Here is a 288,358-nt window from a genome sequence, read left to right on the forward strand (position 1 = left end):
GCAGCTAGAAGATGCTATGGCAAGTTGAAATGGTAACATCATAGCAGTGTTACCCCGACAGCATCTGATAGAGTGAGTTAAAATTACTTGTATTAAGTAATTACTTGTTGACTATTAATTAAAAGTCACAGACCTAAGTGGTATGTAGATTTTTGTCCAGTAGAGATGCAAATCATTTCTGTTCAGTGGAAACAAATAACTTCAAAGGTTTATTATTTATTGTTCTGTAGGACAGTAACCAGATTTGTATTTAATTTAGTAATGTTATTCTCAAATGTCTTTATTAAACTTCCTATAAATATATGTCTTTTCAAATGCCCTATGAACTAGTCAACATCTTCCAGGTAAGTCATCTCATTAATTAATGAAATTAATGAATTAATTTATACTTATTTATTTTATATTGGCATGACAAACCTACTTATAGTTTTAAAAATGTAACTTGATTTGTCTGTGGCACATTTTAAGTGCTCTATATATGTTACTAAATTTAATTCTCAGAATAGTACATGTAGAGAGGTTTTTATTTTATAAATGAGAATAATTGCGTGTTAATAAGGTTGAGTAATTTGCCCAAGGTCACAGTTGGTAAATAATGGATATGAATTCAGACGCAAGGATGTCTGGCTTGAGAACCTTTCATGTTTTGAGAATAACTGCACTGAACATTTTCTGATAGGAGCAGAGATCCCTCCCAGCTAAACACGCAACTACCAGACAACTGTGCACATCCAGGCCAGAAAAATAGCCCTTTACTTAAAAGAGTCAGATATGTTTTAATTTTTAAAAGAGTCAATTAAAGCATGAAAAACTGATAATTTTCCCAAAAAATAATAGAACTAGACTTCCTTAAGTTACTAAAGTTATCTTTCTAAAACTTCAAAATTCACTAAAAATTTAGTAGTGATTATATATACTTGTAAAACAGTATATTCTGATGAAATGTAACATCATTAATAAGGGAGAATTTCTCAGTTTTCATTCTCATTAAGTCATATAAAAGCCTAAGGGAAGGATCTTTAATTAGATACCACTTCATGTGGCTACACTGTAAATTGGTCAGTTAACAATTTTTTGAACGGTTGGTTGAAAGTCACAGCTTTCAACAGCTGAAAGTCACAAAGGCTTATTTCTTGCTTATGAGATGTGTCCATCAAAGGTCCACCAGGACAACCCTCCTTTGTCATTCTCACTCTGGATCATCTGATGGAGTAGCCATCATCCAGAGCATCTGCAAAGTCTACCACCAGCACTAATCTCTCTCCCCACTGGTCACATCATTCCCAGTCAAATTCATTAGCCAAAAATATCGATGCTGCTCCACCCCAAACAGAAGTATCTGGAAAAGGAAAACTGGAATATTTAGAAAAAAACCCTAATGAGTATCAACATAAAACAAAGTGAATATTCATAACTATATTTATTTCTATAATCTATATTTATCCCTCTATTTCTCTCTTTCTGTGAAAAGATACATATGAGAATTTTTAATTTGTATATATATATGTATATATACATAAGAATATAAATGTGACAAATCTGTGATAAAAATTATATAGACTTTTGGAGTTTTCATGAAGACACATTTGTGTTTTCATGAAACTTTGTCCATTTTAATAATGTTCTGACACTTATACAGCATTGAATTTGGGGATCTCAAATAATTAGTAAACTTGGAAATATGCTTTTTATAAAACATAAAAAATAGTCTTTTGTGAGGAAAATAGGAATAGACTGAGAAATAAATAAATGAATTAGGGAGAGATGATAAAAGCAAAACATAATTAAATTACAGTAAGTTGTTTGCAAAAGGGATTTATCCAAAATTAGATTTCAAACTATTATAGTTGAAATCAAATTTAGCTTTTCTTGGCTCAAAGAAGATATATATATATTTTTTCCTTTACACTATAATTTAGGTTCCAGGTTTTGTATAAAATTTAGACTCAAGGAAATAGCCCTAGTCAGTATCAACATTATCATCCTCAGTTTTATGGATGTTTCAAAATTACCATTATTCTAAAGTACACTTATCTTATATTTAAATGTCTTAAATAAATGTGTTCATTAATTAAATGTGTGTAAGAATTAAAAACAAAATTTGGAAATTATTATTTCACTGACATAAGAATTACACTTAATATCTTCATGCTTAAATTTACCCAATTGTCATCATCCATTTTTACTCCCAAGAACACTTCTCTTTTTGCCCATCCTGATCTCAATCCTTGCTATTCACAGGAAGCTATGCTTTTTCTGTTTTCTAAAGTTAGGCCACTGGTCTTTCCATATTTACTAACATATCATGAATGTATCCTGGTCTTTCATTCTAAAGAGAGCACTCTGATTCCCTACTTATTACCCTTCACCATTAAAGTAATCTTATTCATTGCTTCCATTTGTAATTTCCCAGTTCCTCCTCAATCCAAGACAACAATTTGTACCCTTAATTCTTAGTTTAAATTGCTCGGATGAAATAACCAAATCTAATGTTTACAAAAAGTCGACTCTCTTTAAAATCCTGATTCCTTTTTGAGATTTGATGCTATAAATCATTCTCCTCTGGAAGTTTTATTCTCCCCTAATTTCCATAACATTCTATGTTAATCTTTTACTCCTTGTTTCTTTTATTTCACTGGTTCCAGTTCAACCACCCACTTCCTAATTGTTCTTTCATTAGGCTTTAAGGTCTGTTGTCATATTTTTTTTTCTTTCTTATAAGTTCTTGCTAAGTTATTCCACATCCAGAAAAATGTTTCTTATCACCAACATTATGATGGCTCCAAATTGCTTTCATCGATTTAGACCTGAATGTTGGGTTACCCCTTAATTATCCTCACTTAGATGGTCTACAGACACCTTACAATGAACCTAACACCAAATTGTTTGTCCAACTCCTTCCTCCCACAACCACTTTCCATATATTCAATAGGCTATATGAAAGGATTCTTCTTATTTCATCCTCTTTGGTTGAGTCCTTTGAGAGTGTCTAAAATATTTCTCAAAACTTTGCGCAATTCTTCTATATTTACTGTTACTACTTTCTTTCCTAGGACATATTAAACTTTTAACATTTTCTTCAATTTCCTGTTCCTCCATTGTAATTTTCATCATCTCCATTTTATTTTTCCAAATCCTAGATTGTATTATGTCACTCCCTTTCAGAAGAAAGATTTCTGATGTCTCCCCACTCATGAGAAATCACTTTATATTACTTGCGGTACTCTAATCTGTAAATCCATCATGCTAGATTAGAAGAGTTATAATCAATGGAAGGACAAAGGCTAGAAAGTAGATCCCCTGGCTTGTAAATACATGTGAATTCACTTTGTAAGATGAAATACATATATTTAAGCTAAATTTATTACAGATTATTTAACATCATGTGTCAGTTACCCATCACATAGTGCTACAGATTAATATTTTCCCCATATAGAGAGAGAGGGAGAGAGAGAGAGAGACCTAGATTCTCATCACTTAATCCTATTCATGTACTGCTTACCTCAGAATAGTGTTTTCTACAAACTAGAGAATTATTCCTTGCTCCTGACTAGATCCCAAAGGGTAGCACCACTGAGATGGAACATAGATAAAATAGATATGAGTAGCTAAACTGCAACTTCTGAGACAATTATTAGAGAAGCTTGTACATAGGAAGAAAACCAAAAAAAAAAAATAAATAAAATCATAGCCAAAAAAACAAACAAAAACAGATATTTGCTAATGATATACCTGATAAAAGGGTAATATCTAAAATATACAAAGAATTCATACAACTTGATATCCAAAAAACAAACAAGCCAATTAAAAAACGCTCAGGGGAACTGAATGGATATTTTTCCAAGGAAGACGTACAGATAGATGGCCAACAGACACAGAAAAACCATCACTAACCATCAGCATCACTAACCATCAGGGAATTGCAAATTGAAATATCAGTGGGATACCACCTTACAGCTGTCAAAAAGACAACAAATAGCAAGTGTTGGTGAGGATGTGGAGAAAAAGGAACCATAGTGCACTGTTGGTGGGAATGTAAATTGGTGCAGCCATTATGGAAAAGAGTATGGAGGTTCCTCAGAAAATTAAAAATAGAACTACCGTATGATCTAGCAACTCCTCTTCTGGATATTTTCCCAAAGAAGACAGAAACAATAATTAGAAAAAATAAGTGCACCCTCTATGGTCATTACAGTTTTATTTACAGAAGCTAAGATGTAGAAGCAACCTAAATACCCATTAATAGATGAATGGATAAATAAAATGTGGAGATATATATATATATATATATATATATATATATATATATATATATATATAATGGAATATTTCTCCACCATAAAAATTAATGAAATCTTGCCATTTGCTACAACATGGGTGGACCTAGTGTATTATGCTAAGTGAGGGAAGGCAGACAGAGAAAGACAAAAAGATATATGATTTCATCTATATGTGGAATCTAAAAATCAAAAGAAATGAACAAAAACAAAAAAATCAACAAATGTTAACAAAACAGTCATAGATGCAGAGAACAAACAGGTGGTTGCCACAAGGGAGTGAGTAGGGGGATGAGTAAAGTATATGAGGAGATTAAAAGGTACAGACATCCAGTTACAAAATAAATGAGTCATAGGAATGAATGTACAGCATGGGGAATATAGTCAATAATAATATAATATCTTTCTATAGTGATGAAGTCGGTCAAAAGGTACAAACTTCCAGTGTAAGATAAATAAATACTAGGGATATAAGTACAACATGATTAATATTAATTAATGCAGCTTAAATGCTATATATGAAAGTTGTTAAGATAGTAAATACTGATTTCTCATCACATGGAAAAAAATTTCTTTTTATTTTGTATCTATATGAGGTGATGGATAGTCACTAAATTTATTGTGCTAATCATTTCATGACGTATGTAAGTCAAATTATTATGCTGTAAACCTTAAACTCATATGGTGCTGTTTGTCGATTATATCTCAATGAAACTGGAAGAAAAAAATAGTCTTTCTCAAACAATTAAAAACAAAACAGACATATAGTTTAGGATTAAGAACAAGATGTTCAAGAATATTGAAAGACTACTTAGTTTCTTTAGTTGTGAAAAGAAACACTAGATGTGATCACCTTATTTTTTACCTGATTTATTTATATATACTTTGAATAATATTACCAAAAGTTTCAGTAGATAATGTTGATATAAGCATATAGAAAAACTTTTATATTTTCCTTCCATAGGTTGAGAAGCACAGCTAGTTCTATTAAAGCAGGAAAACATTTTCCATACCATTTTCTATATTTAAAAATAATAAATGTATATGTTTCTGTATACATTTTCTATATTTAATTCTATATTTCTATACCTTTATTCTATATTTAAATTAAATTTTTTCATCATGATATGTTTTTTATTTGCAATTGAATTTGATTATTTAAAATTTTACATCTACAGTTATGTTTTCTTTTACCACCTTCAGAGTTTGGTTTCCAAACTAGACAGTGTCTGAACATACATGAGGAGACTTCCATATTTTATATGTTCAAGATCAAGTTATATGTAATGGGAAGTGGCTGTTATATGCTTGAAATTACTCACATGTAGAATTCTTCTGACTTACACTCTTTTTTGGAGGTAATTACACTCTTATTTGGAGGTAATGCTTTAAACTTTTCAATGTATTTTATTTTGATGTTTCATTCGTATTTTTTCCTTAAGATAACTGTTAATTTATATTTTTCCTGAATATTAAACTTTTTCAGAGTTTTCAAATATTTTCCTCTTTCTGCCATATTATTATAGATTAAAGGGGTCCACAGATCACCAAGTACAATAAACTGAAAAAAGACGTACACTAAAATAAACCGTTATAAAAGTTCCAAAATCTGTGTAAAGGAGAAAATCCTAAATATTTCTGGAAAGAAAAAAGTGGTGTTAAATAATTGGAACCAAGAATAACGTTTCACTTGTCAAGATAGCAATTTTATCAATATTCTGAGGAAAATATTTCCCAAACTGGAAACAATCAAGTGTGATAGTAAAGATGTCCTTAGATGTCAAAGATTTAAAAAGAAATCAATCTCTCAAGCACCAAGCTCTGTTTGTGGTTGTTTTCTGGATGCTAAAGGAAAAAAGAAATGAGCCCTGGAAGCCAGTCCACCTGGATTCTGAGGTGCTAAAAAAATAATAAATATTTGAGGGGAACAGAATTTGCCACCCCAAACTATGTCCCTTTGGCATATTAATTATTTAAAACTGGTTATTTTCTAAGGAACAGCAGATATGGGAAAAATTCTGAAAACCAACAAGGAGTTACCCTTTTCTAAGAAACATTTGTATTTGTGAGGGAAATCTCCACTGGTAACGGTGTCTCCCTCTATCTGTACCAGAAGGTGGAGGAGGAGGACCAAATCTCTGGAAACTCAATGGAAAAACAAAAGACTGGGCTTCCCTGGTGGCACGGTGGTTAACAATCTGCCTGCCAATGCAGGGGACACGGGTTTGAGCCCTGGTCCAGGAAAACCCCACATACCATGGGACAACTAAGCCTGTGTGCCACAACTACTGAGCCTGTGCTATAGAGCTCGCGAGCCACAACTACTGAGCCCACGTGCCACAACTACTGAAGCCCACATGCCTAGAGCCCATGCTCCACAACGAGAAGCCACTGCAATGAGAAGCCCACGCACCACAGCGAAGAGTAGCCCCCGTTGCCACAACTAGAGAAAGCCCAAGTGCAACAACAAAGACCCAATGCAGCCATAAATAAATAAATTGATATAAAAAAGAAAGAAAGAAAGAAAGAACAAGGACTTAAATCTACATAGCAACTTTACCCCTGTTTATTGTGCTTTTCCTGGTCACCTCCCATAACAAACTCAACCCACATTCAACATACTTTTGTGTCTTTAGCGGAGGATTATGTTTTGGCCATTTGGGGGAGTTACTCAGTTGTCCTGGGTCTCTCCCATGTATACATGTTTTTAAACTTTTGTTTGATCTTCTCCTGTTAATCTGTCTCGTGTCAGTTTAATTCTTAGACCAGCCAGAAGAACAATATGGGAAACTCACTGAAAGAACAATACTAGTAGCAGGCATGTGAATATAGGCTCAAGGGCACATACCCTAAGATAGCCATGAGAGATATTGTGGACCTGGGGTTGGAGCTCTTTCTTTTACTCTTTTCTCTTCTTTCTATCACATTGACAAGGTTTTATATAAAAATATACCAGAATAAAAGAAAGACAGGATTTTATTGTGTACAAGTACGGAGTTTTCCATCTGACAGCTCCAGATATGTCCCACTCTTACTGGCACTATATACTCAGTACTAGTTTATTCATCATTTGGTGAAGATTAATTGAGCTAATGTGTGGACAGTACTTATACAATAAGCTAATCATAAGCATACCTGTCGTTATTCTGATGAAGTGTTAACAACTATGACTATTCAAGACGATGATTTAACAGCAGTCTTTAAAACAAAAATGCTTTAAAAAGTTTGCATTACTTAAGTGGAACATTCTTCCTCTGAACATACATCATAATAAAATATTAAGATTTAAAAACAAAGCTATATGTACAAGGAAAATGATCCCAGTGTTATAAATGGTGATAAAAGATAAAAATGACTTATATCAAACAAGTTGGCAATGTGATGTGGAAGATTTTTCAAAAGAATTAAAGCGGCCACTTGAAATCATATTTTTGAAAATATATTTAATGTGGGAAAATGTAGCTCTCAAACTGCATTTCATTCAATTACATTTTTTTTTCAAAAATAATAAGTAAATATGGAGAAAAAAATCCTCATGAGAAATATACCAATATATTAAAATTGGCGATTTGGTGATAATGAGTTTATTATTTAAGTTTAATCTTTTCTTTGTCTTTCTGTAATTTATCGGTCTTCATCAAGATGCCTATAAATGTATTACAACAAGAACAAAAACAACAATAGAAAAACATTTAAAAGGTTACTTTTAACATGATTGCTTTAATAATGAGGAATAATAATAGTATTAGAATCTTCAGTTCTGTATTTGCCTTTTTGTTGAATCATTATTTAACTTTCTTTAATAATTTCCAATTTATAGATTCATTAGGCTAACTTGCCATGATGCATTTCTCAAAAATGGGATACTAAATTGGACCTTATTAGTCACCTCTTTTTTTTTTGGCAATCAAATGGTCTCATATTTGCACTGATGCCATGTTTTGAACATTTTTTTTGGTTAATAATTTCCACAGGGAAAAATTGTTCATAAATTGATTTATAGATAGTACACGTCTCATATAACAGGGTCTGTGATTATAAAACAACAGTTACCAAGATTAGTTGAGACCTCATTTATACATAGAACCACTCCTGAAATGAGCTAAACTAATATGACGTATTGCCAAAACTAAGAGACTGCTTAGATGAGGTGGAACAATCTACCAGCTCAGCTGTGAGTATGTGAAACTTCCAGGGAAGTTTCCGAGGAAGGAACGGTTGGGACCCAGGGCAGCTCTCCCCAAAATATGCCTCAATGGCATGTTGATTATTTCGAGTTAAAGTTACTTGAAAAGGAGCCGGTACAAGAGCTCTTTGAGCCTCTTTTGTTTTCCTGAATGTAGGAAATAATCTCCCATGTAAAGGATGCCCTCCCTGGACCAGGAGACTAAGGACAGACATTCTTATCAGCAGAGACAGGGAAGCCTGTGTAAACAAACCATGCTGCTTCTTCACTAATTTACTATCCAAGCCAAAACTTTGCTTAAATTCCTTACTAATTAAGCACCAAAACCTAAGCTTCTTTGTCCTGTGAAAACCTCAACATTTTATTGTTTCTTTATGTAAAAAGATATAAAAGTTGCCCACTTTTGGTCTCTTACGGAGCATCATTTTTATGATCTTCCCTGTGCATGAAATTAAATTGGCTTTTCTCCTGCTCATCTGTCTCACGTCGATTTAATTTTTAGACCAGCCAGAAAAACTCAGGAGGGTAGTGGAACAGTTTTTCCCTCCCCAACGTATACACTTAGCCCAAATGTTTTTCCCATTCCATCATTTTCAAATCTCTGTTCTTCCTCGTGCCTAATTTCTTGTAATATAAGGATCCTGTCAAGATATGTCTCCTTCAATCTATATTCTATCTGTAACTGAATCATGTCCATTTTTCTTGCACAGTGTGTTATAAGAGCTCAACAGAATCTCCCATTAAATGGTTACCACTCCAGAGCAGACGTCATTGCTTCACTCCAGGCTAAGACAGCTCACTCATTCCTCTGACTAATTGCTTCTAGTACGTTCTCTGTAGCACATCCAGGTTACTCTTCCTAAAATGACTCATCTTGTTTTCCCCTTTGCTAAAGGACAGTAAATAAAAAGGTTGGCTAACAGAGGGTAAAAGCATTGTGAACACGAGTGCTTTAACATATCCATAGATAAACTACTTAGTTTTCTAGTCCTTTTGGAGTACACACTGTTGTAGGGTGTCCTTAAATTGGTGGTGAGCCAAGCGACAATATGTCTCGAAATATTGCACTAGTTTTATTATAAGGTTAATCCTTAGACTTTCATTCACATAAATTCAGGTAAATCCACATTCTGATAATCAAAATGCTAAATATTGTACAATGTCATATTCATTTACATAAAAAAAGTTTTAAAGTATAGAGATATCTTTAGTAACTGGAGGGTTTGACTTTTGACAACTGTAAAACATTTGCAAAATATTTAGGAACAATAAAGTAAATACAATTTTCTCTGACTTAAGAGGAAAAGGGTCTATCATGAAGAAACATGGAGTCATCTGTTCATTTGAGTAAAAAGTTAACATTATTCTAGTTTTAATTCTAATTTGCTAGGTTCTTAGGTTTTGTTTTGTTTTGACTTCCCAAAGATCAACGGGCAGACAGAAAAATATTATCACAGTTTGGTAGCATTTAAGGAAAGGGGCAAATAAATAACCCAAGTCACTGTGACTCCACAAAATCATGAGATAAATCTAGTAGAGTTCAGTTGTTGATATTTAGGAGCCCCAAGAATTGGTCCTGTATTTTCATTCAGTTGTCTTTGCTTATTGGAATATGTAAAGGCACAAATAATTTAATAAATGTCCCTTCCCAATAATTTATATCATTTATTAGTATCTAAATTTTCACTTAAAATTAGTTTCTTTACCAGCATCCCTGGTTACTGAAGACACAGATACAGAGGGCCTTCCCATGATGTGTTAACAGCAGAACCCTGTCTGGGACCACTGAGGGTGGAGGGAGCAGATGCCACCAGTCTCTCCTTCCAGATTTGGAGGCAACATGTGGATGCACCATTACCTCTTTCAAGCCATGGATGGATTTCCGTGAAGGATATTCTGTCAACAGTTATTTAAAAGGTCACTTAGGAACTCACGATTTTTTTGCTGGTTTTTTATAATGTTTTGAGACTAATTTGTATGTTATTAATATTGTTATTTTCAGTTTCCCTGAGTAGCATAAGCTTTCTTTCATTTTGTTGGGAATGTTATAGTTTCATGTACTAGGAGTATAATTAAGTGTAGACTCAGGACCCTCAAAATATTATTATGTTTTGGTAGAAACACTGAAAATAAAAGATAATTTAAACATTAAGATGTTTACTCATACTGAATAAGCTATATATGGTTATTTTATTCTTCATACATGAATGGATAAATGCATATACAAAGATTTGGCAATGAAAAATGCTCTACAAGAGGGCTGAGGAGACAAGAGACTCCATATATTCAACAAATAGATTAAGCTTCTTTTTTTTTTATTTTTTAATTCTTTTGGCTGCGTTGGGTCTTTGTTGCTGCCCAAGGGCTTTCTCTAATTGTGTCAAGCGGGCGCTACTCTTCATTGCAGTGCACGGGTATTTCAGTGCGATGGCTTCTCTTGTTGAGGAGCACGGGCTATAGGTGTATGGGCTTCAGTAGTTGTGGCACGGGGGCTCAGTAGTTGTGGTGCATGGGCTTAGTTGCTCCGAAGCATGTGGGATCTTTCCGGACCAGGGATCTAACCTGTGTCCCCCGCGTTGGCAGGAGTCCAAGCTTCCTTTTTGTAGGTAAATATTTTAAGTCAATTGATCTTGAAGTTTAACACAGATCACAACATGTGTTAGGCTTATTAAAATACAGCTTGTTGTTCCTCACCCCAAAAGTTTTCACTAAGTCTGGTGTTGTGTACAATAATCTGCACTTGTATCAAGTTCTCAAGTAAGACTGATGTTGCTGCTCCAGGGACTACATTTTGAAAACTACTTTTTAAAGTAAATTTTTCTATAGACTGTCTAGAAAGATTTTTTAAGGCAATCTGGATTCAACCAAACATAGTTAATAAAGATAACAATGTTAATAAACCCTACATTAAAATATCAATTATTTTAATGCTATCATGTGAAAAGACTAAAAGAGAATAATAGGTATTAAATGGTCAAAATAAAACAAATTTTCTAAAAATTGTAGATGAAAACAAAATCTTTCATAATAAGAATACTTTGTTTGCTTTATAAGTATAGAAAACTGCTAATTACCTTCAAAATGTAAATACTTCATGAAAAGATCCCCTAGAATGTAGAGGTAGGAAAAGATCAAAATAAATATTTACTCTAAATGCTTATATCTGTTCCTTTAAACCACTTTTATGCAGCACAACTCACCCTCTTTCAGTCCCTATTTATGACACTACCCCACCCAGCCTTCCAGCTAGACCATAATTATCATGGACTCAGTTTGACTTCCACTCTGGCCACCTTGCTTTCCCCAATTTATTCTGCTGGAAGAAATCCCCTATTTTGCCTATTGTAATTGGTTATACATATATAAGCTTGTCTCTTTCTCACAATCCCTGCTTATGCTCTTCCATGCCTTTCTCCCCACTGAAGGGGAGCAAAACTTGCCACTGCAACATATGTCTCTTTAGCATAAAGATTATTTTAGGCTGATTATTTTTAAGACACAGATGACACAAGGAAAACTCTGGAAACTTGAGTAGATGTCACACTTTTGTAAGAGCCATTTATAGTTATAATGGAAATCTCCATTTGTAAGGGTGTCTCCCGCTGTGTACCTGGAAGAGAAGGATGATGGAGTCTCTAGAAACTCTTATCAGTGGAGCAAATGATGATTTGCATAACAACCTTACCCTGGTAACTTCTCATCAGTAGACTTCCCCCCAACCAAAATCTTTCTTTTGCCTTTAGCTGAAGATGGTGTATGAGGGGGTGGCTTGGGCCATTTAGGAGAGTTACCAGATTTTCCTAGGTCTCTCTCATGTTTACAGGAAGTACACATGTTATTAAATTTCTGTTTGTTTTTCTCCTGTTAATCTGTTTTTTATTACAGTGGGAGTCTCCACCAAGAACCTAGAAGGGTAGATAGAAATTTTTTTTCCCTCTTCTACACCACACACTGGATTATAACTTCTCTAGGGGTGAGGATTGTTTCATATTCACTCTATATTCTTCACAGCACCTGGTCAATTTTTTCACACATAATCTTCTTCTTATAAAATTGTTGAATAAATAAATAAAAAATGAACTAAGAAAATAGTACTATAATGGTATTAAAATCCAACCTTTCCTTCAGTTCCACAACTATTTGTATCACGTTACATGCATCAAGTTATACTCTGAGGATATCAAAAATAGTAACATATGTCCCTTTCCCTCAAATAAATTAGAGGGGAAACTCACTATTTCTCTTAAATGAGTGCTAAAAATGTGAACTCTCATATTCTAACATAGCCTTCATGGATTTACTTATTTTATTTCATTTCTTAGAAAACAAAGTGAAATGAATTGGCTTATTTCAGTTTGATACATATGTGAGTGAACCTTTCCAAATGGGATTAAAAATACTAGCAGCTGTAACAGAAATATAGGTATTGCCTATGTAGCAATCTGATCTTATTTTATAAATTAGTCTGAGATGCTGGGAGTTGCAAAGGGATGTAAGAAGCTTGAATAGGTATGGTCTGTACAGAATATTTTCTGTATCTGAAAAGTATGGAATTCATCATTAGATGTGAAAGAAAGACAAGATTTAAGAGGGGAAAAAATGAGAAAAGAGAGAGAAAGTCCAGGGGGAATGTGTAAGAGTTTTGTGGAATTCATAGACTGAAGGGTTCTGGACCAGTACGGTGAGTGGGAGAACTGGGGAGAAGGAGAAATGTGGTTTGAGATGTGACTGTGTGTGTAATGAAACGCGTCTCCTCTAATGTTCTTTAAGAGACACAATTAAGGGTTGCAATTCCTTTTTAATTATGTTCAAGCACTGGTCCATGCTTTAATAAATGCAGTTGTCTGCAGAGTCTTGGTCCTTTGGGCCTAGGGTTTTCTAACGGTACATGTATTTTATTTGTTTTTAGAAACGTCATTTATCTTGGTTTTACTCCCTTTCAGAATGTTGAGAGTAGGAGTGAGAAACACCTTCAAAATCAGGATTGCACATTAAGAGGAAAAAGTGATACTTATGCTGAAATAGACTCACAAAATATTATTTAATCTTGTGGTATTTAATTTTGCATACTGACCAAGACAAACTCAACACTCCCTGCAGCTTGACTAAACTTTACACAGGCTTCTTCCTGACTCTCAGCCCCTGGCCTCCCTTTTCTCAGAGTGCTTATTGCTTACTTTAGAAAACTTGTCTTTGTAAAAAAATTTTTGCCCCTTGGAGATGTAAATTTTTAAAAAAGACTCTTGTTAGTTTTTTAACCAGGAATGTCTTTCTCAAGGACCTGGGATCCATCCCTTTGAAATGGAATCATCAAGGAAGATAGCTCTCATCTCCTGGTCTCTGGGAGGGTAGGGGCCTAACTTCGGGGGGTGCCTTGCTGCATGTTGTACTACATCCTGTCAGGAAGAAAACTTACTTTCCCCCTGGGTAAGGCCTAGGATTTCCCCCACCCCAGCTGTTCAAAACTCTCCTGCCCTTAATTTCAGAGGAATTGAGCTCAGACTGGCTCTGACCTCTCTCCCCCTATTGCAGTAACCTTAGGAAGACCTAAAGTCTTCCCTGTCTGTTTAACTTTGTACAGTGAAACTTTGCTTTGACAATACAAAGTGGCCAATAAGTAAATAAATAAATAGAAATAAAGAGCTAATAATAGTAACTGAAAGTCACAGGCAGAACTGTGTTGTATTTGATCATTTTGCTATTATTGTATCCACATAGCTTCAGTTGTTTAACTTCAAAATATAAGGCATGAGAAATTTCATATTCTCTTATTTTTCTACATTGAATTTAGTATTTTCTGAGCCCCCAGCTGGCATCCAGCAGGAAATTCAATCTTCCTTGTGGCACTATCCCTCTTTCACTTTCATGAGCTAATACAAGAATCTTGGGTTAAACAAATAAATAAATAAATAAAAGGGAGGGTGCATTGAAAAAAAAAAAATCTTGGGTTGGTGATGCCAGAAAACTGGCCTTGAGCATAAGTACATGTTTCAGACAGGGTGCAGCACTTTTGTCCATACTATTTTTTTTCTCAAAAGCTGCTACCTCAGGTAGGTTCAGGGCTACCACTCACAGAGGTTTCTCTCCTTCACCAGCAACCTCCCTCTGTCCCTGTCCTAAAATGATCAGTAAACTCCTCCTCACAGTATGGGGCAGAGCTCAAAATTCATCCCAAGACTGCTACTTCCTCTTCCATGGAGGGAGGGTAGAGGGGTGGGGGGGATTTCTCAGGGCTGGAAACTTCTCTTCAAATTTACTTTTGTTTTCAGTTCTAAAGCTGAAGAAATTTATCAACATCTTTCCCTGAAGGAGGGCTGGGGAAAATATGGGATCACACTTTTTTTATTTTCATGAAAAGAAGCATCATTTATTCATATATATTATATAAGGACTAGTTATTTAGAATAGAGAAGACGCTAAAAGGCCTATGATTAATTTCATTAGACATGAGGAGATATACAAATAATTACTGTAAATCAAGAAAAAAATGTGTACCCTAAATCGAATGCAAATATTAGTCTAAGGGGAAGGAAATACGGATTTTATTACATTTACTGAGCTTTAAATTTAACAGGAGTTTGCCCAGACAGTACACTTTCAGGAACCTCAAACTGCAATTCAACAATTAGTGATTTAATATGTGAGCAAATGCCTTTTTTAAAATTATTTTTTCCCGTTGCGGAGCACAGGCTCCAGACGCGCAGGCTCAGTGGCCATGGCTCACAGGCCCAGCCGCTCTGCGGTATGTGGGATCTTCCCGCACCGGGGCACGAACCCGTGTCCCCTGCATCGGCAGGTGGACTCTCAACCACTGCGCCACCAGGGAAGACCCTAAAATTAATTTTTAATGGAGTATAGTTGCTTTACAATGTTGTGTTAGTTTCTACTGTACAGCAAAGTGAATCAGCTATACATATACATATACACCTTCTTTTTTGAATTTCCTCCCCATTTAGGTTACCACAGAGCATCGAGTAAAGTTTCCTGTGCTATACAATAGGTTCTCATTACTTATCGATTTTATAAATAGTATCAGTAGTGTATATATGTCCATCCCAATCTCCCAATGCGTCCCACTCCCCTTTCCCCCTTGGTATCCATACGTTTGTTCTCTACGTCTGTATCACTATTTCTATACCAATTTTTTCAGATTCCACATATAAGCGTCTATATACGATATTTGTTTTTCTCTTTCTGACTTACTTCACTCTGTATGACGTCTCTAGGTCCATCCACATCTCTACAAATGACCCAATTTCATTCCTTTTATGGCTGAGTGACATTCCATTGTATATATGTACCACATCTTCTTTATCCATTCTTCTGTTGATGGACATTTAGGTTGTTTCCTTGTCCTGGCTACTGTAAATAGTGCTGCAGTGAATACTGGGGTGCATGTGCCATTTTGAATTATGGTTTTCTCTGGGTATATGCCCAATATTGGGATTGCTGGGTCACATGGTAGTTCTATTTTTAATTTTTTAAGGAACCTCTACACTGTTCTCCATAGTGGTTGTATCAATTTACATTCCCACCAACAATGCAACAGTGTGTGGGCCTCTTTTTTTAGGCGTGAGGAAAGTTTCAATCTGGTTAATCCTTTGTTTTTAACTCACTCTGTAAACAGATTATATATATTATAGTAATGATAATAATAACAGTAAATATACATTTGACATTTATGTGGCAAGCATTATCTCAAGGTTTCTCAGGTGTACATCATGATCGTAATTGGAATGTTTTTGTAAAGTAACTTCAGACGTAGGGGCTGTTCACCACCTGAGAATACATGGATACTAACATCTTCATACCCAATGTTTAGAAAGTATGCATTTTCACTACTATGAGTATGTCTGGAATCAACATTTTGGGAGAGTAGGTTGATAGAAACATAATAATATAAATAATTTAGGAACTCCTCACTACTGTGTACTCAAATTGATATATGTATATTTATCGAGGAGAAATTATGTGTCTTTAAATTAACGACAATTATTTTACTGAATTTTTAGAAGAAAGTAAATGAGCATGGTGCTTTATTACTGAATTACTCTGTTTTTAGATTACATCTAGAATCCTTTGAAGGAAAGCTATTTAGTAGGCTTATCTTCCAGAGATTTTTGAAATACCTACTTCGGCTTTTGTTACATTTTGCTTTTGAACCATCTTCCCCTTATAACTGATGCTCTAGTCCCTGTTTGCCCATTACTGAGAGGCAGTAATGCAATAGCTTTCATGGATGGCTACCTTCCATGTCTCGTTTGCATTAGTCTATCCTGCATGAAAGAAACATCTTTTTTGAGTACGTGTTCACACAGTGTGAGATGTCTGCTTTATTATTATTTTTTTCTGCCATGCAATCTGTATGCCATGATGACTTTGAAAATTAAACTTTCTTCCTCTTCTCCTAGACTAGGATTCTAATTTAGGCATAATGGGACTTGAACCTCCCTCAAGCCTTTTAAAATATTCAAAGGAGGCATAAAAGAAATAGAAGGTAGACATTCACTCTTGATTACTCTGTATGATGAGGATATTGCATTACACACATACTAATGTAAATTCCTCTAAAATATATAATTTCCATCCTATCACTCCTCATTGTTCCCCCTCCACAGTCAACTTAGATTCCCGAGACCTTACACAACTAAACTAAATAGATTTTCTGAAACTGGTGTGCCTTGGTTTTTTGAATTCAGTAACTGCACACTAGATAGAAACTACAAGTAATAAATTTCTCTTTGTGACTCTTCCTGACAACAAGAAAAAACTTGGACCAAGGCCTGAAAAGTAGATAAATGACTCAAACTAACTCTCACAGAGAAATAAATTATTGCCAGTATCCTAAAGTTAGTTGAAAGAAAAGCTTTCATATTTAGGAAAAGTTATAGATATATGATGTTAAAATTGAGAAATATTCATTTTCAACTTCTGCAGGTCTTCTATCTTTATATTTAGTCTTGTTCTTCTTAAAGATATATTGGGGGCAGTATTTTAACTTAAGAATCAATTACATCCTTCTTTTTATAAATCAGAAATATGGAATATGTGTTTCAATCATTTCTGCAAAACCAAACGTAAATGCAGGCTTTCAGATTCAGAGTATAATTATTATATACATCATTATCCTGATAGATTCCTGCAGGCCCTACTCAACCATCAAACAGGTAAATATTTCAGAGGAATCCCAGATGAAGAAATCACTGAAACAGTGGTTTTGATGGGACGTATTTGAGATGGACAGCGTGGATTATTTATTTTAACTATAGGGCAACACAGTATAATTGAATTATGATAATCCTAATTCCTTCAACATGCGAACAGATGCTAAGAAGCAACACGCTCATTACTATTTGTATACATTATCTCATTCTCTGTCCCTAATAAAAGAGCTGGTGCTATGACTGCAAAATGATTTGAAACTTTGCTGTACTCCTGCCAGAAGCTATAGTTTTTAAAGACACTGTCTAAATCTTTGGCCTCTAACAAGAAAATACCTCTAACAAGGAAATACTTTTGCTGAGAATCAGAGTGAGTTAAGCTTACACTTTTTCACACTATTCATGATAAGGCTCTCTCTTCAGGATCTTTAAAAATGAATCGATATCTCCTTGATGTGATATTTGCTGATTAGTTCAGACATAATCAAAAGTAGCAATTTATATGACATTAATCTCAATGCTGGTTTTAATGATGCCTGGTAGAATGTATCTTTCTGCCAGTCCCTAAAAACACATCCATCCAATGCTGCAAAAATAAGATCAACGTTAGGAAAAAGTGACATCTAAATAAATAGAGACCTATACATTAGCTGAGTAGAAAAAAATCATTTGTTTTTAATATAATTAGCATATAAATTAAGTAACAAATATATGTTCTAAACCTTGCTGCAATTTAAGGATGTAAAAAATGTGTTGAGATATTACTAATAGGAAAATAATGAAGCAGTCCATACACTTCAAAGACCAAACAACTTAACAATCAAAAAAAAGATATATGCTGGTGACATTTTTCATATGTCATACAGAATAGTGTCCTATAAAAGTTGCATAGAATCCCATGAACATCAAAAAATATTTAAAATCTATTCTGAGTGGTATCATGAATTTATCTACGTCTTTTATTGATGGAGAGGAGCAGCAGTACAAAATCCTTGGGTCACTTGACCTTCTAAGAAAGGGCAGCTGATACATCACACAGAGAATTGTGCAGTAGGTGCTCTAGGGAGACAAAAGTCCCTATTTCTTTGAGACTTTACTCACTAATATTTCAATTTTGCAAAGTGTGTTCATTTTTTTTCTTATGTGGTGGAAAGAAATTTAAAGAACTTTATTTAATAAGTTCAAGCTCTCTCCTTATATAGAGAAAGCACAATTACTGTCAGTAAAATGAAAGTCCTCTATACTCAGCTAGAAACTAAAAGTCAGCTCATGGAGTTTCTAAAAGCAGAAGAAAGTTCAACACCTTGAAGGGATTGAGCATACTCTTTATTCTAAATTGCTGGTCTCATATTTACTATTATCTTCAATATAAAAAAAAAACACTCTTAAGTGCCTAAGGAATAGACAGTTCTCGGTTAATTTTGTTCTTTCTCCTCTACACAGAAACCTCCTTCTAAAGTCTTCTTTCCTTTTATCTGTTATGTCTCTACCATTTCTGGCATACAGACATACACAAATACACACACACACACATATATACGATGATTATACTGTGTAATTTATTTGAACATATATATTTTTTTTCTTGAAAAAAGAAAATTTCTAAGTTTTAGCAGTTAAGCCTTTCCCCAAATGCCATTTCTCCATAAGCATTATCATGTGGATGTCTTCACTCCTAGAGTCTTTATTGTTACTATGTTGATGACACCCCCTCCTCACACCCCCCGGCCCCAATATGACACCATGTTCAAATTCTCACGTATCTCTACGCATGTCAAAATCAACATAACCACAAATAATTTTATTATTTTCTTCCCAAGAAAATCCCTATATCTTATGTAAGAGTTTTAATTAATAACAGCACGATTTTTTTTTTTTTTTTTTAGTAATGTGGATTTAAACTTTAAAACTTTTTGGACTCATTTCCTCTAATCTTAAATCTCAGTCAGATTTCAGGTCATGTATAGTCTGCATGCAAAGACTCATGGGCTTCTACCCCTTCCTTTACACTCCTGGTACTTCTAATTATCCATTATCTGGATATGTTCACTAGAATATTATCTAAGTCTTCTGCTCTCTCCCCAGCTTCAATTCTTACTAAATGCTGGGGCAAAATATGTCCTTCTAAACTGAGATTCTGATCATGTTTCCATGAGTGGAATCTTTTCTAGAGGAGCTTATGGAATTAATTACAAATGCCTCAACATATTCTATTTAGATCCTTACCATCAGTATGGTCATTTACTTTGAAAGTTACTTAACTGCTTAATGCCTCAGTCCCCTTGCCTATAAACTGAGGTAATGATACAGAAGCTTTACTCATGTCAAGAGAATTAAATTATATATATATCACACATTATAAGTACTTAATGAATGATGGCTTATTTTTATCTACATTTCTGTGTTCACTTTTTAAAATGATTTAAAATAATTTACATTTTGAATTTTTAATAGTTTTACATGAATAATTTCCAACATATTGAAAAGTTGGAAAAATAGCACAATACATACCAGTAAACCCACCACAAGATTCAATAACTGTTAACATTTTGCTATATGTCTTTTGCACATGTATGTTAATGTCCAAATGCATACTTTCTAAATATTTTCAAAATAAGTTAGAGAAAATTTGACACTTTATCCCTAAATACTCCCAACATACATCTCTTAAAAATCAGGGTACTCAGCATATTATCTGGATCATTGTCATACCTATGAAAATTAATCATAAAAAGCTCACATATTTATTCAAATCTCCCCAACGGTTTCTTTAACATATTTCATAACTGGTTTGGTTTTAGTTTAGTTCATCATTTTAAGCAAGAGGCAATCAATTTTCCTGCATTGCATTTGGTTATTAGAAATGTCCTCTTTCCTTCAATCTAAAAGATACTCATTTTTTTAAATCACAAATTGTTTTATAAAACATCTAACATTATGTATTTACTTGTTGCTAACTTAGCTCTTATAAACTGTGTATTTCTGCTAAATTGGAATTAGATCTAAATGCCAGATTAAATCACATTAACCAGTTTGGGTTAGAGACATTTATAAATTCTTTATGTAGTATCATGTCAAGAAGCATATCAGGTGTCTAACAAATAGTAATGCCAAATTTGACTGATTGCTTATGATGGTGACATCCAAATCTTTCTTGTAAAATATAGTTTGTTAACTCCACTTGCAATTAGCAAATATGTGATGAGTGATACTTTTACAGTGTGGAAAAAACATTTCTTCTAAAGGTTTTGCAACCACTGAGGGATCTTAAAAAATCAATCATTTAATCAGCAGTTGGAAATTAATGTTTTTTAAATTGAAGTATAGTTGATTTATAAGATTATGTTAGTTTCAGGTATATGACAAAGCATTCATATATATTTTCAGAGTCTTTTCCATTATAGATTATTACAAGATACCAAATATAATTCCCTGAGCTATACAGTAAATCCTTCTTGCTTATCTATTTTATGTATAGTAGTTCATATCTGTTACTCTCATACTCCTAATTTATCCCTCCTGCCTTCCCTTTCCCCTTTGATAACCATAAGTTTGTTTTCTATGTCTGTGAGTCTATTTCTGTTTTGTATATAGATTCATTTGTATTATTTTTTCAGATTCCATGTATAAGTGGTATCATATAATATTTGTCTTTCTTTGTCAGGTATAATATAAGTATAATATTCTCTAGGTCCACCCATGTTGCTGCAAATGACAATATTTCATTATTTTTCATGGCTGAGTAATAGTCATACACACACACACACACACACACACACACATACGAGAGCAGAGAGCAGCAGACCAAACGTGAGGCCAGTTAGTTCACTGGAGTGAACCAGGAAAGGAAGCAGCTAAAAAGAGAAGAGCCCAGGACATGGGCTTCAGAACAAACCTCAAATATTACCACTTTAGGTATGGACACAGTTGTTTATACCAGAATTATTCTCTTGTAGATAAAAGTTTTAAAAACTGGGTAAAATATAAAAATGTAACTGTTTGTAGGCACTGTAGATGACCCAAAACAGGCGGAAACTGGAGAAGATTCAGCTTTGAAAGAAGATAATTGCACTGAATGAGATTTCTAATCCTATGTCTACTGCCTGAGGGCAAAATCCCATGCTCTTCTGTGTATCCATCAGAAATATTCTTCAAAAATGGTGGTTAAGTAAGACCATCATTGGATAAGGGATAACAGATAACATTGCCAGCAGAACTATAGTACAATAAATTGTTTAAAAATGTGTTAGCTGAGGAGAAACAATTTTGCAGATTTTTAATCTACATTAAGAATAAAAAGCATCACGTGAGACAAATATGTAGGTAAATATAAAAACTATATATTTTCTTCTCATTTTCTTAAAATATATGATTCTTTAAAGCAAAATTGATAACACTTTATTCTTGTATATATATATATATATATATGAGCAATAGCACAGAGGTCTGATGGGGTATGACAAGAAATAGTATGACAAGATTTTTACATTTTTATAAAAAGTGTTACAATATTAATTTTAGGTGGACTGGGATACATTAAAAATTCACTCACTGGAGAAATAATAAAAAATGTAATGCAGAGATATAGTCAATAAAAGAATGAAAATGAAATATTAAAAACGTTCCACTAACTGAAAAAAAGACAGAAGAGGATGAAAAAGAAATCAAAACAAGATTAAATAAATACAAAACTAATAACATGTTAGACCCAAATCCAACCGTGAAGACAGAAAAATCTTAAGGTGGATAAAAGTAAGGCTCAGCTAAAGCCTAATAAAAAGATGCACTTGAAATCTAAAGACACAGATAAATTGAAAGCAAAAGTGAAAGGATAGAAAAAATATATCAAGAAAACAAGAAGCATAAGAAATTTGGAGTTGCTATATTAATATCCAACAAAAAAAAAGTCTTTAAGATAAGGAGTATGACCAGAGGTAAAGAAAGGGATTTCAAAAGAATGCAATAAGCAATGTATCAGGAAGAGATAACAATCCTAGACACAAATGCACCTAAAACTAGAGAATCAAATAAACAGTCATAGTTGGAAATTTTAAAGTTTGTTTTTAAGTATTTGTAAGCAAACTTGAAAATTCAATAATGCCATAAAAGATGTAAATTAAACTATCAACCACCTTGCTCTAATTCACCTGTATAAGACATACACTCAGTAACTTCAGAGCAAAAAGTGCATATGAAACAGTAAGCAAAGGAGACAAGTGCTGCACTGTAGAACATGTCTCAGTAAATTACAAGAGACTGAAATCTTACAGAGGTTGTTTCAAAAGACAATAAATTGAAAAGAAAACCATTAAAATAATATATTAAGTAGTCACATACATTTGGATATTAAGCAATGCACTTCTAAATCACACTGAAGTCAACAACATTGCAGGGAAATTAGACAATAATTTTAACTTAATAAAAATACAAAATGCATAAGAGCTGCTAAACTACTGCTCAGAGAAAAGATATAGCTATAAAAACTTTTATTAGATAATAAGAAAAATTTCAAATTAATGATCTAAATTTCTTCTTAAGAAGCTAGGAAAAAAAATAGACACATAAATTAAACCTGAAGTAAATATAGGAAAATAAATAAAAATAAACAAGGTAATTCAATACCAAAGAAATAATAGAAAAAAATTTACAAACACAAGAATTGATTTTTTGAAAAGATTAATAAAATAAACCCCTGGAAGGACTGATCATGTATTAATGAGAGAAAACAATTATTAACGATTTTACAAATGATAGAAAAATCTATAAATATTTTAGGGATTTTAAAGAAATATTAAGGACAACTTTATTCTATTTTTTAAAATATGGGGAGAACGCTTGAATAGAAACTTCATAATTATTTAAAAACCTTACAAATTTAACCAATGAATGAAGCAAAGTTTGAAATCATCATGTTCTGACTTTTTTTCTGTAGAAAATTTCTTGTTCTGTCAGAAAGTGAAATGATAGTAGGTGAAATTTAAATTAAAATATATATAAATAGTAGACTTATCTTTCAAAAATACAATGTTCAATTTTGTTGAATTTGATTTGGTATTTCTAACAATTAATTTAAGAATGGAGGGCACATCAGTGGCTATTTATCGAAAGTAATAAATTGCAGTAAAGCTTTTACCCTTGTGCTGTTGGTCACAAAATGATTTTTTTTTTCTCCTCAGCTATTAATCCAGAACATTTTACGTGATTCAACTTCACCTAAATAAGAATAAGGGAGCCATTATCTTCCAAAGTAATTTGGCTTAAATCATACTTAGACCATTTTTACATATCTTAAAAGAAAGAAATGTGTCTAAAAGACAGAACAGTTCCCAAGGATGGAAGTTTTTATAAGTAGAGGAAAAAAATAAGTTTCACATAATCTTTCTACATAGATAAAGCACAGGATGGAGCCTACAGTATCAGTCGTCTATGATTACAGCCTCATGGTTCTATAAATGAACGGACAGAATGTAGTCATCAATATGCTCAGTGTGGGACAAAGACAGTAGGACATACAAGCACATACATGTATAGTTTGTAAAATAACTTAAAAAATTGCAAAATAGAGACTTAAAAAGAAAATGTAAATTAAGAATTGTAAATATATATGCTATGTATATATACATATATAGACACACACATGTCACACATTTACTTAAATTGATCAATTTAGATAATCAGTTCAGAAAGTTGTCAAGGTCAGTCAGATATTTAAGTGAGATATTTGAAACAGGTCTGGAAAAAATTTACCACCTCCAGGAACACCTGTGAGTAAGTACTCCCATGCCATAGCCCATTCTAAAGTCCTTTCTCTTGAACTCTGGGTTCATTCAGATTTATACTATTAAGGGCCATACAAACACATCCAAAAGGTTACTCATTGTTCATTTATTTATTTGGTAAACTTTTATTAAATATTTAATGCTCTAGACTGTATTGTGCACTATAGATATGGACATAGGTATTTAAAAATATAAGTTCAAGCATTTCAGTATAGAAATATTTGAAGGATTACTAACCAGTTCTACGGGGAAAAATGGTTTTGGGTGCAAGAAAGTTCTTCATGGCTAAAGCAATGATTTAAGCAAGTCTTGAAGGAAAAATATTTTACTGATAGATGAAATAGGAAGAAAACATTTTATTATTTGTTAGTATGAAATACATGATTAAATAATCCTGTGTTTAAACTATTTCTTCATACTTTCAAGAACTAAGAAGGTTCTGAAATTTTGCTCTGCTCACAAGTTAAGATGCTAACAAGCCAAATTTCACACAGGAAGACAAAAGAAAGACAAGGTCATAGAAAAAGAACCTGGGAACCCAAGGCTCAGCAGGCCATGTAGGCTTCCTGCCAGACCCTCTTGGTGTTGTAGAGTGAGTCAGGTGGGTAGAGCTCGTGAGTGGGTTTGTGGCACAGCACAGCCATGTACCCTGGGCTTGGAAACCCAAGTCCTGTGTGAGGCCTGCAAAGCTGCCTCACCATTGCCCAAAGGTGTCATTTCCTTATCACACTGAACTGTAAACAAACTTGTTCTACACTCCTGAGAGAGACACTCTGTCTAAACCCTAGAAAAGGCAAAGGGAGTCATTGCATCTGTTTTCAAGATGTGCAAACACCTGAGGAAAACATGAAGTCTCTCTCAACACACATCTTATAATAAAACTATTAAACACCAAATTTTAAAAAGTGAATAGTTTTAAACAATTTTGATGATAATTTTTGTTTATCAAAGTTTAATTTGAACAAAACGTTAATTCAGTATGATCATCATGTTTTTCATACAGAATAAGATTTGCACATTAGAAATAAAATATATTAATAAGCATCCAACATCTGAAAAATGTGGCACTTCTAGAGAACAATTATTTTTTAATATTTTAAAATAATTTTTAATAATAATTTTAAATAATAATTTTTGATAATTATTTTATTAAAGAATAAAAGCTCTTCTTTTGAGCCTTTTTATAATGATAAAAATCTCTGAATTTATTTCATGCACAAACTTTCAGGAGCATGCCAGTATGGGTGCATATTGGTTCTTAAAACTCAACAAAATGAAGAAAAATAATAAAAATAAAGCAGAAAATTTCATACATGCTTAAAATCACTACACTCCAATCTCTGAAGAGTATCTATTACATAAAATTTAATTTGAACCAATTTGAAAGAGCACTGAGGGGAAAGACATGTAACTTTTAAAATTAGAAATGCAATATAGTGTTTTTATAAACCAGTGGAAGAGATCCCGAAAGGTTCAAAAATGTCTCTTTCTTGGAGAGGTAAGAGAAGAGGAACTGTGGCAATGAGGTAAAAGACACATATTAAACCATGTAAAACCATTTCCCTTCCTTTAATCTAGCATTGCTACTTTGATGCAGAACATATAGAAACAAATATCTTTACAAAGATTTTGGAATTATAACACCTGTATCATTCCATCAAATTATAATTGAATATATAATTTAGCCAATCAGGAGACGGATATGAAGAGCACATTCATTAATAGGGAATTCTCAGGGTCAAAGTTCTTACAATTAGTAGTGATGCATTTAAATATATAACTCCCAAACTGTGGTTTTATATATATATATAATTATTATTATATGTGTGATAAATTATGAAACAAAGACAGTCATTAAAATACCATAATTTAAATGTATATATGTGGGCATCAACATATAAAAGATGAAACAAAACAAAATCAAGCTAATTAGTTGGTAGTGAGGAGATAGAGGCAGGAGAAAGTAAGAAGACATTAATTATCTTGTCTTTCCCAGAGCAGAACACAAGGAATAGTAATCATTGGTGCATATTCTTTTGAAGAACAATTTTTCAATGTGATTTAGAATGTCTCAAAATTTGTTCAACTGCCTAAATAATTTTACCTCTAGAAATAAATCCTATGGACATAACTGCATGACTACACAAAGACATAAACAAAATTGTTCACTGAAAAAATTCCTTGTAATAGCAAAATTCTGAAATAATCTGCATGAAACACTCTGCAGGCATTTGAACAATCGAGTTAGGTATGTATGTACTAATGTGGAAAACATTTACAAAATATATTGTGAAGAAGTTGAAAATTTATGTTTATTATAATCCCATTTATAACTGAGCCTTGTTTAATTTTAATAGGAGTATTCTATTATAAATGGTATATATATATGTGTGTGTGTGTATATATATATATATATATATATATATATAATACTTACTATATTTTTCCTTATTATATATCAATAAAATAATATCTGCTGTGACTCCTGGATTTGGAGGCAATGTCCTATTAGAGTTTCTTTAAAAAGCCTGCGGAGTGTGGGAGAGCAATGATTGAATGATCTCATAAACCAGAGCTGCTCTACAAGGTGGGAAGGTCTGATCACCAATGGATGGTTATGAAAGAGAGAGAGACAGAAACATTCACATTATGAGGTCAAATTATCTTGAAACTGCTTTGTTCAAACAGCTTTTATTTCCTCTACTGAAAACAGTAGAAAGTGAAGTTGAAGTGACCATTAAAATAAAGTAGGGACCTTACTATGAATTAATGTAGGGTATAAAACACAGCGAGGCTTCTCATGGACTTAAATGTATAGAACTATAGAAGATAAAAATATACAAAGTAAAAAGCCTGGGAAAACCAAGAGGAGCCCACAGAAGCACAACTTCTTGGTTCTATTTAAGAAAATCTTTAGTTCTCATCAGATCTAGTGAACATGTGTTAAGTAGAAGCTCTGAGCAGGAGTGCAGCCTGAAGATGTGGGGACACTCAGATCTTGTAAACCCAGCAATTCTCCTCAAAATTTGGTTTGAAAAATAAATAGACATGTGCAAAAATGTACCTGCAAATGGCAGTATTATATATAACAGTGAAGTTTTATGTATATACTCTATTATTATACATAAATGTGAAGACTGTCTATATGCCAAAGAGCTTATTCTGATATTTGGCTTATTTTAACATATAAAGAAAAATGTAGACAATTAGATCTCCCTATTTTGTTTATGACTTTTATTAAATAAATCAGATCAGAATAACTTAATCCCCTTACTCCCAATTCCTAACTTCTGAGGAACAGTATCTGACCTGCCCCACGTTGATAAAACTACATCACTGTGCTGGTAGACACTTCACCACATCATGTGCATAGAGGCATTGATGACTTCTGTCCTTGACTATCTTTACAAGGATATTTGTCTTCCTCCAGGGTAAAGGACAGATTTGTTTGCTGTGGAATGGGAAGGGGCAGGGGGTAATGGTGAATAATATTTCCCTCCAGGGTCAATATTTAGCAGGTTTGCTAGCAACTCCTTTATAAAAGAATCCTTTATAAACTTGGATTTTTACAGCTGTGATGAAAACCTACTGCATGCCCGTCACCCATCTAGAATGTTCTTCATTGGGTCATGGGATTAAGAGACTGGGAACCAGAACAAACATGAAGCTCATGATTCCTGCTGTGCGAGGAGTAATCAAGTCCACTGGCTCTGATTCAGGTATCTCTGGTATTCTATCAGCATTTATGAAACTGTGGCAACCTAACCTGCAAGCTTGCAAGAAAGGTGAAATCACAGACTCTTCATAGTTCTTGATATTTCGTGTTTATTTTGAATACTGTATTAGTAAATTCATGTAGAGGGTAAAGATTATTCACACACACACAGAGCAATAAGCAATGCAACAGATTGTCCTTCTATGTGAATTGCAGAAATATATAGACATAATATTAAGACATATATCTGGAAGAATCATGACCAAATGTCAACCAAAATTAGGTTTGAGTGTTAGAACTTTTCTTTATTATGCATTTTTCTTTATTATGCTTCTTTTTCCTATTTAATTTGTCTTTTCTAATGAACATGCATGATTTGATAACATATTTTTCTAAATGAAAATATGAAATCCACAAAATTGTGCATTATAAGAGTAATTTTAATGGTGGTAGTGTTTTCAGAAATCAAACGTCGCAAAAGGTTTTTCTTGATAAATATGCAAACATATTTTAAAAATAACCTGCAGCCTCTTAACTATCAGTCACTTCCTAAGCTTAAAAATAAAATTTGAAGGAATTCATTCTGAGCCTTTTTTTCCTATATCCAGTAAGATGACATTATTGTCTTCTTCACTTAAATATTTTCTCCTTGTTTCACTCTACCCATTTAATAAATCTATAAATTTACCCACATTTAAAAATTTTATATAAATACTTTATATTCAGTAAGCTACCTAATTATTTTAAACACAATATCTTTGCCCATATGTATACCTCTGTTAAGAAAATCAGATCATTCACCACAAATCACCTCTAAGTGTTCCTGAAGCAATGGAGAGAGTAATATCAGCATTAGACATTAATCGTGTAGACCATTGAAATCCAAATGGGAAGTTAGATTGTGTGAACAAGCCAGATGCCAGTATGAAAATTTGTCCTAGAGGGGCAGTATGCAGTAACACATTGTTCTTATTAAAATTTGAGCTATTAATTAATATGATAGACCACTCATTTTAACTTCACACCATGAAAATTAATAAATCATGAGCTACTGCAGACTGGTGAGCTTGCTGGTGGCACTTTCTTTAAGCTTATTTCCAAAATGTTTTTACCCTAGTTTGTGTGTGTGTGCATGTGTGTGTGTATGTATGTGTGTGTGTGTGTGTGTGTGTGTGTGTGTGTGTGTGTGTGTCCCCTTCAGCTAACAATCTAGGAATCTACTTTGTGGTTGTTTCTAATTTTTTTTTTCATACTTGATATATCCAGTGTTAGACTGTTCAATTAGTTTCCTAAAATATGAAGAACTAATAAAAAATATGAATACATTGTAGGAGATGTACTTCCAAAAGTAAATATTTCCTTTTGAAAATGGGGGAAGGCAAAAAAAAATATGCTAACAAATACATCTTATAAAAAGGGACACAAATATTTGTTTCATTTAGTGATTACATCCTCATTGTACAAGTGAGAAATCTTAGATATAGGAAAGTTGAGTAATTAAACCAAGGTTGGTCAGCTAACAAGTAAGTAGGTCAAAAATCAAATCCACTATCTTACATGATATCCTAATAGTCAACTCAAATGGATTAAAAATTTGAACATAAAAACTGAGATTGTAAAACTCTAGAAAGAGACATAGGTTATAAGCCACTTAACATTTGTCTTGGGAATGATTTTTTGGGTTTGACACCAAAAGCAAAGGCAACAAAAGCAAAAATAAACAAATGGGACTATGAAAATCTAAAAAGCTTATGCTCAACAAGGGAAACCATCAACAAAAAGGAAAGGGCAATCTATTAAATGGGAGAAAATATTTGCAAACTGCATATCTGATAAGGGGTTGATATCCAAAAATATAAAAAAAAGCTCATACAAGTCAAAAGTGAAACAAACAACTCAATTAAAAAATGGGCAAAGGACCTGGATAGATGTTTTCCAAAGTAGACATACAAATGGCCAATAGGTATATGAAAAATGTTCAACCTCACTAATCAAGAAGGAAATTCAAATCAAAACCACAATGAGATATCACCTCTCAACACTTAGGACGGCAATTATCAAAAAGACAAGAAAGGGACTTCCCTGTTGTCACAGTGGTTAAGAATCCGCCTACCAATGCAGGGGACATGGGTTTGATTCCTGGTCCAGGAAGATCTCACATGCCGCAGAACAACTAAACCCGTACTCCACAACTACTCAGCCTGTGCTCTAGAGCCTGTGAGCCACTACTACTGAGCCCATGTGCCACAACTACTGAAGCCCGTGCACCTAGAGCCCATGCTCTTCAACAAGAGAAGCCACCGCAATGAGAAGCCCGCACACCGCACTGAAGAGTAGCCCCCGCTCACCACAGCTAGAGAAAGCCTGCACAGCAACGAAGACCTAACACAGCCAAAAACAAAAATAGATAAGAGATAACAAATGCTGGTGAGGATGTGGAGGAAAGGAAATCTTTGTTTACTGTTGGTGGGAATGTAGACTGGTATAGCCACTATGGAAAACAATGTGGAGGTTCCTCAAAAAGCTAAAAATAGAGCTACCATATGATCCTGCAATTCCACTCCTGGGCACATATCCAAAGGAAATGGAGACAGGATGTTGAAGAGATATCTGTACTTCTATGTTTGTTTCAACACTGTTTACAATAGCCAAGGTATTAAAACAACCTAAGTGTCCATCAATGGATGAATGGATAAGAAAATGTGAAATATATATAAATATAATAATAGAGGAATATTATTTAGCCTTAAACAAGAAGGAAATCCTGTCATTTGAAACAACATGGATGATCCTGGAAGGCATTATGCTAAGTGATATAAACCAGAAGAAGAAAGACAAATACTGTATGGTTCACTTACATCTAGAATCTAAAACAAACAAAAATAAATTGAACTCATAGAAGCAGAGAAGAGAAAAATGGTTGCTGGGGCTGGGGATGGAGGGGAGTAGGGAAAGCCTGGTAAAAGGGTACAAACTTGCAGTTTTAATATGAATAAGGCCTAAGGATCTAATGTATGACATGGTGACTATTGCAGACAATGCTGTATTGTATAACTGACATTTGCTAGGAGAGTAGAACTTAAATGTTTTGACCAAAATATGTATATATGAGAGGTGATAGAGGTGTTAAATGATTGATGGTGGAAATTGTTCCACAATGAATATGTATATCAAATCATCATGAGGTACACTTTAAATATCTTACAATGTTGTCTATTGCACCTAAATAAAGCTGAAAAAATCCATGTCTTCTCATAGTGTAGATATTTTCCATATGGTTTTTCAGAGCAGGTATCGTCATGTTCACAGTAACCTTGACCTCACTCTTAAAATGCATTGTTTAATAGGCAAATAATTTCACTTTGTACACATGCCCTTTCTCACCATATAAAGGAAACTTTAGTACAGATAATACACACCATTATTAAATGTATAATACATAAAGCTGTGCAAAACAAAATGAAAAGATAATCCACAGAACGGGAGAAAATATTTGCAAATGTTGTGACTGACAAGGGATTAGTCTCCAAAATTTATAAATGGCTCATGTGGCTTAATATCATCAAAACAAACAACCCAATCAAAAGGTGGTCAGAAGACCTATATAGACATTTCTCCAAAGAAGATATACAGATGGGCAAGAAGCACATGAAAAGATTTTCAACATTGCTAATTATTAGAGAAATGCAAATCAAAACTATAATGAAATATCACTTCACACCAGTCAAAATGGTTATCATCAAAAAATCCACAAACAACAAATGCTGGAGACGGTGTATAGAGAAGGGAAGCCTTCTACACTGTTGGTGGGAATGAAGTGGGTACAGCTGCTATGGAGAACAGTATGGAGGTTCCTAAAAAACTGAAAATAGAGCTCCCATATGATCCTGCAACCCCACATCTGGACATATATCCAGAGAAAAACAGGTCCGAAAGGTTACAGGCACCCTGATGTTCATTGAAGCACTGTTTACAATAACCAAGATATGGAAACAACCTAAATGTCCACTGACAGAGGAATGGATAAAGATGTGGTACATATATACAATGGAATATTATTCAGCCATAAAAAAGAATGAAATAATGCCATTTGCAGCAACATGGATGGACCTAGAGGTTGTCATACTGAGTGAAGTAAGTTAGAGAAAGAGAAATATTGTATGATATTGCTCATATGTGGAATATAAAAAGAAATGATACAAATGAACTTATTTACAAAACAGAAACAGACTCACTGACTTGGAGAATAAACTTATGGTTCATTCTCTAAGGGGAAGGGTGAGAGGGAGGTATAGTTAGGGAGTTTGGGATTGACATGTACACACTGCTATATTTAAAATGGATAACCAACAAGGACCTACTATATAACACAGGGAACTTTGTTCAATATTATGTAACAACCTAATGGGAAAAAAATTTGAAAAAGAATAGATACATGTATACGTATAACTGAATCACTTTGCTCTACACCTGAAACTATCACAACATTGTTAATCAATGATATTTCAATATAAAATAAAAAGTTAAAAAAATCTATTTCTGAAAAAAGTACAAAAATGAGATTAATATATAATATGAAAAGTTTACTGAATATAAAATAAATAAATGGGTTTATATAATAACTTTCCTGTATATTTCCACCCTATGTAAATATATACATAAACTTACATACATATGTGTGTTTCAAACAATGTGATTGCTTAAAGGCTTCGATACTTTTTCATGATGGAGGTCCATAAAAATTTTTAATGGAAATTTTCAGAGCAATTATTGCTACTTATTCATCATACAAAAGCAATAAACTTAATAGAATAACCATAGATTGTTTTATTTTGACTTGTTTATTTTCCTCTTTAACCCAGATTGAATTTGTTCAGAAAACACACTGAAATGAAGTTTTCCAGAAATTCCTGAGAAATAATAATTTTTGAAATATTGAATTCTTCTTTAAAAGATTGTCTAGGTCACATGCTAAGTCAATTCTAAAAATATCATAGCTACAGAATTAACATGTAGGGATGTCTTAGGCAGTGAAAGGCAAGTGGAAGTTAACGATGCATAACCAAAGTCGAATCTGGAATTCTACAAATATGGTGCAGCTTGAATGTGAGCAAAATGAGGCTGCTATGTGGAAATTGGGTTCATTGCATCTTTCTAAATAGAATCATATCACTGTTATTACCAACATGTACTTAGTAATTACTAGACACACCATTTTATGGGCTTTTTAAGAATTATGTCATTTAATTCTCAGTACAAGCCTATGTAATGTTATTGTTGTTATCTCTACTCTTTAAGTGGAAAATTCAGTAACAAACAGATTAAGTAATTTTCCCAAAGCCCAACTGATATTGAATGCAGGCAAGAATTTCATCTCACGTATTCTTGCTCTGCGGTCCATACTCTTAAACATCAGGTTACCTGGTATCTAGTCCCAAACATCTCTCCTTTGTATTCTACTAAACCAAATGGACACACACACACACACACACACACATGCACACGCATACGCACACACACATGCACATACATTTATGCTTTTTCCTTTTTTTTTTGGTTTGCTTTTGTTTTCTATGCACAGAACATTTCTTGAGTAATATTGCATAATTCATGTATAGATGGATCTGTTCCTTTATAACCACCACCAGTGTAATATTATTGTTACATGAAATATGCTAAACTTTATGTAAAATTTAGATAAAATTAAACAAAACTAGGTTAAATTAGATAAAAATTTGTAAGTACTCACAACCTCCCATTTTCTTCCCATTCCCTTTAATAAAAATTAGATAAATTAGACATAGTATATTTTGTTGTATTAATGGGAATAATGGGTACAGGTGCTTAAATCAAGAAGTTATAAAACATAAGACTGATTTAAATTAGTAAAGACTTGGGGAAAGAGGGTCATAAGGCCTGTGAGACAGGAAAGCGGAAGTTTTGAGAAGTATGAACAAAAATAGATAGGAGTTAATCCAACATCTTTCATGTAATCTCTATTTCAAGGTGTGATACCCCTTATTTTGCCACTCTCAGAACATCAATTGTAAAGATCTATATAATTCTGCACACTGATCATGAACTGTATTTACATTTCCTTAGTACCTTGTTCACAAGGGAACTCCTCTTTACTCAGGACAAAAAATAGTGGTGATTTAAAGAATCAAATAACGTTCAAAATATCAATCAAGGAAATGTGAGAGTTCTGAATTTAAAACTAATAGGTCATCACGTAGCATCATTCTACCAACACAAATACAAGAAGATTGATATTTACATGAAAGGATACTGCACATCACAAAAGAATCCTACTTGCTTACATGATGCTCCTTCCAGGGCATAGTTGGGGAGACAGCCTTTGACTTCACGTTGCCATGTTTCTGTGGAACATTTATGTAGGTGCTAGCTTGAGTTATGGTTGGAACAACTTATTTTATAGTTCAAGAGCAGCAGCCTGTTTTTCATTTTATGAAATAATATAGTTGGTGCCACCTCTAATAAACCTGAAAGTTACTCAGGGCTTTTGTGACTGATGTCTAAGAACAGAGAAAAATTATTGCTTTGAAAAATATTGTACTGTAAGATGGAGATACAGGGATTTCTGTAGAAAGTAAAATTTTCTGACAAGGTCATCTCATCTCGGCAAGACGTGAACCAGATGTTCATTCTGTATTTAGACACATTATTAATAATTAAAAAGACATTGTTTTCTTCAACAACTGATTGCACCAGTCTTTGATTTACACGAAAATAGATAAAGGCTTTAAGACAGCTGCTTCAAGCAGAAAACAACACCACATTTTATTTATTATTTTATATTTTAAAAAATTTTTTTGAATTTTAGAATTTTATTTATTTTTATACAGTAGTTTCTTATTAGTTATCCACTTTATACATATTAGTGTATATATGTCAATCCCAATCTCCCAATTCATCCCACCACCAACCCCCCGATCACATTTTAATAGTCGAATTTAGGAACTCCTATTTTCAGAGATCAGAAAATATTTCTTTGTATTAAGACAGTTGACACTTTTTAAAAAGCTTTCTGTCTTAAACTCACAGTTTTATACATTATGGCATATATATGTGTGTAAACAGTTATTTGCAGACAGTTGAATTTTGCCATTGAGTTTCCTTAAGGAGAAAATATACTGAAAATTGCAATCCATGGGTTTATGTATTATACACATGTCAAGATGTAAATCTGTTCAGTTTGTCAAAGGAGTCTACTATGATCATGACCATTAACCAAGAAACATTGTGTATGACATAGTCCTAGGTGTCGCTGAAAATGTTGAAAAAAATATAATGCATCAGTTCATTTATTTGTTTAGTTTAATTCTTTAGAAACAAGATAAATATAAAATATTTATCCAATGGTATAAGAATTAATGAGGGAGGTGTTCTGGCATAAAATATGGTACCCTGTGTAAAATAGTATAAGAATAATAAAGTAAATTGGGAGAGGAGGCTGGACTGAATATTTCCTTTGTGTCTATGAGTAGATGGTCAGGGTAGGGAGACGATTATTATGGAAGTCTTATGGAAGTACTTTCAAAATTGATTGTGTTTTATTCATTTTATACCCTTAGTTTGGAGCACAGTGCTTAGGTCATGGTAGGTACTTTATAACTATGATGGTAAATAAATAACTGGATGGATACACAAAACAAGTTTTAAAGAATGAATCCAAACTAGAAAATTTGGTAAAAAATGTAAATATTATTCTGAACATGTTATTCCATAACATGAAAATAGTGTTGTGTAAATGCATGCAAGTGAAAAAAGGTATGTGTGGATGTGATACAGGAAACATTCTTAATTTGGTTCAACTAGAGTTTCTATGGGAAGAACAGCATATAAGGCACACAGTAGGTGAAACACACATTATAGTGCATCTTGATTAAGGAGAGAAGGGGGGTGGTGGAAATATGATGTGTCTATTTCAGAAAGATAGCTCCAGAAGCAGTGAGAGAGTGATTTGATGGTGGTGATGATAAAGGGGAAAAAGCTGCTGGTGGTGGTAATGGGAATTTCATGTTGAGAAAAAATTAGGATGCAGCAAAAAGAAGATATGAAAAGGGTCAGTTCTAGGACAATAATTTCTAAAGGAGTTAGAGAAATATAGAGATTGTGAATTAATATTCTGGAAACAGGGAATAAGCCCAGTGAAATTTCTGAATACTATGTGTATTTATCCAAAAATAGCACCAACTCTGCAAGTGCTTATACCCAAAAGTTGCAAATTACAAGAGCAACTCCATTATTAGTACTACCAGTGTCATTAGTCAATGACTAATGCAAATTACAAGAGCAACTCCATTATTAGTGAACAAAAAATGTATTCATCTCTCTTGCAGCTTGTTTCAAAGACTGGAAAGGCTAGGGTATTTCAGGACCAATGCCCTGGAAAAAAAATGGAAAGGCTCTAAGGTGAAACAGAAGGTAACTGTGTAACAACAGGGCCAAATTCTCCAAGGCGACGCAGTGCAGCACTGTGTGTTTCAAAGGATCAGATTCATGAAGCCACACATCAAAACTACTGTTAGAACAAGGAGTTATGAAAGCATCCCCAACACCACAGACACGCTCAAAATATTCATAAACCAAAGCAAACCAGGTTAAAGCACCCAATGTTGCCATCCATCTTTTGAATTGTAAAACAGACAAGGGGAATGCATTTTGAAAATGAGGGCACCTAATATGACTTTGTAAAGTAACTTTATCCTAAAATGCCAGTATTATGGACAATAAACATAAAATCAAAGCAGTAAATCTTGTTTCAAACAAATTGAAACATTGAGGAGAATTCCCTTTTGGGTTTCAGAATATGCTTTCCACAACTGCAGCAAGAAAAAGACTCACTTTGAACTTGGTACCCTCTCCAAGTCCAACTTACTTTCCACCCCAGTCTGGATTGGAGCAGTGGTCACCTGTAGTCTCCACATGGGATTTGACTGCTTTCAAAATTCTCTTTATGACACTGTTGGCATGAAAGCTCAATCGTGCCCCAAGCTTGATCTTTAAATGGCATTATTTTTGAACAGAGTCTTGAGAAAAAGAATTACTATTCTCTCCATTTGTTCAAAAGGGGAAGGTTCTCTTATGTTTATAAAAGCCTAGGCGTTAGGTAATTATTCAGCTAGTACAGATTCCTGAATGCATGTGGTCCAGAAGGTTGCAGCGGGAGGCTCAGGGAGTATAGGAGACAGAAGAAAGACATATGGACCTACTGTTCGTGTGCAAATGTTTACTGACGTTCATGGACGTGGGTGAAATGAGAAAGCCCGCAAAACCGAAGCCCTGGGGCTTTCTAGTTACTCCGCGAGACCCATGCACTAGCCACGACTCGTGTGTTTTAAATAATGTTTCCTGTGAGACTTCTTCATATGCTAAGAGTGGCTTTCCTGTCCTTCTTATTCCAGAGATCCTGGAAGGAGGCTATCCCACTTTGGCAAAGCTCCATGAAATTAACAAGGCGAGGGGAGGTTGTGCACAAAAAATGCATTACTGCAGGTATCACATTCCAAATATAAGATCCTCTACTTTCTTTGTTTTAAGGGCTTGTTTCCAGAGGACTAATAGTGTTAATTTATCTCAGATTTCATAATAGCAAGCTAAATCTATTGATATTTTGGAAGGTGATTTGAAAAAGTAGATCCTGGAGATTCTTGTCTTTCTAAGAAAGACAAGTTGACATTATTTCAGTAATATAGTTTTATAGGGTTTGCATTAGAATGGTGGATAAAAAATAGAAAGACTCAGATTCTAGAAATGCTTTAATGATCAATAAGAATTGGTAAATTACTTCTTGTGGTAGGTGAGGGAGGATTTTAGGCCTGTGTAGCTGACCGATCATACTAAAAATGAGAGGAAAAAGAGGAAAGCTTGTTTGGGGGGATATGATAAGTTTATTTTTATTTTTATTGAACTTAGGTTACAAATTCAGATAAGGAGTAACCAGGATGAAAACATACTTTACTTTTTGACTGGGTCAGGCCTTTAATGTGGAGGAAATGGGTTTCATTGTCAACAGAGAGACTTGCTTTAAAATCCTCATCCTGCGGTTGACTGGTGTGTGATGTGGGGAAAGTTATTTGACTTACTTGAAATTCATAAAATAAATAGTTTAATAAGACACCTCCCCCCAGTTGTTGGGGGAACAAAATTAGATTGTGTATAAAGTACCTAGACCTCATTAAGCCCTTGAAATTGTTCATCTAACTCACCTTCCCACCCCCTTTCTTTATATCTGTGTTAAGGTGTAGATGACCAAAACAAAATTTACCTTAAGGAATATAGAGTTCTTCCTGTTTACTTCAAAAAGAGCATATGTAACTGAAGCGCATGCCCTTTAAAACTATGCTATGAGGCTCTTCTCAAAATTCCATCATTCGATTGCTATGGGTGTTTATACTTAGGTTTAAAGCAGAGCGAGGCCAGAAATTACAGTAGAATAGTGATTTATTGGCCATGTTATGAGAGTCACTACCTCAAAAGATCTCAAGAAAGGATTATGAAAGATACTAAACTTCATGTCAATGTGGAAGTTCCTTAGAATTATTTGTACTTATCTTTTATGTTGTCTTCTTTAATGCATGCAGGGTATGTGTATGTGTATCACGAGCTGAGGCACTCAGGGAATTTTACTGCTCTGAGCTAGTCTGCCTCTCACTACAGGCAGTTCTGCTGTAACACTTGTTTTGTAAACACAAATTTATTTCAACGTAATTGACATATTAAAGAACGATTTGAGCATAATGTGAATTTCGTGTTCTCTTATGCATGAATTCTTCCTCAAGAAACATTAGGTGAATGCAGAAAACCGCACTGAGATGAACAGAGCCATCCAGGAATCTATAAAACACACACACACCCACACACACACCCCTCAAACATCTCCCAGACCTCAGTTCACCCAAGCACGTTCTGCGGTCACAACCATCCATCTGATTTCAGATAACCCTCCTGCCAGTGCCTCACAAGAAGCTGAAACCTTCCAATGTCCACTTCCAAAAGCAAACTTAAGGCCTTTTTCAAGGTAAAGATTATATTTTATTTAATTTCATACATCTTATTAATTATTTAATGTGCATATCACTGTACTACCACTTGTATCAGTTTCTTATCTTGTTTAAATGTGTCTCTGTGCTACGCTGTTGAATATTGTGCCCTTTACCACATCTTTCACATCAGGCCTGTGGTCTTTATTGTGTGTTTCCGCCTAGTAGAGTACTTTTTAGGAATGCATGTGCCACACAGCAGAACTGACTCTACCCCTGAACTTGACCAGGCAACATGAACCTCTCCAATACTGCTTCCTCTTCTTTAAAAGGAGAGAAGGGTGGTATCCATCTCATAGGGCTGTTGAAGAATTAAAGAAAAGGATGTATCATACACTGGGCCTTTAGCACACACCATGGGACATCAGAGCACTTAATGCACGTTACATGTTGTAGGAAGCAGAACAGCCCTCAAAGGTGTATGCACACTACCCCTGGAATACCTTTTGTTATGTGGAAAAATGGACTTTGCAAATGTAATTAAGCTCTTGGACCTTCAAATAGGGAGAGTATCCTGGATTACATGGGTGGGCCCAGTGTAACCACACAAACCCTTAAAAGCTGAGAACTTTCTCAGGCTGGAGTCAGAGAGATGCAGCAGACGGAGAAGTCAGAGAGGTCCAGGAGAAGGTCCTGACACATCCTTGGTGATTTGAAGATGGAGGGAGGATGTGAAGTGGGATGAAGGAGGCTTTAAGCAGAGGCCCCAGAGTGACAGCAGCAAGGAAACGGGAAGCTCAGCTAGGTAACTGTAAGACACTGGATTCTGCTGATAACCTGAATGAGGCTGCTGCAGACGCTTCCCAGCAGCTGACACTCTGATTTTGATCCTGTGAAAAGTGGAGCAGAGAAACCAAACTAGCCCACCCATTCTTCTGAGTTGTGGCATAATATGTTTGGAATGTTTAAGTGCTAAGCTTGTGGTAATTCACTATGGCAACAACAGAAAACTAATGTAGGCATTGTTATTGTTATTATTATTATTATTAAATACTTACAGTTCTTATAAAGAGTAGATTGTTACTGGGTAAGAAAAAATATCATTTTTAACCAAATTGTAGTTACTAAACGGAACCTTCTTTAGGGTCATCCCTTTTAAACTTTGGCTATGGATAAGGCATATGGACTGAATTTCTTGTAAAAATATCAATCATTTAACATATTTCATTAAAAAAATAATGTTTCAGGACCTAAAAGGTTTTCTCCATATAAGAGATTCCTTTAAACCTGCATTCAAACCTGAATATAGTCATTATTTTAAGTTTTAAAATTTAACCATTCAGTCATCAGTTACTACCTTGAATAGTAGCAGGAAAGGAACAGAGGAAACGCTCCAGAGAAAAGACCTTGGGAAGAAGGGAAGGGCACTCCAGGCAAACTTTATTTGCCCCCAGATTAGTTTTTGGGCAGTAGTTCTTTATGCTTCACTAAACTTTGCTGTTCATGTGTCAGTCAGTCCTGAATCTTGCAGTTGGAAGGATAATAAAAAGGAATAATAAGCCTATGGAATAGAATCCTACTGCAGCTGTAACAAATTACTACACAATTTGGATCTTAAAACAACAGAAATTTATTATCTTACAGTTCTGGAGGTTTGAAGTCCAAAATGAGCCTCCCTGGGGTAAACTCAGGAGGCTCTGGCAGAGAATCTGTTTCTTTACGTCTTCCCACTTGTAGAGGCAGCCAGCATTCCTAGGCTCCTGGGCCCTTCCTCCACATTCACAACTAGCAGGTGGCACCTCCAAATCGCTCTCTGACTGTGCTTCTATCAGCACAGCTCTTCTCACTCCAACCCTTCTGATTCCCCTGTGTAAGGACCCTTGTCCTTGTAAATCCAGGCACTCTTCCCATCTCAGATCCTCAATTAGCTATATCAGCAAAGTCCCTTTTGCATATTCACACACTCTGAGATGAGGGTGTGAATGTCTTTGGAAAGCCATTATTCTGCTTACCACAGCCTGATATAACAAACATATTTCTAATAAAACACATTCATCTCTAACATAATTGTAACAGTAATAATATTTTGCAAATTATTCAACAGTTACATTGCAGTTTCTCCTCTTAAATCATGTTTCCTTGCAGCCTCGTGGAGGTTTTTTTTTTCTTTTTTTTAAATTTGTTTTTGTTTTTGCTTTTGCTTCATAAGTAGACAGGACTTTTTTAGGTAAGACAGATCAGCTAGTAAAAAAGGATAGGTTATAGAAGAAGACCATATTAGTAAGAGGGAAAAAAAAACCCAGTATATTTGGGGACTCCTCCAAAACAAGGCTAGTTGTACCCACACACACACACAATCTGTCGTTATTTCTATCAATCTATCGATCAATACATTTTCTGTCTATACAAATAATTTTCAAAATGATTTTTGGTACCTCTCTTGGTGTTCTATTTAAGTGCTTAAATGTACAAAGATTTGTTTACGTTTTATGAGAGCCTAAATAATGTATGGCGAGCTTATTCCATATCATTAAACATATTTTTAGAGATCTAAAACCAGTCAGCATTTCTGTAAACTGAACGAAATGTAATAAGTAATTCTAATATTCTCTAAGCCTAATATTCCAATTTATCCTTTCATTCTACAACTACTCATCAAGTGCCTACAAACTGGCAGGTGCTATCCTCGGCATTGTTGATTTAGTACCACAGAAAACACCAATGACAAAACAGACACAAGCATCTGTCCTTATGGAGCTTACATTCCAGTAAGGAAGCTGGGTAATCGATCAATCAATCAATCAAACAAATAAGTAAAATCTATCCTAACTCTAAGTGCTAAAAGAGAATGGGGGAAAATGGGGAAGAGGTTCTAGGAGAAGGTGGGTTCCAGGGAAAACTGCAATTTTAAATAGGGTGGTCATGGAAGACCTTGCTGAGAAGGTAACATCTGAACAAAGAAAAAGGATGTATGGGATCAAATCTTGATTTGAATTTCTGGATAAGAGTCCTAGGAAGAGGAAGTGCAAAGTCTCAGAGCATCAAATGAGACTTTTTCGAGAAACTTCATTCCATCTTTTGACCAATGTTGATTGATGCCCTGGTGGGCCAGGCAGTCTTACACACACTGGGAACACATCAGTGGACAGAACAAATTCCCTTGCTTCCAGGGGCTTATGTTCCCAGGGGAAGCTGACTTTCTTTCAAACTAATTCATTCTACTCTACCCACCATCTTTTTGAAAATGAGGTTAAATTATACACCATGCTCCTAAATGTTCCTATTTATGAAAGAAGAATAGTTTGCTAACCTTAAAAGAGATTAGCTTTTAGAGAGTATTTAGCTAAAAAGTATAGAGTACTAAGAATGATTTTTATAGGAATAAGTTTGGCTATACAATGATCACAATCCTGTTTTAGTTTTCTGATTGTTAGTTTGAATTTTGGTTCCATTGTACCTAGGCCTTACATTTGTTCCTAAGTTGGAACCTGATAACATTCAGAACAAAACTCATTTTATGAAGAAGATTTCCTAGAGTCTAATACCCAGTAAATGTAGTTAGTTTATTCAAATGTTACATGGTTTTCAGAGTAACACGTGTTGCACAAATAAAATAAATCATGGGTTTTTGGGAGAAGCTAAAGTGCTGTCAACTGGGCTGTAAATGTAAATTATGTTTCAACATAATAAACAGTGTAGTGGAATAGAAATGGCTCCACAGTTGAAGATTTCAGTTTGTGATGGACTGAAAACAAGATCTGCTTTAGGTAGGAAAGAAAACAGAGCACTGATTTCATTTTCAGCAATGGAGATGGTCTAAAAGAAGTAGCATATATTAAGATTGTCATTTGACAGATGGTCAGACTTAATATAATAAAGTCAAAAGATATTTTGACAAGAAAGGGGATGGATCTGACAGTTCACAGATCAGAATCCCAGGCAGCACAGATGAGAAAATATAATTGAATGTGTGCTAAGCTGATGCGCAGTTAATTTTCACAGCCCAAGGCAAGGGAGTATGGGAGATGGACAGGAGTATTAGCAGGTTTGATAAAAGAAAGAGGCAGAGTAGGGGTAAAGCAAGTAAAAATAGAAAGAAAGCAACATTCTATCACATGTAAAATTATTTTATTTTCAGTAACTTACTAGAAAAACCAAACTGAACCTTGCAATTCTGAATATATTCAAAGTTATCATTTTGAACAACACAGGGCTAGATTTAAATACTAGTATACTTTACCTAAAAATATAATATCTCTTAATATAAAACTGAATTTTCTCATATCCAGGAAGAGAATGCAAATTTCATTAACACTGTTTCCCAAAATAATCTTAGGAAACAAGGAATAATAATAATAATAATCCTAGGAAATAACACTTCAATAGTATTAGCTGCTCTTTTTCACCAGGTATTTAAATTAGTCTGTCTTTAGCCATTTAAATCAATCATAATTACTGTTATTTTAAAATACTATTCTATTTTAAGCAAATTTGAAAAGTGATGATATTTTTTGTTAGAAAATGAATGAATTGAATAACAGATTCCCCATTTTCCGTTCGGTAATTGATATTATTCATCTAGTGTTGGCTTCTGAATTGTTTTCACAGGAACAAAAGTCTCAATTTTAGTTTGAAAATATCCATATCTTTCAAATTCTAAATACTTTTTAGGTCAGTATATCTGTAGTAGCTATTCTTTATATTATAATTTGGAAAAGGTAAAATGTAAGGGCTCCATCGTTGAAGATTTCAGAGGAGGAATCTCTTTCCTCCTAAGGAATCAAGCAGTCAGACATGGTGCCTTAATGTCCTTGCCATCTGACTCATGAGCGATACCTGCAAAACCTCACCCACTCATTACTCTTGTCAGGCACATATGCATTCACAACAGAAAAATGAGACAAATATCAAAACATTTTCGGAAGAAACCCAAGTGTAGAAACAGACCAGTGTGGTCATCTTTAAAAATGAAGAGGATCGGGCTTCCCTGGTGGCGCAGTGTTTGAGAGTCCGCCTGCCGATGCAGGGGACGCGGGTTCATGCCCCGGTCCGGGAAGATCCCACATGCCGTGGAGCGGCTGGGCCCGTGAGCCATGGCCACTGAGCCTGCGCGTCCGGAGCCTGTGCTCAATGAAGAGGGTCTAGACATCTTCTTTGTAAAGTACAGAATGCCCAGATATATTTTCCATTTATAGCTGAAACTAAAAGTGGCACTGCTGGACATTTTAATATTGTTTATTGCATCATATTTGTGAATATTATATCACTGCCATCTGTGGAGGTTCATAAATCGCAGAGCAATGAAGCCTCCTAATAAATCTGATGCACACTCTCTTCACATTAGTGACCCCTTTTATGTGCTGATTCAAGAACTCTTCCATAGCATTTGTGATCTACGTATCATTATCCTTTATGTCTAACGTCATTTCCTATAAATCAATAGCCTTCCTCCTTGAAGGTGGCCCTGCAGAATGAGACGCTGTATGCTTGTTCGAGCACAGAGCATATTGGATGTGGGGCCTGGCTTGCAATCTTTTCTGTACCCTGAGGTAAGTGACCAGTCCATCCGGGTTGGGACTCTCCCAGGATTTTGTGTTATGTTTCTTTTTTCTGCCAGCCTGCCAGAGCCTGTGCTGTTTTGACCACTTCTGTTGCCTTGCCTACTAACACAGGTAGGTGACAGTGCATCGCTGGGAAAGGAGAATTCAGAGCGCTTTTAACTTTCTATCATGAGTGCAGATTTTTACTTTTAAGAAAGTCCGTGAAAAAAATAAAATAAAATAAAAACAAAATAAATAAATAAAAGAAAGTCCGTGGTGCAAATGGAGATATGTCTGCCTTCGTATTTTACAGACAAGTGCTAACATATGTTTGATATATCACTTTAAACCACCAAAGTCCATGTGTTACACTGTATCTTAAAATCAGGTTTCTTTTGAAACTTCACGTGCTAGCACAAATAATTAAAAATGAATAGGGAAACTACAACTTCTTTAGCAATATGTAAGAATAACTTCACAGTAAATTTAACATAAATATTATTGCTATGTCATCTGACAAACATATAAAATATGAGACCATTTTACAAAAGTTAAATCACTTGTGAGTTAATAAAAAATTCAAATGAAAACAATATACTCAATACAAGTAAAACACTTTTAAGTAAAGTCATTTTTAAGAGATGACTTCAAATTTTGCTTGAGAAATTATTGAGAAAACAACTTATCACAAAATTTCTTGTAGCACACCCAAATAAGCTGACTAAATTAAGAATCTTAACACCAGACATATAACCAAAACAAAACAAAACAAAATAAAACCGACCAAACCAAACAAAAATACAAAAAATAAAATAATATATTTATTGGATATAATAAATAACAAAGAATGTAGGAGAAGATAATAGCACCATATGCTTCTTCACTTTCATCTCCTTGGTCCCAAATGGGAAAATTGTACACACAAGATCCTTTCTAAGATGGAAATGGCTTATGATAAGTGAGCAATTATCAGTCAGTCCCCTCTTGGACCATGACTCTACTGACAGTAGGGCCTTCTCTACAGTTGCTTATATCCAAGTGGAAAGTCACTGTGGTAGAGCTGGGTAATCACGTGCTATCCTCTGCATTAATGCTGTGCATCCCCACACCAAGGAGAAGCCATCAGGCATTGTGTCATCTTCCTACAATGTTCCGCCAGCCCTACCCACTCTCATCCATCAGAATAGGGTCCAGTACCCCAAAGCTCTGTATTTCATTGGCTTATTTACTTCTGACTCACTCAGAGAAATAGCAATTTAAATCATTATCGATTCTGTTGCTTTATCTTCCTAGAGAGACAAAGTGCATCTCAAAAAAGAATCAAAACATTCTCATGCCCTTGCCCTTGTTAACAGTACTATATTAAATCTGACTCATCCCTTCTGACAAATATATTTCTAAAAGTAACTGGAAGTTATAATGATTTTTATGTCTCTTTTTCCCATTTGAAAAAATAATTGCGAAATGTGAGGAATTTCTCATGTAAGTGATCAGAATGATAAAAATATATAGGTAAAACTTATTATTTAATAAAAAATCAGTTTCCCTTTTTTGATATTATGCTACTCAGTAATTTATATTCTTAGGTTTTTAAAAATGAATTTAAGAAGAATTTTACATGACTTCTCTTCATCAATCCAGATGTTCTTACTTGAATTTTAACACTAGCTGACCCTTTCCATTTTTCTACTAGGAAAATGAACAACTTGGTCACTTTCTACAATGGTCACTTAGAAATCTGGAAGAGTAGCTTCTCCTTACCTCACTACTCTACGCACATCACTTCCAGCCCTGATGTGTACACACATGCCACTATGTCTTTTTTCCACGCAATCTGAATTTTTCGTTCACCCGTCCAGTAAAGCTGCTTTTCATTAACAATACACTGCAGCTGTAACCTTATTAACATGTTCTCTTTTTTGAAAAACATCTTTTCCGAGTTTAAATCCCATAACCATCTCTTTGCTTCTTAAGGCTTTTCTCCTTCTAACTTTTTCTACAAAATACTGCCTTAGTTCTTCCCTTCCTCCTGACCACTCCTTTTCCTTTCTGCAGACTCTTGTACTGTGGTAGCACACTGATTTGGCTATATTTGCCAAATTTTCTTTTTGCATGTCTTCTTCCTTTATATTTTTCTCCTGAAATATCATTCATTCTCAAGTAATTCTCTATTAACTCTATGCAGGTAATTTTAAAGGCTGCATCTCTGCCTATGACCCCGCTCCCCAGACTACAGATGTGGGTTTTCAGTTATCAGCTCTACATACTTCTGCTTGATATCTTAGCAGTACCTTAGATTTGACCTGCCAACAAGGACATTAATTTTCAAATACAAATGTTGCTTTTAAAAATTTATTTTAATCACATTTTAACAAATGGTTTCTTTGATACTATCTCTTTGCATGGATTGAATGGTACTATTACTCCTTCCCTGAGTCCTCTTCTGGTCCCATTATTGTTCATCTTCACCAGATTTTACTTCAGATCTTTTTCCCCTGAAAAAAAAATGTAACTGTTCTTTTGGCATCAGTAATCACCTATTTCTGATATAGTCTACACCTTTATCTCCAAAATAGAAATAATTCCAAATATTTCAAATTTCCTTCCTGGTACCTCTAGTGAATATTAGATGAACATCCCAACATATTAAAAATTAAAATACTATCTCCTCTGACCTGTTACTTTGATCCTTATTTCACAACTAAACAGCATCACATCCACCAAGACCTCCAGCCTGGAAGAAGTTGAAGATGTCACTGAATCCATGTTATCCTCTGCATCCATTTTATATTCATGTCTTATTGATTTCACCTTCAGGATTTCCTAAGAAATATCCTTATAAAACATGAAATTAATCATGCCACTACCTTACTTATACACTTGAGTTGGCTTTCCAATGCCTACAAAATTAATTCCTTTATCATGATGCAATGTACACTAAAACATCTCAATACAATGCACCTGTGATCAACACTAATGTTACAGTTTTGGAGAGCCTCTTACCTTTCTCATGTATATTATGACTTGGCAATTTCCAAGATTTTCTCTCATTCTATTCCTTCTTTATAAGTTACTTTCCATCTTCTTCTCTACTGGACAAAATCCAACTGATCCTCCAGGGCCCAATTCAAATCTCACCCCTCTTTTTGAGCCTTGCCCTTAAGCACTTCTTTCTGCACATCACCAGGCAAAATTAATGATTTAAAAATTATTTGGTGACTATGATGTGTGATGAATGTCTACTAACAATTTATCTGCCTGCTTGTAAATGAGTTTCTGGAAGGCAGAGAACAGCTAATTCATTCTTGAATTCCTAGTATTTCACATATTGCCTAGCATTAGAGTTCATAAATATTTATTGAATCAAATAGCATTCTCTAATATTTTAAATATGCAAACATTGTCTGTGTACCTTATTTAACTATACATGGCTTATGACTTAATAGCTAGTTATAGATAGATATCATATAACTATTTTGTTTAAGGTCAGCCATGCTCTACTTGTACCAAAATGCCAAAGTAGGAAAATAACAGATCTGGGTTGGAAATGCCCTTGGAAAGGACACTTTTCTTCTATGGTAAATGTAAGAATACAGCCCTAATTCAACCACAGCAAAATCCTTTTTTAGAATTTCATCCTGTAACTCTATTCAATGAAGTTAATGGTTGTTTCACATGAGTGATGGTGATGTATTGAGATTTAAAGAAGGGTGTGGAAGATAACACAACAGAAAGTAGATATGATATTTAAAATATAATTCCTCTAGAATGTAAATGAAATCTGTACGAGAGGGCTCCATAGAAGAATAATATTCCACTTCAGGCTTTCAAAACAGATTTACAAATGAAACATTTCATAAACAGTGAAACGTGCACTTAAAAAACCTCACACCAAGGAAAAACGCAACTGAGCATGCATAATTTGCACTGTGCTAATCTTACTTTCTAGCAAAAGCAATGAATCCTGTCACCAAATGGCAAGCAAAGACAAAGTGATGGGGTGCATGCTGATGTTACTTAAATTCTCTCCAAAGGGATAGGGAGATAAAAAGTAATTATGATGAGTTTTGTATGTTGAATTCTTAACTGGTAATAAATGTAAACAAATCATTTGAAGCTTGTTTTTGTGAAGGTATTGATATGCAGCTTAGAAGACTAGGTCATTCAATAAACTGAAGAATAAAACATGAAATACTGCATTATTCTGGGGGACACACATATTTTTGCACTGCATACTTATACTTTTTTATGGATACCTTTTCCTCCAGCTTTACCACTTTCTTCAAAACATGAAATTCTGGAACTTAAAATTTTATTAGATTTCAAATATTTTTTTATTTGTTTGCATACATATAAACCACAGGTCATCCAGCAGATTATAATTTTTCTCATGAATCTCAGCTTTCCTTCATCAATGTATCATCAAACAGCAGCCTTATCACCTATTGTTTATACTGGTGAGAACTGTCCACTTTCTAAATGTGTTATAGTTTTCAACTACATAATTATTTAGTGAAGTGGAAAAAGAAACTTAGAGGTCTTATGAATGAAGATGAAAATATCAGTTTAATGACAGGGTGAAAAGTAAAGTTGAGATTGAACCACACAATAAACTGACTAGATCTAACAGACATATGCAGAACATACTACCCAACCACAACAGAGTACACCTTCTTCTCAAGTGCACATGGGACATTCTCCAGGACAGGCCATATGTTAGACTACAAATTAAATGTCAATAAATTTAAAAAGATAAATAAATACTATGCAAGGTATCTTCTCTGAGCACAATTGCATGAAGTTAAAAATCAATAACAGAAGGAAACTGGAAAATTCATTTTGGGAGATTAAAGAACAGACTATTAAGCAACCAATTGATTAAAGAAGAAATCAAAAGGGAATTGCACTTGATATCAAAGCCAGACAAACACACTTCAAGAAAAGAAAAGAAAACCGTAGATTAATACCCCAGCTGAAATTTATGCAAAATCCTCAACAAAACACCAACAAACCAACCTCAGCAGTATAGTTAAAAGATTATATATCATGACCAAGTGAAATGTATTCTTGGAATGTAAAAATGTGAAAATTGATTAGTGTGATCCAATATATTAAAAATACAAAAGAAAAATCCCACAAGATTATTTCAATTGAAGTAGAGAAAGCATTTGAAAAAATTCAATACACTTTCATGATAAAAGAGTCTCAACAAACTAGGAATAGACAGAAACTACCTCAACATAATAGCTGTATATAGAAAACTCACGGTAAACATCATACTCAGCAAAGGACTGAAAGCTTTTTCTCTAAATCAAGAACAAGTCAGGGATGTCTGTTTTTCACTTCTTTTTAACATAGTACTGGAAGTCCTAGCCAGAACAACTAAGCAAGAAAAAGAAATAAAAGGAATGCAAATTAGAAAGGAAGAAGCAAAATTATCTCTGTTCACAGATGATATGATCTTATATGATGAAATCCTAAAGATTCCACTTAAAAACTGCTGAAATTAATAAACAAATTCAGTAAAGTAGCAGGATACAAAGTCAATACACAAAAATCTGTTGCATTTCTATACAATAGCAAAAGGAATTTAAGAAGACACTTTACAAAATCATCAAAAAGAATGTAATACTTAGGAATCAATATAACTAATGAGGTAAAAGTTTTGTACATTGAAAACTACAAAACATTTCTGAAAGCAATTAGATAAATAAATGGAAAGACATCAGTGGGAATGAAAATCCTCAGACACTGTGGAAAACAGTATGACAGTTCCTCAAAAAATTAAAAATAGGACTACCATACAATCCAGCAATTCCACTTCTGGGTATATATTAAAAATAATGGAAAGCAAGGTCTCAAAGAGATATTTGTACACCCATGCTCATAGTAGCATTATTCATAAAAACTAAAGTGTGGAAGCAACACAAGTGTCCATTGACTGATGAATGGATAAGCAAAATATGGTATATACATATACTAGAATATTGCTCAGCTTTAAAAAGGACAAAAACTCTGATATATGCCTTAACATGGAAAAACATTGAGTACATTATGCTAAATGAAATAAGCCCATCACAAAAAGACAGATATTGTATGATTCACTTACTTGAGGTACCTAGAGTAGTCAAATTTGGGGGGACAGAAAGTAAAATGGTGGTTGTCAAGGGCTGGGAGAAGAGATGAATGGGGAGTTATTGTTTAATGGGTACAGAGGTTCAGTTTTGTAAGATGAAAAGAGTTCTGGAGAAGGATGGTGGTGATAGTTGCACAACAATAGAAATGTACTTAATACCACTGAGCACTACACTTAATGATTAAGATAGTAAATTTTTATGTTATGTATCTTTTATCACAATTAAAAAATGGGAAAAAAGTGTAGGTAAGGCCTGTTTTTGTTTACAAAGAGTCCCTGAGTTTACCTCAACAGCAACTTAGCCCAGGATCTCATCATATCTTGCTGAGACAATGACCTGATCCTTGAGCAGAGCATGGATTTATGTCCATTGGAACAAATGTGAGACATAGATATTGTGAAATAAGTCAAAGAAACAGCTAATTTATTTGCAGCGTGCACTAGTCAGGGCAACATACCCAACTGAACACCACAGTGTCTGCAATGGTATCCTCACTTCTAACTCCATTTGAAGATGGAATTGAAATCCTACAAAGGCTGTATACTATCATGAAACCCAGGGATGGTAAGTTAGATTATTGCTTACCAAATATTCATGCCTATTTCCAACCATGAGAAGAATATATTTCCTTGTCCAACTGATGTTGGTTTTAGCCATGCAACTTGCTGTCTCTGGTGGGATGATAGTGACCATGATGTGAGCAGAAATTGAAATGTGCTTCTCTGATTGGACTTTGCCTCTTGCACATCTATCTTTCTCCATAGAAGGAGATACCTCAGGTGGTTGAAAGTGTAAGAAGAATAAAGAACAGGTGAGCTCAGTTCATAACTAGGAAACAAGCCAGACTGAGCAAAGTCTAGATTAGCTGAATTCTAGCCAATCCACAGATGAGTGAATAAAAACTAGATACTGCTCCAGGCTACTGAGTTTTGATGTTTGTTACCATAACTGACTGGTACACTGAGGAAGAAGGGGATTTTGTCAAAATACAAAGATGATCAAGATTTTTAAATTCCCTAGTTTGTGAAACTATATTGATTTAACTGGGTAAAGGAGCTGAAAAAAGTGGAAGTTTAATTTTACTATACATGCAAAGATATTGTCTGAAGATTTTGAAAGAGCACCTAGTGAGAAGAGAATGGAGAAAAAAATGGGAAATAGAGATATATCTTAGGAATTTTATTGGTTAAATGAAAGAAAGGGGGCTTCCCTGGTGGCACAGTGGTTGAGAGTCCGCCGATGCAGGGGACACGGGTTCGTGCCCTGGTCCGGGAAGATCCCACATGCCGCAGAGCGGCTGGGTCCGTGAGCCATGGCCACTGAGCCTGAGTGTCCGGAGCCTGTGCTCCGCAACGGGAGAGGCCACAACAGTGAGAGGCCTGCGTAACGCAAAAAAAAAAAAAAAAAAAAAAATATAAGACCGTTGCTGGAATAGGTGTTAGGGAGGAGAGAAACCTTTTTGATTTTGTTGTTTACTAGTTATTATTCTTTAAATAAAGAAAGGTTTTAAATATACTGACAATTACAATAGAAGTGTCAATGGAACAGGAGAATTAAAATGCAAGAGAGGAAGTTACTGACTGATTTTGCACAAAGCTATAGTTCAGTTTGCTTGTGAATGACATTCAGCACTCAGTGAAAGACAGGTAAAAAATTCTTACCCGGACACGGGGGGTTGAGAGTGGCGAGAAAAAGAATGATGTTGCAGATAAGTTCTAAAGACAAGAGAAATGTGTATGCACATAGGTTTATTGAAATGAGAAGAAAGACAGTGACAGTCCCTGGGCTAGATGGCTTATATTTGCTGTCACGGGATAAGGGGATTTTGTGATTCAGGAATTTGGAGAAGACTACAAACAACTTGTGTGAGGAATTTTATTGTCTCTAAAATGTATGCATAAGATGACTGTTGAGAAGTAACAAAAGCCAAGTCTACAAAGAGTACATTTACATTGAGAACTGCGTCTAAGCAATGCCTTGGAGACCTGGAATGGATAAGGAGAGTTCCAGGAGTTATTCTGGGTGGAAGGTCTCTTAGATCTGGCTTCCCCATCTCCCTTCTACGGTGTGTCTTGCTCGTAGGCCTTGTGACTCTTCTGACCAAAATCCTTTAATGGCACCCAGTAGTTGTGGGGAGAAGTTCACTTTCTTTAGTGTTCTATATTAAATTATGACTCAGCAAATATTCACCCCTCACAAATAAAAGAAATGCACTTCCTTATTCTGTTACAGAACTAGTCATTTTCTGCCCAAGCTTTTCCAATATTTTTTGTATTTTTTCCACATTGGTCCACGTATGTCAATGCCCCTCTCCCTTCATTGTATTAAATGTTCATTTCAGTTCTTTCTCCAAGAAACTTGTTGATTGTTTTACCTCTTGTTAATTCCTTATTTTACCAATGTGTTTGGTTCTTGCTATTTTTTATCATTTTCTTGACATAACGTAATTTTTTATTGTTTCTCTCTCCATGAATCTACCCATTTAATTCTCTTCTCTCCTCAAGCAGAACACAAGCTCTTGGGGCAAGGATGGGGGTGGGATTTACTGAGGACACCTACTTGCAAGTCCGCTGTATACTTCTGTGAACATCTATACATATTTGTGTCAATAACAAAGATAATGACAAGAGCAGTCCTCCCCCAAATTTGATATTTTTCACATTATTAAATATCACAATCTTTTCTTCTTGGTTAAGTTTATTCTAAAATCTGATCTTAACTTAGAACTAAGTCTTCCTTCAGAGCAGACAATTCAATATTTACTGACCATTTACTTATGCTTTCTTGTTTTCAGTGTAGAGTCACTACAAATTCACCTTAAAGAATGAGAATCAAAAGATTTAATCAAATAGTCTAATCTTTTACAAGATAACTTCTTACTTTTGAAAAATGACTCAGAGATGACAAGAATACAAATTACACAAATTATCCTATTTTTAAAGGGAATGACAAAATATTTTTTAAAATAACAGAATATGATACCCTCAGTATAGTGGCATTTAACATGACAATAAAACAAACAAAATCCTGAGATGAGAACGACATGTTCTAGCAACAGTGTTCCATTTTGGCTTTTACCCAATCTTTAAACATCTGCCCACATTAAAAATACTTTAGGGCAAAAAGAAAAAAAAAAAAAAAAGTAAGCTGCTGGCCATATAAAGAAATTCTATTCTTAATAACATAACATAATTCAGGAAGATCTTTTTGAGGACTGAAGTGAATAAACAATTTGTGACCTTCACTCTCAAGGACACACCCTTTATCTGTGAAAGTTATCTCTAGAAAAATATGGTTCTGACACGTTTTCTTTCTCTGAAGTTTTGTTTGAAGTATTTCCTAGTGATTTTTGTTTATAGAGAAAAGGTAGATGTCTGGTGTATATAATAGGAATAATTTTCATTTGCATGTTTGACTGCAATTTCTTTTCTGGAAATACTACTGTATGAGCAGAGATCAAAGTAAGTTAAGTTAATCTGCTTAACAAAATTTTGAAGGTTTGTGTAGATAACCTGTTGTAAATTGTTTTTCACTATGTGCTATCTTTTCTCTTTTGAGGTATTTTTATTCTCCATTTAAAATTTTTGAAATATTAAAGCCATTCTGCTGCATTTTCTCTAAATTCTCTCTCAAGATAAAAATTGACTTTTAACCTAAAACCATTATGTTAGTGTGTGTGTGTGTGTGTGTGTGTGTGTTTACAGGACAGTGGAATTTAGAGATAAGGTATACACAGATAAGAATGGGTATAATTAGCACCCTTTCAGACATATAGTGCAAAATCACTATATATTTTTTTAATTTTAATATATTTTTGAGTATTCACATATAGTGGCATTCTCATTAATTATGAACTAAGTAAAAACATGTCAGATTTCTATATTGATTATTACTCTATTGTTACTCATTATTCCTATATTTTCCTCTAATATGTGACTGAAGTATATTTAAATATACATAGAAGTATATTTAAATGAACTTAAATATATTAATGGGTGATTAAGATTAGAATGTAGCATCTAAATCACTTACTTTATGGTACAGTATGTTACATTTTCTCTGTCTTCTTTACATTCAAATTAGGATAACAATACAACTGATCTTAAAATTATATAGATATACTTATTCATATTGATAGATTAGTATGAAAGCTACATAATTTATAAAATATAAAAATAATAACTATAATCTATAACTTATACTTTGTCTAATTGAACAGTTTCTATTTCATAGCAATTAAATTATTTAATGGATTGGGTTTCACTTTCTTAAGCTGAAAGAAAATGATTGAACACATTTGAATTATTTCATATTATTGAAAGCTTAATATTAGGAAAATGTAAAATAGAAAGACTTAGAATTGTTACAATTCATGGATAGGGTATGAGAAATTATTTACTATTTTTTGACATAAATTTGGCTATCGTGAAGTTGTAAGTTTCATTTTAGTAATACATGTAATTTAATTCACATTGACAGACTATACATACATAAAAATTCCTATTGCATGTTAGGATGGAAACTAAAAAATACAGAAGAATCATGATTCATGATGTAAAATCTTAAAACAGCAGCTTATATTATAATTAGATTAATTTAAGGCTCAATGATAGTTTTATGTTTCAGTTATGATCAAACTTTTAGCTTGGTCCTGGTAGTTCTATAAAAATGAATTAAATTTAGTATTCATAATTAGTTGTATGCTCAAAAATTAGCTACTGAAGTTCTCAAGTTTGTCTCACATTATTGCAAAGTTTTCCTTTTGACAGCTTATACTACTGATTAATGAAAATTCACAGTAAATGCCTCTGAAAATGTGCTAATTTAAACTTTGACAATTTTGGAAACATTCCAAGATAGCTTTTTGAATTTGTCATTTCTATTCCTTTTTTTCTTATTTGTTTGAATAAACTAGTATGAATATTGCCTTTTATAAAAATGAGATATTTCAATAAGTGACAGATAAGTAAATTCTATGTTGTTAAAAATAAAATCATATTTTAAGAGCTCTGAATAAACAGTGAAGAAATGACTGGCTTCCTGGAATATTTTACATAAACTCAAAATAAAATTCTGTAAAGAATGGTTGAAGAAATAACAGGAATGTTAATTTCCTAATGCCATCTTTATTTTTTTTTTTAGTGTTGTTGTGCTAACTCTGACTCAATAACAATAAAACTTCTTAGAACGTTTAGAAAACAAGCTATGGCTACCAAAGGGGAAAGGTAGGGGGAGGGATAAATTAGGAGTTTGGGATTAACATATACACACTAGTAAATATAAAATAGATAATCAAGAAGAGCCTACTGTATAGCACAGGGAACTCTACTCAATACTCTGTAATAACCTCTATGGGAAAATTATCTTACAAATAATAGATATATGCATATATATAACTAAATCCCTTGGCTGTACACCTGAAACTAACACAACATTGTTAATCAACCATACTCCAATATAAAATAATAACTTTAAAAAAAGTTTTTAAAGTATTTTCTTAGAATATTAAGAGGTATTGATTACCAGATCTTTTTCAAACTCTTTTCACCCTTTAGCCCATTGTCATAATTGTTACTATTTCATCTTTTCTTTTCTAGTAAGTCATTTACCCTTCTAACTGCCTTTAGTATGTTACCTCTTTTGTAAAATGATTCCTTTATTATGTATTTGTATATTTTCTAATTGGTAATATTAAGTGTATATTCTGGGGCTCACCACAGTGTCAAACACCAAGCCAAGAATGGGGGATAAAAAAGTGAACCCCATCATACAAAGCGAGCTGGCTGGGAAGACAAGGAGTGAATGGGTAACGAAGGAATGTAAAATTACAGTTTGTGACAAATCCTATAAAGGAAAATTTTATGATGTGCTTGGACTTTACCTGGGAAACAGTGGGGCACAATTTAGCATTTTATATTACCTTCTGATGTTTTATTGTCTGGTAATTCTCATTTTAGTGAGTATACTTTGCTTTCCAAATTGTATGCCATCTCAAGTTGGAAAAGAACAATGTAATAAGGTACTATTTTTAATTCATCACTTTGAATCTAGGTGAATGGAGTATATGACAGTTTATTAACATAAATCTGACTGGATCATTGTTATGGTAGAAATTCTATAATAATCCACTGTGATGCAACAAGTTTCTGGAATTGTATTTTTTAAAAATATCATAAAAATAAAATTAACTTCTTTACCAAAATAACCAAATAGACATCATTGATGTAAGTATCCCTCTCTTCCTAATTCAATAATCTTTCACTATTTTCACTCTCTGTTCTACTTTGGTATAAGGTCAAGTTTTAATGGGTAAAATATTATGTATAAAGTTATACAACAGTCAATTTTAAACAAAGTGAACTAGTAGAGGAAAAGAATGGTATTTATTTTACAATGATCGTGGGGAAATATTCCTCTTAAGCAAAATTTGGGAGCATCATCTATCACAGACCCAGCTCTTGGTTTAATCTTCTGCTACCACCATCTTGAAATTCTTAATAGTTTTATCTTGGAACTTGTGTTTTGCTTGAGGTCTGACAGGACAGTGGGGCATGCTGGGGAGCCAGGCTGCTCCATTTGTGTACAGCATGCCCGGTTCCCTGTGAATGCATAATCCGTGCAGATTTACAATGTGCAGAAGTTCAACAAGACTCAGACCCCATATACTTCCCCTGAGTAACTGTGTTAGGAGTATTGACAGCCTTGGGAGGCCATACTTTCCATATGAACCAGTACTTGCTTTAAATACATGCATATGTATAACTGAATCACTTTGCTGTACACCTGAAACTAACACAACATTGTCATTCAATTATGCCCCAAAATAAAATAAAAATTAAAAAAGAAGAAATCCATTCGAGCTGTAATTGTAATAAATACATAAATAAATAAATAAACACCATGAGGGTCTAAGAAACATGAATCACCAAGCAGCTCCACCACATCCTTTTTTATTTGTGTTATTTCCCTGTATTAGCCAATCATCTATGTTGAAAGCTATAGTTCCTCTTCCTTATAGCTCTTCCTGAGCTCATCAGGCCAAAGTAGAGAGATTGGCAGTGCGTACTTCATCAAGACATGAAATAAACACAGTAGAGTTAGTCTTGCAGCCTTTTCACTATTCTGGCAAGAATGAAATATATACTGAGAAGATTTGGTGATTTTTTAACACTATTATATAAACATTTAAAATCAGCATTGCACAATATAAAGATCTACAGTACAATTCATGTTAATATTTGTAAAATTTAAAACTTCTTTATTTTGAACAATAACAGCAAGTGAAAAACATCATGACAAGTCTAGAGAGAGACCATGGAAAAAAGGAAAATAGTTTATATTATAATAATTTTAACAACACATTTTTCCTACTATTTCAACAGGAAGCTCCCATTTTCATTTTGAAATGGTGGCTTGTTACAGTCACAAATAATCAAATAGTCTTTCTCATCATTCAGCTAGAAGGGGTAAGTCATACAACAATCACTTCAGTAACATCTCAATAACTTTATAATAATCAACGTTTGGTTTTTGAAAACTACAGCTATTTACTCAAATTATGAAAGTAAAACCATGCCGTGATACCATTTCTTGGAGGAACTTTTACTGCAGAAATTTAAAATCTAAACAAGAGACAAAGGTCAAGCAAAAGGGCAATTGTTTGTGTATTTTAGCCAAGGAAGATAGATAGTTACTTTACAGGCTGTGATGCAGATTTTCCTGTAAAGGTCAAAGATGAACATAATTATCATGACCACATATAAAAAACTTCTGTGGTACTAATATAAAAATGTAGTATTACCAGAAAGATCTGGTTAGGCATCTTGAAGACTAATGGTATCTGCCAGATTGCTGGTCTACTAAGATATTCAAAGCTGTCTTCTTCACATCCTAGTTGAGCTTATTGTTCTCCATCAGATGGTTCTGTGAAGAACCACTACTTTTCTATATCCAGAAGTATCTGAAATTTTCTTTCTAACACAAATCCTTGATTACTGTCCTGAACAGTATTAAACGATTGCTATGTACCAAAAAACCTTAAAAAAAATCACCATCCCTCCAAATTCTCAGAAGTTCCAAAATGTGGTTTATCACAAATGTTAGGCTCTTAGATTAACTCTATTAGGGCTCCATAATCTATGTTATAGTGGAAAAATAGAAGTAATTTTGATCCTATGAAAAGAAAATAACCAAATGAGAATGATGTTTTTTCAGTTTCATTTTATGCTAATACTTGCAGATAGATGTCACTACTTACTTCCTTACTGAGTAGTTAACACTTTTATATTGAGCAATGAAAACTATGAAACTAGGAAAAAAATGAATACAACAAAATACATCAAACTACTGAGGCCACAATAGATCTATGTAAAATATATTTATGAGGAAGCCTAATGAATTTTCTGTATTGGAATATATTGTTGTTTTGCCCCTACAAAGTTCACACTATATGTTAGAGGATATTTTCAACTTATAAAAATGAGAAATACAAAAAATGACTTAGTCATTTAGACTTAGTGCTTTTTTAGGGTCATGAAATCTACATGACAATTAAAGGATTATTAGTTTGCCACTATTTTTAACATTCCTTGAAAACTTTAAATTCTTCACATCTTGGAGAACAGGTGATCTGTGAAAGCAGAGTAAACTATTTTTGTGTCTGTTATTTTCAGTTTTTATTTTAGCCTTATTTAAGGACCTAATCAAGCACACATTCCAGCATAATTAAGCAGAGCAGAGACCACAGGGTACCTCTGCCATGGCAAGGTCATGCCTCCCCTCTGGTTGGCACCTCTGACCTGTCTGGGGCACTTTCTCTTTTATGCCTGTCACTGCACAGTAATTCTGGGGACTCAGCTAAAAGCCACCCATCCAGAAACTATCCGGAAAGAACTTTTGACATCACAGCTATTCTGATGTTGTTTTTCCTGACTTACCAGCAAGCCATATTGTGTTTATGGGAAATAGTCAATTCTAGTATAAATTCTAGTAAGGAAGAAAAATCATAAGCTCTATCGTTTTTTGTTTGTTTGTTTGTTTGTTTTGAGAACCACATGCCAATGAATGGGATTCTATTTTGTGACACTGTGTGTGAAAATGCTTAATTTTTTTGATCACATACAGTTTGCAAATGGGGAAAAACCCTACCTTTTTTTCAGTGACTTGGATCTAGCCTGAGGGCATCCATTCTCATGGCAAAGTTAGGGATGGTTTGCAACCTATAGCTCTGGGTTGAGATTGGGATCTGTTAAATGCAGTCATCTAGTCCTCTCTTTTGTAATGTCTAAACTTACTTGAGGAGGAGAAAGAAGGGGTACTTTGAGGGTGTGAAGAGAGAGTAACTCCTCAAGATTAGAGACAAAGATCAATGAGTTATGAGCTGGTTACCTCTCCCTTGAAAGATTCTCCTGAGAGTTAGAGGACCTCAGAGAGGATAACTTCATTCCACACACGGGGAAGCTGGTAATGTGCATATGGTTCTCCAGTTTTGTCAAAGCTTCCCACACCCCAAGTTGAGTAGAAAAGCTGCAAAACCACCAGTTGTGAAAGAATTATATAGGCAGGACAGTAGGACAATTCAGTAGTAAATATGGAAGCCTGAATATCTGAAGATTGACTCCCTTTCCTTCAACACTGGACTGTCTTCTAAGATTTATTTGTTGCTCTGGGGGTAGAGGAGTTTCCTAAATGATCCCAGTTGAATTTCCCTCCAGGCAGGTAAGAAGGAAGCTGAGGTGGTGTTTAAACTGAAGCTGAATAAAGAAACACAATATGCATGAGTTTATTGTATGAGACTAATATGTGTTATAAATGTTTGCTTCAAAGATTTACATTGTTATAGATATGTTTACATTGTTAACAGATATGTCTACAATTTATTTGGAATCTCAGTGGTAGTGCCACAGAACTATGGAGTAATTTCATAAATATGACATGTAGGTGACAAAAAATGAAATGCATCAGGTTCAACACAAATGCCTTTTGATTTGATTTTTTCTGACCAAACCACATAATTGCAGCAATCACATAAGTAAAAATTTTGCACTTAAATTTCCTGTTTCTGTGTACTGTAGAGTTTGCTATATTTACTGTCAATCTTCCTTTGTTTCTTCAAATAGTACATGCCACTCTTAATTACTGACATTTTAGAACATTCTCTTCACCAGATTGTCTATTCTTATTGTTCTGACTGTTTTTCAAAGGAATTGTAGTTATTTGACAATAAAAAAATGTTAGCCTCATGAGACCAAAATGTATATAGCTTGAGGTATGTGTGGAAAATGTAAGGGTTAACTGTTCATTATTTCAAATAGCAACTGTTCTAGAGAATTTACTTAATTATTTTATGTGGAAATTTGATCTGGAAATTCTATCTACATTATATAAGGGCTGATATATTTATAGTCATTACAAAGAAAAATCAGGAAATAATTGAAGAATCATTTTCACTTTAAAACAAAGCACAATCTAAACTGAAAGAAAGGCAGACAATACCAAAATATTGCTCCTCTTTAGTTGAAATATAGGTCCTATCATGTTTTAATTATTGTTACATCACACTAAAAAATAAAAACACTATCAAATCATTTTCTATTTCTACCCTAAGACAATTTTATAATGCATAGATGCCTCTCTTTATAAGTGTTGACATATATTTATGACTTAGTAGACTGAAAACACTGATGAGAAATATTGCTTAATTGGTAGTCTTTGATCAAATTGAACTATTATGAAGAATCTTATTTTCTAACGTTTAGAAAAATAAAACATATTTTACCACTCAATAAGCTTTAGAAACAAAAAATAATCTTAAGCATTATCACCTGGTAGTATCAATGGATTATTTTCCCAGTTGGCAAAGAAATCAGGAAATGAACTGAAAACCACCAGGGTCATGCACACTAATCTATAAATTGAATTTTCCAGTTAAAAGAGATTTAAATCCCAAATTGCGTAGACTTGGAATGAGGAGCGGCTGCTACTCATTTTGTACTTCTCATCAGATATCAGAACTCCAGAGACCGCATTCAAGTGACACAATCAAGGCATCTTGTCACCTACTCAATGGTGGTTATTTTGGATAATTGCTAGGATAGCTCTTAAAGTGCTCACAGCCAACACTGTACTAGAAAACGGATTCACTACATGCATGGGACCAGTATTAGTATTTATGAAAGTAGTTTAAAAGTTAAATAATCTGCCATGCAGATTACTACCTAAATAATTTTGTAATACCTAATTTTAGGTAATATTAGGTATTACAAAATAATTTATTAAAATGAGCTAAAAATGAGGCAGCAATTGTCAAGTGTATATGTGTATAAAATTCATATAAATTATATATGTAGACTAAAACTATATTATTTTTAGAATATACACGAGTTAAAAAAAAGTTCTGTTTTTTGAGGCAGAAAAAATATATGATCAAGAAATCTTTATCTCAGAAAAATATTTATCATAAATTGAAAAAAAGAGTAAAGAAATAATAGGTGATTCTTTTAATCATCTGAATTGTTCAAAAAAATCATATTTGACTATAAGTTGCATACAGAAGCTCTTAAACAGTATTTCCAAAAAGACTTTTCTGTTCAGAACTATCAAATTATTGGGAACAGATATGTTTGTTATTAAAAACTCAGAATAGATATGAACAAATTTCTGTGTTTTCTTATTTCTGTAAAATCATACTCTCATATGCAATATAAGGGGAAACAGAAGGCCATGCATCCTACTGCCCTTCTTTATCCTTATGGGAAAACAAAATATGCTCATCATATTTGATAATAGACTTACACAATTTTAAAAAGGAAATTGTTGTTTCGCTCTTTCTTATGAATTCTCTCTCAAGCAGTTAATTTGAGTTTTCCAAAAAGTTCAGGAAAAATTCTTTAAGTCTTACAATTTCTATTCTGAGAAACATACTAAAAATGCATGCTAGGGCTTCCCCGGTGGCGCAGTGGTTGAGAGTCCACCTGACGATGCAGGGGACACGGGTTTGTGTCCCAGTCCGGGAAGATCCCACATGCCGCTGAGCGGCTGGGCCCGTGAGCCATGGCCGCTGAGCCTGCACGTCCGGAGTCTGTGCTCTGCAACGGGAGAGGCCACAACAGTGAGAGGCCCGTGTACCGCAAAAAAAAAAAAAAAAAAGCATGCTATTAGTAAAATGATGGGGAAACAGGGATTTAAAAATTAGGTACTTATATGTCAATATATGCAGTATCAGCTATTTATGAGGTTAGTAGGGGCACAGAGATTTAAGTTATGCAAAACAAAACTGAATGCATTTATTTTGGTAAGCAATAGTGTTTTAATTTTTTTGAGGTAAAATTCATCTAAATATAAAATGAACCATTTTGAAATGTGCATTGAAGTGGCATTTAGTATATTCATAACATTGTGTAAATTATCTCTCTATCAACTTCCACAACATTTTCATCACCCCAAAAGAATATGCTGTATCCATTGAGCAAACATTTAAGCAATAATGTTTGGGGTTTTTAAAATAAATTTATTTATTTATTTTTGGCTGCATTGGGCCTTAGTTGCTGTGCGTGGGCTTCTCATTGCAGTGGCTTCTCTTGTTGCGGAGCACGGGCTCTAGGTGCACAGGTTTCAGTAGTTGCAGTGCAGGGGCTTAGCTGCTCCATGGCATGTGGGATCTTCCCAGACCAGGGCTCAAACCCATGTCCACTGCATTGGCAGGTGGATTCTTAACCACTGCACCACCAGGGAAGTTCAAGCAACAATGTTTTAAAACTTATTAGCCACTGGGATCCAGAAAAAATGCACCACTATATAAAAATTTCAGGAGAGAGAATCTTCATCTCTCTTTTTTAAATATTATGAGGATTATACATTGACAAGTTCTTTAATTCACAATATTTTCAATTTTAGTGCAAACATATATTGTGAATATTTTTACTTGCTTTATATGGAATATAATTCAAAAGCAGCTCTAAGTGGGGAAGAGTCAAATTTAATTTCTTAAACTGAAAACAGAGGAATATACATCTGATCATCTCATTCCATTTCATTGCAACTGTCACACACATCCTCAGGGAGCCCTTAAGGGACAGCCTCCCAAGGGTGAAGTGGACACCTTAGGGGCTGCAGAATAGGAGCCACCGGAGTGTGAGAAGGAAATAGTAGAATGTTCACTTCTCAAACTTTTAAAATTCTATTTTGGGGTATATTTTAAAGTGTTAATGATAAAATAGTACAATAGTACATGTATATGTTTTTTAAACCAACAACTATTGGGAGAATATGAAAGGAATTTGGGGACCATTAGTTTTCCGGTATCCATCAGGCTGTTTCCATGGATACCTCTTAAGCATTTTGAATCAGTTCTACCCAAAGATTCATTCTCAGCAATCTTCTGTCCAGATTGTATATAAGCTGGACAGATCTTCTGTCCAGATGTGCTTACTAGATGGATAAAGTAAGTGTGTTGGTTCATCCTTCATTAATTACCTTGATTCTCTAAATCTTCTTGAAGGGTTTCTGATGCCCTTTAGCATAGTAGTACAATTCACCTACCCTTTTACAGTTTGAAAGAGGTGGGACAATTTGCTGTGGCTGATTAATCCTGCCATGGTCTCTGTCTAGTCTTGGAAATGGGAGTGCTCAGCAGATTTCTGGCTGCCAAGAGCTCTCTTGCCTAGAGCTGTCTTCCTTAAAGGAGCATCTTAGGGAACATCATTTTTCTCTCTCTACAACTGCTCTGCAGGCCACCAATCTCTAACTGTCTTCCAGGTAAAGCAATAGTTAAAGTAACACACACTTGATTTAATTTTTGTGAGTTCAAAATAAGCTACTCTATGATTGTTGGTGAGGATCAATGAGAACTTCTACTACTCAAAGCCTCATCTATTCTAGATCCAGGGTAATCTTTCCTGATTCTTTAATGAGACAAGGCTTGGGCTGAATATAACTACCTTTATTTTCCAGACTGTGCTTTTGTTTGTCAATTCCAATGTTCTACTGAAACCTTTTTCTCTTTTTTACATCTTCCCTTCTGATTCCCATATCTTGGTCTCACCTTTGACCTTGTGTTACTCTAATCTCCGAATCATTGATGGATCCCTCATCCCCCTCAGTGATCTGTGTGAGTCATTGATGTGAGCAGAGGAAAGACCTAGCATATCCAGGACTCTCATTGGGAATCACCTCATTGACAGAATCTCCATTCTCTCTCCTATTTAGTATTTGCACAGGAGATAAAAGTTATCTTCTTTGTCTTTTACTAAGTCCATTCCAGAAAAGAATAGTACATTATTCAGAAGGTGATACTTCTATGCCACTTAGATTAAAGTTTTGTTTTCTATGCTTGCTGATGAACTTTGTCAGCTGAGGGTTATTTTTCTTTGATGTTCTTCACATAATATTTATTTATACATATCTTCAACTTAGATAAAGTAGTTCTGAATAAATGCATTAAGAATACAACACTGAAAAGATGGCAGAGTAGAGGATGCTGCACTCACCTACCCCCATGGATACATTAAAATACATCTACATGTGGAGCAACTCTTGCCAAAAACAAACTGGAAAGAAAGGCTCTTCTACAACCAAGGCTGTAAAGAAAGATCTACAGAGAGTTGGGTAGGAAGGGAGGAGAAGTGATTTGTTTGGGATCCACACTCCTGGCAGGGACACAGAAGAGGAAGGGACTATTACAGTCCTGGGGCTCCTCCCTGGGGAGCAAGGGGTTCAAGCCACATATTAGGCACCTCATCCATGGGGTCTGACACCAGGAAGGTGACTCCCCTTACCTGGTTTGAAAACCAGTGAGACTGACAGGAGAGCTATAAGGAATGAATACTCTGCTCTTGAAGAGCAGGTACACATGTTTGCTTACTTCCCAGTACAGAGCTGACACAGCACATTGAAACCTTTCTGGGGCTCTGGCTTTGTTCCTGGGACCATCCCAGTACACACCCCAGCCAACACTGCACCTGCTCAGCCCCTCTTGCTGCTCTCCACTAAGGTAGAGCCTCCTTGTGCCAAAGAGAAAACACACACTTAGAGAAAATGGAACCAGCTCAGACCTGACCCTGCCAGACAAGGGCAGAGGCAGCCTTTACCAGGATGAATGTCCCTGTCCACATTAGGAGGAGTGAAACTAGCTCCAGGGTGGAGACCCACATTACTGACAGGAGTGAAACCATCTCAGTGGTAAATCATCAACGCCTCTGGCCCCTGCTACTACCTCAATGAAGTCAGAGGCTACCATCACACACACAGAAGAAACCCAACTACTTTAGGACTCCTGTTCCACCCCCTTGGGTCCTGCCCCTGCCCCAATAAGGTGGTGATTGCAACTGAGCAGAGGAGAAGCCCCAGCTCACACCTGGCTCTGGCTCTAGATGGTCCATCTCCAGCCCCATCTCACACCAAGGTGGTAGCTGCCAGGAAACCCTGTGGGCAGATATGACCAGGGCTCACTTCAAATCCAGCTCTCCCACCAAAGCCACTGGGCACATTCAGACTGTACATGGACACTCCCACACAAGGACACATCTTCAAGACTGGGGTAGGTAACTGTTTCACCTAATTTCAGAGACAGAGAAAGTTAGCAGAATAAAAGGGCTGAGGAATTTGTTTCAAATGAAAGAACGAAGAAAAAAAAATCCCTGTAAAAAACCCCCCAATGAAACAGAGATAAATAATTCATGAGATAAAGAATTCAAAGCAATAGTAATACAAATGCTAACTCAATTAGGAGAAAGAATAAATGAATAGAGTGAAAAATTTTAACAAAGATCTAGAAAATATAAAAAGGAACCAGTCAGAGCTGAAGGATACAATAACTGAAATGAAAAACCCACTAGAAAGAATTAACAGCAGATTAGGTGATACAGAAGAATGCATAAATGATCTGGAAGAGGACTTCCCTGGTGGTGCAGTAGTTAAGAATCTGCCTGCCAATGCATGGGACACGGGTTCAAGCCCTGGTCTGGGAAGATCCCACGTGCCATGGAACAATTAAGCCCATGTGCCACAACCACTGAGCCTGTGCTCTAGAGCCCGCAAGACACAACTACTGAACTCACGTGCAGCAACTACTGAAGTCCGTGCACCTAGAGCCCATGCTCTTCAACAAGAGAAGCCACCACTGTGAGAATCCCACTCACTGCAAGGAAGAGTAGCCCCCACTTGCTGCAACTAGAGAAAGCCTGCACACAGCAAAGAAGACCCAATGAAACCAAAAATAAATAAACAAATTTAAAAAATGATCTGGAAGATAGAGTAATGGAAGTCAACCATTCAGAATAGCAAAAACAAAATCTTAAAAAATGAGGATAGTTTAAGGGACTCTGAACTAGTATTCAACATCAAGCATACTAATATTCACATTATAAGAGTTCCAGAAGGAGAAAAGAGAAAAAAGGGTAGCAAATGTATTTGATAAAATTATGGTGGAAATTTTCCCTAATAACAAGAAACAGATATCCATGTGTTGTGGGAAAATATGGGTTGGGAGAGGATGGTCATGTCCCAGGTCTTCAGTGAGTCCCTGGGATGGGCCGCCAAGTGAGGGTCCTTGGCGTTGCACAGGAAAGAATTCAAGAGTGAGCCATAGCAAGTGAAAGTAGGCTTATTTAGAGAGATATACACTCCACAGAGAGTGTTGGCCATCTCAGAAGGGGAGAGAGGTGACCCCAGTACATAGAATCATCTCTTAGGAAAGTCAGTGTGGCCCTGAGGTGTGGAGCTGGTTAGTTTTTATGGGCTGGGTAATTTCATAGGCTGATGAGTAGGAGAATTATCCCAACTGTCTTGGAAGGGTGTGGGGGTTTCCAGGAGTTGGGGCACCACCCACTTTTCATCCTTTTATGGTCGGCCTTAGAACTGTCATGGCGCCTGTGGATATGTCATTTAGCTAATGTATTACAATGAGTGTATAATGAGGCTCAAGGTCTAGTGGAAGTCGAATCTTCCACCATCTTGGGACTAGTAGGTTCTAACTTGTTTTTGTGGTATCTTGTTCTTAATGGTTGGGTTATGCTTTTGATGGCTGCACCCTGCCCCTTTCCTTCCTGTCTCACATGTACAGGAAGCACAAAAGTTCCCAAACAAGATGAACTAAACAGACTCATACCAAAATATATCTTAATTAAAATGGCAAAGTTAAAGAGAGGATTCTAAAGGAAGCAAAAGATAAACAAAGAGCCACATATAAAGGAAGTCTAACTTAAGTCTAACAGCTGATTTTTCTGCTGAAACTTTGTCAGAAAGGAGTGGTATAAAGTATATAAAGTGCTGAAAAGGGCGGGGGGGGGGGGGAACCTGCAACCTAGGATACTCTACCCAGCAAGATTATCATTTAGAATTGAAGGAGACAAAAAGAGCTTCTCAGACAAGCAAAAACTAGAAGAATTCATTAATACTAAACCAAACTTACAAGAAGTGTTAATGAATCCTTTTTAAGTGAAAAAAAAAAAAGACTACAACAAGAAGTAAGAATATATAGAAAAAGGAAAAAACTCCCACCAATAAAGACAAATATATAGTAAAATCTGTGAACAAGCCACTTAAGTAAGCTAGAATGAAAGTTGAAAGACAAAAATTGTAAAATCAATTATAACTAAAATAAACAGTAAGAGGATAAGCATGAAGATGTAAAATAAGACATCAAAAACACAAAAATGTGGGAGGAGAGTAAAAAATGTAGATCTCATAGAAAGTGTTTTAACTTAAATGACTATCAGTTTAAAACAAGTAGATATAATTACAGGTCAACATTTATTAACTCCATGGTAACCACAAATCTAAAACCTACAATAGCTACACAAAAATTAGAGAGAAAGGAACACAAACATACTAAATAAAATGATCAAATCACAAGGGAAGAGACTAAAAGAAGAAGAAAAGAACAGAGAAGAATACAAAAACAACCAGAAAACAAGTAACAAAATGGCAATAATTACATACTTATCAATAATAACTTTAAATGTCAATGGACTAATTGCTCCAATCAAAAGACATAGGGTGACTGATTGGATAAAAAATACAAGACTCACCTATATGCAACTTACAAGAGACTCACTTCAGAGCTAAAGACACACATAGACTGAAAGTGAAGGGTTAGAAAAAGATATTCCATGCAAATGTAGACAAGAAGAAAGCTGGGATAGCAATACTCATATAAAAGTAGATTTTAAAACAAAGTCTCTGTCAAGATGGCAGAGTATGAAGACCCTGAGCTTCCTTCCTTCCTCAGGCACACCAAAATTATAACTATTTAAAGAGCAAGTATTGGTGAGAAAGACCAGAATCTAGCAGAAAAGATATTCTACAATTAAACGTATAAAGAAGGAACTGCAATGAGATGCATAGGAGAGGCAGAGTTATGGTATACCCAAGACCCACACTCCCAGATGGGCAAAGCACAAATGGTAAGACAATTACAATTACAGAGCTTCTACACAAAGAAGAAAGGATCTGAAACCCACATCAAGCTCCCCAGACTGGGGGTACTGCACCAGGAAGACAAGAATCCAGAATGTTCGGCTTTGAAGACCAGGGAGACTTAATTTCAGGAGATGCAGAGAGCTGTGGGAAATAGAGACAGCACTATTAAAGTATGAACACAGAATCTCACACACTCCAGGACTTAGGGCAGAAGCAGTAATTTGAAAGGAGTCAAACCCACGTGCTGATCTTGAAGAGGAACTGGAGAGGTAGAAGGCAACTGGAGCTCACCCTGGGGCATACACTCTGGGAGCAACTGTTACTGGGACCTCATCCTACCATGTGGACATGTGCTGGCAGGTACTATTTTGGAATCCTTCCTCTGATTTATTCTAACTCTGACCTGACCCTGCCCACCAGCACTAGTACTGGGAAGCCTCAGGCCAAGCAAATAGGAGAGTGGTGACATAGACCCACTCACCAGCAGGAGGCTTCTGTAAGACTTCCTGAGATCACAGTCATCCCAGGACATGGTTCTATACACTAGAGGGCCCAGGATCTGACTCCATAAACCAGTTCAAAGGCACTAGCCTCTGAGACAGTCCCACCCACCAGACTGATGCACCAACTCCAGGACTCCCAGAGCCCTGCAGTCAGAGACCCTGGGACCCAACTCTGACCATCAGTCAGTTAGCACTAGCTCCAAGACCACCACAGCCCCTCAACCTGTTGTGGCATGACTCAGTCCACACACAAGCAGGAAGACCCCAGAACAGGAACCCACTGGACCTTGATCCTGCCCACCAGCAGACCAACACAATCTTTGGCACACCTTAGACACTGCAGTTAGTGTGTCAGGAACCAGCTCCATCCACCAGTGGGAAACACCAGCTCCAAGAAACCCAGAGCATTGGCCCCACCAATCAGTGCTTTGACACCAGATCTGGGACCCCTGGGCCCTGAAGCCTGAGACCCCAGGACATGGCACTGCCTGCCAGTGAGCCTGCACTAGCCCCAAGGCCTGGCTTCACTCACTCATGGGAAGACATCAGCCCAAGAAACAAGTCCCACACACAACAGTGGTCAGCCCCAGCTTTGGAATAGCTCAGAACCTGTAGCTAGCCATATCGGGTCCAGCCCCACACACCAGCAGTCCAACACTAGTTCTGGAAACCCCAGTCGGGCAACCAGCCATGCCAGAACAAGTTTATGCCAATCAGTGAGTCAGAACTAACACCAGGACCCACTGGGATTCCACAACCAGCCACCTCTTGACTTGACCCTGCCAACTAACCCAACCAGGAACCAGCCACATCTACCAGACTGCCCACAGTACTTAGCCTGATATGACAGAAGAACCTATGCCGCCCACATAGGGGCACTCCAGAGCATATTGCTCTGGTGACCAAAAGGGAGTGCACTGCTGGGATACATAGCACATCTCCTACAAAAGCCCACTTCTCCAAGGTCAGGAAACATAACCAAACAACCAGATACACAGAAAAAACAAAAACAAAACCAAAAACCAGGAAAATTATGCAAAATGAAGCAACAGAGGAACATGTTCCAAAGGAAGGAACAAGCTAAACCCTAGAACTAAAGAGAAGATAGACAATCTACTCAAGACAGAGTTCAAAGTAATGATTGCAAAGATCAAAGAACTTGTAGACTTTTTATTAATGGCCATTTTGACCTAAAATTTTCTATATCCACAGTAAGTAGTTAAGAGAGACACAGAAAAGATGTAAAATATGAAGGCAAAAACGGTAATTGTAGGGGAAAGGGAGTAAAATTTCAGGGTCGTTAAAATGTGTTTGACATTAAGAAATGAGGGACTTAAAATAATCATGTATAGATTGCTAAATATAAACCTGATAGTAATGACAAACCAAACATCTATAGTAGATGTACACACACAAAAGAGAAATGAGTCCAAACATAACATTAAAGATAGACATCAGCTCATGAGAGAAGAGAAAAAAAAAGAAGAAAGGAACTAAAAATAACTGAAAAATAACCCCAAACAACTAACAAAATGGCAATAAATATATATCTATCAATAATTACTTTATATAAATGGATTAAATGTTCTGATCACACTAACAATGAAAGATGAAAAATTCAATAAATAATTCCATTTACCATTACATCAAAAAGAATAAAACACTTAGGAATAAACCTACCTAAGGAAACAAAAGATCTGTACTCCAAAAACTGTCAGATGTTGATGAAAGATATTGAAGACAACACAAACAGATGGAAAGACATACCGTGTTCTTGGACTGGAAAAATCAATATTGTCAAAATGACTATACTACCCAATGCAATCTACAGATTCAAAGCAATCCCTATCAAATTTCCAATGGCATGTTCCACAGAACTAGAACGAAAAAACCCTAAAATTTGTATAGAGACACAAAAAGACCCCGAATAGGAAAACAATCTTGAGAAAGAAAAATAGAGCTGCAGGAATAAGGCTCCCTGACTTCAGACTATACTACAAAGCTACAGTAGTCAAAACAGTATAGGACTGGCACAAAAACAGAAATATAGATCAATGGAACAGGATAGAAAGCCCAGAGATAAACCCATGTACTTATGGTCAATTAATCGAAACAAAGGAGGCAAGAATATGCAATGGGGGAAAAGACAGTCTCTTCAATAAGTGGTGCTGGGAAAACTGGACAGCAACATGTTAAAAAACAAAATTAGAACATTTTTTAACACCGTGCACAGAAATAAGCTAAAAATGGATTAAATAACTAAATGTGAGACTGGACATTATAAAACTCCTAGAGGAAAACATAGGCAGAATATGCTCTGATGTAAATTGCAGCAGTATCTTTTTCGATCCATCTCTCAGAATAATGGAAATAAAAACAAAAATAAACAAGTGGGACCTAAGTAAACGCAAAAGCTTTTGCACAGCAAAAGCTAACCATAAACAAAATGAAAATTCAACCCACAGATTGGGAGAAAATATTTGCAAATGATGTGACTGACAAGGGATTAGTCTCCAAAATTTACAAACAACCCATGTGGATTAATATCATCAAAATAAACAACCCAATCAAAAAGTGGGCAGAAGACCTAAATAAGACATTTCTTCAAAGAAGATACACAGATAGCCCAGAAACACATGAAAAGATGTTCAGCATCACTAATTATTAGAGAAATGAAAATGAAAACTACAATGAGGTACCATTTCACACCAGTCAAAATGACTATCATCAAAAAATCCACAAACAGGGCTTCCCTGGTGGTGCAGTGGTTGAGAATCTGCCTGCCAATGCAGGGGACACGGGTTCAAACCCTGGTCTGGGAAGATCCCACATGCCTTGGAGCAACTGGGCCTGTGAGCCACAGCTACTGAGCGTGCGCGTCTGGAGCCTGTGCTCTGCAACAAGAGAGGCCAGGACAGTGAGAGGCCCACGCACTGCGATGAAGAGGGGCCCCTGCTCGTGGCAACTAGAGAAAGCTCTTGCACAGAAATGAAGACCCAACACAGCCAATAAATAAATAATTAAAAAAAAATCCACAAACAATAAATACCAGAGAAGGTGTGTAGAGAAGGGAACCCTCCTACACTGTTGGTGGGAATGTAAATTAGTACAGCCCCTATGGAGAACAGTATGGAGGTTCCTTAACAAAACTAAAAGTAGTGCTATCATATGATCCTGCAATCCCATTCCTGGGCATATATCTGGAGAAAAATGTGGTCCAAAGTGATACATGTACCACAATGTTCATTGCATCACTGTTTACTATAGCCCAGACATGGAAGCAATATAAATGTCCATTGATGGAGGAATGGACAAAGAAGATGTGGTACATATATACAATGGAATATTATTCAGCCATAAAAAAATGAAATAATGCCACTTGCAGCAGCATGGATTGACCTGGAGATTTTCAAACTGAGTGAAGTAAGTCAGACAGAGAAAAATAAATATATGGTATTGCTTATAAGGAGAATCTAAAAAGAAATGATAGAAATGAACTTATTTAAAAAGCAGAAACAGACTAACAGATATAGAGAATGAATTTATTTATGGGGCAGGGAGAAGATGGTGGGAAGAGATAGTTAGGGAAATTGGGATTGATATGTATACACTGCTTTATTTAAAATGGATTACCAACAAGGTCATGCTGTATAGCACAGGGAACTTTGCTCAATATTATGTAACAACCTAAATGGGAAAAATTATTTGAAAAAGAATAGATACATGTATATGTATAACTGAATCACTTTACTGTACACGTGAAACTATCACAGCACTGTTAATCAACTATACTCCAGTGTGAAACAAAAAAGTTAAAAAAAATAAAGTAAAATAAGTGTTCCAATCAAAAGATACAGAGTGACAGGATAGATACCAGTACAAGACCAATATATATATACTGCCTAGAAGATACCCATTTCAGATCTAAATACACACAGACTGAAAAGGAGGGGATGGAAAAATTTGTTCTATGCACACGTGGTAAGAATACTTGTAGCAGACAAAATAAACTTTCAAACAAATACTGTAACAAGAGACACAGAGAACATTACATAATGATCAAGGGATAGAACCAAGAAAAAATGTATAACAATTATATACATATATATACCCAATATGGGAGCTTCTAAATACAAAAAGCAAACATCAGCAGACATAAAGGGAGAAACTGTCATTAACACAATATTAGTAGGGAACTTTAACACCCTACTTACATCAGTGGGTAAATCATCCAAACAGAAAATCAATAAACTACCTGTCCTTAAACAACCCATTAGACCAAATGGATTTAATAGATAAATATAGAATATTCTACCCAGAAGCAGCGGAATACACATTCTTTTCAATTGCACATGGAACTTTCTCTAGGATAGATCACATGCTAAGTCACAAAATAAACCTCAGTAAATTTAAGAAAAATTCAATCATATCAAGTATCTTTTCTGTCTACACACTATAAGACTAGTCTACACACTATAAGACTAGGACTACCAAAAATAAATAAAAACTACAAACCTGTGTATGCTAAACAATATGCTACTAAACCACCAATTAATCACTGAAGAAATCAGAGAAAAAAAATACCTGGAGAAAAATGAAAATGAAAGCACATGATTCAAAATCTGTGGGGTGCAATAAAAGCATTTCTAAGAGGGAATTTTATAGCAGTACAAGTCTACCTCAGGAAACATGAAAAATCTCAAACAACCTAACTACACCTTATTGTAAATCCTAACCACAACAGCCAGACAAGAAAAAGAAATACAAAGAATCCAAACTGGAAATGAAAGAGTAAAACTGTCCCTATTTGCAGATGACATGATACTATACGTAGAAAATCCTAAAGGCACCACCAAAAACCTACTAGAGTTCATCAGTTAATTTGGTAGATTTGCAAGATACAAGATTAATATACAGATATCTCTGTGTTTCTATAGACTAAGAACAAACTCTCAGTAAGAGAAATTAAGGAAACAGTCCCATTTACCATTGCATCAAAGAGAACAAAATACCTAGAAATAGATCTAAGAAGGTAAAAGACCTGTACTTGGAAACTATAAAACACTGATAACATAAATTGAATATGAGGCAGAGAGATGGAAAGATGTGAAGTGTTTGTGGATTTTAAGAATTAGTATTCTTAAAAGTGACCATACTCCCCAAGGCAATCTACTGATTCAATAAAAATCCCTATCAAAATACCAATGACAGTTTTCACAGAACTAGAATAATTAATTTTAAAATTTGTATGGAAAAACAAAACATCCCAATGAGCCCAAACAATCTTGAGAGAAAAGGACAAAGATGTCCAAAGTCAGCATCCCAGACTTCAGACTATACTATAAAGCTACAGTAATCATATCAGTATGGTACTGGCACAAAAACAGACACATAGATCAATGGAACAGAATAAAGAGCCCAGAAATAAACCCATGCACTTATGGTCAATTAATGTATGACAAAGGAGGCAGGAATACGCAATGGAGAAAAGACAGTGTCTTCAAAAAGTGGTGCTGGGAAAACTGGACAACTACATGTAGAAGAACAAAATTAGAATATTTTCCCCCACCATATACATAAATAAACTCAAAATGGATTAAAGACCTATATGTAAGACCAGTGACTGAAGATGCAGGGACCCGAGCTGTCTGCCTCCTAGTCCATAATTACAGCCTTTATGCCTTTATGCATTTTTTCTTTCTTCCACACACATTTTCACTTTAACAGCTGAGTAAATGCTTGAGTTTAGGAATAATAAAGTCTAATTCTTAATGCATCATAGAAAATATTTTAATATTGTTAATAATAGAATGTCTTAGAGAAATTTGACTCATTTATATTTTCTAAGGATATTATATATTTGTATTCTATTATGTTTTTTGGGGAATAATTTTACTATAGAAAAGAAACTGGGTCTTTTAGTATACTTTGGAAAACTCCACTTTCTGTATGAACACAAGATTTATTCTAAAAAATCATCAAAGTGATTTAATATTTTATTACCTGCCTATCATTTTCAAAGCTATGTTTTAGGAAGATTTTGTTGATAGCTTAATATATAATTAAATAGAGGGCAAAAAAATCCTGAATCTCAGCCCAGTTTCTTTCCCAGGTATCAAATGGTAAATTCCTGGTTTCTTCTAGTAGCTATGGATCCAAGAAGTAATTAGATTACTGAGACTGAGAATAAAGGATTGTGAATGAAGATAAAACTATGGCTTCAAGTTTATAATACTAACAAAAGGAGTATAGCTAATAGCTAAATAGTAGTAGTAGTAGAAATAAGCAGTAGTTGAAATAGCTAAATGATAAACAATATATTTTTTACCATAATCTGTGTCATCCAAAGAAAACTTCATTAGAATGAAAATAAAAGATAAGCGTGAGGGTTATACATTTGAAAATTATCTGCATGAAGGTGGATGAATCTGTTTATAAATAGCAATCTAGAACAAATCATGTCATAAAAGAAATTTCAAGTTTACTTACATATCTATATAAGTACACATTTATATATCAGTCCATTATCTATTTATAAAATTTATAAAATTGACCAAGGTACATTCAAACCTATACCAATATAATATTTACACTGAGACTTGTTCTATTTGAAATTATTCTCTAGCAAATTATTAAGCAATAGTTATTTTCTACCCAAAACAAATATAAACATTTTTTCTACCATAATAGACTCAGAAACTGACCCTCCAAATTCTTCAGGTATTAAATATTTCATATTTGTCATTTTAGTTGAAATTTTGGTTTCAAAGTTTGTTGTGAAATCACACTTCATCTATTTGTTGCAAATCCCTTTGGCTTTTAGATTTGACTCATACAATATTTAAAGCCTGCAGCAGCACCAAACATTACTTTCCATTTAAAGATATGTTTGTAGGCATCTACATATTTTCAATCTGAGACTTTTATTTAAACAAGGACTTTGCTTTTTAATCATTAGATGCATATAAACTATGAATGCGAAATGGGACAATGAAAGGATCCATGCTGTTCTGTTTCATAACCTTTTCCCAAATAGATTAGATCTAAGATTATTTCAACAAATTTAAGGTGTGTTAATGTATCAAGTACATTTACAAAATGTATTAATATGTATTTTTAAAGAATAATTTATGCTTGTAAGGACAAGGACAATTATATTTCTCCAACTTGTCTTTATTCTTTAGTTGAAAACAAAGCTGTGTTGAATTTGGAACATCACTGTAATTCTGTGTGGTTCATATCTTATGTGTGAAACCACCACAAACAGGGCACTTTTACTCAGAGCAGAATCAGCCTTCCTGGATGGAGTTCACAATAACAAATATTTATATGAACTTTTATCCTATTATGCATCACAGGTAGATGGAGGGAAAAAAGCATCCTGAAAATCCACTTAAGAAACAGATAATTTAAAATGACTATCAAAATCAAAATTAATAAATTTCCTGAATTTAAAAATAATACATCTCCAGTGTTTTTTCTACAGATGTGGCACTCCTTGATGAAGGTGTCCAAGGAGAAGAAACATTTTAATAAAGCCACTTTGGCTTTAGGTTCATTTACAACTTCTTTGATACTTGGTAGGTGGATCTTCACACAACACATACATACACCAGAGTAATACCTGATTTATGAAATAGAAAAACACTAAGATAACGTTGCATTCCCAATTCCCAATGAATTCCCCTGTCTCTAACCTATGCTCCACCCTCATCTCCTGCTACTCACATCTCTAACAACAGGGATAAACTTCTGTTCCCAAGAAAGATAAGCCCTGTCACAGCTTGATGCTCTTTGCTGGTAAGAAATGTGCTCCCTCATCATCCTCAATAGAAAAGTCCTGTTCTGCCTTGAACAGTCACCACTGTTGACCCCTCCCTGACTCTCAGGACCTTGGACTAATTCTCTCCTCTGATCCCCACATCTCGTTCAAACTTCTATTGTAACACATACTGCACTGTCTTGGAATTATCTTAAGATAATTTTTCATTATCTTTCTTGCCCCCCAAACTGAGTATTGGAATACACATTTTGGTACAATAACTATACTATAATATCCTGTATTAATTTTAACTGTATACATCCCTTCCACAGATGATTTTATCCCAGTCTTCTGAATAAGAGATAGAGAATGATATATTGTCTTACAGAATCACTAAGTGGATTTCATGTCTTTGAACTACAACTGTTCTGTCTTTTCTTACAGAGTAATTACTTCTATAAAAGAGTAATTTATTAGATCATCTACACACAAGGTCTTTGATGAGTGCCCAACTTACACTTGCTGTGTGCTCCAGCTCCGTTGATAAGGCATCTGGGGAACCTCCCCCTTGGGGAAGCCTGGACATCCTTGTAATTGCTTCAGTGGTCACTATGAAGGGCAAATGCTAATATCAAAATATAAGAGTATGGCTGAATTTTTGTCAGTAAATTGAAAATAAATATAGTTGTGTTACTAATGATTGGGCAGCCTGTCCCTTGAGTGCTTGGTTTCTTTTGATTACAACAATGACAAAGGAAAGACTCCATGACTCTCCTCTCTCAGTGGCAGCCTGGGGAAACAGAATTTGCACCTTGTCTGTACTATTATTGTTGTGCTTGTGGAAACACAGTGATGGAGTTAATTTTCTTGCCCTGACTCGAAGACGCAGACCCAGTTTCTCTGTTCCTGGCAATGCAGTGTATGCAGTACCCTGACTGGAATTAGGAAGAATCGTGATGCACCACACCTTTATTGGACAGATTTCCTTCCTTTCCTCCACACTGAGCTGGGGGAAAATGGGAGAAGGAGCTAAGCCTACTTCCGTTTTACTAAATAGTCTGCTTTTTGGGCAAAGGAAAGTTTATCCATTTAGTGGGGGGCGGGGAATAAAACTTTCTTACATCTACCTTCACTAGTAGTAGTAGAAAATTAGTCTTTATTTGTAATGAGAGGGGTAACTATTAAGAGATAGAAGGTATTTAACTAAATGATCTTTGTCTCGAACAAGACATCCTTCAGTGATCACTGAACAGAGGACTCATCTTGTGGATTCAGTGCCATGATGAACAACTTCTCATCACTCCTCTTAGTCTATTTTCACTCAGTGCAACTAATAAGTTCTTTTTATGCCTTTGCAAATACAATTTTATCTGTATAATTTTACCTAAAAGCAGTTTTCTTGTCATTTCACCTACTGTTATAATGAAAACAATGTGCCTATATGAAGCAAATGAAATGTGTAAGAAGAGTCACCCTATTTTGGGACAGAAATAATATAACACTAATAATTTAATTTCATTTCTACTCTCTCATTTCAACCTATAATTAGTTGCATTGCAAGGATGGAATAAATTAATAATTGAGAGAGTAAAAAGGAACTAGCATTTCTAAATATAATTCACAGGTAAAGAGAGAACTGTATTTAAAATCAAAATAAAGGAGGATGCAATTATTTAATAATGTACAAATGACTGAGATAACTCACTTCTGAGTTATTTTTAATAAGAACAATCTAGAGGAAATACAGTTAGCAAAGAGTAAAACTTTCAAGAGTAAAAATTTTGAAAATAAGCTAAGAGAACATGTCATAAAATGAGTAGGCTGGTCTCTAATAAGATAACATAATATTACACATAATTACCATGGATAATGTCCATTTGTAAAAATAGGTCAAAAATACAAAATCAGTCAAAGCCGATGAACTCAATCCCTATAATATTTAAGCATTTTGTACAACATTGAAACCAAAAGGAATCTTTAACACAAAAGTACACAGCAGATTTTGTTGGAGTTAGCTTTTTTATACTAACCTGCATTTGTGTACTCTCATTGAAGGCACCAAGGAGATGGTGTATAAAAATATCCCACTTTTGTCAGAATGTCGAGTCCAAACTTTCTGAGCACTTTCTCTTCACCTTCTTCACACCACATGCCCTGGCTTCTTCTACACACTCCAGACTGGTGAGGATTTTTAGATATTATCTTGTATGCAGGGTGACCAACCATGCAGGTTTTAGCACTGAAAGACCTGTATCCTGGAATTCCATCAATTCCGGGAAAATCAGGATGGTTGGCCTTCCCACTTGTGTGCTCTCTACATTTTAGCTCTGGTTTAAGGCTGCCTTAGAACAGGAACGGCATCAGGGCAGGTTCAGGCGGAAAGGAAGAGAGAAGCGTCTACTACGAGGTTGGTCAGTCTTTCTATTCTACCTCTCTTTAGGATGCTGTGAGGTTTGAAATGAACCAAAACATGTCCCATGGACACAACAAAGGAAGCTGAGAAAAAAGTGCCAGTGTGCCCTGCAGGGCCTGTAGACTCATCAAAGGAACCTAGAAGCAGGAAGCTGCTTCATGGAACAGTTTTGCATCTCAGTGAATCAGCAGTGCCTTTCATAGGGGCTTGGCAGTCAGAGGTGATAAATAGGGCAGGGGTGCAGTGCATTCACAGGAACAAAAGAAATGGCTACATGTTACACCAGCCCTGGGTGCCTCAGTGGAAACCCTGTGAATTAAAAGGTTGACACTCAGGCAGCTGCTGAGACCAGACACGTAAAAACATATGAGCAGTACCAGTGAGGGTGGTGGCCTCCTCATATGACACAGTAATCCCACTACTGGGCATATACCCTGAGACACCATAATTCAAAACGAGACGTGTACCACAATGTTCACTGCAGCACTATTTACAATAGCCAGGTCATGGAAGCAACCTAAGTGTCCATCAACAGATGAATGGATAAAGAAGATGTGGCACATGTATACAATGGAATATTACTCAACCATCCTGTTTAACTCTTTGATGCACCTTGCAAAAAAAGGAAAGAGGAAGGAGGAGAAGGATGCTTTTTGAGAATATTTTGCTAAAAGACACTGTCATGAGGAAGAAATGACTAAACATTTTTCGGTCACATTTTCCTGCCATCAGTGGATTTGGAGGTTTCCTGACTCTACTTGAATTCAGTTAGAGTTTTCTACACAAGTGAAGTGAAACCATCAAATTTCATGCCATTCAGGAAGTTGGAAATCCAAGGCTCAGAAAAGATTCAGACCGAACAGTGAGGAATGAAAAGATGGTTACTTTCTCAGTCAAGTGGAGAGAATCAACCTGCTTGAAAATCAACCCAAATTCTGGTTCTCACTTAGAGCATATTTATAACTTTCCTTGTCCTCAGAGGCTGACTCAGTTTCTCCACATTTGTTTCTCCATATTTAAATAGGTGATAATAATAATAATACCAATGTCCTCACAAGTTTTTAATAAGGATTAGCAGAGACGGTATATGTTTGTAGCATATATTAAGTGCTTAACCAAAAATTAGCTGTTAATGTTGTTATTATTAGTATTATTTAAATAGAAAAGGTCAGTACAGGTTGAACATACTGTAAATACCTGATATTTCCATCTCTCTTATTTCTGATATGATTTATCAAATCACATGTATATGAAAATGTAAAAATTGCTTTTGTAACTGTTGTGATGGCTGACAGCTGAAATTTTTTTTAAGAAGAAATTAATGAAATTCCTCATCCAGTAAGTTCCAGAAGGCAAAGTCTAACTTGTTTCTGCAACACACGCTGTCCATCTACTAGAGTCTGAGCTGAAATCCTGAGGTCCCTGAAAACCCACTCATTGTAGAGGATTTAAACTGCTTACAATGTTCCCCTAAAGGGCAGCAGGAGAGTGATGTGATAGGGGATAAAGGCTGATTCTGCAGCCTCTGTTGAAAGTAAGACATGATTAATTTCTCCAAAAGACTCTTCCTTTCTTTCTCTTATATTTCTTGCTCTTTCTCCACACAGAGAGAAGCAGATATATGCATGAGTGTGGTTCCAAAGGTAAATGTGCTCTCATTTTCATATGTTTGAAAATGCACACGTGCACTCACACACAAAATACACACATACACACATGCACATATGCACACATGTACAGACACACACATACACACACCTAAACACAAACACACACACACACTTTTCCTTAGATAGAAAACTGCTTAAAATTTATTTGGTACCTTGAGTCCTCTTCTTTGCAAGAGTGGCTGTACTGTTTTATACACCACTGCTTTGTTGTCTTGAAAGAAAACGTGCATTTATAGTGTACTGATTTTAGTAAGTATATCTGCAGTCTCCTTTGGGTTTGATTGCTCTTGTTTTGAAATGGAATTTATTCCAGAAAATTAGCTATAGAATAACACATTAGAAATAAATTCCCTGGAGAAGAATATTAATAAAATTATTAAAAATAACATTATAAAACCCAACTGTAAAAGAGGATTAAGAACACAGTATGAAATAAACACTAGCTTGCTTGCCATCATTATTCTTTAACAAATCTTTGATCCTTTTCTTATTTTGAAGAAAAAACATATTTGATATCGTATTACGAATTACCACAGGTATAAATTTTAAAGAAATGAGGTTGGGCTTTAAAGAAATATCTTTAAGGATACACTTGAGATTTAATACATTCTGAAAATATTAAGCACCATAGCTTCCGTTGTACTTCATTAATCTGTTGGCACTATTTTCAGATAATTATGGCCTGGGATATATTAGCTAGGCTAAGGAAAAAGGTGTGAAATACTAACCTTTTGTAAAATCTATTTTGTAAAAAATAATGCAAATGTCTTGCACACAATCAAGCTTCTAGAAAGGGTAGAAGGTAAGAGGTAAAGCCTCTATCACTGCTCCCTGATCTTAATACCTTGAGATACTATGAGGTTTTATGCTATGTCTTCCTTCTCTTTTTCCTCCCTCCTTCCCTCCCTCTCTTTCTTTTCTTTTTTTTTTTCATGAAAAGATATCCAAGAACTACTCACTGTGCTTATCCTATCAATACTTTTTTATTTGCCCTTCTACTGAAAAATAAACTTGAGACTATTTCACAGGTAAAAATATCAAATATATTTATTGTTTTCTGGTCTAATGAGTCTTATGACTTAACGCTTTAAACTCACATTGAGTATTTTATTATTTTATAACATTAATTTGAGTTATTTCTCTTTTTAAAAAACATGGCTGAGTCAGGCAAAGGAAGAATTTATTCCTAGAGAAAAGAAATATGTCTAGCTAAGTAAAAGGAAAGATAAAAAGTAGTCAAAGTTGTTTTAGTCTACAGATCATTCAAAGCTATGAATAGAAATGGGAGAAAAGTTTAAAAATGCTATAAGATGATATCATTAGGGTAATCAGAGAGTCACTTTGTGTTCATCTGAGCTGCAGATACTTTTTACTGCTAAATTAGGTAAAGATAAAATTGCATTCTTTTAAGGGTAAAGTAAAAGGTGAAGCATGGTGATATTTCCATTATTAAGACGAAATAAAGTTTAAATTAACATAGAGAAATGAAAAAAAATATATCAGAACAGCAATGTATTAAGCTATTATGTTTGTTTCATACATTGCCAATATGAATATCTCAGAAGAACCAGAGTAGACTATCATTTAAAAGTATTTTGCTAACAGTTCACATTAAAATCCTACAAAGTATTTCTTAAAAGTAAAATAGGGCAATTTCAGAAAAATCATATTATTTTAAAATAGAAAATATAAAAAGGTGATGATGCTGATAATGATCTTTAATAATGTCTTCATGCATATATTTAGCAAAAGGGTTACCCATACAAAGTGGGCAGGGGTGGGGACCTTAAATTCTGTTTTATGAGCATCTTAGCTTGGATGAAACAGAGCCATGGTCCTTTTAAAAGGTCAATTACATTTTTGGTCTTTGTAGAAAATTGTTGGCGAGGAATTTTTTCTATAGACATCACCGTTTTCCTTAAGTGTGTCCTAATTCATATCAGAAAGTTTTATTATAACTTCAGGGTAGCTCTTTGATAAATTACTAAAGATGTCTTTAAATGAATATGTAACCATAAAATACACCCTTTGGTGATAAAGTCTCAGGAGTAAAAGTTTCTCTGAGATGGTTTGGAGTTTGAGGAAAATCAACTGGCCATGAACCCCTTTAATGAATGTCTTGACTGCCGGATCACCCCTTACCAACAAAGGACCTATTGTGTATGATTTCATCTTCTCCCCTGCCTTTATTCATGTCTGTGAAATATGATTAAGACATTTATTTTTTTTTTTACTTTTAAATTTGTGGTAGAACACAACTTGAGATATAAACTTTTAACAAAATTTTAATGGCACCAATACAGTATTGTTAACTAGAGGCACTAAGTTGTACAGCAGGTCTCCAGAACCTAAGTGTTTATTATCTGTTGAACGGCAAACACCCTTTTTCCCCCTCCCCCCAGCGCCTGGCAACCTCCATTCTAACTTCCTGTTTCTGGGAGCTCAGCTAGTAACTTTGAAGGCAGCAGGACACCATACGAGGTTTTTGTGGGGCAATGGTTAGGAAGAGCTTATGTATCCTACATTGATGATGAGGCCAGGAAAAGAGTGTTTCTGATTGCCTGTGAACTGAACTAGGTTTGTACAGTTGCCTCTTGAGTCACCTGGAAGCTTCTTTACTGCACCTCACACCAAAGCCAGAGAGTCACTGTTATAGTAAAACAGACCTAATTCTGCAAGAGGAAATTAAGAAGTTACATTACTTACTTGTCATACTCAAGACAAAAGTTTGCCAGTTGATGCGATAGGGATTGAACAAGGTATTATTGCAAGGCTGAATAATTTGTTTTTCTCATGCTTTCCAGGCTCTTTCTGAGAGGTGGCCGAGGCCTCAGCACACTTACATACAGTGTTGCCTCTACTCCACCATCAGCGGGTGTCAATTGTATTGGCCACAGCAATGATCATTTAGGACATGGTGGGTTTCTGGAGCATTCGGTGTTAGAGGGAGCATCAGTGAGATCTGGGCTCCCAGAATAATGAGCAGGAAAATTAAAAAAAAAAAAAATACAGAGACTCCCAATACCTTGGGAATTACTGAGTGAAAATGGTATTTGAGAGCTTGAAGATATTATGATTTTAGATAACATTGTAGGTTGATATTGGGGGCAAGGTGTTGGCAAACATTTTCTGTAATGAGTCAAAGAGTAAATACCTTTGGCTATGTAGATGGTCTCTGTTTCAGTCACTCAACTCTGCCATAATTAGCCAGGGACAATATGTAAATGATCAGGCATGGTTGAACTCCAATACAATTATTTATAGACACTGAAATTTTAATTTCATATAATTTTCATGTGCCATGAAATATGACTTTGTAAAATTTGTTTTTTAAACTTTTAATTATGTAACAACTACTCTGAGCTTAAGAGCAATACAAAGAAAAATGTCTGTCTGGGTTTGGTCTCCATAGTTGGCCTACTTGTGTTGTAGCCAATCTAGTGAAGATAGACACCTATTACATGACTAACCAGGTGACTGAACATAGTTTGATAAATGCTATGGTGAAAAGGACAGGATATGATTGGATCACCTAAAAAATACATCCATCTGTTTTGATAGATTCAGGAAAGTTTCTTGAAGGAGGTAGGAGGCTGAGGCAGGGAGGAAGGAAGTTAGCAGCTGTAGGTGGAGATAAAGTTTGTGGATTCAAGTGGAGGTCAGAGAGCAAAGCAAGTTTAAGGAACTAAGAATATTGGAGTAAAGCTGAACTAATTTTGGCATGACCATATAGTTTTAAAATGTAAGCCTCTGCTTTCTATGTTTATAAATATATGTGTTTATTTATTTATTCCTGGTAAGAAAGTGATTTTCTTTACTTTTGCCCTTAGATTCCTTCACATGAAGTTTGATTAACTTTGATGGCAAGAGACATTGCTTTTAACTTGATCTTTGTGGTGCTGCCTAGTAGATTCCACAAATATTATAAACCCTCAGCAGCAAGGGTTAAGGAAGCATGCAGTGGAGTTTGTGATATTATTTAAGACCAGGCCCTATCAATATTTTCTTTTGAGTACCTCTTTAAATAATTATACAAACATATTTCACATGCAAATCAGATGTAGGTACAAACCAAAATAGAAATAGTCTGTAGAGAATGTAGGTTATTATTTTTTAAAGAGATAGTATTAAACATTACTTCTTTTTGTCCACTGATTTTCTTTTTTAAGACATACATTGAAAGCTATGTAGATATATTTATCTTTTCTCAAACATCTGCAGTCACAAAAGTCAGACAATCTATTCTCAGAGTAGTTGGTTTATCCTGACTTATTTTTATAACACTTTAGTTTCTGCACCAAAAAAAAAAAAAGTCCTGAAAAGATCCATCCCATAGAAAAACAGATTAATCTGCCATAGCAGTTGAGTGGAAATTGTAAGCGTATTGATCCCTGACAGTTTCCGGTGATTCTGAGGTCCACGGTTTCAGTAAATTTCTTTTAAACTCAACCTTTAAAACCAGATGCTGCTTATCGTCAGTGAGTTTGGAAGCCTTTGAAGGTAGGCAGCATCATGATCATAGTCAAATGGTATTTAAAGCACATAAATCTCCAAAGGAATTATCATTATTAGTAGTAGTAGTAGCAGTATTAATAAAGGAACCCTCAAATGAGCTTTTGCATTTATACACAGAATTTTTTGTTTGTATAAAGCATTTTTAAAAAATTTGAGGTCAGTGACCATACAGCTAGACACCACCACCAGTAGTATTAAGGCCACATGGTTTGTAGAGTAATTCCTTCTAAAACACAGCAGGGCTCTACTTAGACTCGAATTTGTAAATCTCAAAAACCCACTATTACTGTCAACACAGAGGGTATTAGATATTACAACTCAAATAACTCTAAATTGCCAAATCCAACCATTCTTGGAACCTTTGCCTACTTGAATTTTCCCTGACAGTAAACGCTTACAGGCACTCCCCTCTGGAGTTTCCCCCTCTGACTCCAGAATAGCTCTCGGTCAATATTCCCGTTTTCTTTGACAGCATTTTAAACCTTGTCACTTATTATTTTTCTATATCTCTTGAATATTTATATGAAAATCCTTTAATCTAGATTTTTCAAACTTTTGGTATATACTTACATGTAGTATTTGTATTTAATAATTTTTACTATATCTGTAGTGAGATTCACTTTCTCATTCCTAATATTTATTTATTATTTCCCTCTCTGTGAATTGCCAATTATTTGATTATTTTATGAGAGTTCAACAAACCACACTGTGTTTTTGTTGATCAAATCTATACTTTTCTTGTTACTTTATTTGTTGCTGGTGCTGTATTCTAGAATATTGGTTTTGATTTGTATTCTGATTAAGGCCTCCCTTACTTATTCCTTGATTATTCTGTTGTTCCTTTTTTTCCCCTTTAGCTTACTTTAATTCATTAATCTTAACTCATTGTTAAATTCTACTACATGTATTTAAGGCTACATATTTCCTTTCTTCCTCTTTGTCTGCATCACAGTTTTTATTCTATAATGCTTCATTGATATTCATTCCTAAATGGCTTATAATTTCAGTTTTGATTTTTGTTTATCCTAGGAATTTAATTCTTTTCATTTTATTTTATTGTTAATTTCACTTTTAACTTTATTGTGGCTTATAAATAAGGACCAAAGTATTTCTGCTTCACAAGATTTATTAAGATTGTCTTGTGTTTTCATCCATAGTTATGTTTCAGTATTTCATGAATGTCTTAAAAGAAGGTCAATTTCCTATCTGCTGTATGCAATGTTCTAAATGTAAGAGCAAGTTATCTCATTGCATTATGCAAATACTCTGTCCTCATTTCTTTTCATCTGATCCAGGTTTTATATTATAAGAGAAGCTCTTATTGGATTGTATTTTTTAAATTATTTATCATTTATATAGATACTGTTTTATTGTTTTTCAAAACTTTAGTATAAGAAATCATGTTTCATTTAATAATTTTCACATGGAATTCTGTTTTCTTCTTGTTAGCATTTTCCTGTTATACCCTTGACTAAGGGTGAATTTTATACAAATATCTTTTTAAGATATAGTTATTAAGAATATTATATGATTGGATTTTGTTTTATATACCAGTTTAACAATATGTCTTTATTATTAAATACATCTGTTTTATTTCGTGGATTTAATTTTTGTACAGACTCTCATATATTCTCTCCTGTATCAGCTCTCTTATTTATCAAGGTCTTCCTGGGGTGGGTGGGATGGATTGGGAGATTGGGATTGACATATATACACTACTATGTATAAAATAGATTAACTAATGAGAACAGACTGTATAGCACAGGGAACTCTACTCAGTGCTCTGTGGTGACCTAAATGGGAACAAAATCCAACGAAGACAGGATATATGTATACATATAGCTGATTCACTTTGCTGTACAGCAGAAACTAACACAACATTGTAAAGCAACTATACTCCAATTTAAAAAAAAAAAAAAAAAAAAGGTCTTCCTTTCCGAGCATGTGGCTGTCATTTAATTTTGATGTAAAGTTCTGTCGATTAGTGTAGGTAGCGCCGGGGGCTTCAGTGGGCTTGTGGATCTTCACAGAGGCTGTGCCCTGGCAAGGAAGTCTTCTTCAAACTCCTTCTGAGAGGACATGGTATAGTGCATTTGGGTCTGGTGGATACAGAAAGAGGAGGCGGGGGGAATACAATTTCCCAACTTCAAAAATTATGAGTCTTCTACTGTAAGACTGGAACACTTCTGTTTATTTCTCTCTTTGCCTTTCTTTCATGTTCCCTCAGTCTCTACTTTGGAGATCCAGAGTTCTCTTAAAGTGTGGTTTAAGTCTCAGGCCCCATCACCCATTTAAATAGGCTTCCTATGCTGATCATTCCATTTCTGCAGAGCAGTCCTGGGGTTTCGTCTGGGACCAGAACCACTGTTGTCTGATTTAGAAAATGAGCAATGTGAACTAGACTGCCCTGAAGTTCACAGTGCTATCTCTTAATTGCCTAAATTCCCAGGGGCCTGGGCCCTTCTCCTGCTCTCTTCATGTGGGCACCAAGCTTTGATTAATGCTGAAATTGCAACTGCCTCTGCACTGGTTTTCAACTGTGTGTGTTTTTCCTGGAAGGTTTATTTCACTCTTCTTTCTTTGGCAATCATGAGTTTATCTTTCAGGAATCTGTCAGAATGTCTTGGCCACCAAAACTATTCTTTTTAATTGCTAGCACTGTTAAAACTGCATCCTAAAAAAAACAGATTTTTGATTTTCAATTTTTTTTTTTTTTTGCCGTACGCGGGCCTCTCACTTCTGTGGCCTCTCCCGTTGCGGAGCACAGGCTCCGGATGCACAGCCTCAGCGACCATGGCTCACGGGCCCAGCCACTCCACAGCATGTGGGATCCTCCCAGACCTGGACACGAACCCGTGTCCCCTGCATCGGCAGGCGGACTCTCAACCACTGCGCCACCAGGGAAGCCCGATTTTCAAATAATTTAATTGGAAGGAGATGTAAAGGCATATGGTCAGTTTGTCATCTCAATCCATCTTATAGTCAAATCAATTCTAAAATAATCTTGTACTATAAATAATTATACATTTTGTTTTATAAAAATAAAGAGTATCAATAAATAAATTAAGCAAGAACTCAAGAATTCTACACACAAGAGATAAATACATTTACAACTTTTTGTTTTTGTCTGTGTGTGTGTCTCTGTGCAGGCCTATAAGAGCTCATATGGAAGATATGGTCTCTTAGGCTATGATGTTTTTATTTTTGTTTGTTCTTTTAAAATTAATTTTTATTGGAGTATAGTTGCTGTACAATGCTGTGTTATTTTTTGCAGTACAGCAAAGTGAATCAGCTATACGTATATATATATATCTCCTCCTTTTTTGGATTTCCTTCCCATTTAGGTCACCACAGAGCACTGAGTAGAGTTCCCTGTGCTATACAGTCTGCTCTCATTAGTTATCTATTTTATACATAATAGTGTATATGTGTCAGTCCCAATCTCCCAGTTTATCCCACCCTCCATTCCCCCCCTTGGTATCCATATGTTTGTTCTCTACTTCTGTGTCTCTATTTCTGCTTTGCAAATAATTTCATATATATCATTTTTCTACATTCCACATATAAGCAATATTACATGCTATTTGTTTTTCTCTTTCTGACTTACTTCACTCTGTATGACAGACTCCAAGTTCATCCACCTCACTACAAATAACTACATTTCATTTCTTTTAATGTCTGAGTAATATGCCATTGTATATATGTGCCACATCTTCTTTATTCATTCCTCTGTCAATGGACATTTAGGCTGCTTCCATGTCCTAGCTATTGTAATCAGTGCTGCAATGAACGTTAGGATGCATGTATCTTTTTTTTTTTTAAGATGTTGGGGAGTAGGAGTTTATTAATTAATTTATTTATTTTTGCTGTGTTGGGTCTTCATTTCTGTGCGAGGGCTTTCTCTAGTTGTGGCAAGCAGGGGCCACTCTTCATCGCAGTGAGCGGGCCTCTCACTATCGCGGCCTCTCTTGCTGTGGAGCACAGGCTCCAGACGCGAAGGCTCAGTAGTTGTGGCTTACGGGCCTAGTTGCTCCGCAGCATGTGGGATCCTCCCAGACCAGGGCTCGAACCCGTGTCCCCTTCATTAGCAGGCAGATTCTCAACCACTGCGTCACCAGGGAAGCCCTGCATATATCTTTTTGAATTACGATTTTCTTTGGGTATATGCCCAGTAGTGGGATTGCTTTGTCATATGCTAGTTCTTTTTTCAGGTTTTTAAGAAAACTCCGTACTGTTCTCCATAGTGGCTGTATCAATTTACATTCCCGCCAACAGTGTAGGAGGGTTCCCTTTCCTCCACACCTTCTCCAGCATTTGTTTGTAGATGTTTTGATGATGGCCATTCTGACTGGTGTGAGGTGATGCTTCCTTGTAGTTCTGATTTGCATTTCTCTAATAATTAGTGATTTTGAGCATCTTTTCATGTGTTTGTTGGCCATCTGAATGTCTTCTTTGGAGAAATGTCTGTTTAGATCTTCTGCCCATTCTTTGATTGGGTTGTTTGTTTTTTGATATTGAGCTGCATGAGCTGTTTGTATTTTTTGGAGATTAATCCCTTGTCAGTTTCTTCATTTACAAATATTTTCTCCCATTCTGAGGGCTGTCTTTTTGTCTCGTTTATGGTTTCCTTTGCTGTGCAAAAGCTTTTAAGATTCATTAGGTCCCATTTCTTTATTTTTGTTTTTATTTCCATTTCTCTAGGAGGTGGGTCAAAAAGGATCTTGCTGTGATTTATGTCATAGAGTGTTCTGCCTATGTTTTCCTCTAAGAGTTTTGTAGTGTCTGGCCTTACATTTAGGTATTTAATCCACTTTTTTTTTTTTTTTTTTTTTTTTGCGGTACGCAGGCTTCTCACTGTTGTGGCCTCCAGAGCACAGGCTCCGGATGAGCAGGCCCAGCGGCCATGGCTCATGAACCCAGCCACTCCACGGCATGTGGGATCTTCTCGGACCAGGGCACAAACCCGTGTCCCCTGCATTGGCAGGCAGACTCTGAAACACTGCGCCACCAGGGAAGCCCTATTTAATCCATTTTGAGTTCATTTTTGTGTATGGTGTTAGGGAGTGTTCTAATTTCATTCTTTTACATACTGCTGTCCAGTTTTCCCAGCACTAGTTTTGAAGAGACTGTCTTTTCTCCATTGTATATTCTTAGCTCCTTTGTCATAGATTAGGTGACCATAGGTGCGTGGGTTGATCTCTGGGCTTTCTACCCTGTTCCACTGGTGTACAGTAGGCTATGATGTTTTGAAATTGACATTTCCATCTAAACATTTTGTTTTTAACACATTTTCATTATAATAAAATTGATTTATAACATTATTTTTACAGCTTAATATGATTATTTGGAGGGAAATACAGAAGAAATACACCTGAAACAAATTCTCCAAGTGAGAGGAATTAGTAAGGAAGAAAAGAATAATTCAATTAATTCAATATCACTTGACTACACACTTAAATGTATAAAACAATATAAATATGTATGGACACACATACGCACACATGTGTACATATATGCATATATGTATCCAACCACTTATTGTTAGATATATTTTCAATGTTTTCCAGCATTGAAATATTTATATTTTTGCTAATTTTTCTTTTTGCTTCTGTTTTGTTATCATTTTCCTATTAATTTTAAATCTCTTTACTGACTTATGAAATAACAATATTTATCATATTGTTTCTAATTTTTCTTTTGTTATTAAAGTTAGTCTGTTTCTTGCTATACAGATTGTTTACAGTTTTATGTAGTCATGTTCCTCAATATTTTGTATTTCTCCTTAGGTCATATTTCTTAAGACACTTCCATTCTCACGAATATTAATATCCACACCTAAATTTTCTTCCAATATTTTTAGTTTTAAGTTTTACATGATTGATTTTAATCCATTAGAATTTAATTTTATTGAAAGTGTACAGTACAGACCTTATCATGTCCCCCAAATGTATAGCTTTTCATCCTGACATATTTTTTTTAATGCTCCAATTTTATACATTGTTTACATCACCTTTAAAGTACCATAAATGTTATGTATTCTTATTTATGTATTTGTACCATCTATCTCCTTTGAGGATCTACTTACTGCCATTATCATTCCAATTATGAATTAAGTGGTTAGAAATTGAAAGCTATACACTCATAGTTTAAAAATATCACCTAGCTAACAACCTCCATACAAAGATACCTAAATTCCCTTTTAATAATAAAAAAAATAACATTCTCAATGGAATAGTTAGAAATTTCAGAAACATTCTTTCAGTTAAAGTAGCATATTAAATCAGTGGGAATGAAAGGATTACTTAATAAATTATGTAGAAATATCTATGCCATATCTGAGAAACAAAAATAGGGAAAACGTTAGATTTCTATTCCACAACAGACATGAAAATATTTTCAAACCTAATACATATTGAAATAGAATTATCAATAATAGAAAAATATTGATAATCAATGTAGCTGATAAGGTCAGCTGGTATTTGTTAAGTTTAATAGAATGAGGTGACTTTGTATTATATATATTCAGAAATGATGTCTCCTTTCATCACTCCTTCTTTTCAATAAAATACTGGAGGAAGTCATGGCTAATGCAATAAGACAATAAAAAGAAATACAATTTTGTTTACAGATTACATGATTGTCTACATAGAAAATATCAATGAATTCACCAAAAAAGGCCATTTACATTAGCAACCCAAAATGAGATACATAAGTATAAATCTAACAAAACATGCAGAAGATTTAATGAGGAAAACTATAAAATTCAGATTAAATAAATCAAGGGAGAACTAAATAAATGGAGAGATATTTAATGTTCATTGATCAAAAGACTGAATATTATGAAAATGTCAGTTTTTTTCCAAATTGATCTGTAGATTAAATGAAATTTCAATCAAGATACCAGCAAGTTATTGTATGGACATTGACAAAATGATTCTAAAGTTCGTATGTGGAATAGCAGAATAGAATGCACACAGTATTAAAGGAGAAGAACAAAATAGGAGACTGACATTACCTGACTAACTACAAGGCTTACTATGAAGTCACAGTAATTTGGACAGTGTGATTTTGGTAAAAAAAAAAAAAAAAAAAAAATAGGCAGATTGATCAGTGGCACTCAATAGAGATCCCAGAAATAGACCTACACAAATAAAATCAACTGATCTTTGACAAAAGATCAAAGGTAATTCAATGGAGAAAAGATATACTCTTCACAGATGATGCTGAGACAACTGGATATCCACACATAACAAAAATTGATTCTTGGGATTTCCTTGGTAGTCAGTGGTAAAGAATCCTCCTTACAATGCAGGGGATGTCCGTTCGATCCCTGCTTAGGGAACTAAGATCCTACATGCTGCAGGGCAACTAAGCCTGTGTGCCACAACTACTGAGCTTACGTGCCTCAACTAGAACCTCCACGCTGAAAACTACAAAGCCCACACACTCTGGAACCCGTGCGCCACAACTACAGAGACCACATGCCCTGGAGTCTGTGCACCACAACTAGAGAGAGAAAACCCCCACGCCACAACTAGAAAGAAGCCCAAACACCACAATTAAGAGCCCGTGTGCTGCAAGGAAAGATTCCTCGTGCCACAGCGAAGACCCTGCGTGAAAATCTAAATGAACTTGGATTTATTATTGAATTTTTAAATACAACACCAAAGGTAACATTCATGAAAAAAAGAATTAATAAGTTATTTACAATTTATTAAAATTAAAAAAATTCTGTTCTGCAAAGTACACTGACAGACTGTGACAAGAAGGCAGAGACTGGGAGAAAATATTTGCAAAATACATATCTGAAAAGGACTGTTACACAAGGTATACAAGGAACTCTAAAACACAATAGTAAGAAAATAAACAATATGATTAAAAAATGGGCCAAAGACTAACAGACTCTTTACAGAAGAGAATATGCAGACGGCAAGTAAGAATATGAAAAGATGCTCCACAACATATATCATTAAGGAAGCACAAATTAAAAACACAATGAAATACTGTATTTACCTATTATAATGGCTAAAATCTGAAACACTGAGAACACATATCCTGGCGAGAATGTGGAGAAATAGGAATTCTCATTTCATTGCTATTGGCAATGCAAAATGATGGTCACTATGGAAGACCAAAGTGAACAAAGCCAATCTGAAAACGTTACATTATATGTGATTCCAACTATACGATGTACTGTAAAGCCAAAACTAAGGAAGAGGTAGAAAGATCAGTGGTTTCCAAGTATTGGGGGAGGGGGGAAGGGAAGGATGAATAGGTGGAACACAGAGTATTTTTAATGCAGTGAAAATACTCTGAATGATATTGAAATTATAGATTCATGTCAATATACATTTGTCCAAACCCTTAGAATGTACAAAGTCAAGTCTAAACTGTAAGGAAAATTATGAACTTTGGGCGACTATAATGAGTCAATAATGTAGGTTACTCAATTGCAACAAATATACTACTCGGGTTGGTGTTGCTGGTAATGGTGAAGGCTATGCATGTGTAAAGGCAGAGGGTATATGAGAAATCTCTGCACCGTCCCCATTTTGCTATGAACCTAAAACTGTTCTAAAAAATAAAGCATTTCAAAATAAGGTGATACATTTATAATATATAAGAATACATCAGGGCTTCCCTGGTGGCGCAGTGGTTGAGAGTCTGCCTGCCGATGCAGGGGGCACCGGTCCGGAAAGATCCCACATGCCGCGGAGCGGCTGGGCCTGTAAGCCATGGCCGCTGAGCCTGCGCGTCTGGAGCCTGTGCTCCGCAACGGGAGAGGCCACAACAGTGAGAGACCCGCGTACCGCAAAAAGAAAAAAAAGAATACATCACAAAGTCAAATATATACTGAATTGTATATATTTAAATATTTACATTATACAAGACCATTTAAAGGGACTATCTCATTGCATTCTGTGATTATAGAAGTTTAACTACAAGTGGATATAAATCATAATAATGTGAAGAAAAAAGAAGCATAAAACACTTTGTCCTTAACTATTTATTATGGCAAGCGATTAATCCTGGATCATGAAACCAAACCTTCTTGAGTGTGAAAACTAGAATAATTTTTATGAGTGTAGGAATGTAGCTCTTAGAAAAATGTATAAGTAATATTGCACAAAACTGACTACTGTGTTTAGTAATATGAGAGCACTGCCAGGGTTAAGGCCTATATTATATCTGATGTGAACTGGCGGCAATCTGGGTGACCATAGCTGGCTTCACTTTAGAATCTTACGCAAGTAGTAGCAAAAGCTCCAAGCAATGCTGAGGACTCAGAAAAGTGGAACATGACAGCCCTCTCCTACCCGTCCTTGCTCTTCCCCAGCTGCTGATCTCCATGTGGCTCAGGCTTCACCAGCCCCCAAGCCAGTTGTAAAAAGGCCCTGCATGTCTTCAGGAGTATCTTACAAATCTCAAGTTAATTCCTCAGAATCCTGCATGTACTTCCCAGGTTTCACCAGGGTTGATTGTGGAGGAGAGATTCAGGAAACTGAAGGTCATTTGCCAAGTTGTCTCCTTGAATCTTTCCTTATAATTCACCTTTCTTTTATGAAGAAGGTGGAGGTAGTAGAGTAGGAAAAGGTTAACACAAGCCCATGGTCATAACTGCAAAGGCTTGTAACTGGGATTATTTAATGTTAAAGTGCAAGTTTATCTCCAATCTGAGATCAGTCCTAGACCCACATCAAGAAGGAAAAGCATAAGTACACCTCAATTCACTTATCTGCTTAGCATGGAGTTAATTTAGCATTTTAATTAAATTTAGCATGTTAATTTTAGTACTAGCTTCCATCTAACTCTGTACACCATTTTCCTAATAACTGGGGTCCCATCCTGATGTTTGACTTATGCCACTACAAGGGCTTCACCTTTTGTTCTTGAACCACAGACTGTCATGTATAAAATGCAATTCCAATAACAATTCTTAATAACATGGGCCTGCCCCTTAATTTTCAGTCAGCCCTAATCTGGCCTCTCCAAAATGAGAGTCGAAATTCTTACCTTCATTTGAAACTTTCCACTATAAAGTCTCAGACTAGATTTTGGTCTCTTGTATCCTGGTAACTATCTCCTCTGCTAAATTTACGACCTTTTGTCTGATTACTTGACCCTACCTGACACCTGGTCCTACCTCTAGGTCTTCCACGTGTCACTAAATTAGAGTACTGAAAATAATATTGAATTTACAACTATTTAATATTTGTCTCACAGACTAGTGTTTTGTCCCTGGGGAAGGCATTTCTACTTTCTATCAGATGAGTAAATGGCCTGCAAATTAGGGAGAGCAAAAGCAGACCCCTGGACACGGTCATGACAGAGGATGTAGATGAGTGATCCTCTCCTGGGTGAGACAGGAGGCAGTGGTATGTCTGAGAGCTCGTGACTGCTCAGGACATTCAAAATCAAATCTGAAACTCTGTAGAGTCCAAGTCAATGAACAAACAAAACAAACGTGGTCTGCACTGCAAAATTGTATACTATTCCTGAGACATTCATCCCCAGACCAAATAGACTTCTCCTACCCTCAGGACTGCAGCCCATAATTCTGTGACTCTGGTTTCCCTTATATCAACATGGCTTACATGGTCTATTTTTAACAAGCTTTTATCTCAATATAATCATCTTGAGGCAACAGGATGTAAGATAGACCTTGGTTCAAACCCCAACTCTTCCATTTAGGAGCTGACCTACCTGAAGCAAATGATTAGCTTCTCTGAGTTTCTGTGTTCTTTTTCATAAAATAGGGTAAAATAATTTATATATAAAGTGGTTGTAGAGAAGGTTAATATAAACTAAAAGAGATTTAAAGGATGAAAAAATAAAAATTATTTTTGTTAATCCTCTCCACACTCTCATACATGCCTTCTACATGTTGTATTTTTTTCTTTAGGCTACAAAAGCTTCTTAAGAACAATCCTGCCCTTAGCAGTTGAAATTCAGGACCAGATTATTGATTACAGAGAAATATTATTATCTATTATAAAATTTCCCAATAACTATCTTAGTGTTTTTATATGGAAACTTCTTCATGAACTCTTGTCAAAAGCCTAAAACATTACAACTATATTGAAAAGGAGTAAACAGAAAGGCAGTATCTAAATTTGAAAAAAAGAAAAAAAAGAAAATATAATTGCTAGTTATTTTGTTTTGTTTCCTTTGAGACTAATCTCTCAGTGGTGCTTTTTCAAACAACACTTCGATGTCAGGTTCAAGTTCTACACACCCTTTGCTATTATCAACTTGCAAAATTTATCAGCAGAACAGAGCCTGCTGCAGAATTGCTGTTGTCTATAAAAATGCAAATGGCACTAAATCAAAATGGGCTGCTGAAAAATTAAAAATCAAATGTACGAATCAGCCAACTGCCTGGACTTAGGAAGAGAGCATTTGAAAGCTCATATGTGGACTGATATTTCCAATTGACATACTCTGTTGTTTTAAGCAAACCTTTTAAAAATTCATTGCTTGAGCAGATCTAGCAAACCTGTTTTTCTCTCCAGAGTTGCTTTTCCTATTGCCTTGGCTTATGAAGTTTCATAGGATGAGTTTTGAATTATTCTAAAAATAGCTATAGGGTATGCTATTTACATCATAAAAGATATAGCGACTGAATCAGAGGGTTTGTGCCAATCTGTAACACAACACAAAGATTTTCCATTGTGATGCAGCATGTATAAGGAGCCATCTCTTGAACACACAGAAAAAAACTAACCCTTTATATTTGTATTTAAATATATATTTTTGGCTCTCTGGTAGACTGTCCATTCTTTAACAAACAAATTCTATTCAGGTCTTTGCTGACTATTGCTGTTTCTGTGTAATTATATAAAATTAAGGCTGTGTATATTTAAAGTGAGACTGTTCTAGCCTATCGCCCTGCATATCACCATTAGCCTTTACTATTTTCAAGTCAAAACATAAATACTTAAGTAATAGTCATTTCTTCTGGGGCTTAGCAAACAAATACTGCTTGTCACACTGTCAGGTTGGTTACACAAGCTGAAGTGGTTGACACTTGCTGAAATTCCTTCCCATGCTTCATTAGCTAGACTGAGAAGTGAGGTGGAACATTCCTGTCATAAAGAGCCCTGCTAGATTTCAGCTGTTATCCAATTACAGAGCAGATTGTGATATAAAATAAGCAAGGCAGGCTGCTGTATTAAGTGGAACCCTGGCTTCCAGATAACAACATGATTTTAGCTACTATCCTTTATACCTTGGACACTCAAAGCACTTGAGAACCCATGGCCCTAATTTGGTCATGAACGTGCTGTTGGAATGTAGAATTCAGTGAAGTTAAATAACCAAAAGAAATAAATGGCATCTAAAGGATGAAGAAACATAAGCTACTTAAGGATGTGTACTTCTTATTTTATTTTGTTCATAGTGTTTTAAATACCACACTCTGACAAAGAAGTAATGAATAGGTCCTGGGCTTTCCTTAAATGTGTTTTGTACTTGTTTTATGATTAATATATTGTTTATGATTAATATATTGATTAGTTTTCCTAATGAGATTACAGCAAAGCTCTTAGTTATAAATAAAAGCTTTGCCACAAGTTGCAACTAATGAACACTCTACTGTAAGTAATAGAATGTTTGTAATTTCTTCTTTTTGTTTTAAATTGAGAATATTCCTCTTTTGGTCCATATATAAGGTATTCTGGGAGAAATTATCAATCTTCGTGCTCCAACTTATGGAAAAATGCCCTTTTTCTATAAACCTTAAATTCTAACAATAACAAAAGCTATTTTAATCTGAAGAAACTGCCATGAATTTAAAAATAATCTTAAGACCTTGAGAGAAAATGAATCCTGCATTTATCCAATGGCAGTAGAAAATATTAAAGTATAGAGAAATTAATTATATGTGAATGTTTAAGGATAGTGTTTAAGTTTAAATAAGATTCTAACCCAATTTAACAGCTGATAATATGCTTCCCTTTAAAATTAACTAGCTGAGTTAGTTTGTTGTTTTTAGAAAGGGATTGGTAGAAGTAATTCCACACTAATGAGTAACTCATAGTCTGGATGCAGCCAAGAATCCAGTGTGTGTTCACACACATCTCAGATGCCAGAAGGACTTGGATGGGAGCAGATGCCATTAGAGGTGGTGGTGAATTTATCTTGCCTTCTCTAAGAATTGTTTGTATTTTCTAGTAGGGGTCTCATTTCTTGTCTTAAAGTTGAGAGTGCTAATGATCATGAAAAGGAAAGAAGCCACATTTGAACTGAGTCTCAAATAAAGTAAGATATTGTTGATTCCATGTTCAAAGAAATCTGCAAAAACTTGGGCTCCAAGTTTTAGTGGAATAAAATGAAAGCAGTCCAAAATATTTGCTAGGGTTATATGTACAAGAAGAGAAAGCCCCTATCCCTAGGCATGCTCTTCTCATCCTTTGCCACCCATATCCACCCCTTCTGATGCATTACAATCAAAAGAACTTCCTGCTCCATGGCTGCTTCTTTCTAAGAATTTAAAAATTAATCCTTCACTAGAAAAAAACTGTTGTTTAGTCAAGAGAATGAGAAGACAAGCCACCAACTGATAGAAAATATTTCCAAAACGCCTATCTAATAAGGGACTATTATCTTAAACTAACAAATGAACAGAGAATCCTTAAAACTAAAAAAAAAAAAAAAAAAAAAAAATCTCAATGGAAAGATGAGAAAAATATTTCAACAGCTACCTCTCCAAAGAAGATATACAGACAGGAAGTATACATATCAAAAGATGCTCAGTATCTTCCACCATTAGGGAAATGCAAATTAAAAGAATGAGATATCACTACACACCTATTAGAATGGCTAACATCCAAAGCACTGACAAAACTAAGTGTTGAAAAGGATGTGGAGCAAAAATAACTCTCATTAATTGCAAAATGGTACAGTCAGTTTGGAAGACATTTTGGCAGTTTCTTACAAAAGTAAACATACTCTTACCATATGATCGAGTTATACCACTCTTTGAAATTTACTGTCATGACTTGAAAACTTGGCCTTTGCTAGGTGAATGAATAAATGAACTGAGATACACCCAAACAGTAGAATACATTCCAGTGGTAAAAAGAAATGAGCCATCAAGCTACTAAAGTACATGGAGGAATCTTAACGTGTATATTGTTAAGTGAAAAGAGCCAATCCCAAAAGGCCACATACTGTATGATTCCAACTATACATATGACATTCTGGAAAAAGCAAAACTATGGAGACAATAAAAAGATCAGTAGTCTCCAGAGATTGAGAGTGGAAAGAGGGAAGAAGAGGTAGAACAACAATATTTTTATGGCAGGCAAACTATTCTATATGATAATTTAATGGTGGATGCATGCCATTATACGTTTCTCAAACTCATAGAATAGCAACCCATAGTAAACTATGGACTTTAGTTAATAACAATGTGTCAATGTTGCCTCATCAATTGTAACAAATGCAAGATGTCACCAGACTAATGCAAGATGCTAATAAATGGAGAAATTGGTGTGGAGAGAGTTGGGTCTATGAGTACTTTTTGTACTTTCCATTAAATGTCTTTGTATATGTAAAAATGCTTTAAAAAAGATGATTAACTTTTCTTTTATTTAAAAAGCATTGTTTGATGGATTGATTACAAAAGGGAGTGACCAGAACTGGTTAAGTACTGTGCTCTCTCCCCTGGGAGTCATCCTGTGTGGTCTTTTTTGTGGACCACCATCTGAGTTATGCAGGGTTCAACCTGCAAAAGGTCTGCAGCAGCCACATCTTCTTGTCTCCTTAAACTTAAAAATAAATACCATCCAGATCCTAGTATTTGTACCTTTCTGAACATAAATACCAGGCATTTATGTCCCCAGGTGAACATTGGCCAAATAAGTAGGCACCTGAGCGATATATCTACCATAAGAGGAAATCAACATATGCTAAAAGAAGTAGACTTTTAAATCAGAAGGATTCAAACTAAGTGTGTTATATAGCCTTAAATATATAAGGGAAGATATAAGTAATAAGAGGCAGAAATATCTCATTGAAAAGTGGTTTTCTGGTATATGAAAAATACAGTAGTTGAAGAAAAGAGCATGGTAAATGAGATATTTAAACATCATGATTGTTATGACCGAAGAAATAAGTTCATTCTGGGGAATGTGCTGGTTCTGTCTACATTGTGCCTGTTCCCATGATGAATATACACACATAATCACTACACACACTGTGAGTATGAGCAAGGAATTCTGCGTATTGTTTGCTTGTGTTCTATTGCTTTTTGTGAATTTGTAAAAGTTATTTAAATGTTATAGGTTTCGTAATCTTCATCTAAAAAAACATAATTGGGTCTTCCCTGGTGGCGCAGTGGTTGAGAGTCCGCCTGCTAATGCAGGGGACGCGGGTTCGTGCCCCGGTCCGGGAAGATCCCACATGCCATGGAGCAGCTGGGCCTGTGAGCCATGGCCGCTGAGCCTGCGCGTCTGGAGCCTGTGCTCTGCAACGGGAGAAGCCACAGCAGTGAGAGGTCCGTGTACCGAAAAAAATAAATAAATAAAATAAAAAATAAAAAAAACATAATTGTGTTACTTTAAAGATCGTCTTGATGTCAAGATTATGTAATATTGCATTACTTTATAAGACCACATTATTATATGATGCTATAATAGTACTGCATTTTTCAGGATATATATAGTACTATTACTTAGTACTACCATAAAATACTATATTATCACATACTATATTCATAATAATGAAATAAGCAATTATATCTAAAGAAATTAGAAATGGACCAGTAGGCAAAAGACAATTTATAGAATTTATGGGAAAGTAAATTTCATCTACTTTCTTATCAAGATTCAAACATGTTTTTTCTAAAGATGATGAATAATAAGCATTATTTATGGTCCATAAAATAATTTTATGGTTTACACATTACCTTGCAGATTCAAAGTCTATATATATATATATATTTTTGTAAATAAAAACTAGTTTTTTAGATTCCAAGTCTTAGATGTGGATTAATTTAGTAAACTGTGCTTTCTAGAAAAGAGTATAAAAATCATTAGGAACTTTCTCCATTACTGTTAAATAATTGTATGGGTACAATAATAATATAACACTGGGAGAACTTTTAAATCCTCCGAAAGACCTTTTTGCTCTCTCCCACTGTTCAGTTGATAGATTCTGCTTTCAAAAATAAGAGATTCTTTTAATGTTTAATTAATTTCCTCATCTTTTTACTTTTAAACAAAATCATAACAACAACAGTGTACCCTCTAGGCCTGAATAATTTATAATTTTAACCAACTAGCTGTCTAAATTATAAGTTATCAACAAATTAAAATAGATTACATGTTTGACCTTTCCAATGCATTTTATTATTTTCCTCAGCTTTCCCATTTCTATGCCTGCTAGCTCCTATTTTACAGAACAGGTTACATTAAGCTGTTCTTTGAATGTAATATGATGCCTGGTAGGGGACCTATGATGTTTAAGAGTTTCTCACTCAGTAGCCCTAGTAAGGATATTTAGCATTCACTCCAACTAAATGATACAGGCTAGAAATAGTATCTTTAAAAAGTCACATTTTTCAGAAGTTTTCCAGAAAGGGTGTCATGGTTTGAATGCCAGATAATTTTCAGTTTATTTCCAAAAATGAAAGTTAAATCTGATTCTGACCTTATCTGTATATATTGATCAACTTGTATTTGACATAAAGGAGAATTATTGGAGGTTAGTGTAGGGAAGCATACTAATTAAGAAAGTACTTTGCAGAAATTAATTTGGTTCAAGTTAAGGTACAGTTAGTTTTATGGTTCAGGCTCATTCTAAGTGAGTCTGAGTAGTCGAGTTTAGACCATAAACTCAGGATAAACATGGAGCTTACTATTCACATGGCTTAAAATGCTATTTTAAGGTAAATTGTGCTCTTATCGACACAAGGCAACACACAGAACACTCTCTAATCTTTTTCTACTCAAACTAACAACAATAAAATCATGGTTCAGCAACTTATGACATTTGTGCAAAAGATCAAAAACAACCCCTTGTTTTTTAGTCATTTTTTCATGTCTCCTGATTGTCACACAACATCCCTTTTCTTATGTAGGTTCCAACACTCTTCTCTGCATTACTTAGGCTAGACGCTGATTTTCAGTGAACAATATTTCCCTTCCAGCAGGTATCTCAGAGAAGTTATCAGAACATATGATGGCATTTTAAGTTGCCAAAGTCTAAGTCACACAATATACTTATAGAATGAGAAATGAATGGAATGCTTACATGGACACGTATGTGTACTTTCAGGCCAATACAGAAGTAAATACCTTTAGATGTTTTTTCTCATCACTTCAATGCCTTAACCAAGTATAGAATCACTCAGTGGCAACAATATTTTATTCCAAACATATACTAAAACCAGTGTGGATTATCATTTTTTAGTTAATTTTCTTCAAAATGTCTTAGAGTTTAGAGGATAAATCATCAAAAACTATATAATTCTAATAAATGAATGGAGATTTGATTAATCAATATGATTGGAATATGGGTAAAACAAACTGTTAAACCATTTGATAAGAAGAAATATTGTAACTTCTTATCATGTCTTGAATCAGGTATCGCCAGACTTCAAGTAGCTTGAAGAAAACCAGCATTTATACTCAGATTCAAAATGTCTTTTTTTTTAAATGAGCAGACAGATACATATGTGGACTTTCCATTTAAAAGCATAACTATCATTATTAGAGAAAAACAACCAATATAGGTATAATTAACTTTTATTCAGTAAAATTTTCAGGAGAATGCACATTTGTCAGCCAGAATTTCCCCTACCAGATTTCCAAAAGCAGAGTCGCCATTTCAAGAAATTTTAATCTTTCTATGGATTTGATATTCTCAACAGACTGAGGAATATTTATAGAAATTTACTGCTATTTAGTTTACATTATAATGAATTTCTAAGGAATTAAGCCCCCATACAGATACTTTTGGGGCTGTTTCTGTAGACTTCTATGTATTCTAAAAGGTGTACAGCGGTTTTACAAAGGTCTTAATCCAATAATGGGGAAGGGCACTACACATAGTGATTCTAGGTATGGAATTATGTCAGTCTGAAGAACGTAAAGGATTCTTTCTTGCTGCTTGCAATGGCCGTAGAGAGTTTAGAACTTCCATGGAACAATAAATGATCAAGATAATCTTAATGAAGAATCTTACAGTGGGTATATTCTTTTCTATTCTATTTATTTATGGCATAGTTTCTCAACTTCAGCACATTATTTACATTTGGGGCCCAGATAATTCTTTGCTTTGGGGTCATTCTGTGAATTGTAGGAAGCTTAGCCCAGCCCGGTCCTCTACCCATTATATGTTAGTAGCAATCACCTCTCTTAGTTGTGACAACCAAAACTACCTCCAGACATTGCCAAATGTCCCTCTGGGGGCAAAACTGCAGCCAGTGAAGAACCACTCCCTTAAAGGATACCATGACACTTGTGAGGCCTGTTTTACTTATAGGCTGGAATCTTGATTTTATATTTAATAGGTACCCAATTTTCCCTTTAGAGTTTCATCTTTAGGTATTGTGAAAATTGTGCTTTGTGTCTCTATTTTGGAAATTGTTTCAGTCTTCAATAAAGAAGTATATCATTGGTATGATTGATACTTAAGATTGTTGAGAGGGAAAGGAATAAAGAGGAGAAAGTATCAAAATATGCTAATTTTTAATCAACACAGTATCTATGAAATTATCCATGATTTCATGGTTGTACTGTTATCAGCATAATAGTTATTAATGTTTCCAGTAATGACCATGAGCCATTATAATATTCTCAAATGACTTTTGAATCACAGAAAGTTAACTTATGCCCAGACAATTTTAGGGATGGGCATATATACAAATTTTAAAATTCATATTTGATCACTTACTCAATTATTATTGATCACCTCCTACATGCAAAACATTGTTGGACTGTAAAATAAGTAAGAAATGTTCTCTATCCTCAAAAACATATATTTCTTAGTAGAGTTAAGATAGAAAAAACAACAATAAAAATTAAGTATGATTATGTCACAGGAGAAATAAAAATGTGCAATGGGAATTTAGAGGAGATAAATTCACATTATTATCTATAGCATTTCATTTTTCAGTATACCCTGTTATCTAACCATCATAGAAAGAAGGTATCAGTACCCAGATAATTTATAAGTTTCACAAATATTTGAATCTATAAGTAAGATTAAACCTATACATTTTCATGTTTATAAATTTGACCTAATTTGTTTGATGGGAAAGAATCCAAAGTCAAGGTTGATGATATAAATGACACCATTTTCATAGTTAAAAGCCTTGGGTTAAATGCTGCTCTGCCTGTTAACAGCAGAGTGACCTTTTCCATGTCTGTATTAAGAGGAAACACACATACCCACCCAAGGAACATAGACACCTAATTTATGAAGAAGTCTGAATGTTTTGATATTTCCAGAGAAATGGAATTGCTGTGATCTTACTAAAAACCTAGTACATTGAATAATGAATAATTCAAGTTGAACATGGAAATGTTGTAATTACACCTAAATGAGAGTTTGGACTTGTTCTTTAGAAAATTAGGAACCATTAAAGTTTTTTAAATGGTGATTTAGTTAACATCCCTACTTTATATATATATATATGTCTGCTAGAACCACTACTATGTGGGATGAATTGGCTGGGCAGAAGATTGGAGATAAGATGAATTAGATGGCCATTGACTAATTCCAAGAAGAGAAGATAAGGATATGAATGAAGAGTCTGCAGAAGAGGATACTTGTGAAGGATAACCAAGGTAGGAGGTACATGTGTAAGTGTCCTGGTTGGGTTCTCCAGGACCACACCCTGAAGCAGGGAATAGTCCATTATTCCATTAATAAAATGCCCTTAGACAAGACTGGTAAGGAAATGGAGCAAGCAGGGCATGAAAAGGAAGATGAACAAGGGTGAGATGTCACACGATTTAATGTAAGAACTATGTGAAAAGAAGTACCAAATACATGAGAATGTGAAGTTTTGGAAAACAGACCTAAAATTTTTTAAAAAATCTTATAGAATAAAATCAAATACTCTATTTAACGAATGGGTTAAAAATCTGCAGCATAGGGCTTCCCTGGTGGCGCAGTGGTTGAGAGTCCGTCTGCCGATGCAGGGGACACGGGTTCGTGCCCCGGTCCGGGAAGATCCCACATGCCGCGGAGCAGCTGGGCCCGTGAGCCATGGCAGTTGAGCCTGCGCTCCCCAAACGGGAGAGGCCACAACAGTGAGAGGCCCACATACCACCAAAAAAAAATTGCTGTGGAGATAAAATCGAATATAATAGGTATTTGTGCTCCATACTTGTTATTTGGGAGAGCTCTTAGGTACAATTAAATGTAGATGACAAATTTGCAGTCAACATTGATAGTAATGCTATGAACCTTTCAGAGAATTGAAACTCAGTTTTAGAGGAAATAAATGTGTCTTGCTTTCATCTCACTTGCAAAATAATCAATGGCCTATTTAGGGTCATGAAGTAGAAACAACAATACTTTCGTGAAATTTAATTAAGATTTAGCTTGACCAGTGGACACAGAAATGTCTCTCAAATACTACCCATCTGTTAGGGACTGACACTATTTTCTTAAGTGACTAAACTGAAGCTTTCTCTTTTAAATAACACTTAATAGATGAATAAGTATTCTTTTTTCCCTTCTAATGCCTGCCCTGGGATATGTACATTACACATTTTAATTTTTTCTTCCTTTCTAACTTTGCTATAAAAGTATTGTCCTTAATTTAAATTTTTTTGGTCTGTCTCATACTTTACAAATATATTTTATCAAATGCATCTGAATACATTAATTTTCAAGCTGAAACAAATGTGTTATTCAATAATGTATATAAAAGAGTAGTTGTGAAGGATGAGAATGGGACAATTCTCAATTTTAAGTTATTTTGTTCATCATTTAATAACATAAGAAACCAGTAGGTTCATTACCACCAACTAGTATTTTTAGTATTTATGATTCAAGTACATTATTCAGAGTACTTGAAAAACATACTAAAGGAAAGGTAATTTTTAAAAAGTCTTGTAAAACTATCTTCACTTACTCTTATGTGCCCTTTGTATATCTAAAATTGTTATAAACATTGTGTGGATACATAAACACAAATAGTGAAATGCATCTTATGTAAATGAAGAAGATCAGAATTCAGCATTATTTCAAAGGCTTTGACACTTAGAACATGTGTGTGATCAATGTCTACAGCAGAAAAAATAAATACAGTAATTTGCCAGCTACTTAAGGTCTTTATGTTACATTAGGGGCATCAAAGGCTGTCAGCAATATTTAAATATTTAGGAATCCAAAGTTTTTAACATTCCAAACTCTTAAATGTTCCAAAGATAGTTTTGAATTTTCTATATCTCCTCCCCTATACTTTAGGAACCCAAGTTCAGCCAATATTTTCCAAACTGACAACTGCATTAAAGACAAAAACTCTCATTTGAAGAAACATTATTTTTTTATGACAGAAATATAAACACATCATTTAAAAATGTTCTCTGCAGGATGACATGCATATTAGCTTATAGAATTCAGGTATATATTTTGATCCTTACATAAACTTTGGGTTTATTTGGTAATTTTTAAATTTGTATTTAATATTAATTATATCAATACTATGGTTGCTCTTAACATTTTTAATGTTATTTGTGATACCTTCAACAGTTTCCAAGTTTTGCCTATTTTTATAGCATTTTCTTTTGGTTCTTTGTTTTCTGTATAATCAATTTCTACTCTAACATTTATTATTTGTATTTCCTTCCTTATAATCTCTTTAAAGTTACATTTTTCCTCATTATTGAGTTAATGCATAGTTTGCTAGCTGTATATACTTCATATTTTCTAATATGTGCATTAAAGAATATAAATTCATTTTCTCTGTATATAAGTATATATAATATATATTGCTTATGCGTTAGCTTTTTTGTTTTCCGTCACAGACTCTAATATTGCTCTGTGGTGGATAATATGGTCTGCTTTACCTAATCATCTTTCTGATTATCTTTCTCTGTCAATAGAATGTAAGTCCCTGATGGCATGACATTTTGTCTGCTTTGTTCATTATCATAGCCTCTGAATCAGAAGAGAGTTTGACACATAATAAACCTCAATAATTACTTGAATAAATGATTTGAGTTCTAGAGGTTTCAGCTGTCTTAGGCCAGTTTGTACATTATTCATTTCTTTTCTTGGGTTCCTATAATCAGCGATGGCATAAATTCAAGCCATCATATACTTTTCACACAGACTGGGATTTCAATTTATCACAGAGTTCTTTGTTTTTGGTTTTCCCCACCTCTTTTTTGGGTTACATAGGAAGTTTCCTCAATAATAATATCATTCTAATTTTTGAAAATTCAAAAGGGTCTTATGTTTAAGTTAATTTTTCCAGGCCCTTGTTGAACCTTCTCCAATCTACAAATGCATGAACTTCAGTTCTGGGCAATGGTATTGAATTATTCCTTTGTTAATTTCCTCTTCCCTGTTATCTCTTTCCTAGAGTATTAAGAATCATCTGAGTTTTTTAAAAAACATTTTCTTCTATGCTTTTATTTTGCATCTATATGTATTTTTTGGGGCATCTGCATTCTGAGAAAATTTATTAATTTCAATTAAAAATTTATTAATTATTTGAATAATTAATTCAAAATTTCTCCCTAATTTTTAATTTCTTCTATCAATTTTTTAGTTTCCAAAAGTTCTTTTTGTGTTCTTTGAATGTATTTTTTATAGCCTGCTGTTTTGTGGTTGTTGTTTTAAATGAATGAAGATGCTGCTTGTCTCTCTGAGGGTATTAATTATATTTTTGAAGCTTTTTTGTTCTGCTTCCTCACTGACTCCAGTTTCTCTGTGTTCTTCTTCAATGCCTCTTTGTTTAATCCCTTTTATGTTAGAAGATTTCTTCATATACCTAGTGATCCCTGTCTATCTGATCCAATTTTAGAGTGTGGCCCTGATAAATATCACACTGGAAACCTGCTGTGCATTTGCAGAATTTTAAGGGTCAGGTATAGGTGAAGGTGACTAAGGAGGAACGTGACTAGCTCTTTCGTATCCCCAGCAGTCACCATCTCCTTCCCCGGGAGGGACAATGGGTGTTGTCTGTAGCCTGAGTGCCTGTGACCCAGCAGCTAAATAGGATAGAGGTTCGGACCCTCAGCATTCAATGCATAGATTTTCACAATCCTCCATTTTCAACACGGTGTTCTCAGCTCTAGTAGAGCTTACTGTTGACAACTCCAAATTCTTTCTGTTTAACCTTTCTAGAGAGCAGATTTTCAATATTCTGCTTAGGTGTGCAAATGTATGTTTGTAGTGTGGGACAGGGTTCCAAAGAATGACTGAGGCTTGGAAAAGGGAGTGTATCTGGGTGTCTAAATGCTCCCAACAGTGACGTTTCAGAGTCTTCGTTCTATAGCCGTCTTCAACCATGACCTACACAGGGAGCAAGGACTCCAACTCTTCATCCTTTTAAGGGTTTGTCTCCTTCTTAGTTTCTCCCCCTATTGTCACCTACTTTTCCTTGTTTGCAAAGTTAACAATGAATTTGCAAGTTTCCATCATTTAAATAACATCTTTTCTCTTGTGACATCCTGGCCTTGTCTCTCTGCTTTATGAGAGTGTATCTTTTTAAAAATCCTTTATATAGTTATTTTCGTAGCATTTGTGGAGTTTACAGTGGTAAAGATGTGTGTTCTACTATATATAACCAAAAGTCCATAAATCACCTTGAAAAATGACTGCCATTGTCAATCTCCCGTTCAGCTCTCATATCAGTTATTCAGCAACTTCAGTTCAAACACAGGAACCCATCTCCCATCAGCCCACTTATCTCCATTCCCAATGTTGCTGTAGCATTTAAAGACATATTAATATTTGACCTGTTACATTTTCAGTCTCACCCTATACAATTCCATTCTTCAACTGCAACAAATATATGTATCTCTCTAAAGTACAAGCATGACTATGTCATACTCCTCAAAATTTTTTTCAACAGTTTCTCTAATTCCTAAGAATAATCACTGAAGTTCTTAGTTATGCACACAAAACACTTGGTAATGGAGTCAGCCACCCCTCTTGCACTTGGATTCCACTCAGAAAGTACCTCCCTGCCTTTCTCAACCTGAAGATTATGAACATGGAGGCATGCGAGCACACACACAGGTTCCATAAATATTCAGCTATTTGCAGTTCTATAAATGTTCAGAGATTTCTTTCACACTGGACTAACTATTCCCAATTCCTCTATCAAAATTGAATCATTTTCATGTCATTGCATCGTGGTTTAGCTGTAACCCATTCCACGGCCATGTCAAGATATTTTTCCTGACTCTGTGTTACAGACATGCCTTCATGAGCCTCCCTAGTCCATCCAGAGTGCCATTTACCACATTGCACTGAACTTTCTGTTTTCTCCTTTCCCTGCCCACTGCTTGCTGAGCTTTACCCCCAAGAGTGTAAGGTCCGAAAGGCCACTTGCGTACTTTCCTGTATCCAATCTGAATCCCTGCCACAGTACTTGGCACACAGTCAAAGCTCAGTGACTGCTTGATAAACGAATATCCAAGGACTACTATGAATGCCAAACAAACTAGGAGAATGTGAATAATCTTTCTAATAATTAGTTTGGGGGTAAGCAGTTTGTCATTTGATTGTTTTTCTTTCTTTTTTTTTTTTATGAAGAAGCTACAATTAACAAACCCTGACACAAAATGTCCAATGAATCATTTACCATCACATTGATTTTCTCATTAGATTCTTCTTAAAGAAAAAGTTTATCTTCTGGAAGAGACTAAAAAGGACATTTTCACTGTAAAGATTTTGCAAGTAAAAACAAATAAGGAAAAGAACAGGGTTTGTGTTTGCAGTCAACAAAAGGACCACAAAAATATGGCAGAGAAATAGTAGAATAAGACCTTTAAATATATTTCAACCTCAAGAATATGAAAGTATAATAACTACTTATAGCATCTAAAAGGGGATCTCAATTAAATGTGAATTATAAATTCACAGTAAGTTTGATCATAAGACATGAGGAAGGAAAATATGGGTACACCTAATTAAGAGTTAACAATCTCCTGATAAGCTCTTAGAGAGAAGATAATAAATATTTCCTCATGACTATTTTTCATGTCAAACAAGAGTACTGGAAAGGGATATATTTAGAGAGATTTTCTAATAAAGGTTTGTGGCACTGAAACCAAGATAAATTGCATTAGATCCTTCCCTGAAGATTTTGAATAACAGAGTAAAATTATCCTACTTCAGTATCGCTAAGGCAAAATGTAGAGAAAGGGAGTAAGAACATAATCCCATTCTTTCTCAACAGTTTCTTAGCACAGTGTAAGCATAACTTGTAAAAGGGTTATCATTTCAAAGATACAATTGCTGGTGTCTTTTTGAAAGGCAAAGGGAGTGCTCCCTGTAAATGAAGTCCTGAAGAGTTTCCATAGATTACAGCTTTTCCCAATTTTTCTTCATCATCATTCATTGTTGGCATAAGGTACACAAAAGAAATGTAATGTACCTAATCCACTTCAGCCTAAGACTAAAAGAAGTATATAAACTGTATCTGTCCTGTAAATAATTCCTCAAATGTCACTCTGTAAGAAAAAAAAAAAAACTGTTCAATGGCTTTTAAGTTGGTAAATAAATATTATTGAAATAATAATAATAAACCCCCCACATTAGGTGTTCATTCATTAGGACCTAAATTTTACTGCTCATGCACTACGTGACTCCTACAGAAAGGACACCAAGCACTATACATCATAAAGTTTTTCTACTTCTTGCTAACTGAGAAAAGTAAATTTAAAACTTTTAAGAGGAATATTTATGGCAGAATAGCAACTGAGGACATAAAGCAATATTTTCATGAGTTATTTAAAATTAGCAGTTAGTTGGACAGGATGTGTAACCAAAGAGAAAAATTCAAAAAAGAAAATCTGCAACTTTGAATTAGTGATGGATTAATTGTTACCAGTAACTGCAACCATCTTTCATCTTATTTTGTGTTAACTGTCTTAAATCTGTATAACAATGTAAACTAATAACTATATTAATTGATTCAAATACTAAAGTCAATGTTTATCAACCTGAAGACCTATTTTAAAGGAAACACTATTCCCACACCCCACTATGTTGCATTAAATTGCTTTTAGTACATCATTAAAATAGGAAACATAAACATAAAACATATGCTTACACAAAACATGTCAAAAACTCTCTATACTTATAGTTTTTATAGAACTATATGACCAGAGCAAAAAATTAATATAGTACTTACAGAACTACATGACTAATAAAAGTAATTTTATGTGATCAATGACACCACTGAATTGAATCCACTGCTGGCTACTTGCTGTGATACCCACCATCACCTGCATGTTCTGGGGAGCTCAGCCTGGCTGCTCTCCCCTTTGCTTTATGATGACTCACTTCTCTCACACTTTTGTGTATTCAAATTACTGCGAAATTTTCACTTATCTTGTTGTGATTTTACGTCAGGTGAATAACACTTGGCTCCAATTCCAAATACACATATTAATGCTATCAAAATTCATTTTCATTAACTTCTGATGATGGAAGAAATACTACCAGGCTACAATGCAATGGGAAACAGAAATATGTGTGTAAACCATGATATTCTGTGCCAGTACTTAATACACATTCACAATCCAAATAGTGGGGAAATAGTTTTTGACATATTGGTAAATATTAAAAAAATATTAACCTTCATTATAAAATGAAGATTGTTACTGTGGATAATTTTTAGACATGAAGTGTATGTCCATGGGTCCTAGTTTGAAAAATACCACTGAAGAGAAACTGTAGTAGATATAGTAGGGTTAAAGCTGACCTAAACAGTATCAAATATAATAAGGGAGTTAATTTTTAGGCCTTACATTAATTTCTAGTATTAGATTGAGATCACTTGCTTTTGAAAAATTAACAAGAGATAACAGAATTAATACCTGAAGTACCAAAGCAGAGGGGTTTTCAAATACTTCCAGGAGTCAAAGCTATTTTCAATTCAGCAAAATCAGTGTGTATCCTTGAACAAATAATTTATTTGGTGTAGTTATCTATTAAGTATAGAATGTTAGATAAGAAATTTCCAAAAGATTCCTCCCTCTCTCTCTCTCCCCATCTATGTATACACACACAGACACACACACACATGCACACAAGAAGATCTTTCCTAGTCATGACCTAAATACCCAGGATATGTAGTGATCTGCTCCTCTGTAATTTTACTGAAGCAGAAATTTGTTTTATGCCCATCTCAGAACTGATGTATCAGTTAGTACTGTAGTCACTTAGCTAATAAATGTGTCTGACTGATGTTTCTACTTTTGCATTGCTACTTACCACTGTGTGACCTTAAAAAGAATGCTGCCTCTTGGTACATACTGGTTATGAAGTAAATTATATATGAAAAGCCAGAGAAAGAAACTGTTCTTTACTAGAAAATATCTATATAAATGGCTTGTGCCTTGCATCTACCAGTATAAAACAGTTAATTTTAATTTTTAGTTTTATTTTACTACTTTTGGGGAGGTAAATTATGTTAGAATGCATGGACATATATACACTACCAAACATAAAAATAGATAGCTAGTGGGAAGCAGCTGCACAGCACAGGGAGATCAGCTCAGTGCTTTGTGTCCACCTAGAGGGGTGGAATAGGGGGGGTGGGAGGGAGAAGCAAGAGGGAGGAGATATGGGGATATATGTTTATGTATAGCTAATTCACTTTGTTATGCAGCAGAAACTAACACACCATTGTAAAGCAATTATGCTCCAATAAATATGTTAAAAAAGTAAATAAGGTAAAATATAATATAATAAAATTACAAGAAGTTGAATGATATGGTCTCATAAACTTTTTAGAAATCAGGTATGATGTGTGAGGAGCAATGCTGTACAGATTTGAAGATGCCCTGACAGGGAGGATCCTAAGTAGTCAGCAGGTAATAGGAAAGGATCTGAACCCCCCAGTACCTGAAAAAAGTGCTCAAATAGATGTTTTGCCCAAATGTGGTTTTAATAGAGGGTTATAAATTAGATGTTGCAGATGCAGCTAGAACTTGTCCTTGACCTGATCAAAAATACATTAACTTTGATAGATACTCTTCATTTTATTTATGGTCTCAAGTTCAGTGGCTTGAATATCAGGAGTAAATATTCCAGTGAACGTCTTTGCTCATAGTTGACACCCAATCACTAGAATAAATTCTCATTCCTCACTCTTCTATTACATAAGTTGCAAATCTTATTATTTCTTGCAATGGGGCAGCTCAAATAATCAATATCCATTACTATGATATTTTGAACACATATTACAGAATTAGCCATTGAGATATAGACTTGCATTATTTTGTCCTACACACACACAAATCCACATAGCCCAAGCTAAGCATCTATTCTCTCTGCACCTTGGGCTTTTGCATACAGGGACAAATGTAGAGGTTGACTTTTAAAGTATACAGAGTATGATATTTGGGTTTCTTTGAGAAACATAAACCAGACAAATATCTTTGAGGAAAAGCAAGAAGAAGGAGGAGGTTGAAGACAGGAAGTAAATATCCCCAAGTGTTATAAAAGAAGGAGCACGACTGTTGGTAGGATAATACATCTATACGTTCTTTAGTAGAATATGTTGTCCTACTGTGCTCGGGTTTTGGAGAAGAGTTGATTTGATTCAGAAAAAAATAAAGGCTGTGGCACTTCTCACAAACACATACACACATAGATCTGCTAGATATGAAAACTTCTTCCAGGGTTGCTAAGAGACTTCAATCTGTGCATTACAGAAAGGCAGCAATGAAGCAAATTATCTTTGGTCAAGAGTGTTGACCCAGGTTCAAGACTGGCACACTGAGGTGAGCCTGAACTCTTAGAAACAACTGCCGATTTAGGATATATCACTAGTCTATCTGAAACTAAGGTGATTTAAAAAATGATTACATAATAAACAAAATGAAACAAAAAGCAAATAAGCACACACATGGATGGTAGGGAATTGGTATTGAAATAAAGAGGCTAAAATATGCTTCTGAAAATCCATTGTGTATCCAAGTCACATAAACAGTTATTAATATTTTGCCCCATAATGGGAGATTGTGCTTTTTATGTGGAAGCAATTATCCCAGGAATCCATTTAATGCCTCAAAATTTATATAAGTGTACTGGGATGGAACATTCATTAAGGACACTTAGGTTTTCTGATGAAAGGGATGATAGACTAAATATTAAGGAAAGAATCATCTGACTGTTGCTTGCCCTCCATTGCCCCCAGGAAAGACAAACTAGCTGTGTGTTTCTAAAACCCCATTGAGGGGTGATAATTGAGACAGGCCAGTAGGAGTAGGAGATAGAAGTTAGAGGTTTGACAGGGCAATTGACCACTTAAAAAGAGATTTAGTGTGACCCTCAACTTATCTGATACAAAACTGAGTTTCAGGTTCTGAAAATAATAAGGATCCACTCCCACCTTCTCCAAGTTCCTTGGAGAAATGGCAGAACCATGGGAGCAAATAACCTGACACACACACAGGCTGTGTTCTGAGGTGTCCAAGCTTCCAAGTCTGGCCGAGTTCTGCAAAGCCCAGTTGAACCAGAAAGAGAATTGTCTCTTCTCAAATTAATGATTTAGACTTGACTTCGAACATTTGTACTAAAGAGAACAATCCTTTACCTGAATATCTTAGATATCATTTAACTCCAAGATATTTTTGTGTGACCCAAGGCTATGTTAGAGATGCCAAAATGCATAAATGAAATTCAACCTTACACCATCTTGTGAATTGGGGTTTGGTGCTTACTTATTTCGACTTAAAGATTAACTAGTTAGTATTTCTTGTCCTGGGGTATGGTGAAGGAAAATTCATATCATTTACACTTGTTTTGTCAATATTTTCCATGATAGTCACAAACATAACTGCTTCTCCAAAGCATTGTAGAATTTCAAACAAGGAGATAAATCTGATGGAGTTCACTTCCTGCCCAGCAAATTCTAATTAGGTCAGTCAACATCATCCAAATACCAAACATTGTAATATATACTGTATAAGGTCTGGAAGAAAACAATTGGCTAAGAAAAGAAGTACAAGGATCAGATGCAAGGAAAGAAGTCAAAGTGAACATGGTAGTAAGAACAGCCTTAATCTTTAAGGGTTCAGGGTAGTAGGATAAGTTATATTAAGGGATGGGACACTGAAGTTACAGCCAGAACTGAGCAAAAAATTAATCTACATCAATGGTTCCTTGTTCAAAGATCTACAATTAATGTCCAAGATGCTTCATGCCCTCATAGTTTATCTAAATATATTTTCAGTCTTCTGGGTTTGGAATTAAACAGATAATTTTTCAGAAAAATCCTAACTGGAAAATGAAAGGAAAAATATAATTGTCAGTGACATCTATAGATATTGCTGTTTTACCAAAGCATACCTAATACTATGCCTCTAATAATAAAGGGTGTTAAAAATGGTATATTTACAGAGTGAAGTAAGTCAGAAAGAGAAAAACAAATACCGTATGCTAACACATATATATGGAATCTAAAAAAAAGAAAAAAAAAGGTCATGAAGAACCTAGGGGCATGATGAGAATAAAGATACAGACCTACTAGAGAATGGACTTGAGGATATGGGGACAGGGAAGGGTAAGCTGTGACAAAGTGAGAGAGTGGCATGGACATATATACACTACCAAACGTAAAATAGATAGCTAGTGGGAAGCAGCTGCATAGCACAGGGTGATCAGCTCAGTGCTTTGTGACCACCTAGAGGGGTGGGATAGGGAGGGTGGGAGGGAGGGAGATGCAAGAGGGAAGAGATAGGGGATATATGTATATGTATAACTGATTCACTTTGTTATAAAGCAGAAACTAACGCACCATTGTAAACCAATTATACTCCAAAAAAGATGTTACAAAAAATGGTATATTTAACATCTTATACATTAATATCTCACCTTGTTGATCAATTATAGGAGACAGTTATTTTCATTTTTTTCTGAACATAGGCTTATGTTCAAAAACTTAGTGTGAATCATACAATTCATAAAATATAAATCATGAAATATGTATTTACATTCTATTAATTATTCTGAAAGATATTTCCAGTGAGTTTAAAGTACAGTGCCTGGATGTAAGTGCTTGCATTTCTTTATCCTTGTTATAAACCTTAAACAAGCAATAGACCCATGAGATTTCTAAATTTATAAACACAAAATTTGCCAACAAGCCAGATGGCACTCAAACAAAAAAAAGAAAGAGAGCTTTTCCAATACCCATGTAATATCTGCTTATTCTAATTATTAGATATTCAAAAGAGAGACTAAGTAAAGGATGGATTTAATATCTTATACATTATATAATTATGATGCATAAACCAATGATATATATGTATTAAGATTATTCTTTCATTCTTTATATTCTTTATAATTCTACTGATATTAAATGATATGTAATAAACATTAGAAATTCCCAAATTAAAACGTAGATCACTTCTTTTAGGTTAATTTCCTCAAAGGAGTCAAAGAGAAATCTTGCCACATTACATATACCTGCATGGTGACATATAGTAAGTATTTAACTTGAAGTATGACAAAATACTTTAACTCATCAATTAATTCATCAGTTTTAAGAATTCTGAAATTATGAACTCAGATATCCCTAAGGATTTGTAAAGATCCTCATCTTGTTCACAGAGATGTTAAGACATAATGGCAAAATGACAAGTTTCAATCCATAGAGATATGAGAACGTTTTGAGATACCAAGGAACATGTTCAAAAATAAACTATTTACAGGTTGAGTCTTTTCCATATGATTTTTTTTTAATTTTTTTAATTAATTTATTTATTTATTTTTTGCGGTACGCGGGCCTCTCACTGTTGTGGCCTCTCCCATTGTGGAGCACAGGCTCCGGATGTGCAGGTTCAGCGGCCATGGCTCACAGGCCCAGCCGCGCCGCGGCATGTGGGATCCCCCCGGACCGGGGCACGAACCCGTGTTCCCTGCATCAGCAGGCGGACTCTCAACCACTGTGCCACCAGGGAAGCCCCCTCCATATGTTTTATTACATTAATTTTTATTTTACTCCTTGAATAAAATTAGAATATTCTAATTAAATATAAGAAGAAAGTATATGTGAGAGGAGCTCTCTTGTCTATACAATGTTGTGCATATCTATGCAATTCTGTGCATACCAATCCTAGAACTTATTATGTCCCTAGGTCACAAGGACTGATTGGAAAATTCACTCTGGCTGGCTCTTTAGCATCTTTTAAGTTAAAAGGCTTTGGGTTTAACAATTTATTCTGACTGAACCACAGGGTTACATAAAGGCAGGCGACCTAGCATCTGTTCTCCCTTGGATTGGAGTTAATGATCATTGCATAAACAGAATATTTTTTAGATTTGAGTCCATAATAATCAAAGCCTAAAAAAGGAGAGCAATCTTTGGCTCCCATTCTACTCCCACATTCAATCAATATTAAAATCATGATTTTTACCTCCCAAATCTCCCTCAACCCTACCCATCTTCTCCCTTTTCACTGGCTGCTGGACTCACACTCCCACCTCCCCATCTAGATCATTGCAGTATTTGGTATACTATGTCCTTTGTCAGATAAATTACTCTCAGTAGATATTTTTTTAAATGCAAACTTGACTATTTAACTCTCCTCCATACAATCCCTAAAAGACCTGTTCTCATTATGTACAGGATTAAGTCCAAAATCCAATACGCATTTTTTGCTAGTCTCCTGAAAGACTGGTTCCTTAGTCTATCCTTTCCTTGCTTCACTTTTTTTTCCCTTTACTTTTGTTATCAAATATATCAGGGTCATGAATTCATCCTTTAAGACTGAAGTCAAAGGACGTTTCCTTTTTAAGCCTCATAGGACCCCACAAAACAGAGTAGATTACTTTCTACTCTATTCTTCCACTGAAGATTTGTGTATTTGTAGCATGTAGCCCTTACACACTGTGTTATATTTTGCTGATGAAAAAGTTAATCAGTCAATTGAAGAAAGAAATGGAAAATTTTATTCCAGCCAAACTGAAGATTATAACACAGGAACAGCCTCTCAGAAAGCTCTGAGGACTGTTCTGCCTGTTAGATGTCAAAGCACAGTTATATAAGTTTTTTGAGACAGAGGACTATACAGTAAATGAAGTATTATTGATAGTTTACACAATTCATGTCTACACATAAAAAGCCAGAAGTGAACTGGGTCACTGGTCATCATGGTCTCTTACAAGATTAAGAAGAAAATTTATATCCTAAGGAGTTTGACCCTGATGAGTATAAGAAAGAATGTTATCTCCTAAGGAGCTCTGCTTAATGCAGATGCACCACACACACTAAAGGGGAGAGAGGAGGCCCAAAGAGGCAAAGAACAATATTGTGTTTAAATTTGTTTATCTTGCCAAAAAATATGAATTTTATTTCATTAATTTGTGTACAGATTTCCTTAATAAATTGCAAATTTATTCATTTAAGATATGTATCCACTTTATTTCTATGTCTTTTCTATATGTCAGGTCAGAAACACCCAATAAATATTTGTTGCATAAACAGACAAGTTAATTAATTTAAAAAACATATTTATGGCTTCCTTTGCTTATGCTGGGGTCCAGGAGGGGGTCAACGGCCAGGTCTGCCCCAGGATTAGCATGGCATGAACATCTCTGCTAAGAAGTGATTGAGATCATATTTTTCAGGCTGAAGTCCCAGTAAATTAGCTTGTCCAAGGATTATTCCTAAAATGTTAGCTGAGTGGCTGACAGGGTATTGGTGCTCCAGTCAGATGTCAGGCTTGAGCCTCTGAGGTGGGAGATTCAAGTTCAGGACACTGGTCTACCAGACACCTCCCTGCACCACATAATATCAAATGGCGAAAGGTCTCACAGAGATCTCCATCTTAATGCTAAGGCCCAGCTCCACTCAACAACCAGAAAGCTACGGTGATGGACACCCCATGCCAAACAACTAGCAAGACAGGAACACAACTCCACCCATTAGCAGAGAGGCCGCCTAAAATCATAATAAGGACAGACACCCTAAAACAAACCACTGGAAATGGTCCTGCCCACCAGAAAGACAAGATCCAGCATAATCCATCAGAATACAGGAACCACTCCCTTCCACCAGGAAGCCTACACAACCCACTTAACTAATAATACCCACTGGGGGCAGACACCAAAAACAACAGGAACTGCAAACCTGCAGCCTGTGAAAAGGAGACACCAATCATAGTAAGTTAAGCAAAATGAGAAGACAGAGAAACACACAGCAGATGAAGGAGCAAGGTAAAAACCCACCAGGCCAAACAAATAAAGAGGAAATAGACAGCCTACCTGAAAAAGAATTCAGAGTAATAATAGTAAAGATGATCCAAAATCTTGTAAATATAATGGAGAAAATACAAGAAACATTTAACAAGGACCTAAAAGAACTAAAGAGCAAACAAACAATGATGAACAACACAATAAATGAAATTAAAAATTCTCTAGAAGGAATCAATAGCAGAATAACTGAGGCAGAAGAACAGATAAGTGACCTGGAAGATAAAATAGTGGAAATAGTTACCACAGAGCAGAATAAAGAAAAAAGAATGAAAAGAATTGAGGACACTCTCAGAGACATCTGGAACAACATTAAACACAACAACATTCCAATTATAAGGTTACCAGAAGAAGAAGAGAAAGAGAAAGGGACTGAGGAATCATTTGAAGAGATTATAGATGAAAACTTCCCTAATATGGGAAAGGAAATAGTCAATCAAGTCCAGGAAGCACAGAGAGTCCCATACAGGGTAAATCCAAGGAGAAACATGCCAAGACACATATTAATCAAACTATCAAAATTTAAATACAAAGAAAAAATATTAAAAACTGCAAGGGAAAAGCAACAAATAACATACAAGGGAATTTCCATAAGCTTAACAGCTGACCATTCAGCAGAAATTCTGCAAGCCAGAAGGGAGTGGGAGGACATATTTAAAGTGATGAAGAATACAACCAAGATTACTCTACCCAGCAAGGATCTCATTCAGATTCGATGGAGAAATTAAAACCTTTACAGACAAGCAAACGCTAAGACAATTCAGCAACACAAAACCAGCTTTACCACAAATGCTAAAGGAACTTCTCTAGGCAGAAAACACAAGGGAAGGAAAAGACCTATAATAATAACAAACCCAAAACAATTAAGAAAATGGTAATAGGAACATACATATTCAGAATTATCTTAAATATAAATGGATTAAATCCTCCAACCAAAAGACATAGAGTGGCTGAATGGATACAAAAACAAGACCCGTAAATACACAGTCTACAAGAGACCCACTTCAGACCTAGGGACACATACAAACTGAAAGTGAGGGGATGGAAAAATATATTCCATGCAAATGGAAATCAAAAGAAAGCTGGGGTAGCAATTCTCATATCAGACAAAATAGAGTTTAAAAAAAGACTATTACAAGTGACAATGAAGGGCACTACATAATGATCAAGGGATCAATCCAAGAAGAAGATATAAAAAATATAAATATTTATGCACTCAACATAGGAGCACCTCAATACATAAGGCAAATACTAACAGCCCTAAGAGGGGAAATAGACAGTAACACATTCATAGTAGGGGACATTAACACCCCACTTTCACCAATGGACAAATCATCCAAAATGAAAATAAATAAGGAAACACAAGCTTTCAATGATACATTAAACAAGATGAACTTAATTGATATTTATAGGATATTCCATCCAAAAACAACAGAATTCACTTTCTTCTCAAGTGCTTATGAACATTCTCCAGGATAGATCATATCATGGGTCACAAATCAAGACTTGGTAAATTTAAGAAAATTGAAATTGTGTCAAGTACCTTTCCCGACCACACACTATGAATCAAGATATCAAATGCAGGAAAAAAATCTGTAAAAAATGCACACACATGGAGGCTAAAAAATACACTACTAAATAACCAGGATATCACTGAATAAATCAAGAGGAAACAAAAAAATAGCTAGAAACAAATGACAATGAAAACACGATGACCCAAAACCTATGAGATTCAGCAAAAGCAGTTCTAAGAGGGAAGTTTATAGCAATACAATCCTACCTCCAGAAACAAGAAACGTCTCAAATAAACAACCTAACCTAACACCTAAAGCAATTAGAGAAAGAAGAACAACAACAAAAAAAAAAAACCCAAACTTAGCAGAAGGAAAGAAATCATAAAGATCATATCAGAAGTAAATAAAAAAGAAATGAAGGAAACAGTAGCAAAGATCAATAAAACTAAAAGCTTGTTCTTTGAGAAGATAAACAAAATTGATAAACCATCAGCCAGACTCATCAAGAAAGAAAGGGAGAAGACTCATATCAATAGAATTAGAAATGAAAAAGGAGAAGTAACAACTGACACTGCAGAAATACAAAGGATCATGAGAGATTACTACAAACAACTATATGCCAATAAAATGGACAACCTGGAAGAAATGGACAAATTCTTATTAAAGCACAACCTGCTGAGACTGAAACAGGAAGAAACAGAAAATATAAACACACTAATCACAAGCACTGAAATTGAGACTGTATTTAAAAATCTTCCAACAAACAAAAGTCCAGGACCAGATGGCTTCACAGACTAATTCTATCAAACATTTAGATAAGAGCTAACACCTATCCTTCTAAAACTCTTCTAAATTATAACAGAGGGAAGAACACTCCCAAACTCATTCTACAAGGCCACCATCACCCTGATTACATAACCAGACAGTGATGTCACACACACAAAAAAAACAAAAACAAACAAACAAACAAAAACTACAGGCCAATATCACTGACGAACATAGATGCAAAAGTCCTCAACAAGATACTAGCAAACAGAATCCAACAGAACATTAAAGGGATCATACACCATGATCAAGTGGGGTGTATCCCAGGAATGCAAGGATTCTTCAATATACACAAATCAATCAATGTGACAAACCATATTAAAAAATTGAAGGAGAAAAATCATATGATCATCTCAATAGATGCAGGAAAAGCTTTTGACAAAATTCAACACACATTAATGATAAAAACTCTCCAGAAAGTAGGCATACAGAGAACTTGCCTCAACATAATAAAGGCCATATATGACAAACCACAGCCAACATCATTATCAATGGTAAAACACTGAAAACATTTCCACTAAGTTCAGGGATAAGACAAAGTTGCCCACTCTCATCACTATTATTCAACATAGTTTTGGAAGTTTTAGCCAAAGTAACCTGAGAAGGAAAATAAATAAAAGTAATCCAAATTGGAAAAGAAGTAAAAATTTCACTGTTTGCAGATGACATGATACTATACATTGACAAACCTAAAGACACTACCAGAAAACTGCTAGAGCTAATCAATGTATTTGATAAAGTAACAGGATACAAAACTAATGGACAGAAATCTCTTGCTTTCTTATACACTAATGATGAAGGATTTGAAAGAGACATTAAGAATCACACCCATTTACCATTGCAACAAAAAGAATAAAATACCTAGGAATATACCTACAGAAGGAGGTAAAAGACCTGTATGCAGAAAACTATAACACTGATGAAAGAAACTAAGGATACAAACAGATGTAGAGATATGCCATGTTCTTGGATTGGAAGAATCAACATTGTGAAAATGACTGTACTACCCAAAGCAATCTACAGATTCAAGGCAATCCCTATCAAACAACCAATTGCATTTTTCATAGAATTAGAACAAAAAATTTCACAATTTGTATGGAAACACAAAAGACATCAAATAGCCAAAGCAATCTTGAGAAAGAAAAATGGAGCTGGAGGAATTAGGCTCCCAGACTTCAGACTATATTACAAAGCTACAGTAATCAAGACAGTATGGCACTGGGACAAAAACAGAAATATAGATCAATGGAAGAGGATAGAAAGCCAAGAGATAAACCCACACACATATGGTCACCTAAATTTTGATAAAGGAGGCAAGCATATACAATGGAATAAAGACATCCTCTTCAATAAGTGGTGATGGGAAAACTGGACAGTTACACGTAAAAGTATGAAATTAGAGCACTCCCTAACACCATACAAAAAAATAAACTCAAAATGGATTAAAAACATAAATGTAAGGCCAGACACTATAAAACTCTTAGAGGAAAACATAGGCAGAACACTCTATGACATAAATTACAGCAAGATCTTTTTTGACCCACCTCCTGGAGAAATGGAAATAAAAACAAAAATAAGCAAATGGAACCTAATGAAACTTAAAAGCTTTTGCACAGCAAAGGAAACTATAAACAAGACAAAAAAACAACCCTCAGAATGGGAGAAAATATTTGCAAACAAAGCAATTGACAAAAGATTAATCTCCAAAATATACAAGCAGCTCATGGAGCTCAATATCAAAAAGACAAACAACTCAATCCAAAAATGGGCAGAAGACCTAAATAAACATTTCTCCAAAGAAGATATACAGATTGCCAACAAACACATGAAAGGATGCTCAACATCACTAATCATTAGAGAAATGAAAATCAAAACTACAATGAGATATCACCTCACACAAGTCAGAATGGCCATCATCAAAAAATCTACAAACAATAAATGCTGGAGAGGGTGTGGAGTAAAGGGAACCCTCTTGCACTGTTGGTGGGAATGTAAATTGATACAGCCATTATGAAGAAACGTATAGAGGTTCCTCAAAATCTAAAAATAGGACTACCACATGACCCAGCAATCCCACTACTGGGCATATACCCTGAGAAAACCATAATTCTAAAAGAGTCATGTACCACAATGTTCATTGCAGCACTATTTACAATAGCCAGGATATGGAAACAATCTAAGTGTCTATTAACAGGTAAATGAATAAAGAAAATGTGGCACATATATACAATGGAATATTACTAGCCATAAAAAGAAACACAATTGAGTTATTTGTAGTGAGGTGGATGGACCTAGAGTCTGTAATACAGAATGAAGTAAGTCAGAAAGAGAAAAATAAATACCGTATGCTAACACATATATATGGAATCTAAAATAAAATAAAATAAAATAAAATAAAGGTTCTGAAGAACCTAGGGGCAGGACAGGAATAAAGATGCAGACATAGAGAATGGACTTGAGGACATGGGGAGGAGGAAGGTTAAGCTGTGACAAAGTGAAAGAGTAGCATTGACATATATATACTACTAAATGTAAAATGCATAGCTATTGTGAAGCAGCCCCATAGCACAGGGAGATCAACTCTGTGATTTGTGACTACCTAGAGGGGTGGGATAGCGATGGTGGGAGGGAGATGCAAGTAGGAGGAGATATGGGGATGTATGTATATGTATAGCTGATTCACTTTGTTATACAGCAGAAACTAACACACCATTGTAAGGCAATTATACTCCATTAATGATGTTAAAAAAACATATTTATGTAGAATGCATCATATATGATGCAATACATTTCTGTTTTTTTTTCTGAATACATATAATCAATATATATTAAGTGAATGCCTTTTATTTCTTAAGAATTGGGAGATATTAGTAACTCTCTCTTCTCTCATTCTCATTCTGTCTGTCACACACATACACACACACACAATGATATTTCAGTTTAAACTACTTTTAAAATAGTATTAAAATTTTTAATTTTCATGTTTATATTTCTACCAGAGCTAACATATTTGGAAGAAGCTGGGACAAATTTTAAGGAAAAGGAAAAATCAAAATCATGCTTTTAAAATTGGAAGGCAAGATGATTTTTCAGCTCTATAAGTTGGTCTACAAACGTATTGTTAAAGGACTAAAGTATGCTGTAAGGTGTTGATGCCCTGACCTGTGGAGATGTAGTAATTCCACTGACAATAAAAGTATGAGCACTTTCTTCTCTCTTCATTGTCCAATGTCTTTGATGGAAAAGTACTATCAACCTAGACTGCAGAGTGTGGCATTAAAGTTTAATTCTATCCAATCAGGTGGGCAGAGATCAAATTCTGACACTAGCTTTTTCTGTGAAAGAGATGGAACTTTCCAAAAACTCTTATAAACTGTTGTAGCAAACCAAAATATTATAAGAGCCAAAAGGATACATTTCCAGCTTTAATTTTATTTCATTACTCAAATATCTGTGCAAGTATACTGTAAAGTATAACTGGACTGTCTATTCTGCATTTTTCCAAAGCAAACATTTTATTTACTTTATTTCAAAGTTTAACCTTTCCCCCTTATTTAATCCTTTAGATTCCTGACCAATTTTTATTTTTTGCATTAGTACAGTGATATAATTAGGTAAAATATTTGTGTATTAATTGAAGAAAATGTAATGTCAAGTAGTTGGTGTTACATCTTTAGAACACTAAAAGTTCTCCTGTCTTTTTCACTTAAATCATTTAGAAACAATGTTGCTGTAATTTTTCCTTTCTATTCAACACAATTTATCAATGAATTATAGCTCAAATTCAAAAAGCTACCTTTAAAAATGGGTTATGTTTTTAAAAACAATAAAGAAAATGATCTAAACTTAGAACACTTAATTTCAGCAACTGCAAAAGTCAGATTAGTCTGCTATTACAGAGACACACAGTGAGCTCAGTGCTGTTCAAAATCACTATTTCTGTGATTCCTTATCATCTGAGCAAACTATTAAAAAATCTACTTCAAATGTTATAACTTTAAAGCTCTGGGAAATGCATCCATACTTTTAGAAGGGCACTACTTTCAGAAAATATTAAAATATATAAAAACATAATGATTTTAGGATCGGTAATTAGTAGAAGGGATTGAATAATTGCATATTTCCATACAGTTGTATTTCACACAGGAAAAACAGTAAGCATTATAAATAATTCAACACAATATACTTTTGAAGAAAAAGAAGTGTTAAACTCTTATTCTCTCTGCTGATAACCCAAACAAATTAAAAACCACATCATTTAAGAGGAATTGCTAAATTATATGCACTAAAAATGTGTTTTTCATTCAAAGCATATCCTTCATGAAAGGAGTGAAATGTCTCAAGACCAAGTGACTTACATATATTTTAATATTATTTTTTACATATGAACTTTAAAAAGAAAGAGCTGCTGAAATGGCTGCATATCTGGCTTACAATTGTGGATTAATGGAATATTCTATAGCAATTTAGCCATAGTAATTCTTTATTTCAATTTCTTGTTTATATATATTAAAATTATTTTTGTTGAAAATGCAAAGACTAGTAGATATATCTAGAATTACATCAAAGACTGCAATGAATATCTACAAGAGTCAGCGTGATACATTATTTTTATTCTAATTATTTTATAACTACATTTTTTCTAACAACTGTTTTTACAACACACGTTGGGAAAGGGAGCTGCATAAAGTAGAAGGAGTAGGAAGAAACATACCCTACTTCTCTTAACTAGTTGTTGAATAGAGGTCTTCCATATAAATTATCTTTATCTCGCAAAGTTCTTGCCACAGTCTGATTAGGTAGTCATTTTCTAACCTATTTAATAAATGAAGAAGCTAAGCTTCAGAGAGACGTCCTGACTTGTTCTCAGTTGCATAAATGGTCAAGCACTATGGGCTCTGAGAGTAACTCTGGCATCATAGCCCTTGCTCTTGCCTTGGGTAACAGTTTCTTATCAGATGGGGCATATCCTTCCTGCATCCTGTAAGATGGCTAACCACCTGCCATGATAACAAAAACAAGAAAAGAAACTTAATTTTATATTAGCTTAATTTATAAAATTCATTTTAATTGCTACATCATCATTCACATTTTATCATTTTCATACTGAGTGATCTTAACTATTATTTCAAAATTGAAACATGTAATTAAATTACTTTTTAACACTACCACAGTGAGCTCCCTGGTAAGGATCAGTTATGTGCCAGTTTTCTACATGTAGACAGATTGTCTGTATGTATGCATCTAGTCAGCTGTGAAAAGATGCTGAGAATAGACTGACTCACCAAAGTTATTTGGCTGAATTATTCAGGTATACATAATTTATTTCAATACCTTTGTTGTTATTTATCCAAGTCATTAAATAATGGGCATGTTTTGCATAGCCATTTGATATTTATCAATTAAAATATTTTAAATTATTCTCCTAGAAAAATTATTCTACTTGGAATAACTTGTTCAGTATTACTAAAGATTAACTTTGTAAGCATTAGTTCCACGTAAATCAAGATGGTGGTGTAAGACGGTGCTGAACTCACTTCCCCCCACAAACACATCAAAAATATTTCTACATGTGAAACAATTCTCATTGAAAACTAACTGGAAACTGGGAGAAGGACTCCTGTACAACCATGGCTGCAAAAATGTACACACAAATCAGGTAGGAAGGGAAGAGAAGCAAACCAGGTTGGGATCTATGGCCCTGGGGAGAGGCTCCGAGGAAAAAGGAGACTACGTGGGTAGAGACCCTCCTTGGTGAGTGAGTGATTGAGTGCCGCAGCCCTGGGGTCTGACACAGGGAAGACAAGCTCCCTTGGCTTGTTCGAGAACCACTGAGACTAACAAGAGGACTGTGGGAAGCCTGGACTCCCCTCGTGAGGAGCATAAACACTTGCTTGCCCCTGAAGCAGGGTGCACAGGACAGATTGAAAACAAGGGCTGGCTGACTCATTTCCAGTGACCATCTTGTGCACCCCAGCCTGAGCCAAGCTTCAACACCCCAGCATTGTTTTCCTCCATTCACCACTCCACACCAGAGTGAGGACAGCCATGACTGAGGAAAAAGTCTTGCCCTTGAGATGCTGTGGTGGCTCAAATATTAAGCAGCATCTGAGCAGGGCGGGGGCAGCATTATTGGCAATTACACAGGTGGAGATTCAGATGCAGAGTGGATATCTCACGGTCACCAGACGGCCACAGCCTGTGCCTTGACCCTTGCTGAATCCCCACACCAGCTCCTGTTGCTCCAGCACTGCTCCCCTCCGGGCTGAGGTTGCTGGCTGTGATGAGAGGAAGAGCCTGCAGTTAAAGGGCACTAAGCTAGCTCAGACCTGAATCTCTGGGGTTTGCTCTAGCACCATGGGGCCAGACTCCATCTCTGACAGGGCATTGAAGGCTACTGAGCAGGGAGAAACCTTGGCTCACCCCTGTCTCTGGCTCTAGCCCCTCCATCTCCAGCCCCACCACCTAACTAGATGATAGCTGCCAGCACAGCCTGGAGGAAGGCATGACTTGTGCTCACATCAGATTCAACTCTCTCAAAAAAACAGCTGGGCACACACAGATTGTATAGGGTTGCTCCCACATAAGGACATTCCTTTAAAACAAAAACAAAACATAACAACAAAATGAAGCTGTCTCTCTTGCAATTCAAAAACTTAAAAAAAAATACTGTTTTCTTCATTGATGAAATAAATTGAAGATGACACAAAAGAAATGGAAAGATATCTCATGCTCTTGGATTGGAGGGATTAATATTGTTCAAATGGCCATTCTACTCAAAGCAATCTACAAATTTAATGCAACCCCCATCAAAATACCTATGATGTTTTTCACAGAACTAAAACAAATAATCCTAAAATTCATATGGAAACACAGATTGCCAAAGCAATCTTCAGAAAAAAGAGCAAATCTGGAGGTATCACACTCAAAGACTTCAGACTATACTCAAAGCTAGTAAAAGTGATCATCAACATTTTACTTAATTTCATGCTTTATTTGTTAAGTAAATTAAAAGAGTGATAGGAGTCAAGGGCAGAATAGGAGGACATGGAGTTCGCCTCTCCTCACTAATACATTAGGAATATATCTACAAATGGAACAGTTCTCAGAGAGCACCAGCTGAACACTAGCAGAGGACCTTGGATACCTAAAAGGACAAGAAAACTCCCCATGTAACTGGGTAGGATGAAAGAAAGAAAAAGAGAAAAGAGGAAATGGGCTGGGACCTGCACCCCTGGGGGAGACCTAAAGAAAAGAAGAGGTTCCCACACTCAGGAAAGCCCCCTGCCTAGTGGTAAGATCAGCTGGGACAGAGAGGGATTGGAAGGGGAAGCAGCAAATGGTCAGTGGCAAGCAGGACAGAGTAAGACCCATGCAGATTGTCCATGACACAGCTCTACGCCTGAGTCGTGTGTCTCCTGGTGCGGAGGGGGTTGGGTGCTGGAATGTGGGATTTGGAGAGCAGACTCAAGGAGGGAACAGCTGTTGGCTATGAAGAGACAGCCTGAAGGGACAGCAGTATGGAGCTCCATAACTGGGAAAATGTGTGGAAGGAGCCCAAGCCACCATAGAAGCAGGGTGCCATTGTTCAGTGGCATGCAATGAGCAGGGCCACCATTGCAACCCCTTTCCCCATGCACCAGCCCTTGCCTCTATGGGCACTAGGAGGGGTGCCCACCTGAGCAGGCTTACCGTCCCCTCCCTGCCAAAGCCTCTTCTGGCTGCTCCAGCCCCAGCAGGCTCACAGGCTGCTCCTGTCAAAGCCTCCTGTGGCTTTACCAGCCTGGCTTCACCAGGCAGGCCCGCATGCCCCGCCTGTCACTACCTCCACCCCCACCTGCCTGGGTGGGGACAGGTGCTCTGGGACAGCCTCAGGAGCAGATACTGGTGGAAGGAACACATTCAGAGGTGGGGTTGAAACCACAGCTGAGCCACAGGGGCTGTGTCACTAAGGCAGAAGAACTGAAATCTCTCTTCGGATTCACACCCCTACTGCTGGCTTTGTAAATTCAGCGCCTATAGAACATCTGAATGGATGAGTATTCTCACAGCTGAGATAGGTCTAGCTGTAGCAGTTGTGGACTTGGTTGACACACACAGGTGGGGACTGAACCAGGTCAGAATCTGAGCTGCCTCTATAGCTCCCATAGAGTGTTCAGGGACACGATTACTGTAGCCCTGGGACCTCATTTTGGTGGATCTGTGCTGGTGGTCTGGTGAAAACAACATGTGAGAGACACCAGGGCCAATTGCTGGCATGCCCACAGTTAAGGTGGAGCTGAGAGCAGTGCCAACAACAGTGTAATTTGTGGGCCAGCACAGCAGGTGAAAAGTGACACAACAGAGCACACTCACAGGTGAACAGCTCCAGAGGAGGACAACTCAGTGGCTTCTCTAACAGTGGGAGTGCTCCACTCCTGCCTACCTCACACTGCAGATCAGAAACAGATCTGGGGACCTCTACTCCAACAGCTAGGGAGCAAACCCCACCCCTGACAGGGCAGTGACAACCACAGAGCAAACCACTCAATATCCAGGACAGGCTAAGGTCACCACAACATCAGTCATACCTCCAATCAAGAGGATAATGGCCAGCATGCATTGAGGAAAGAGGTGGCAGACCTCTCTAAAACAGGCCTTGCATCAAAAAATATTAACACACAGGGACCACACAGGAACATTCCCACATAAAAAGAGCCATCCAAGACAGTCTGAGGGTCAGACAACAAGAGGAAGAACCACCAGAGCATTTAATTTGAGGGCCAGTGGGACCTGAGTGCAGGAGTTCCACAGGATTGGGGGAAACTGAGACTCCACTCTTGGGGGGTGCACACAAGACCTCACGTTTATTGGGACTCAGCACAAAGCAACACTTCCATGGGAACTGGGGCTATGGAAGTTCCCCCACAGTTCCCTTTCACTGTGGGGGAAAGGACACGGGTGGCTGAGGCCCCAGAGAATATTGATTGGCATAAGCTCTCCAAGATGCCCCTAATTCGGCACCCAGACCTGGATGCACTCAACAGCTTACAGGCTCCAGTGCTTGAATACCTCATGCCAAACAACAAGCAAGACAGGAACACAGCCACATCCAAAAGCAGACAGGCTACCTAAAGTCATACTGAGCTCTTAATTACCACAAAACAGCATTTGACATGGCCCTGCCCATCAGAGGGACAAGACCCAGCTCCACCCACCAGAGGGCAGGCACCAGTCCCTCCCACCAGGAAGCCTACACAAGCCCCTGGACCAACCTCACATACCAGGGGACAGAGACCAGAAGCAAGAGGAACTATGATCTTGGAGCCTGCAGAAATGAGACCACAAACACAGAACACTAGATGAAATGAGATGACAGAGAAATATGTTGCAAATGAAGAAACAAGACAAAAACCCACAAGATCAAATAAATGAAGAGGAGATAGGCAATCTACCCAAAAAAGAATTCAGAGTAATTATAGTAAAGATGATCCAAAATCTTGGGAAAAGAATAGAGGCATGGATTGAGAAGATACACGAAATGATCAACCAGGAGCTAGAAGATTTAAAGAACAACAAAAACAACAACAACAAAAAAAGCAAAGAGAGGCAGAGAGAGATGAACAATACAGTAATTGAAATGAAAAATATATTAAAAGGAATCAATAGCAGAATAAATGAGGCAAAGGATTGCATAGCTGAGCTGGAAGACAGAGTAATGTAAACCACTGCCTCAGAACAGAATAAAGAAAATGGGATGAAAAGAAATGAGGACAGTCTCAGAATTCTGGGACAACATTAAATGCACCAACATTTGCATTATAAGGGTCCCAGACAGAGAAGAGAAAGAGAAAGGGCCTTAGAAAATATTTGAAGATATTATAGCCAGAAACTTCCCTAACATGAGAAAGGAAACACTCACTCAAGTCAAGGAAGCTCAGATCATCCCATACAGGATGAACCCCAGAAAGAACATGTTGACACACATATTAGTCAAACTAACAAAAATTAAATACAAAGAAAATATATTAGAAGCAACAAGGGAAAATCAACACATAATATACAAGGGAATACCCATAAGGTTGTCAGCTGATTTTTCATCAGAAACTCTGCAGGCCAGAAGGGAGTGACACAATATATTTCAAGTGATGAAAGGGAAAACCTACACCCCAGAATACTCGACCAAGAAAGGCTCTAATTCAGATTTGACAGAGAAATCAAAAGCTTTACAGACAAGCAAAAGCTAAGAGAATTTAGCACCACCAAACCAGCTTTATAATAAATGGTAAAGAAACCTCTCTAGGTAGGGAAAGAAGCCAGCAACTTAAAACAAATTGTACACATACAGATTGCTATGTCAAAACCTCATGGGAACAGCAAACCAAAAAACTACAATAGATACACACACACAAAAGAAGAAGCAGCCCAAACAGAACATCAAAGATAGTTATCAAATGACAAGAGAAAAGAACAAAGGAAGAAGGTAATAAAAAAGATCTACAAGAACAAACCCAAAACAACTAAGAAAATGGTAATAGGAACATGCATGTCAATAATTACCTTAAATGAAAATGGATTAAATGATCCAGTCAAAAGACACAGACTGGCTGAATGGATATAAAAACGAGATCTGTATATGCTGTCTACAAGAGACCCACTTCAAATCTAGGGACACATAGAGACTGAGAGTGAGGGGATGGATACAGGTATTACATGCAAATGGAAACTCATATCAGACAAAATAAACTTTTAAATAAAGACTGTTACAAGAGACAAGGAAGGACAGTACATAATGATCAAAGGATCAATCCAAGAAAAAGATATAATAGTTGTAAATATATATGCCCACAACATAGGTGCACCTCAATATATAAGGCAAATGCTAACAGCCATAAAAGGGGAAATCAACACCAACACAATAATAGTGGGGGATTTCAACACCACAATTACACCAAAAGACAGATCATCCAAACAGAAAATAAATAAGGAAATACAAGCCTTAAATGACACATTAGACCAGATAGACTTCAGTGATATTTATAGGATATTCCATTCAAGAGCAAGAGAATATACTTTCTTCTCAAGTACACATGGAACATTCTCTAGGGTAGATGACATCTTGGGTCAAGAATCAAGCCTCAGTAATTTTTTTAATTTATTTATTTTTTTTGCGGTACGTGGGCCTCTGGATGTTGTGCCCTCTCCTGTTGCAGAGCACAGGTTCCGGATGCGCAGGCTTAGCAGCCATGGCTCATGGGCCCAGCCACTCTGTGGCATGTGGTATCTTCCAGGACTGGGGCACGAACCCGTGTCCCCTGCATTGGCAGATGGACTCTCAACCACTGCGCCACCAGGGAAGGCTGAGCCTCAGTAAATTTAAGAAAATTTAAATCATACCAAGCATCTTTTCTGACCATGATGCTATGAGACTACAAATTAATTACAGGAAAAAGAAATGTAAAAAAACACAAACACGTTGAAGATAAACAATATGTTACTAAATAACCAATAGATCACTGAAGAAATCAAAGAGGAAATCAAAAAATACCTTGAAACAAATGAAAATGAAAACACCATGATCCAAAACCTTGGGGTTGAAGCAAAACCAGTTCTAAGAGGGATGCTTATAGTAATACAATCTTACCTCAGGAAACAAGAAAAATCTCAAATAAACAACCTAACTTTACATCTAAAGCAACTAGAGAGAGAAAAACAAATAAAACCCAAAGTTAATAGAAGGAAAGAAATCATAAATATCAGAGCAGAAATAAATGAAATAGAGAAGAAGAAAACAATAACAAAGATCAATGAAACTAAAAGATGCTTCTTTGAGAAGATAAACAAAATTGATAAAACTTTACCCAGTCTTATCAGGAACAAAAGAGAGAGGACTCAAATCAATAAAATTAGAAATGAAAAAGGAGAAGTTGCAACTGACACCACAGAACTTCAAAGGTGATAAGAGACTACTACAAGCAAGTATATGCCAATTAAATGGACAAACTAGAAAAAATGGACAAATTCTTAGAAAGGTAAGCATTCTAAGACTGAACCAGTAAGAAATAGAAAATGTGAACAAGCCCATCTCAAGTACTGAAATTGAAATTTTAAAACTTCCATCAAACAAAGTCCAGGACCAGATGGCTTCACAGGCAAATTCCATTAAACATTTAAAGAAGAGGTAACACCTATCCTTCTGAAACTCTTCCAAAAATTTCAGAAGAAGAAACACTCCCAAGCTCATTCTATGAGGCCACCATCACCCTGATACCAAAACCAGGTAAAGATATCACAAAAAATGAAAGTTACAGGCCAGTATCACTGATGTACATAGATTCAAAAATTCTCAACAAATACTAGCAAAGATAATCAAACAACACATTAGAGGGATCATACACCATGATCAAGTGGGATTTATCCAAGAGATGAAAGGATTCTTTAATATACACAAATCAATCAATGTGATACACCACATTAACAAACTGAAGAATAAAAACCATATGATTATCTTAATAGATGCAGAAAAAGCTTTTGACCAAATTCAATACCCATTTATGATTAAAAACTCTCCAGAAGGTGGGCATAGAGGAAACCTACCCCAACGTGATTAGGGCTATATATGACAAACCCACAGCAAATGTCATTCTCAACAGTGAAAAACTGAAAACATTTCCTCTAAGATCAGAATAAGACAAGTATGTCCATACTCACCACTTTTATTTAACATAGTTTTGGAAGTCCTAGTCACAGCAATTAGAGAAGATAAAGAAATAAAAGGAATCCAAATTGGAAAAAAGAAGTAAAACTGTCACCGTTTGCAGATGACATGATACTATACATGGAAAATCCTAAAGATGCTACCAGAAACTACTAGAGCTTATCAGTGAATTTGGTAAACATGCAGGATACAAAATTAATACAGAAAAATCTCTTGCATTCCTATACATTCAGAGGAAAAGATCAGAAAGAGAAATTAAGGAAACAAACCAATTTATGATCACATCAAAAAGAATAAAATACCTAGGAATAAATCTACCTAAGGAGACAAAGACCTGTACTCAGAAAACTATATGATATTGATGAAATAAATCAAAGATGACACAAACAGATGGAGAGATATACCACGTTCTTGAATTGGAAGAATCAACATTATCAAAATGAGTATACTACCCAAAGAAATCTACAGATTCAATACAATCCCTATCAAATTACCAATGGCATTTTTCACAGAATTAGAACAAAAATTTACAATTTGTATGGAAACACAAAAGACCCTGAATAGCCAAAGCAATCTTGAGAAAGAAAAATGGAGCTGGAGTAATCAGGCTGCCTGACTTCAGACTATACTACAAAGCTACAGTCATCAAAACAGTATGGTACCAGCACAAAAACAGAAACATAGATCAATGGAACAAGATAGATAGTCCAGAGGAATACTCACGTACCTATGGTCAACTAATCTGACAAAGGAGGCAAGAATATACAATGGAGAAAAGACAATCTCTTCAATAAGTGGTGCTAGGAAAACTGGACAGCTACATGTAAAAGAGATACTAAAATACTCCCTAACACCATACACAAAAATAAACTCAAAGTGGATTAAAGACCTAAAAGTAAGGTTAGGTACTATAAAACTCTTAGAAGAAAACATAGGGAGAACACTCTCTGCCACTAATCAGAGTAAGATCTTTTCTGATCCACCTCCTAGAGTAGTGAAAATAAAAACAGAAATAAACAAATAGGACCTAATTAAACTCAAAAGCTTTTGTACAGCAAAGGACACCATAAACAAAAAAGACAACCCACAGAATGGGAGAAAATATTTGCAACCAAAGGAAACAACAAAGGGTTAATTTTCAAAATATATAAACAGCTCATGCAGCTCAATAACAAAAAAACAAACCACCCAATCAAAAAATGGGTGGAAGACCTAAGTAGACATTTCTCCAAAGAAGACATACAGATGGCCAAAAAGCACATGAAAATATGTTTTTCACTAATTATTAGAGAAATGTAAATCAAAACTATGAGATATCACCTCACAACTGTCAGAATGCCATCATCAAAAAACTTATAAACTATAAATGCTGGAGAGGGTGTGGAGAAAAGGGAACTCTCCTACGCTGTTGGTGGAAATGTAAATTGGTACAGACACTATGGAGAACAGTACAGAGGTTTCTTATAAAAGTAATAATACAACTACCATGTGATCCAGCAATTCCACTCCTGGACATATGTCTGGAGAAAGCCATAATTCGAAAAGAGACATGCATCCCAATGTTTATTGCAGCACTATTTGCAATAGTGAAGACATGGAAGCAGCCTAAATGTCCATTGACATGGAATGAATAAAGAAGATGTGGCACGTGTACAATGGAATATTACTCAGCCATAAAAAAATAAAATAAAATAATGCCATTTGTAGCAACCAGGATGGACCTAGAGATTGTCATACTGAGTGAAGTAAGTCAGACAGAGAAGGACAAATATTCTATGATATCGCTTATATGTGGAATCTAAAAAAAAAGATACAAATGAACTTATTTACAAAACAGAAATAGAGTTACAGATGTAGAAAACAATCTTACGGTTACCATTGGGAGGGGGGGAAGGATAAATGGGAGACTGGGATTGACATATACACACTACGATATATAATAAGTAAATAAAAAGGACCTACTGTATAGCATAGGACACTGTACTCAATACTCTGTAATGGCCTATATGGGAAAAGGATCTAAAAAAGAATGGATATATGTATTTGTATAACAGATTCACTTTGCTGTACACCGAAAACTAACACAACATTGTAAATCAACTATACTCCATAGATAAATAAATAAGTAAATAAGAAGAGTGGTATATAACAATTCCTTTTTTTTTCTTTTTTTTTTTTTTTTTTTTTTTTGCGGTACGCTGGCCTCTCACTGTTGTGGCCTCTCCCATTGTGGAGCACAGGCTCTGGATGTGCAGGCTCAGTGGCCATGGCTCACAGGCCCATCCGCTCCACGGCATGTGGGATCTTCCCGGACCAGGATATGAACCTGTGTTCCCCACATCGGCAGGCGGACTCTCAACTACTGCGCCACCAGGGAAGCCCAACAATTCCCTCTTTTTAACCACAATTTAAATGGTGAACATTTTTTTCCTTTTTCCTTTTTTTTGGTTTGGTTTTTTTTCTTCTATTTTTCTCATATTACCTCCTGCAGAAAAGCATAAAATTCATTAACTTTCTGGGCATAAGGTCCAACTGACCGTCATCAATGCGGAATTATTAGTGTCATAAATCTCTCTAATACAGTTAAATTGTCTAATTTTCCCTTCCTCTTTTCTTCTGGTTCCAAGAAATACTGAATCTCACATTACTATGTTCTGATACGTATATGCTCCTCTTCAGCTCTTTTGAACTTCATAGTCATGTCAAGTGACTACATATATATATATATATATATATATATATATATATATATATATATACACTTTATAGACGTTAACCAATTTAAGACTATTTCTACTTCATGTTAAGGAAAGAGATCTGGTTATATCTCTGTATTTATCTATTCTGGTGCATATTCTCAAAGATATTTAAAGATGCACAAAGAATTTACACATCTGTGATTTGAGATTAAAACTAATTTTCAAGTTTGAAATGGTACAATCATCCTACAAAAACTTATCACGTTACATACTAACTTCTGCAACAGTCTTTATAACTTATAAGAATTTCTTTAAGGAAATATAAATTAAGCTATGATTTTTAAACTTTGAGATTCTAACTTCAATGATATTGTTTTGTACAAGTGGTTTTCCGAGAAATACTTGTTGAATTAAATTATATAATAATTAGGTTTACAATAAAATTCATGTTTTCCCCAGTTCTAATATTATTTTTTTTTAATTAACTGAATATTTGCCTGCAAAATATAGCAGTCACCAAAGTTCATAATTTTATGAGAATAGACTATTAATATTCTTTAATACTTACTAGATTTAGTACTTATTAGATTAAATGAGAGTGATCTTATTTTATACAGATATTAATAAACTAAAGTGATGTTAATTGTGTCTCCAAGTGGAATAAAAATTCACATATTTAAATCTTGATGAAATAGAGCAAACTCTATGAGCATTTTATAGAATCATAACTTTCATATGGAATAAACATGCCTTCTCTGTCACTAATTTAAATTTTCTAACACAAAAACTTCAGTTTTCTTTGGATTTCTACCATCACATTTGGTGTGTTTGACATTGCTTTGTGTTTAAAATAACCTAGATTTATCTTTTAAAAAGTAATGATATGATTATGTATTATTGCCAGAAACTTTGAAAGGTAAACTACAATACAAACGCTCAAAGTTTAATAATAGAGTTTTACTTATTTACCTGTGGAATGACAAAGAAAAGTATATATCATAACACTAAACAGAGAAGAAAATGCAATGCATTATGTTTAAATTCAATTACAAAGGTTATGTAAATTTTAATGTAATTCTACTTTAATGTTTTATTATGATGTATATTTAGTAAATTTATATTTTAGGGTGATTTATTAATAATGTTTGGAAAAACTGTAATGAAGTGTTAAAGACTTAGCAGTTCACTTCATTTGGAGAAAAATTGTTTAATGTATAATATAACAAATATCCCAAGGAAATGAGAAATTCTGGTGATTGTCTATAATCACAGGCAGAGAAAAATATTTAGTGGTTATTATAAGTGTTGTGATTGTTTACAGGGTCATCAAAAGGAGTCAATTTTATTTTGTGAAATAAAATTGAAAATAAATGTTAAGAAAATATATCCTACATTTTAATATAGCAAAACATCTACTAATTTGATTAATAAAATATATATTTAATGTAAAATTATATTGCATTAAAGCATTTCATGTATAGCAATCAAAACCATCAAATTTAAAAAACTGAGTCTCTTCACGTTCTTAAGCCATGTGCTAAAATATCAAATATAATGTCCATACAGTAGGCTTCCTAAGGAAAGTTGGTCCTGCTTATTATCCTATCCCTTGCAATATTTGATAAGGCAAAATAATGTAATTTATTTTTCTCATAAATGGATTTTTCTTATTAATTTATTTTTTGATTCTTGATCAAAGGTTTATTTTTTTGGAGTGAGATAATTAAAAACAGTTTAAATTTAAAGTATTACATTGTTTAGCTAATATTTTTGAAAACATAATATCTATGTACTGGAAAATCATCTAACTGTGGCTGTTAAAATACAGATATTTCATTCCAAGTTATAAATCAAATTAACTTGCAGCAAATGTGATTGATGATTGTTGAAAAAGGGTTATTGTTGCATAAATACCCTTACCCTGTAACCTTCGCAAGTTACCTACCATCTCTGAGCTTTCAACCCTGATTTTTTCTATCCAAGCATATAGAGAAGTATCAAATATCCTTCCTCAAGGATAATACAAGTGGATTCAGGAAGTCTTACTTATCTCAGATGTTTCACTTAACAGTACGTTATGGTTGCTGAGGTCCTATAATTAATAATTCACTAGTTTTTACTGATGTTATTGATTTTTTTGTAAAAGGAAAGATACTAATGTGAGGAATTAAACATTGTTTACCAACCTTTTAACATAATACAGTCAGTATTGATATGAATTAATTATGCTCACTTCATGGAAGAAAGTGTAATGATGCTTAGGTGAATGAGAAGGGAAAGAATGTGAAGTACTTCAAGAATAAGGAGGTTATGACCAAGGAGAGTTGGATTTGAAAAAAGCATCAGAGTAAAGGGACATTTGCAGCTAGAGGGTGGGAAGTCATGTAGGATGGAGGGGGCTCTACAATGCCAGAGGCAGAGAACTCCAAGGGAAAAAATGCTTGCAATAGGATTTCACATATTAAAAAACAAAACTAAGTACCTTTGTATCTAAGTGCTTTGCTATAAATTATTTGCTGTATTCTTTACAATATACATGGTGCCAGAGAAATAAGTTATGTATATTGTCTTTACTTCTTTCTATAGTCCCCTGCTGTGTGATTCTAATCTGTATTTTAGTGTAATTTCAACATAGTTTTTATGTTTTAATAAAACTTGAACACATTAAAATGCTATTAAACTGTTACACATGGTTAATAATACTTATGGACTTCTGAAAGTAGCTATTATTAAACTGAACAAAGTCATTAATGTCTTTAAACTTTGCACCAGGATATAAAGTACAAAACAGATGTCTAACTGCATCTAGAGAATAGTAATGATATCTGACTATGTATGTTTCTTTTTTTTTTTACCATATATTTTTACTGTATCTTTTATATTTTTTATTTTAAATTAAAAAGTACTTTAATAAAAATAAAAGAGTAATGCATTGGATTCTAGTATGTACTTTCCCAGTAATCGTGACTGTAGGCAGTTGACAGAATATAAACCTCAGGCCTTTGTGTCTTCATCTATCTCTATAATCTTCTTCAGCCCTAAAATTCAATGAGTAAATAAGAAACATCCATTTGCATTTAAGACTAGAAATGCAATCTTAAGATATTGTATTTTCTGAACAAAAATATATTTTCATTTATTTTAGATAACAAATATAGTATGTGAATTGCAAAAATTTTTAAAAATGTCATCAGTTGTCAGTCACGTTTTTCTCTGTATTTTAAACATTCATATTGTTAATTTGATATCTCTTCATTGGGCAATATAAATTTACTCACTGAAGAGTCTGAACTGCTTAACACGTATATTAGTAAAAATAAGTTTTGATGTTTGAAATGCCCTTTCATTTCTCCAGAAATGATCTCCGAAGTATGGATATAGAATTTACTTGAACATTTAATATTACTATGCACGTAACAGCCCAGTAATGGTTTATCTAAAACTAATGTTAACTTATTTTGCTTGAAATGGTTAACTTACTTATGTCAGTATTCAAAGCACTATCACCTATATTATTTGTTCACAGTAATGAGGAAACTAACTATATATCACTGGCTTATTCATTTTACTGTCTTCAGGTTTAAGTAATCCTTTTTCTTTCTTCATTCTCTTATTTTCTATTGAAAGACTGTCTATGCCTTTCAGAATTTAACTACTATACTACTTCAGGAAGATGAATTAATACTAGCTACTCATTATACATCATTGTTGCAATTACAAAATAATCTAAAATAATCGAATGTCTTCATGAGAAAAATCAGTGATGAACACACTAGAAATCTAACACACCTTGGATCTGGAGAAGCCCAATAATTAAAATCAGAATAGTAACGTGGAGACGTTTAAATGCACACTTCATGCTCAGCAATTTCACCCTAGGTCTAAGCAGCCATGGCACATGTAGTGGAATAGGCTCCCTCAGGTGCACCTCTGCTCAGAGCTTCCTCTCCAGGCCTTAACTGGTCAGGCCTCTCACTTACAACTGTCTGGTAGACACAGGAGTGATTCAAGGAAGAAGAATCTGGCCACTATAGTTGGGATATGAAAGTGGTCTTACAAGACATCTGGATAACAGCAATAAAGTAGCCATATAATTGTTAGTAACTGAGACTCTGAATCAACTTAAAAAATTCTGTAATGATGACTGAAAAATTGAACACTTGAAATAAATTACTTTATAAACAGAAAATAATAATATGGTTTGTTAAGTGGGCATTACATTTACAATGAAATAAAATACCTATTTAAGAGTTCACATGCACTGAAAAGTAGAAGAAAATAAATAATATTCTCATAAGAAAAAAATTCAGAAAGACAGATAAGAGGTTGAGAAGTAAATATTAGAATTGAACAGAAATTTTTAAAAAGGATACAAAAAAGAGTGAAATGCATGAAAACCAGTTTTAAATTTGTGATTTGCAATATGTAGCCAATATTAGTACCTGAAGAAGAATTAGTGAACCAGTATTAATGCACAAAAGAATAATAGAGGAATAATACAAGAAAACTTTCCAGACATGAATAAATGAAAAATATATGACATGGCATATTCCAATTAAATGCTTAAACATCAAAGATAAAAGGGAAAGGGATTAAATTGTAAGTTCTCAACTTGCCAGTCATTGGGATAAATATTTCACAAATCTTTTTTAATTAAAGAAGTTAAAAACCATGTCAGTTTCCAAGAAGGAAATGAATCAATTACATTCATAAAACATAATATTCTTGAAAGTAGGCCATTCTCTGCTGTATTTTCTGCAGTGACAGAGATGAAAGCAAAATAAAGCATCAAATGCATAATCCTCAGTCAACATAAGCTCTAAGAAGTGTGAACTTCACCAAGTTCTAATTCATATGTGAAGCCAAAATCACAAGATATTTTAGGTCGACATTTTCAGATTTTCCAGGAAATTTGAAATGGTAATACACTCTTTTTTTCAGATGTAATTACAAACATGGATTTCAATTGGAAGAAAATTTGTTCTCCTAAAATCACTAGGGAACCAATCGTATAGAATATTCTACAGATCATTGAGGGCTGAAATATTTTAATAAGGAACTTTACATCAAAAAAAGACTTCACGGGCTTCCCTGGTGGCGCAGTGGTTGAGAGTCCACCTGCCGATGCAGGGGACACGGGTTGGTGCCCCAGTCCGGGAAGATCCCACATGCCATGGAGCGGCTGGGCCCGTGAGCCATGGCCGCTGAGCCTGAGCATCCGGAACCTGTGCTCCGCAACGGGAGAGGCCACAGCAGTGAGAGGCCCGTGTACCACAAAAAAAAAAATCAAAAACAAAAACAAAACAAAACAAAAAAGACTTCATGATAAATATTCTTAAAGTGAAAATTTATAGGTTTGGATAACTATTTTCCCAATTAAAATCAAACAAAATTTTGTGAGCTGATTAACAAATAAACCAGCAGTGAGAACCAAGACGTTAACTCTGATTTATATAAACGTTGAAGGAAAATGAGCACAGAGAAGACAAAAAAATATATATAGTTGATCACATTTTTAAGAGTAAGATTCTTTAAATTCAACTTGAAGAATGCAAAATAGGGATAAAAACAATAAATTTGATATATTATTAAAGTAAAAAAAATCATTATTTTATTATGGTTTAAATAACTATATCAAAAGCTAATTCTTAACCCACATACAAATCTGATGACTTAACATTCAAAACTCTCCTTCCCATAGTGTATGAGTTTTCTTTTGTAAAGAGACTGTCTGAAGACTGTGCTAACCTGAAACCACCTCTGATGGCTCCACCCAGTCACTGTGCAAGTCCCCTAGAATCTGCACCTCCCAGGCAGTTACCTTTCACAGACTTTCAGGGGATTACACGCAGCTTGAATCAGCAGTGAAAATTTTGAAAACAGATGACTCTTTTAAATGTATTTGAATAACAGTGTAGCAATAATGAATGCTGACACTTGCCCCTGGGAGATGCCCAGGAGAAGAGGCAAGTGTCTTCATTCCAAATTCTGTCAGCTTCACACCTTAAGCAAGTCAGCCTAACTAGCCATGGATAATATCCCCCCAAAGGAACAATGATAGAGTAGCTTTTATAGAGCTTGATTTAACAAATACTACTCATGTTGTAAAAACATACATTTTTAGCTTTAGGTTCACTTATTTCTAATTTTTCCATTTACCATAATGGGTTTCCATGAATGGAATCTTGATTTGTAACATTATATTTACTGAGGATAAATGGTCAATGTACTGTTGCTGGCTTAATCCAGGTGCTGATTAGGTTATAACCTGGAGGGAGCTTGCTGTGGCAAAGTGATCATTTGTATAATTTCATTATTTGAAATTAGCCTTGATATTAGAAATATGTTTACTTTCTATACTTTATAAACCGCCAGAGTAAAATAAGCAAAATCCAAGCTCAAAAATACAAAATACGAGGTAACGCACACACACACATGCACACACACATTAGTAATGAAAATGGCACATCAGGCAATATGTAACAAAGAAAACCTGTGTCATAGTAATAAATACTGTGTGCATATGCTAAAAGAAAGATAATAATCTTAGGTTTATGTGAAATTAACATCTATGTGTGCCTTGTTAGAAATACAGCCCAAATAAAATGATACAGCAGGGTTTAAAATAAATAAAAGGCCAAGAACACAGCGTAGATATTGAACAAAAAAATATGGAAGTGGCAGTATTGAATATAAGGCAGATTATATTAATAATTTAAAGAGAAATAACTGATAAAATATAGAAATAATAATAAACTTTACTATTGAATAATTACGTTGCAAAATATACATGGTCAACCTTTCAGTAATTTAAGATATTTTGACAGAGACACAGTTGCTCACAGTTTTTAACTTAACCTCAACTTCTCACAAATCAGACTGACAGAAGAAAAGAGGTAAAGTGAGGGTGATTTTACATACCTGGGTTCAATTAATATTTTACAAATTGAAAAGATAATGACTAAATTCTCAAATGACCAACCAATTATATATATTACATAATCATAAATGACAAAGATAATGAAAATTCATCTCCTAGGAATTTTAAAAAGATACCTTAAATAATAATTGGTTTAAAAATACAGTGACAGATTAATTTGTTTTTATATATCTAAAATAAAAAAAATTATAATTGTTAAGATCTTAGAAGGTAAATGAATCTCTGGTTAAGAAACATGCTATAAATATGAACTATTTGTAAATCATTCATATGGTGTAATATTTAAGAAAGGGAATAAGATCCCAATTCTGGGAAAGAGAGGAGATATGAAAGTTACAAAATAAGGGTTGATTAAATTTGGGAGTTTGACTTGGGGTTGATATGAATACATGGTATTTGGTAAAATATACAAGCAATGTTTTTTTTAGAATTGATTTCAAATTTGGGATTACATTTCTAAAGACAAAAACTTACTTAAAACTTCGTTTCTGCATTTCAGAGTGCATTATTAAAGGGATGTTTACAAGCTTTCATAAATACATATGTAGTTGTTTGTGGATAAATAAATACTGACCTGCAATAAAAAGTGTGTCCAGGTCCATCAACACATATCCCTCCGTTAAGGCAGAGGACCACATTCAGATCATGCTCAGTACAACTGCTAACATTTACTCCACAATATGTACCATTTGGGCAAATGCAAGTAAAGCCATGGGCTGCCTTCTGACAGAAGCCTTCATTCATACAAGGGATGGATGTGCAGTCCTAAATTATGAAATAGAGAATCAAATTTGATTATTAGTGTTAAGACTAGAAATCTTATTAAAATTATATTTTTGTTTAAATATTTTTAAGAAACCGATATGCAAGCTTATCTGGTATTCCCTTCCTCTAAAAACAGAAATATTTATTTCTAGTAATAGATGTTTAACTTTTATCACCAGAAATACTTTTCAAATGTTTCATTGTGGATTTTTCAGAAAAAATAAACTTTATTAGACTTTATTAAATTATGTGTTATGTGAATAATACCAGGATTTCACTGACCCTTAGTATCCACATACAACCCCATTTGCCTGGCATAGCCCAAGTTTAACTCTGCTGTCTTTGGGTAATGATTAATAGTGTCTCATTAACTTTCAAAGGAATCTTGGGTTTGATTATATAATTAGAACAGACAATTCACTATTGATTTATGTCCCTCTGAAAAAAAGCATCTATAATATCTGAGTTTTTATTCCATTTACAATCTTTTTTCATCAGTATTAACAGGTATATATTTTTTTCAGCTTTATTGAGGTATAATTGATCAAAAAACTCTGTAATATATTTAAAGTGTACAGTGTGATGATTTGATATACATAAGCATTTTGAAAAGATTCAAAGTTATGGAGTTTATTAACACTATGGAGTAATTCACATATCCATCACCTTACATATTAACTTTTTTGTTGGGGGTGGAGTTAGTGAAACACAAGTGTTTCTTTTACAAATTTTAATTATACAGTACAGAATTATCAATTATATTCACCATGTTATATATTAGATTCCTAGAACTTATTCAACTTATAACTGAAAGTTTGTACCATTTTTCAGCCTCTCCCTATTTTTCCCACTCCCCTCCCCCCAGACCCTAACCCTCCAGGGCTCTGGCAACCACCATTCTATTCTCTGTTTCTATGAGCTCAACTTTTTAATTGAAATTTTTTTAGAATCCACATATAAGTGATATTATGTACATCTGTCTTTCAGTCTGGCTTATTTCACTTAGCCAAATGTCCTCCAGTTTCATCAGTGTTGTCACAAATGACAGGATTTCCTTCTCTTTTTAAGACTGAATATTATTCCACTCTATATATGGACACCATATTTTCTTTATCCAATCATCTATTCATGGACACTTAACATTGTTTTCATACCTTGCCTATTGTGCCTAATGCTTCAACAAACATGGGAGTGCAGATATCTCTTCAAATAACAGTTTCATTTCCTTTGAATATTTACCCAGATTTCGATTGCTGGATCATATGGTAGTTCTATTTGAAGTTCTTGAAAAACTTCCATACTGTTTTCCAAAGTGGCTGTACCGGTTTACATTCCCACCAACAGTGCACAAGGGTTCCCTTGTCTCTACATCCTTGCTGCATTTGTTATCTTCTCTTTTTGATAATAGACATACTAACAGGTGTGAGGCAATAGCTCATTGTAGTTTTGGCTTGCATTTCTGTGATGATTAGTGATGTTGAGCACATTTTAATATACCTGTTAGCCATTTGTACGGCTTCTTTGGAGAAATGCCTAACACATTTTTTGCCCATATTTAATTGAGTTATTGGGTTTCTTTTTTTTTGCTGTTGCATTATACGAGTTTCTTATATATTTTGGATATTAATCCTTTATCCAATATGTGGTTTACAAACACATTCTCCCATTCTATAGGTTGCCTTTTCATTTCTCTGATGGTTTCCTTTGCTGTGCAGAAGCATTTTAGTTTGATGTCATCCCATTTATTTATTTTTGCTTTTGTTGCCTTTGTGTCAAAAATTTTAAAAAAATGATTGTCAAGACCAACATCAAGGAGCTAACCCATTATGTCTTCCAGGAGTTTTACAGTTTTAGGTCTTATGTTCAAATCTTTAATTCATTTTGAGTTGATTGTTGTGATCGTGTAAAATAGGGGTCCAGCATCATTATTTTGCCTATGGCTATCCACTTTTTCCAACCCCATTTATTGAAGAGACTATCCTTTCTGCATTGTATATTCTTGGCTTCTTTGCCAAAAATTAATTGAATATATTTGTGTGGATTTATTTCTTGGCTTTCTATTCTGTTCTATTGGTCTATGTGCCAGTTTTTATGTCAATACCATACTGTTTTGATTATTATACCTTTGTAATATAGTTTGAAATCAGGAAGTGTGATGCTTCCAGCTTTGTTCTCTCTTCTCAAGATTGCTTTGGCTATTTGGGGTCTTTTGTGGTTCCATATGGATATTAGGATTATTTGTTCTATTTCTCTGAAAAATGCCTTGGGCATTTTGATAAGTGTTGCATATAAACTGTAGATTGCTTTGGGTAATATGAACATTTTAGCAACACCAATTCTTCCAATCCATAAACAGGGAATATCTTTCCATTTTTTTTGTATGTCTTCAATTTCTTGCATCAGCATTTTACAGTTTTCAGTGTACAGATCTTTCATCAACTTGGTTAAATTTATTCCTAAGTATATTATTCTTTTTGATTCTATTGTAAATGGGATTGTTTTCTTAATTTCTCTTCTAATACTTTGTAGCTAGTGTATAGAAGCACACTTTTTAAATACTTTGTCTATTTTAAGATGCTAACAAATTAACTTTGAATGCATATAAAAGTTCTATATTTTTACACTTAAAATTTTGGAATATTGGGGCTTCCCTGGTGGCGTAGTGGTTGAGAGCCTGCCTGCTGATGCAGGGGACATGGGTTCATGCCCCGGTCCAGGAATATTCCACATGCCGCGGAGTGGCTGGGCCCGTGAGCCATGGCCGCTGAGCCTGCACGTCCGGAGCCTGTGCTCTGCAGCGGGAGAGGCCACAACAGTGAGAGGCCCACGTACCGCAAAAAAAAAAAAAAAAATTAGGAATACTAATTGTGGTGTCCAAACCAATCATTCCTCAGGGAGAAGCTGGGAGTTAGGGGTCCCCTCGTTTTGTATGTTGTTATGTCGGGTCTGGGGTTTATGGTGAGGGTGTGTCTCAGCCTTTTCTATCCATTTTAACATGTATATTTTCTGTTACCGATGTGTAGTAGTTATCCAGCTAGTCTCTGGATTTCTCTGAGGAAGAATTGTTCTGTGCATAGCTGTGCATCTGTGGCAGGAGCAAAATGCAGAGCCTCATATATTGCCATCTTGATCCAGAAGTCTTAATGTGCATGAAATCATAATCTTTTAATTATCCAGTATTCCTATGCATGTATCCAAATTTATGTCCAGTATTTCTGATGCCTATCATCCCAGAAGCAGAGAGATGTCATGGAGTCAGAGGAACCTGGATGATATCTGTCTCTTCCTTTTCAATCTTTGGCATATTTGTACACTTCTCCTACTTTTACTCAATCAACAAAGGTATTCAATTTATTGTAGCTTCGTTTATGCATGAAATGGCAATAATCTCACCTACCTCATAAAAATTCCTATGATAATTAAATAAAATAATGACTATAAAGCAATTAGCCCTGTTCCTGGGACATAATAACTGTTCAGTAAATAGTATGTTCTTTCCTTTACACTCTGAAGGTCAAAGGCCTTGTCAGCCTCTATTTCAGTCATTTGGAACTTGCTTAGGATACAAAATGAGTTTTTCAGTATAGTTAATGTCTACTAAATCATACTATATACTTCTTAAGTTCATATTTTAGATATTATATACTTGCTGGTGTTCTGGAAAGCACAGAACATGTTGCCTTGAACATGATATGACAACTGTTTACAATGTAATGATAACTCTGAAAAGATTTGCACCTATAATTCTGAGAAATAATTTATAGAACTTTATGACATCATTAGTAAAACTTTAAAAATGTATTCTGAATATGTTGTCCACACAGAATTTGTTAGTGAATATATACAAATATGATTCATTTGCACTGTGGGTTCTCAAGTTAGTACATCTTCAAAGGTAATTACCTATACAAACATGAGATAGTTTTTTTAACATTTTACCCTGAAAAGTAATATTTTCTAGAACTATCATTAGTTGACACTAATGCTTCTAAACACTTAGTGACTTTTAAGAAGTGTTAACATAACAATAAAAGCTCAAACTGACAAGGCTAATGTGGGAGCCCTTGCATTCATATCATGCATCAAATGGAAAATTAAAGGTTTGTCAAAATCACCAGAGAGTTTAATTAGTGTCATTTTCAATAAGAAATTGGCTGTGCACTTGAGTATAAAACTCAAGTTATGCTTGCAACCCAGATGGTGATCTTTTACATTCGCCTAAGTGATAGAGTTAAATGTATGTTTTTTTTATAAATGAATACCATTCTGGTATTTGTTCTACTTTTGCTGAAAATGTGAACTCCTTAAGGACAACCAAAGGCACTTAGACTTGGGGCAGGTACTGCAGTTATTTTTATGGATGTAGGATTCCACAGGGAATGGCGTGGAAACCTGTTTCCCTCTTAGCCCTAAGGCGAGGTATATTTAGAATGATTTATTAGAAAGCATTACATAAACTAATTGAATTATATTTCCAATGGGAAGAAAGAGATAGTTTTTAGACTGCCAAAAGTTCTGTGTCTAGGGTTTACAAGAATCTTTTACTAAATTAATTAGAAGGCTTAATGGGAAATACAAAAGCAATTTCTTTTTAGAAAAATCAAATTATCATTTAAAGTTCTTCATATTTCCTCTTTCAAAAATTAAGGAAGATGCCTTTCCCTTTGTTCATCATTATTTATATTACTTTGCTATACTCTATTTAATATAATAAAGTGCTTCCCAAGAAGAATTCACTAAAATTTAATTCAGAAAATGACAGGAAGAAAAGGTTGGTATGTTTAGAGAAAGAGGAGGAAGCTGGGAGTAATGTTTCAGACCAGGGCAATCTAGACAATTGAGCTAGACCCCAACATTCACTCAACTTGTATTCAAAACACCAAGTCAGGAAATGTACAAGACTGTAAGAATAACAGAGCAATGATGTATTCACTGTGGACTGTTTAGACTAATAAATGTGCAAGTTAGCTCTCTGACAGTTGTGTTGTAACCTGAGGTGTGTATATATATATATATATATATATATATATATATATTTACAGTTTAGATCCAAGACTTTGTCCTGAGATCTCTGAACTTCCCTGAAGTATAGAAAGTTACTATCTGAGATCATTTTTATCATAGCATTTGTCTCATCGAATCATACGTTTTCTTTTTAACTGCTGTTTTAATACTTTCTTAAAGTAAGATCTTAGAGAAATGAAACATGTTAAACAAGTAAACATGGAACTGTCCATTTGAAGAGTGGAAACAGGACATGGTTCCCATTAGAGCCCTACCTTATCCACTACAAAGACCTATTAAATTTCATAGAATTTCTTGAACTTTGTCTAGCTCTGAATAAAACTTACCAATATAGTGTACTCTTTCTAAAACTTAAATTGCATGTGAATACTCTGGATAGCTTGTTAAATTTTAGATTCAAACTCTTTGGGATGGGGCCTGTGTTTCTCCATTTCTAACAAATCCCCAGGTGATCCTGATGCTGCTAGTTCATGAACCAAATATTGGTAACAGGAATCTAGTCCAACAATTTTAATTTACTCACAAGGATGAGGACAAGCCAAAGGGTGTTAGAGTGACTTCACCAAGTCTTATAGCAAGAGGACAACAGAATAAAATCACATAGACACTAACTGCCCTGAATTCCAACTTAAGGCTCATTGTACCACCAAGTCTTTGATTTTTCTCTCAAAGGGATTCCTTGGCTGTGGAAGTGTACATATAATAATGCATATGATAAAGACTTAATATCCCTAATGTTTACTTCCAATATAATTTTTATTTACTGTTTTCTTTCTCAAAACCTACATGATTGAATATGGGTCTACAGTAGTTAATAGAGAGAAGATTTTGTTTGATTCCCAATTTAATCAGACATAGAATGTTTTGTTGTAAAGAAAATACACTCTTTAACTGTTATTTCAACAAATCAAACAAGATTATGAAATATAAAAATTGGGATTGTTTCAGTAAATATTAATTTTTATTTCTTCATTGAAAATGTGTCTGGCAGTACTTCCAGGAAACAGGACCACTGAAAAACAGGAAAATAAAACCATTGTCTTAGAAACTTCCTGAAAAGGCACAAATGAATCAATATAGGAAAGAAAAGTACATCAGGGCTAAAACTAGATATGACCAAATTCATGAAACAAGTGAAGATTTTTTAAAGATAATGCAAAGTTCCAAACCCATTAAAAAAGCTAACACTTAATACTACTCTTATTTCCTAAGGTAAAGAAAAGAATGCTGCAAAAGAAATCTAAAGTGTATATTAATAATCATGGTAGTATATTGTACTCTAACTTGGCAAAATGAGGGGTCAAGCATGAACACGTCCAAAAGACTGAGAGTTCTGTGATTCAACATTGCTAAGGACTCTGTAATACTGCATAGGATGTGGGTTTAGTGTTGGTGGTCAAGAGGGGCTGGGAAAGGAAGGGCAGCCCCCTTCCCAACCTGTTTTGCTCTTCTGATTCAGAAAGGCTCACTCTTGCGTGAGTAGTGATGAAAGTCTGTCCTTATACTGGCGATTCAAGGTTTATGGCCCATGACAAATAATGGAATAGACAGAGAAAATACGTAGGAAAAATATGTAGGAGATTCCTAATAAACACACAAATATTGTGGGGAAGAAATAGGGTGTGAAGCCAAAAGGAAATATACCCACAAAAATACAAATTAGCATGAAGAGAATTTTCAAAGGACAAATGATTATTTCCTACCACGAAATAAAGTATGAAAAAAACTCAAAATTCTACATCTAAAACACATAATTTTTAAGAGCAATAACCTTAAGATATCTTAAGTCTTCATCAAGAGGGTACTGGTTAAATAAATATGAAGCCTCCATACAATGGAATATTAATAAGAATAAAGTAGAACTATATATATTAATGGAGAATAATCTGCAATGATAAAGTGAAACTGTGTGTGACAAATATTACATTTATGATATGTCCCTTATTTTAAACTTGCGTTTTCAATCAAAGGAGATAAATATTCCCTACAATGACATTTGGGAAATAGATGAGCATTTGGTGGGAGATCCCAACTCAAATCTTATGCTGAAAATCATACTGATGGACCAATCTCTTAATTGCGAATAAAAAGATGAGACAAATACTAGAAGAACTCAAGTAAGTCCCTATTAAACATGCCACAAATCATACAACCTTTGGAAAAAATATCAGTACACTTGGATACACAAAAAGAAAGCCTTTGAATGTCAAGATCCACGATATAGGGCTTCCCTGGTAGTGCAGTGGTTGAGAGTCCGCCTGTCCATGCAGGAGACACGGGTTCGTGCCCCGGTCCGGGAAGATCCCACATGCCATGGAGCGGCTGGGCCTGTGAGCCCTGGCCGCTGAGCCTGCGCATCCAGAGCCTGTGCTCCACAACAGGAGAGGCCACAACAGTGAGAGGCCCGCTTATCGCAAAAAAAAAAAAAAAAAAAAAAAAATCCACTATATAGTAATTAAATATTAACAAAAAAATGAGAAAATGTACATAATGTATATGATAGACAAAAGGTAGAATTCTTACTATATAAAAAGCCCCATATAAATTTCAGCTTACACTTGAGGAAATACAGATACACACACACATTCAGTTATTTTCTTTGTTCATTTCCTTTTTGTTTAGAAAACTTCCTTTAGTCCTTCTACACATGATTAGTTTTTCTTCATCTGAGAATGTATTACTCTTTTTATTCTAGAATCTTTTTTTTAACATTTTAGTACTTAACACACATAATTTTATATTCAAAACAAAACACTTCTCCCTTAGAGTATTTATCCTTCTCAGTCCCAAAAAGTAGAAAAGAAAATACCTGATTTCCATATTACTCTATTCTCTTTTCTGTGTACTCAGAGTTGAACTACATGTTTCACTAACCATGGCATCCATTCCATACCCAATATTGCATTTGCTTTTCTCTAGCATTAATTCTAACATTTTTAAGCTTGTTTCAAATTATCAGGTTGACAACAAAAACTTTTGCTTGTGTTTTACCCTCTGAAACCCTAACATAAACTTTGCTTTTACGCTTTCCCAGGAGCTTCAGATACATATTGAGTGAGAGTTCTTTTCAATCAGTACTGCCTGTGTTTCACCACTGCTCTTGTCTCTTTGGACTAGAAATACAGACTCAAACATCAATCCATGAATGCCCTTCAGAAGCTGTTATCTGTTTTCCATTTGCATGAAATATCTTTTTCCATGCCCTTACTTTCAGTCTGTATGTGTCTCTAGGTCTGAAGTGGGTCTCTTGTAGACAGTAAATATATGGGTCTTGTTTTTGTAACCATTCAACCAATCTGTGTCTTTTGTTGGGAGCATTTAGTCCATTTACATTGAAGGTAATTATCGATATGTATGTTCCTATTCCCATTTTCTTAATTGTTTTGGGTTTGTTATTGTAGGCCTTTTCCTTCTCTTGTGTTTCTTGCCTAGAGAAGTTCCTTTAGCAGTTGTTGTAAAGCTGGTTTGGTGGTGCTGAACTCTCTCAGCTTTTGTTTGTCTGTAAAGTTTTTAATTTCTCCATCAAATTGGAATGAGATCCTTACTGGGTAGAGTAATCTTGGTTGCAGGTTTTTCTCCTTCATCACTTTAAATATGTCCTGCCAGACCCTTCTGACTTGCAGAGTTTCTGCTGAAAGATCAGCTGTTAACCTTATGGGGATTCCCTTGTGTGTTATTTGTTGTTTTTCCCTTGCTACTTTTAATAGGTTTTCTTTGTATTTAATTTCTGACAGTTTGATTAATATGTGTCTTGGCGTGTTTCTCCTTGGATTTATCCTGTATGGGACTCTCTGTGCTTCCTGGACTTGATTAACTATTTCCTTTCCCATATTAGGGAAGTTTTCAACTATAATCTCTTCAAATATTTTCTCAGTCCCTTTCTTTTTCTCTTCTTCTGGAACCCCTATAATTCGACTGTTGGTGCATTTAATGTTGTTCCAGAGGTCTCTGAGACTGTCCTCAGTTCTTTTCATTCTTTCTTCTTTATTCTTCTCTGCAGTAGTTATTTCCACTATTTTATCTTCCAGGTCACTTATCTGTTCTTCTGCCTCAGTTATTCTGCTATTGATCCCATCTAGAGTATTTTTAATTTCATTTATTGTGTTATTCATTGTTGTTTGTTTCATCTTTAGTTCTTCTAGGTCCTTATTAAATGTTTCTTGCATTTTGTCTATTCTATTTCCAAGATTTTGGATCATCTTTACTATCATTATTATGAATTCTTTTTCAGGTAGACTGCCTATTTCCTCTTCATTTGTTAGGTATAAAATAAATGAATACATATGTTCAAAAAAATGTGTTCACAAGTGTTCATAGCAACTATTCACAATAGTTCCATATTGGAAGCAATGCAAATGTGCATCAATTGATGAGTGGATAAACAAGATCATGTATTATACAATATAGTCCTTCTCAACAATTAAAAGGAATTAATTATTGTTATTCTCAATGACATGGAAGAATCTCTTAGATGAAGCTAGGCATGAAAGTATGCATAATTTATTATTTCATTTATATGAAATTCTAGAAAAAATAAATCTAGTCTACAGTGATAGAAAGCAGTTCAGGAATTGTCTAGGATCAGGGGTGCAGGCTGGAAATTGACTGGGAAGGGGCACAAGAGTCTTTTAGGATAATAGAATGTTATATATCTTGATTGTGGTAGCGGGTACATGAGTGTATACATGTGTCAAAATTCTTTGATCTGTACATTCCAAATGGTTGCATTTTGTTGTATTTAAATTATACCACAATAAAGTTAATTTAGAAATTAAAAGAAAAAAAACAACCAAAAAGAAGCTGTAATCTGGGCATTGCAACATAGAGAAAGTTACAAAAAATAGGTGAGCTAAGTAAGATACATATCTATACCCCTTATCCATATCTCCAGATGGAGCTCGTGAGGCAGGAGGTATATCTGATAATTACTGTATTTTGGCTTTTCATAAATAATATATTTTTAATATTTACAGAACAAATGACCAAAAGTACATTTGGAATGTACTTGCAGTGTTAGTAAAAAGACAGTTAAAAAAATTTATTGAACTATAATAATTAATATAGATGGCAGGATAAGATTTTAAAAAAGAAGAAAAACAGAATAAATAGTCCTAAAATTGACCCATATATAGGTATTAGTGCATAAAAAAATGAGGCATACCAAAACAATCCAGAAATAATAGATACTTTGGTAAAAGTTCTTGGAAAATTGATTATATTTTTGAAAAAAATATTATATTTCTTTTTATCAATTATAACAAAATATTCACAATGGATTAAAGGACTAAAAGTGTTGTTAATCATAAAATTGTAATAAATGAGAATATAAGAAAATAATTTAAATATTTCTGTATAAAAGGACCTTCTAAGGAGAGAGGCAAAGTATAGTATCATAAAGAAAAAGGTAAAGAAAAATACAAAAATCTCATAACTTTACAAGTTTTGTAAAGAAAGAAGGGTCACACTCTAGACAAGATTTGTAATTTTGCAGAATCTAGTGGATTTTATCCATAATTTTAAATAGTATATAAAAACCAAAAAAGGCAGGCAAGTCAAAAGAAAAATACCGTTAGTCAAAGGCTGTGAGTAAACAAGGCTCACACAAAGAAATACAGGTGGCGAATAATCATATGGAAATGTGTTCAATCTTCATAATAAGCCAGTGAAATATAAATCAAAATAATGACATGCTACTTTTTCCTCATCAAATTAGTCAACACTTTTAAAAAATGATTTCATTTGATAGGATCTAGAGAAGCTGGCATGCTCATACTCTCATTAAATAATAAGTGTGGTTCCTCAACACTTATTTGGAACACTTTGTAGCTACTGAAAAGTTTGAGTCATGACTCCATGTATTATAATGAAATGGTCCCTAAGATACACTAGGTGAAACCAAAAGTCACTTAATAAGGAGTATGGTGAGTTCAACTTCATGTTAAAATAAAAATATTATGAAAAACCATCTAGAAGCATATAGGTAGCATTAAACAATTGTTCTCATAATACTGGGTGTGTGGATATGAATATATACAAATTCATATAAGAAAGAAAATATTTCTTTATTTATATATTTAATGCAGAAGACAAATACCACATTTGCACTACCAAGAGACAGGGTTTTGGAGGTTATCACAGGCAACACATGCAACAGTGCAGACAAGATACATGCCTCCTGCATCTTCTACCAGGGAATTTATTAATTACAACATCTCCTTCTCCACATCAAGTGTGGCTTTCACTATCTAGAATCAAATCCACAAAATGTCAATAAATTATTAGGCTTTCAAAAATGTGTCAAAATATATGCTAGTTGATTTACCTTCATTATATAATTTAATTCTCACAACAACATAAGAGGTAGTTCCTATGATTTCCCTCATTGAATAGATAAAACATGATTTCAGATTGCAAGTAATTTGTCCTAGAGCACACAGAAGGTAACTAGCAAAATTGCTGTTCAATTCTGTTTCTCCCTCCAAAAACATCATTTACTGAGTATCAACCATATTTAATGTGTATCATCACACAATGATCCTGCAGTATAAGAACTGTATTTTACTGATAAAGGAAAGAGACACGAAGGATTTAAATAAAACATCTATAGTCTCACAATGCCAAAGGCTGTCTTTCATGCCTGTGCTTCCTTCCTTTACCATGTCATTGTCAGCCAGGAAGGACCTGGAAGAACTTCCCATTATCCAGGAAGGCACATGAGATTCTCATCCACTATGAATGGTCTTAAACTTCAGGTAACCAAAACTTCTCTGCAGATGACACATTCCACATAAAATAGCATGTGTCAATCACATCATGTCTTATGCCTGAAGATCAGAAGACAGATTCTGAGAGCATTGCTGGTGTCAAGGTTCTCTACATGTACGCATCTCTTGGTACATCCATCCAGTACTTATTTTTCTCCTTGCTGTGTATGGATCCATTTAATCTCCTCATCCTTACACATCCACAGACACCTGTGTGTCCTAAGATCGGAGAGGGGGAGGCAGATGGCAAATCATAAGGCTTCTGAGCTCTTTGGACAATGGTCACTTCCAGGATTTAGTTGATTGAGGACTCCATATTGCAGAAGTTTACGATACCAATAGACAGGGCAGGGGGAGGTGAAAGAGCTATGATTTTTAGTTTTGTTTGGAGCCAGCAAAGATTCCAAAAAAGAAATTCCAAAGGAAAGGTGAGAGGCACTTAAATAATCAGTAAGTGCTGAAATAATGATTCTGAGACCTACAGCAAATAACTTGTTTCCCACAGGATACATCCAAGAGCATATTTGGCCCATTTCACAACGTTTTGGACAGGACCAAATATCAAGGAACTTTTGGTGTGGACCAAATGTCTTATGGATTTTTTGATAGGACCACATATCAGCTAACTGTTTTGTATTTCTTTTAAATTACTTTAAATTTAGTAAAAATTATAAAACTTACATTAATCTTGATCTTACATCTTGAGCTAGTCCATTCTGCACTGCATGAACATTGATACTTATTAATGAAATCTATGCATCTGAAACACAGAATTATGTTTTTAAATAAGTAAGGCAATGAAAGCATAATTTCAAGAGAGTTCACTGTTTAATGTTTTTTTCTTTTCCAGGTCAGGAAAAAAAACCACATTCCCATGAGCAATAGAAGGCAGAGTCTATTTCTACTTTCTTATCCTTCAAGGTGACTGGACTGAAAGAACAAATCAATTCTCATTTTTGCCATCTTCCCCATGGCAATGGAAAGGAAGAAAAAAAAAACAGCTTGAAAAGATAAAAAAGTATGTCTAGGGCCTATGTAGGAAACTGAAATCAGCTGGGGCCAAACGGCACTGTAGTGAACTACCCATCTTCATCCTCTCTCTCTGGCTTACAAAGTCTGTGGCAAGACTAGGAAAGAAAAATGGTGCTGAGGAAGGCAGCTGTGTGCCTCTTCGAGTCATCCCTCCTTGTCACCTGCATCTTCTAGAAATATCCCCACTCTAGATTTGCATAAACTAATATTCTATCCATGAGCAGAATAGTTATTATACAACTCTATAAAGAGATTCACAAAATGTCTTATCTGCAAATAGGGATGAAAGAACTGGTCTATTTAGGAACATTTTAAATACTAAGTTTGTGGTATTATCCCTCCACAGAACAAATAATAGAATCTCTCATCATCCTACCTGTTACTACTATTACTGTGAGCATTACTTTTAAGATTTTTAAAGTCCAATTAATTCACATTTATTGAAAATTACTTTATGCTAATGAGCAGAAATAAAAGAAGGGCAGAGATAATGTATCAGTGCATTTCATTAATTTAAACGGGCAGCCTCTGTCATCTTAACTGTACTTAGCTCTTGTTTTATGAAAAAGCATAATTAAAATTACCTTTATCAACTTTTCCTTGAGATTCAGTTTTAAATATCGTGAGTTAAATTTGCCTTCTTAGATTTAATAATAGAAGAATAAAAATAGCTACCTGCCATGTAGAGGAGGATGTGAGAGGCAGTCATTTGCCTTTGCTTCACAGTGTGCTCCGAAAAACCCACTCTTGCAGTCACAGGTGTAATGATTTATGCCATCAATACAAGTTCCGTCATGGAGACAGGGCTTTGATAGACATTCGTCTATATTTACTTCACAATCGATGCCTACATTAGAAGAGACAAGACAAATAAACAGGCTATTTAAATGCAAAACTCAAAAGTTTGTTCATTATAGAAAATGTCACCAAGAAATCAGGACTCCCTCCATTAAAGATAATTTGACATCTTATAGTGAAAGAGAACATTTTTTCAAGGTTAAACATGTTTAGGTCTCTGAACTCTCAGACTAACTTAAAGTGAATGAGGAAAACAAAGCACAAGCTTAATCTATTTAAAAGATTTGTTTTTAGAGTGAGGAGTTGTTTATTAAAAAATATAGGTGAAGTAATGAATTTCATCAAGTTGTCACTGTGAATACTAATTTATACTTTTTTTGGTAATGATCCTTGATAGTCAAACATTTATTATCTACAGGTGTTAAAAGTTTGAAATTTCTATATTTGGTCTTAGTGGGTCAATGATGAATAATGAAATAAGTCAATAATGAACTAAGATTTCTAAATGTAACCTAACTTTGGCTAAATACCTAGTGTTTTTGAAGTGTTTTTGAAGACCAAAAAAAAAGTTTCAAATAAATAGTTTCAAATAAATAGTTTGAAAGACTATCTCAGTATTTGTTTGGATATCAGGTAAAAGTTTGGGGACAGAGTGATTGGCAGATATGCAGCCGTTTCACAAGGTGACATCATAACTTTATTTATTTATATACCATATCAGAACTTCTATTTAAGTGACTGCTATTTAGAGTGGTCACACCAGGAGAGTCTGTGATTTATTGCAAACGAAACTTCCAAAGCAAAAAAAATATTTTTGGAAATTCTCTTTAGAGATAATCAGTTTTCAAGTCAAAATTCTATTTTTAATGGTTACATCTTATTTTTTTTACTGTAACTGTCACTACCTATATAGAACTTTGGATATTAATGATACCATAAAATTAATATATGTGAATTAGTCAAATCTGTATCCATATTTTAAAAGACCATCAAGATTTAGGTTCAGGGTGTGGAATAAACAGACATAACAGACTATATTAGGTTGCAGTAATAATAATAAAAAGGAACCTACTTCTCTATGTCTCAGTGGCCCATGTCACAGGCTTATTTCTCACTAGTATTCCATGGCAAAGGTGAGCTACAGATCCAGTTTATATTATCTTCACACTGGGACCCAGGTTAATGGAGCATCCTCTATCTGGGTGATTGCCACCATTGTTGAAGAAGGAAAAGGGTACTTGGCATTGTTGAAGAAGGAAAAATGTACATACACTGCTCCTTAAATCTTCTACATATATTAATTTGCCAATCCAAGTCATGTGACCAAGCCCAACATAAATGAGATGGGAATTAATGGTCCTCCCTCAAGAAATGGCAGCTATTTGTGACTATATTAATATTTAGTGCAGACACGATCATTGAAACTTCTCATTGTAAATGAGAATCATTTATTAGTATATCATAGGTTTATTGGAATAATAATGCAAAACCATATACTTAAAAAACTAGCCCAGGGCCTTGTACACATTTAACATTTTATTATTATCATTTTCTTGAGACAATTTTATCAATACCACTATGTTATATTAAATAAGTGATACAGGTGTTTCCAGAGACATATTATTCCAATTAAGAAGATAAGTGAAAAGTTTTTCTGTAGGACTATGTACAAATGCTGGCAAAATCAGTGATGGAAATTTCAGTTAAGAAGAGGTGGTCTACTTAACACAAAAGTGGGGTTGAGATGCAGAGTTATAAAGAGAATTGTTTAGGGTGCATCCAGTGCTATTTGGAGACAGGAGACGCATCTGCATGGAGGGCAAACATGTGTCAGTGTAGCTGGAGAACACATCACCAACATTACCTGAGGAACTTTCTCACCTGATGCTTTATTCATTAATTAAGCTGTGGTGATACTTTGACCCACCCCAAGTAGCCTCCAGAGAGGATAAGAATGTAATGACTGATTGACCTGAACATTTTGGTCCCTGTAAACACTTATTTATTTATTTATTTATTTTTTCATTTTTAACACCATAGTCCTTGAGCACCATACAAGTCAGGTCCCCTTTTAACTTTTTAACTTCATCTTATTCTACCCTCACTCTTGGCTACTCTGCTGTCTTTGCGCTGACCTCAAATACTTTGTTCCTCTTTTCTAGAATTCTCTTTTCCTAGATATTTACAAGAGTCACTCCTTTATTTCTTCAGGTCTTTATTCCAATGTTGTTTTCTCAAGGAGGCCTATTTGACCACACTATTTAAAATTGCATCCCCTTCCTCACCCATAATCACCATTATCCTGTTTTATGTTTATTTTATCACCATAGCAAACAATCTCCTTCTGGCATTCTATGAGATTTACTCATTTTTCTTTTCTTTTTGTCTTTCTTCCCCATTATAAACTTAGCTCCATTAGGGCATGGTTTTTGTGTCTAGTTCAATATGGAATTCAGTGAAATCTTTTTAAGTAAATACGTCATTGTTGTGAGTGTGTGTGTGTTTATATTTTGTTTTTCATGTCAGTTTTGTTTGTTTGTGGGAATTCCCTGGCAGTCCAGTGGTTGGGACTCTGCGCTTTCACTGTCAAAAGTGAAGGTTCAATCCCTGGTCGGGGAACTAAGATCCTGCAAGCTGCACACGCGGCCAAAAAAAATTGTTTTTTCGTTTGCTTATTTTCCTCAGAAGTCTCTTCCCCTTCCCAAGCAAGAACAAAGCAATTCTTGAAATCTCAGTCCTTGCAATGGTGAGACTCAGAATCTGGAATGAGGTGATTCCTCCTAGGTGTGTGTCTGAAAGACTTGTCTTGCCTGTGTAGTCAAGGGGAATTATTTAGTGAAATTTCTATTTTTTTCTATCTTCAAACAGAGAAGTTTCCGTGATAACTTAAAAAGACATGAAGGTGTGGAGAGTGTTGAACTTCAGTTCAAAATGAGCTCCCCGTACATAATTACCAACTGTGAGAATGAAGGAAAGACTGCTGCTTGCAACAACACAGATGGACCTTGAGAGCAGTGAGCTGAGTCAGACTGAGAAAGACAAATCCTGCACGATGTCGTTTGTATGTGGGACCCAAAACAAACCAACAAACAATTCATAGAAAAAGAGAAGAAAATGGTTGCCTGAACCAGAACCAGGGAGGTATGGGCAATAAGGAGAGGTTGGCCAAAGGGTACATATTTTCAGCTGTAAGTTAAATAAGGCCTGAGGATCTAATGTATAACATGGTAGCTAAGTTGATAGTACTGTTCTGTATAATTGAAATTTGTCAAGAGAATAGGACCTAAATGTTCTCACATATACACAAAGGAAAGATAAAAATTCTGAAGTGTTGTATGGGTTAATTAACTATGTGGGAGCGGCCCTTTCACAATGTATATGTATATAAAATCATCACCTTGTGCACTTTAAAAGCTTATAAGTTTCTTTGTCAACTATGCCTTAATAGATCTGGAAAAAAATAGAAATTTTATATCAACACCATAAATGGAAAACCATTATCTTGTTCCAAAAGTAAAAAGGTAACTCAAAATTAAATGCAATAAAAACAATTACCAAGACATCAAAACTTCAAATTTCTCGTCTGTAAACTGTGGATCAAAATATCTATGTCATAGAACAGTTTACAGATATATGGGAAGTATATATACATTTCTAGGGGCACATAGATGATAATAAATGATATTTATAATACATTATTGTTATAATGACACATTCATTTATCTTCTTCATGGGATTAAAATACGAATGCTTTGACATTGTGTCCATGAATCCAAGCAAATCTAAAATAAATGATAATTAGTATTTATTAGACATTCCCAAAGGCTTGTTCAAAATTTGTCTCAGTTCTTTGCCTGATTTGCCTTATATTATGTCACTTGCTTCCTGCTGCTCATTAATTTATCTAACACATACTTATTGAGCATCTATTTTGTGTCAGCCATAGTTCTGGACTCCTTCCATAGTTGTCTTTGACTTGGTGTGTATCATCACAGCCTACCTCCATCATAGTGTAACAGATATTTCCCAATAACTTAATGAGCATTGTGGATTTTGTTTGTCAAGAGAAGAAATAGTACAAGAAAGTTTTGCTTTTTGTTGTCTGATCTATTGTTCTTTCCTGCTATCCAGTTGCTTGCCTTGTGGCTACAGTAATTTATATTTGGGATGATTTTTAATTGGCTATTCTAAAATTAGAGTTCTTAATTTCATTCATAACATAGGCAACTCCTTTTCTAAGCAGAGTAGATGGTTACCTGTGTAATTTGGGGGACTTTCCATGCCCCTGCCTGGGTCAAAACCCTCTTGACCAGATTACCTCAATGCCTGTCTCTGTATTAGAGATTTTCACATCAGAAATAAAAAATCCTTTGCAGAAATAAGCCATTGAAGTATATAAATTGAGAAGCATGTTCAGTAAGATATTTACATGCACCAACACCATTATGACAAATAATATATGTAAATAAATACATCTTTATCTCTCTGTATGTATCATCTATCTGTCTAACTAACTCTTCTCCAACCTCTGGTCCTTCCCTTACTTTCTCTCCAAGCCTTCTTCACCCAACTTCTCCCCACTGATTAGTCTTATATGTTGAAAAATTTCCCAAAATGACTTTTCTGATTCCCAACCCTTTTCATTTCACATGTGTTATCCTAACAAAGTACTTTATGGACCCTTTACTGCATACTGAAATAAATGTCGTCTTCTTAGCCTCTGGGTCAACCTTGCCTTTCTTACCATTCCTCTGATGTTGTCAACTACTCTAGTCCCCTAGTTTACAAACCTGATTGAATAATAGAATCACCTGTGGAGTCTTTAAAATTATAACTTCCCAATTCTGAATCTCTGGGAAGTAGGCCTGACAAACTTCACTAAGAAAACATTTCCAGCTGGTTCTAAAGCACAGGTAGATGTGAAGACCACTGCTTTCATAAAACTAGATTAGAATTAAACATTATGTTTTCTTATATCCATGCTTACTCCTGATAATTCTGCCTGGATTGTTATGTCTCCATTTCTGCCTATTTGGTAATTGCAATCATTGTTGCTTTTGTTGTGGTCATCCATTTACAATGCTTGGTGTTGGTTTATTTATCTCTTATAAAAATAAAATACAGCGTGTGTGTGTGTGTGTGTATGTGTGTGTGTGTGTGTGTGTGAAAAAAGACATATCAGTGGTCACTTGGGGATGTGGAGGGGTGGAATGTGGGGGAAAAAAAGGTGCTTTATAAATGAGGCATAAAAACACTTGCAAGTGGTGTATATGTTCCTTTTCTTCATTGTTTTGGCAGTTCCATGGGTATATGCATATTTCAGAACTTATATTGTGCTCTTTAAGTATGTGCAGTTTACTGTGTGTCCATTGTATTTAACAGAGCCATTAAAAATAGGCTAAGAACAGACGCTTGTCTCAACAAATAAATGTAGCAAAGAACAGAAAAGTCAAGTACAGTATGATCTCTGCCAGTTGAATTTTCCTATAGTTTACTTCCCTCAAAAAATATATCCCAGTTCTTAAAAGAGATGGGACTCAATAAAAGGTAAAAAAAAAAACAAAAAACGGCAAAGCCATCAGCAGGGTGAGCTCCAGCTAATTTTCAATTGTGAGACACTAGGTGCACGGTGCAGACATGCTAGGATGTTTGTTCTTCCTGCCCCATATTTTAGAGAGGATATTAAACACCCCCATTAAATGCCTGCAAGTGATGGCCAGAGTGCAGTTTGGAGAATTACGGCTGTGATCTTTAATATGGTTGTGCCTTTGTAAAGAGTCTCGCTCAGAATTTCCAGGGTAATTTTGGAGTCAACGTTTTTTTGTTTGTTTGTTTTTTGGATGATATATATGTCTAACTCACCTCAAGAATATATCCACATACTTGAAGTTAGGGACCAGCTGGTGTAAATTTGTGTGGTTATCTCCTGACCTAAACTTTTAGCTTCTTTTTGTTTCTTGATTGCAGTTAAACTTCATCTTGCCTCAGGGCCTTTGTATTTGCTGTTCCCATGTTTTGGAAATATTATTAGCAGAAAAAATTTCCATAAATGATTCCTTTCTACTCTTTGGCACTCATCTCTTAAATATATTTTTTCCTTGATTGTCTTATTAGCCTAACTTAGTCCCAATTTATCAGATTACCTTATTTCTTTCACAGAATAATAATAAAAACAAATATTAAATAAATAAAAAATAAAGCCTGTTTTTAATTCCAGTCCTACAAAAATTCTAACTTAATAAATTTCCACTGATATCTCCTAATAAAAATAGCTAACAACATTTAACAATTTATAGTTAAACTATATTTGCTTGAATTATTGCCTTATCTTTCATAGCTGATTATTAGTTATTTGGTGACAGAGCTTATACCTATTTATTTTTACTTTATACAAAATGCCAAATAAAAATATTTTCATGTTGTCAATGATCAAATAACCTGCCTATTTCCTGTTGAATACATCCAAATAGTGGTAACATTTTAAAAATGATTATAACTTACATAAGATAATATTTACAAATGACCTAGTAAAATTAATACAAGCACATAATAATCACATAATGAACTTAGGAATCAATGAGTTTGAAAATTCAAATTGCCACTTGTAACCATTTTGAATTGGTTCAAAATAATGGAATAAGAGCCTCTTTAAACCAAGATGAGAATTTTATAACAATATATTTTATTATTATCGATACTTAAAAGAATTTGACTATTATATACAATGCTTCCATTTTGGTCCTCTGGTACATGACATTCTTTAAGGAATAATCTAAGGAAACATATGATCTTGTTCTTTAAAGGTAGTTCCATAAAAAATTATAAGGTGTTCAAAAAAACAAGAGAAACAAACTATCATCAGTGGAATGAGACCTAAACATTATGCAGAAGTTGAAATTATCAGAGAGGGAATTTAACATATGACTAATATGTAAAAATAGTGAAACAGTTGGACATATGAATAGGAAAAGAGAGAAGAAAATTATTTTTACAATATTTAAATGGAAATACTAGATGATACAAAGATAAAACCATGTGAAATAAAGTTTGAATTTATATTCCAAATGCCATAAAACAAGTATAATTAGATTACATATTGATCTCAAGAGGCACCCCCCATGTTATTAAGTGTTGAATTGGCAGTCAATAAGTATGTGATCTATCAAGTACTGGATTAAATAAGCACGGATTAAGCATTTAATTAACAGCCATTTTGCTAATATTCTCATTGTTTGGAAAGATTTTATGGGGATATTGTGCAGCCCAATGTTTATTTTCAAAAGCTCTCCAAGGAACTTTTACTGATGCTTTATTTTTCTGTGAATAAATATTCTAAGATTGGACAAAGGCTTTTAAAATTCATTACAATAGTCCTTTGAGCTTTGGGCAAAGGACAGGTATCAATAAATATTTGATGATAAAAAATAATACAGATAATAATGATTTCATTTGAATCTTGTCTCCCCTCACCTTTTCATACCTCTTGTATAAAAAGGATGAGGGGGGGAACTCTTCAATATCAATCCAGGATCAAATGAGGGCATCCGTCTCATAGACTTCATTACCACAAGAATGGGGCTTGACAGGAGAATACTTCATAGTTCATTGGAAAGATCATAAAAACAATTACTATGCCATTAGAAGGAACTTTTGAAGAGGAGATTCAAAATACCCTTGACAAAATTGCTAAGACAAGCAAAAACAATATTTCAATTCATATATGTTGCTCCCTTATTGTTCTTAAGTCATATTAAATGAATAAGTCAAGAAAGGCATGTGAGGACGAAGGGAAGATGGCGGAAGAGTAAGACGCGGGAGACGACCTTCCTCCCCACAGATACACCAGAAATACATCTACACGTGGAACAATTCCTACAGAACACCTACTGAACACTGGCGGAAGACCTCAGACCTCCCAAAAGGCAAGAAACTCCCCACGTACCTGGGTAGGGCAAAAGAAAAAAGGAAAATCAGAGACAAAAGAATAGGGACGGGACCTGCACCAGTGAGAGGGAACTGTGAAGGAGGAAAGGTTTCCACACACTAGAAGCCCCTTCACGGGCAGAGACTGCAGGTGGCGGAGGGGGGAAGCTTTGGAGCCGCGGAGGAGAGCACAGCAGCAACAGGGGTGCGGAGGGCAAAGCAGAGAGACACCCGAACAGAGGATCGGTGCCAACCAGCACTCACCAGCAGGAAAGGCTTGTCTGCTCACCCGCCAGGGTGGGCGGGGCTGGGAGCTGAGGCTCGGTCTTTGGTCAGAGCGCAGGGAGAGGACTGGGGTTGGGGTGTGAACACAGCCTGCAGGGGGTTAGTGCACCACGGCTGGCCAGGAGGGAGTCCGGGGAAAAGCCTGGACCTGCCAAAGAGGCAAGAGACTTTTTCTTCCCTCTTTGTTTCCTGGTGCGTGAGGAGAGGGGATTAAGAGCGCTGCTCAAAGAGCTCCAGAGACGAGCACGAGCTGCGGCTAACAGCGCGGACCCCAGAGACAGGCATGAGATGCTAAGGCTGCTGCTGCCGCCACCAAGAAGCCTGTGTGCAAGCACAGGACACTATCCACACCCCTTTTCCGGGGAGCCTGTGCAGCCCGCCACTGCCAGGGTCCCGGGATACAGGGACAACTCCCCCGGGAGAACGTACGGAGCGCCTCAGGCTGGTGCAACGTCACTTTGGCCTCTGCCGCCGCAGGCCTGCCCTACACTCCGTTCCCCTCCCTCCCCCATCGGCCTGAGTGAGCCAGAGTCCCCAAAGCAGCTGCTCCTTTAACCCCGTCCTGTCTGAGCGAAGAACAGACGCCCTCCAGTGTCCTACACGCAGAGGCAGGGCCAAATCCAAAGCTGAGCTCCTGGGAACTGTGAGAACAAAGAAGAGAAAGGGAAATCTCTCCCAGCAGCCTCAGAAGCAGCGGATGCTCCACAATCAGCTTGATGTACCTGCATCTGTGCAATACATGAATAGACAACAAATTATCCCAAATAGGGGAGGTGGACTTTGAGAGCAATATTTATGATTTTTTTCCCATTTTGCTCTATTTCTGAGTGTGTATGTGTATGCTTCTGTGTGAGATTTTGTCTGTATAGCTTTGCTTCCACCATTTGTCCTAGGGTTCTGTTTATTTTTTGTTTTTAATTTTTTTTTCTTAATAATTATTTTCTATTTTAATAACTTTATTATATTTTATCTTACTTTATCTTCTTTCTTTTTTTCCTTCCTTCCTTCCCTCCTTCCTTCCTTCCTCCCTCTACCCCTCCCTCCCTCCTTTCATTCTTTCTTCCTTCTTTCTTACTTTCTTTCTTTCTATTGCTACTAATTCTTTCTTTCTACTTTTTCTCCCTTTTATTCTGAACCCTGTGGATGAAAGGCTTTTGGTGCTGCAGCCATGAGTCAGTGCTGTGCCTCTGAGGTGGGAGAGCCAGCTTCAGGACACTGGTCCACAAGAGACCTCTCAACTCCACATAATATCAAATGGTGAAAATCTCCCAGAGATCTCCATCTCAACAACAGCACCGAGCTTCACTCAACGACGAGCAAGCTACAGTGCTGGGCACCCTTTGCCAAACAACTAGCAAGACAGGAACACAACCCCACCCATTAGCAGAGAGGCTACCTAAAATCATAAAAAGTCCACAGACACCCCAAACACACCACCAGACGTGGACCTGCCCACCAGAAAGGCAAGATCCAGGCTCATCCACCAGAACACAGGCACTGGTCCCCTCCACCAGGACGCCTACAGAACCCACTGAACAAACTTAGCCACTGGGGACAGACAACAAAAACAACGGGAACTACGATCCTGCAGCCTGCAAAAAGGAGACCCCAAACACAGTAAGATAAGCAAAATGAGAAAACAAAGAAACACACAGCAGATGAAGGAGCAAGATAAAAACCCACCAGACCTAACAAATGAAGAGGAAATAGGCAGTCTACCTGAAAAAGAATTCATAATAATGATAGTAAAGATGATCCAAAATCTTGGAAATAGAACAGACAAAATGCAAGAAACATTTAATAAGGACCTAGAAGAAATAAGATGAAACAAACAATGATGAACAACAAATAAATGAAATTGAAAATACTCTAGAAGGGATCAGTAGCAGAATAACTGAGGCAGAAGAACAGATAAGTGACCTGGAAGATAAAATAGTGGAAATAACTACTGCAGAGCAGAATAAAGAAGAAAGAATGAAAAGAACTGAGTACAGTCTCAGAGACATCTGGGACAACATTAAATGCACCAACATTTGAATTATAGGGGTTTCAGAAGAAGAAGAGAAAAAGAAAGGGACTGAGAAAATATTTGAAGAGATTATAGTTGAAAACTTCCCTAATATGGGAAAGGAAATAGTTAATCAAGTCCAGGAAGCACAGAGAGTCCCATACAGGATAAATCCAAGGAGAAATATGTCAAAACACATATTAATCAAACTGTCAAAAATTAAATACAAAGAAAACCTATTAAAACCAACAAGGGAAAAACAACAAATAACACACAAGGGAATCCCCATAAGGTTAACAGCTGATCTTTCAGCAGAAACTGTGCAGGCCAGAAGGGATTGGCAGGACATATTTAAAGTGATGAAGGAGAAGAACCTGCAACCAAGATTACTCTAACCAGCAAGGATCTCATTCAGATTTAATGGAGAAATTACAATCTTTACAGACAAGCAAAAGCTGAGAGAGTTCAGTACCACCAAACCAGCTTTACAACAAATGCTAAAGGAACTTCTCTAGGCAAGAAACACAAGAGAAGGAAAAGACCTACAATAACAAACCCAAAACAAATAAGAAAATGGGAATAGGAAAATACATATCGACAATTACCTTAAATGTAAATGTACTGAAGGCTCCCACCAAAAGGCATAGATTAGCTGAATGGATACAAAAACAAGACCCATATATATATGCTGTCTACAAGAGACCCACTTCAGACCTAGAGACACATACAGACTGAAAGTAGGGGGATGGAAAAGATATTCCATGCAAATGGAAACCAAAAGAAAGCTGGAGCAGCAGTCCTCATATCAGACAAAATAGACTTTAAAATAAAGACTAGTGCTTCCCTGGTGGCTCAGTGGTTGAGAGTCTGCCTGCCGATGCAGGGGACATGGGTTCGTGCCCTAGTCCGGGAGGATCCCACATGCCCCAGAGCGGCTGGGCCCGCGAGCCATGGCCACTGAGCCTACGCGTCCGGAGCCTGTGCTCCACAACGGGAGAGGCCACAACAGTGAGAGGCCCGTGTACCGCAAAAAAAAAATAATAATAATAAAATAAAATAAAATAAAATAAAATAAAGACTATTAGAAGACACAAAGAAGGACAATACATAATGATCAAGGGATCGATCCAAGAAGAAGATATAACAATTGTCAATATTTATGCACCCAACATAGGAGCACCTCAATACATAAGGCAAATAATAACAGCCATAAAAGGGGAAATTGACAGTAACACATTCATAGTAGGGGACTTTAACACCTCACTTTCACCAATGGACAGATCATCCAAAATGAAAATAAATAAGGAAACACAAGCTTTAAATGATACATTAAACAAGATGGACTTAATTGATATTTATAGGACATTCCATCCAAAAACAACAGAATACACATTTTTCTCAAGTGCTCATGGAACCTTCTCCAGGATAGATCATATCTTGGGTCACAAATCAAGCTTTGGTAAATTTAAGAAAATTGAAATTGTATCAAGTATCTTTTCCGACCACAACACTATGAGACTAGATATGAATTACAGGAAATGATCTGTAAAAAATAGAAACACATGGAAGCTAAACAATACACTACTTAATAACGAAGTGATCACTCAAGAAATCAAAGAGGAAATCAAAACATACCTAGAAACAAATGACAATTGAGAAACAGCGACCCAAAATCTATGGGATGCAGCAAAAGTAGTTCTAAGGGGGAAGTTTATAGCAATACAAGCCCACCTTAAGAAACAGGAAACATTTCGAATAAACATCCTAACCTTGCACCTAAAGTAATTAGAGAAAGAAGAACAAAAAAGACCAAAGTTAGCAGAAGGAAAGAAATCATTAAAATCAGATCAGAAATAAATGAAAAAGAAATGAAGGAAACAATAACAAAGATCAATAAAACTAAAAGCTGGTTCTTTGAGAAGATAAATAAAATAGATATCCATTACCAGACTCAATAAGAAATAAAGGGAGAAGACTCAAATCAAAAGAATTAGAAGTGAAAAAGAAGAAGTAAAAACTGACACTGCAGAAATACAAAGCATCATGAGAGATTACTACAAGCAACTCTATGCCAATAAAATGGACAACCTGGAAGAAATGGACAAATTCTTAGAAATGCACAACCTGCCAAGACTGAATCAGGAAGAAATAGAAAATATCAACAGACCAATCCCAAGCACTGAAATTGAAACTGTGATTAAAAATCTTCCAACAAATAATAGCCCAGGACCAGATGGCTTCACAGGTGAATTCTTTCAAACATTTAGAGAGGAACTAACACCTATCCTTCTCAAACGCTTCCAAAATATAGCAGAGGGAGGAACACACACAAACTCATTCTACGAGGCCACTATCACCCTGATACCAAAACCAGACAAGGATGTCACAAAGAAAGAAACCTACAGGCCAATATCACTGATGAACACAGATGCAAAAATCCTCAACAAAATACTAGCAAACAGAATCCAACAGCATATTAAAAGGATCACACACCATGATCAAGTGGGGTTTATTCCAGGAATGCAAGGTTTCTTCAATATATGCAAATCAATCAATGTGATAAACCATATTAACAAATTGAAGGAGAAAAAAACATATGATCATCTCAATAGATGCAGAGAAAGCTTCTGACAAAATTCAACACCCATTTATGATAAAAACCCTGCAGAAAGTAGGCATAGAGGGAACTTCCCGCAACAGAATAAAGGCCGTATATGACAAACCCACAGCCAACATCATCCTCAATGGTGAAAAACTGAAAGTGTTTCCACTAAGATCAGAAACAAGAGAAGATTGCCCACTCTCACTACTCTTATTCAACATAGATTTGGAAGTTTTAGCCACAGCAATCAGAGAAGAAAAGGAAATAAAAGGAATCCAAATCAGAAAAGAAGAAGTAAAGCTGTCACTGTTTACAGATGACATGATACTATACATAGAGAATCCTAAAGATGCTACCAGAAAACTACTAGAGCTAATCAATGAATTTGGTAAAGTAGCAGGATACAAAATTAATGCACAGAAACCTCTTGCATTGCTATATACTAATGATGAAAAATCTGAAAGAGAAATTAAGGAAACACTCCCATTTACCATTGTAACAAATAGAATAAAATACCTAGGAATAAACCTACCTAAGGAGACAAAAGACCTGCCCTTTATATTTAAATCTTCATCTATCTGAATATTGTGTGTGTGTGAGCTGTGTGGTGTAAGGGAAGCACATAAGTTCATTTTTTCCATGTGACTAACCAGTTGTGCCTGCTACTCGTGTTGAATGAGTACATTTTTACTCACTGATCTGCCTGATCGGCGATGCTTTCTTGTTGCAGATCAAGTTCCCATACATGACTATGTGTATTTCTCTGTCTCTATTCTGTTTCCTTAGTTCAATTAGTTGTCCACGTTTCAGTACCATAAATATTTACTACTTACATTTGAAAACCTCAATACTGATAGTGCAATACATCTCATATTTTTAATCTGCTTCAAGAAGATTTAGTTACTTTTGACAGTTTCTTCTGTTCCGCATAAATCCTTACATTCCAACAAGCAAACAAAGACCAGGTAGAAGTTTAATTGGAATTTAATCAAATTTGTAGGTCAATTTGAGTAGAATTGATATTTATTTATTTATTTGAGCCTTTCAAAATATCTTTCCAAAAAAATAAAATGAATAAATTCAACTAGACATTCATTGATTAAGATAAAAAAAGAGACTAATTAGCCGGGTCACAGTTGCTCTCCATGTACCAAGGGCTATGTCTGTGTGTTTTAATAGAGTTTCAACATCTAGAATTGCTGTAAAATTTGTATCACAATCTGCTAAAGTTTCTGATAATCTTCTATTATTTCTATGGCCCTCTGGCCTTGCACTGTCCAATCTGGTGAAGTAGATAGGGCCATGCTTGAATCCAACCCTGCAACTCTCAAGACTTTCAAGGGAACACTAATTACTACAAGCCCGATAGGGATACAGAATTGCTTTCAGTTTAAAATCTTGATAAGTCTGAAGGAACATTACAAGATCTTCCAATTGGACTTTCCTCCATAATAGCTCTATTCCAATATGAAAATTCTATTATTAAATATATTAACTACACTATACATTCTGGGACTGTGGTGAAAAACAAAACAAAATAAAACAAAACAAGACAGATTTATTACCCATCTAGCAGATCTGAATAATCTTTTACTCCTATAGGTGAAGTAGTGGTATTTCAAAAATAAGTATAAGTTCAGAGGGAGCTGAACTCAATGACTCCTAAAAGTGTGAACATTTTAATTTCATCATTGAATAGTCATACAAATAAAAGGTCTCAGCTCCCTCTGAAGAAGGCTTTAGGATGATATAGGGAACATCTGTGACTATATCACAAGATCCTAATGCAAAGGGGTGTCCTTCAGTTGAGGGACTGCATCTGTGACATAGCTTAGGTTTGAAATTATGTAAGCACCTAGGAATCCCAACAAAGACAACTGGAATTACATTTCTGCCCTGCAGACCCATATATTTCATTCTATATATACATAAAGTAGCATCATAGCATTCTGTCCTCATGTTTCATTTCTAGAAAGTCATCACCAACTAGCCATTGCCCAGAGTATCTGTGAATCTATCTGTTGATCATCATTCTGTTTCTCTGATTTATATGGTTATTTGCTCATTGTTGTATCTGGTAGTCAAGCCTATCTAACAGGCTTCATCCCATTATTCTTGGATCCCATTATTCTCATTCATACCAGGGACCCTAGCTTCCCTGCAGCAAGCCACATTGTCCCCTCCAGTCTTTAAAGGGCTATCACCACAAAGCTCTGTGAAACAGTAGTGACCCTTACCCACCCTATTTCAGTCTTGTGAGTGGAGAAATGCCCTTCTATATCCTGTGGGGATAGAAAGTAAGAGGTACCTGGGCAGCTTACACATAATTGATCCATTCAGACATTTCCATTAACAATGAGCCTATGAACTCTGGCACTTCTACCTCACTGACCTAAACTGGAATTAAACTCTGTTTTTGATCAGACAGCCTATCTGACACCACACCCAATATTAGCATCTTAAATCTTTTCTCTCCATCCATATCAATAAATTCAGCTCATTTAAGTCATATTTATTCTCCCTTGGTCTGATCACCTTAGATCCAATCCCACACATTCTCCCCAATTTTGTGACAATACAGATTTCTGGGGTTTTATGCAGTTCTTTCAAGGCATAAGGCTATCTGTTTCTAGCTAAATGTTTCCATCTCTCATCAGCAAAGGTGGAATCTAACTCTTTTTATGATCTGAAACCAATGAGAAATGCTTGGAAGAGGCAGGGGAAAACTGGCAACAGTTTATAAGTCAACTCTTTCAGAAGTATTTAACGGAAGGCTTGTATGCTGAGAAGTGCATATTCCCTAAGTCACAGGGGAGCCTGTCCCTGTTGCCTCTCCCAGCAGGGAGGTTAAAGTGAATTCAGAGATTTATAGTTCTGAGCCATGTCTATCCTCTCTCTACAGAGGTATGAACTCCTTCAAAATTACTATACAGGTTGTTTGCTGCTGTTGTTTAGCCAAAAACTGAAAACTCAGCGGTTAAAAATAACAATCATTTATTATTTTCATATCTGTGGTCTTCTAAAACTTAGCTAATATACAATGGGTTCACCCAGGTTTCTGTGTAACACAGCTGATGGGGGAGGTGTGTTTGCGAGTCTGTTATGTCAGTTGAAAAGCTCCACTCCAAGTGTCTCTCATCCTCTTTGGACTAGCATGTTCTTCTCATGGAGTGGCAGAGATTCAAGAGAACGAGCAGAAACATGCAAAGTCTCTTAAGCCCTGGGCTCAGAAATAGCATCCTTCTTCTTTACCTATAGATCACTGTCCAAAGAAAGACTCATGGCCAAGCCTGAATGTGTGGGGCAAATAAGCTCTCTTCCTATGGTAAAGCTCTGACCAGGAAAAGTGGTAAAGAACTAAGATAAAAAATGCTATCAACTAAACAGAAGCAAGGATTAGTACTTGGAAAATATGTCTACTATTTGCAGACTGAAGCATGAGGTATCAGCTGCCTGGCATTTCCAATTTGCCCCACATGAGGCCTGAGAGATAGCTCTGAGGCAGAGACCGGGATAAAACGTATAGTAGAACCAAAATAACCTTACAAGTCTAAATGAAGGTTTTCCATATGAATTCATTACATGGCTCTGGAAGACCACTTTCCCAATTCCAGAATAAGATCTCAAAGAGAAACGGAAGGAAGCCACTCAAAATGCCTTCTGCTTGAAAGAGAACCATGTGGTGGGTTCATGAACACAAGAATGATGAGTTCATTTACAGGGTTGATATTGACCCTTCAATCTATCTGATGACAGCAAAGTGTTTCCAAAACCGAGAAAATCCTAAAAATCTTGGTGGAAAATAACCAACTACTACTGGTGAGCAAGGTAACAGTCCAACATACAGATCACTAAAGAGCTTTTGTGCATATTAATCCTCAAGCTCAAAGCATGATTAGGAAAAACTGCTGCCAATACAATATTCTGACTGAGCTGTGATTGAAATACAGCCTCTTCAGACATGAAATAGATATTGGAGCTTTCTGAATATAGCTTTTGATCACCAGATTAGTGGTGCACTGCCCAGTGCCAGCATCTTTTTCCAGAGATCCCCCCCAGAGGTCAGAAAGTTAGGGAAGGAAATAAAGGTGCCCCAGCCTAAGGCCTGGCTCTATTCAGAGACATCCTTTGAGGATGATAGTGTAACGAATAGGAGATATTTGAAACCCCAAGACAATTTCCCTCTGCTTAAAAATGAAATGGCAGCCACTTTGGGAGACAGTTTAGCAGTTTCTTACAAAATTTACAGTATGATCCACCAATCACACTACTTGGTATTTGTTGATACTTATATTCCACTCAAAAAACTACTAACAGATGTTTATATAGTGGTTTTATTCGTAATTGTCAAAACTTGGAAGCAGCCAAAATGTCCATCAGTAAATGAATGTATAAATAAACTGTGGTACATCCTGACAATGGGGTATTGGTACTAAAAAGAAAGGAGCTGTCAAGATATGAAAACTCACAGAGGAATCTTAAATGTGTATTACTGAATAAGAGAAGCCAATCTAAAATAGTTTACATTTATTATTATTCCAACTACATAACATTCTGGAAAAGGAAAAACTATGGAGACCGTAAAAGATAGTGGTTGTCAGATTTTAGGGGAGATGGAGGGGTGAGTAGATAAAGCTCAGAAGATATTTAGGTTAGTGAAATTCTTCTGTACACTATGGTGGTGCAAAAGGCACTATAGTTTTGTCAAAATCCATAAAATATACGGTACCAAGACTGAACGTTAATGTGAACTATGGACTTGAGTGATAATATTGGGTTCATTATTTATAATAAATGTCCCACTCTGCTAGGAGGGGGCAGTGTTGACAGTGGGTGAAGTTTTGCATGTATGTAGTTACGGGCTATGTGGGAACTCTACTTTCTGCTTAATTTTGCTGTGAACTTTAAACTAATCTACAAAATAAATTCTATTTTAAAAAATGCCATCAACACAGCACCCTTTTATCTTTTCAGTGTGTAATTGGGCAGGGCCTAACAAGCTTGCTTTGGCCTGAGTTTGAGGCAACAAACTTTCTGTAATACCTGAGTAGGAGCCATAGAAAACTGAGCACTAAGCATTGGCTGAAATCTGTGAGAGGATATGAAAAAACATGGGCAAAGAGCACACACAAGCAATTCAAAGGGTAAAGAAATAAACAAGCAGTCAACAAATAATTAGGAAAACTGAAATAAAGTGAGATGTTTTGTCTTTCCAAGGCGAATCTAATCCATTGCTCATGGGTGGATAGAGAGCTATGTTGGGAAAAGTATCATAAAGTTATGGATAGGTATATGCCTTAGAGAAATCTTAAATACAGGTACAAGGAGATATGTACAAGGTTACACATTTGTGATATGTTTACGGTGATGAAAATTTAGAGACATTCTAAGTAAACAAAAATGTAATATAACAATAAAAGAAAACTATATAATTATTTAGTATGAATTAACTACCTAATAGTATATATTACTTACTATATTACTTAAATATTTATTGAAAATATGATTGAATGGAAGAAAAAATTATCAGAATAATACATGCAACATATTGTTTAGTAAAAAAAATTGTAAGAACCTGCCAAGCTGTCTTCCAAAGTGACTATTCCAGTTTTCATTTCTACCAACAGTGAATGAGACCTTCTGTTTCTTCACATTCTCACAAGCATTTGGTGTTGTCAGTGCTCTGGATTTTGGCCACTCTAATAGGTGTGTAGTGGCATCTCACTGTTGTTTTGATTTGCATTTCCCTGATGACATATGTGGAGCATCTTTTCATTGCTTCTTTGACCTCATTATGTCTTCTTTGTTGAGGTTGGTTAAGGTCATTGGCCTATTTTTAAATTGGGTTATTTGTCTTCTTATTGTTGAGTTTTAAGAGTTCTTTGTATATTTTGGATGGCAGTCCTTTACTAGACATGTCTTTTGCAAATACACTCTTCCAGGTTGTGGCTTGTCAGGTAATCCTCTTGACATTGTCTTTCACAGAGTAGATTTTATAAAACTTTAATGAAGACAAGCTTATCAGTTCTTTCTCTCATAGATCATGTCCCTGGTGTCATATCTACAAAATAACCAAACCCAAGATCATCTAGATTTTTTTCTTTCATTACCCAAGGTCATCTAGGTTTTCTCTTTCATTACCTTTGAGGTGTTTTATAATTTTTCATTTTGCAATAAGTATGTGATCCATTTTGAGTTAATTTTTATGAAGAGTATAATGCCTCTGTCTAGATTGGGTTTTGTTTGTTTGTTTGTTTTTTGTATGTGGACGTCCAGTTTATCCAGCACCATTTATTGAAGAGACCATCTTTTCTCCATTGTATTGCCTTCCTCCCCTTTGTCAAAGATGAGTTGACAGTATCTATTGGACTCTACTTCTAAGCTCTCTACTCTGTTCCCTTGGTCTATTTATCTGTTATTTAATAATACCATGTGGTCTTGATTACCAGAGCTTTATAGTAAGTCTCCAAGTTGGATAGTGTCAGTCCTCCTACTTTTTTTTTCTTTCTACAATATTGTGTGGGCTATACTGGGTCTTTTGCGTTTCCATACAAATTTTGGGTTCAGTTTGTCAAAATCCACAAAATAACTTGCTGGGATTTTGATTGAGATTTCATTAAAACCAGAAATAAATTTGTCTAGAGGTGACAATGAATTTGGTAAAATAGCAGGATACAAAATTAATGCACAGAAATCTCTGGCATTCCTATACACTAATGATGAAAAATCTGAAAGTGAAATCAAGAAAACACTCCCATTTGCCACTGCAAAAAAAAGAATAAAATATCTAGGAATAAACCTACCTAAGGAGACAAAAGACCTGTATGCAGAAAATTATAAAACACTGATGAAAGAAATTAAAGATGATACAAATAGATGGAGAGATATACCATGTTCTTGGATTGGAAGAATTAATATTGTGAAAATGACTCTACTACCCAAAGCAATCTACAGATTCAATGCAATGCCTGTCAAACTACCACTGGCATTTTTCACAGAACTAGAACAAAAAATTTCACAATTTGTGTTGAAACACAAAAGACCCTGAATAGCCAAAGCCATCTTGAGAACGAAAAACGGAGCTAGAGGAATCAGGCTCTCTGACTTCAGGCTATACTACAAAACTACAGAAATCAAGACAGTATGGTACTGGCACAAAACCAGAAAAATAGATTAATGGAACAGGATAGATATCCCAGAGATAAACCCACACACTATGGTCACCTTACCTTTGCTAAAGGAGGCAGGAATGTACAGTGGAGAAAGGACTGCCTCTTCAATAAGTGGTGCTGGGACAACAGGACAGGTACATGTAAAAGTATGAGATTAGAGCACTCCCTAACACCATACACAAAAGTAAGCTCAAAATGGATTAAAGACCTAAATGTAAGGCCAGAAACTATCAAACTCTTACAGGAAAACATAGGCAGAACACTCTATGACATAAATCACAGCAAGGTCCTTCTTGACCCATCTCCTAGAGAAATGGAAATAAAAACAGAAATAAACAAATGGGACCTAATGAAACTTCAAAGCTTTTGCACAGCAAAGGAAACCATAAACAAGACCAAAAGACAATCCTCAGAATGGGAGACAATATTTGCAAATGAAGCAACTGACAAAGGATTAATTTCCAAAATTTACAAGCAGCTCATACAGCTCAATAACAAAGAAACAAAAAACCCAATCCAAAAATGGGCAGAAGACCTAAATTGACCTTTCTCCAAAGAAGATATACAGACTGCCAACAAACACATGAAAGAATGCTCAACATCATTAATCATTAGAGAAATGCAAATCAAAACTACAATGAGATATCATCTCACACCAGTCAGAATGGCCATCATCAAAAAATCTAGAAACAATAAATGCTGGAGAGGGTGTGGAGAAAAGGGAACACTCTTGCACTGCTGGTGAGAATATGAATTGGTACAGCTACTATGGAGAATAGTATGGAGGTTCCTTAAAAAACTACAAATAGAACTACCATATGACAACAATCCCACTACTGGACATATACCCTGAGAAAACCGTAATTCAAAAAGAGTCATGTACCAAAATATTCATTGCAGCTCTATTTACAATAGCCCGGAAATGGAAACAACCTAAGTGCCCATCATCGGATGAATGGATAAAGAAGATGTGGCATATATATACAATGGAATATTACTCAGCCATAAAGAGAAACAAAATTGAGCTATTTGTAATGAGGCCTGTAGACCTAGAGTCTGTCATACAGAGTGAAGTAAGTCAGAAAGAGAAAGACAAATACTGTATGCTAACACATATATATGGAATCTAAGAAAAAAAAATGTCATGAAGAACCTAGGGGTAAGACTGGAATAAAGACACAGACCTACTAGAGAGTGGACTTGAGGATATGGGGAGGGTGAAGGGTGAGCTGTGACAAAGCAAGAGAGAGGCATGGACATATGTACGCTACCAAATGTAAGGTAGATAGCTAGTGGGAAGCAGCCGCATAACACAGGGAGATCAGCTTGATGCTTTGTGACCGCCTGGAAGGGTGGGATAGGGAGGGTGGGAGGGAGGGAGACACAAGAGGGAAGAGATATGGGAGCATATGTATATGTATAACTGATTCACTTTGTTATAAAGCAGAAACTAACACACCATTGTAAAGCAATTATACTCTAATAAAGATGTAAAAAAAAAAAAGAGAGGTATGTGAAATGAGGCTTGTGTTTAACTAGGAAACTAGGCTGAAAAGTGAGAAGCTGTTCAAGGTAAAGGTATGCAGTAGGTATATAAGTGCAAACAGATATATGAGGACAGGTTAAAAGTGGAAGCTATAGAACAGAAAGTATTAGCATCCATAACAGAACTTCTAGATGAGTTGGAGCCTGTATAAACTCACCCATCATATCAGGGCTCTCTGTGTTGACTGTAACTAACATGTTAAAATATTGTCAGAACTTGTGAAATTCACATATACACAAAAGTGAAGGTGTTATAATGTATTGACTTCCATTAATACTAATAAATTCAGGGGGTTTTACTTCAAATAAATGCAAGAAATTTTATTTCAAAAAAATATTCAATCCTTTGCTCATGTCATGCAGAAAATAGCTCATTCTTTGATGCATCACTCAGGTTCTGCTATAGTTAAAACAAACACGCTTTTATTAATCAAGTTTATCATATATAAAATAATTTATATTTCATACCTCATTGGGCTATTTGAGAGTTAAGTGTGCTTGCACAGAGTTACTGTTGTAAACACCTTGAAGGACACACTTCAGGAATGAACATTCCAGATTTGTCAGAACGAGAGCCTCCAGCACTGCTATGTGTATTTGGGGTCCAGAAATCAGACTGCTGTACACCACCCTCTAACACAAAGTCTGAGAATTGAGACCATTAGGATTGATTTCATGGCTTATTACTTATAAAGATAAATTCATACAACTCTTTGTTTCTGATTATGCATAGCTTATACATTCTCCTTCAAAATCATAATCTTATTTCTTCGTAGATGCATATCAAAATCCTTTTTGTCTTCTACATGAATTAAAGAATGGGTGTTACTCTCATTCATTGTTGCAGTTACAATATAACATTATTTTCAATGTAACTTGCAACTAACACTCTTAGAAACAACTTAATTACAAGTGTTCTTAGACAATTTGCTCTATTTATTATGGGATGGGTGTCATTTTCACTCACTGACATATCACTGATCTCAATGCAGCTTGCAAGTAGTATTCTTAGAAACATCTTCAAGAAGAATTTGGTATTAGGCTACTTGTTTTTATACTTAATAAAAACTAAGAAAGACTATTTTGATATGCTTAAAATTTGAATATAGGACAACAGTATTTAGATCAACAAGGCTGATAATGGGACAGCATGACTAGTGTCAAAATATTGAATGTCCGTGTAACCAGCCACTAAGAGTGGCTACATTTCCCGGCTGATCCAGCCTCTCTCCTGTGACTGTCCAGAGTTCCCCCTCAGCAGGTAAGAGGTGACATGTACACAGGAATATTAGGATCTGCTTATCTCAACCAATAATTACATAATTTTATTATCACTTCTGAAGATAAATGTAGTAAGTAATTTTTTAAAGTATATCATATCAGTGAGGTCAGATTTAGCTAGGTTCTTTTTTTTTTTTTTTGAATCTTACTAGATTGTAACTTTTTGTTTTTGCTAACATTCAAAAAAGAACCAGTCAGTTTTTAATTGCCATTAGTAGTTCAAATTATACTGCTTCATAGGGGAAATACATCTTAAGCAACTGAAATCTTTCATTAAGAATTTTTTTTTAAAGTAATATTAAAGGATGTACTATTATGTGACTGGAAGCTGACAAACAGGCACTTTACAGTGTCCTGGGTCTCTGAACAAAACGTGTGGCATTTTGCACTGTATGTTTCTCTCATTTCTGACAATTCCACCAAGAACCTGGAGGTCAATAAAAAGCTCAGTTATTTTTTTTTTTTTCATTTGAATGAACCCTAGATCCAGGATCTTGATTAAATTTAAAGATTTTGTTTACCTTCTACCCTCTGGGTTATGTGCAGACATATTGTGACATAAAGACTGATATAGGTCCAAGGAGTCAATGAAACACATCAGAGAGACCCTCTGGGAAAACAAGGCACAGAGACCAACCCCTCAGTCTGAGCTCTGAACTGTGACACTTAGAGTGGAAGATAAATGTTCCTATCAGAACCAAAAAAGGACCTTGACCTTTATGATTTGGGAATCTGCTTTAATAAAAAGAATGCTAAATTATAAATACAAAATTAGACAGAAGACCTTAGAAAAACTACTTCTAAGTGAAGGGCCTTAAAGTTTAAATTCATTAGCTTCATAATAAATCTATTCTAGTTTTATTATTCTTAATACCAAGCTGCATGAAAAAAAATGAAAAAAAAATCGAATTATACAATTTCTATTTTTTTTATGTGCCTAATTCCACAATTAAGTAGGAAGCATGTTTTAAAACTAAGTCAGTTTCATGATAGAACTAAAGATCTATTATTAAAAACATCCAGCGACCTTGGTGCTTTCAGATTTAATATTCCAGTGTTGAGAACTTTAATTCAAAATGCTTGTTTTAATTCTTAAATCAATAGCATAACATTTCTTGTATAAATGGTATAGGCAATGGCTTATGAGCTGCATGTTCATTCATAGTTTAGTAAGACATATTCTTGTTTCTGGAGCAGCGTTTTAAAAACAACAATACATCTCTAAGTTATTTATTTATTTATTTATTTAATGAGCTTTTTTTGTAAGGAATTTTGCCTTTTTTCTTTTTTCAAATTTTATTTATTTGTTTGTTTATTTATTTGTTTATTTATTTATTTATGGCTGTGTTGGCTCCTCGTTTCTGTGCGAGGGCTTTCTCTAGTTGTGGTAAGCAGGGGCCACTCTTCATCGCAGTGCACGGGCCTCTCACTATCGCGGCCTCTCTTGTTGCGGAGCACACGCTCCAGAGGCGCAGGCTCAGTAATTGTGGCTCACGGGGCTAGTTGCTCCGCGGCATGTGGGAACTTCCCAGACCAGGGCTCGAACCCGTGTCCCCTGCATCGGCAGGCAGATTCTCAACCACTGCGCCACCAGGGAAGCCCTAAGTTATTTAATTTTAAAATCAAGTTAAAATAAAATGTTCAGTGGTAATTATAGCTCTTCCCTTCCTATTGAAGTTTACAAATGAATTGGCTATGGGTTCATTTGATCTATCCTTTAACCAAGCTGCCAAGTCAATATTATACACAGGAGACAGATGAGGCACCCTGAGAGGTGTCCTGCTGAGTGAGTGTATCCTACTTTGAAATGTCGTGAAAGCAAGTTTCGAAGAGATGTCTTCTGATTTAAAACGAGTGGCCCAATGTGTTAGATAAGAATCAAAAGAACTTAAGAGTGTAAATGTACAGTGACATGCCAGTAAATGTTTAACAACTGGCTCTCGGAAGAAAAAAATATGCAGAGAGGGCTTATTTATAACATCATCTAATTCCCCTGGTGCAAATAGTCTCCTTTTTTTGATATCAATGTGCCAGAATTATGCCAACCAACTCACAGAGTTTCTAATAATTTAATATTTAGCATTTGTGAGCCGGTACAAGCCGGCTTCATCACAATCCTGGGAAGGTATTGTATTTTACTGACCGTTATTTTGAGGTTGACCAGGATTTTAGAGATTTGGAAATGTATGCATAACAGGGATGGGGAAAGGCAACCCAGCTGGTCAGTTGTGGGAGCTGGAGTGTGGCAATGATATGAGAAAATATTTGCGTAATGTGTTTTGTGGCAAAGACTGTTTCTAAACGGTCACTAATATAGCACTAACCAACATAATAGATCTGAGAATTAAAAGGTAACTTGGGGCAAGATTTTATGGCACCGTGACTACGAAGGTGATACAAATCATGCTATTTATTATTAACACTTATTGAGTCTCACGTACTAAGCAATCACTGATAATAGGCTGGCACCAGGGCCAGAAACCACTTGTATCCTCATTTTACAGAAAACGAAACTTAGCCACAAGGATGATATGTAACCTCTTGAAAATCAGCCTGTTATTAACTGGTGGAACTGGGATATAACCCAGGTAGTCAAATATGAGAGCCTTCACTTTAAACATTCAAATAATTTTGTGTATAACATATTAGGAAAATTTCAACTTTATTCCATTAAAAAAAGAACAACCACTGAAAACTATGAGCCAAGGTTAAAGACAAGGTGACATTTTATCAGTTCAGTAGTTAATCAGACCTGAATCCTGGTGATGACAGTGACAGTCAGAATAAGTGACACATCAAAAGCATCTCCATTTCTTTTGTGGTCATCATCAAATTCCTCCTCCTCCTTTCTTTATATTGTAAAACTATACTAATATATATTTTTTAATTGTGGAAATGAAAGCAAACAAAAATAATCTCTCTAATCTCACAATGTTACATCTTTTTGTCATTTTAATTTTGTCCACATGATCCATAGTTACATACATTAACACTTTCAGATACAAAAAATTTCACCATTATAACATGTGATTATTTTGTCCATTATGCTCCACGGTCTTGAGACATGTCATTTGAATGATGGCAAAATATTCCATGAAAAATATACATCATAATCTATTTAAGCATTTTCATAATAATGGTCACTTTGTTCCAATATTTTACTAATAAATAACTAATGAAGACTTTTATGCATACATATGCATATATATTCCCTTTGAGTTACAGTTTCTCTTGATAATTTCTACAGGGAAATAGTTCTAGGAAAAATTATTATGTCAAACAAATGAATATTTAACCTCACTCATGTTTATCTCATTAGCAGACAGTAACATGAATATTCAAACAGTGAGACATAATTTTTCACCAAACAAATGACTATTTTTTAAAAATAACAATAATCAGTTGTGGTAAAGATGCAGTTAAATGTGCACACTCTTATACTCCTGGTTGGTCTGCAAATTGTTAAAACCCATCAAAATGTAGAAAACTACATAATTTAGTAAGCAATTTAGTCAAATGTTGTAAAAAATGCATTCAGATGTGGTAAAAGGCAAACATACTCAAATGCTTTATCCATGAAATTCCTCTTTAGAAATTGTTCCAAGGAAATTATCAGAAACGTTTCACAATATACCTAGAAAGGTGATTATTTCAGGATTTTTGATAAAAGTGACAATTTAGAAAATATATAGATGTCTAAGTTTGGGATTAATTATACTCTATCTCTATGATGAAATTTTAGGGAGGTATTAAAAAACATGCTGTAGAAAATTAGTTAATGACATGGGGTAATTTTAAGACTATATTATTGCTATAAAAATTCTGGTGACCAGGGCTTCCCTGGTGGCGCAGTGGTTGAGAGTCCGCCTGCCAATGCAGGGGACACGGGTTCGTGCTTCGGTCCAGGAAGATACCACATGTCATGGAGTGGCTGGGCCCGTGAGCCACGGCCGCTGAGTCCACACATCCAGAGCCTGTGCTCTACAACAGAACAGGCCACAACAGTGAGAGACCAGCGTACCACCAAAAAAAAAAAAAAAAATTCTGGTGACCAAATACTATGTTCTGCATAAAACTAATTATTAAACTAGCTCTAATGTTATCCAAATAATATTATAGCACTATACAACTGTTATTTCTGGTGGTGGGTATTTTGTAATCTTCCCTTTATGAGATTTTCTTTTATTTTCCTATTTCTACCTTGCACATGTATTGCTTTTTATAACAAAATAATATGTTTATAGGTCAGACTCTTCAATTAAAAAAATAGAGGGAATATTTTCATGTCTTTTATATATAACCAATTTGTTTCTAAAGAACCACACCGATTTCCAATGACATTAGTGCTACTTGCTTTTGCTTTAGTTCAAATTTATTGATGCATTGTTGCTTAGTCTTTCCTTTTTTAGTGTTCCTATGCCATTTAGCTTTATATGTGTTTTGCAAAAGTAGCATAGTTTGGAATTTTGTTTTGAATCTGCTCCAGCAGACTTCTTTTAAGAGAGCAATTTAAGACATTTATGCTTGTTTAAGATTTATTATATCTGGTCCTGCATCTGACAGCATTCCTGTAATTTTTTACTCTCTCCTTTCCCCTTCTCTCTCTAGTTCTCATTTTTGCTGTCCAGGTCTTTCACTAACCTATGTAATTCTTGAAAGGCAAGGACTTTATCTTTTACCTTTGCACTGGACAGAAGTGTACAACAATTTATGATTTCTGAATGAGTGAATGAATGATTTAAGAATTCAGATACTTAATTCTAGATTCTGTCACACAATTAGGATTATTATTAGAATTAAACTTTATTCACATTTACATTAACAAATTGAATATTGGTATATTTTAATTTTTTATATTTATTTATTTATTATTGGAGTGTAGTCGATTTACAATATTATATTAATTTCAGGTATACAAGTGTTGTGATTCAGTATTTATACAGATTATACTCCATCAGAAGTTATTACAGGATAATGGTTATATTCCCCTGTGCTCTACAATATATCCTTGTTGCTGATCTATTTTATACACAGTAGTTTGTATCTCTTAATCCCATACTTCTATCTTGCCCTTTCCCCCCCACTGGTAACAACTAGTTAGTTTTCTGTATCTGTGAGTCTGTTTCTGTTTTGCTATATACATCTTTGTATTATTTTTTAGATTCTACATATAAGTGACATCTTATGGTGTTTGTCTTTCTCTGACTAATTTCAGAAAGCATAATATTCTTTATGTCCATCGACATTGCTGTAAATGGCAGAATCTCATTCTTTTTTATGGCTGAGTAGTACTGGTATAACTTTATTTAAAATTTTACAGATATAGATACCAAAAGTAGAGGTTTTAACTGAGCATCATTCTTTCACTTACTCCATTCAAATATTACTTAAAGTTTGATCTGAAACTCCATTTTATGCTTTAAAAATATTATTTTGTCTTATACTATTTTATTGATAGAAAAATTAAGTAAATAATTTTCCCAATAATACCATTGAGTTTTTGTTTAGTTATGTATTTACTTGTATCAATAACTGTTCTGGGCTTAATCTAACAGTTCTCTTTTATGGATACTACTACATTCAAATTCAAGAATTCTCTCTTTCATTACCTGGTAGTGGTTTTCTACATTTCCAGTACATCTGCAGGTTTTCTTTTACAGAAAAGAAAAGCACTTAGCTAGCTTGTTCTTTGAGACTATAAATCTGAAAATACCTTTATTTGGTCTTCTCAGGGACATGGCAGTTTGGATCCTACCTTTCTGACACTTCTTGTTATGTGACTGCCACATCACTCTTGTAAAAGAGGAGGGGAAAACATAGCCCTGATGATTTTAGCTCTTGTGAAATAGCCCTAGTCAAAAGAAATTCTGGGCAATCTGATGATACAAGAATGGAGTCCCATTTTTTCATCCAATTTCTCATCAAAATAAACCTCAGGTTGATGTAAAGATTGAGAACTGATTTATCAGAATAAGAAAACAGGATAGATTTCTGCCAAACTTAACGCTGATGTGCAAAACCTTTCACATAAATTCCTTGTGTCTGAAGATCTAAGTCCAGAAACCTATAAGGACAGCATTTCAAGTGGTGGCTAGTTCTGCATATATTCCTTCACTTAAGGGTGGTTGGTGCTGGTTAAATGGGGATAGAACAACTACACATGTTACTACCAGGCCTGCAGATACAGTACAATTTCTGTCATTAGGCACTGTTTTCCTTTGGGAAATGAATGTTTTATAATAAAAAAAGAAATGTAACAAAGTGGACTGAGTTATTATGTACTGAGTCTCTCTCTCTCTCTCTCTCTCTCTCTCTCTCTCTCTCTCTCTCTCTCTATATATATATATATATATATAACAGCTTATATATCTTTACTTCATTAAATAAATGCTATAAGAATAGGTATACTTCATCTTTCCCTAGACTTTCTATGGATATATATGGGACAAAAGAAGTGAAATTCTCTCATTTTGTTTCCTTATAAACCACTTTGTGATTTTCTTTAATGCTTGCCTCTCTACCTGTAATACACTTCTTTGCATCTTACATATAAACCCTTAGCTACTGTAATCTGTACCTGAGGAACTTCAATATTAAGAAACAGAGAAATATATATATATATATATATATATATATATATATATATATATATATAAAATTAAGGTACCAGGATTGATTTTCATCTCCATCTGCGATATTATCAATCATATATTCTATCCACAACAAAAATTCTATCATTATTCTTGATGGTTAACATCTTGTAATTAAACACATTTTGCTATGCTTTCTAGATCTGCCCTTATTTCTGCTGCATTGATCCAGTGCAATCACATTGAATTAATTTTGCCTTAGTTCACTATAAATACAATGAAAACCCATTATTTCAGTTTGAAAAGTTAGATTGGATACATAAATTTCATTAGTCATTAGATAATCACCAATCCAATGTATGTTTTTTGTAGACCCAGTCACACAATGATTTTTTTTTTTTTTGTAATTTCAGTATGGCAAAAATGTCAAAAATTACCTTACTTTTTTTTTTTAATTTTGTGCACTGTGACTATAATATATTATGCTACATATAGCAATGTTCATTTCTAGTAAAACTTTACAGTGCAAATAAGCTTGTTATTTAACAATTATTGGTAATACTACACTCTTTCAAAATAATTCTTCTCTTCTAGAATTGGATTCTCCATCCTTAGGAGTTTAGAGTATGTGGCTAGTTTTCTTTGTGTGCACATACACATATATTTAATAGAAATAAGCTAACATATCAGGATCATTCTAAACAGCGTGCTTCTATCTTTCTTGCATGATGAGTAACCCTACATAATTGTGTTTATGAACACAAATCTTGTAGCAAGTGGTATTGACTCAGAATCCTCCCTCTGCTATTTCTATTAACTAGTATATGTGACCTTAATTTTGCTATACTTTATCTGTAAACTAGTCGTAACATCCACTTACATAGTGTTGCTGTAAGGTTAATTAGCATGGTGCTGAAAAATGATCTTACTTATTGTTATTTTTATAGAATGCCATTAAATATCATTATCTAGGAATTGGGTAAGAAAAGGTAATTGGTCTCGCCTCTTGGAACAGGTGCAATCAGATGAACCATTACAAACTGAAGTAATAAAAATCGATCTTGCAGCCTTTGATTTCTGAATGTTTTGCAATTTTGAGGTTGTTATGAAAGTAATAATAAATGATGGACTTTGAAAATTTCTTCTTTTTACATTTGATTTAGTGTGTAGGGTTCTAGATGGGAAACACTGGATGGAAGGATGTCATTTTGGACTCCTTCATATATCTTATTTTATTTGAGTATTTTATTTATTCCTTCAGAATATTTTTAATTTCCAAGGGAAGGATGGCGAGAACCTTCCCATCTTAAGACAAGACCTCAAGTTTGTGATTCATTTGTCAGGGATTACACAGGCTCCTACTGTCTTTTGAGAACTGAAAGAAATTCTGTAGCATAGAGAATCATAAATCAACAGATATCAGATGTTTCAGTGTAAAGAAAAGAAGAATCTAGTTGGTAGCAACTGTTAGTTAACTGCTTAAATAATTTTTCATAAATGACACCCATATGTGTCTTTAAATCAGGTTTTCCACTAGGATCTAGAGCTGTGCTGTCCAGTACTGCAGCAATAGATACAGGTAGCTATTTAAGTTTAATTAAAAGTAAATGTAATTTAAAACTCATTTCTACAGTCACACTATCCACGTCTCAACGGCTCAATAGTTACATGTAGCTGGTGGCTACTGTAATGCATGACACAGAATAGAACACATCCATCAACACAGAATGTTCTATTAGTACTGATAAAGCCAGTGGGCTTCAACATAAAAAAAAAAATCATGAAAAGAGTCTCTATGGACATTTTATTTTGCTACTCATACCTCACCATTAAATTTTAATGCCACAGGTATGTGTGCCATACACATAAAAGGAGTGATATACTCCACCCCCTTTGAGAGTCCATGATGTAGACCTAGAGAAAGAGAGAGGATTGATCCACAGACCAACCCCTGGAGGGGCAGAGCAGCCTATAACCATGTGTTCACATTTATAAATTCTATGAACCAGTTATTTAACTTTACCTTCCTGGAAGTGCAAATAATTTTAATTAAAATTAATGTGTTGAGATAAAAGTAATTTTAAAGATTGATCGATTTTACTCTATTGCCCAAGTCTAATTATTTACCTTGAATTTTTTTTTCAATTTCTTTTGTGACAAATAGAAATAATAACAATAGTAGCTACCTTGCCATCTTTCTAACCATCCTTCTTGTGGATATCTCATAGCTAGTAGGAAGTAAATAATGGGAAGCAGAAGGAAGTAAGATAGTTCCTGTTCACCAGATCTTAAAAGACTAGTGGAAAGTTGAGATAGGACCAGTGTCTATATCTTTCATTACGAACTCCAGGACTCTTTCTTCGAAATGATATTGTTTTGATATATCAGCATGAAGTGATGTGATACCCAGCTGACGCCCACTCGCAAGAGTCAACTGTAAAAATTTCAGTTTTATGGGCCAGTGAATGTCAGGTTGTTGGTGGCTTGAAATCAGTCATGGTGGTGGTCATATGTACACCCCAGAAATCAGAAAACACTATGAATCAGGAGCTTGACTTTTTCCCTCAGAAAGCTAGTTTTTAAACATTTGCCAACACATCGCTGTCAAACACTTTTTTCAGAAGACTAGGATTAACATTTTCAACCCAATTATTCTTATTCCAGAGCCCTCTATTAAACTTCTGGCACTTGAGGAACGGTCTGAAATTGCAAAAAACAAGTTCTACATAAACCCCAGGAATTGATGAGGCAACTTTCTGTAAATCAGTGTTCACCAAGCATCGTTAATGCTTGCATCTACTGCTCTCTATCAGTAGAACTACTATTCAGTGCATTAATGTTAAGAGTGTTTGTCTTACAATTAACACTGAGATAATTTTCATAAAGATAAAAATATTTGTTAGGAGGACATTATTTAAACTAAAGAATGAGACAAATGTTCCTAGTATAGGACAGTAAAGGGTCAGGGAAAATAGATGCAAGTAATACTAGATGTTCAGCCATTTTTGAGCAAGTAAGTCTGTCTCCTGTCCATGTGAAGAAACTTTTCTTCCTATTTAAACTTTTTCCTGGACCCTCCTTCTAATTCTAACTGAAACCTCTCATAAGTCCACCTTGTTTTCTCTTGATGACAACATGTTTTTGAAATTTTCTCCAGAGGAAGCTGTTCTGTCTTTCTTTTGGACAGTCTCGAACAGGAGAAAGAGACTAGCAGAGTTCCTGTCCCACTTTCAGACCTTTATTCTAACACAATCATGATGGTAGTTCCCTTTTGAAATTAATTCAGACAGGTATACCACCTTCTCCCAACCTCCTTGCCTGATTCTTACAACAGCCATGGCTTGAGATGACTTTCACATCGAAGTTTCAGCCTCTTTCACTTCAAATGATTTTTTGTTTACAGACATCTACTCACCAGCTATACACAGATTTACACCTTGTGGGACTCATCATTGTAAACTATTTATTATAAAATACTTACTCTTTTATTGATAATTATGATGGACTCATATCCATCCCCCTGTTGTATCCTAAACACACTGTATTTCTTTGATTCTAAGATGTACATATTTGGTACATCTTTTTCCCTCTTTATGGTGTATAAAATAAATGGTGAGTCACACAAATGAAGGCACTTAGATCTGATGAAACACAGTTTATTTTATTCAAGTTTCTTCCAATAGACTAATTTCTCTCATTTCTGTCTACTCTTAGTCCTTTCCTCTCTGGTTTCTTCTCTCTTTCCTTCCAATCCTTTCAGAAGTATCTTGACTCTACATCCTTTTTGTACAGGTAACTCACAAATACTCACCTATCATCATTTCTACGTTTTAAGCCTCATGCCCTCAATTTTGATGACTTACTTGAAATCCCCTGCATAAATTTACTTTCAAGTTTAAAACAATACTTTCCTCTGTCATTTCTTTCTGATCAACATCCCACTCTCCTCATCCCAAAAAGGGAAACCTCTCTTCTCCTTCTCTCACTTTCCTTTTTTAATGTAAATTATTTGATGCTCAAAACTATAGAGGTAAATTCTATTTCTAATCCTTTCATAAGTCTGCCACATTATTCATTACATAACTATCCCTCCCTTTCCATTCCACTGTCATAAGTCCAAATCAGGTCCCTATTTACTGTATATTTAAAATCATCTGGAAGACTTCTTGGATTCTCTTCAACTTAACCTATGTTTCACAGAATTTTTAAATCAATTGTCTTATAGAAGCAGTTCCTGTATAGCCATTCCCTGGTCAAAACCTTTCAGTGATTATACATCACCAAGGGTAAAGAGCAGAATCCACACTTCTATTTCTTACTAGTATTGAAAAAGTAAATCAAAACTTATCCTACCAATAATGAGCTTTGTGAAAGGAAAATTAAAAACAAAACAAAACAAAACAGCAAAGCCATTATATAAAGCCTTTTATTAAAACATTGTGACACAAGAGAACAGCTCTAAGAAGTGTGTTCCACAGGAAGATTAAAGATTGATGGAAATTATTTAGAGTTCAAGTTTTTCCTAGAATTGAGTACTGTTCACATTCTCAGAAGTTATAGGGAACCTGAGGATGTGTTAGTCACAGGACAAGGAAGCAGGAGCAGCCAGGATGGTGTAGCAGTCCAGTAGCTGTTAGTTAGACAATTTGAGTTTAGCAAAAGGGATGGGAAAGAACAATTTGGGGGCAGGCTTTTGCAAGAGTAAGTGGAAAAATTTTAGTCTTATAGGATCTTTCACAGTTTGAATTCATAGTTGACATATAAAAGATGATACAATGTTATCTTTAATAGAAATATAGAAACATTTCTTAGCTTCACTACCTGTTGTTATATTTTATCAAAGAAATTGTTAACTAATATTTCAATGATAAGAACTTTTTTAATCTAAATTGAGATATCTCTACTTATTTTCATATTAATGTAATTACTTTATGATTAGGGATTGTTTAATGTGCTAGTGCAGTGCATTTGAGGGAAGTATTACAGTTTCTATATGCAGTGAATGTGAAATATATTTTAGTTTCCTATTATTTTATTCAAAATAAAATATAGTTAAATATGATTACCAATCAAAAATTAATTTATTATGGAACACAGTTTGGGAGTTCCTCAGAAAACTAAAAATAGAACTACCATGTGATCCAGCCATTTTATGTCTGGGTATATATTCAAAGGGAAAAAAAAAAAACCACTATGTCAAGGAGATATCTCCAATCCCATGTTCATAGCATTATTATCTACAACAGCCAAGACATGGAAACAATCTAAGTGTCCATCAATGGTTCAATGAACAAAGACGTTATCACACACACACACACACACACACACACACACACACACTACCACCACCACCACCATGGAATACTACTCAGTCATTAAAAAGGAAGGAAATCTTATCATTTGCAACAACTTGGATTGACCTAGATGGTATTATGCTAAGTGAGATAAGTCAGTCAGAGAAAGACAAGTACTATGTGGTTTCACTTATATGTAGAATCTAAAAGGCAAAACAAATGAATGAACACAACAAAACAAAAATAGAGTCATAGATATAGAGAAAAAATTGGTGGTTGCCAGAAAGGAGAGGGTGGTGGGATGGGGAAATAGATGAATGAGATTAAGAGGCACAAACTTCCAGTTATAAAGTAAATAAATCATGGGATGTAATGTACAGAGTAGGGTATATAGTCAGTAGTAATGTAATAACTTTGAATGCTGACAGGTGGTTAGTATACTTAATTGTGATAATCATTTTGTAATGTATGTAAATGTCAAATCACTACCTTGTACAGTTGAAACTGATATAACTTTGTATGTCAGTTACACTTCAATGAGAAAAAGAAGAAGGCAGAAATCCTGCCATATGTGACAACATGGATGGACCTAAGTGTATTATGCTAAGTTAAATATGTCAGACAGAGAAAAACAAATACTGTACACTGTGGAATCTAAATAAAAACAAAAAACAACCAAACTTACAGAAAAAGAGATCAGATTTGTGTGTACCTAAGGCAGGGTGTGTGGGGGAGGGGAGTCTGGATGAAGGTGGTGGAAAGGTACAGACTTCCAGTTATAAGATAAACAAGTATAAGGATGTAATGTAAACACATTGCCTATAGTGAACAGTGCTGTAGGCTATATCTGGAAGTCATTAAGAAAGTAAATCCTAAGAGTTATCATCACAAGGAAAAAAAAAATCTTCCTTTTTGTTGTAACTATGTGAGATAATGTTTAAAAATTTATTTTAGTAATCATTTCACAATATATGTGAGTCAAGTCATTTTGTTGTGCACTTGTATATTGTTGTATGTCAATTATATTATATTTCAATTAAACTGGAGAAAAATTTTCAGCTCAGTAAAAAAATCAATTTTCATTTGTCCCTTGGTACCCACAGGGAATTGGCTCCAGAACCATCCCCCCAACTCCTTGTAAGTACCATAATCTGAAGATGCTCAAGTCCCTTATATAAAATGGAGTCGTTCTTTGAATTTCATCCATGGTTGGTTGAATCCAGAATCGACAGATACAGAGTGCTAACTGTATTACAAAAATTCTAACACATATGATTAGTATACTTAAATGATTAAAATGATAAGAAAATGTTTCCCTTAAACAGTTGTTATGGATTCTCTCACATCACATGTCTCCATCTTCACTTTTCTTTTCAGGAGCACAAATTAGAAAAGTCTAAATCAACCGTGAATCCTTTCATTCCATATCTAACTTTTCTATAATATTACCTTCTAGGTCTACCTTCTTTTCCATTTCCCTGACAACTGCCTTAGCCCAGAGGTTCACTATGTCTCTACTGTGTTTTTTAAACACTTTATTTCAACAACATCCTTTTTGGATTTACGCTAACCTCCACAACATCAACTTATTGATGATGTTGATGTTGTATTGAAACACAAATAATATTTTTAATGTTTTCTGCCTGATAACTTTCAATGATTTATCCTTCTTTACCAAAAAAAAAAATTGTATCATAGTATAATACCCTTTAAATTTTCTCTACCTTCTTAGCTTCACTGTGAACCACTTGCAGAAAGGAACTCTAATAATTCTCCTTAATACTCGTTGAAAATGCCTCACATGACATAGCTTAGATTCCCTTTTTCTATCTTCTCCAATTGTGAAAGTGTATTTTCCTTTGAACTTATATACCATGTTATCTTTGGATAATTTTCTGATACATTAGGATGGATAGTTCCCTCTTTTGTATATATGTCTGAGCAGTTACCACATTGAGGCTAATTATTCATTTGCAGGTCTCTGCGCTCATTAAAACTTCATTTCAGCAGTCCCAGTACCTGCTACAAATGCCTGTTACTTTCTCCTTAATGTATATGGAGAAAATGATTTTGAGTATGATAATTTTCATTAGATAATTTGGTTAGTTCTCAGATAACTTCCCCTAAAATATGTTTTTTTATTTCTTCATAGATTTTAAGAATGAACATACCATGATTTTTTAAAATAATTTTTCATGACCAAGGTTATGCTTTGATCGTTCAAAAATCAGGTACTTATATACATTTCAGTAGTTGCTCTTGAACTGTAGTTAAACAGCACTGATCCACAGGTTAGAAAATTGCTTATGAGGAGTTAAAATTGCTTTTATAGTAAAGATTGTAAAAGGAAGAAGCACTTCTGGGGAAATCATTTCAGGTAAGTGCATTGCTAGGAGATTGAAGAGAGAGATTTATAATGATGGGTTTCTGTTTGCAAACAATAACAGACACAGGAGACAGAATTATGACAAATAGCTTTTTTCAAATGGGAACGGGGAGGAGGGAGTGTAGATCAGGTGTATGAGCTGGAGGTTAAATGTCCTACTTGCACTGAACAAGCGCATACAGCTGGTGTAAATAGACTTGGGTAATGGTCTACAGAAAAAGAGAAGCAGAGAATGATAAATTCAGAGATTGCCACTGTGAATCAAAGTACAAGTCCATCGAGTGTAAAATTCTTCCTATGATAGTAACCAATATTTAATGTTCCAAAGGAAGATGAAAGCTCACAGACTGTGCCTAGGTAATTTATTCAATGTTATTTATCAGGTGAGAAATTTCTGTATAGGTTTTGTATATCACTGAACATCTTGAATCGTGCTGAACATCTTGAATCTTGCAATTTGAATTCTCTTATAATATTTTTTGCTGGCAGATGTACAAATGATATTGATGATTGTAAAGGTAAGAAGGCTTTAAAATAATCCCTCTACATTATTTGTCTTAATGATTTTCATTTACCATTAAAAATATAATGGTTATCCACACTATGTGGAACATATAAAAAGTTGAATGTCATTTTCTTGACAAGCTTAGGTCACAATAAATTTTAAAGCATGTTAAAGAGCAGTGTATTAACAATCATACAGTCTATAAAATACAAGCCTTCTTTCAGAATGTTCAAATTACTCTTACTTATGTTTCTGTGTTAGTAAGTTTTTAATGCCTATTTACTTTTTTATTTTTAAAAATTTTTATTTATTTAACACCTTTTTTAGAGTATAATTGCTTTACAATGGTGTGTACCTATTTATTTTTAAGCCTCTGAAATTCTTAGAAAAATAGATTTCATTATATTACACACACCTACTGAAACAGATGCAGGTAGATTTGGTCAGACTTATAGCTGGAAGAAATGGAGTGAAAAAAATAAAACATATTTACCAAGTATAATATTATGCTGCTACAGTTCTGACCCATGACAACATGGAAATGGAATGGGGAAGTCAGGGCAGTATGCGGAGCTGTGTGCCAGGAAGATAAGCTGATGAGAAAGAAGTCATGTGAAAAACGTGAAGATGTAAAACAAGTAACTTTATCATTTGAAGAGTGTTTTCCACTGTAATCTTTTTTACTATATAAACAGTGGGAGTGAATTGTCAACAACGGTATGTAAAGTACTTTTAAGTACAATTATCACAATTCAATTGTATCCTAAGAAAAACTCCTAGTGTTTTCATATCACATCTAGCTTCAGTAACTAACTGTGGAGTTTTAGATGATAAAATAAATTTTATCCAAAAGGACTCATTTTTTTCAAGAGGTTCCTGGAGGAAAGTGAGCTTCAAGGTTTACAGTGATGTAAATAAAATGGATCACTTTTATAGCTCAGAAGATCTGTTCGCTGCCTCCTAGTTACTAGGGAAGAACTGACAAGATAGCTGTAGGAAAGCCTCCGTAGACCTATAATGATATGTATTGATGGTCAGTTGTATGCTGGACACTCTTGGGATACCAAATAATAACTCAGGATAGTTTCAATATCTCAAGGCTGCCTTGTCTAAAGACAAGATAAACAGACAAGAGAATTAATAGGAATTGGAACTAGAAAAGATTTCCTTTAACTGAGAAAAAAGTCAGTCATAGAAAAATAATAAAGCTAATGATTGTACCAGGATGAGAACTTGGATTTCTTAATTGCCAACTGAACCACTTTTGAAAACCACTCCACATTATCTATGACTAAAGAAAAAAATATGTAGTTTCTGATCCACCTGCATTGTTTTGTTGCCTTTCTTGCCCCTACCAGATTTGTATAGTGCTGTGTGGAATGAGTGCAAAATGTTAGAGATTCGAAGCCAGGAAGGTCTTGGGGTTTAGCCCTACCTTTGTTATATTTTAGATGTAAGATATCTGGGGAATCATTTAACCTTCAGTAGATATATTAATTCGTTATTGCTGCATATCAAAATGCCACCACTTTACCGGTTAAAACAACAGCACCCATTTGTTACCTCACAAATGGGCAGAAGTCTGGGTGGGTTCAACTGTTTTTTTGTTTTTTCCTTAGGGTCTCAAAAGACTGGGGTCAGGTATTGACTAGACTGGTTCTTTCTTTTTTTGCGGTACACGGGTCTCTCACTGCTGTGGCCTCTCCTGTTGCGGAGCACAGGCTCCAGACGCGCAGGCTCAGCGGCCATGGCTCACGGGCCCAGCCGCTCTGCGGCATGTGGGATCTTCCTGGACCGAGGCATGAACCCGTGTCCCCTGAATCGGCAGGTGGACTCTCAACCACTGTGCCACCAGGGAAACCCTAAACTGGTTCTTAACTGGAGGATCTGGGAAGAAATTGGTTTCTGAACTCATTTGGTTGTTAGTAAAATTCAGCTCCATACACATCACCATTTTCTTGCTGGGTGTCAGCCGTGGCCACTCGTTGGAAGGAAATTTGCATGCCTTCTGATGTTGCCCCTTCCATCCTCTGTGCAAGCAAGAACAGGTTAAATCCTTTGAATCTCTTTGGCTTCCCATTCTGTTAACCATCTGGAGAAAACTTTCTGCTTTTAAATTGATCATATAATTAAATTAGGTTTGTCCAGATAATCTTCATTTCTCCATATAATTTAACATAATCATGGGAGTGATATCTCATCATATTCACAGGTTTCACTCACAGTCAAAGGGAAGGAGATTTTTTACTAAGGCAATATTTATGGGGAGTCACTCCTAAATTTTTTCTTTTCACAAGAGTCTTTCTTTATCTGCAAAAATTGAGTTTAATTATGTCTCCCATGCATGCTTGTTGGCAGTAATAAAAGTGCTAATGTTTAAAACCACTTGACATATCATAAGTAATAAAATGACTAATTGTTCTTGTAAACATTTGACTCTCTAGGAAGTGTATTTTATTTATAAGCAAGAGTGTATGGCAGAATATTCTTTCTATATTAACCTAAAATATGTTTGCCTATAATTTACCAATACTTTTGAAGTCAAAGAGTTTTTTTTTTCCAAATTCCCATCCATATTCATTCATTCTGTGGCACAGAATCAGCATTAATAGCAAGCCTATTCCATGATACTCTATTCAGCAAACAAAAACAGGCATCTCTCTGCTTTCTTTGAGATTACATTCTAGTAGGGAGTTACATGGTAAGCAATGAATTACATAAATATGTTTAAAATTTAAACAGTGAAAAAGTGCCATGAAGTGAAGGTGAATAATGCTGTGGAAGCACCCATTAGAGTAATTCTTACGTGTCAAAGAGGGCCTTCCCTGAAGAAGTAACTTTAAATGAAATCTGGTAGAAGTTATCTAAGTGAATGGGGAAGGGATGAGATTTTCAGAAATAAGCATAGGTCTGTTAGAGACAGAAATAAGATCAAAATATCTGGAGGAAACAAAGTCAGGAGAAATGTGTAGAAGATTAGATGAAAAAGTGTGTGGAACCATTATAGAACTTGTGATAGATAGATGATAGATAGACAGATGATAGATAGAACAACTGAAATTTATTAAAGCTTTTTCAAAAAAAAATGTCATGAAAAACCTAGGGGTGAAACAGGAATAAAGACACAGACTTACTAGAGAATGGACTTGAGGCTATGGGGAGGGGGAAGGGTAAACGGTGACAAAGCGATAAAGATCATGGACATATATACACTACCAAACGTAAGGTAGATAGCTAGTGGGAAGCAGCCGCATAGCACAGGGAGATCAGCTCGGTGCTTTGTGACCGCCTGGAGGGGTGGGATAGGGAGGGTGGGAGGGAGGGAGACGCAAGCGGGAAGAGATATGGGAATATATGTATATATATAACTGATTCATTTTGTTGTGAAGCTGAAACTAACATACCATTGTAAAGCAATTATACTCCAATAAAGATGTTAAAAAAAAAAAAAGCTTTTTCAGCATAGTGATGACATGCTTGAAACTAGTAGTGAAAATAAAATTACACTAGTTACAATGCAGATAAAGGTAAATGAGCTCAAAGGTGATCAAAAAGCTGAAGGATATACAATAAATATCAGACTAGGTTGGTGATGGTAGGTAGGGATACAGAAACATGGTTCCTGTTGAGATATCTAGGTTATCAACCAACATAACTTTGTTGTGAACTGGATATGGTAAAAGGGATGAAGACAGTATTGGGAAAATTTTCAAGATTCATGGTTGGCACATCTGGGTGATTTTTGTGCCTTTCACTGTTTTGAGTTAAAAACTCAACTATTTTTAACTTGTTAATATTGTGGTGGTTTGGTAATATCCAAAAGAAGATGTCAATTAAGTTGTTTACAAGAGTCTGGGATTCAGAGAAGAAACAAGGCATTGAGACAATAACATGTAAGTAACTGCATATAGATGGAAATTGTGGATGGATATAAAATGAATAAAGCAATAACTTAGGGTAATTCTTAAACTTCAGGAGATAATAACAGGGAAGAGGTGATTGAGCCTGAAAAAGAGGAGACAAATCCCAAAAGTGGCAGAAGTGGAATGGAGATAAAGTGTAGTAACACATGGGGTTATAGAAAAAAAAAAAATCCAGAAAGAAGGAGTGGTCAAATGACCAAGTTATATGAATATTGAAAAATGTGCATAGATTTTTGTAGATGGAGGTAATCAGTGAAATTTGAGAGAACGATCTCACTGTAGAGATTGTGGTTGAAGCCAAGGATTGCTGGCAATCACCAGAAAGAAGGAGAGAGGCATGGAACAGATTCTTCCCTAGAACTTTCAGAAGGAGCATGGCACACCTGAAGCTTTGTATTCAAACTTCTAGACACAAGAACTGTAAGAGAATAAATTTATGTTGTGTTAAATCACCTATTGTGTGGTACATTTTTACAGCAGCCCTAGGACACTGATACTAAAGTATGGGAAAACATAGGGTAGATCTGGAGAGATAGATAAGAGAATTTTTGTTTGGTTCTCGCTTGTTGTTAACATTATTTGAGATGAGAGAGACAAAAAGTCTATTATACCAAAGTGTAGAGTTCAGCTGGTTAATTATTTCCCTCTTAAATCTCCTAAAGAACTCCTCATATGATATGTTTTCAGATACTCACTTTCCCTTGGCTTTTAAGCTATGGATGCACTTGACTGTCACCGAGCCTCTTTCTTTAGCTGTCAATATTCCTTTCCCTCTGATACATTTTCCTCTATGAATAAAGGCTTTATGGGGAAACATTATAATTCTATGTCTTTGTCTGTTCAGGCTACCAGAACAAAACACCATAGAGAGGGTGGCTTAGACAACAGAAATTTATTTTCAGACATTTCTGGACTGAAAGTGAGAAATCAGATGCTAACATGGTCAGGTTGTGATAGACATGTCTTCCTGGCTTGCAGATCACTGCCATCTTGCTGTGTGTCCACAAGACAGAGAGAGAGAGAGAGAGAGAGAGGTGGGGGAGAGAGAGAGAGAGACAGCATTCTACCCCAAAACATCAGAATCCACATTCATTTCAAGTGCACATAAAACATTCTCCAAGATAGATCACATGCTAGGCAAAAAACCAAAAGCCTCAATAAGTGTAAGAGGACTGGAATCATATCAGCCTATTTTCTGACCCCAAGAGTATTAAACTAGAAATCAATTACATGAAGAAAACTGGAAAAAACACAAACTTGGAGGCTAAACAACATGATACTAAACAATCGATAAGTCACTGAAGATGTCAAAGAGAAAATTTAAAAAAACCTCGAGACAAATGAAACAATATTTCAAAATCTATGCACAGCAAAACCAGCAGTTCTTAGAAAGATGTTTAAAGTGATAAGGGCTACCTGAGGAAACAAGAAAAATCTCAAATAATCTAACTTTACATCTGAAGAAACTAGAAAAAGTACTAACTACTACCAAAGTTAGTGGAAGGAAGGAAATAGTAAAGGTCAGAATGGAAGTAAATGAAATACAGACTAAAATTTAAAAAAAAAATAGAAAAGATCAATGAGACTAAGAGTTCTTTCTTTGAAAAGATAAATAAAATTGATAGACATTTACCCACACTCATCAAGAAAAAAATAGAGATGACTGAAATAAATAAAATAAGAAATGAAAAAGGAAAAGTTGCAACTCACAGTACAGAATACAAAGGATCATAAGACATTACTAAACAAATAATTTGGACAACCTAAAAGAAACAGATAAATTCCCAGAAACATACAAACTCCCAAGATTGAGTCAGGAAGACACAGAAAATCTGAACAGAGTGACCACTACTAATGAAAATAAATCAGTAATAAAAAAAACTCCCAACAAAAAAGTCCAGGACCAGATAGCCTTACAAGTGAATTCTACTAAACTTTTAAAGAAGAATTAATATTCATCATACTTACATTATTCAAAAAAACTGAAGATGATTGAACCATTCCAATCTCATTTTTTGAGGCTGGCTTTACCCTGATACAAAACCAGACAAAGCCACTACAAAAAAAGAAAGTTACAGGCCAGTATCCCTGATGAACATATATGCAAAACTCCTTGGCAAAATATTAGCAAAGCAAACTTCAACAATACATTTAAATGATTATACATCATGATAAGGTGGGATGTATACCAGGGATGCAATAACCACAGATAAATCAATGTGTTACACCACATTCACATAATATTAGATAGAACCCAGGCACACAGGAATATTTTCGGTTTCAGGTTGATCAATTCTATTCCACCCCTCCGTTGCCCCTGTTCAGCAGGAAGTAGCTAAAGCAGTCATCTCCCCTTTCCCACAAGATTGTGGAATGGTATTAACAGTGGGGAATTGAAACAGTGGAAGAACAGAACTAACATCATGTTGTAACTGCCTCCCTCATTCTTTAGTTTATGCACTCTATTACTCTGGCTATTCACATAAAGAGTTATATATTAGAGAAATGTTGCTTGTGCCCAAATATCTCATTAAGTTGCCTGAAGAAAGTTCCCATCCCAGGGTCTGGAGCTTCTCATGGCTACTACTTGTTATAGATAGGTTTGCTTTCAGCCCAGAAACCTTGCTAATAAGTTGAGATAAGAATGGTAGAGTAAAACTAACTACTAACAATTTGAAGTTTTTGCAGATTTGGGATCCAGCCTACATAAGCAGGCAGAAGAACAAAGAAATGTTATGCTTTCCTTAAAGGTCATGTGACTCCAAAGAGTCTGCACTCCACTTTTACCCTTTAGTCTTGAACTCTCTTGCTTCCCCTTTCCTGTAACATAAAAGAAGTCTGATTTTTATTCCCAGTTTAGATGGTTCTTTAGGCCAATACTCTGCCATCTTCTCAGTTTGCTGACTTTTTGAATAAAGCAGCTATTCCTTGCCCCAGCACCTTGTCTCTCAACTTACTGGACTGTTGTGCAAGAGCAGTACGAACTTGGACTTGGTAATAGATGGAATGGGGGATGGAGAGCTTTTACTGAGATGGGGTAGAAGTGAGGCAAAATTTTCAAAATCTGTTACAGATAAGTTTAAGTTTGAGATTCTTATTAAGTAATCAACTTAAGATATTAAGTAACAGATTATGATATATCACCAGAAAACAATTTGGCTTTGCTCCTTTGTTAGATTATTTATTTTAATCTTACTTTTATTACCATGCTATATTTAGCAAACTGCCTATCTCTTATAATCCAGTCTCTGAATGCTCATTAAAATACCTGACATCAGTCTGGCAATATCATCATACTTAATCAAATCTTTCTCATGTATATTTAGTATTTACTTATAAAGTAGGCACTTTAAAAAAACTTGGCTCTTTCTCTCTTAGGGGATAATTTAATACAATCCTTTTCTAGTTGATTATCTGTATCCTAAGGGCATCAAGAAATTTGGATTGTCTCTCTTAGACCTTGGGTTCTGTTTACCTCACCAGAAGTGTTTGGAAGCCATTTTATAAAGTAGATATATAAAAGTGAATAGCCCATCTGGGTTATTTTCCCCTCTTAACATACCAAATATAGGCTATGTTTCTCTATGGTTTATTATTTATTCAGTAACTTTTAAAATATTTAAAGCAATAGAATTTTCCTTCCTCAACTGAAGGAATGTTAAATATGCTCAAAGTACTTATGGTTAGAATCTCCTTATTGTAAAGCTCTGTTTGCCATTATAACTTACAATTTTCTGATACTGGATTTCTACCACTGAGCTATATTATTAGATCATATTTATAGTTTTAATTTATAGTAAAGTATTATATTTGTATCAAAATATATCCTTAAGATATTAAAATTGTGATTTTTTTTCTATGACAAATTCTATTATACAATAAATATTTTAAAGTGGCTCTACTGTACTGAGAATGTTAATTTTCCTATTTCAATACAACATGAATAAAACAGAGAAGGGAAATAGTTTTAAAATGAAAAGAAAACCTCACTTCATCATTAATTAATATTTACATAATTGGTTTGTTATTTTCATATTCCAGAAATGCATATATATGCCTGAATAAGGAGGTCAGTTTTCTTTCTTGGTAGAGGATTTGAAAGAACTTTAAAAAGGAGAAAATACTTGGGAAAGGAGAAGTATTTACTATTAATAAATCAATATAGGATATAGCTATCGTTCAATGTGTCAATAAAATCCAGATATTTATGTGGAGGCATAGGAATATCAGAAACCATATGTTATATTTTATTTTCAGCTTTAGATGACTGATTGCCTAGGACTTTAAATTTTACAGAATATTTGTTGGTTGATTTGTATTTACCTTGTATTTCTGCAGAGTGAGTTACATGCTTAAGAAAAATGTCACATCTGGATTTCAGTCACAAATTTTTTATGACCCTTTTGACCACAGACAACTTATTAAAATATGGCTTGTCTCCTCAACAGTAAGCTGGAAATCATGCTTAACAGTTTACTGAGATGCAGTGTGACAAGTGCTTTTAAGTCTGGCCTGTAGTAGGAACCACAGATTTTTCCATCCCTTTTCTCCAGCTTTTTTCAGGTTAGTAGTCAGGTCGGCTTGTGACATGTAAACCAAAATCCTGTCCAGCCTTCAGAACCCATTTAAATGTTTGGTTGTCAATGAAATCTGAAAGCTTTCTCTCCCTTCCCTTAGTAATGTTCTAGAATGTTCTCTATAAATGTCTGTCTCGTTAGTGGGATTCTGTTATTTTCTAAATCAGGAGCTCTTTCTTAGATGTTAAGTAAATTATTATAGTATGTGGTCCAATATTCACTTACTGAAGTGAGCTGTTTTCATCACTGAACCTTTTATAATAGAGACACTTAAACTTCCTTTGTTTGAGTTTCCAGAAAATTCCTAATCCATGTTAGTAAATCACACAAAATTAGATTCTGCTTTTGAAAACATATATTCAGACTAAGTAGGTTTTAATTATTTGTGTATATTTCCTGGCCTTTTAACTCCAATTAACATTTGTCACACAATGAACTTTCATTAGACAACTGACATCATTAGACAAGCTTCACTAAAAGCATCATTAATTTTGATTTCATTTATTTAATAAAACCCTGTGGTTAATTATAATCCTTGTGTATATTTTAGAAATAGCTCTAATACCATAGATTGTTTAAATACCCATATTACATATAGAAAAAATGATGTATTTCAAAATCTTTGAAAGATTGGCTCTTTTAAAATGTGTAAATACTATCACTTTTATTTCAGTTGAATTATATTTTTAAGATCTAAAAGATTTATTACACAACGTTTTCTGATGTTACCATTCGTTTCTTAAATACTTATTAAGCCCTTTTAATATGTCAAACATTGTTTGAACTCTGAAAATAAGTTAATGAATAAACAAAAAGAAATCTCTGTACTCACATAAAGTACAATTTGTAGTTTTCATCTTCACAGTGACAATTTGTTATTACTTATTTGAAACATAAATGCATATTACAAAATATTTATTATTGGCAAAGGCACGTAAAATTACATTAAGTGTAAACTGCTTGTTCACTACTTCCTTATTACATGTAAATAGAAAGTCATTGTTTTCAGAGATATTTCATGTATTGATAACTTTATCATACTGTATTTGCAAACCCTAATCTATGATTTCTGTGACCAGAATATAAGCAAAAAGTTTATGTATCCTTATTACCTAATCAAATGAATAAATTTTGTTTTGGCTTACCCTATATGATTCTTGCTGTAATAACAAAGTGTGTTATCACTGATTCAGTTTAAACACACACACACACACACACACACACACACACACACACACACACACACCACTATCTGAGTACTCAGTCCCTAAGGGGTTTCAATAGCTTTCTCTTCTGTAATCACTGTGCTGACAGTGGACTGCTAGAAACTCTTCCAGGTCAGTGTTCTTCCTCTTTGGCTTCCCCTCAGTATATATTATATTCTTGCTATCTAAAGACTTCAGAATGCACATATTTAATTTGGATAAACCTGACCAACTTAATCCTTTAAAGTGTAATTTCTTAATTAGATAATATGTTAGTGATTAATTTTTATTTGTATCTCAATTGTGATTTCTAAGTTATGATTTTATCATAAATAACCCCTTTTTATATGTAAGGTAATAGGTTTCTCTTCTCCACTTAGATTCATGTAGGGAGCTATCTTATGACTTCTAAGTTTAACAGAAAAAGATCTCTTGCTTCGTGAGTATGGACATTTGTTCAGAATGTATGAATCAATGCTCAGTTGTTTTTATTCACTTCAATTTTGCCAAAGAATGAGATTCTCAGTCTTATCTCATTCTTTTTTTCAACAAACATTTTTTTAATTGAAGTATAGTTGATTTACAATGTTGTGTTAATTTCTGCTGTACAAGAAACATATATATATATACATTCTTTTTTATATTCTTTTCCATTATGGTTTATAACAGCGTATTGAATATAGTTCCCTGTGCTATACAGTAGGACATTGTTGTTTATCCATCCTATATATAATAGTTTTCATCTGCTTAACCCAACTTCCTACTCCATCCCTCCCCCACCCCGCTCCTGCTTGGCAACCATAAGTCTGTTCTCTATGCCTGTGAGTCTTCAACAAACATGTTTTGATCATCTTTTCTACATCTGGAAGAGGAAATACAGAGAAAATCTGTGCCCTCATGGAACTTTGCCTGGGGAGACATCCAATTACCAACCACAATAATAAATGAGAAAAGTACAAATTAAGGTCAGGTCTGAGAAGAAAATCAAAAAGATGGTGTAATGAAGAAAGAGTGTTTGGGACATTTCACCATAAAGAGGTCTCTTTAAAGAGATAAAATCTTAGTTGAGATCTAAAGGGAGAGAAGGAACTGGACATGGGCAGATAAAAGGGCAGAACATTATCTAAAGGATACATGATGAACAAAGTACCACATGGAAAATGGCATATTAGAGAAATAGTGGTATGTTTGAAAGCATTGCATATGTAGTCAAGTGAGAAAAGAGGATATTAATTTGATATAAAATTGAGAGACAGAGAAGATTGTATAAGGCCTTGAGAGCAAGGTTAAGGAGATTTGACCTTATTCTAAGAATCCACTGAAGTATTCCAAGCAGAGAGTTATAAGGCCTGATTTTTCTATAGAACCATTCTGAAAAGAATTTATTGCAGAAGGGCAAGAATGGCTGCAGGGAGATGGACTGAGAACGTCACTTTATTAAACCAGGGGAGAATTCAATAACCCAGGAGAGGAGAATTGAGAATTGTGATTCTCCTCAATTCTATTCTATCACACTTGAGTGATAGGAATACCCTATATCTAAATTGTGTAGGTTTGAACATATACTTAAACACTTTGTAAGGAAATAAATATAAGCATATTTATACAATATGTGTTATATTTACAAATAAATATAATAATATAATTTATTTATTTATGTAAGTGTAATGTAAAAAAAACCAATAAAACCAGAGAGAAAGACTCATGCCTTTTATTCTTTACCTCTTCAAACAGAAATTCTAAATGATGAGTAAGAGAAGTTAACATAAACTCCTTTTTTTTTAGATTCCAGGTGATATCTTCCAAAAATGACTATTGAAAAAAAACATAAGGTGGTTCTTAAGATAGTGAGGATTTGTGTTCCATACACCCCAAATTATTAGAGAATGATAAACATGGCCATGACAAGAGTTTTGTCTCAGAAAACCTATCTTGACTGATCACTGGGCTCTCAGGTCAGGGAGTTTTCAGGTGCTTTAAACAAAAACTACTCCACCTACTCAGAGCTCTGTGTCAGAATTAATTCAGCACCAGATTTGAACTAGTGTATGTTGGGTAAGGTAGATTGAACAAGGTAAATGGAATTGAGAAGTTATTTGTCCTAACTGGAAAATTGTGATGTTCATCATTCTAAACATGTTCCACTAGAGACCCCAGGGCATATTTTGAGGAGCACACCATGGCTAGATAAGATTATTTTTCCCTAGTTCTTCCCAGAATGCTTCACACACACACAAATGCCCCTTGGTCATGGTGTGAAAAAAAAATCTACATGTCTATTTAATTTCTCTTTTGTAAAGATTAAGTGTGCAAGACTATTGAAGGTAAATATTTCTAAATAATCAGAATGAGCACATATTTTCTTTTAGGCCTGGAATAATACTATGTTCATATAATTCCTTAGAGAAAATAAAAGAAAATACCTTAGGAGAAAAAATGTCATTTCTATTCTACTCTTCCTCCTTAGAGAGGATAAAAAGGTAAAAGAACTGTTCTGAGTTGATAAATAAAGGTATAACTACATCAACTCTCTCAGAACGAAGATTTGCTCTGAAAGCCAACACTACCACAGTGCCAAAAAGCTAACTACTGTCTCAAGAGCTCTGCACAAACATTACAGACATGGCTTCACTTTGTTTTATTCCTCTTTGGAAAAGGTGAGTTTCTATGAGTGTAAGCATTTTCCCAAATAGAAATTTCCCTTAGGAAATTTAAATCCCAACTGTTTCAAGGCAGAAAGGGTCTTTCCATTATGCCTCTAAAGGGCAAGCAAGTCAAGTGATAACAAACAAAGAGTGTGAAAGACCAGTGAACTGCCAAAAAAATGAGTGGTGGACTGTCAAGTGAATGTAAAAGATTTCATCCAGAAGTAGATAGAGAATTAGGACAGGGACAGCAAATGAACGGAGCAGGGGTACAGAGAATGGTGAATCTTGTCTTCATGGCCCTCTGAAATTTTAGTGGTGGCAAGTTCAAAGGCATGTCATGGTCAGGAAAATAGCATAAATAAGTGCAGTTGATGACAGGTAAAATGCAGAGTATGTGCCCGATCTCAAGACAGCAGCCCCTCCTCACAGCCAGCCTATTGTTTCCAAAATGAAAATAATATGTCCATCCAATAGTTCCAGGGCTTCTATGTTTTTATAAGAAGCAAAAATTAAGAGTACTATGACTTGTCCTAATTTTAAAAGGTTATATATCCTTGTAAATCACACTACCCAATAAAACAGAATGAAGTTCATCCAGTGGGTCACATTTACCAAGGTGAATAATAATTAAATGGTTGAAAGTAATGGTGTAAAAAGTTAAAACCCATATCTTCTGAAGATAGAAGGAGAACTGGCTGACTGGCAATGTCTTGTTTGGCATAAGGTTCAGCACAGTCTCTGACCATAACCCATGGAGTAAGTGGAGTAGGTAGACACGGAGATCATCTCTTATGTGTCCTCTGCCTCCAGGGGGAAGTACTTGACTCTCCTGTGTTTAAAGATGAGAAAATACTGGCTATTTCATCTTTACTTAATGCTCAACTACCATTAAGTATTTCATCTTTACTTAACGCTCACCTGCCATTAAGTCTCAGGTGACATTCAGAGTTCCATCATTGTCAAGATTGTGACTGGGAGTAAACACAGGAAAGCTTGGATTCTCCCAAGGTCTCATAACATAAGCAGCATGAAGGCATGGAGTCTAGCCTATCCTGTGCAATTTTCCCAGCACCTAGACAAGCAGGAATGTTGTAGGAGCTCAGTGTAGGGCCCCAGAAGAATGGCTGGAACTTGGAGTTCAGAGTCTTACCTGCTAAGGTATGTCTTTATAAAGATGCTCCACAGGACCAGATGTGCATTACTCAGATGTTGGCAGCTTATGAAAACCACTTAGAGAAAAAGATACTCAAAACAAGAAAGTCAGGTAAAAGAATGTCTCCAAGAGAAAGAATTAGTAACTGAAATACAGCACTGAGATTAATTACCCATTAAAGTACCAGAGGGAAAAAATCCTTTCAAAACATAGGAGACACATTTTTCTTCTCTGTGCATTAGCGTTATTGGGGTTGAGATATCAAATCACAAATGTCTCTGAAGATCTTTGCTTTGTAATGGATTATATTTCTATTTCTCTGATTAAAAGCCAGATTTAACTGGCTCGGTAGTGATTCAATACTTTGATTTTAAAAGGTCTTTACAATTTAAAAAATTCTGTTTATATTATACAGAGCCATGGAGCATTTCCATTAAAGGTAGGAAGGAAAATATTACAGGTGAAAATCACTGACTTCCTGGAGATGCTATTGACAGTCATTTATAGGCTAGGGAAATACTTCTGTCTTGAGAGTGAAGGTGTATTTCATTTATAGGCAGCACAATTTCTTTTAGGTGTCTGTGGGGTTATAACCTCATTCTCTAGTTTCCAAAGGTGAAATAAGTTTAGATTCACTTACCAAAAGGGGCAGAATTGTACGTACATTGGATTCTCTTTCCTTCCCTTTCTAACTAGTTAGGGAAACTCTGTTTTTTAAATGGCAATATCTCATACTGATGGCAAGGGCTTTCATGCTTCCAAGAGTAAGAAATATTCTTCCTACGGGGGCTTTGGGTCCCTTCATTGGATTTCTGCTCTGATGTCATAAGCCCACTGTCTTAGTTTGGATTCTGCTGAAATCAGAACCTGAGATGAATACTAAATTTATTCAGCAGGTAACCTCAGGAAGAATGAGGGAGTGGGGATAGTGAGACCAGAGAATGATTAAAAGTCAGCAGAAGCAACCCTGATAAGGAGATTGTTGTAGGTGATGGGGACATGATTGCACACTACAATTTTAAGAAGTGAATAACATATACCCAGGATTATTTACCAGAAAAGACGGTGGTTGGAATATTTATAAACTGCCTTCCATCTCCTGTTCTTTGAAGGGTGCCTTCAGGGCACTGACTTACTGTGTTTTTCATGTGGGCTAAGCTGGCTCCATGGTGTAGGAAAAGATCCTGGATTTGGAACAGAGACTCAGCATCACCTGACTTGGGGAACCATCATTATAAGGTGCTCACTCCAAAGGCTGCTAAAATCAGAGGCTGGCCGAGATGTTGTGACCTGGACTTCCAGAGGAAATAGCAATGCCTACTTTCCAGAAATACAGCTCCCTAGCCTGCTGCTCTTCATGTGCATTCTAGTTTTCACCATTCAGTTGACCCCAATTCCTAGAAGAATTCAGCCCTTTAACTCTGCTTTCCATACCCAATTATTTCCTCTGTTTGCAATGTGAGATGGCTAATATTATAATATTCTCACCTTGAAACATAGGTTATAGGTTTCTTCAAACTGGCTTGACCAGAAAGCTCTGTACTTTGGGAGTTATTGAGCCTTCATGAATAAACCTGATACTTGGGTTCACTTTTGTCTTTTGGGAGCTGACACCTGGTTAGAACCTGGGAAGAAGGAAGGCTGATTGATCAGAAAGTAAAATCACCTCAGTGCCTACATATTTGCATTGTCCTGTAACTATTATTTTCGGTACTCACTGGTCTTGAGAATCATTTTGATTAATATTTGCTTGAATAATAAAGTATGTCCAAATGTTAGGATAAAAATACAGTTTAATAATTTATCTATAGAATTTCATTAAGCCCAATTACTCTGTAAAGTGTCAGATGAATACATTTATGACATATAAAGATTGCTGCCCTAGAAAACTAAATATAAGTGGATAATTACCTATAAATATCTGGTAATTTATATGCTTTTAATAGGCAGTACATAATCTTAACCATTATTTTTCGATCATATTTTGTAGGATATAAAATATTAACTGCTTTAAGATTGTTATATATTATATAAAAAATCACTAATGATAAGGTCACTGGGCTTAATTTGCTATTGGTTTCCTTTTAGAAAGATTTATTAGGGGTTAATAAGTAATATAAAAGGACTAAATTTTTTCATTTTAGGTCACTTTTAGACTTATTGCATAGAACTATTTCACTTTGTAGTATTAAATCAAATTATACTGTCCGTGAATTTAGAATAGGTGTTATGTATTTGAATATATATGCCTTTAATTCAGAGTGAGTCAGATTTGTAGGGTTTTCTTTTTCTTCTCTGAATGTTTTTCCACAGTATCAATAAATCAACATTATAAAAGCAAGACAATTATCTGTTCATTACTTATGTTAAAAATGTTTTTAGGGGCTTCCCTGGTGGCGCAGTGGTTGAGAGTCTGCCTGCCAATGCAGGGGACACAGGTTTGTGCCCCGGTCCAGAAAGATCCCACATGCCGCAGAGCAGCTGGGCCCATGAGCCATGGTCACTGAGCTTGTGCGTCCGGAGTCTGTGCTCCGCAATGGGAGAGGCCACAACAGTGAGAGGCCCGTGTACCGCAAAAGAAAAAGAAAATTTTAATTAATTTATTTTTTATTGAACTATAGTTGATTTACAATAAAAATGTAAAAAAAATGTTTATTTTAGTGGCATTATGGGAAGAAAATGGAAAGAGAATATACTTAATATAAAGCTATAATCACCAAAGAGTTATGTGCATTATCTCGTAAAAAGTTAAAATTCACTACAATTAAGCAACCAAATTACTTAAAGTCTGAAATGTTCTTTCATTTTAAAAAAATCTTTGAATGCCTCTAATGTCCTGGTCACTTTTCTAGGCACTGAGATACAACAGGGAACAAAAGGTAGAAAATTTCCTTCCTCCAAGAAATTCAATTCTAGTAGGAAGAGATAAAATAAATCATTACTTAAGTGATATAAATATAAGATAGTGATAATTGTTACGATATTAAAAAGTAGGTGGAAAGAGTGACATAGTATTATTTTATATAATGTGGACAGGCCACTAAGAGAGACTATACAGTAGTCTCTGTATAGTAATGGAGACTCAATGAAATAAGTGGGAAAACTGCCTATATCTGAGGGAGTCATTCATCCTCAGATGAACATCAGGAGGTCACCTAGAATGAGGACTGGGAGGCTACAATACGAACTGTGGCCAGGGACCAGATTATGTAGGATATAACAGGACAAAGTAGGGAGTGTGTGTTACATTCAAATAATTATTTGAAGCCATGGATTTTGAGCTGGGGGTAAAGTAATCTGTTTCATATTTTAAAATGATCACTCTAGGTATTTGATGAGAAATATATGTTAATGTGACATGAATGGAAGAAGGAAATAAGATGTTATAGTTCAGGCAAGAGGATCAGGGTGACTGTAATGATGGTTGTGAGAAGTGATTGAATTTAAATATATTTTGAAGATGCAGCCAATGGGATCTGCTGATGGACTTCATGGGATGTACAAACAAAGACTGGAAAATAATTCCATAATTTTGGCCTAAGAAACTGGGTGAACCATGACAGCATCCATTGAGACAGAAAATACAGGGGGTGGAGCAGGGTTGGGCTAACCCCTCAGTATTGGGGGATTGGTTGGAGGTATCATATGGAAATCCAAGTGGAAATGTTGAGCAGTTATTTGAGTATATGAGTTGAGAGTTCAGGGGAGAGTCCAGAACTTATGAAAACAATTTTGTTAATTATCAGTATATGTATGATACTTAAACAAACAAAAACCTGGATGGAATCCCTTAAGGAATGAATGTATTTAGAGAAGGGAGAGGAGGAATGAAGTTCTGAACAGGTACAGTATTCACTAGAGGAGACAGAAAACAGTGAAGAAATTAGTGATTGTAGGAACATGGAATGCAAGTCTAGAAAGTGTTTAAGTAGAAAGAATGTGTAAAATGCTTCTGAAAATATGACTAAAATGAGGAAGGAGAATTTGCTTTTGAATTTGTCCATGTGGTGCTAGTTGGTGACCTATGATGTGAAGAGTTTCATTTTAGTCTTGGGATTAAAAGCAAATTGGGAATAGGTTTGAAGGGAATGGTAAATTAGGAAATGGATACTCAATATAGACAACAGATTTGATAATTCTTTTTTTTAATTTTTTATTGGAGTATAGTTGCTTTACAATGTTGAGTTAGTTTCTACTGTATAGCAAAGTGAATCACCTATACATATACATATATCCCTCTTTTTTGGATTTCCTTTGCATTTAGGTCACCGCAGAGCATTGAGTAGAGTTCACTCTGCTATACAATAGGTTCTCATTAGTTATCTATTTTATACATAGCATCAATAGGGTATATATGTCAATCCCAATCTGCCAATTCATCCTACCACCACACCTTACCTCCTTGCAATCCATACATTTGTTCTCTACATCTGTGTCTCTATTTCTGCTTTGTAAATAAGATCATCTATACCATTTTTTTTCAGGTTCCACATACATGTGTTAATATATGATATTTGTTTTGCTTTTTCTTATTTACTTCATTCTTTCTGACAGTCTCTAGGTCCACCCACGTCTCTACAAATGACCCAATTTCATTCTTTTTTGTGGCTGAGGGACATTCCATTGTATATATGTACCACATCTTCTTTATCCATTCCTTCTTTGACAGACATTTAGGTTGTTTCCATGTCCTGGTTATTGTAAATAGTGCTGCAATGAACGTTGGAGTGCATGTGTCTTTTTGAATTATGGTTTTCTCAGGGTATATGCCCAGTAGTGGGATTGCTGGGTCACATGATTGTTCTATTTTCAGTTTTCTAAGGAACCTCCATACTGTTCTACATAGACAGCTCTCCTTTTGCTTAAGGAGGTAAAAGCCCAGTCCTCAGAAAACTATAAGATACTGATGAAAGAAATCATCTTTATTCATCAGGGAGATTGGTCCATAATTTTCTTTTTTTGTAGTATATTTGTCTGTTTTCGGTATCAGGGTGATGGTGGGCTCATAGAATAAGTTTGGGATTGTTCTTTACTCTGTAATTTTTTGGAAGAGTTTGAGAAGGATGGGCATTAGCTCTTCTCTAAATTTTTGATAGAATTCACTTCTAAAGCCATCTGGTCCTGAACTTTTGTCTGTTGGAAAAATTTTAATCATGGTTTCAGTTTCATTAGTTGTGTGTCTGTTCATATTTTCTGTTTCTTCCTGGTTCAGTCTTGGAAGCTTATACCTTTCTAAGAATTTGTCCATTTCTTATAGGTTGTCCATTTTATTGGCATAAAGTTGCTTATAGTAGTCTCTTATGATGCTGTGTATTTCTGCAGTGTACATTGTAAAGGTTTATCAATTTTGTTTTATCTTCATGAAGAACCAGCTTTTAGTTTTATTGATCTTTACTATTTTCTTTGTTTCTATTTCATTTATTTCTGCTCTGATATTTATGATTTCCTTCCTTCTACTAACTTTGGGTTTTGTTCGTTCTTCTTTGTCTAGTTCCTTTAGGTGTAAGGTTAGATTGTTTAATCAAGACAATATGGTACTGGCACAAAAACAGAAATATAGATCAACAGAATAGGAAAGAAAGGTCAGAGATAAATCCACACACTTATGGCCAGCTAATCTATGACAAAGGAGGCAAGGATATGCAGTGGAGAGAAGACAGTCTCTTCAATAAGTGGTGCTGGGAAAACTGGACAGCTACATGTAAAAGAAATAAATTAGAACAGTCCCTAACACTATACTCAAAAATAAACTCAAAATGGATTAAAGACCTAAATGTAAGAGTGGACACTATAAAACTCTTAGAGGAAAACATAGGAAGAACAATCTTTGACATAAACCACAGAAATATCATTTTTGACCCACCTCCTAGAGTAATGGAAATAAAAACAAAAATAAACAAATGGGACCTAATGAAACTTAAAAGCTTTTGTACAGCAAAGGAAACTATAAACAAGACAAAAAGACAACCCTCAGACTGGGAGAAAATATTTGCAAAACAATCAATGGACAAAGGATTAATCACAAAAATATATAAACAGCTCATGCAGCTCAATATTTAAGAAAACAAACAACCCAATCAAAAAATGGTCAGAAGACCTAGATAGACATTTCACCAAAGAAGACATACAGGTGGTCGAGAAGCACATGAAAGGCTGCTTAACATCATTAATTATTAGAGAAATGCAAATCAAAACTACAATGAGGTATCACCTCACACCAGTTAGAATGGGCATCATCAAAAAATCTGCAAACAACAAATGCTGGAGAGGGTGTGGAGAAAAGGGAACACTCCTACACTGTTGGTGGGAATGTAAATTGATACAGCCACTATGGAGAACAGTGTTGAGGTTCCTGAAAAAACTAAAAATAGAATTACCATATGACCCAGCAATACCACTACTGGGCATATACCCAGAGAAAACCATAATTCAAAAAGACACATGCACCCCAATATTTAATGAAGTACTATTTGCAATAGCCTGGTCATGGAAGCAACCTAAATGCCCACTGACAGATGAATGGATAAAGAAGATGTGATACATATATACAATGGAATATTAATTAGCCATAAAATGGAAGGGAATTGGGTCATTTGTAGACACATGGATGGACCTGGAGACTGTCATACAGAGTGAAGTAAGTCAGAAAGAGAAAAGCAATTATCGTATATTAATGTATATATGTGGAATCTAGAAAAATGGTAGAGATGAACCAGTTTCAAGGCAGAAATAGAGACACAAATGTAGAGAACAAATGTATAGACACCAAGCGGGGAAATCGGAGGGGGTGTTGGTGGGATGAATTGGGAGACTGGGGTTCGTATATATACACTAATATGTATAAAATAGATAACTAATAAGAACCTGCTGTATAAAAAATAAATAAAACAAAATTTAAAAAGAAAAAAGGAAATCAAAGATGACACAAACAGATGGTGAGACATACCATGTTCTTAGATTGGAAGAATCAGTATTGTGAAAATGACTATAGTACCCAAAGCAAACTACAGATTCAACGCAAGCCCTATCAAATTACCAATGGCATTTTTCACATTATTAGAACAAAAAAATTTACAATTTGTATGGAAAAACAAAGGACCTCGAATAACAAAAGCAATCTTGAGAAAAAAAAAATGGAGCTGGAGGAATCAGACTCGCTGTCTTCAGACTACACTACAAAGCTACAGTAATCAAGACAGTATGGTTCTGGCACAAAAACAGAAATATAGATCAATGGAACAGGATAGAAAGCCCAGAGATTAGGTGACTTATGGTCACCTAATCTATGATAAAGGAGGCCGCAATATACAATGGAGCAAAGGCAGCCTCTTTAATAATTGGTGCTGGGAAAACTGGACAGCTACATGTAAAAAAATGAAATTAGAACACTCCCTAAACCAAACACAAAAATAAACTCAAAATTGATTAAACACCTAAATGTAAGCCCAGACAGTATAAAATTCTTAGAGAAAAACATAGGCAGAACACTCTTTGACATAAATCGCAACAAGATCTTTTTTGACCCACCTCTTAGAGTAATGAGAATAAAAACAAAAATAAAAATATGGGACCTAATTAAACTTAAAAGATTTTGCACAGCAAAGGAAACCATAAACAATACAAAAAGACAGCCCTCAGAGTGAGAGAAAATGTTTGCAAATGAAGCAACTGACAAAGGATTAACCTCCAAAATATACAAACAACACATGCAGTTCAATATCAAAAAACGAAAAACCCAATCAAAAAATGGGTGGAAGACATAAACAGACATTTCTCCAAAGGAGATAAGCAGCTGGCTGACAAACACATGAAACATGCTCAACATTACTAATCATTAAAGAATGCAAATCAAAACTACAATGAGACCTCACTTCACACTGGTCAGAATGGCCATCATCACAAAATCTACAAACAATAAATGCTGGAGAGTGTGTGTAGAAAAGGGAACCCTCTTGCACTGTTGGTGGGAATGTAAATTGATACAGATTTGACAATTCTGTTTAAAAAAAAGAAATGTAGTTTAATAAGCATATAAAAAGGGAAAGATTCAAAAATGAGATGAGAAAGAGGTTAATATCAATATTTATATGCTGGTAGTAGTGACATAGTATGGATGAAGGAATTTATGTTGCAGAAAATAATGTCAGGATGAATGTCCTTTAATGATAGGTGATAGAGGACAGAAGCAATTTACCGGTAGAAGGGATAACCGCAGACAGGAACAGGGAAACCAGAGAAAAGCACAGTGTATGACTGCAGATCTCTGCAGGATGCTAGTTGTTAGTGGGAAGATAAAGAAGTTCTCTTCTGATCACTTTTACTTTCTCAGGAATATGAGAGACAAAGATTTAAACTGAAATTTAAATAGAGGGAAGATTGATGGGAATTTAAAAAGAGAAGAGAGAGCCAGAAATAATAAGCTAGGATGCTGGGAAACTGGATTGATTAGTGAGAAGCAGCATCTGTCAGAGGCACCAACGGCTTCCTTGAGGTCTGTGGTCAGGAAGTCAAAGTAAGAGCAACCAAGGTAGAGTGTGAGAGTCTGTGTGTGTGTGTGTGTGTGTGTGTGTGTGTGTGTGTACACATACTTGTATTTTTTTCTCCTGTTGTATGCCACCCATGTGAATGAAAAATATATGGGAGGTTGGGATTAACTTCAGGATAGAGGTGTTTTGATATGAGTGTTATGGAAGGAGACGGAGGCAGGATAATGCAAGTAAGGCAGTGGTTATAACTGTGAGCCATGGAATTAGGTTGGGCAAAAAGGAGATAAGGATCTGGTAGGAGGAAGAGGCAAAAATGAGGTTTGAATGTGGCATCAGTGAACAAGAATTCTTGAGAGAGCTTTGAGTTTCCTGCTCACCTCTTCAGCCAATGCCATGCTGTGCTGCTGCCACTGGCTGTAGCACATCTCTTAATGGTTCCATTATGTATAAAACATAAATATCTGTTATTAGGGAAATGTTCTCACCTTTATAGTTTATTAAGTACAATTTTGATTTTTGATATCTCAATCTATTTCTTTATCTATACACATATATATGTATCTACCAATATATAAATGGCATTTCAATCTTAATCCAAACCAGTTTTTTTCAAGGCCTTTTCTGATTGCTTTCTTTAAATTCACCTCCCCAACTCCTAACCTTATCCCAGCCCTTTATAATCTCTTTTCTACATAATTTTTCCCAATGGCAATTAATATATCTGCTCTATACCATGTTCAGTTATGATCTCTCTCAAATATATATATATTAAGGAGAGAGTAAATATGAATGAATTACTTTTTATGATCATAGCTTTCTAGAAGTATGAGAATTGAATCCTCCAACCTTTCCAGGAAGCAGTTTAGCAGCTGCCAGTCTCTGATACACCTGGCCTGAAATGAAGGCTAAATCAACTCAGAATTGACTACATCTACAGAGACACTTTGGTTACATCAGTTACTGTGTAGTGATTTCAAGCTGAGAGGTCATAGCAGACCACCAAACCAGGTGTGAGACCCCCTTCACAATGGCCTATGAGTTGGGTATTTGTAAACTTCCAACAAATCTTTCTGAAATTAAGAAGAAAACTCATTTATTCCAATATGAGAAGCCTACACTACAGTTAATGAAAAAGCAAGCATAATTTTCTGAGTTCAAAATTCAAATTTTCCTTGGAAAACAGGCCACACAAAATCCAGTTTAGAGCTTGAAAGGAAGCCCATGGAATCATTATTCCTTAAGTGGCCTTCCCAAGAATCAGTTATACATATGTGCTATATGAATATGCGTTTATGTGAGCATCATCCCAAAAAAGCTTGAGACCCCAAAATAACTGAAAATACAGTGTTTCAGAACCCAATGAATCAATGAGAGGAAGTTGAAGATTTTTCATTAAAAATAAAAAGGGACATAATTTGACTCATCAATGGTTTATAAAATGATATTTAGTTCAGTGATACACTTTACTATTTATATTTTATTAACTGTTCATCATTCATGAATATTTATGGAGCACATATGAGGTGAGGGCATTTCTCATCACCTCTGCTGGGCAGTGCTAATCTAACTCACTATAATCTGTCACCTGGACCATTTCCAAAGCTTTCTGATAGGTCTCTCTGCTTCTATTACTGAAACTCTCTACTTCATTCTCCACACAGGAGTCAGCATCATTTAATGAGCATGTAAATTAAAAACAAACAGAATGTAAAAATTAAACCTTTCATTTTCAATCTCACTCTGTTCTCAAATTACTGCTCCATTTCTTGTTTCCTTCTTTAAAAATAAAATATTCGTTTAATAAACTGTGTATTCATCTCAGCACTTTTCTCACATTTTCTCTTAAATCCACTTCAAACAGAATTTTGCACCCTCCACTCCAGCAAAACTGCTTCCTTGACAGTGTCACCAATGATGTTTGTATTGCTAATGCCAATGGTTAATACTTAGTCCCTATTTTACTTGACATAATAATATTTGACAACATTGATCACTCCCTCTACATGAAATAATTTACATGCCTTTCCAAACTCTATCTGCTCTTGTTTTTCCTCCTGTATCACTGACTGCTCTTTTAAATTTCCTTTGCGAGTTCTTCCTTCTCTCCTGGATCCCTAAATATCACAGTGCCTCTGGGCTCAGTCCTTGGTCCTCTTCTCTCTTCTATCCACACTCACTCCTTTGTGAGCCTACCCAGCACCACAGTTGTATATCTGAAGACCCCCACATGTATATTTCAATTGGAGACCACCTCATACAGCCAACTGTGAATTCAGCTTCTCCACTAGGATGCCTAATTGGCAACTCAATCTTAGATTTTGAAACAATGCTAAGAACCATAGCTTGCAGTGAAATAGGTTGTGAAAAGAAAAACAAAGAACACATTAATCCTTCAAATTTTAGGATGAATTTAAAGTATCAGAACAATGTGTTATATCAAGTAATTTTACAAAACATGTTTCTCAGTCGTATTCAGCTCCGTGTGTCATTTCTTATTTTAACAATGTTAGCGTGGTAGCAGCTGCAAAACAATAGCATGGGGAATGGTATTGCTAGTTGGATATGTGTGGTCCCAAGTACAAATCTCAATCATTTGGAAGATGAGGGGCAATCTGAAAGTTAGAAAAGATACTTTTATAGCCAGAATGTATTGCTTCTTATTTATGTAATAACAGCTGTAGACTGTAGTTCATTTTTTTTTTTTTAATTTCAGCCAAGACTTCTGTGTCTGTAACAATTGTTACCAAGGTAACCTTTCCTGAAGTTATCATTATTCCCCAGGAAGATACCTGTATATATTTTCTTCAGGGGTCAGCTTCCTATTGCTTTTGACCACTTATTCACTGGAAATCCTTCTAGTTCTTTATCAGTTTTGCTTTTCAATATCATTTCTATTTGTCTAGTTTTTTGTTTTTTTGTTTTTTGCTTTTTACTCCTAAGAGTATAGAATCTAATATTAGATTCACTTAGCCAGCTTCTCTCAGGAAAGAAACACAAAAGATCACAGTGGTGAAGAATTCAGGCATTAATAAATTATGATTTGAGATTTGAATATATTCTTGCTGGGCCCACATAATTAATATTGGTATGCCAAAACTATATAGCTTTTTGTATTTCATAAAAGCAAATTCTCAGCAGAAGTTTAGAGGGCTAATGTTCTTTCCTAAGTTCATTGATGAATTTTGCATTTATTTTTGGATAGAATTTATGTTGTGGAATGAATGATATTGAGGCAACTGGCTCCAAATTGTATTTTTCTCCTGGAACTTTAAATTCACAAGGGCTCCTGGATTGATTTCTAGCATATAAGTATGTTTAAAAGAGCTAAACTTACTCTTTATATTTTTTTAAAGTAACATTTGTGTAATGGATATAACAGTACTGTTTCTCTTAGATTATTCATACAACAATGCCTTTTCTGTATTACAAGCATATAAACATACTTTAGATAAACTTCAATTCAAAAAAGCATAAAAATGTAAAATACCTTGATGTATAATTCCTATATTTCTTAATGTTTAGTTAATTTTAGATTAAAAGGCATAAATTTTGTTTTTACTAGTTTCTTTTACAAGAGACAAAGAGCCTCTTGACCCTCCTGCCCCACTTGCATGGAACAGGTTAGTTCAGGATTTGCAGAGTAGATATGAGGATGCCAGTTATTTACAACCAACATGTTGATACAGACAGAGCAGGTAGAAATTTACCTGAATAACCAGGAGCACAGAGGCAGATGTATCCACCTGTTCTTTTGACACAATTTTCTCCATCGGGACAACGTGAGATTTCACATTCATTTATCTCCAGTTCACAGAAAGATCCGTGATACTCGGGTTCACAATTACATAGAAATCTAGAGAAAAAAAGAGAAATAATGTAACAACAAATAGCATTTCATTATATACATAATTCACATATATATTAAATTTCAAACTTTCAACTAAACTTACAGAAATTGAAATATTTTTATTTAATTTTTTTCTTTGAAGAAAATACAATTCACCTATGTTGGTTTAAAACCTCGGGAGTTCCCCAAGTCAAATTATAAACTGACCCCATATAGAGAGAGCAAGAATAAACCAAAGAAAGAGGCAGACCACCCCAGATCAGTAGATGGCAGGTTTAATACATAAGGGAACTTAAGTTAGAGGCTTGTCTTGGGAGGTCACAAGATGAGTAGATCTCTGAACCTGCCCACCAGAATCTTAAGAGTTTATATAGACACCTTAAGGAGGATTAGTCGTGTACCATCCAGATGGTCTCAATAACACATTATCATCTCAAGGCTGTATCCTTGATGTGGTTCCTAGTATGAGAATGGTGGGAGGATGCACATATCAAGAATGGGGATGGAGTTAGGCGCCTCCCATTGCCCTGGTCCATCTCATGAGTCAACCAAAGGTCAAGTCCACTTGATGACCTCCTCCAACAATCTTCTAGATATTTTTCTCCTTAAAAGTTCTTTATTTGGGAGTGTTTTTTTAAAATGAATGTATTTGGGTAAAAAATTACTGGAATTTCATAGATACTATTGACCTTAATTCTGTACCTGTATTTCTTTTGTTATAGTATAAATATCACCTTTAACTATATTCTATGTTGAAAATTGAAAATTATTCTCTCCATGGATTGAATAACATTTTTTCCTGATACTAAAGTCCTTCTGATTAATTTTTAAAAAAATATTTTAACAAAACAATTTCATTAGTGATTAATTATAGTAGCAGATGTTGCAGAAATTGAAGGTTATTCAATGATTAGATGTTGGGTTCAAAGTGTCATGAAATTAATGGGCAGAGGGACTCTCAAAAGCCTTGTCATTGAGAATGACTTCCAGAAACTTCATCTGACCCTCCTTTCAATGTCCAGCTGTCTCCTCTTTATCTTATGCATCAGCGTCTGATGACTCTGAGTTGCTGAGTTCAGATTTGCCCTCAACTCTTATTTGGAAGTGTTTCTTTGTTCTTATGAGCATTTACTTCTATTGAGTCAGATCCTGTCTCAATTGACTCTTGACTGCTTTCCTCTGTAGTCTAAGCTGTGGCAGCTACAGATATAAGTACATGTGGCAAGATCACTTTGAATTTATTCTCAGTCTCTTCTTGGATATTGTGCCCACCAAGTTTATGTTTAAACATCTAGTCAGTCTGTATCTGTTTGCCAGAAGGGAGAAGACCAATCCTCCTTAGATGAATTGTGACTAGTTTTAGTGTGTTGGTGGAATAGCATCAGTAAAAGCAACAACCAAATAATTGATGATAAAACAAATAAATAATGTTAAGAGGAAGAAACAAGTAATTTAGTCTTTCCTAATTTAACTTCTATATTCATAAAAATATTAATGAAAACATGGAACAAATTTCTATAGATAAAATTAAATTGAGAGAAAAGTGCACTTAGCAAAACAAGCTCTATATAGTTGCAATTCTCCCCCATCTTGTAGAAGCCTAGAAAAAAGCTTTATCAAATATCCTTTCAATGTTTTTTTTCTTTCTTTTGGCTGCACCATGGCATACAGGATCTTAGTTCCCTGACCAGGGATCGAACCCATGCCCCCTGCAGTGGAAGCACAGAGTCTTAACCATTGGATGACCAGGGAAGTCCCTCAGTGTTTTTGAGACAGATTTATTCTGATTTTCTGAGGAAACCTCTTCCTAATTGTTTTGACATAATCATAATTTCAACAAAAATCATAACCACCAGAAATCTAATATATCCAAACTCCCCATTCACCACACATTAATTTACTGAATGCCAAACATTAGTCATATACCCACACCCAAGTGTAAATAAGCTTGGTTTTGCTTTTGAAAGTCTCATAGACAATTTAGGGACATGGACATGTAAACCAGGGCAGTAAAGATATGCCAATAAAGACAGGTGTACAATCCTATAAAAGCACAGCTAACTTCTAGAGAAAGTGACAGAAAAGGTTTTACCAGTTAATCATAAAGAAAGAGTGGAATCTTTGAATGTGTTGGACAGAACGCATTAAAATTGCATGTCTAATGTCATGCTGGTATAAGAGAGTACTGTACTTCTCAAGAGCTCTCAACATGGTAGCAAAATGACTGTAACCACTTTTTTAGGGTAACGTTAATCCAGTTACTATAACTCCCTGAAGGTATGTTCAAATGGGGGAAATTTTCTCCATCTCCACTATCTCACTAATATCTTCCTATCCATAAAGAATCTTGTAAATGCTTTCTAAAATCAAGATATACTTGCTAATGATATTGTCCTTAATTGCTGTTGTGTGTTCTCAGTGAACCCATGATGATTCCAAGTGATCATAGAGTAGGCTGGAGCTGGGCACAGTGTTCTCAGGTGTGGCAGTAAAAGGTATGTCCAGGACATACATTTTTTCATACTGATAAACTTGAAAATGTTGTATTACTACAAAATACATAATATAATGACTTTAATTTCAATTTATACATTTGTTGCATGTACTTAGGACAGTTTTATCATATTTCCAAAAGTTGCAAAATCTACTTGGTAGTCTGAAATGTTGAATATTAGAAGTTATTTTAGGACATCTTTCTTCTCAAAGATAGATTTATAATAATGACCACTGACTTTCTCAATCTAATCTAAATAGCAATTTATTCATTAAACTTATAGAGCTTCCTCTCTTTCTGTCTCTCCTTTATTTCTCTCATTTTGAAAATGAAGAAATATCCATATCCCTTGTCTTTTGCCACCCAAATTTCATTTTCTGTGATTATAGAAAAGTTCCTGAGTGGTTTCATGATCAAATCAGTACTCTAGAATCTGGAGATTTCAACCAACTTAAAATAAGAGATGTTCTTCATTGATGGTTCTAACTGAATCATCTCTATATAATTTGCCAAATGGTACTTTTCTAACTCATCATTTATTCTACATTTACCAGATGACTTTTGACTGTTAGGAGGAGCTTTTCATTTTCTTTCATTCATTTATTCATTTGTTCATTTATTCAGTTATTGATTTGTAGCTATATGAATTCATGATTTTTATTTTATTCACTGTGTCAAATATATAACTATTATATTGATTTTGATACTCAGTTTGTGTGAGATTCGGATAGTGGGAACCTCTTCAAGCTGTCTTGAATCTTTTTGACCCATCTCCATCATTCTTTGAGCACTTGCTTACTTTCTAGCAAGATGTTCCAGGTTTGTCTTACATTTTTCCAGTCCTAGATGTGAAATCAGCCATTTCTCCTAGGAGTCCTGGCTCCTTTAAGTGAAGAGTGGTATTTAGAAGTCAAGATAATTTGTATGTGTATGTGTATGTGTGTGTGTGTGTGTATACACATATATGTGTGTCTGTATATGCATACATATATGTCCATATCTATATCTTTGTGTATGTGTGCATATATGTATATTATAAGCATACATATTAATGCATGAATGCATACTAACACCCCATTTCTAATTTGACATAATAGGATTCATTTTAGTTTAGCCAATTTCTATGTCTAAAATCCTTTTTTATAACAATGAGAAATGTTGTTTTCATTATTTTAAACATATTATTATTTACTTCCTCCATCAGTTAATGTGAAAATTTTCATGTTCTTTGTCTTCCTATGGTGAAGATGTGGGATTTTTTTTTAATTGAAGTCTAATTGACTTAAAATTGTATATTAGTTTCAGGGATACAAAATAGTGATTCAATATTTAATATATAATAAAATGATCACAATGATAAGTCTAATTACCATCTGTCACCATACAAAGTTATTACAATATTATTGGTTATATTCCCTGTGCTGTACGTTACATCCCTGTGACTTATTTATTTTACAACTGGAATTTTGTACCTCTTAAACCCCTTTATCTGTTTTACTCATCCTCCCACCTCCCACCCAGCTGACAACGACCAATTTGTCCTTTCTGTCTGTGAGATATCACTTCACACCTTTCAGAATGGCTTTTAACAAAAAGACAAGAAATAACAAGTGTTGTCAAGGATATGGAGAAAAGTGAACACTTGTGCACTGTTGGTAGGAAGATAAATTGTTGCAGCTGCTATGGAAAACAGTATGGAGGTTTCTCAAAAAATAAAAAATAGAACGTCCATATGATCCAGAAATTCCCTTTCTAGGTATTTGCCCGAAGAAAATGAAAACACTAATTTGAAAAGATATCTGCACCCTAGTATTCAAAAGAGCATTATTTACTATAACCAAGATATGGAAGCAACCTAAATGTCCATCAACAGATGAATGGATAAAGAAGATGTAGTATTTACACACAGTGGAATATTATTAAACCATAAAAAATGAAATGTTACCATTTGCAAAAACTTGGATGGACCTATAGGGTATTATGCTAAGTAAAATAAATCAGAGAAAGACAAATTCCATATGATTTTACGTGTATGTGGAGTCTAAAAAACAAAACAAATGAACATACACAAGAAAACCCATAATAGTTTTTGTTTGTTTGTTTGTTTGTTTGTCTGTATGGTAGTTTTGAGAAGGTATGTCAAGATTAGATTTTCTTACCTACCCAGAATTATCCTTTGCTCATTTTTCAATTATAATTACCATCTAACATTTAGCTTTGTGGATCCTTCTATAGTTTTTACTAAAACTTATATTCATTTATCACATCATATTAGGGCAAATTTCCATGAAGATCAAATCTTTATTCCAGAAAAGAGCTTCTACCTTGAATCTCTGTGTATAGTCTTTCCCAGGAAAATTAATGTATATATATGTACTCTCTTTCCCTCCTTCCCACTCTTCCCCCCACCTCCCTTTCTCTTTCTCTTTCCTCCCCACTCACCCCTACACCTCTCACTAGGAGAGGCAAGCACAGTGTTGAACACTCCCAATTTGTTCTCTCTGCACTTAACCTGGCCCTTCAGACACTTAGAAAATGAAAGTGCATGGGTGTGTCAAAGGATCCTCGACAGACATTTCCTCCTACTGGCTTCTAGCTAAAGGACCCTATCCCTTCAACACTTCCTTCTATTATTACCTGGGGAGGTTCCCATCCCTTCTTTATTCAGAACACATCTACCTAGGATGAGGGGAAAAAAACAAAATTGAACCTTTTTATTAACATCTTAAGTGACCCATTTAATTTTATAATAGTTATTGTACTATACTAAAAGTCTCTAAAACATTTCTTCTTTCTGATGAAACTTTAACCACTTTTAAAAGAATGCATATAGTAAACATATCCTACTTCAAAGAAACAATTAAGACCATGAAATATGTAATATATTATTTTTTCAAATTTTTCTTGATTTTTGAATTTTATTTTACTTTTTTTTACAGCAGGTTCTTATTAATTATCAATTTTATACATATTAGTGTATATATGTCAATCCCAATCTCCCAATTCCTCACACTACCACACCCCATCGCCACTTTCTCCCCTTGGGGTCCGTATGTTTGTTCTCTAAATCTGTGTCTCTGTTTCTGCCCTGCAAACCGGTTCATCTGTATCACTTTTCTAGGTTCCACATATATGCGTTAACATACGATATTTGTTTTTCTCTTTCTGACTTACTTCACTCTGTATGACAGTTTCTAGATCCATCCACGTCTCTACAAATGACCCTAGATGTTCCAAATAAAAGATAAGACTTTTATTTCAAAAGTTTCAGTGGAATTAAATAGGTTGTCAAGGTTTTGAACATTTTTGTTTAAATTTCTTTTAATTTGGTAGTGATATTAAAATTTTTACTTATATTTTCAACGTACTTTTCCAATCACCAAAATGCATTTTAACAGGTGACTTCTGAAAAAGCTTCAATACATTAAAATAAAGTTGAGATTAAGAAGAGCAATTATAATTTACATGAGGCAATTTTTCCATGATGAAAACAGATGGAAAGATGCAAAATAATCACAGGGGCATAGAGCCCTAAGATGAATCTCTGCTTTACATTAGTCTTTTATGTTGTTTTTTTATCTTACTTCAGATGAGTAAAGAATTAATAAGTAGAGAAATTGTTTTTATGCTTCTAGAAAGCTGACTTATTTTAAAATATAGTGACTGTACTGATTAAATCATATTAAAAGATCCAAGACAAAGTATAGAGGATTCTTTTTTTAACATCTTTATTTGAGTATAATTGCTTTACAATGGTGTGTTAGTTTCTGCTGTAAAACAAAGTGAATCAGCTATGCTTATACATATATCCCCATATCTCCTCCCTCTTGCACCTCCTCCCACCATCCCTATCCCACCCCCCTAAGTGTTCACAAAGCACCGAGCTGCTCTCCCTGTGCTATGTGGCTGCTTCCCACTATCTATTTCACATTTGGTGGTGTATGTATGTCCAAGCCATGCTCTCACTTCGTCCTAGCTTACCCTTCCCACTCCCCGTGTCTTCAAGTCCATTCTCTATGTCTGTGCCTTTATTCCTGTCCTGCCCCTAGGTTCTTCATAAACATTTTTTTAATTCCATATATATCTGTTAGCATATAGTATTTGTTTGTCTCTTTCTGACTTACTTCACTCTGTATAACAGACCCTAGGTCCATCCACCTCACAACAAATAACTCAGTTTCTTTTCTCTTTATGGCTGAGTAATATTCCATTGTATATATGTGCCATATCTTCTTTATCCATTCATCTGTCAATGGACATTTAGGTTGCTTCCCTGTCCTGGCTATTGTAAATAGAGCTGAAATGAACATTGCAGTACATGACTCCTTTTGGATTATGGTTTTCTCAGGGTATATGCCCAGTAGTGGGATTTCTGGGTCATATGGTAGTCCTATTTTTAGCTTTTTAAGGAACCTCCATACTGTTCTCCATAGCAGCTGTATCAATTTACATTCCCACCAACAGTGCAACAGAGTTCCCTTTTCTCCACACCCTCTCCAGCATTTATTGTTTGTAGATATTTTGATGATGGCCATTCTAATTGGTGTGAGGTGATACCACATTTTAGTTTTGATTTGCATTTCTCTAATGATTAGTGACGTTGAGCATTCTTTCATGTGTTTGTTGGGAATCTGTATATGTTCTTTAGAGAAGTGTCTATTTAGGTCTTGTGATCATTTTTGGATTATATTGTTTGTTTTTTTTGATATTGAACTGCATGAGCTGCTTGTAAAATTTGGTGATTAATCCTTTGTCAGTTGCTTCATTTGCAAATATTTTCTCCCAGTCTGAGGGTTGTCTTTTCATCTTGTTTATGTTTTCCATGGCTGTGCAAAAGCTTTTAAGTTACATTAGGTCCCATTTGTTTATTTTTGTTTTTATTTCCATTTCTCCAGGAGGTGGGTCAAAAAGGATCTTGCTGTGATTTATGTCATAGAGTGTTCTGCTTATGTTTTCCTCTAAGAGTTTTATAGTGTCTGCCCTTATAGTTAGGTCTTTAATTCATTTCGAGTTTACTTTTGTGTATGGTGTTAGGGAGTGTTCTAATTTCATTCTTTTACAGGTAGCTATCCTGTTTTCCCAGCAACAATTATTGAAGAGGCTATCTTTCCTTCATTGTATATTCTTGCCACCTTTATCAAAAATAAGGTGACCTATGTACATGGGTTTATCTCTGGGCCCTCAATCCTGTTCCAGTGACCTATTTTCTGTTTTGTGCTGGTACCATACTGTCTGGATTACTGTAGCTTTATAGTAGAGTCATAAGTCTGGGAGCCTGATTCATCCAGCTCCAGTTTTCTTTCTCAAGATTTCTTTGGCTATTTGGGGTCTTTTGTGTTTCCATACACATTGTGAAATTTTAGCCAGACTCATCAAGAGAAAAAGGGAGAGGACTCAAATCAATAGAATTAGAAATGAAAAAGGAGAAGTAAAAACTGACACTGCAGAAATAAAAAGGATCATGAGAGATTACTACAAGCAACTATATGCCAATAAAATGGACAACCTGTAAGAAATGGACACATTCTTAGAAAAAGCACAATCTTCTGAGACTGACCAGGAAGAAATAGAAAATATAAACAGACCAATCCCAAGCACTGAAATTGAGACTGTGATTAAAAATCTTCCAACAAACAAAAGCCCAGGACCAGATGGCTTCACAGGTGAATTCTATTAAACATTTAGAGAAGAGTTAACACCTATCCTTCTCAAACTCTTCCAAAATATAACAGAGGGAGGAATACTCCCAAACTCATTCTATGAGGCTACCATCACCCTGATACCAAAACCAGACAAAAATGTCACAAGGAAAGAAAACTACAGGCCAATATCACTGAAGAACATACATGTAAAAATCCTCAAAAACATACTAGCAAACAAATCCAACAGCACATTGAAACGATCATACACCATGATCATGTGGGGTTTATCCCAGGAGTGCAAGGATTCTTCAATATACGGAGATCAATCAATGTGATACCCCATATTAACAAATTGAAGGAGAAAAAACATGAATTTCTCAATAGATGCAGAGAAATCTTTTGACAAAATCCAACACCCTTTTATGATAAAAACCCTCCAGAAAGCAGGCATAGAGGGAACTTACCTCAACATAATAAAGGCCATATATGACAAATCCACAGTCACCATCATTCTCAATGGTGAAATACTGAAACCATTTCCACTAAGATCAGGGAAAAGACAAGGTTGCCCATTCTCACCACTATTATTCCACAAAGTTTTGGAAGTTTTAGCCACAGCAATCAGAGAAGAAAAAGAAATAAAAGGAATCTAATTCAGAAAAGAAGTAAAGCTGTCACTGTTTGCAGATGGCATGATACTATACACAGAGAATCCTAAAGATGCTACCAGAAAACTACTAGAGCTAATCAATGAATTTGGTAAAGTAGCAGGATACAAAATTAATGCACAGAAATCTCTAGCATTCCTATACACTAGTGATGGAAAATATGAAAAATAAATTAAGGAAACACTCCCATTTACCATTGCAACAAAAAGAATAAAATACCTAGGAATAAACCTACCTAAGGAGACAAAAGACCCGTATGCAGAAGACAATAAGACACTGATGAAAGAAATTAAATATGATACAAACAGATGGAGAGATAAACCATGTTCTTGGATTGGAAGTATCAACATTGACAAAATGACTATACTACACAAAGTTATCTACAGATTCAATGCAATCCCTGTCAAACTGGCAGTGGCATTTTTCACAGAAGTATAGAGTTTTTAATGAGAGTTTTGATTTAAAAATATTTTTGTAGTATTAAGATTTGACCTATATATATATATCAATAGATTATTTTATATGAAACCTACAGTCAAATCCAAAAATGAAACTATAAAATGTTGCTGGTGAAACTTTACTCTAAGAACTTCTTAGCCTGTGTTATAACAATTGAAATTTTGTGAGAATTTATAATACATTTTAATGCAATTTATTCCTTTTTCTTGTAACACTAAACCAGCATTCCTGAGCAACTCTTCTTTGTATGTAATGGCATTTGTTAATCAAATAATTATTAATATTTTCTATTTGAAAAATGAATAAAGAGTCCTGTATTAAAATTTTATGAAGTTAAGCACTCTAATATTTTTTTAAAAATAACCATTTATAAAATATGATATAAATCTTACTCTCTGTTCTTTAATAAGTTTTCATTTTTTAAGAGATACAGGCATGTTTAAGTATACAAGCATATGTAATAAAAAGTAAAAACAGTAGTTTGAACATTTGCACATAGAAAAATATCAAACTTAATATTAATCTAAGAGGATATTGAATACTCTATGATATGCATAGTTTACTTTTAATGTTTCAATTTATCTACATCTTTAAGATGCTGTATTTTAAGGTGTTGTACATTCTGTGTACCTCAAACAAAATGAAAAGAAGGAAAGTATGCATATGGATTGTTCTTCTCTCTGCAATTTTTTGGAAGAGTTCGAGAAGGATGGGTGTTACCTCTTCTCTAAATGTTTGATAGAATTCTTCTGTGAAGCCATCTGGTCCTAGGCTTTTGTTTGTTGGAACATTTTTAATCACAGTCTCAATTTCAGTACTTGTGATTGGTCTGTTCATATTTTCCATTTCTTCCTGGTTCAGTCTTGGAAGGTTTTGCTTTTCTAAGAATGTGTCCATTTCTTCCTGGTTGTCTATTTTATTGGCATATAGTTGCTTGTAGTAATCTCTCATGATCCTTTTTATTTCTGCAGTGTCAGTTTTTACTTCTTTTTCATTTCTAATTCTATTTTTTTGAGTCTTCTGTTTTCTACCTAATATATTTTCTCCACAGAGTAATTATCTTTAAAATAGTCTTTTATGTCATTATTATAATTTTAGTATAAAAGGTCAGAGGTTTAATCTGAAACAATGGTGCTATGGCAAAGTATTCAGTTGACTAGAAGTCATTCAGCTTAATAACTGGTTTCTAGGTAAAAATTTATAGAAAAATGTACACATTTTGATCTGTATTTAAATGCACCTTAACCAATCATTTTCAACTTTATAACAGTAAAGCACTGTTAAAATCATGAACATCACACACCATAAAAGAATAGTGATAATGATTTTGTTATAATAACAGCAGCCAGCATTTGAAAAAAATTATTCTTCTGTATTCTTTGAATGGAGCTGTCACTATTACTCTAATTGTTCTGGTGAATTCTCTATTTAGCTATACTTTTTCAGTAGGTTGGCATTATTGTTACTGACCTAAGTGAACTGATGAGTATAGCTTAAAAGGACATTATCTCTATGGAATATCAAACATAAATTATCAAGTGTCAAAAATGTCAATTCCAGTATCCAGTTTTGCAATGACTTTGTATATGAATTGGGGCTGTCATCTACATGCTGTCATAGCTCAAGGAATTCGCCTTTAAATGATGTCATCAAGTATTAACTGTTTCAGACCTCAGATCCAATAACCAAGAGGAAGGAAGAGATTAAAAAATATGGAGGTAATCATGAAGTGTTTTGCAATAAATATCATTTTCAACATGTTCTTGTTATAGTGTCTATAGTTTAATTCAATTTATACTAAATATACAGATACAAAAATTGGTTTTAAGTGAGTTGTTAGATTATTTCAATTTTTTAAAATATCGTTATTGGAGTATAATTGCTTTACAATGGTGTGTTAGTTTATGCTTTATAACAAAGTGAATCAGTTATACATATACGTATGTCCCCATATCTCCTCCCTCATGTGTCTCCCTCCCACCCACCCGCATCCCACCCCTCTAGGTGATCACAAAGCACCAAGCTGGTCTCCCTGTACTATGCGGCTGCTTCCCACTAGGTATCTGTTTTACTTTTGGTAGTGTATATATGTCCACACTAATCTCTCACTTTGTCCAAGCTTACCATTCGCACTCCCCATATCCTCAAGTCTATTCTCTAGTACGTCTGCATTTTCATTCCCGTCTTGCCCCTAGGTTCTTCTGACCATTTTTTTTCTTTTTCTTTTTTTTTTTAGATTCTATATAAATGTGTTAGCATATGGCATTTGTTTTTCTCTTTCTGACTTACTGCATTCTGTATGACAGTCTGTAGGTCCATCCACCTCACTACAAATAACTCAGTATCGTTCCTTTTTATGGCTGAGTAATATTCCATTATATATATATATATATATATATATATATATATATATATATATATATATGCCACATCTTCTTTATCCATTCATCTGTTGATGGACACTTAGGTTGATTCCATGTCCTGGCTATTGTAAGTAGAGCTGCAATGATCATTTTGGTATATGACTCTTTTTGAATCAATGGTTGCCTTAGGGTATATGCCCAATAGTGGGATTGCTGGGTCATATGGTAGTTCTAATTTTAGTTTTTTAAGGAACCTCCATTCTGTTCTCCATAGTGGCTCTATCAATTTACATTCCCACCAACAGTGCAACAGAGTTCCCTTTTCTCCACACCCTCTCCAGCATTTATTGTTTGTAGATATTTTGATGATGGCCATTCTGACCAGTGTGAGATGATATCTCATTGTAGTTTTGATTTGCATTTCTCTAATGATTAATGATGTTGAGCATTCTTTCATGTGTTGGTTGACAATCTTTATATCTTCTTTGGAGAAATGTCTATTTAGGTCTTCTGCCCATTTTTGGATTGGGATTTTTGTTTTTCTGATATTGAGCTGCATGAATTGCTTGTATATTTTAGGAGATTAATCTTTTGTCAGTTGCTTCATTTGCACATATTTTCTTCCTGTCTGAGGGTTGTCTTTTCGTCTTGTTTATGGTTTCCTTTGCTGTGCAAAAGTTTTTATGTTTCATTAGGTCACATTTGTTTATTTTTATTTCCATTTCTCTAAGAGGTGGGTCAAAAAGGATCTTGCTGTGATTTATATCATAGAGTGTTCTGCCTATGTTTTCCTCTAAGAGTTTGGTGGTATCTGGCCTTATATTTAGGTCATTAATCCATTATGAGTTTTTTTTTTGTGTATAGTGTTTGTGTAGGAGTATGTTGTGTAGGTGTTGTAATTTCATTCTTTTACATGTAACTGTCCAGTTTTCCCAGCACCATTTATTGAAGAGGCTGTCTTTTCTCCACTGTATATTCTTGCCTCCTTTATCAAAGATAAGTTGACCACATGTGCATGGGTTTATCTCTGGGCTTTCTATCCTGTTCCATTGATCTATATTTCTGTTTTTGTGCCAGTACCATACTGTCTTGATTACTGTAGCTTTGTAGTATAGCCTGAAGTTAAGGAGCCTGATTCCTCCAGCTCCATTTTTCTTTCTCAAGATTGCTTTGGGTATTCGGGGTCTTTTGTGTTTCAATATAAATTGTGAATTTTTTTGTTTTACTTCTGTGAAAAATGCCAGTGATAGTTTGATAGGGATTGCCTTGAATCTGTTGGTTGCTTTGGGTAGTAGAGTCATTTTCACAGTGTTGATTCTTCCAATCCAAGAACATGGTATATCTCTCCATCTGTTTGTATCATCTTTAATTTCTTTCATCAGTGTCTTATAATTTTCTGCATACAGGTCTTTTGTCTCCTTAGGTAGGTTTATTCCTAGATATTTTATTATTTTTGTTGCAATGGTAATTGGGAGTGTTTTCTTGATTTCACATTCAGATTTTTCAACATTAGTGTATAGGAATGCCAGAGATTTCTGTGCATTAATTTTGTATCCTGCTACTTTACCAAATTCATTGTCACTTCTAGACAAATTTACTTCTGGTTTTAATGAAATCCCAATCAAAATCCCAGCAAGTTATTTTGTGGATTTTGACAAACTGAACCCAAAATTTGTATGGAAATGCAAAAGACCCAGTATAGCCCACACAATATTGTAGAAAGAAAAAAAAAAGTAGGAGGACTGACACTATTCAACTTGGAGACTTACTATAAACCTCTGGTAATCAAGACCACATGGTATTATTAAATAACAGATAAATAGACCAATGGAACAGAGTAGAGAGCTTAGAAGTAGAGTCCAATAGATACTGTCAACTCATCTTTGACAAAGGGGAGGAAGGCAATACAATGGAGAAAAGATGGTCTCTTCAATAAATGGTGCTGGATAAACTGGACGTCCACATACAAAAAACAAACAAACAAACAAAACCCAATCTAGACAGAGGCATTATACTCTTCATAAAAATTAACTCAAAATGGATCACATACTTATTGCAAATGAAAAATTATAAAACACCTCAAAGGTAATGAAAGAGAAAACCTTGATGACCTTGGGTAAAGAAAGAAAAATATCTAGATGATCTTGGGTTTAGTTATTTTGTAGATATGACACCAGAGGCATGATCTATGAGAGAAAGAACTGATAAGCTTGTCTTCATTAAAGTTTTATAAAATCTGCTCTGTGAAAGACAATGTCAAGAGGATTACCCGACAAGCCACAACCTGGAAGAGTGTATTTGCAAAAGACATGTCTAGTAAAGGACTGCCATCCAAAATATACAAAGAACTCTTAAAACTCAACAATAAGAAGACAAATAACCCAATTTAAAAATAGGCCAATGACCTTAACCAACCTCAACAAAGAAGACATAATGAGGTCAAAGAAGCAATGAAAAGATGCTCCACATATGTCATCAGGGAAATGCAAATCAAAACAACAGTGAGATGCCACTACACACCTATTAGAGTGGCCAAAATCCAGAGCACTGACAACACCAAATGTTTGTGAGAATGTGAAGAAACAGAAGGTCTCATCCACTGTTGGTAGAAATGAAAACTGGACTAGTCACTTTGGAAGACAGCTTGGCAGGTTCTTACAATTTTTTTTACTAAACAATATGTTGCATGTATTATTCTGATAATATTTTCTTCCATTCAATCATATTTTCAATAAATATTTAAGTAATATATATTATTAGGTAGTTAATTCATACTAAATAATTATATAGTTTTCTTTTATTGTTATATTACATTTTTGTTTACTTAGAATGTCTCTAAATTTTCATCACCATAAACATATCACAACTGTGTAACCTTGTACATATCTCCTTGTACCTGTATTTAAGATTTCTCTAAGGCATATACCTATCCATAACTTTATGATACTTTTCCCAACATAGCTCTTTATCCTCCCATGAGCAGTGGATTAGATTCGCCTTGGAAAGACAAAACATCTCACTTTGTTTCAGTTTTCCTAATTATTTGTTGACTGCTTGTTTATTTCTTTACCCTTTGAATTGATTGTGTGTGCTCTTTCCCCATGTTTTTTCATATCCTCTCACAGATTTCAGTCAATGCTTAGTGCTCAGTTTTCTATGGCTCATACTCAGGTATTACAGAAAGCTTGTTGCCTCAAACTCAGGCCAAAGCAAGCTTGTTAGGCCCTGCCCAATTACACACTGAAAAGATAAAAGGGTGCTGTGTTGATGGCATTTTTTTAAAATAGAATTTATTTTGTAGATTAGTTTAAAGTTCACAGCAAAATTAAGCAGAAAGTAGAGTTCCCACATAGCCCCTAACTACATACATGCAAAACTTCATCCACTGTCAACACTGCCCCCTCCTAGCAGAGTGGGACATTTATTATAAATAATGAACCCAATATTATCACTCAAGTCCATAGTTCACATTAACGTTCAGTCTTGGTAGTGTATATTTTATGGATTTTGACAAAACTATAGTGCCTTGTGCACCACCATAGTGTACAGAAGAATTTCACTAACCTAAATATCTTCTGAGCTTCATCTACTCAGCCCTCCATCTCCCCTAAAATCTGACAATCACTACTTTTTTATGGTCTCCATAGCTTTGCCTTTTCCAGAATGTTATGTAGTTGGAATAATAATAAATGTAAACTATTTTAGATTGGCTTCTCTTATTCAGTAATACACATTTAAGATTCCTCTGTGAGTTTTCATAGCTTGACAGCTCGTTTCTTTTTAGTACTAATACCCCATTGTCAGGATGTACCACAGTTTATTTATACATTCATTTACTGATGGACATTTTGACTGCTTCTAAGTTTTGAAAATTACGAATAAAACCACTATATAAACATCTGTTAGTAGTTTTTTGAGTGGAATATAAGTTTCAACAAATACCAAGTAGTGTGATTGGTGGATCATACTGTAAATTTTGTAAGAAACTGCTAAACTGTCTCCCAAAGTGGCTGCCATTTCATTTTTAAGCAGAGGGAAATTGTCTTGGGGTTTCAAATATCTCCTATTTGTTACACTATCATCCTCAAAGGATGTCTCTGAATAGAGCCAGGCCTTAGGCTGGGGCACCTTTATTTCCTTCCCTAACTTTCTGACCTCTGGGGGGGAATCTCTGGAAAAAGACGCTGGCACTGGGCAGTGCACCACTAATCTGGTGATCAAAAGCTATATTCAGAAAGCTCCAATATCTATTTCATGTCTGAAGAGGCTGTATTTCAATCACAGCTCAGTCAGAATATTGTATTGGCAGCAGTTTTTCCTAATCATGTGTTGAGCTTGAGGATTAATATGCACAAAATCTCTTTAGTGATCTGTATGTTGGACTGTTACCTTGCTCACCAGTAGTAGTTGGTTATTTTCCATCAAGATTTTTAGGATTTTCTCGGTTTTGGAAACACTTTGCTGTCATCAGATAGATTGAAGGGTCAATATCAACCCTGTAAATGAACTCATCATTCTTGTGTTCATGAACCCACCACATGGTTCTCTTTCAAGCAGAAGGCATTTTGAGTGGCTTCCTTCCGTTTCTCTTTGAGATCTTATTCTGGAATTGGGAAAGTGGTCTTCCAGAGCCATGTAATGAATTCATATGAAAAACCTTCATTTAGACTTGTAAGGTTATTTTGGTTCTAGTATACGTTTTATCCTGGTCTCTGCCTCAGAGCTATCTCTCAGGCCTCATGCGGGGCAAATTGGAAATGCCAGGCAGCTGATACCTCATGCTTCAGTCTGCAAATAGTAGACATATTTTCCAAGTACTAATTCTTGCTTCTGTTTAGTTGATAGCATTTTTTATCTTAGTTCTTTACCACTTTTCCTGGTCAGAGCTTTACCATAGGAAGAGAGCTTATTTGCCCCACACATTCAGGCTTGGCCATGAGTCTTTCTTTGGACAGTGATCTATAGGTAAAGAAGAAGGATGCTATTTCTGAGCCCAGGGCTTAAGAGACTTTGCATGTTTCTGCTCGTTCTCTTGAATCTCTGCCACTTCATGAGAAGAACATGCTAGTCCAAAGAGGATGAGAGACACTTGGAGTGGAGCTTTTCAACTGACATAACAGACTCGCAAACACACCTCCCCCATCAGCTGTGTTACACAGAAACCTGGGTGAACCCATTGTATATTAGCTAAGTTTTAGAAGACCACAGATATGAAAATAATAAATGATTGTTATTTTTAACCGCTGAGTTTTCAGTTTTTGGCTAAACAACAGCAGCAAACAACCTGTATAGTAATTTTGAAGGAGTTCATACCTCTGTAGAGAGAGGATAGACATGGCTCAGAACTATAAATCTCTGAATTCACTTTAACCTCCCTGCTGGGAGAGGCAACAGGGACAGGCTCCCCTGTGACTTAGGGAATATGCACTTCTCAGCATACAAGCCTTCCTTTAAATACTTCTGAAAGAGTTGACTTATAAACTGTTGCCAGTTTTCCCCTGCCTCTTCCAAGCATTTCTCATTGGTTTCAGATCATAAAAAGAGTTAGATTCCACCTTTCCTGATGAGAGATGGAAACATTTAGCTAGAAACAGATAGCCTTATGCCTTGAAAGAATTGCATAAAACCCCAGAAATCTGTATTGTCACAAAATTGGGGAGAATGTGTGGGATTAGATCTAAGGTGATCAGACCAAGGGAGAATAAATATGACTTAAATGAGCTGAATTTATTGATATGGATGGAGAGAAAAGATTTAAGATGCTAATATTGGGTGTGGTGTCAGATAGGCTGTCTGATCAAAAACAGAGCTTAATTCCAGTTTAGGTCAGTAAGGTAGAAGTACCAGAGTTCATAGGCTCATTGTTAATGGAAATGTCTGAATGGATCAATTATGTGTAAGCTGCCCAGGTACCTCTTACTTTCTATACCCACAGGATATAGAAGGGCATTTCTCCACTCACAAGACTGAAATAGGGTGGGTAAGGGTCACTACTGTTTCACAGAGCTTTGTGGTGATAGCCCTTTAAAGACTGGAGGGGACAATGTGGCTTGCTGCAGGGAAGCTAGGGTCCCTGATATGAATGAGAATAATGGGATCCAAGAATAATGGGATGAAGCCTGTTAGATAGGCTTGACTACCAGATACAACAATGAGCAAATAACCATATAAATCAGAGAAACAGAATGATGATCAACAGATAGATTCACAGATACTCTGGGCAATGGCTAGTTGATGATGACTTTCTAGAAATGAAACATGAGGACAGAATGCTATGATGCTACTTTATGTATATATAGAATGAAATATATGGATCTGCAGGGCAGAAATGTAATTCCAGTTGTCTTTGTTGGGATTCCTAGGTGCTTACATAATTTCAAACCTAAGCTATGTCACAGATGCAGTCCCTCAACTGAAGGACGCCCCTTTGCATTAGGATCTTGTGATATAGTCACAGATGTTCCCTATATCATCCTAAAGCCTTCTTCAGAGGGAGCTGAGACCTTTTATTCGTATGACTATTCAATGATGAAATTAAAATGTTCACACTTTTAGGAGTCATTGAGTTCAGCTCCCTCTGAACTTATACTTATTTTTGAAATACCACTGCTTCACCAATAGGAGTAAAAGATTATTCAGATCTGCTAGATGGGTAATAAATCTGTCTTGTTTTGTTTTATTTTGTTTTGCTTTTCACCACAGTCCCAGAATGTACAGTGTAGTTAATATATTTAATAAAAAATTTTCATATTGGAATAGAGCTATTACGGAGGAAAGCCCAATTGGAAGATCTTGTAATGTTCCTTCAGACTTATCAAGATTTTAAACTGAAAGCAATTCTGTATCCCTATGGGGCTTGTAGTAATTAGTGTTCCCTTGAAAGTCTTGAGAGTTGCAGGGTTGGATTCAAGCATGGCCCTATCTACTTCACCAGATTGGACAGCGCAAGGCCAGAGGGCCATAGAAATAATAGAAGATTATCAGAAACTTTAGCAGATTGTGATACAAATTTTACAGCAATTCTAGATGTTGAAACTCTATTAAAACACACAGACATAGCCCTTGGTACCTGGAGAGCAACTGTGACCCGGCTAATTAGTCTCTTTTTTTATCTTAATCAATGAATGTCTAGTTGAATTTGTTCATTTTATTTTTTTGGAAAGATATTTTGAAAGGCTCAAATAAATAAATAAATATCAATTCTACTCAAACTGACCTACAAATTTGATTAAATTCCAATTAAACTTCTACCTGGTCTTTGTTTGCTTGTTGGAATGTAAGGATTTATGCGGAACAGAAGAAACTGTCAAAAGTAACTAAATCTTCTTGAAGCAGATTAAAAATATGAGATGTATTGCACTATCAGTATTGAGGTTTTCAAATGTAAGTAGTAAATATTTATGGTACTGAAACGTGGACAACTAATTGAACTAAGGAAACAGAATAGAGACAGAGAAATACACATAGTCATGTATGGGAACTTGATCTGCAACAAGAAAGCATCGCCGATCAGGCAGATCAGTGAGTAAAAATGTACTCATTCAACACGAGTAGCAGGCACAACTGGTTAGTCACATGGAAAAAATGAACTTATGTGCTTCCCTTACACCACACAGCTCACACACACACAATATTCAGATAGATGAAGATTTAAATATAAAGGGCAGGTCTTTTGTCTCCTTAGGTAGGTTTATTCCTAGGTATTTTATTGTATTTGTTACAATGGTAAATGGGAGTGTTTCCTTAATTTCTCTTTCAGATTTTTCATCATTAGTATATAGCAATGCAAGAGGTTTCTGTGTATTAATTTTGTATACTGCTACTTTACCAAATTCATTGATTAGCTCTAGTAGTTTTCTGGTAGCATCTTTAGGATTCTCTATGTATAGTATCATATGATCTGCAAACAGTGACAGTTTTACTTCTTCTTTTCTGATTTGGATTACTTTTATTTCTTCTTTTCTCTGATTGCTGTGGTTAAAACTTCCAAAACTATGTTGGCTAATTGTGGTGAGAGTGGGCAACCTTTTCTTGTTCCTGATTTTAGTGGAAATAGTTTCAGTATTTCACCATTGAGAATGATGTTGGCTGTGGGTTTGTCATATATGGCCTTTATTATGTTGAGGTAAATTCCCTCTATGCCTACTTTCTGGAGGGTTTTTATCATAAACAGGTGTTAAATTTTGTCACAGAGCTGGAGGAAGCAGGCTCCCTGACTTCAAAATCTTCTACAAAGTTACAGTAATCAAGACAGTATGGTACTGGCACAAAATCAGAAATATAGATCAATGGAACAGGATAGAAAGCCCAGAGATAAACCCACGCACATATAGTCACCTTATCTTTGATAAAGGAGACAAGAATATACAAGGGAGAAAAGACAGCCTCATCAGTAGTGGTGCTGGTAAAATTGGACAGCTACATGTAAAAGAATGAAATTAGAACACTCTCTACCACCATACACAAAAATAAACTCCAAATGGATTAAAGACATAAATATAAAGACAGACACTGTAAAACTCTTAGAGGAAAACATAGGCAAAACATTCTATGATATAAATCACAGCAAGATCCTTTTTGACCCACCTCCTAGAGAAATGGAAATAAAAACAAAAATAAACAAATGGACCTAATGAAACTTAAAAGCTTTTGCACAGCAAAGGAAACCATAAACAAGATGAAAAGATAACCCACAGAATGGGAGAAAATATTTGCAAATGAAACAACTAACAAAGGATTAATCACCAAAATTTACAAGCAGCTTATTCAGCTCAATATCAAAAACACAAACAACACAATCCAAAAATGAGCAGAAGACCTAAATAGACGTTTCTCCAAAGAAGATATACAGATAGCCAACAAACACATGAACGAATGTTCAATGTCACTAATCATTAGAGAAATGCAAATCAACACTACAACGAGGTAACACCGCATACCAGTCAGAATGGCCATCATCACAAAATCTACAAACAATAAATGTTGGAGAGGGTGTGGAGAAAAGGGGACCCTCTTGCACTGTTGGTGGGAATGTAAATTGATACAACCACTATGGAGAACAGTATGGAGGTTCCTTAAAAATAAAAAATAGAACTACCATACAACCCAGCAATCTCAGTACTGGGCATATACCCTGAGAAAACCATAATTCAAAAAGAGACATATACCAAAATATTCATTGCAGCAATATTTACAATAGCCAGGACAAGTCATGGAAACAATCTAAGTGTCCATCGATGGATGAATGGATAAAGAAGATGTGGCACATATATACAATGGAATATTACTCAGCCATAAAAATAACCAAAATTGAGTTATATGTAGTGAGTTGGATGGAACTAGAGACTGTCATACAGAATGAAGTAAGGCAGAAAGAGGAAAACAAATACTGTATGCTAACATACTTGAGGACACAGGGAAGGGTAAGGGTAAGCTGGGATGAAGTGAGAGAGTGACATGGACAAACATACACTACCAAATGTGAAATAGATAGTGGGAAGCAGCCGCATAGCACAGAGAGATCAGCTCGGTGCTTTGTGACCACCTAGAGGGGTGGGATAGGCGGGGTGGGAGGGTGACGCAACAGGGAGAGGATATGGGGATACATGTATACGTATAGCTGATTCACTTTGTTATACAGCAGAAACTAACACACCATTGTAAAGCAGTTATACTCCAATAAACATGTTAAAAAATATATAAAGGGCAGAAGCTTAAATATTTTAAAAGGAAATATAAGAAACATCTTTTAATCCTAGGGTAAAACATTTTTAAACAAGATTTAACAAATCAAGCCATACACAAAGTGAATGAGTAATTCAATTACATTAAAAATAAGTTTTAGTACTCACAATTTTCATAAAGGAGGTGAAATGTCGAGCCACAAACAGTAGAATATATTTTCAGTAGTATTGGGTTGGCCAAAACTTTCGTTTGGGTTTTTCTGTAAAAAAAAACCCAAACAGACTTTTTGGCCTACCCAGTACATACAACTAAAAGAAGTATTAATTAGAATATATAAAGGTTCTTACAAATCAATAAGAGTACATTAATGGACAGATGCCATAAATAGGCATTTCTAGAAAGAAAATGAAATATCTTGAAGTGTATATGTGTTCTCACATATGGGAATGCAGAGGAAAACCAAAAGGAGGTATAATTTACAAACAGCAGATAAGCCCAAATGGAACATTTTGACACTGCAATTAGGAATATTTACTCACTCTCTTAACAGTGTGAATATTCCATTTTCAAAGTGCATTGGGAAAAAAAAACATGATATAATAAATATGAAAGTGGCTACCCAAAGGTCCAAATATTCTCTGCGTATGAAACCTAGAGTGACATTTGTATTTGCATATTTGGAGAAGTATTCGAAAACCTTAATAGTATTATTATTTCTAGGAAAAAAAGAGACAAATAACCCAAATATCTACAACCAGGAGAATGATAAATGCCATTGGCATATATTTAAATGGAATATACTACAATAGTTAAAAATGAGCAATAGACACATGCACTAACAGATAATACAGAAATGTCATCTTCAACAAAATGGATTGTTTCGGAAGGCGATACACAATATTATCTCAATTACATTAATATGCAAACTAAAGAGTGTTTTGTTCAGGCATACATACAAATAGTTAATTTATGTATGCTAAAGGCAAGGACAATAAATATAAATTCAGGATATTCAATATAATTGGGTGGGAGAGTGGAGGAGTACTTGAGGACAAACAGAAGAGTATCAGCAATGTTCAGCTTCTTATGTTGAATAATGGGCACATGTGTGTTCACTTTATTGTTTGTTATACTTTACATATAAAAATAACTGATTCAGAAAAAAAATGTAGCCTCTAACCTACTTGTCAGATCCACAGAGATTCCATTATTTCGGCAAGGTTCAGAGGAACACTCATTAGTTTCACATAGAGGTCCAGAAAACCCAGGTCTGCAAACACTCTTTTTAAACAAGAAATTTAATAACTCCATTGTAAAATTTTAAAGCTGAAAATTCAAATAACCATAGCACAGCAAATTGTTAATAAGCAGAATTGTTGTTCAATGTGTCCACTGACATTATAAATATGCATACATTTGGATACATCTAGATGCATGAACATGTATATAGATGTTTTTTGGTTTTCTCTACCTGAAATTGTTGAGCCCGACTTTACAGTCACCACAGTTCTGACAAGGAAGGGGGAAGCACTCATTCATGTTAATTTCACAGTGTTCACCTTTAAATCCTGCAAAGAGAGAGAAGAGGGGTAGAGATGAGCAATCCTCACTTTAGAGTGTGAAAATCGGAATCAGTAGTAAAGAGTCTGGAAAATATGCTCATAATGGAAGTTACAAAAAAAAAAAATGGGAGGGAGAAAACACCTCATCTCTGAGTTCTTATACTACTCTATTTCAAGTAATGTCTGAATAAAATTATGCTAGTTTCTAATTAAAGAGTTCAAATGAAAGAATCAAGGGAGGACTACTTTACTGAATCTCCTGTGGAAATAGAGTTAATGCTAATGTTGTTGTTTTAAGGTCTTTAAGTGTTTGAACAAAAAGAACTGAAACTATCTGGAAAGCAAATGAATTAATGTGACGACGAATCTTAAAGTAAAATTGAGCTTCAATGATCAGATTTATTCAAAGCAGTTAGTAGATGAGGCAAATTTAACTGCTTTTGATTCATAGCTAAATAATCAGTCATCCATTTAAACCCATGCCAGTTATGTTTAAAAAAAGCAAAGAAAAAAAGGAAAGAAAATTATAGACTTATAAAAGAGTCAGTTGTAATTATTTCAACATATCTGTGTCAGAAAAAAATCAAATTTATATCACTATTTAAAATACATTAAATATTTTAATATTTATGATGACCACTTAAACAATTATTTCCATGGTTATAGAATAACTAAGTATAACAACATATATATATATATATGTATTTTGCTGCTAATATTATTTTTATATTTTTCTTGCTAATATTTTTGATATTTTGCTATATTTTGCTAATATTTTGCTATATTTTTCTTGCTAATATTTTTATATTTTTCTTGCTAATATTTTTTCTTACTTTTTCAGTGCTATAACTAAGCACCATATAATTGAAGTGACATTATAATGCCAATATCTACTCAGATTTTTTAGTTTGAGGAGCAGAAGGTCATTCAAGTTACCCTAAGAAAACTTTATTAGTGGCATACACATAGACTGGGATTGGAATTGAGAAATAGGGGAAAGAGAGGACAGTCTATCTACCCATGAATTGCCATCTTGCTCCCACTGTACGTTCTCATAGAGTTTCTTCCTCATTCTGTCTGCAAATATCTCTTCACGTACAAAGTGTCAGATTCTTTTTATATTGTCATTACAATATTGTAATATTGTCATGCAGATAATGTAACACAGTTTCCCTTGTCTCTGTATCATGACCTTTCAGCTTCAGCACTTACTACTGAGTGGAAAATTCTCTTCACATTTCCTTACTCGGATTCCCATGAAATAAGCTGGGACTGGCCAGCTTTATCTTTTCACATCACACCATGCCACAAACCCCTGCCGTGCTCTGTGGTGTCTGCCATCAGGTCAAAAGCCAAACCCACTTCCAGTCAGAGTTTGGGAAGTTGATACTATGCCTTGTGAAATATGGCTGCCTCCTTAGCAGGAGATAATATGAAAATTTTAAATGACATAATCCAAAAGGAGGCAAGTATAAAGGAACAAAGTACAGATATGACAAGTAAAAAGCAAATAGCAAGACAATTTATTTAAAGCCATATATAGCAATAATTACATTAAATATGATTTTTAAAAAATATTTCAGCTAAAAGGCAGAAACAATCAGACTAAATAAAATAACAGGACTACATGATATCTAAAAGAAATCTCCTTTACATATAGAGACAACAATAGGTTAAAAGTAGAAAGATGGAACAAAGATGCCCCATGAAACACTAATAAGAAACCTATTGTAAATAGAGCTGCAGTGAACATTTTGGTACATGACTCTTTTTGAATTATGGTTTTCTCAGGGTATATGCCCAGTAGTGGGATTGCTGGGTCATATGGTAGTTCTATTTGTAGCTTTTTAAGGAACCTCCATACTGTTCTCCACAGTGGCTGTATCAATTCACATTCCCACCAGCAGTGCAAGAGTGTTCCCTTTTCTCCACACCCTCTCCAGCATTTATTGTTTCTAGATTTTTTGATGATGGCCATTCTGACTGGTGTGAGATGATATCTCATTGTAGTTTTGATTTGCATTTCTCTAATGATTAGTGATGTTGAGCATTCTTTCATGTGTTTGTTGGCACTCTGTATATCTTCTTTGGAGAAATGTCTATTTAGGTCTTCTGCCCATTTTTGGATTGGGTTGTTTGTTTTTTTGTTATTAAGCTGCATGAGCTGCTTGTAAATTTTGGAGATTAATCCTTTGTCAGTTGCTTCATTTGCAAATATTTTCTCCCATTCTGAGGGTTGTCTTTTGGTCTTCTTTGATGAATGGATAAAGAAGATGTGGCACATATGTACAATGGAATATTACTCAGCCATAAAAAGAGACGAAATTGAGCTATTTGTAATGAGGTGGATAGACCTAGAGTCTGTCATACAGAGTGAAGTAAGTCAGAAAGAGAGAGACAAATACCGTATGCTAACACACATATATGGAATTTAAGAAAAAAAAATGTCATGAAAAACCTAGGGGTGAAACAGGAATAAAGACACAGACTTACTAGAGAATGGACTTGAGGCTATGGGGAGGGGAAAGGGTAAACGGTGACAAAGCGATAAGGAGGCATGGACATATATACACTACCAAACGTAAGGTAGATAGCTAGTGGGAAGCAGCCGCATAGCACAGGGAGATCAGCTCGGTGCTTTGTGACCACCTGGAGGGGTGGGATAGGGAGGGTGGGAGGGAGGGAGACGCAAGTGGGAAGAGATATGGGAATATATGTATATATATAACTGATTCATTCTGTTGTGAAGCTGAAACTAACATACCATTGTAAAACAATTATACTCCAATAAAGATGTTAAAAAAAAAAAAATCCTAGAGCTTCCCTGGTGGCACAGTGGTTGGGAGTCCGCCTGCCGATGCAGGGGACACGGGTTCGTGCCCCGGTCCATGAAGATCCCACATTCCGCGAAGTGGCTGGGCCCATGAGCCATGGCCACTGAGCCTGCGCGTCTGGAGCCTGTGCGTCCGGAGCCTGTGCTCCACAATGGGAGAGGCCACAACAGTGAGAGGCCCGCATACTGCAAAAGAAACCTAGAATGTCTACGTGACTAGCAGACCAGGCAGTCTTCTGGAAAAACACTGGTATTAATTTGTGTTACTTTTTCTTTCTCAATTATCAAATCTTTCAAGTTAAACTCTGAAGTTGCATGCTTGTAATTTTATTCATGCAGTAGATATTGTATCCTCAGCATCCAGAACAAAATTCTGTTATTATAAATTAGTTATTTCCAAGTTAATATGGATCTCCTAATTTTAGGTGAACAAGTTATTATTGCAACACACTTCAACACAATTTGTCAATCACTCTTACTGTTATATTAAATTATAAATGTCATAGTACAGTTATAAATAAATAATAAGCTATTTCCTTAAATATTTTACAGTAGTTAATTTTTTTTCAAGTTAAAGATTTAGAAAGTTGGATGCATTCCACCATTTCTACTTTTAGCATAACTAGTGTTATCTGGGACACAGGGCATTTTGACCTTAAGTTGCTTTTTAGAAGTGTCCTTTAGTGGCACTGGAACTCAGGGGCACTGACCAGCTAGAGGACTGGAGTGTGCCTCCCTGAGTTCAGCTGAGCTGATGGATCAGAACATTCAGCACCTGGGAACTTGGACAGCTCAAAGGATACCCTTGGTTTCTGTGATTTTGCCTCATTCATTTAGTTTGACATTTCTGAGATGGAGTTTTGTTACCACCTAGCAACATATGTCAATGGACTGAGGAAATGAGATTGCTGAAATGCAGTGGACATTGGAAGAAAAAATAAAGTAGATGTGGATCACATTTAAAATAAGCCAAAGCTTTGCAGGGAAAGTGTAAGTTTGGGGGATTTAAAGGAGTGAGATATATATATATACTTTGTTCCAAACTAAATTTTCCATAGTCCTTGGTTTTAGAAATTGATACATATTCATGTGAAGGATATTTGTTTTGAATATATGCAGTGACAGCTAAAAGTCTGTCAAAACTCAAAATACAATGAATTGATTCTATGCTATTCCTCTCCTATTTATTCCTATCCAGATCTATTCAGCTAACTATTTTATTCACTTCAACAGAGTTCTTCACACACAAATAATGAGAAATTCTCAAACAAATGTTCTCTTGATCTTTTTCTTACACTGTCTTACCTGTGATTGTTGCAGCAAATGCATGTGACTGATTAATAAATCCTATTTTTACATTTAAATTAGTTACTAAAACTACTGCTCAAATCCAGAACTAAATCAATGTAGATTACAGATATAGTATTTTTAATCACTTAATATTTTCTCAGTTCTAACAAATGCAGCCTTTTAATACTTTATTCTCTGGAGGGGATGGCATAGAACAAAGTACACTAACAATAGTTAGGTTTTCATAAAACTTTTTTAGTAAGCATTTTATCATTCAGGGCTATACTTGACAACTCTCACATTAGAAGTAATATCAGCTGGAGTAATTAGAAATGAAGTAAATAGTGACAATTAGAGTGTATTTTCCATGTATTCAAACAATGTAGTGTAAAAAACATACATTTTAAGACAAACACACAAAAAAAGTATTAAAATGAATTATTTTAATGACTTCCCTGGTGGTCCAATGGTAAAGAATCTGCCTTCCAATGCAGGGGAAGCTGTTTGGATCCCTGGTGGGGGAACTAAGATCTCACATGCCTCAGGGCAGCTAAGCCTGCGCGCCACAACTACTGAACTCTTAAACCTCGGCCCGAGAGCCCACATGCCTCCACTACACAGCCCACGTGTTCTGGAGCCTGCGTGCTACAACTAGAGAAGAGAAAACCCACATGCCACAACTAGAGAGAAGACAGTGTGCCACAACTAAAGATCCCACATATGTCCCACGTGCTGCAACTAAGACCCAATGCAGCCAAAAAATAAATAAAATAAATATTAAAATGAATTATTTGCAAAAGCATTAGAAATTTTTATTTCTCTTTAATTACAATTTTAGGGCTTCCCTGGTGGCGCAGTGGTTGAGAGTCCGCCTGCTGATGCAGGGGCACGGATTCGTGCCCCGTTCCAGGATGATCCCACACGCTGCGGAGCGGCTGGGCCCGTGGGCCATGGCCGCTGAGCCTGCGCTCCGCAGTAGCAAGGGCCACAACAGTGAGAGGCCCGCGTACCGCAAAAAATAAATAAATAAATGAATAAAATTAATTTCTCTAGATGTTAAAACTTTATGGAAACAAAGAGAGATCTTTCTTGGCAAGTCAGAAAAAAGGTATTGTTTTCTTTATTTTTTAAATGACATAATACAAATATTAATATTTTCTTTAAAAATTAGCCAATATTATAATATAGATGCAGACTTAATTTTAAAAACAATGATATATGAAAAGATAAAAGTAATATTTTCAGTAGACCCTAAGGTTTTTTCTGTTTTTTTTTTTCGGTACGTGGGTCTCTCACTGTTGTGGCCTCTCCTGTTGCGGAGCACAGGCTCCGGATGCGCAGGCTCAGTGGCCATGGCTCACCGGCCCAGCTACTCCGCGGCATGTGGGATCTTCCCGGACTGGAGCACGAACCCATGTCCCATGCATTAGCAGGCAGACTCTCAACCACTGCGCCACCAGGGAAGCCCAAGACTCTAAGTCTTTTAACATGATTTTAAAGTAAACTTTTAGAAAATGAGTATAAAAGCTAATGTTTTTAAATGTAATAAAAATTTGACATATTTTAAAGTTAATTGGCAATAATATATATTTTCTTTGAAGAATTTTCCAGATATAAATTTCAACAGCTGTTTAAACCTAATAGATATGCAGTACTACATGAGCACATGTTTTTAATTGTCAAAATGAGTAATTTTTAATTTAGACAAACCATTCATCAAGTGACACATTTATTTGGTGCTCAGAATTATGCACCTCAGGTAATGTGGCTTTACCATAAAGATAGTATATATACGGGATTAATAGACATGTTTAAATGCAACTTCTCGCTTCCTCTCGTAATAGAAATCCATCAAGCTTAGAATCCCAATTGTAAATCAATAACACACATAAATTATCTGACTCTTCCCTTCACTACAAGTGAATCCTTGTATTGTAGCGAAGGAGTCCTTTCCACATTTTAGACCTTCATAAAGTTCATTTAAAGAAACTGTTGCTTCTTTCACCTTGGAGACCTATGGATGAAGTGGCTACATTTGGCAACTAAGCCCTTTAAATTAAATTAGAAATATTTGGGGGTGGGGTGGGGGAGGGAGGGATTGGGAGCTTGGGGTTAGCAGATGTAAACTAATATATATAGAACGGATAAACAACAAGGTCCTACTGTATAGCATAGGAAATGATAGTCAATATCGTGTCATAAACCATAATGGAAAATAATATGAAGAAGAATATATATATATATTATATACACAATATATATATTATATATTATTATACTATATATATACTATATATATAGTATATAATATATATATATATACACACACACATATACACGTAACTGAATCACTTTGCTGTACAGTAGAAATTAGTACATTATAAATTAACTATACTTCAATAAAATAAATTAAAAAAAGAAATATTTGATAGGGTGATGTTCTTGCCTATAAAATGAGAAATAATTCAAAGTAAAAAGAGAAAGAATCTTAGAGAATATTAGAAAAGAATTTTAAGAATGCAATATTTTATGTCCCTCACTGTATAAACACACATATGCTGACACAGAGACTCTACTATGTGCTATACACGTGGACTTTCACATGCAGTTCATCCAAAGTCACCTATACCTCTGTAACCCTCATGTCATTTTTATACTCCATTTCTACCAGCCTGAAGTTCAAGTCAGTTAATTCAACCTCTCCTACTTAATTAGCTCTTTCCTCTCACAGTTATGCATTAGACATTACTCTTGATCACATACAGTATAAACAAAAATGCTAACTTTGATAAGAAATGGGATTTACAGGTAGCTTAACTAGTAAGGATACCAGGTAGTTTGCAGAATTAAAGAAAAAACTATAGGAACTGCCAGGACACGTTTTTTCGCACACACTCCTCTCCTCCAACATATAGATCTCCATGTGAAGGGAACATGGTGTTGGCTGCACCAACTGAAACATTGGCAGAAAGAAAAAGCTTCTCTCAGCATCAGTTCCAGGGAAAGGCTCTGTCTGGGACTATTCCAGGTCCATGCCCACCCCTGAATCAACTGTAATTGCCAAAGGGATGGGGTTCGCTCTGTGTCTTAGCTTGAGTTATTCTGCAATAAGAATTGAGATAAATTATTTGCATGCAAGTACCTTATTTGAGGTCCCAGGGATTATTGCAAGGGGGTGGGGAAATAAAAGAAGGAAGAGAGTGGTTTAATGAGAAGGTTATTGCTGTGGACAACCAAGGACCCAGGCTGGTGGAGAGTCTCTTAGAAATCATTTGCCACATAACTCAGAGTTGACACAGTCAGCAAGAAAGCTGAGGTATACATCCACAAATCCTCTTTGCTTGTGCATATCTCTGTTGTAAATGGGAAAGCTCTTACTACTTCGTACTCTAATGGTTAGTTAAATTATGTATCTCTTCCTTGAACTTAAAAGCCTTGAGGGTGTGTCATTGCCACTTTTAATTTCTCCATAACCTATCTCAAGACTTGACACATGGTAGGAAATCCATATATGTTTGTTGACTCAGTTAATAAGGAATACAATTTTTAGATTTCTAAAACACTACCAACATGCAGTTGCAAGATTCACATGTGTCGTGTACAGAGCACAGTTTAGAGAAGAAAAAAACATATGTAGTATAAAATAAATTGTGAGCTGTGTAAATTTATTGCACACTAAATCACCAAAGCTAACACTATAGGGGAACCGAGAATAAACCACATTTGTTTCTAGGAATCTTATAAAATTATATATGTCTTTCTGTTCACTATTTTTATATTTATTAAAACACTGATTTTTTTAATCAGATAAACTTTAAACAAATAGGATTATTCTCTGCCTATTTTCCAATAGAAAATGTTCATTGTTCATAGGGAACAAATTAACTCACCTCAGGTCTAATCAGAAGGCAGAAGGATTTCCCTTACTTTCTGTTGCAAAACATGATCACAGTAATTCTGGTGTTTTACTACAGTAGCTAATATTGGACCAAATGGATTAGATTGTTGTTTTGCCTACAAGTGTCAGTCACATGAACCAAAATACTTTACCGGCTGAGCAATTGATTTGGCATAAATCAAAGTATTAACATTTTTTTTTTTTTTGGCCATGCGGCTTAGTTCCCTAAACAGGGATAGAACCTGGGCCCTCAAGCAGTGAAAGCACAGAGTCCTAACCACTGAACTGCCAGGGAATTACTAACTTCAAGGTAAATTTTAACACCATTTATAATTTAGTTGTCTAGTATGTAGTTATATTATCACCATAGCTCTGAGATTTTATTTATACTTATATTTAAATTGTGATAAAATTTATAAACTGATTAAAAGTTGTGAACAAAATTTCAGAAATGTGTATGCTCAACTCTCAGATGTTAAGCCTTAACACTCTTGTCTCATGAACCTGCCATATTCTAGTCACTTGACAAACACCAACAATTTAAAAAGAGTTCTAGTGCACCTTCCAAATCCTGTCTGTCTAAGATGTTAAGTCTTGGGATTCTTTGTGGTTTACAATTTCAGTACTTTTAAAAATGGAATTTGATCAGAATATTTTCTTAAAGAAATGATATGATGGCTCTGAAATAGAACTTATTTTAAATAACAGCTATAAAATTAAACCACAGCATAGTGCTTATGGTATCCAAGAGTCGACCTCTTTTTAATATTCTAAGGTAGTTTTTTAATGTTGCTGACTTTAGCTTTGATCTGCTACAGAGGTTGAAGAATACCAGTAAAGGCAATAGTAAGTAAACATTTTTACAATAGTTATGTTATAAATATGTTTAAATAAAAACATATATATAAAATATGTTTATATATAAAACATTTATATGTATACTTATATATTTACATATAAATAATATATTAAACATATATACAATATTACACATGATATATTATATAACATATAATATATATTATGTATTGTATAATAATATAACATTATATAATATATAATATATATATAACATAATATGTATATAATATAATACATTATATTAAAAATAATGTATATTATATACTATAATAATATATTATAATATATAATAATATAATATATTATACAATTTAATTTAATAATAATGGGTGATATACTATATATTATATAGTATAATACATATTATATATAATGTATTATATTACATCTTATAATATAATATTGGGCTGGCCAAAAAGTTCATTCTGTTTTTTCTGCAACATCTTCTATATTATATAATAATTAGTAATGTATTATGTTACATATAATATATTATATAAAATATATATCATATGCATTATATTCATAACATATTAAGTATATTAAATATATTATTATATTTCTATATAATACATAATTTATAATATTATTATAAATAATATAATATAAATTATAAGGATATTTTATGATGTCTTTAGTATATTATATACTTTTAATATATATTATATATAATATATTAACTATATTATTATAATATAACATATATCATTATATAATATATGCTGTATAATATAACATATATTGTTTTTTAATATCATTAAATATTATTTCATAGAATATGGCATATATTATATATAATATATTATATTATTATAGCATAATTATATTTATAATTATATATAATATATTATATTATAATGTATTATATGTATAATTATATAAATATATGTTATTTATATCTTATTATAAATATTATAAATTATAATATATAATATATTATATTACATGACATCTATTACATATTATATAATATATTATATAATATAACATAGATTTTACATTATATAAAACATATGTTATATATATTTCATATATAATATGTAGTATAATATATAATATATTGTATTATAATATATATTAATATATTATATATTAACATATATAACATATCATTTTATTATATGTTATATACAATATATATTAAATACTAATATATTCTATATATAAGATATATAAATGATATATATTGATATATAAATTATAATTAATAATTATATTTGATATATAAATATAATGATATATAAATTATATATCAAAATGATATATAATGATATATAAATTAATAATATATGTAAAATTATTATAATTACATTATATTATATACCATTATGTATTTTGTATAATAATATGATATATTTATATATTTATAATATATAAGTATATATTTATATATAACTATACATATATATGTTTATATATATAAAACTTTTTTACAGTAGTTATGTTATAAATATATTTATATATAAACAAATATATATTGTTTATATATAAAACTTATATTTTTATATATATAAAACAACATATTTTAGAAATGATGTGCACTCCAGCAATACTTTGTGCTGAATAATAATTAAAAATGAATAAGCAGAAGATTCACTGTGCCCACATGCCACTCTACCCAAAGCACTGCTTTGAAGAGTCATAATCTCTGAAGCCTTTTGTAGAATGATGACGTTCCAAGAAAAAAAGTGATTTTGCTCACGTACTATGGCACAGTGTAAATTTTCCCTAAGCTATTTTTGTGAGTGCTCTGGAGTTCAGCAATCTTATTATTGTTTGCTAGGAGACAAGAAGCTTTTATGATATCTCGAAACTTACTTTCCCCTAATCCCGCAACAGGAAATTAATCTTACAAGATTATATACATTTATTAAATTCATTTATGAATTGAAAATAAATTATTAAAATATTATTTGAAAAAACATGCCTATCTTGTAGAAAATTATCTCTGGTGAAAATGGAGGTGGTTTTATTCATATTGAGGAAATATACTGCTGCTCCTCAAGAAACATTTGTCTATTACTTATATTCTTAGAATATATTAGTAGCATAGGTAAAGCATCATGGAATAATTCTGTGGAGTAAATTAGCTCTTCCCCTGCTATTGACTATTTTTTCAAAAATTTCACTTTCAATCTTTGTTAAAAAGAATAGTATTCTATTATCTACTTCATAATTACTGTGGTTTTCATGATGTTGGTGCTCCCCTCATGTTTTGTTTTAGCTCTATGTTTCTGCCTCATTCCTGGAAACATTTACTCATATGCTTTATACAACTGTGTTATATGCTTTATAGAGCCCATGTCAATTTTACAAAAATAATTACTAATGGATTTCCAGATTCTAGTTCTAATCCCTCAGAAGGCCCAGAAGTTTCTGCCATTTACACAGGTTCACGGACTTGCCTCTACGTATCATTATAGAAGATTACCTTATATCCTCAGGAAATCTTCGAGGATTTGTAGAAACAAAGGGGAAATTACTTTGACTAAGACAACGAATGAACAAATACAGTCTAAATTGGCCTTTTTTGGACAGAAGATTAAATGAGCATTGTCCTTATCTTTAAAGGACTACTATTCTAGTAAAGCCAGTAACAAGGAAAGAGATATAAACACATAAGTAATTATTAGAAAATAAATAGCTGTTTTTTTATATATATATTATGTTTATGACACATTCCAGTTATGCCAAAAATCGACCATGGGCTAATTTTATGGCAGAAGCATTCCCGCTGAAGATGGTAATAGCTTTTGCATAGCCCACAATACAGGAGCAGCAAACATTTACTCAGAGCTCCTGCAAATTAACCAGACCTCTTCCAGTTACAACTGAAGAGATCTCAATCAATCATCTTTAATGATAATAAATTACGTTATTGTTTGATACGACCCAAGAAGCCAGAAGCAGCCTGGCTTCAAGTGTGACAGGGTCCAGGGGCTCCAATGATGTCATTTGATCTGCCCATTCTCTGTCTCTTACATGGGATCTCTCTTATTGTACAAAGTAGCCACCAGAGTCACATGATACTAGTTTAGCAACCTAAGCAGAAAGAAGTGATGCTCCATGGGAAAAGATATAGTGAAGCATTTGATTACTGTAGATTGAACCTATGCCCATTTCTAACCACTGCTGTTGTTAGGAACACTACATGGAGAAAATTATTCAGGAAAGAAAGACTGTTAACAAAGAATAAGAGAGGATTTCTGAAAGAACTTAGTTTTAAAAAGAACCAAAGTTATAAAGTCTCTCCTTTCCCCCCATGCTATTCAGGTTAACTTTTTATATTATTTCCCCAGTATGTTTATATATCTGAGTTTGGAGTCAGATATTCCCCCATATATAGATCTTTCTCTCACCCATTCTTAAGAAGCTACTAGCCTATATGGACAAAACAAACAATGAGATCAAACATTAAAACAAATATAAGCCCTTACCTTCTCTGCAAATGCAATAATGATTTCCATCTACCAAAGTCAAGCATGTTGAATTGTTTTGGCAAGGATCACTGAGTGGATCGCAGGGGTTATAGTGTTGATGGCAAAATTTTCCAGTATAAAAGGGTGGGCACAGGCACACAAATTGCCCAGGGATGGAAGATTCATGACAAAGACCTCCATTCATGCATGGGTCAGAGTCACATTCATTTATTTCTTCACTACAATTCTGTCCAGTCCATCCAGATGTACAGTCACAGCTGAAATGAATATTTAAGAAATATTAACCATACTATTTCAAATTCTTTCTTCACATTTTCAATGTAATGACTACATTGAACGAATGTGTGACATTTTCTCATTTATAACAAGATTAATAAATTACACATATTTTAAAATATTGTTTGCCTAATTTCCTGAGACAACTTAATGTATGTTACTGCCAAACTGACTTTATTGGCTGATAGAGATTTAAGAAGCATTTGGTAAATTTCTAACATAGGCCACTGAGACGTATCTGAGAACAACAAGGCTGCCAATTGCAATTTTAGGAACTGTTGAGCTGAAATAACAATTGAGAACATTTCCTCAAGTATTTCTTTCATGTAAAATAATTTTCACAGATAGGATCACTGTTTATAAGCCTAAGATGATATTTAATTCAATTGCTTTAACAACATGTGATTCTTCAAATCACCAGAGTATTTATCACAAGGTGATACTTTATGTTAAGCAGCTGTTTTTGTTTCAGTTTTTGTAAGCTTTAAAAAACATCTTTTCTATTAATATATGAATAATGTAGGAAAATTGAAGAGAAAGCAAACAAAAAAAGTAAAGAATTCGGATGTTTGTCTATATATCACAGACTCTAGCTCAGTCTCTCTCAAATTTCTCTTGGAAATTTTGATTTCAAAAAGCACTTTAGCCAAACATTTTCCATCAAGCCAGGCTAGTTCTGCTCCTAAGAGCAGGAGGATTCTAACAGTGTAGGAAAAAGCGTTTTCCACATGAAGTATTATTCAAATAAGGTAAATGAACAGATAATAATGAAATCTGCAGACACAGAGTCAATGTGAGTATTGTTGATCTACTGACTGAATGGACATCAATTTTACACTGAGGGCAGGTTCAGCGAGAGAGCAGGTGTCAGTCTGTGGGCAGGTAGAGCCCCAAATTGTGAGTAAATGTACCATCGGCAAGTAGCACATCATGGGACAAGGCACAGAAGATACTAGAAGAACTGTTTTTAGAGAAAAAAAATTCCGTTGCTGATAGTTTAGATAGTTAAGATAACTTTATAAAAGTATTACATTGCTGAAAGATCTAATTTGTTCATGATAAGCAATATCTTGCTTAAAAGAAAGAGGAGAGGAGAGGAGGGGAGAGAGAGGAGGAGGAAGGAAGGAAGGAAAGAAGGTAGGAAAGAAAGGAGGGAGGGAGGAAGGAAAGAAAGAAAGAAAGAAAGAAAGAAAGAAAGAAAGAAAGAAAGAAAGAAAGAAAGAAAGAAAGAAAGAAAGAAAGAAAGAAAGGAAGAAAGAAAGAAAAGAAAGAAAGAAAGAAAAGAAAGAAAGAAGAAAGAAAAGAAAGAAAGAAAGAAAGAAAGAAAGAAAAGAAAGAAAGAGTAAGGGAAAGAAAGAACCTCATGTTTAGACCATTCCATATTAATAAATACAGAAGATACCAGTACAGTGAGAGGAGAGAGCTGAATGACTGGCTTGCACCTGTTCATGAGCTTGAATTCTAGATAGATATAGTTGCCATTGAAACGAATACTAAAATTAATAGGGGGTAAGATGATTGGAGTCATAATTGATTAATAATATGTCTACTAGTTCAATAAGATTAAATCCAGTCTAAAAAAAAAGAAAAAACAGTGGATTCTACAGCTATTATTATTTTTTTTAATTTGGTAATGTGCAGAAAGAGATTGCTACCATGCAAATTGAATATTTCTTTGTAAGGTATGTTTGCATAAGGCAAACTTTACAACTGAAACAATTCATACCTTTGAAATATAAATATATATTTTGAATATGTTATTTCCCTTAAGAATGAGTAAAAATAATTGATATTTTCATTTTTCTTTCTAAAAAAATAATGACATTATTTTGGTGACTATCCATCCTCATTTCCCTAGACAGTCCTGGCTTAGGCCTATTGTTAAATATAATTATTTACAGGGTACTCTTTCACTTACAAAAGTGTCTCAGGTGCTCTTCTGTTCATCTTTGATTATCTCCTATGTCACTTAGTAAAACTGAAAATTTTCCAGAAAAGGCAATACTATCACTTACTTGCTAATCCTGCACCTGCCTTCACTTGCTCTAAAATGTGTTTGCCACACCCTTTAAGAATTCAACACATATATTACCTTGTATTATGAACATTTGCATGGCTTTCCTCCACTATTAAGCTCTGATTCCTTGATGTGTAAGAATTGTCTGAATCTCCATACTCTCAGGTATATAATATATGTTGAAAATATTATAAATATTAATTAATATAAGGTCTTTAGTTAGAATCATATAGATGAGCTTAATGAATTTGATAATCTCAGCAAATTGTTGTAAAGACTAAATGAGATAATGAATAAAAAGTGTATATAGATCCTGACATCAACATTGCCCAGTTACCCAAAGTGGTTACGAGGTGCTGTCACAGAATTAAAAAAAAAAACATTTTTTACCCTATTTATGCCTAAATAAAATATGCATCTCAAAAATGAGTATTGCTTCAATTTCTAGTGCTAATTTTCATTTTTCAAATTACATCCTATTTGTCACAACTGTCAAATATATTACACAATGTGATACTTCCAATAAAACTTTGAAATTAGTAGAACTATTCTTACTCTCACTATACAAATGAGATGGCTTGAAGTACAAAGGATACAAGTGATTTATCCAAAGTCATATGGTCATATGGTTAACAAACCTGAGCTCTGAAAGCCAGACATCTTCCTCCCAGTTTCCCTCTTTTTTTTTTTTTTACAGGTTTCAAATCCATTATAAGATCATTCAACATTTGTGAAATAACACTAAAGTTAGGCATAACCAAATCTCAGAAAAGTAGCTTCAGTGCATTTATTTTACTTGAAATTACTTTTAAGGGGGTGTTGCACAGATATTTGTTTTTCTTTTTCTTGTATTCTTTCATGAGTACATAATTGCAACTTAATTATTTTAAAAGAGTTCCCTGTGTATAACCTTCAATGCTTAAGTATTTAGCATATGCACTGAAGGTTTGTTTTATCGTCTCAAATTACAGGTGGCCAAGATTTCATGTGGTGTCCTTATGCGGATCGAGGCTTTGGTGCATCAACAGAATTGATGAGACCAAAGCCTATGTAGGTCAGTGGATATATTGTAGAAAATAAGGTTCCAAGGAACAAAGTCATTACTAGTAATTAAAAATCAGACTATACATTTATATATTTGAATCTGCTTTTGAACATACCAGAGAAGCTAGTCCTTGGTGGATGGAAAAATATATTTTATGTGAGAGCTTCAATCTGGTTCCTAGGTGTACCATGAAATAATTTAAGGATTCAGTATGATCTGGCAGGATATTTCAAATGCACAGCTAGAGGCAGAGTCTTTATGGATTAAAAAACCAACTAAACAAAAACACATACTCTATGAGTTTTCTAATATACAATTTCAGTAGTAAATATTTGAAAACTAATTTAGTGTGTACTTAATGGTAGACTAATATATTATAATTTGCTGTCTTTCCTAGAGAGAGAACCAAAAATCCACTGGCATAAACACATTGGATTCCTTCTAAGTAAGAACAGCATTTCAATTCTTAAATGTTGATTTAAAGAACCAAAGCTAATAATAGAAAATAAAGTAGTGTCATTGTAATGAAATAGGAAAAAAAGAGTATTCATGAAAGAAATAAATTAGCTTAAAAAGTTTTAGTAGATTCCAGCTTCTGAATACTTACCATTCTGCATGCTTACCTTACCATAAATATTGATATCCAGTGACTAAATATTGTTCAGCAATATTTATCTATGTTTTACACAGGTATACCAGGTTTTAAGGCTACAGTCTTATAAATACAAATCTAAAAATATATGTAATTTAAAAGGATCTTTTCATATACAAACTAGTTCACTTATTGTTTGTTACAGCCATTACTTATATGCAAAATAAAATTCCAAACAAAACTAGCAGGTGAAAAAGAAATGATAAGACTGTGAATAATAAAATAGTACTATTACTAGAAAAAGGAAGAAATTAAAAATATGGGCTACTCAAACTAAGTCATTCAATCTTTATTTTTTTGCTATATCCATTCGCCTGTTTGTTCATTCATTTAATTATAGCATCAGCGGTACCATCAACAAAACTATATTAATAATGAATCTTAAGATGGTCACTACTGTTGACTTAACCACTGCAATTATCTTGGAAAAAAATGGGAAAGCATTTAGCTCATTCAGATTGGTAACATTTATTTCAAATAAACTATTTTATTGGTAAACATTAAAGTCAGAAAACAGGATAAAGTCTACTCTGAAGAACAACATGAAAATGTTAAGATGTAAAAACATACGAGTGAGACAGTCTGGGACCTGGGACCCTTTGCTGCAGTGCTTGCACCTGGACAAAAGTCTCCTCAAGCAACAAAATACAAAGAAACTATAAGCAACTAAAAATAACTGCATTCATGTGCAGTGGGAGCAATTATGAACAAGAAGATACAAAAAGACCAAAAACCAACTGCCACTCCCGAGGTGTCTGGAGCAAAAGCAAGTACTGCGCATTGCCCTTGCACTGAGGGGTGGACACACCACCTAAGCCGCCCCTCAGCCCAACCCACAGATCTGCCCCCACCCCTACCCCATTTATTTTTTTATTTTATTTTATTTTTTTTAACATCTTTATTGGGGTACAATTGCTTTACAATGGTGTGTTGGTTTCTGCTTTATAACAAAGTGAATCAGTTATACATATACATATGTTCCCATATCTCTTCCCTCTTGCATCTCCCTCCCTCCCACCCTCCCTATCCCACCCCTCCAGGCTGTCACAAAGCACCGAGCCAATATCCCTGTGCCATGCGGCTGCTTCCCACTAGCTATCTACCTTACTACATTTGTTAGTGTGTATATGTCCATGACTCTCTCTCGCCCTGTCACAGCTCACCCTTCCCCCTCCCCATAACCTCAAGTCCGTTCTCTAGGAGGTCTGCGTCTTTATTCCTGCCTTACCCCTAGGTTCTTCATGACATTTATTTTTCTTAAATTCCATATATATGTGTTAGCATACAGTATTTGTCTTTTTCTTTCTGACTTACTTCACTCTGTATGACAGACTCTAGGTCTATCCACCTCATTACAAATAGCTGAATTTTGTTTCTTTTTATGGCTGAGTAATATTCCATTGTATATATGTGCCACATCTTCTTTATCCATTCATCCGATGATGGGCACTTAGGTTGTTTCCATCTCTGGGCTATTGTAAATAAAGCTGCAATGAACATTTTGGTACATGACTCTTTTTGAATTTCGGTTTTCTCAGGGTATATGCCCAGCAGTGGGATTGCTGGGTCATATGGTAGTTCTATTTGTAGTTTTTTAAGGAACCTCCATACTGTTCTCCATAGTGGCTGAACCAATTCACATTCCCACCAGCAGTGCAAGAGTGTTTCCTTTTCTCCACACCCTCTCCAGCATTTATTGTTTCTAGATTTTTTGATGATGACCATTCTGACTGGTGTGAGATGAATGGGCAGGAGACCTAAATAGACATTTCTCCAAAGAAGATATACAGACTGCCAACAAACACATGAAAGAATGCTCAACATCATTAATCATTAGAGAAATGCAAATCAAAACTACAATGAGATATCATCTCACACCAGTCAGAATGGCCATTTAAGTGACTGGTTCGTCCCCCTCAGGGAGTGAGAAGGACACCTGTCGCTTGTTTTTGCCACAGCAGAGTCCCAGTAAAGCCTCATCTGTCCTCTTATCAATTTCTATTGATAAAGAGTGCAAGGACCCGACCTGGTAACAGGAGAAGATTGTTATGGGTGGAATGAATAGAGGGAGCTGGCCTAAAACATTACAGCAGGGCAAGGTTGAAAAAAACAGCAACAGCAATGCTGAAACTTTTTTTGCATCCTACCCTAGAAGATATTTAAGCTTTTATTGTTGTTTTTCAGTACCATAGTAACACAATCAGATTGTTACAGAGTAGAAAATGGACTAAATTAGGAAGAGGTTGGTAGCATGAAAATCTTTTAGGAAGCTATTGTTTTATTGCTGATAAAAGATGACAAGAACCTAAACAATGGCATTAATAAGGTATACCAGATTTGAAGTAGATTTCTGATGAAGGCTTGAGAACACTTGATTATAAGCTGATGAGGCTGAGTGGGTAATGGGGAGGATTCTGTGGCTTTTAAATTCAGTGTTGAAGAGAAAATAGTGCCATCAGGTGAGATTGGGAATGGAGTGATGGGGAGGGAGAGGAGAGGGTACTGATGCTTAATACACTGTAACTTAAATTAACTGCATAATTTAAGATGCTGTCTTGTGTGCAGTAAGAAATTCCAATAATGGGACTCTGTGGAAAAATCAAGGCTTGGGATAAAAATTCAAGGGCCATTCTAATAAGTATTACTGGGAATAATTTATCATCAATCAAGTTTAACACTGGCCTTTTTTACTAAAACACGAAGTTAATTTATTAAAAATATAAAATTAGCCACTCAGTATTACACGATACATTATTCAATATTTTATGGAATCTCTGAATGTGAAAGAATAAGCAGGAAAGAATCCTACTAGTTTGATTACCTAACAAGTGCTTGATAGATAGAAAACAAACCTTTTTTTTTTTAATTTTATTTTTATTTTTTGAGAGTGAAGACCTTATTATTGAGTATATATTCTAAATGAAAGAATTTATATTTTAATATTAATAGGAAAAGATCTTTTCTATCCAGTCTATCAAGCCTCACTGTATATATATATATGTGTGTGTGTATATATATATATATATATATATAATATATATATATATACACATACATACACATATATGTGTGTGTATATATATTTTAAAGATATATACTTTATAATTTGCAAAGTATACTATTCTTTATCCATTGTAAATAAAATCTATATGTAAGTTATCTATCTATACTGGAAGAATTTTCTATATTTTTAAGCAATGTACATTTTGATGCAAATGAACTATTTGGATATTTCATTGGTATAATTCTATTTCAATTATCTATGTTTCCAATATTCTATATGACTTCATCTCCTGTTCTTTGTAAGAAGACAACTGATCAATAGTGATTTTTGCAGTTGTTGAATTCAAGATGTTCTCTAGACAGGTGAGCAGCCCTGAAAAGCAATACAAGGCTTTGTTCAAGCTTCAGAGCATCCTCATCTCAGAGCAATAAGCTGCAGAGCCAGACAAACAGAGGCAGGAGCTTCAGTGGGTCAGGCCTCTTGTATACTCACTCAGAACCTGAAATAACTCTGATGAAACTCATGCTGTATTTGGAAGAAAACCCAAGTTTATACCTTAAATCTGGGACTAGAAAACCAAAGCCAACCATGTTCCTTCCAGACAGCAAGAGCAGTTGAACATTTTTGCCATTGTGATTATAACATGGAAACCATAATGATGGAGCACTTACCACTGAGACAGAAGATCAGATTGCAGTAGATTTTTTAAGCTACAATGAGCATAAGAAATTAATCTTGAAAGTGACTTTAACAATAATCTGAATAAAATACGTATAAAAAGGCTGACTACAAGACCATTCTGTGAGTTTACCTGTCGATCTAGGAATATGGCTAAGCTATAAACATGAGTAACACAATCACTTATATGACTCATCTTTAACCATAAACTCAGTTTATATTTAAAATATATAAATTTAACATCTTTAAATTTTTGTATTTTACATTTCATTTTTTGCTTTGATGTTACGTGTGTGTGTATAAACACAGAAAATTGATGCTGTGTCAGTTTTCCTGAGCAATTAATTATTACTTCTGGCCCTTGTTTTTTCCCAAAATAGATCCTTTGGACAAGTTAATGTAAGTCTGCTTTTAAATATAATTTCCTACATATTCATATTTTATATTTGCACCTTTATATTTACACCTGCAAATTTATATTTGCACCTTTTTTACTCCTTAAAATTGTACTTAAGTATATGTATGCATGTGTATATGCATTCATAATGTTTATAAACTATACACATGCAACTTGTTCAAATTGTATTCAAATAACACTTGAAAAATACATATACATCTTTTAAATATGGTGTAAGAATAAATAAAAACTCTAATGTATGTAAGTATTTTTTCTTTCAAGTACAATTTGAGTAGGAGACAGACAAGTAGAATACAAAACAGGCTGCAGTGTGTTACTTTAAGGAACTAAAGTACTGAGATATGGAACTTAAACCAATTTATGAATATTTTGCAAAATAATTCCTAAGTACACAGTATGTCAGAAGTTTTACAGGGAGAAACATTTTAACTCCACATTTAATAAACACCAGACTTTAAGTCTCAGAAGGAAATTGACTGAGCAAGAAAAAGCCATAGCACTTTTGTACATTTAGAAATTGTACTATAAGCGAGTAGGAAATGAATAAATCTTTGGTTTGTTGTTGGGACTAGCATTACAATAAATGCTATATTTGTTACCATATATATATATATATAAAATCTCCAAAAGGAGTAATATGCATCACAAATACACTAAGTACCAATAATACACACTTAGTTCTACACTGTATGCATACAATTCGATTAATTATGAATAGCAGCACATTTTTGCTTAGCCAACGATAAAAATATTTGAAAATAAACTTACTTAAGGAAGTTAACAAGTATTTAGACATATAGAAATTATTATGAACTTATTAATATTTTATTAAAATGTAAGATTTAGAACATTTCCTTTTTAAAAAATATAGAAAGCACCCATATTTATCTATTTTTAATGGAAGTATGAGATTATAAAAAGAAATAAGAGAAACAGAGATGAGGAAGAGAGAAAAAGGGAGAAGGAAGTTGAGGCAGAGAAATCTCTTCCAAGAAATGTCACTCAAGGGCCACCTGTCTCACAGGGGCTACATGGAAAGTATGTATACCTATGATCCTATTTCCTTCTTGGAACTTTGTAGTCAGTCTTGGAAGCTTGTAGAAATTGATGGTCCATATTAACTGGAGATGATATACAAGAATGCTCATGGCAAACACTGGAGAAAGAAATCAGAAGCTAAGAGAAATGAGCATGCTAAACGATGGATGCTATATAAGGTCACACAATGACCATATTCTGCAGAGGACCCAGACACCATCCTTCTTATCAAAGTGATAAGATATATAGTTTTCAGAGGTGCTTCAGCTTCACTGAGAAGCTTAGTGTTGGCTGTTCCCTGTAGTCCAGGTCTGATTATAGGAGATAATGTTACCAAAATTGGCATCCCATAAGTAGTAGGGATGATAGGAAATTTAAAATGACCAGGTGGTGGTTCATGACCATCAGAGAAAGTAGGGCACAATTATAATTATCACCAAGGTTAGAGAGGCCGTCAGTGTCCAAGATCCGCAGAGAACTATGGAGACAATAGAACACATTTTCTCTTGGGGCAGAGTAGATTGGATGAATCAAGCATGGATAATTAGGAGTTTGAGGGCAGCCCTCCAGCTAAAAATGATAATCCCTTGCCCAGTTTTCAGACCCCAACTTCACTGATTGAAGGAGAGGCTAAGTGCCCAGGAAAAAAATACCCTACAACATGATAGCAAGATATAGTAATGATTCCACCAACAAGACCTATGGCTGTTGACTTTTGTAACTACATTTATGAGAAAGAGTGCCAAACATTTCGAGAATGTTGGACTTGATTTCAATTTGTTATTGACCTCTAGGTTTCTGAAGCTTCATTGCCCTGACATTAGAATGGGGGCACATGGAAGCAAGGTAATAAATGCACCTGGTCCAGGTGTAGCTCACAGCAGGTCCCCTGGTTCCAGTTGTCATTCCCCCAGTCCCTGAATATATACTTGAATTGGGCTTACATTTTAGTTGGTAGAACCCTCACATCATTTCTTTGCTTGGGGATTAGAACTATAGAGAATGCAAATTGGAAGTCTTGGAACCTGTCTCCTCATTTAAACTCCCACTCTCCAGGCAATATCATAAATTAAAAGCAATATAACACTGCTGGGAAAAAGCAAAGATAGCACCAGCTCTGAGGACAAAAGGAGGGTCCACCATCATTTCTCCACTCTACTCACCAGATTGGTCCCTTCAAAAAACAAGCATCACCTTGGAGACAGCGGAAGACTACTCAAGCTCAACCACGTAATAGCTTGACTGCTGCTGTTTACCAAATGGGGTACATTTCATCCAGCAGATTAGCACTGACTCAGATACACACTATGTGGCCAGGAATGTGGAGAATTTCTATCCCTATCAGGTAAGATGGTCAGAAACAGTGTATATTCATTTGGAACAGAAAACAGTATACATTTAAGGTCTTGCCTCAGGGCTAAGCTATCTTTTCCACTCTCTGTAATAATATAATATAAAGGAGGGTAGACTGTCTGGGCTTTCTGCAGATTGTTGTTTTGATCTGATGATGTTATTTATTATTATTATCTTAGTGAATGACAAATGAATGAATGACAAATGGCAAATATGATGAAGGCCTGTTGAAGATGGATGTGCTCTGGGTGGTGAGAGATAAAGCCTATGAAGACTGGGGTCCTGTTACATAAGGGAGGTTGCTAGAGATCCAGTGATCTGGAGCATGCCCACATATACCATCCAAATTAAAGACAGATTATTGCATCTTTACCTTGTGCAGTGAAGATAAACTGTTGCATCTTATACGTTGCACCACTAAAAAGGAAGTATGACACTTGGTAGGCCTCCGGATTTAATGGCAAAAATACTGCTCTTACCCATTCACCTAGGTAAATAGATGCTAGAGGCTTTAAATGAGTCTCAGAGTAGAAGACTTGGCAACATGTTCAGGCTGAAGTGCAAGTAGACTTGCCTGTTGCACCATGAGATTCAACAGGCTCTGTAGTATGAGAGGTGTTAGTGGTACTAGTGATGACAAAAGATATCTTACAAAGTTTATAGAAAGCTCTGGTAGGTGAATTATAACATAGACTCTACGTTTAGAGCAAGACCAGAGAGATTCCAGTTGATGGTAAAGAGAATACAAAGTGTATGGGGGAAGGGGGGATGAATTATATTAATTATGGCCTTTGGACCAGATGCAAGAGTAGGTGTTATAATTCATCCTACTAATCTGTCTCTTATAATTTATCCCAGGAATAAAAGTTAACCAGATTCCTGAAGTAGTATCTTACAGAATTTATAAGAAACAAATATATATATCTGAGGGTGTAAGATATGGTTTCTATTTATCTATCTACCTATCTATCTATCTATCTATCTATCTGTCTATCTTTCTATCATCTATCTCTCTATCTTTATAGGGAGGTATGATTGATACACACAAAAATTTGCACATCTTTAATGATGAGTTTGTACATATGCATACACCTGTGATACCATCACCATTATCAAGGTAGTAAACATACTCATCTTCCCCACAAATTTCCTTGTGTTCTTTTGAGTGTGTGTGTGTTTTGTGGTAAGAATACTTAACATAAGATTCATCCTCATGACACATTTTAAAGTGCATCATAACTATATCATTAACTACATGTTCTAGAGGATGCTGTCCAATCTGGGACTGCAGCCCTCATTTCCCTGGCTCCTGGGAGTATGGATGGCTGACAGCTATGAGAATTTCCCTCAGTTGGAAAGAGCCATTTCACTCAAAGTCTCTCCCCTTTTCTTGGGATAGCTCATACCCAATGATTGCTCAATGCAGGGAGATAAATGCCAAGCCCCCATTCCTCAAAGTGAGACAACTGTACAGGACCATCTCTGCTCTAGAGTGTCCAGTGGGATTGGGAGCCTCTGGGTCTTTCCATGGCAGTTCATCCTCTTGCTTCTGCCCAATTCTTCATCTTTTACTCTCCCTCAGCTATTTTATTTTTCAAAAACCTTATTGTGATATAAATGATGTACAAGAACACTGCACATATATCAAGAGCACTCCACAATAAACCTCCAGCATGGCAATTTCCATCTCAGAGTTTGATCCTAGGGAGTTTAAACCTGTGATACATTCACCAGGAGTGAATGCCAAATGCTTTCATTTTACTCGTAAAAATACATGCATGCGAGACCACAAACATATATGTTCAAAGTTCTTCTCTGTTTCATTGTTTACAATGGCAAAAAAAATCTAAATAACATTAAGAAGGCACTGGTTATAGTATCTTAAATAAGCAATTTAAATGATATATTTTTTATGTAATAAGGTAGAAAGAGACTCATTTTAAATAGTACTATATAACATATAATCGATATAATACATAAATTTGATTCCAATAGTGTCATAATGTTTGTATATATGTACTTCTGTATATTCAGAAAAATTTAGAAGCTTACAAAGGCAGTAAGAAACGTGGAATGAAACATACTCAGAGGATCAGATGTTTTGGATTCAAGTTCCTTATTATAGTAGCTTTGTAAACTGGAACAGGTTATTTCTCAGTCTCAGTCCCTAAAAATTGAGACAATAAAATATCTTTCTCAAGTAGAGACTAATTTAGCTACTACCTGTAAATTATTTAGAAAAGTACCTGGATTAGAGTGGGTGCTTTGATTAAGACCATTATTATTAAATATGGATATATTGAGTATTGGGTTGGGTAGGAGATTAAAAATTTTATGTTTTTCTTAATACAATTCTGTACCAGCAAATTTTTCACTTAGCACATGCAATACCCTTAAAATTAAATAACTTTTTTTCAGTGGTTTGCTTTGCCTCCTAATTTCAAGTCCTCCTTTTATTCTGTAGCATGTGTTATCAGCCCATGATTCTTGTTTATTCCTTTATTTGTTCTGTTTCATCTTTTACATATAGATATCCATCTATGCATGGTATTTGTCCATAAAAAAGGTGACTGAATTCTCTTTGGACCCCCTCAATGCCCACGTGATATGATGGAATTCAATCATTTTAACATCATTCATTGGAAATCTGATTGATATCGATCTCATTTTTCCTTGGCAGGGCATCTCTGGGATTGAGTGACAGCCAAGTTGTCATCCATCAGTTGACTTTCTGCTTAGCTTGGCATCATCACCATAGTGATGATGTGGATGTGCTCATCTTTTTTTCTGGTGCTTCTCTTCTCTGTGGCAAGAAGAGAGCTGCTGCACAAGAGAGAAACCCCTTTTCCCTCCAGGTTTCTGCTGCAATAAACTTTACACAAATCCTAAGCTTCCCAGAATAGCAACTTCTGAATGCAGCTGACCTACTATAGTGAAAGAGATTCTGGTCTCTAGTCCTCAAACATCTAAAATAGAAGATAAGATTAGTGCTTCTCCTGGATCACCACTATTTTTTTTGATAAAGAAAATGTATCACTTTATTGTCAGCATTCCTCAGAGTAAAGTATAACTTAAGTATATGACATAAAATTTTTCTAAAACAAAATGATAATAAAAATTGCAACAACTGCTTTCTAGTACTCCAAAATGTAGAAGATTACGAAAAGAACAACAACAACAACAATTCAGTTAAATTCAAAATAAACATATTGAGGTCTTACTTAGTAGAAAACGCAGTACGGTATCTTTTGAAGGATGTCAGAAAAACTAAAATCAGTGTTCTAATACAAAAGAGTTAATGATTTTATCATAGCAAGTAAATATAATAGCTATTGTTATAAGTAGAGGCAATAAGGGGCTCAAGAATTTCTTATGAAAAAGACAAAACTAGTGTGAGGTCAAAGATTTTGAGACAATTCCATAAAGGAGATGGTGAGAAAAACTGATCTGGAATGAGAGATACAGTTTGGACATATGAAGGAATGAAAACAGGGAGGCTTTGGGGAAAACTATAAACAAAGCAAGAGGGTTGGAATAAGCAAGTCAGGACCATAAAGATGTCTATAGTATCAGACATCAAAACTTTGCAGGCTTGGACTTTGATGTATTGGATTAATAAGGAGTTCCATAAAGCACAGTGTTTTTGTACTTTCAATTTACAAAGAAAATCTGAGTATTATGTTTACATTCCTCCCATATTTAGGCTCTCTTGTCTCTCCGTTTCAATGTACTTTCATCCTAAATATTTGAATGTCCAACAATAACTCTTCTGTATTTAAAGGAGCCAAATCTTGAAGGACATTTGAAGGAATTTAAATATCTATCTTTGATGTTGACTTCCTAAGATTTCTTGAAATATTACAAACATGAGGAATATTGGAAGAAACTCAATAAGAGTGCTTATTGAAGGTCCTTTTTCCCAATCCTTTTCAGGTGACTTTCAGGTGATTCAGGCTTTCCCTCTGGATGCCCCAACACAGCTGTTGTCAGTGTCTCTGCACTGATCTGTCTTCATGTGCATGTCATGTTTGTGATGATGAACCATAAGATATTGATTAATTCCCAAATTTTCACAAGTAAAATATATTATATCCCTACTGGTGAGTCATTTCCAGAGTAGTATTAACTGGGATTTGAGATCAGGGTCTGGAAGCACATGATTGCATAAAGGAGTGCATTAGGTAAATGGCTTCTTTCTTTTGCTGTTTCTTCAACTCTAAAGACTCTAATAAGATGTGATGGATGGAAGTATAAAAGTATATTGTTATAGAATTCATTAAGCTGGGACAGATGGGGTTGAGAGAGGAGGAAAGAAGGAAATAAATCAAACTATTGGTCTTATATGGTATATCAAACCATGGACAACACTCCCAAGTCTTTCCTGTGGTTGCAAACTTTCACTTTTGGGTTTATCCTGTATGGGATTCTCTGTGCTTCCTGGGCTTGGTGGCTATATCCTTTCCCATGTTAGGGAAATTTTCAACTATAATCTCTGCAAATATTTTCTCAGACCCTTTATCTTTCCCTTCTTCTTCTGGGACGCCTATAATTGGAATGATACTATGTTTAATGTTGTCCCAGAGGTCTCTGAGACTGTCCTCAATTCTTTTCATTCTTTTTTCTTTATTCTGCTCTGTGACAGTTATTTCCACCATTCTATCTTCCAGCTCACTTATCCATTCTTCTGCCTCAGTTATTCTGCTATTGATTCCTTCTAGTGTATTTTTCATTTCAGTTACTGTGTTGTTCATCACTGTTTGTTTGTTCTTTAGTTCTTCTAGGTCCTTGTTAAATATTTCTTGTATTTTTTCGATCTGTGCCTCCATTCTATTTCTGAGATGTTGGATCATCTTTACTATCATTACTCTGAATACTTTTTCAGGTAGATTGCCTATTTCCTCTTCATTTATTTGGTCTTGTGGGTTTTTACCTTGCTCCTTCATCTGCAACATAATTTTCTGTCTTCGCATTTTGTCTATCTTACTGTGTTTGAGGTCTCCTTTTTGCAGGCTGCAGGGTCGTAGTTCCTCTTGCTTTTTGTGTCTGCTCCCAGTGGGTGAGGTTGGTCTAGTGGCTTGTGTAGGCTTCCTGGTGGGAGGGACTGGTGCCTGCACTCTGATGGGTGGAGCTGGATCTTGTCCTTGAATGGGCAGGGCTGTGTCACGTGATGTGTTTTGGGGTGTCTGTGAGCTTAGTACGACTTTAGGTAGCCTGTTTGCTGATGGGTGGGTTTGTGTTCCTGTCTTGCTTGTTGTTTGGCATGAGGCTTCCAGCAGTGGAGCCTGCAGGAAGTTGCATGGGGCTGGGTCTTGGAGTCAAGATGGAGACTTCTGGGAGAGTTCTCCCCAGTTAATATTCCCTGGGGCTGGTAATTCTCTGAGGATCCAGCATCCTGGACTTGGTGCTCCCACTCCAGAGGCTCAGGCCTGACCCCCAGCTGGGAATCAAGACCCTACAAGCTGCACGGTGTGGAAAAAAAAATAAGGAGGGGGAGAAAACAAACAGAGTAACAAAACCCAAGACAAATGGTAAAAGCAAAAGCAAACAGACAAAAACAAAAGAAACACACACACATACAAAAACAAAGAAAACAAAAAACAAGAGAACAACCAGACAAATAAAGGAACCCAAAAGCAAAATCAAACAATTAAAAACAAAACTAACAAAAATAAAAAAAGAAGCAAAGCAAAAGTGGAATGCAAACTAAAAAAAAAAAAAAGAAAGAAAACAAACACAAAAACAATAAAAAACAGATTAAAAACAAAACAAAATAAGGAAAAAACACAGAACACTGAAAAGGTAAAGTAAAAATAGAAAAATAAAAAATACACTAAAACTGAAAAAATTAAAAAATAATAAAATGGACTTGAGGACACAGGGAGGGGGAAGGGTAAGCTGGGACAAAGTGAGAGAGTGGCATGGACATATATACACTACCAAATGTAAAATAGCTAGCTAGTGGGAAGCAGCCACATAGCACAGAGAGATTAGCTCAGTGCTTTGTGACCACCTAGAGGGGTGGGGTAGGGAGGGTGGGAGGGAGGGAGACAAGAGGGAAGAGATATGGGGATATATGTATATGTATAGCTGATTCACTTTGTTATAAAGCAGAAACTAACACACAATTGTAAAGCAATTATACTCCAATAAAGATGTTTAAAAATATAAATAAGTAAATAAAACAAAATAAAAAAACAACAACAGAACAAAACAAATTATAGTAATAATATTTTTCTGGGTTCTCAGCTTGTCCCCACTTTGAGTCACAGCCAAACTCTGCCTCCCTAGGAGACCCTCCAATACCTCTTGGTAGGTCTCTGGACTCACTGTGGTAACTGTGGGGACAGCTCAGACTCTGACCTGGCCCATCTCTCATGTGTACTTGTCCCCATAGACCAGTTTCAGTTTGGAGAACACTCATATTCCATTCAGGTATTCCATGTACACTGGGTTTACCAAGCTGATTGCGGGGATTTAATCTACAGTGCCCAGAAATATTTTCATTCCTCTTCCTTAGTCACCCTGCCCCTGGGGCTCTGCTGTGGTTTTAGCCCCACCTATGCATGTGGGCCACCCACAGGGGTCTTCTCCCATTGCTGCCCTGGAGCACTCGGGTCTGCCCCAGTGAGGACAGGGTGCAGAGGGGGCACAACTGTCGGGGTCATGGGAGCCCGGTGGCAACAGGTTCATGGGGGTGGAGTTGGCAGCCATGAGAGATCAGGTCCCTCCAGTGAGTAGATGAGGATCACTACCCTTATGCTGAAAAGATTTTTAGAAGGCAGCCCTGTAGTTTTGTTTACTGTTTGTTTTTCAGCCTGATCCTTTCACACCATCTCTTGCTTATGTTCCCAATATTTCAGGCAGGAAGATGATGTTACTCCCTGTTGCCAGGACTGATGCAGTCTTCCTTTTCTCTTTTACTTTGTTGTTCACTTAAAAAGGACATAGGAAGAGTAATTTAGATAATCATGATGAATTTGACATAGAATTTTCAGTCAACTATGTCATTAGTGATTTCATAGAGATGTTTGGTTTTAGTTATGAAACATTTCAGGTATTTATTAAAGGAAAGTTTATTATTTCTTCACATATGCTTAACAGTAAGATATTTGACTTCCTACAAAGTGACTCATAGGTTCTCTTCTGTAAAGATTTTGTAGAATGGTACCAATGATTTGATGTCCTTTGGGGATGCCTTCACCAGTGAGTAAAAGTCAAGTCAATCTGACTAATCACAGGAGAATAGTTGTACAGTAGATGCAATAGAGCAAATTTTGACCAATGCAGTATTGAAGCCTGAAAAACTGACCATATCACTCTGCTGAGAGAGCACTTCACCTTTCAGAACTTGCTTGTAAGTAAATAATAATGTGTGTGTTTTGTTTTGAATGCCAGACATGCATAAGATATCAATCAATATTTACTCATTCATTTTCCTACAAATATAAAAGCATACTCTAATTTTGAGTAGCATATTGTTGGGTTTAATTTCTTTCTTCCAGATTTTCTAAAGGAAATGTTTAAAATTTAATAATGTTGACTGTATAAACACTATTTATGTCTATGTCACATCAAGGATTAAACTTCAGAATACCTAGTAATTTATCAATCCCAGTACAATTAGAAGGTGAAATTGTGAGGTTAGTGAAATTGTGTGGTAGGAGCCCCACCAGCTGACTCTCTCTGGAACCCATTCTTCTGTCATTGCAGGTGTTTATGTTGTTGTCCAACTCATCAGCCTGGTTAAGGTCTCATCCTTTGGAGCTTTCTTGTTGTTCTTTCCCCTCAGATCTCATGTATCTATCCCATTTCCCTAGTAATTTATTCAGTGCCTGACTAATTAATGTGGTATTCTTAAACATGACTAAAATAAAATATTTATCCCTTTCTGACACATTTTCACCTTAATAAAATCCTCCAGTGTCTCCACTGAAATGTGGTTGCCGCATTTGCATTAAAGCCAGTCAATATGTTAATGTTTTTAAGGATAATGGCTGTCTCTATACCAAGTATTATGTCCATTTTAATTGAAATAAACAGATCCTCTAATATTTATGACAATCTCAGTTTACTGTTTTTTTCATTTTCTTATATCTATAAAGTTGTTATTGCTAGAGAACACAAATTTATTGGAATTTTTGAATGCTTGCTTGATTTTTCTTTTTATATACATAAATCTATACAATGTTTTGAGTCTAATTTAATGCCTTTCATTATATTCATCTGTATCCTCCTAAACTTTAAATATACAACCTGATTTCCCCATGTCAGTCTTTTAATTTATTTGTTTCTTTGTTTGTTTTGGGCTGCATTGGGTCGCCACTGCTGCACGCAGGCTTTCTCTAGTTGTGGTGAGTGGGAGCTACTCTTTGTTGTGGTGCTACTCCTCATTGCAGTGGCTTCTCTTGTTGTGGAGCACAGGCTCTAGCCAAGTGGACTTCAGTAGTTGTGGCAGGAGGGCTCAGTAGTTGTGACAGGAGGGCTCAGTAGTTGTGGTGTACAGGCTTAGTTGCTCCTCAGCATGTGGGATCTTCCCAGACCAGGGCTTGAACCCATGTCCCCTACATTGGCAGGTGACTTCTTAACCACTGTGCCACCAGGGAAGTCCCAAAGTCTTTTTATTTTTTATTTCAGATTGTAGATACTGCAATCTACAACTGGGAAAACCTGCAGATGTCATCAGTTAACTACATAGCAACCATTCTCCCTTGCCTATTTCTTTATATAACTGACTTTATTCAGGAATCTACCCCCTCTTCTGTATTTCATGTGCTAAATGGGAAATTGATGCTGTGCTGTTCCCCATGCCAAGGGTGAGTCTGATTGCTCCAAGACAGTGAATTTCAACTTTGGCTACACTTTAGAATCAACCACTAACTTCTGAAAATTCTGAAGCCCAGACTGAACCCCAGGCCTATTAAATCTGAATCTCTCAGCGAAGGATGCAGGTTTTAGTTCCAGAGTACAGCCTTGTTTACTCACCTCCTAAAGTATCTTGTTTAGGAACCCAAGACTAAACTAATTAGCATTGACATTTGGCGTGGACCTTTGACACATGCAAGTCAATGAGTTGTGACATTTGCTGAGGTCTTGTAAGAAATATGCTTTCTCACTCTAATAAAGCAACCAGAAATGATGCTGTCTCTCTTTCAATGATGCCCTTGGATACACATGTGGAGCCAGGATGTTTAACATCACTTTTCCACCATGTACCCAGACCATGGCACAGCCAAGCGGATCTCAGAGAAATGAGGTCATTTCCTACTGACATTGCTCTCCTTATCTCTGGACTTCTAGTTAAATGAACTGGTGATTTGGTTATTGGTTATCAGTTAAACCAGTTTGAACCATTCTTTCATATACTTACAGTTGAATCTATCTATCTATCTATATCTATATTTGTATCTATAAAATTATATAATTCTGGAAAATAAAAAAATAATTTTTAAAAACATCTTGAATTTTTATTGTGAAATTTTAATTCATAGTAACATGTTTCATTTGTGTGTGTGTGTGTGTTTGATCACTAGATCGAAGGAGACTCATTAAAACTATTTTAATAGTTCAATGAATATAGCAAACATTTTCAGCAACTGGTTCAAATTCTTCAGTTATTTAAAGGTCACTGATTAAAATATGAGAAGGGGTTGTTTTGCCTGATGGAATGAAGGTAGGGCTTTAGGACTGAAATCAACACAATCTGTAGACATTAAAAAATCCATAGATCCACAATTGAGTAAATTTACATCTGGTCCCTTCTATTGGCATTGCAATGTCTGAAATATGGGCACAAGTCTACAATTCTAAATTTTATTTAGTTTTCTGTCCTATATTTCAGATGCTACAAAGTAAAATATTGATTAAATAAATCTGTTTTTTGACTATTAATCAGTTTATTACCCACTTATATCCCACCATTATTAAGAAAGAGTATAGAGGCACAGTGGTTGAGAGTCCGCCTGCCGATGCAGGCGACACGGGTTCGTGCCCTGGTCCGGGAAGATCCCACATGCCGCGGAGTGGCTGGGCCCGTGAGCCATGGCCGCTGAGCCTGTGCGTCCGGAGCCTGTGCTCCGCAACGGAAGAGGCCACAACAGAGAGAGGCCCGTGCACCGCAAAAAAAAAAAAAAAAAAAAAGAAAAAGAAAAGAAAGAGGATATTCCCAAGTTCCCAAGTTATTTGAAGATCTTTATGAATCCCTGCCCAATCATATTTTTCCATTATTTCTTCAGACATAATCATTGTCTTGAAATTTGGTTTATCATTCCAAATATTTCTTCACAATTTAATCTGTGTATGTATATTCAAATAATAAATGGTTTTGTTTGGTGTCTTTTTTTTTTTAATTTTATTAAAAGAAACATGAAACCAAACATATGTGTTCTTTATTAACTTAAATTTTTGTTCATATTTCCTTGCATTCTTTTGCATTTTCTTTTTGATAAATGTCTCAAGATACATAAAACCATTGACATATTGTATCTTAAAAAAAAAAAAAAAAACTACTGTTTTACAATGTCTGCCACAATGAATCGTGATAAATTTTGACATTATGATGTGTTAATATACTAGCATCAGCAAGTGAGACAGAACTTTGATTCCAGCATGTGACAATAATCTAGCGAAAGAATGCCTAAAGATAAACTATGGTCTGCTGACAAAGGATAGTATAAATTCCATTATTATATCTCCCTAAAGTTGGATGAAAAGTTCTAAAGGAAAAGTAGGGCTTTTGACCATGCTGGGTAATAAAATTAGGGCTAGAAATGTGGAGTAGAGAAAATTAAAATTTGTGAATTTTCCCATGTGCTAAACACTATATTTGGGACCATATGCACATTATTTCAACAAGACTGAAAAATAAGCACCACTCTTCTTAACTTAAGGATGATGAAACTGATCATCAGTGATGACCCCAAGTTGCTCAAGAACACATGGCTAAAAAAAGACAGGTTCCAAAATGGAACATAAACTTACATGTAAAATGCAAAACTATACAACATCTAGGATATAACACAGGAAAAAAACAAGGCAATCTTGGGTTTGGTGATGACTTTTTAGATACAATACCACAAGCATGATTTATAATAAATAAATAAATAAATAAATAAATAAATAAAGTTGGACTTCATTAAAACTAAAAACTTCTGCTCTGAAAAAGAATCCATCAGGAGTATGAAAGACAAAGCACTGATTGAGAGACATTGCAAAATATATATCTGATAAAGGACTTGTTTCCGAAATAAACAAAGAACTCTTAAAACTCAATGAACAACTCAGTTTAAAAATGGGATTTTTGATACTTCATCAAAATATTGAGCAGATAATTAATCAATGAAGATATACAAATGACAGATACACATACAAAAAGATGCTCAGCACCCTGTGTCATTGGAATTCCAAATAAAACAACAATGAAATATCCCTACACACCTACTAGAATGACAAATTAAAAACATTGATAACACCTAATGTTGACAAGGACTGGAGGCAATAGAAACTCTCATTCATTGCTGGTGGAAATACAAAACCTTACACTTGGTTTGATATACAATCTGGCAGGTTTTACAAAGCTAATCATACATAAGCTTCTCACAAGATTCAGCAATCTCATTCCTAGGTATTTATTCAAATAAGTTGAAAATCTATGTACACACACACACACACAAAACCCTGCACTTAGATCTTTACACTAGCCTGTTCATAATTGCCAAAAATTGGAATCAACTAAGTTGTCCTTCAATAAGTTGATGGTTGAAAAAAAAGTGTTATTCAGCAATAAAAATAAATGAGCTATCAAGCTATAAAGACATAGAGGAAAGTTAAATGCATATTACTAAGTGAAAGAAGCCAGTCTGAAAAATAATACATAATATATGATTCCATTTATATGATATTCTGTAAAAGGCAAAACTATAAAGACAGTAACAAGGTCAGTTTTCCCAGGGGTGTAAGGGAGGAGAGGATGAATAGGTGGAGTATAGAGCATTTTTTAGGGCTTATATGGGAAATCTATTTTTTACAAAATTTTGTTCTGTAATCCTACAACTGATTTTTATATAAAGTCTATATTAAAATGTATTCAGAAAAAATGTCAGGGATAGAATTGAACCCAGATCAACACATGTTCATTGAGAATAGAAAAGCCCAAGCTGTATGTTAACAGAGAAGAAACAATCAATCCAGTAAGGATACATTAAAACAAGAAAGAGTGAAGCCAAGTAGAGATAGATGAAAGTTAATAGAAAGAATGTGGAATTCTAAGAACAAGTGAGCAGAAATATAAATACTGAGGAAAGCAATTTCAACTTCATTAAGTTAAGAAGGGCTCGACAAGGAAAAAATTCTCTTTTTCAAAAGAGCTGTTTCTCTAAAAGAAAATAACTGGGAACAAGCCCATACTTTAAATGAAATGAATAACAATAAGTGTCTGTGACTAAAAGTTGCTGCTAGAGGATCCACTTATTGAAAACCATAAACCAAATGTCCAATAGATTTCTCAAATATAAGCAAGTGTATGTAGCAATGAGGACAACAGTATTTAGTAGTTAACCAAAATATACCACATTTCAAACCTGAATTTCTTTTAATGGCTAGGTGTATGCACATTTCTTCATTATAACAAGTAATGGAATAATAAGGTCACTAGTTTATTTATTCACAAGTCTTCACTGGGTGTTTGCCTTCACATGCACCATCAAATATGAGGCAAGAGATGGCTGAAGGTTTTCTAATGAACGATTGCTGAAAGTATCTAGATTGTTTTGTTTTTATTTTGCATTTTTCTCAAATTTTATAATTTCCAGGGCTTTGTATGAAACAAGTCACCATTTCAAAAACAAATCTTAAAGTACAAGCAAACAAATAAAACTCATTCTAAGACAATAACACTTTTAATCTAGACTTTTACTAGAGTTCCGTATGAAATGAGATGATCTAACACTCAAAGATTTTTCCTACTTTTTTAAATAATAGAAATAATATTTAAATATATTCTGACACAACTCTGTAATGAAATTCAAGACATTGTATGTATGGCTATGTTAAATTATAAAATTCTGGGCTGCTATGGTTATGAGAAATGTTTTAATACATGGAAGGTGTTATTAACTTGAATTAAATGCCCCTAAAAGACCTTGAAGTCCTAACCCTCAGAACCTCAAAATGTGGCCTTTGGAAATGGGGTCTCTACAGAAGTCATCAAGTTAATGTGAGCTAATTAGTGGATTAGCTTTAATCCAATGTTACTGATGTCCTTATAAGAAGGGGGACTTTGGAGAGAGAGCTGGAAAAGTACACAGGAAGAGTGCCAGGAAGAGATGAAGGCAGAGACCGGGGTGGTACAGCAGAAGCTAAGGATCACAAATCATCACCTAGGAAACTAATACAGAGGGTACACGGGGAGTTTTTCAGGTGGGAAAAAACAGGAACTTGATTCATTCTGAAAAAAATATCATGGAGCCAGATAAAACTCGCTTTCCTCCCTCCTTTCAACCCAGCTTCAGTGACGTAAAAGAATTCATTTATTCATTCAATAGTGGTTCTCGAATATCTTATTAGTTTATCAGTATCTTCAAATATGATTTAAGATGAAATGTAACAGTCTTAAAACAAGAAACAGTGATTTTTCCCTTCCCTTCCTTTGTGCTATTGTTGTCAAAAAGTAATTTTACTTAGTAAATTCTAAAGCCTATGTGTAATGTTATAATTGGTCATAGGATGTATTCATCTGTCCAGACAGTATGCTTATTCCTTGAGCTATTCTTTTTTTGATGAAATTGGAATTATGTGAGGTTCCAACTCTTCCACTAAGAGAAGGATAGCTATTTAATCTTGCACAAATTTGTTAGAACTACAGTGGTGGCTGTCCTCATTGGTAGCTGTGGGATAGGCAGTGGCAATATATGTAGTATTTTATATTCAAAGCAAGATTAGTTGACAGTGATGTAAAACCATGGATTTGGAATCACACAGATATTGGTCTGATATTTGGATTCACTACTTTCTAACACTGTGATTTTGCTTAAATTACTGAAAATTTCTAAGTCTTATTTCTCTCATATATAAAATGGGCATATCTAAGCCTCACTAAAAGATCTTTTTCTAGCACAAAATAATATAAACTAGAAGTGACTGATACAGATAGTCTCATTAATTGCCTGTGTGAATGTAATATTAAATCTGTCCAAAAGATAATTTGATAAAATCTGTCCAAATCTTGAATGTTGAAAGACTTTGATTCCTCAATTTCACTTCTAGTAATTTATTGTACAAATCTACAGATATATGCCTGTAACGAGACACATATAAATGATTTCTCCACATAATAGTTTATAACTGCAAAACATTTACATTCTCTGAGTGGTCATTATGTTATACCCATAAAATAAAATATGGTGTAGCTATCCAAAAAGAAGGTGAAGGATTCACATACCAACATATATATTTTTCAAAATTCTGGGTTTTGTAAAGGAAAATTCTTTCATCTCCTAATGGTGAGTACCATAGATTGCTGTTGCTTGGATTAAAATTCTGTTATTGTTTTATATTTATATTGGCACTTATTTTACTTGTACTTTAACATTTTGTTCTCCTATGCATAAGCTAAGCAAAGGAAAAAAATGCAAAACTCTCTAGTAATACACCATAATTTTGTAGTTTTCATTCAATATGTTGGATACGTGTAGATCACATAGATTTTTAAAAATTATACTCATAAAGTTTCAAACTTTTTTTCAGTTATTTCCATTAAAAATTTTAAAACATGTCCTTAAAGAAACACAAAATGTCCCAATGCATAGCGCTTCAAAATTTAAGACATCTAGGACAAATCTGCATAAATTATAAGCTGAGAAAAAATTCTTATGGTCAACTGGGGGCAAACCGTGTTTTCTGCAAGCCCACACTGTAGTGTCCATAAGAAAAGCAGGCCCAGGAATCAACACAAATGACAATTACATAGGCAGCAAAGGAGCCAGATGCTATTGGCAAAACGTGCTCCAGACTGTGGCATCTGGGTCCAATAACTGCCATACTGAGCCCCATCTGTAGATAAAGCTGTTGACAGTTTGCGGGGAAGAAAAATCAGAAATAAAGAAGGTAGTTAAATTCTAAACCATGCCAGGAATAGCAGAGGCATGTTGCAGTCAGCATTCAAATTACATCCCTAGCCCAATTTGCTTTTTAATATCTTGAAACTATGTAAACACTAAATTATGTTAACTCCAGTTGTTTAGAGATGAGCATATATAGGTAGTCCAGTAACTTAGGAAACACAGATTACTTAAGAGATTTGATGTTCCAGTAAATTTTTATTCCTTAATGTTTTCCTCTCAAGGAGTATAAGTATATAGTCAAGGAAATACAATTCTTTTTGATCTATTAAAATATATGCTATTTTAAACATTTATCATGATGTATAATATGAATTCCTTCAAATGGTGTGAAAGTTAAGAATCTTTGCAATTTTTGATGTTTTTTAGACTGACTTTTCACTAAATATAATAAGATAGTCATTGTGTACTTTACTGAGACTCCTGAAATTTTTGCTGAGTGGAAATTTGTAGGAAAGCTTCAGAGGGCCCTAAACTTAGCTAATAAACTCTTCCTTAATTACAAAATAATAAAGTAATCTCTTTTTAAGTGTTCTTTATTTGCTGTATACATATATGTGTGTGTGTATATATAAAAGAGGATGAGTTGATATCTATATGATTCTAAGGATTCATCATTTATAAGATGCTACTCTATTCTTATTCATACATATATTTTGAAAGCAAGACAAATGTTGGCAATAATAAGAAAGTGTGATTTAGACCTTACTATATATCAAGAAATGAACTAAATACTTCATGTACAGATTTTATTTAATTATCATCATAAGCCTATGTGACATAATGATTATTATTTCCACTTTCTGGATAAGGAAATTGGAAGCTTAGTAAACTTCCTTAACCCAATTCATACTCATCGTTAGCAATAGAACTAAACTTTGTATCCTATATCCAGACACTCTGACTCTAGAACTGTCTCTCTCTCTCCCTCTCTCTCTGTCTCTTATTCTCTCTGTAATATAAAATATAATTTGGTAGAATCAGTTCAGTATGGTGGAGAAAGACTTTGAAAATCTAATCTTACACAAAAGGAAAAAGAACCCTGGAAAAACATAGTCGCAGTCAACTTTTTCGGAATTCTGGAAATAAACTGAAGGCTTGCAACAATCTGAAGAGTATCTATTGAAGAAAAATGGCTAAATCTCACAAGCACAGTCAGCTTTGTGGTGGTTTAACTCGCACTATTCCCATCTCTCTTTCCCAGCTCTGCAAAATATTCAACAACCAACAGCATTGCTGTTATGGTATCTGTGAAACGAGCTACCTAACAGCCATTAGGGGGGCAGGGGTAGTGGAGTTTTGAAGCTCACTTAAAAGGTCCTCCCCTGGTAATCTCACCATTTCATTGATCTGACGTCTCTCTGAATGTGTCATTCTCTGGAATAGACTTTATTTGACCTGAATCAAAGCTCATTCTGTTTAAAAAATTCCTACATAATGGGCATTTGTTAAAAACAACCAGTGGTGATTGATTAACATTGCAGCTGCTAGAGGTGATGGTTCCAGCTGAGGCTAATGATAGGCTGAACAATATACTTAAATGTAAAAGTGGATAATGAGATTTCATAGAGGTCCTTGAAAAGCCAGATATATTCCTGGGAAATAAAACACAATACAACATGAAAGTTTGTGCACTTGCCTAAGAAAGACATGAAAAGACCTTAATCTCCTATCTCCGACTAACCTGGAGGTTCAGTGCAAGCAAGAAGTGAGGAATATGACAGAGCTATAAACTGTCTGCCTGAACATTGAACGCATGCCTCACCAGACACACAGAGTCTCTCAGTAAAGCCTGGGGACTTACTAGTTCAAGGAAATTTTTAAAATCTGTTAAATCTTCAGCTAACCACTAGGTTAGCTGAGCAGAGACTTCAATAATTACATATGACAAAAAATAAATAATTTATACAACTATTCCAGGAAAATCACTAAATAAACAATAGCAAAAAACAATTACAAAAAAAAAGAAGAAACAGAAAACCAGTAACAACTGAGAAGAAGCAGGATCTGATTTCCAGATTTGCCACATTATATTATTTAAAAGGCTAAGTGTTCATTTTAAAAAATTATGAGTTGTACAAACAGAGAAAAGTATGTTCCAAACACAGGAATTAGAACAATCAATAGAAATTATCCTGAAGGAAGCCTGCATATTGGACTTGAAAAATATATTAAATCAGCTATAATAAATATGTTCAAAGAAAAATAGAAACCATATCTAAACCATTACTAAAAGTATGAGACTGATGTCTTGCCAAATTGAGAATGTCAATAAAGAGATATGAATTACAAAAAAGAAATGAATAGAAATTCTGGAATTGAAAAGTACAAAACATGAAATTAAAAAATCACCAGAGAGGCATAACATCAGGTTTAAGGTAGCAGAAGAAGGAAGCAGTGAATTTGAAAATCAATCAATTAACATTATTGATTTTGAAGATATGAAAAAAAAAAAAGAAAAATGAACATAGTCAGATACCTGTAGGATATCATCAAATACATTAACATATACATGTGAGAGTTCCAGAATCAGATAAAAGAGAGAAAAAGGTAAAATATTTGAAGAAATAAATGTCAAACTTTCCAAACTTGATGAAAAATATTAATCTGCATGTCCGTGAAACTCAACAATCTCCAAGTAGGATAGACTTAAAGAGATAAAAGTCTAAACATATGATAGTCAACATGTGAAAAGACAAAGAGAGAATTCTGGTAGCATCAAAAGAAAAGTGACTCATGTACAGGGGATCCTCAGTCAGATTAACAACCAATTTATCAAAAACAATGTAGGTCAGGCATATTTCAAGTGCTGAAAGAAAAAAACAGTCAACCAAGAATTCTATGTCCCTGAAATCTATCCTTTAAATTAAAAGAGAAATTAAGATATTCCCAGATTTAAAAATAACTGTGAGAGGGACTTCCCTGGTGGCCCAGTGAGTAAGACTCCACACTCAGAATGCAGGGGGCCTGGGTTCCACCCCTGGTCAGAGAGCTACATCCTGCATGCATGCCACAACTAAGAGTTCACATGCCACAACTAAGAAGTCTGCATACTGCAACTAAAGAGCCCGCACACTGCAACTAAGAACTGGGCCAGCCAAAATAAATAAATAATAAATAAATAAATATTAGAAAAATTAAAATAAAGGCTGTGCCATCCTGTGGTGCCACTGGGGTCCCAGTCCCTCACAGCATTGGAGGGATCCAAGGGGCTACTGCTGCTCTTTCCAGGACTACATAGTCTATTTAAAAAAACAAAACAAAACTGAGAGAATTCATCACTAACATACTGCCCTATATGAAATAGTAAAGGGAGTCCTTTAAGCTAAAAGGAAAAGACACTAAACAGTAACTTGAATCCACACACACAAAGAGCACCAGTTATAGTGAATATATAAATATAAAAGACAGCATAAACGAATTTTTTTTCTTATTACTCTTGTCTTCTCCTATCTCATTTAAAAGACAGTGAATAAAGCAATAATTACAAAATTGCATTGATGGATTTATAATTTATAATAGCCTAAGGTAGGTGGGAGGAAATGGAGCAATAGTGGAGCCAAGTTTCTGTATACTATTGCGATTAAGTTGGTGTCAATATTATGTTGACTGTTTTAAGTTAAGAAGTTAACTGTAATTGATAAGATAACCACTAAGAAAATAAGTAAAAAATGCATACTAAAAGTAGAAAGGAAATTAAAGTGTAACACCAGAAAATATCTAGCACAAGAGAAGGCAATGGTGCAGAAGCAGAGGAACAAAAAGACCTAAAAAAATAGCATATTTTACCCTATTTTATCAGTATTCACATTAAATGAAAATTGAGTTTATAATGCTACTAAAAGGTAGAGATTGGCAGAGTGAATTTTAGAAAGTAGTCTGATTGTATGCTAACTACAAGAGAAAAGCTTTATATTCAAAGTCACAAATAGATTAAGGATAGGAAAATGCACACTATGCAATCTATAATCAAAAGACAGCTGAGTCAACTATAATATCAGGCAAAATAGACTTTAAGACAAAAACATGTTACTCGAGACAAGAACATTTATATTTATATCTATCAGTAAGATCTAACAATTACTATCATGTACACACCTGAAAGCAGAGTCCCAGTTAAATGAATCAAAGAGTAACAGATTGAAAGGGTAAATAAACAATTCAATAATAGTAATTGTAAACTTCAATATCCAATTTCTATAATGAATAGAACAAATTGGCAGGAGACGACAAGGATATATAGGACTAGATCAACACTATAAACCAACCAGGACTAAAAGACAGACTATGTAACATCTACCCAACCACGGCAGAATACAAGTTCTTCACAAGTAGGTATAGAACATTCTCCATTATAGACCATGTGTTAGGTCATAAAACAAGCTTCAGGAAAACTCTTATAAAATATGTTTTCTGACCACAATAAAAGTAGAAGTTAAAATCAGAAGAAAATCTGAAGAATTCACAAATATGTGGAAATTAAATGTCACACTCCTAAATAACCAGTGAGCTGAAGATGAAATCACATGGGAAATTAGAAAATATTCTGAGATGAATAAAAATAAACACACAAAACACCAAAAAATTATA

The sequence above is a fragment of the Stenella coeruleoalba genome (assembly GCF_951394435.1).
Source record: "Stenella coeruleoalba genome assembly, chromosome: 12".
Lineage (NCBI taxonomy): Eukaryota > Metazoa > Chordata > Mammalia > Artiodactyla > Delphinidae > Stenella > Stenella coeruleoalba.